Below are 288,358 nucleotides of genomic sequence, written 5' to 3'. Positions count from 1 at the left end.
ATCCATGGTAACACCCTCCTGTCCCTACTAATGATAAACCATATGCTGTTCTTCTATGGAACTGGAATAAAACAAAATGTACACTATGACAAATCTACCTATCATGCCTCGGAGGATGTGGCAAATACCCCTGGAACAGGCAAGGGGTGTTGACCAGACCATATGGCATTATTAAATATTCATAATGTCCCAAGGTAGTCCTAAACGCAATTTTCCACTCATCACCTGCTTATATTTTTTGACCAGGTTGTAGGCTCTATGAAAGTCTAAATTAGTGAAGATGGTGGCTGATTTTTTGCTGTTCTAGGGTGAAAGTCACAAGGTGTAGTGGATAGCAATATTTCATGGTGATCTGATTGAGAAACTGATGGTCAAGCAAAAGGCCCCCTTTTTTTCTGAACAAATAAGAACCCTGCAAATGCTGCTCCTCCTCAGATCAGCTTTCGTTTTTACGACACGCTCGCTCGCAGTGTCCGTGTTTATGACAGTAACGGCACGCATCTCATCTCGTTGAACAGATCATCATAGCGGAAACATAAGCTTTTACATCTGAATCTCTTTCATAAGCCGAAAGAGTATCGGCAAGACCACTGAGGTGTAAGGCACGCCAGGTGGGTTTCAAAATCGGCAGCACCTTGCGTAAGTCAGTCCACTGACTAACAGGAACATGGCTTCCAAGAACATCAGATTTGGAGCTCATCTCGCATCCCCCATACAGCATGAATGTCTGAGCATAACGCTGAGTGTATTCCATTACAGACTCGGTTTTACTTTGTTGACACTCAACAATTTTATGCCAACACTCAGTACTGTCCACAAAACCACGAATGTGCTCAAGGATACCCTTCATACATGTCTGTATCCCTGTGACCGACGCGAGTGAATCTTTTCCTTTACAGCCCTCGTAAAAATCGCTCAACTTCTCCACTTCGGTAGACAGAAATATTTGAGAGCATGTAGCAATAACATCCAAAAGATGCAGGTTGTACAACTTGCTTTTACGTGACATCAAAGTCAGAAATGGACTCATGAACATTTCTCTAGGATGTTTAAAATCCCATGTCATTTTATGTACTTGCTCAGAGCTCAAAGGCCGTGATTTTACCGTCACTTTAGCCTCCTCCTGCCCTTTTGGCTTTGATTCTTTAATCGACATCAGTGGCTGCTGGATCTAACCCAGAGTCACCTGACTTGTCATCAATTTCAAAGCACGAGTTTGAAGACTGCCGTGTCTTTGGTTTGATCAATTTAGTCGTAGACAACGTTTGTTTTTCCAAAACCTCGACTTTAGCCTGGAGAGAGTTATTAGCGTGTTGGAGCTGCTCACAAGTTTTTTGAGTGGAGATAGTGGCATTTATGATTTGCACATTCCTGCGTCAATGTAGCGAATTTCTCATCTCTATCTTGAATTAGGACAACATGCCATTGTCTAAACACTTGCACAGCTGCCTCAGGGTCTTCACGATTGACACAATTCTCCAAAACTGGAAAACATTGCTCCGTACTGCACACTGTCTGCACTGAAATACCAAGATCTTTACACAGTTCATCTTTTTCTGTCCACACACTTTATCTAGCATTTGCCCTAGCGCTTTCCCAAAACTATTGTTATCAGCATAAGGCAAGAACACAGCTGGTGAGGAAGGCTCTCCAGCACCCTTAGGATCCTGAACACTTGTTGTCATTACTAAAATAAACAACGCAACTCATTCGATCGAGAAACTTCCACTAGACTTTTAAGTCTAACTCATTTATTTTAGCTAGCTTCACTATACTGATTCATCAAACATCCAACTAGTAATTCTGGATACGATGACCCACTCACTCACCTGACATATGCTTGTTTCAAGACCACCAAGGACAGGATCACCGAATCAGGTCAGATAGGTGATGTCGTCTGTCATCCGGGTCATCAGACAGAGTACGTCCTATCCTGCCGACAACACCAGGAACTGATGTAAATCTTTTCTGAATGATTAAAATGCTTCAGCTTCACCAGAAGTAAGATGTTTGGCGAATCAGGGGACCAAGAACCAAGGTATAGTCAAAGAGATGGTTTATTATGCGAGCAGAGACACCCTGGGCATTACAGCGTTTCGTGGTCTCAATCTTAGTCTAAAACATGAGTTGGATACAGTTGGCTTTTGTACGTGCAAGCAACATACCCAAGACCAGTTAAGGAAAACATGACAGGAGAACAGAAACCCAAAAACTTCATGAGATCATGAGTAAGCAAAAATCACATGAATCATAATCATGGAAAATAAGGAAAAATATTTCACAGTACCTTGCTTCAGGGCTTCAGAGATATATTTTTCCACGGCTTTGCGCTTGGATGGGGTAAAAGCTAGGTGAACAATGATAGGGTAATAATAGATATCAGATGGATAGCACAGTCTATAAAGGGAGAAGATCATGAATATCAAAGAATAGGGCAGCACAACTTAGGTTGGCAAAATTGCATCTGAACAAACCACAAAAGTTCTGAATCATTATCCTTTGGATTGATGAGACCATAGATAAGTGTAGATGTTTGGTCATCATGCACAGCACCATGTTTGGCAAAAACCAAAATAAAATGCATGACCACAAACAACTCATACCAACTCTCAAGCATGGTGGTGGAGGGCTGATGATTTTGGCTTGTTTTGCAGCCATGAGACCTGGGAAACTTACAGTCATTGAGACAACAATGAACTTCAATTTCTACTTTCTTGGTCATCAGTCCAGTAGCTTAAGCTAGGCCAAAATTGGGTCATGCAACCAAAAAAATTATCTCACTCACCCCAGCAAAACGACATCTAAATGTCTATACAGTGAGGGAAAAAAGTATTTGATCCCCTGCTGATTTTGTACGTTTGCCCACTGACAAAGAAATGATCATTCCTCACTGTTCACATGATCATTGCAACTCCACGAGGTGAGATCTTGCATGGAGCCCCAGGCCGAGGGAGATTGACAGGTCTTTTGTGTTTCTTACATTTGCAAATAATCGCACCAACTGTTGTCCCCTTCTCACCAAGGTGCTTGGCAATGGTCTTGTAGCCCATTCCAGACTTGTATAGGTCTACAATCTTGTCCCTGACATCCTTGGAGAGCTCTTTGGTCTTGGCCATGGTGGAGAGTTTGGAATCTGACTGATTGATTGCTTCTGTGGACAGGTGTCTTTTATACAGGTAACAAACTGATATTAGGAGCACGCCCTTTAAGAGTGTGCTCCTAATCTCAGCTCGTTACCTGTATAAAAGACACCTGGGAGCCAGAAATCGTTCTGATTGAGAGGGGGTCAAATACTTATTTGCCTCATTAAAGTGCAAATCAATTTATAACATTTTTGACATGCGTTTTTCTGGATTTTCTTGTTGTTATTCTGTCTCTCACTGTTCAAATAAACCTACCATTAAAATTATAGACTGATCATTTCTTTGTCAGTGGGCAAACGTACAAAATCAGCAGGGGATCAAATACTTTTTTCCCTCACTGTAGAAGAAGAAAATAAATCCAGGCCTTAACTCCAGAGAGATGCTGTGCATAAACAAATGTCCTTAAATATCAATGACCTGAAGCAATGACGTAAAGAAGAGTGGGCCAAAATATCTCCAAAATGATTTGAGAGCTCCTACAAACTTAAACCCTTAAACTATGGAAAGTATTCACTTTAAGCTATTGTTGCTTAAGGTGGTTCTATATGTTACTGAATTATAGGGTGTACTTATTTCCCTCCAAATGGTATCTGAATCTTAATTTACCTTTGGGGGAAAAAGACTACATATTGAAATCTGCTGTGATTTTTGTTCTCATCTGAGGTTATTTGTTTGTTGGTAAGGAGCACACTATTGTTATTTAGGAACTGATCACTAAAAACATAGCATTTGAAGGAGAGTCTACCTTCTTTTTCCCATTAAAGTATACATATATCAAATCCACCTCAGGCCTTTCTACTGATGTAGAAGCGATGATTATAACTGGGGGAGATATACAGGTGGGATGACATTCAGGAAGCAGTGATTTCAAGTTCAAGTTAATACTTGGGTTATTGTTCTGCAGCCATGGTAATCCCAAATGATGGGGTAGTTGAAGGATTCAGTGATAATAAGGGAGGTCACCTCAATGTACATGCCACTGGCATTAGTGTGTATGGGGATAGTCTGGTGGGTTGATGACTCTCAACTGGGTTTCCATCCAGAGCTTAAACATGGATAGAGGGTTTCAAAGGTTGTGCAGATGGTGAACTGTGTTCAGGTCTATGAAATTTCTGTGTGCTCCAGTAAGTAAAGCTTTAGTAAGTTACTGGACTACACCAGGAACAAGATTTTTTATTTTATTTTAAATATGCAATAAGTCGTTAGATTAGTGATTATGAAGTATCACTGCTAAAATTACACACTCCCCAATCTGCAAGGATGTATCTCCAACTAGCTTTAACATTGTCACTCTGAGTCAATTTACACCCATTCCCTGAGAGGATTTAATGGAGACTGTGGAGCATTGAAAATGTTCTTCTAGATGTTATGGTGACAGCCCTGCTAACTTTTATGAAGAAGGTATTAGGAACTGACGATGCTTATCTACAGCCGATCGTTAATGAATTTTTAATATTCCAGACTACTTGAAGATAGCATGTGTTCAGCCTTTCCAAAAAAAAACCTAAACAAACCCTGACCTTAATCAAACTATACACAATAACTATAGAGTCTCTGATACAATTGATGGTGGTACAGTAGGCTTAGTCAGTGGGCTTGTATCTTGGGAACTGCTCTTAATTTTTTTTTTATCTTATTGTATTTATCTAATAGGAAATTCTCAGTCCATGGTGTCAGTTTTTTGTCAGTTTTTTTTTTTTTTGGGCGCATTTTATTTTCACTCTATATGCTTCCCTTGGGTATTTTTAATTGAACATTATTATGTCTCGTTTCAGTTTTATGCTGCTGTACTTGTTTGTAAAATGTGACAGTTTTAGGTTGGCCAATCTAACTAAATGTTTTTAGTCATTAAGGACTAGATGTCTTAATTAGGTTAAACTAATTAGATTAAATGAAAATAAAGCATTCTTGTAATTGGCCATGAAAGTATTTGAAAGGATTTCAGGTAGCCCTTCTGTACTGTCCAAGGTCTCTTGGAATCTATTATTAAATCCTTTGCCTAAAATGTAGCAATATTTTTTTTTTAAAAAAACAACAACTCTTTTACTTGAATACATAGTTCAATCCTACATTGTACTTTTTCAATCCTACATTTTATAAGAAATATTACTAAAATTAGACATGCATTGTCCTTTCAAGATAAGGAGACAAAGATCCATGTATTTGTGTAATCACATCCAGATTACTGCACTTCTTTACTTGCCTTATTCAAAGATTTCGGGCTCGTATCCAGTTAGTCTAGAATGCAGCGGGTCATCTTATTATGAAAACCAAACACAGGAATTTCACATTTTAAATGGCTGGCCTTATGCATACCAGGCCTTGCATGGAGAAATTTCTAAACAAGACAAGCTGTGCAACAAGGCAAGCAGTGATATCTTGTGAGATTCTGAGAAAAAATATGTAGTGAGCATTGTAACAAAAATCCTTGGCACTTGGCACAAAAATCCTTGGTTGGTTCTCCATCATATTTATCAGCAATTTGGAGACCAGTGCGAGGACCGAGCACAGCTGCTGCAGGGCCAGACTGTTGGAGTTTCTAACATGACCGTGATCTGTTATTGATCTGCAGTGTTGCTCGCCAAGAACATAGCCCTGAGCTGTGACTGCTTGATGCAAGTCCCTACAACTCATTGCACCCATACTTGCAACGAGGTCTTCTTGTACGTCAGGCAGATCGAGGGTTGCAAATGCAATTTTATTAAAAGAAACGATAGCAAAAGTCTGGCAATCGACAAACAGACATAAACTAGGCATAAAATTGTCACGGTTCAAAGTACAGAGACGGAAGCAATCGCAGATTCTGAAACATTTAATAACAAACAAACAACATACAAAAGACTCTACAACGAGGAAACAAAACACTGTGGCAAAGACAAAATACGGCAGCATAGACAAAGGTATAGTGAGACGATAACATGAGACAAAGAGTGCACTGCAAACTGTGACTATATACAAGAGTGCTAATTACCAGGAAAATCAGGTGCAGGTGGTCATGTGACAATGAAGCAGTGGCTGTTGGGAACTGCAGTTCGGAGTTCCCTTATTGATTTCATGACAAAAATAAACCTAATGCTAATTTACAACTAATGTACAACTGGTATTTTATGATTCTGATGAGAATCCCCATTCTTATAAAATTCTAATAAATGGTATCTGCATATTGCATTATGACTACAAATACAGTCATAACATATCTACAAAATGTCTTATTCAGTTTATCATAAGGCCCACGATAGCCTACTTTACTGGCACTGACACTAATTGGACCTCATGTTGAGAGACAGCAACAACAGACTCCAAATGGAAATGTCACATTTAGAATCAGCACTAAACCATTTGTACATGTACCATAAACGCAAAGCTGTCCAATTGAGAAATTGTTAGTCAAAATAGATTTAAATAAACCTCAAATTAAAGGCAACATTCTGCACTTTAACTTTATACTCATTGCTTCATTGCAAAAGCAGTATGTTGTTGTAAAATCTCCGTGCGTAAAGGGCAAGACCGAAAACCACTTCTGAAAGCGCGTGATCTCCGATACCTCAGACGTCACTGTCTTATAAACCGTCATGAGTCTGTAATGGATATCCTGACATGGGCTCGGGAATACTTTGGTAAACCTTTGTCAGTCGACACCACTCGCCGCTGCATCCACAGATACAAGTTAAGGCTTTACTAAAGCAGAAGCCATACATCAACACTGTCCAGAAGTGCCGCTGACTTATCTGGGCTCTGTCTCATTCAAGATGGACAGTAGCACAGTGGAATCGTGTTTTGTGGTCTGATGAGTCAACATTTCAAATAGTCTTTGGACAAAACAGCCCAAGAGGAAAAGGACCATCCAAGCTGCTATCAGCGTCAGGTCCAAAAGCCAGTGTCTGTCACGATATGGGGGCATGTCAGTGCCCATGGCATGAGTAACTTGCACATCTGTGAGGGCAGTATTAATGCAGAAAGATAGTGTATGTACACATTTTGGAGCAAAATATGCTGCCATCCATTGCAGGACAACGCCAAACCACATTCAAGCACATGGTTGCGTAAGCAGAGAGTGCGGGTGCTAGCATGGCCTGCCTGCAGTCCTGTCCTGTCTCCGATTGGTGCATTATGAACGCAAAATAAGGCAACGAAGGCCCCAAACAGTTGTGCAGCTGAAGAAATGCATAATGGATGAATGGGTGGAAATTTCGCTTGCTAAACTTAACCAACTGGAGTCTTCAGTGTCCAAACTATTAAAAGAAAAGGTGATGTTACACAGTAGTAAACAGTCGACTGTCCCAACTTTTTTGCAGTGTGTTGCAGTCATCAGATTTGAAATGAGTGTATATTTTCAAAAATAGCTTAAATTCACAAAGTAAAACCTCAAATAATGTGTTAATAATGTGTTTTCAGCATAGTACAGGGTAAACTGAATTTTCAAATGACACTTTTTTAAAAATTTTCCATGCTGTCCCAACTTTTTGAGAATTGGGGTTGTACAGAGACACGAACTCCACTGTAGAATACTGAAAAAAAAAGAAAGACTTTCCCTTGAATCTGTTTCACTCAGTGTGGAATCATATCACTAGCCTTGCACTTGCTGTGTGGCTGTGCCAATATCAATCATTTGTTTACCCAGCAAAATTCCAGACCAGAAGGGGACTGTAGTGTCATCCTCAGATGTCCACCCTCCAGACCTGATGCACCACTTGTCTCTGTCCTCTATTTGAGATTTTTCCAAAACACAATAAACTGCTCGATCCCTGCTGCACAGAAACTTAAAACACAAAAAGCATCAATGTCAAATGCTTGAATGTCAAATACAGCTCACCAGGCTTCTCCTTGCTTCATATGAATTTCTCAGTACAATATAATGACATATAAATGTTAAAGCACTCGTATATACGAGTATTTACTACGGCTGCTTCTAAGGCCAAACAGACTTCATATAAATCCATAATGAACTTTTTCACACTATTCGTTGTTACCCAGATGATTACGGGTTCCCTTCTGAGTCGGGTTCCTCTCAAGGTTTCTTCCTCTTAACATCTTTTTCCCTCGCCACCGCTCGCTCAATTGGGATAAAATCGCACATTTAAAATCTGTATATCGTGTTTATATGTTTCTGTAAAGCTGCTTTGAGACAATGTCTACTGTAAAAAGCACTATACAAATAAAATTGAATTGATTTGACTTGAAAATATGTCATGCTTCCTGCTTGCATGAGCCCTAAAAGCTACATCTCTCGTTATTGTTATTAGTAGGACAGCAGCCAGTTTAAGAAATGACCCGAATGCTGAAACATAGAAAATGTGTTCTATCAAGATTTTTCTATAGTCATCATTTTTAGTGTGCACACGACCCACATGTCAACCATACTCTAATTATTTCAACTAAAAAATATCTACAAAACAGGAAGTTGGCTTAGAAATGTAGCATTAACATAAGTGTATATTGAATTAATACATATGAGGTAAAAGAAGCAGAGTTATCCGTATGTGCTAATTAAACTATGAAGTTGATAATTAATAGGCTAATCTACATAATGATGCACTATCATTTGGTTCCTTTTTGCTAAAATGAATTCTTGCAAAATAAATAAATAAATAAATGTTGTATTAAGCACTGAATAGAAATGGGGACAAACTCTACAGCTGAGTGCAGACATTTTCATCTCTTAGGGCTTTAGAAAAGAAAACTGTCCTCAAAGTATCAAAACCAACTCCAAGAAGGTAAACATTTAATTATCATTACATATAACATATAACACTATTTGACCATTTTACATTCATGAAATATAACACACTAAATGAATAACTGTGAAACAAAAAACACTAAATGTCGTGCGTTTATAAATAAATTGGCTTGATTCCTTTTGTCCTAAGGGTGTGCAATTTTTTTTTGTGCACATGCAGAAGGTGAAATTTATTTCCTATAATGTGATAAATCTTTCGATGGCAGAGGAGTTTAAAATAACTTGGATTTAAATGTCATTACATACAGTATGCTGCTGCATATGCCAGTGTTTGATGCACTAGATTGGAATGTCCTACAGGTAGAGGTAATACATTACATTAGCGTTTAGATTTTATATTAAGTGGCAAAGAGGAAAGCCCTGCTAGGAAAAAAAACAAAACAACATTTACTCTCAGATTGAAGAGATCTGTATTGGAGCACTTTGTATCTGATAATAGTAAGACGTGTGAACAAAATACTTTGCAACATCTGGTCTTCAATCAAACAAAATGCTTGTTACACCTGCCCTACTCTTCACTGGCTCCCCCAGCATGCATCCACACTCAAATGGGCCTACCGATCAATAGCGTCTCAGAGTGAATAGTGCACAGTAACACCCCCTCCTCCTCAAAATTTAGTCTTGAGGCTCTGAGTGAAATTCCCCATCTGAAGCCCGTTGCAAAATAATTCAAATACAGAAACATTAGATGTATAGGATTGCCTAATTCATTGTGTGACTGACTATGTTGTGACCAGTGTTGGTAAATACCAGCATTTACCCCAACACTTGTTCTTAGATGCCCTCAGTTTTGTTTCTTCCTACGACTATCTCGCACGTTGTTCTGATCGGTTGCTGGAAACTCTGTCTTGCAGCACCGCCTCACTCATGTGACTTTGGATAAATCCATTCATTTTCAATAACTGCTTTATTCCAGTCAGGGTTGCAGTGAATCCAGAGCCTATTCTGGGAACACCATGCATGCACACATTCACACACTCCTTCACACAGTGGCAATTTTGCATAGCCAATCCACCTACTGGCATGTTTTTGGGAGATGGAAGGAAACTGGAGGAGACACATACACGGACATGAGGAACTCATCAAATTCTGCGCAGGAAGTAACCCGAGCCTAGGATCGAACCAGACACCTTAGGGACGATGAGGTGGCATAATGGCACGATATAAAGTCTTTTCAAATCTATTTAAAACAACAACAACAACAGCAAAGCTCCATATTTAAACATGCAAGATCTCAAATCGCAGCGTCAAATCTGTCTAAAGCTGCTCCATTCTCCTGCCTCTGCAAATAGCTTTCTTTTCTCTCCTACATGTCTCTCTACTGCTCCTCCCTCTTCTCTACCCATCTACACCTTTTCCTCTCCATGCCTACACTATCATCTTTTTTTGTTTCTCTCTCTCTCTCGACCACACTCACACACACACTCACACACACACTCACACACACACACACACACAGCGTGAGATACACATAAAGTGCTGAGAGAGGAGAAAGCTCTTCACAGAGGCAGCTTTTGAAGAGAGTGTAGTTTGGCACTGCACAGAAACACCCAGACAGGAATAGCAGTATGTCCTTGGTGCTCTCTCTCCCTCTCTATTTCTCTATCTATCTCTCTATTTCTTTCTTTTCTTTTGCCTTCCTCCCCCACTCTCTCTGTCTCACTCCCTCTGGATTGGACTAATGAATCATGTACACATGGAAAGGTTTGCGTAGGAGAAAGAGCATGCAAAATAGACAGCTTAAGAGTGGACCCTCGGTGTTTAAAAAAAACTGTTTACATTTGGTACACTCCAGTTTATTGGCTGTTGAGTAAAAGGACATGGTTTAGTGGAGCTAAGCACCTTTCATGCTTAACCTGGTCGACCAAAGGAGCATGAAAAAGTATATAGTATACATATCTTGTAAAAGACCTGTTTTAAATAAGCCGTTGAGCTCTGAAAGCTTGTGACGCCTCAGATCCTAGAACCCACGCAGTTTTAACTGTCTTAATATGAAAAGGAAAAAAAAAGAGATTAATGTTTATACAATTTCCTCTCTGTCAGCAAATTATTTGCCCAGGTAAAAAAAACCTATAAAGAAAATATTATATTATATATGCATTATATTAAATACATTATATGTGCATAGCAACAACATTATATGCAATAAACCTGAATACATTAACACGACGGATTGAATGGTTCATGAATTAAGACATTGTCAAAATTATTTATACCAGAGAAGGTGAGTAATTTCCTGTAATACCACAGCATGGACAGTAGTAACAGCTGTAATGCAATTCACGGGATTATATAAATGCTTGCTTTATATATATATATATATATATATATATATATAAATCACGATAGGGTTTCTATAGTAACAGCTCATTCACAGAGACTGGTATAGCAGATGCTGCACATCTCACCTAAGAATAAGAATAAACATATTTGAAAATGTGCATTTATTTTGCAGAGAAAAATATATCATCCTTGACATGGTGAAGCCTTCTCCAAGCAGAAGGAGTCTCCAGTATCAGCTTTTGTAACGGGCAGAGGGAAAGGTTTCTTGGTAACAAGCTGGAATTTTTTTTCTGTCTTCTGATTTTAACAGCGTGAGAGAACAAATTTGTAAACTAAACTGTTTGACGTTAAAAAGGTGATGTAATTAATAGTGCTGGATCGCCTTCAGTACAGCAAATGTACAGTTCATTACCAGTTTGTAAACACTTTTAGACATGCCTCATGTGCTGATTAGTCTGTAACGGCTAATGATAATCCATTTTAGCTAGGTTAGAAGACGGCTAGGTAAATATATTTCTAACTCAGTGCTCTTCTTTTAATTAACATGATTGATATTGGCTATATTAGGTCACTTTATTCGATCAAGTAAGCATAACTAGTATTAGTAGCTCGAAAAAACAAAAACAAAACATAACTAAATAATGACACAGCCTTATCAATGTACATGTGCAAACTGTCACCTGGTCTTTTTCCAGTCTTCAGGGGTCTACTGTTCAACGTGTTGTGCATTCTGAGATGCTTTTCTGCTCAGCATGATTGTAAAGAGTGATTATTTGAGCCATCAGCTCAAACCAGACTGGTCATTCTCTGACCGCTCTCATTAACAGGGCATTTCTTCCCACAGAACTGAATTTTTTTTTTCCTGGACAATTTTGTGTTAATTCTACAGACAAGAAAGAAATCTATTCAGTTATATAAGGTATATCAGCAGGATACCAGCAGTTTCTGAAACACTTAATCCAGCCCATGCGGCACGACGAAGAATGCCATGTTCAGTCACTGAGATCACCCCCCCCCCCCCCCCCCCCCCTACGTCTGATGTTTGATGTAAGCCTTAACTGAAGCTTTTGACATGGTTCTATGCATTGGCTGATTGGTTAATTTCAAGAAGAAACAGATGTACAGGTGTTACTAATAAAGTAGTTAGTGAGTGTAAGTATTGTGAAACTCTTTAGACTAACAGGACAAACTATCCCACAGGCACTCATCTTGGTTGTTGTTGTTTTGTTTTTTTAAGCTTGGCTGTAACCTGGTTAGTCAGGTGATAAAAGGTGATTGACATTCTTCAAGGCTTTTCTGAAATCTTTTGAACTTTTCCTCTCTGGTGAAAAGAATGCTGGTGGCAGTGCTTTAAATATCTGACAGGCCTGCTGGATGCTTTGCATAGGATTACGTAAGGTAAATATATACTGGTGGTTGAGTGTGAACATACTGTAGCCTTCTTACATTTCGGGAGAACAACAGCACCCTCTGCTGTTACACTTCTACTACTGCTATTGTCACCGCCAGGGATTCTGCCAACTCAGACAATTTATTTTCTTTTTCAATCAAATGAAAAGAATATGTTATATTACGCGATTGTATTATTTTATATAGCATAGATGTGTAGTGTGAAATCAGATCAATTGGGAGTGTTTGACATAGCAGCATTTATTTTCTGTCCTGATAAGTGAATGTCGAAAGTTACTACGCCCTTGCAATGGAAGGTTAAATAGTTGAATCAAGTTTTTTTCCCAAATTTGAACAAAGCAAAAACAAAACAAAACAACAAAAAAAACATGACTTGGACAGCATGGCTCAAGTTAGTGGAAAAGTGCAGGGATGTAGAGGTCATGGTGGCTTAGCGGTTAGCATGCTTGCCTCGCACCAGCAGGGTTGGAGGCTTGATTCTCATCTCCACCCTGTGTGCGTGGTGCTTGCATGCTATCGCTGTGCCTCTGGGATTCCTTCTGGGTACTTTGGACTGGTTACCTCCCCCAGTCCAAAGACATGTGCTTTAAAATGATTTCCATTTCAAAATGGTCCACAGTGTGTGAATATGTGTACGATTGGCACCCTGTCCAGGGTGTCCCCCGCCTTGTGCCCACTAGTTCCCTGGGATAGGCTCCAGACCCCCATGACCCTGTGTAGGATAAGCATTAGGGAAAATGAATGGATGCATGAAAAATCCCACAATATAGTTACGCCATGCATCAATGCAGTGCATGTGCATTAAATGGTCCTTTAAAAAGCAGGGGAATGAGTTAGACTGTAAATATAGAATGTTACTCATGGAGCATGCAAATATTTTTACTCAGTATACTGTGTTCGTATGATTTTAGAGATTAGTATTGATTTCTTAATCTCACGTTATGGCCTTACTGCAAGGAATACATCATAAAATGCTACCTTTCAGTAATGTTTTTTTTTTTTTTTACAGGTGATTTTACTGAATCTGTTCATACTGAATGTTAGAAAAGATTAGCTATGAATTTTGGATAATACTGAAAATTTGTGTAATTTGAAAATTACATCATTAAAAGAATTTTCAGTCAGTCTGAGCCATGCTTCTTTAAAACATGTATGCACCATGCTTCTTTAAAATATGATATAACCGCATTTTTCATTCACAGGTACATAGTAAGCACCATGAGGGTTAAAAAAAAATGTTTCATTAATGGCAACAAAGCTAAGGCAAAAACATCCATCCATCCATCCAACTTCTACCACTTTATCCTTTTCAGGGTCACGGGGAAACCTGGAGTCTATCCCAGGGAGCATCGGCACAAGGCGGGGTACACCCTGGACAGTGCCAATCCATCGCAGGGCACAATCACACACACACTCACACACTCATCTCTTCATGTGTTTGGACTGGGGGAGGAAACCGGAGTACCCGGAGGAAACCCCCGCAGCACGGGGAGAACATGCAAACTCCTTAGGTTATTTATTATTTAAAAGTGTACAGTCGACCGCACCGGCTCTCAGCGCCTGGGCTGGTTATCATGGGGCATGGCCACAGCTAGCGAACCACACATTCTCAGAAAAAAAGGGTACTAAACTGTATCTTCCTTGTTGCTGAAGGTGGTAATCGTTTGTACCTTTCACATTTTTTGCATTTTCAACTTGTCTAAGCTTTCTTGCTATTAATAAAAACAAATCCCCCCCAAAATACATGATACATTTCTGAATCCTCAAGGTGTTAACTGTCTACAGGTGCACCAATAACAACAATCATGTGTTTGCAAAAAACAAAACAAAAACAAAACACAGTAATTATTTATTTATTTATTTTTTTTACACAAAAAAACAAGCAATGCAGTTAAAGGGGAAGATAACACAGGGACTTATGAAGCAGCAAAAGAAGTGGGTACACCGAGTGCATACGCTGTTTATCCTTACACATGATTTTATGGAGATGCCAGCGATCCTGACCCTTTCTGCTCTCTGGACATGCCTGATCCATCTTGATGCCCTACCTCTGGATGGAGCTCTCATCAACTGGAAGCTACTGGATGCTGAGATTGCCGAGGATGCTGAGATTGCTGAGATTGCCGAGGATGCTGGGATTGCTGAGATTGCCGAGGATGCTGAGATTGCCGAGGATGCTGGGATTGCCGAGGATGCTGGGATTGCTGAGATTGCCGAGGATGCTGAGATTGCCAAGGATGCTGGGATTGTCGAGGATGCTGGGATTGCCGAGGATGCTGGGATTGCCGAGATTGCCAAGGATGCTGAGATTGCCAAGGATGCTGGGATTGTCGAGGATGCTGAGATTGCCAAGGATGCTGGGATTGTCGAGGATGCTGAGATTGCCGAGATTGTTGAGGATGCTGAGGATGCTGAGATTGTTGAGGATGCTGAGATTGCCGAGGATGCTGAGGATGCTGAGATTGCTGAGATTGCCGAGATTGTTGAGGATGCTGAGGATGCTGAGAGTCCTGAGGATGCTGAGGATGGTGAGGATGCTGAGGATGCTGAGAGTCCTGAGGATGCTGAGGATGGTGAGGATGCTGAGGATACTGAGGATGCTGAGGATGCTGAGGATGCTGAGGATGGTGCCTCTTGAAGTGCCATGGAAATGGTTTTGGACCTTAATTTCACATGACCTATTGTGCTATGGTGCTGGGACTACGGTTGCTGCAATGGCCTTAGGACTGCAATCACCACATGCAGTTTTGCACTCAGGTCTCCTTTAGTGAACAGTGGACTAGTTCAACACACAGACTTCATATAAAAACCACAACGAACTTCCTTTTACTCTCACACTATCTGTTGTTACCCAGCAGAGGACGGGTTCCCTTCTGAGTCCGGTTCCTCTCAAGGTTTCTTCCTTTTAACATCTTACGGAGTTTTTCCTTGCCACCTTCGCCACAGTCTTGCTCATTAGGGACAAATTCACACATTTAAAATCGGTATAACGTGTTTATATTTTTCTGTAAAGCTGCTTTGAGACCATGTCCATTGTTAAAAGCGCTACAGAAATCAAATTGAATAGAACGGAATTAGAAGTCATTATACGCAAACAGCCCTGGGGAAAAAGTAATCATCGACAAACAGTAAACAGCGACAACGCCGTATTAAGTTTAAACAACTAACGTTTAGTTAATTCCTATCACATTTCCTCTAAACTCCACGGCAGTTCCAGGCAAAAAAACATCTGAAGTTACACTGAGATTAGCCCTAGCGACGCCGGCATTAGCTGTATGCTGCAATATGTTGTGATGAAATGTAAGAAACGATCTTAGTCATCGATTAAAATTGACTCAGTATAATTGGAACCAGTGTAACACTATCCCATAAAATGTAAAACTCATAATTGAACCGTATTTCATTGTAGCGATCTGGGTATGCAAATCCCTGCAAGCCGTCTGGAAAGAAACAGCACAATTTCCAAAATGATTAGCTAGGGCATCCCTGTCTGCACTAAGATTTGTATTCTTGGTCTTTAACATCCCATTAACATTGTCGTTAAGATCTCACGACTAGAAGTAAATCTCTGTCTGTTATAGACTATTGCCATTTACGGGAAAAGTGAGTGGAGTCCTTTTTTGTCTCTCTGGATAAGAGATCTTTCTCCACACTCTAAACCCTGATGTTGTCTTTACTTGACTAAACATTTCTTCAAATGTTGCGTTTTTGGATCCATAAATCAAACATCTGAGTTTGTTTAACTTACAGTATTTACCTATAAAATACATAAACTTAAGATTTCAAGTGTTGTGAACTCAAAATCGTGATTTATTAATTTATTTAGTTAAAAAAAAATAAAAATAAAAATAAAAACCCTCACTCTGGTCTTTCTTTGACGTGATTGGCCATGCAAGGAGTTCTGCCTGGCAACATTGGTAGATCATCAAACGGCGGTCCTCTTCGACTGGCCTGTTGCTGGTTCCTGCGTAGTGAAGTTGAAGAGCGGCAGAGACGGCAGAGACGATGCCGTGTGTGTTTACGAAGAAATGGCAGTCATGTAGAGGACGTTTTGTAAATCAAGTTACTTTTTTTTTTGCTGGAGATTTTTTGGGACACCCTGTATTACAGTGCACTTGAATTGAACACCAAGTTACGTGAACTTAAATATACAAGTTTTGGGAGACCCCATTACTCAATTAAACTGAGGGAACGAGTTTACTCAATCGACTGAGTTCAGTCAACTTGTTAGGGTTTGCAGTGCATGCTTAGCAACTGAAAGACTTGCCTATAGGCCTACGATCAAACCGAAAAGTGATGTATTCCATTAAATGTGGGGTCCTTTTCTTTAGTTTTTGGAAGACAATGATCTGACCTGAGCTATTCCTTTTGACTGTGACCATTTTATTTACATTATTGTAATTACATTTATTACTGTACAGAACTGATTAAGATGGCTCTGATGATAGTACTTTAACTCTCTGCGGGGTCTACCCCCTGATTGAGCCCCCCCCCCTTTTAAATTATTTATGTTCCTTTTGCCTTTTTTTCCCCATCTGTACTAACTGGATTGGGAAGGGTTCAGGATGTCCTTTTGTTCTTGGTTTGCTGGTTAAATGAGGAATAGCTGTAGCACCATGTTATTCTCTTTCTGTTTTTTTTTTTTTAATTAGATTTGTTCATTTGTCTACTGGTAGAAGAGGTGAATTGCTCTAATTGTATTAAAGATAAACGTTTTTTTCCGAATAAAAATAAGATTAAACAAAACAAACAAACATAAAAAGATGATGGGGATGGGGACAACATCTTGGTGAATTTACATCCATCCGTCCATCCATCTTCCATACCGCTTATCCTACACAGGGTTGCAGAGAGCCTAGAACCTATCCCAGTGAACTCGGGTCACCCATCACAGTGCACAATCGCACACACATTCACACACTATTGACAACATGGACAATATGGAAATGCAGCCCGCAACGCATGGGAAACCACACACAGGGTGCACACAGAGTGGAGGCAGCGTTCGAACCTGCATACCCAGAGGTGCGACGCAAAGGTGCAAATTTTTCACGGGTGAATTTTTCATTTGGAAATTTAAAAAAAAAAAAAAAAAAATGAGAATGAGAAGCGTGACTGATCTGTTTACAGCCTCAGCCAAGTCCTGGGATGTGCATACACTATTAGACAACCAACTGATTTGGCTAAAATGCCTTCATCACAGTGCCTTGTACCTCAGATTCACAACCATACAGTATATCGGATGTGGTCTGTTAGAATCCTTCTGCACCAACTTGATGGAAAAAAAGGGTGTGTGTGTGTGTGTGTGGTGGTGGTGGTGGTGGTGGGGGGGGGGAGGAGGGGCATTCTGGTATGTTTATACTGTGCTGCTTCATAAGTAAATACACAGCAAATGATCACACAGCACTTTGATGCTGTACAGAGATATCAGAAATATTTTTACATGGCCAAGAGTGAGTCATGACTTGAATCTGATTAGGCAGATGATGTTGTGGACTGGACAATGAACCAAGGACAAAAAAATGAATTAAGAAAAAATCAACAGAATGCAGCATATGTGAGATTATTCCTATAGGGGGCGACATTTGCATACCCGAGTTGAGACGCTCCCACTCGGACCACTAACACGTGCACGGACTCAGACAAGTCACACAGATTAGTTGTCATCCAGAATGGACACACACTTCACCGCTGCTGGTTTCATGCGCGAGCTCTACAGGAATAATTCCTCCAAGCCTCGATAAGTTTCTAAGAAAGAAAGAAAGAAAGAAAGAAAGAAAGAAAAAAATAAAGGTTATTTCTTCGACTTATTTAAATAAGCAAAGGCAGAATGAACTGGACGGCGTTGAACGACACGGACGGAGGTTTCCACGCCGGGAACACTGAGACTTTAGCCGCATGCTGCACTTGGTCCTCAGCTGTCACAGACCCCGGTTTGGCGCAGAGCGGTGCGCACGAGCGCGACTCCTTCGCCCCGAACGTGGTGCAAGTCGCCGTGATGTGCGTGCTCGCGCTCACCGTGGTCTTTGGCATCTTCTTCTTGGGCTGTAACCTGCTCATCAAATCCGTAGGAATGATCAACTTCCTCGTCACGGATAGAAGATATTCCAAAGACGTCGAGGCGGTTATAGTGAGCGCGTGATGGATCTGTACCTGGCGAGGCTGAGACCTCAATGTGATCCTACCCTAAAGCTGTCATGGAGACTGTTTGGACTTTAGTGCATGGGGAAAAGAAAGAACTATAACATCCACAGCTGAAAGAATATAGCATGATGACATTCCCTGGAGTTCTGCATTAGATGCTTTATTACAAAAAAACAACAACAACTGTTAAATAATTACTTTATTTGAACACAGCCTGGAGTGAAAAAGAGCTTCAAGATTAGGATTACACAGATTATACTCCAAGTTCACTCATTATACAATCCTTATAGTATATTACGCCGTGTTAGTTTGATTTCGAAACATTTTATGCCTCTTAAAACTCTATTATCTAGTCTGCAATAAAACTACTTCACCCCTGTATCTGCATTATTTGTATTCGATTGATTGCAGTTTAAACTTTTAACTCCAACAAATTGTCACAATATTTACATTTTACCGTTGATAAAGGATGACAGTGATGATTATTATTCTTATTACTGGAAAGAAAAGGTACGCCGTTCATTAAGAGTTCCCATCATGTCTGGAATTTTGCATCTCATATGCTGGATAGATGATCTATCAAGGCTCCTAAGTTAAAAACAAAAACAACAAAACAAAACAAATATTTAAAAGAAATCTTCTTTTTCAGAGTAGTTTTTACTTCGCCAACAGTACTATAAGTAAATTCAGGTTTGACTCACTACGCTAATGTTTATCGGTTGCCCTACTGTACCAGTTCACTTATATAAACTGATTTCTCAGTCTTTTCATTTATAAAGAAATGATATAATACATGTGTAAGCTACTGGATTGCCAGATTGCTGTATAAATTCGAAAACCTGCAATGTAATGTACAACCTGTTAACCGTAGCACAAACATAAATTCATTTCCATAATAACGTAATCACTGTGTTCTCTCCTTGGCTTTAATGTTGTGATTGACAGCGATTCAGCATTAATTCACTGCGATTTCTTTGTCATCGTTGCGGTAAACGAGGCCGCAGGACGAAGGGAAATTAACTTGGGAGTTGAAATAAAATTAGTGGTCATGGCAACTGGCCAAACACAATTATATGTCTGTAATGATTAGGAATGACCATTGCCTCATAACAGATTATTGCTAAGAATACAACAAAACTGATGTAACTGTCAAACACTATTAGAATCAGAGAGCAGCCGTAAAGTTCCAGGTGGTTTCAATGGCAATAAAAAGGCTATTAGGGATACAAGCAAACTGGCCAGATCGCAGGCGTTTACTGAACGTACTGTAGTCCAAACTAATAAATAATTCAGACACCCCAGATGCAAGACAAGCTACTCTATAATTCCAAATATGTGAGTCACTTTTGTATCAGTTGTATCTGACATGTAATCTGGTCTAGCGTAAACACTGCTGGGTGAAGAGCGTACAAATGCGTCAATGCGTGAGGTCGTCCAGGGGCAGCATCTGAGATTGTACAAACGTAAACAGATGAGAAGCATGGAACAGCATCTATTTAAGGCCAAGTACTGGGATGTGTATAAACTAACGACAGTCTTTTGAAACTCAAAAAGGACAGCTATAGTACCTGAATATGTACTTGTTCTTATTTCTTGACAACTTCCTTTTTCGAAAAGAAAAAAAAAAAAAAAAAAAAGCATCTTGTGCACTTATAGTTAAAACAAGGCTCAGATATAAAAACAACCGATTTGTCTAAAATTCCTTTTGTGCTACAAATTCACAAGCATATACTGTATAGGATGTGGTCTAGTAGAATCCGTTTGCACCAACTTGGTGGGTGAGTGGTGGTAAAAGAGCCACTCTGGTATGTTTATACTGAGCTGGTTCATTACTTTATATGCCTAAATAAATACACAGCAAACGATGACACGTCACTTTGATGCCGCAGAGATATCAGAAATGCTTTTATTGGCCAAGAGTGAGGAATTCGAGGAATCTGGTTAGGCAAGTTGCGGTCATGGAATGAGACTGAACCAAGGACAACAACAAAAAACAAAAAAAAACTAAGTCATTTAGACACGAATTAAGAAAAGAACAGAATGCATATATGGATAATTAAGCATGTACTAAGAGTAATTTCACTTCACTAACCTATATGTTCTATCTTTATGTGGCTCCTTATTTCAGCATAAAGATGGTCAGAATGCACTGATAAATGCTGCATTCAGCCGACCTCAGAATTCGAGCTTCAAAGTGAGGGAAAAAAAATGGACTCCTCCTTTTGTACATCTTTTATTAACAGCAAGCGAGCCAGCTAACTGTTTATTGATCTAAAAGAAATACTTGTATATACACCGTCAATCATTTAAAGGTAAGACGTGCTAGTTTGGTTACTGTTGATGTTGGGAGCAGCCATGTTGATTTGACGTCACTCGCCGAACTCAGGGGAACTTGTTCACCCTAAGCGCCCAAGTAGGAAGTCCGAGTTGATGGGGTGTTTTGCCCGGAGGTCACGAATGATGAGCTACAACCTCTATTTGAATGCTGGAGAATATGTTCTTTAAGAACAGCTCTGAGAGTAGAGCCGGCTGCAAGGCAGATCATAGGTTTATTTTAAAGAACTTGTTCTAATATATGTTGTAGTTTCTATAGTAAGAACTTCTTTTGCTTTCCGTGAGGAGACGGTTATTTAATATTTGGAAATGCAAACTCACAGCTGTCCCACCTCTGTTCATGTTAGTATATCCCATAATGCAACTAAACAGATATTGCACATTATTATTTTGTACATCGTCTCTGCACGGCCAATTTTTTTTTATTTTTATGTAAGTACCAGAGAATTGACTGGTCTGGACTGAGGATTACATGGGGCTTATGTTAGATAACGTGTGCAAGTTTGAGTTTGATGGTGCGTCACTGTTATGTAAACGTTTCACGCTGTAGATCTAAAGGTAACCGAACACAACTTGTTTAAAGTTACAATAAAATTTCAAATCTCAAAGTTATTCATAAACATTTAAACAAGTTGTGTGAGACTATAATTGCTTTACTTATTACTTTAATTAGTAATGTTATACACATTTTTTATATATATATATATATATATATATATATATATATATATATATATATATATATATATATATATATATATATATATATATATATATACACACACATATACATACACATATACACATTTTTTCTTTCATTCTTTCTCTTTATATATCAATTTCTGTCTTCTGATTATATTATAATTTAAAGTGTTTGAATTATTGATTAGCCTCATCAGGATTTAAATACATCAAATGCTTTCAGAAATACTTTTTTTTTTTTTGTCGATTTGTTACATGCAATATCATAAAAGTAGAAATGACTGGACGCACAACTCTCTTCTATTTGTGGAATCTCTGCCTTGGGGTGGTCAATAAAATAGCACCAACCAAATATTTTATATTGACTGTATGTCTCAATAGCAACCCATGCTGTCTCTGATTACAATGTCCACAATAACCATTAAACTAAGTACAAAACCAAATCTATTATTAGACTGCTGTTTTCCTTGTGGTGTACAACTGAACATTGCGTACAACTAATGATGTCACTAATGATTCTTAAAAAAGGCGACAGTACAACACTTACTCGGGCATTTGTGTTTATTGACCTTTGTTCTTTTATACATGAATTAAATGAGAATGATAAAATGATGTACAAGCTGAGGTCTAAATCAGTAATTATTATTTTTTTTTTTTATATTTCTGAGTGGTCCACAGGTATAATGCCAACAATGAAAATAAGACAAATAATAATACATCACAGAAGAGGATAGAGTTTATTCTGAGGAACTGCTGGAGGTGTGAATTTGGGACTGTTCTGCAACTAAAAATACAACAAAAGGAGGACAAGATATTTAAAACAAATAGAATATATGACAAAAATAATATCACAGAACATGAGAGAAATGTTCGAGACATCCCGTAACTGCATAGATGTAAGCGTCTGAAGGTTATTCTATGTCTAGGAGCATTTAAGACCTTTACAATATATACATCTTAAACAGGAATGATCACCCATCTTTTTAGCATGCGATTAGTATGTGTACAGCCGAGATGTTCCTGTCCTGCTCCAGTGCAATGATTTGCATACCCTCCTGATGCAAGTGTGAATGTGAGACCAGACCCGAGGTCCTTTCTTTGATGACTAGGACGATTTGGACATTTGCTGTAACAGCGTATCAGATTTACAGCAGGGGAGAGAGGAGCATGAGGTGTTTGGAATCGAATCAAACCAGACTAAAACCCAGACGTAAATTCCTTATATTACGAGACGAGAGTTTACGAGGCTGTAGTTTAAGAGTTCACAAGGTTCATGATGTCCTTTCCTGGCAGATGCAATAACTCAAACCAAAACACAAACAGAAGGAAGAAAGAAAAAATGTTCTAGCTAAACATGACTAAATCTCAGCATCAGCTGAAGCAGTGCATTAGCTAATTTCGTTTCAAACAGAACGCTCCTGCTGAAATCGAATCAGCGCAAAAGATGTTAAATCTCCATCTCTTTCAACAGCCAGATTATTAACTATTTATTTCATTACAAGACTGTCTGCCTTAATAAAACACAAGAGAGACCAGATACCTGCATTTCATTAATCACATAATATGCGCATTTCATGCACATCACAACTAAGTGATGTCCTGGACCAATGAGTCCGTACGTGCGGCAAATAAGCAGGTTGTGTACGCTATTCGCGTTGTGCACATAATTATCCTATTTTAATTAGAGTTCTTTTAGCACACAAACCGAGATGTGCATTCCAATAAATAACAGGAGCTTTCAGAGATCGGAGTCCTGATCCTTAAAAACACAGATTTAGCAAGTGGAAATCACTAATTTGCGTTAAAATTAGTAACAGATTTGTGCTTTAACACTTTATATGATTAAAAAACAAAAACAAAAAACAACATAACAATGGGCATAATTTGCATCGTACTTTTTTTTTTTAATTACCCATATGTGCCTGGTGATCATGCCGATAAGGTGAGGATAGCGTCCTAGGCAATGGCAGGGTACATGAGTGTGCATGTCTTAGATAAGACACCAGAAGAAAGTGAGTCCAGCCACGATGCCATTGAGTATAGCCATGCTGTAGCCCATATGAAAGGAGTGGCCAGTCATTTGCCTGCAAACCAGACACACACAGACAACACTTTAATCTTCCACCACTCAATATGTCTGCACAGGACTGGAGCCTAGTGTACATTATGGGGAGAAAAACATTAACTCACACCAGGAAATGACAGGATGCATCACTCCTGTCAATCCTACAATGGACATGTAGAAAGTGTGGTCATTGATCTATAAACCCAGAAGCCTATAAAAACGCTATTACAAAACATTGTGGCATCCCATGATAGCGCTCTCCATTTCGGTAATGGCCAATTTATCTAATGCTTTTAGAAGAGCAGGATCCACTTTGACTGGTTCTCGATTAGATCTTTAAAACATACCGAGTTCATACGCCAGTGCTATCTTTAAATGTTTTTCTAATGGGATTTGATTTCATCCAATTTAGCTGACGGAAATTCCCAATCCTTGTAAATCTGTTCCTGTGCTGTGTAGTAGTATTGCTCAGTTAGGCCTCATTACAGAGAAAACTATAAAACCATCTCTTTCTATTGAAGAGGGTGGATAAGGTCATGTGACCAAATTGCGACTCTTCAGAGAATATAGAATATTTGGGTTCCTCAGACCGAGTGAGAACATGATTCCAATTTTTTATTCTATATGCCATCTTCTCCATAAGTAACTAAAACACTCACTAATCTCTTCGATATCTTCCATAATTAGATAGCTCGGTAAACTACTCTCAGGGTTCGTTAAATTCGGCGGGGGTATGGTGTGGAATCTCTCAACCGATATTTTCTGCTGTGCAAGCCGGGTAAGGACTCCAACGCTTCAATCCGACTTCCTGATTCAGAAGGAAATAACATCATACGGAATGAAACCGCAACTTTAACTGTGAAATAAACTGCATGGACCATGTCAGCACAGATTTATTTTACGAACTCAACTACTCAATTATTCAAATATGAAGCTCGTTATTTAAATATGAGTCAAACAGTGGTTCTCGCAGCACTGAACCTTCTGGTCATTAAACCAGAACCTTGACATGTGAGAAACCACTGCTTTTTCATACTTTAAAGCTTGAATTAACCAAATGCATTTATCAACAAATGAATTTCTCCACCTGTGCAGGAAGTGGAGGGCAATTTGTTTCAGGCCAGAAGTGCCTTACAGGCTTTGTATCTTTTCTTTTATCTTTTACTTTTTTCACATTTGTAAGTCAGTGATGTCTTTTCGCAGAACGGGATTAGCATTCGGTTCTTGAATTATTCATCACTGATGTTTACTTTGTTTATTCATGTAGGTTTTATTAAATCCCCCCCCCACCCCCGACATTTTAGAATAATAATAATAAAGTAATCAAAACTCTGGAATAACACAAGTGGAACTATGGTAATTATATTTTGGATTTTATATCACAACAAATAAAAAATAATTGTGTATTTTATCATCTTCAAAGTAGACCCCCTTTTTGCCTAGAATTTCCAGAAATGCATTCTGGGCATTTTCTCAACCGATTTCTTGAGGAATTTCCCCGAGACGCTTTTTAAACAGCATTAAAGGCGTTCACACCTTCTATATGCTGGACTCTTATTGGCTGCTTTTCAGAAAATTTCGCTCCAAGTCATCCATTAAAAAAAAAAAAAAAAAAAAAATTGTAAATAAAATGTTACTTTTCCAATGAAAGAAATGAATATGTTGTCACGGTTATATTTTTGTCTCCAACACCGATTTCACACATTTAAATCATACACCTTCAGATCAAAAGGTTTTTAAGATCACGAGAAACATTTCAGTCAAGTGTCCACAAACTTTTGACCAGCGGTGTGTGTGTGAGATATACATCAGCCCAGTGAGTACCGAATTGTTTAAGCCAATTTAGGTTCATGACTTTAAAACTGTGGTCTGTGATGTATATCTAGAGGGTCATTAACTATATCGCTCTATTAAACTCACATGACACTTATGGGAATTACTATCAACTTGTAACATATTTATTATAATTATTATTCAGTTATAATGGCTGGAAGCCTAAGCACTGGCCACTGGTAACTGGCTGAATGTTCTCATGCTTGTTTTCAGGTCTACTGAATGTGGATAGATGTACAGGAACGTGAGAGGACATGAGGATGTCTTTGCTATTGTGTGAAACTATGTGCAGGGTCAATCAATAGGGATCCGACAGGCTGGTCAATAAGCTGTGGAATCGGTGTGCGTAGGCTGGTTAGGGCCAGACATAAGAGGGACGGAGGTGTGTGATTATACAACTCGCTCACATGACTGTTTGACCTTGCAGTTTATTACCATCCCACAGACAATCAATAATGTTCTACTACTCTAATGGCCAATCAGGTGCAGGCTCATGGGTTTTTTCCTCCCATGGGGCATGTTGTATCTAGCTGGCTGTACATACAGACTTTGTGTTGGTACAGAAACGAAAATGCCTCATTATTAAAAATAACCCATTGTCATAAAGCAGATGTGCAACATCAACCATCCTTTAATCTGTAAACCACCGCACCTGAAGGAGGCTTGTTTTTTTGCACTTTTGCAGTAAAGTACAGCCTTTCCAGCAGTTTTTCCATCAGGAAGGACTAGTGCTCCAGATTTGAGGAAAAAAAGGAGCACACACAAAAAAATAGTGAGCATTATTACTTTGGGAAGTTTGCATCAATCTCACCTTTATTGACCGACAAACTTTTAAACCTTACCCAAGAGTAAAAAAACTTTATCTGGCTGTTCCGTCAGGTTTTCACATTAGCACAAATGCCCTGGATGTATAACCCCAAACAGACTGGAGAAAGAATGTGCTCAACAACGTGAGCGACAATGTGCAAGCATGCCCGAGGTGAGAACTTTTGAGGTCGTGACGCAAATATGGAGTCAGCTTCGGCCAACCTTTCTAATATCTCCGAACTTTGCATAAACAAACCTGTTTGTTATAGAAGCATAAATGTGAAGCAGAGCGAGAGAGAGAGAGAGAGAGAGAGAGAGAGAGAGAGAGAGACACACACACACAGAGATTGATTGGTGGAGAAAAGAGTCTTGTGAAAAGGTTCTTAATCAACGTAGACCTTTGTTTATTAAATAAATATCACCACATCAAACTGGTTGGCTATTGGGCACAAAATCTGGTGTGCATGCATGCTCCAAATTCAACTTTACTTAAAAGAAACGAGCAAATGTGCCTAAACAAAAACACTCGCACTGTAGAACACTGCAGACTGAGTCGATCAACTCCTCGCTAACGTCCATGCCTAGAGTAATTACTGCACCCTTTTTGGCTCTGGATTTAAAGAAGTTGAGTAACATCAACTTGAGCAGTCAGTTTGAATATTAACTGGAGGTGCAACATGATTTCAGTCACTTGAAATATCTAGCAGTAAGTGTCGGGACACGTACAGTAATAATCTTAGTGGCTTCATCAGATCGGAAAGAAAATCTCATCTAGTAGAAGCGCTTGGGATGGGTGGCAGAAGCACCCGAGATACAAGAGGGTCTACATGTCAAGCCCCGTCAGTCACACCAAAATGGCAAATCTGCATGTAAGTAACTGAGGTGTGCGTGGAAACAGCAGGTCTTGCTTAACATACACGAAGCTCCTCCATCTGACGGAGCTTTACTCTCAACATTTAATACGGACATCACAGGACCTACGTGTTCTTATGGGATGAGATTGCAATGCGACGGAAGAGAAATCTTCTGGAAACTAAACATAATCAACGATGATACAATGATGGCACTGGAAACATCACGATATGCGTTACCGTCCTAGTTACGGCTGGCCCGAATGTTCCACTCTCAACAAGCACATCATGTCCCATTTAACTCCATCAGTCCCTCACAGACAATTCACTCAAGGGGCAAGTACACTTCAATAAAAGTGTACTGTTATTTAAAAAAAATTAAATAAAATCTTCACGGCAAAAATGAACCTGAATCAATGGGGCCACCATATTATAATACTTATGTGATTTTTAACTTTAACTGCTGTAATAGTTGTTATAAAGTCAACATACATTTACTGTAGCTATAACCCACACGATGCACAGCAAGAAATATGTGCCACAGAATACTTGTTGAAACGGAAACCTGCCGGACATGGCCGTTTCATCAGTGTAACAAAGCCTGCCTTCTAGCGCGTATTACTTTTAATCCTCCAGATATACAAGAAGTATATAGACGGGTGCAAGAACACTGCTGTTTGTGCACCTACTGTGTCTGCACAAGAAATCACACATTCAGTATAGCCCTAAAAAAAAAACATGTTAAAACAGTATTTAGATGTGAAGATGAGTTCAAAGAGATTTGGTTTTAATTGTGAAATACTGGCTGGGTTAATGGTGGTGTTTGGCTGACTAAATTTACCTGTATCTGGCTGGAGAAAGTGGTGTGGGGGGGAACATCCCAGGCTCAAATGAGTCAAAGTAGGTTAGAGTCCAGGAAAAGCTGCAACATAACACTCCAGCCAAGGATGAGAGAACCAACATACTCCAAAAGCCTGGAAATACATACAAAAGTGCACACGTATTGGTCTTAATCATGTTTTTAATTTTCTTTAAATGTGACCTGTCGAAAGCGTGCCCCATAAGAACCAATAAGCAGTTAGGAAATAAATGCGAGAGTAGAAACAGGGAACATTAGACAACATAGATTCTTTGATTGGTCCAAGAAATCTACTCCTTGCCTTTCAGTCACAATCCAATAGTGTCATGACTTTTAAAATTGGCGGGGAATAACACGAATAAATAACACCCTCTTTCTGATTTGAGACTTGGCACGCGGGCAGCCTCACATCAGCATCTTTATTCTACCACTGTGTTCACTTCAACTATAATTTGACATTGTGAATGTAGTGTAAATGTAAAAAGCTTGCAACCCCCCCTCCCCCCCAAAAAAAAAAAAAAAAAAAAAAAAAAAAAAAAAAAAAAAAACACAACCCAAAAAAACCCACAACAACAAAATCCAGCAACAAAAAAAAACATAAACAAGTGACTTGGACCTACCTAGAAGTCTTACGTCTGTTCCATCTTCAGTGGGAACTCTCTCTGCCCGAAGATCTTGGGGACCAAAAAAATGTATTAATTAAAAATTTTTGATACACACACACACACACACACACATTAAATAAAGCCACAATTACATACAATACAAATGTTTACAGTAATGACTGCAAATACATAGTTTCCATTTTCTTTAATTAACTTTGTGTACATGCTTCTTCGTTTTCTAAAGTAAAGTGCTGTGAAAAAGTATTTGCCCCATCCTGATTTCTTCTCTTTCAGTGTAGATCTCATACTAAATTGTTTGAGAAATTAAAACAAAATCTATGATTAAAAACAAAGGCAACCTTAGTAAACACAAAACACTGTTTTTAAATGATGTGTATTGAAGCAAAAATTAGTTATCCGATACCAACTGGGCCTGTGTGAAAATGTATTTGCCCCTGTAGTTATTATTCCCCAAATCTATGAAACTGCATTCATAATGGGGTTCAGCTGGACTAGACACAACCAGGCCTGATTACTGCAAACTCTGTTCAATCAAATCGACACGCAAATAGAACTTTTTCAACAGCATGAAGTTGGTTGAAAGGTCTTACCCAGTACCACACTATGCCAAAACTGAAAGAAATTCCAGAAATTAGGAGGAATAGGGATGTGACAGTGAGGAGATTTTCCCACCGGTTAATTGACGTGAGAACACTGGTATTACCCGTATTTATATCGCTTATAAATCGCTTATGAATGGCCATGTGCATTTCACGATCAAATTAGCGGCAATTCAGGGGAGTAAATCCAATATATTGCCAAAAAGGTGCTTTTACATTTTGCTTTGAAACCAAATCTTCTGCCATCTTCTCGTCAGTCAGCTCGCCTCACCCTTGTCACGTGATGAATTAAATCCAACTCCAGCTGATCTGTGCTGCGACTCTGACTCAATTGGCTCATGTTTAATTGAGCAGACGCGTTCAGTTTTTACTTGTAGCCTCTTTTCTCTAAATGAACTAAATTATTTTTTTTACTATAAAAAAAGCAAAACGACAGTGGAGGCAGTGCCGCGGTGGGCGAGGGATGTATTCGGTGTGTGGATGAACACCATGTAACACCGGTAACACAGACTATCGCAGCAAGCCTAATGAGGAAGAAGGTGATTGAAATACATCAGTCTGGGTTACAAAGCTATTTCAAAGGCTCTGGGACTCCAAAGAACCACAGCGATAACCATTATCTCCAAATGGAAAAACCCGGCACAGTAGTGAACCTTCCCAGAAGTGGCAGACCTTCCAAAATGCCTCCAAGAGCACAGCAGCTACTCAGCCAGGAAGTCACAAAAGAGCCAAGGACAACATCAAAGGAACTACAGGCCTCTCTTGCATCAATAAAGGTCACTGTTCATGACTCCACTTTCAGAAAGACACTGGGCAAAGATGGCATCCATGGAAGAGTCATGCTAACCCTGAACATTAAGGCTTGTCTGGATTTTGCCAAAACACACCCTGATGATTCTCAGACCTTTTGGGAGAATGTTCTGTGGACTGATGAGTCGAAAGTGGAACTGTTTGGAAGACAGGGGTCCCGTTACATCTGGCGTAAACCAAACACCAAATTCCACAAAAAGAACGTCATACCTACGGTCATGGTGGTGGAAGTGTGATGTTGTGGGGATGCTTTGCTGCTTCAGGGTCTGGGCGACTTGCAAAAACTGAGGGAAACATGAATTCTGCTCTCTACCAGAAAATCCTAAAGGAGAATGTCCAGTCTTCAGTCCATAAGTTGAAACTCAAGCGCAACTGGATTATGCAACAAGACAATGATCCAAAGCATAGGAGTAAGTCCTAGAAGTTAGAAAGACTGATCTCCAGTTATAAGCATTAGGTTGCAGTATTTCTGCTAAAGGTAGCACAACCACATTTTAAGTTTAAAGGGGCAATTAATTTTTCACATGGGTGATAGGTGTTGGATAACTTTTTTGCTTCAATAAAATAAATAACTCAAAACTGTATAACATGTTTATTCAGGTTTCCTTTGTTTTATGTTGTATTTCATCTGATACACAAAAACAGATCAATATTTTTTCCCCAGCACTGTATATCAGATCATTCACAGGTAACTTCTTTTAACATTTTGGCTACATAGATGCATAAAAGTGCGGAAGTATAGATTTTTATCTTATTCTTACAGATTTAATAGCTAAGTACAACAGATTTTTTTTTTCACACACAAGTGTAAAGACATGACTAACATTAAATAAGCATCTGCTTTCATTACTGAGCCCTGCATTTAGCTCCACCTTTTAATTCGAAAAGCCTCTGCTTAGTTATTATAGTCTCAATTACAACAATAGGTCAACCCTGTTACTGTATACATCTCTCATTGTAATCTTATCAGTCCGTACAGGATGTCACAGGGTTTTTTTTTTTTTTTTTTTTTTTTGGGGATTGTTGCGGCCAAAAATGCTCTTTTCAAAATGAATTTTTTGTGCTTTTTTTGGTGTAAAACTACTTGAATTGGCAAAATTGCAATTGCACGAAGTGATGTTTGTTGGTAAAGGAGACCTTTTAGCTGTACTTATGCTCGATGCACGTGCATCGAAGAGGGCTTTGGTCGAATGCGCGTTGTGACCATGTCACATGACGCATCTTGGCCCAAATCTGCGGTAATTTTGAAGCTCCTCCGAATATTGCAGAGTTTGAATGATTTTGCGTTAATTCCTGCAATCGCAAAACCGCACAAAACAGTCTTATAAAAGTTTTGTGCCGTTCAGATTTTTTAAAAATATATATAGCATCTATAACGTGCACTCACATAAACCCAACTCTAAAAAAAAAAAAAATGTAATCAAAACCAGAAAAATGTCTATTTCACAATTTTTCTCAAAATCAGTTTCTTTTATATATTCAGAACAAACAAACTCTCTTTCTAAATGACCTGCATTCATGAACGTTTACTGCTCCGAGCCCTAACTAGAAAGATATTACAGAAGAATTTCCCAAAATGTTTATTGTGGGATCTAGTTGAGATATTATGCTGAAAATGACATAAAATTGCTTTTAAACCAGTATACGCTCTTTTCTCAAGTAAACAATAAACAAACAATTTTCCAACAAACCTTTCGATGAAAGTCATTGTCTTTAAAGTGAAATAAATATTTTAACTTCATTAACATAAAACAGTCTCTCAAACTTTTTCACACCAAGGACCACTGAACCAATTAAAAATAATAAATTCACGGACCCCCTAACCCCCAGTTTCGCCCAAACCAATCTGCAATTTAACAGTCGCAAATTAGCCTAATGTTAAATGAGTTTTAAAACTCATGTCTTGTTGTTTACGTTGCTGTCTTAATGGGAAGAATGGAGCTGCTTTTGCCAAGACATCAGTGAGGCAATGTCTGGTTCAAAACCGGAGAGTTTTAGTCTCATATCAGTGGCGACGTTGATCTTGTATCGCTGCTTTTATTTTAGACCAACACGCATGGAATAATCCAACTTCACAGTTGTAGGTGGTTGGAAACGGCATCAACAGTTTCAGAGCAGAGCCAGCCAGCTCAGGATGCTCAGGTTGGATGTGGACCCAAAAGTCCGTCAAAGATTTCACTCCAAAGGTCATCTTCAACTCTCCATCTGATGAAATTTCCACAAGGCTGTCAACCTCTCTTGCTGAAAGCTTGGAACTGAGATGTACGATGTGCCTTTTGTTCAGAAATGGATTTCTAATCCACTGAAAGCCTACATCCAATTCTGGGAAATATCCTCCCAATTGCGAGTGAAGGCCTTGGGGATGTTCCTTGAAGGCCGCAACTGTATCGCCATCCGGCTCCTTTTGAGCAGTGAAGAGAAAATCAGTAGGCGTTGGGAAACGATCGAATTCTTGAGGTTCGAGACGGGCACACCACAATCCCGTCTTGACGTGTGCGGCATGCCAATTGGCAGGTATGCCAATTTTATGAGCGATAGTTAGTCATGGACTCGGTCATACAGTTCGTCACTTTGATGCAGGAATAACCTGACCTCATTGCGCAGTTCAAATAGACGGGTGAGAGCTTTCCCGTGCGAAAGCCAGCGGGTTTTGTATGTTCACTTCCCATTTCTTCACATAACGCTTTAAAAAGACGCGTTTTCAGCGATTTTGATTTTATTAACCATTTTCACTCCTCCAGTATGGTTTTCAGACACTCGGGCATTTTTTTCACAGCTAGTTGTTCTCTGTGATAGTCCCTTAGATAGTCGCTTAGATAGTCCCTTGTACTGTGCGGTTATCGCAGTTGCACCGTCTGTGCGTATGCCAACACATCTTATCCAGTCGAGGTTATGCTGCACAATAAAATCCTTAAGTGAGTCAAAAATTGCTTGCCTGTAGTGTTGGTTGGCAGTGAACGGCAAAAAAGAGATTCATCATGCACTCCGCCAGCATCGACGTACCGTACAAAACAGAGCAGATCTGCGTCATTCCCAATATCGGTGGACTCGTCCAATTGGAGGGAGAAATACTGGCTTTGGCGTAAACGTGTCACCAGCTGATTTTCAATGTTTTCAGCCGTAGCTGCTATTCTCCCCCGCACCTTGTTAATTTCACTGCTTGCTTTCTCCTCCAACAATATATCAGCCATAACTTTGGCAGCTGCTTTAATTAAATTCTCACCAATGGAATGAGGTTTTCCTGCTTTCGCAATCAACAGTGATATCCTGTATGAGGCCTCTGTAGCCTTCGCATTTTCCCCAGGTACAACCTGTGAGGCCTTCTTTGTCATGTGTCAGTCTCGTTGTCTAGCGTTTAGCTGGTTTCATAGCGTCGTTAACCAACGAGTCGTAGCACAAAACACAATGCGGTTTGGGATCCTCCTCATCCCCAGTCTAAAAAAAAAAAACAATGCAATTTTATATAATCTCCATGGTATTTTCATTCCACTTTTGCACCGGATTTTTCTTCATGTCGAGTTTCACAGCTTTTCCTGTAATCTGGTGGCAAACCATGGGACTCCAATGCAATGCTAGCTCCACTTCCATCAACGCGTTTCACCTTGCCTGTAGTGTCAAATGTTTCACTTGATTTTCATTTAATTGAGTCTGTCTTCAGCCACATACCCATGATCTTCACAGTCTGATAAACGTACAACTGGAGAAATTTAGTAGGCTGACTGTACATGCAAACAGCAGAATTTTCTTTAAGTCACGCTTAGAGTTTTTGACGTAAATTAAATAAACTGCCGTCTCTAACCAGGCAGTGTCGCAAAACGGTCAAGTATATTTGGAATCGATTGTGCACTTTGAGAAACACCGTTTTTAAAATGATATTTTAATACATTTACTCATAGACCACTATGGGTCTCTTGTGGACCACACTTTCGGCACTTTTCCACCGCACGGTACGGCTCGCCTCTCCTCTCCTTGCATTTTGGGGGGTTTCCACTGTGGATAGTACCTGGTACTTTTTTTTTAGTACCGCCTCGGCCGAGGTTCCAAGCGAGCCCGGCCGATACGAAATGTGAGCCATGCCCCGAGGGAGTAAGGATTCTCCTTGACTCCTCGTTCTGTATTGTGCCCGAATAAACGTGTGCCATTTAATACACACTTTGCGTATGGTAGTATTCTGTTACTTGATAATCATGCATCATTTATCTGATCATAGATAAAATTACAACAAAGCTTTCTGTCTTAGATTTTTACATCTCGCTCGTTACCGATTTCCAACCAGGCGTTTATCGAAGTCACGTGTATTTGTACAGGGCTTCGATAATACAACATTATTCCTGCGTGAAGGTGAGTGGAAGTTGGCGCCCACGTTGAAGCGGCACAAAACTGCAGTGGAAAATCAAGCTCAGAAAAGCAAAGCGAGCCGAGTTGAATCGAGTCGCGCTGTACTGTGCAGTGGAAAAGTGGCCTGAGAGAAACACGGTCATGAAAAGACTTGTTCTTGTTTGTTTCACTAAGTATGCAAATGTATGTAATGTATATTAAATTCGACAAAGACTCAAGTGCAAAAGTGTACGTAAGAATAGCAGTAATCAAAGGGCAAAAATAAACAGGGATGTATATTGTTTGGAAACCCCCCCCCGACCTATTCACCTGTTTTGTCTAGCCTTAAATAAGAAACTAGGCAAGTTTTGCAAGTAAAAAAAAAAGATTGATTCGACATATCTTGTTAGTTCTACTTAAATTTTAACACCCCACAATCTATTAATGAGAATAATTTATTCAGTATTAGCTTAATAACTCCTACTTCTTAAGCTGTTTCCCAGACAGTAAGCTAGATGTTGCTTACCTTGCCCCCCCACAAGGGTCACAAACGACTCATTAAATGATCCGTTCGAAAGGATTCATTATAAACTCCTTTCGGAGAACATACTCCGCTCTGATTGGTCAGATGTCCCAGTCTGTTGCGATTGGTCTACCGCCGTCAGCGAGCAGCCGATGTAGACCAGAGGCGGGGCTTTTTGTTACAAACCTACCAAAGTTAGTACAGGAAGTGAATCTGGAATCACTAACGACTCGTTTCAGCTGTTCAGAATCGGTTCCTTCTTTTGGGAGTCCATAACTCCGTTTGTCGTGCACTTCGATTTTATGAAACTTTGCAGATTTTTTACATTCACAAACAGCTCTATACACACACACACACACACGACATGAAAGGTAATACTTGATAAACCATAATAAGTGCACTTGAAAGCATCATCTGGTGTACTTACCATTCGGGAAACAACATCCAGAATAAAAATTCTAAGCTAAACAGGCAATAAATTACTCTAATTAGATTGTCCGGTTTTACTCATTACGCCAAATCAAGGACATGTCAAGGTAATGAGATAACTCAAATTAACAAGACATTAAGTCTAAATAAAGCGATATTAAGTGGAAATTACAAGTAGTAATGAAGTCAAATAAAGGACGTGATACTTAACAATAGTTCCATAACAGAAAACATACTATATTTCTAGATATTATGATGCCATGCGATGTAACAAACACGTCGGTGAATAGTTGATATCGATATCAACCGTTGCAAAGGACAATATCGTGATAACGATATACTAGACAAGTCCTACAATGTACAGTAATGTAAACGACCTGTTGCACTCTGCGTGTGTGTGTGTGTGTGTTGATAAAGCAGCAAAAGCGATATGATTTATGAGGCCTTACCTTTGAGGATGATATAAAGGAAGGAAGAGAGTATAGCAATAAATGAAACAACGACCAAACAGCACAGCACGGAGCAGATCCGGGCTGGCCAATGGCTTCTCCAGTATCTCTGCACCGGAGACCTGAAGCGGTGATACCGAGACTTAACGTGGCTCCAACTGCTTTCCTCTGAAGTCGTGTTCAAACTGGCTTGATGTGTAGCATCATTCATATCATTATCCTCATCTTCATCCCCTGAAAACGTGTCCAGCGACCGGAAACTCAACGACATGGCCGCTTCCCGTCGAAAGTTTCGAACACTCTGGCTACAAATGGTCACCACTAGCCTTCTAGCTAGCTCGTTTACTATGCTCACGTCTTACAAAGTTAATCTTGCGGAAAAGTGGTGCTTTAGTAACAACTGTCTAAAACTAGCACAATAACGCGAATAGTCCATATGACTGCTGTGAACGGTCGAAAAAGATTCAAAACTTTCGCTGCTTTCAAAACATCGCGGTTTAGGCTTCCGCATCCGTGATGGGTCCCGCCCACTCCCATATTTGTCTAATCCAAATCGCACGTTGCCGCGCCTCACGCAAATGATTGGATGAAATGACTGTCAATCAAACCCGAGGCTTAAACCTGCGTACAAACCTTTCCGTGCGATTGAGGAATGATTCAGCGTGAAAACGTTGCAGAAGAGCATTTAGACATGTTTGATCCTGTTTCGTAAGACTTGTGAAGATTAGACTTATTTAATTATTTATTTTTAAAAATACAACTGTCCCCCCCCCCCCCCCCCCCCCCCTTCGATTGTTTGAAAGAGCAATGAATAAGGAGTATTACTGTGACTGCCATACTCTTTCTGAATAGGGGTGTGCATAGTTATATGATGATATACGAATATATGATTTTTCAATAAAATGATTGTGTTTTATTTATTTAAATATTTGTCTCATTTTATTGGTCTAATCCAGTGGTTTTCAAAGTGGGGGCCGCGGCCCCCCTTGGAGGCCGCCAGTGGTCGCCCGGGGGGACTCAACAATTTGGTGTGAAAAATAAATAAATATATGATTTTCTCTTACTCTCAGACAACCACACACACACACACACACACACACACACACACACACACACACAATCAATTCCTAATGTAATGTAATGTAAAGATGTAATTATAATTTTTAAAAAAAGTGAGATATATTCAGAAGTCTGTATTTTTAATGTGTTTTAAAGACATCTTGCAAAAGGGGGGCCTCGGTCAAATGTTAATGCCATTTGGGGGGCCTTGCCCTGGAAAAGTTTGGGAACCCCTGGTCTAATCTCTGAAAGTCTGTACATTTTTGACAATAAACCTGATTTGCAACTATATATAGTATATATATTAAAAAAACAGCAAGTATTTCATCGACCTTGGTGTATTTATTTCACTAAGAGCAGTAGTAAGGAAGGCAAATGTGACCAACAGTTTGGATTCAGACGCGTCAAACTGAACCCAGAGCATATAAAACCTTTACAATAGAGCAGAAATGATCACCCATATGTGGTATTATTTGGTACCATATTTGGTACCACTTTGACTGAAATAGATCTTTTTATTCTACTCTAGTTCCCATGCTATAATTTGGTTGACTTCCTGGTGTAAGTGTGAAAATGATTTATCACCTTACGGCTTACGGAGATAGGAACCTGAGGTGTGTGGGTTGAGATCACAACAGATCAAAACCCACTTCTCAGCAGACTCTGTAATTTTAATTTATTTATTTTACAATATATTCAATAATTCTCTGGTGCATTGTTTCAGATGTAACCACTGTATTAATTTTTTTTTTATTACCATTGTCGAACCCTCTTGAATTTGATTTATAGCAATCCAGACTTTGTAAGCAAAGCAAACACCAGTTGTTCATTTTCATAGCACATTTGCTAAACTTCCCTGTGATGGATTGGCTCCCTGTCCAGGGTGGCAGATGCTCCCTGTGATAGGCTCCAGGTTCCCCGTGACCCTGAAGGATAAGCGGTATAGAAGATGGATGGATGGATTAGCTAAACTCCACTTAGCAGGACTGGCAGTGATCATATATCTTCCCACATGTTGCCTGCAGTGACAGAAGGTGTCATCTCCCATTTTTAACATATTTTTCATTGCTAGCATGTGTGCAGCTCTGGCCTTCAGGACCAATGAGCCAGATTAGAATTCCATCCATCCACCCATCTTCTATACCGCTTAATCCGTTTCAGGGTCACGGGGAAACCTGGAGCCTATCCCAGGGAGCATCGGGCACAAGGCGGGGTACACCCTGGACAGGGTGCCAATCCATCGCATACACATTCACACCCATTCATACACTACGGACAATTTCAGCCTACCATGCATGTCTTTGGACTGGGGGAGGAAACCGAAGTACACAGAGGAAAACCCCACAGCACGGGGAGAACATGCAAACTCCTCACACACAGAGCCACGGTGGGAATCGAACCCCCGAACCACTACTATTGAATTGTAGTGGTATGTTAGTGTGTGTGGTGCTGGTATGAACTGGTTTAAACACAGCAGCTAACAGCAGTTGTGGTCATAAGCGTTAGAAACATAAGATCTACAGTAGATGGTACATCCAGGCTGCCAAAAGGGCTAGGCAATACTCAGGGTGTATCTCAGTCAGCTCCCTCGGTCAGTAATCAGGGCACTGATCCGGAAGGCGGCCATTTTAATGGCTGTCTCAATTGCAAAATCCTTCAATGGAATGTTCGCTCCCTAAAAAAGTCCCACAATGCACTGCAAAAACCCTTACTGGAAATGACGTCATGTTTTCTGAAGCCTCTCAGCTCGAATATGAAGCTCAAAGCACATGAATGTGTGTGTGTGATTGTGCCCTGTAATAGACTGGCACCATGTCCAGGGTGTACCCCGCCTTGTGCCCCATGCACCCTGAGATAGGCTCCAGGTTCCCCTGAAGGATAAGCAGTATAAAGGATGGATGGATGGATGTCCTTTTCATAAAACATTACCAGGACTCTTTTTGTGATTTCTCATGTCATTACACTGCTGCCATCTGCTGGTTAAAACCCGTTACTGCTTTTTAAAACAGCAATTTGATCTATAACGTTACGATTTAATGAGCTCAAAGTTGCAGTATAGCATGTTTTTAGATAGCACGGTACAGCCTCATAAAAGTTTTACTTATATTTACCAGTAGACGACGGTTTATTATTTGTTTGGTGAAGTCTCTCCATTAACTTTCTTTTTAAAAATATTTTTTAGTGTCCTAACATGTTGACGAGCAAAACCTTTTTTTTTTTTTGTTACTGTCTTCTATACTTTAATTACACTCTATGACCTTCCTATATTGTCAAGCGTGTATTTATTTATAAGTAATACGATTCTGACAAAAATGAGCTTTTTTCACCAAACCAGCAACTGTAACAGAATTTACAAAAAAGTTTTTCATTCAAAATTTCTGATGGTCTCGTGCATAGATATAAATACCCAGATGCTGCATGTAGACCTGACTGCAGCCTGAGAACAGGGTGGGGCTGCACGTATTCAGTTGTGATTTTGTCCCGTTCTTCTAAACATATTGTCTTTAAATCTTGTTCAATTGGATTCGAGTCAGGTGATGGACTGGGACGTTCTAACACCTGGATTTTTCTCTGAAACCAATTGAGAGTTTCCTTTGCTGTATGCTTTGGATCGTTGTCCTGCTGGAAGTCCACCCACGTCTCATCTTCATCATCCTGGTGGATGGCAGCAGATTCCTCCCAAGAATCTCCCAGTAAAGGGCTCCATTCATCGTTCCTTCAATTATATAAAGTCTGTCAGTATCATGCGATGAAAAACAGCCGAACACCATGATGCTTCCACCTCCACACTTCACTGTTAGTGTAGTGTTTTCAGGGTGATGTGCAGTGCCATTTCTTCTCCAAACATGGTGTGTAGTATGACAGCCAAAAAGTTCAATTTTGCTCTCGTCTGACCAGACTACACTCTCCCAGTATTTCACAGGCTTGTCCAAATGAGTTGTAGCAAACTTTAAACAAGCTTCAACATGCCTTTTCTTTAGTAATGGAGTCTGTGGGCTGAGCGTGAGCAGTGGAGTGCATTGCCTATTGTTTTCTCAGTGACGATGGCACCTGCTGCCTCCAAGTGTTTCTGGAGCTCTTTCCGAGTGGTGCTTGTCTCTTGGGCTACTCTTCTGACTATTCTTCTGATTCCCTGGTCAGAAATCTCACGAGGAGCTCCTGTGCGTGGCCGGTTGATGACGGAGTGATGTTTCTTCCACTTGTAGATAATGACCCCAATGGTGCTTACTGGAAGATTCAGAAGTTTTGAAATACGTCTGTATCCGATTCCATCAATATGTTTCACAACAATAAGTTTGTGAAGGTCTTGGGAGAGCTCTTTGCTTTTACCCATCATGAGATGTTTCTTGTGTGACACCTTGGTAACGAAAAGCCTTTTTATAGACCATCAATTTACTAAACCAGCTGATATTCATTTACACAGATAGAGAGTATAACAACTTACGGGTTTCAGCTGGTTCCTTGTCTTACCTTGCCTTGGAGAACTGCTTTTTCTTAGCGTGTTCAATACTTGTTTCCCGTGTCATTCCACTTTATCACACATACACTTTATTTATGGGCTTTAACGTTGTGAATGCTTTATATTTCCGGATTTCTTGTGAATAGCCTCATTGGAAATATATGTACTGAAAAAAAATGTTGATGCGTTCAGTACTTATTTCCCCCACTATGTGTGTGTGTGTGTGTGTATATTAGTACAGTTCAGACTGCATTACAGTAAATTTCTCCTTCTTTGTTCTTTTTCTCACATCACATTAGCTCCTTTCACAGCTCAATGCTCGGATTCGATTTTGTTTTATTTGTAATGAAGACATCTGCTTAGTGGATAAATGTAAGTGTGTAAGTACATTAGAGAGGAAATCTAAGACAGACTCATCTCACTGAAAACACAAGAGCGACATGGTACGGTTCTGGTGTTGTTGCTTTATTTTCCATTGATTCCAGTTTGAACAGTGTAAACCAAGGAATGCTATATTTGCCACTAACATCCTAACATCCGCCCAAGCTTTTTGAGTGTAATGTGCAACCACAGACTATTACCATTACCATTACGTGTGATGAGAGAGATATTTAGCACAGAGTGACCAGGTTCACTTGTTTCACCACTGATCTAAATAATACTGCGATACACTGTGACATAACATTAAAACTGACATCAGAGGGAGCGAATCGTTTCGACAATATGTACAATATCACAATGGATGGTCGATGTAAAAAATAAGGGGTTCACTTTTTGTAGCAAAATATCTGTATATTTAAAAAAGGATCCATTTTTTTTTTTGTACCCAATGCAGTGTTTTTCCTTTAAAAAGAAGACAGTAAAAAGTCCTTTCCACAGTTCACGAACATCACGAGAGAAGCCAAGCAGGAGAAGTAGTGTGTGCTGACATACATTTATACACCGAGCTTCATGGATTACACTGAGCTTTGTGAATCGTTGGTAAGAAGGAGATTGTCCTCCATAGCACCAGTGAAGGAGACTGTCCTCCATAGCACCAGTTGTCTGTCTTCCCTCTCAACTGTCTCTCTTAAAGCTCCACCCAGTTCTCTTTGCAAGAACGTTCATTACGTCAGCGGAATATTAAAAAAAGCAAAGTGCGTCATCGGTTGCGTCCTAAATCAGACAAACACTGCTAATAGGATAGTTCGAACACCACAGTAGTCAAGCGTGTGTGGATCGCCCACACGTGGTCACTTTCTTTCCGTCCTCTGTTTGCCACAGTCTCTAAAAAAGCTGTTCCTAGAGCCACTTCCACTTGCAGAGTGCACTGGATAAAGACTACTCACTTCCAGTCGTCTTCTGTGCATTGCATGTGAAATCAGTTCCAAGTGCAATTAATAAGAAATAAAAAGACTTTTTTTTTTTTTTTTCAGCTCCTACTTTTCTAAAAATTTTGGAACCAGTGAGAGGTGCAACACAGTGACCAACTCTTTCTTTTTTCTGTAATAGTTGGTCGGGACCCGCCTTCTCAGCAGATGGTGGCCACTCGGAGCAGATGAAGGCTCTGTCTGTCAAAGTTATTCCTCCCACTCCTTCTGACGGCATCGGCCCGGCGGAAAGGGTGACTGCGCAGGTCTGCACGGGCAACACAGCGACAGTTAGCTTTAAATATCTACAACCTGGACTAGATCACAGCGTCCAGACGTCTGAGTCCGTCACCCAGAACTGTTTTTATTTCGTCAGTAATGCAACCCGATGCTATTTTGTCAGGTCAGATTTTTCGAACGGTGCTAGATCTTCAATAACATCTCCAATAACAATCTTCAGTGACTTCACCGATCAGTAATAAGTATCTGGACCTGAATTTATAAATTCGGTCTTGCTTTTGATAAATAATCACATCCAAACAGTTCTCGGTTATTGACTCAGATGTTGGACGTGACCCCAGGGGACACATTTGTTGTTGCAATTCAACAACTGGCATTCATGCATGCGTGTCATGGATGAAATGTCATGAACAGAAGATAGGATTCATGCAGGAATATGAACCTGTAGACATCATGCTCAAAATAATGCAGAATGTGTATAAAAAAAAATAAAATAAATAAAAATAAAACCCAAACAAAAGAAAGAGACAGATATGAAGAGGCATGGACAAAATGAGAGTCAGATGGGTGAGAGAGAGAAAAGCCACCTTTCTGAGGGAGAGAATTTAATTTAGTAATGGAAGTCCTCGGAGTGGGTGGGGTCACAGAAGAAGCGTGAGCCGCGCTTGGCTGATCGTGCGGTAAAGGGGACGGTCTTCAGCACTGTGGCAAAACAACATCCAATCACAACACAGGAAAACTAGGAATGTTTTTAGATGTGTCCCAAAAACTAGATGGAATTGTTTTGAATGAGACTCAACTGATAGAAAAAACTGGGGAGTTTCCATACAGTGTAAGTCTGATGCTCAAGGATCTGTGCATATTCCCAAGCTGCTTTGCAAGCACCTGTCAACTCCGTGCGGTTTGCCAAATTAAGATTTTACAGACCGTGTGCACCAACAATGATTCTATTTGTACAGTGCGGTGAATTCTTCTGTTTTTGTGTACATCTCATACAAAATAGTTTTAGATCGTCAAACGAAATACAACATAAAACCAAGGCAACCTGAATAAACACATAATGCAGTTTTATTATTGGAAGCAAAAAAAGTTATCCAACACCTATCACCCATGTGAAAAATGAATTGCCCTCTTAAACTTAGACTCTGGTTGTGCCACCTTCAGCAGCAATAACTGCAACCAAACACTTCTGATAACTGGAGATCAGACTCGCGCTTACTTCTAGGACTAGGACTTACTCTTATGCTTTGGATCACTGTCATACAGGCAATCCAGTTGCGCTTAAGTTTCAACTTACAGACTGAAGCCTGGACATTCTCCTTTTACATTTTCTGGTAGAGAGCAGAATTAATGTTTTTTTTTCAATTATTAAGTTGCCCAGGTCTTGAATCAGCAAAGCATCCCCACACCATCACACTTCCACCACCATGCTTGACCGTAGGTATGACGTTCTTTTTGTGGATTTGTGTGTTTGCTTTACGCCAGATGTAAAGGGACCCGTCTTCCAAACAGTTCCACTTTCGACTAATCAACATTCACCCGAAAGGTTTGAGGATCATCAAGGTGTGTCTTGACCAAATTCAGATGAGCCTTAAATGTTCTTCTGGGTTAGCAGTGGTTTTCACCTCGCCACTCTTCCATGGATGCCATTTTTTACCCAGTGTCTTTCTGATAGTGGAGTCATGAACAGTGACCTTTATTGATGCAAGAGAGACCTGCAGTTCCTTTGATGTTGTCCTTGGGTCTTTTGATTTCCTGGATGAGCAGTTTGCTGTGGCTCTCACTGTGGGTTCTTTGGAGTCTCGAGCCTTTCAAATAGCTTTGTCACCCTTCCCAGACTGATGTATTTCAATCACCTTCTTCCTCATCATTTCTGGAATTTCTTTCAACTTTGTCATAGTGTGTTACTGGGTAAGACCTTTTAACCAACTTCATGCTGTTGAAAAAGTTCTATTTGCGTGTCGATTTGATCGAACAGGGTTTGCAGTAATCAGGCCCGGCTGTGTCTCGTCCAGCTGAACCCCGTTATGAATACAGTTCAATAGATTTGGCGAATTAGTAACTACGGGGGCAAATACATTTTCACACATTCCCAGTTGGTACTGGATCACTTTTTTTGCTTTAATAAATCACATTATCATTTAAAAACTGTATTTTGTGTTTACTCAGGCCGCCTTTGTTTTTATCTTCGATTTTGTTTCATTTCTCAAACGATTTAGAACAAGATCTACACCAAAACAGGCGAAATCAGTGAAATACTTTTTCACAGCACTGTACTTGGTCATTTCCTGTATCTTGTATCTGAACTGAATCCTGATAATATTTTAACAACATGCATTTACACACACATTTTCTCCTCTAGTGGGTCACCCTCCAATTCCCACCCACCAGCTCTCCCCATCATACTACCAACACCTACCATTCAGGCAGGCTGAAGGCTAACATTCACCTCCTCTGAGGCACACGAAGCCAGCTGATTGGATCTTTCTGAACTTCTGCTCATGCTGCATCACAGCGCAGTGTAACACGCTTTCAGAGGAAAGCATTATCTACTATCTTCCTCATACATGAGCTCATAGAAGCCTGCGAATGGCTAGTGTCACTCTGACTGACAGGGAAGAGAGTGCATGCTGTCCCTCCCACCCAGTTTTGCTCCCTTGGTTCCTGGCTAAGCATGGCTGTGGCGTCTTTGGGATACGAACTCACGATATCCTGGCGATAGGGTGAATGATTTTCTGTTGCTCCTCTTGTTTAAACCAGTTGTATTCATCTAAAATTTGAAAAGGTCCAGCTACATAAAATCGTTGCTTATAAATCCCCTGATAAGCAAGCTAACCGAACGTGACCGGATGGCCACAACAGTTACCTTTTAATGCTTATCCATTAACGATTAGATCACGACTATAAAGAAGACTATTCTAAGTGGTTCTGTTTTGTTTTCAGCTGAAGAACTGTTTTCAGTTTGAATCGGGGGAATAAACACGTGCTTCCTTGTCCATACGATCTGCTTCAGAATATCACTCATCGTATGTTTCGAAAACTGGAGTAGTTGAATGCTGTGAGCTGACAGTAATATGCTTTTTTTTTTTTTTTTTTCTTCCCATGATCACTGTAAGGTGGACATGGAGGTCATGGAAGACGTGATGTAATGTACTGGGAGAGGTTTTGGTTGTCAAATGTGGCTTGGAGAAACCCTTTAGTCAAAGACAAAAAGGGTTTTCAAAACTGCAAAAAAAAATAAAAATATCCTCATCAATACGCCACAGAGATCAAGTTGATTTATTGTGACTTCATTTAGCCTCTTTTACGCTTAAAACCCAGGACATTTTTTGGAATATGCATACAGGTAATGTTACTTACTGGTACTGGTAAGCTTAAAGACTTTAATCAGCATTTTACCGGATAAACATGTTCACATTTGCCACAAAAGTCCCATTACACAGGATGTGATGTGTAACATGTGAATGAACTTGATGGAATTTATGTCTCAAAGACCTGAGTTTATTCATAACTTGGATTTTCTCCCTACATTCTCAGAATCTGCTGATTTCTTCATTTGCTCTAATGACCCATCTTATAAAATGTACCGTGCCATTTCAGATCCCTGGGAGAAAGAACCAGTGGCATCTTCCTTTCTAAACCATTTACATTTTCCTGATATTTCTCCGGTTATCGACTCCTGATATTAATTTTAGGGTTTCCTTCCTTTATGTGGTCTTATTCTGGTCGATTGCTGTATTAATGCTTTAAGGATTGTAGGTCTAGATGGCATTCACACTTAACCCTGCATTTTGTATAATATCTGGCTAAACTGCTTCTTAGACCTTCTTATGATGTAATTCAAAAATCTTTTGTTTACACCTGCATTTCCACACACATAACCGCTATTTGGATATAATCTTGATAATCACGATGCCTGTGAGGTCTATGTACACTGCTCCCAACGGCATATTCTTTTATCCTTTGACTCCACACCTTAATCTGTGCTAGGGCCGCACCTGTAATTATGTCTTCGATGGCGCCGTCTTTGCCCTCGTAGACATGGCGGCTGTCCTTGCCCTGCCTCTTCCTTAGCTCGGCTATCAGCTCCTGCTGCTGCCGCTTGCCTTTATGAGATGGAGACTAGTGTGTGGGAAAGAAAAAAAAAAAAAATACGTAAATCGCGTTACAAGTATACAGTGCAGGTGTTTTCCGTAGTTGTTTACACTGTTATGAATAATTAAGACCGATATACAGCGGGGCATTTTAAAATAAATGAATGAATGAATGAAGGTTTATAAATATGAGTATCGTGTAGAGGAAATTTTTAAGTCCTTTAAGTTTATTACTTTACTCTAACGTCTGCATGACTGGATGCTTGATGCTGATTGTCAACCCAAACTTACCTGCTGATCCTCCTGCTCCTCCATCATGGCCTCCTGCTCCAAAAGCTTCTCCATCATCAGCTGCTCCTGCTTTTTCTTCTGCTCATTCTCTTCATCTGCTTGCTGAGGAAGAAGAGATAAGCAGACTATGATGCAGAGGTGGGTGTGAATTCATTCTGATGATGGCGACTTTAGATGAGATCAGATTAGTGGGAGTGGGAATCTCCAGGCACCCCGATTTGAAATATACAGCGCTGATATGTTAAAATAAAGCGATTATTTATGCAGCTTAATTCTTTTGTTTGACTTCTGTAGTGTACCAGATCACTTTGTATTTCCAGGACGACAACCTGCTGATTTTAAAACATAATATTAACTTCCAATCATCCTTTAAAAAAAATAAATAAAAAAAATTTAAAAAATGGTGCTGATTAACATAAACATAACACCAAAACCGACTGAAACTTTAGGATTATGATTATGCCACATTATCGTTCGAGAGATCAGATGGGGAAAAAAAAAAACTAGACTCACCCTGTAGGCCTTGACAAAGCGTACAAACACTGGGAAGAAGACGGAGGGGGGCATGGTTTTGGGGCTTTCGCCGAAATACTTCACAGCTTCGTCAAAAGCGTCCTGTATGAACACACATGATATCAACTGACTGTCACATATCCTCCTGTTATACCACAACATTTTAAAATTCTGAATGGTCAGAAGGTGTTATCTTAATTAGTTTAGAAGGACTTGTATGGAGGACGCTCCACATAATCTAATGTCTAATTATAAACAGATTAAAAATGGCATGTTATTTAACTAAGAAAAAACATACAGGCCCAGTCCCAACACTTTGTAACAGTCAGATGTAAAGCTTCAGGATGGAGGAGCTCGTGCTTGTGCTTTCTCTGTAACAAACTGCATTTCTTATTTGTCTGTTTATATTTCTCATAACCTAAGAGATGATATGAACTTGTTTCGGACATTCCGCAACATTAAATGTAACTATAAATGTATAAAAATTATGACCTGGAATTCTTTAATATATACAAAATTGTAATAGTTGGAATATTGCTGTGCGGAATAAAACAGTTGTGCGATGTTCAGTTATAGGAAAATAATGATCTTCGATGTTGCCTCACACCAAAACGTTGATTATTTTCCTATAACAGCAACCCCTTTCATGTTTTATTTTTTAAAAAGCTTGGAGTTTTATTCCTTAATGACCTCTGATTATCTACTGCAGAGGTTCTCAACCTTTTGCAACTAAAGCCCCCATAAGACTTCCCTATCATGTGGCATGACCCCCCCCCACCACCACCGGAGGAGACCAGATATAGACCAGATATAGAGACCACACACATACATATATACATATAAATAGATAGATGCATAATTTTTTTTCCTTTTGTGTTTTTGTACTTTTTAAATTACTTTTCATAACTTGTGATTTTTTAAAAAAAAATTACTTTTATAAAACTATATAACGCAACATGAATGATCAAAAATGTTTCTGAACACTAGAACTACTTTGAACAAGAGAACTAGGCTGTAATAACGTGGACTATTTTACATGTAAAACATGTTCCACTCCATTCGTCTTGCGTTCTAAAAACATTCGCATAAGAATGATGTAAATGGGGAGGAAGGGCGCGTCTCGTTATCCACGACGTTGTTAAATCTCCGGCTCTCGGCCCCTCACTGTACAGAGCAGACGCAGAGAGAGGTGAGAGTGCAGCGGGAAAGCAAGACCTCGCGCTTGCAGGACGGTACTGCCGACATCTGTAAAGTCGCTAAGGTTTGTCCTAAAAGCCGCTAGGAGCAAAAAAAAAGTCGCTAAAGGGATGTTGGAAACGCTGGTCTGCACTGACGGCTACATAAAAGGCAGACTAAGCTCCGCCTCTCCCCAGCAAAAACAAAATACTTAAGGAGAGAGAAAACAGAGTTTTTCAATTTATGCACATCCTATTTGAAAAGCAATAAAATACACAGAGGATCCAAATGATGCAATGTTTGTGAATCCCCTTCCGATCTCTCCACGCCCCCTCAGGGTTGAGAACCACCGATCTAGTGCATTTACATTCACTTCTATTATAATTCTTTAAGTGTGCATGTGCGGTTACCAACACCTTCATCGATCTCCTAGTTTCCTTAGTTTCCCAAGTCATGTGGTTTCTAATTCCCATTGTCTATCATTTCCTACTGTAAGTGTCTGTTTTACCATCACAAAATTTTGCCTGGAAAACAGAGGCGTAGTTATAGATATAATGCACGGTTCAAAATGTCTTGTCCAGCTCAGTCTGCACCAAACAATTCACAAAGTTCAAAGTTTTTCTGTACCTGTGAGATTCTAGCATCATCCTGTAGTTTTTTCAGCCTGGTCTCGTTGTGGTGGATAAAGTCCTTGAGCAGCGAGTTGTGCCCGTGCATGCTGTATTCACGGCGAGTCAGATCCATCCCCCTCTGCAGCTCCCTCACGTCCAGAAGAACATTCTCCAGAGAGACTAAAAATTCAGAAATGACAAACAGAGAGGTGCAATATTCAATATGATAATTAGATCAACTTCATTTGAATGGGACCTACTTTAAATCTTAAACACATTTTTTTTTATTTTTTTTATGAAGCACTGCTAGAATAATTACATAAGGTCTTTTACATGTGTTTTTACAAGGTATTAGTTTCTCTTTCAATTTTATATATGTCTTACAAGGTATTGGTTTCTGTTTACTAACAAGACATGCATTAGTGTTGAATGGTGTTGAAGTCGCTACCTGTTATATTACCGTACATATTCATCTACTTCACATAGGAGCTTGGATGTAGATGCTGCTCAACTAAAGGTTGTCCATTTCCATTTGTAATGAAAACTATAATGAAGCACCATTCCAGCACAAATTCACCTACTTAAGAAGCTCACGCGTTTTCATGTCCTCAAACTAAAGTGACGATCACGGTCAGATGATTCCGAGGGGTTTAGGAATTTGTTAGTAATAATAAGTGAGACCTCTTCCATGTTTTCCCCCACATAAGCATCCAGCATTGCTTTATAAAAGTTTTATGAAACGTTCACAAGTGTGTTACGAAGGACCACTAATGATTAACCGCTAATTGTACAGCTCAATATCAGACTATATACTCATACTGGTACCTGATTACAGCCTTGCGCATTTGACGAGAGCCGATAAACTGTAAGCGTTAGATTATTCAATCAATTATGTGAAATATAAGTGTTTCACTATTTTATTATAGAGAAGAAAAAAAAAAAGCTACAATTAAACCCAAAAAGAAAATGTACATATCAACAATAAGTTACAATTCTTTTATTATAGTGAATAAATTATATCAAAATTGTATATCCAAAATATGTATTTTTTAAGGATTAAGATCTCTAATAATTTCTAATTAGTTTAATGCTGGTTATTCTGTGTACACAAAATGCTTGTACAAAATATAATTTTGTACGAACTGCTTATTTTGGGTTAAGCTTGCCTAACTTTTACTTAAACCAATCACAAAGCTGAACTCTGGACTTCATTTCCCAGCAGCCACTGCACCGTACTACATCAACGCCACATGACCACCTGCACCTGTATCACCTTTCTGTTTAACGAGCACTCGCGCACCTGGCTCGTGCACGCGCACGCCCTCGGCTCGTGCACGCGCACGCCCTCGGGCACTCAAAGTCTAAAGGGGAGATCGTGACACTCCCACAGTTATCAAAATGATTTATTTGCATTTACAGTCTCTAAAAATCTAAAAAGAGTTAAAATGAAAAATTCTGTTGAACTGTTTAAAGTGTGGTGCAACAGAGGAGATTTGGTCCTCTATTATGTATGAGTAGGCCAAAAGCTTAAAACTGCCAATACTCCCAGCCATGGAAGTAAGCGCTTAAATCAAAGCACCAAATATAAATACAGATCCATCTATATCCATCTCTATCTTTTCATTGCTACAAACACATTTTTGTGATAATAAAGAGACTTACCAGCAGCAGCTTTCTCTACATAATGAAGTTCATTGTAGAACATGCACACAGCGGCGTATTTCTCCCTCACGACATTGGCGATGTAGTGCAGAAGAGTCTGCTTCCTGTCTGTGGACTTAGTCTCCAGCAGCTGCGATTATTAAAAAAAAAAAAAAAAAAAAAAAAAGATTCAGATTTAACCACAGTGAGAATGCTTGACATGCTTGCTTATATAAGTGATTTCACACCTCGGAGTCCGTACCAGAGCGAAATTTTTCATTTTGTTTTGTCTGTTTAGTTTCACAAAGAACATATTGGCTGTAAGGTTGTAGCACTGAAAATGTACTCAAATAGTTTTACTCATTGGTCAGAAGTACAATGACGGGAAAAGGTCAATAAAGTTTTGCCAAGTGTGTACAGAAACATGGAGTCAGCGCTCAATAAATTACTAGACGATTATATGAATAAGTACTTTACTAGACAATTACACATATAAAACATTATTTATCAGACCTAGCATTGTTATTCTGTTATTATAGTGTAATCATCCACAACACACTGCATTTGTGCTCTGGCTCAGTTTGTACCTCATAGTAATGGTAATTTATGTAACAATACACTTTCATGAGATATCATAGGTAACTTTTTTATGTGTATGTTTTAACAATTACAATCTCTGAAAACAGATCTGATGTGAAAGGTTTCTACTGTTTTGAATGTTTAAAATTGTAAAACGTCACAGTTTTATCCCCCCTTCTTTTCAGTGTTAACTTATTTTTGTAGATATGAAATGAATGTTTTATGGTTTACTTTTAAATGCAACACAACTACTTTTCCGGCAGTTTGTTGGCAAACATAAAAATTCGTGATCTATGGGGATATGATTTGCTTTTTGACATGTCGCCCATCTTTACTTTAGTTTAGTGGCTCACGTGACTTTAGTTTAGTTCAGTTTAGCAGCTCACATTTACAATGAATCCTTTGATTCACTTCCTGCAGTTGAGTCGACTCGGAGTCGAATCGCTCTCGGACCAGTTGTTTTTGCCTTGTTCAAAACGATCCGTGCCAAATAGGAAAACGCACCCGAGCTGATTCAAATGGATTAATTGCGGCGTATGTGAAAGCACTCTAAAAACCGAAGTAGCGGGGGACTGCAGACTCACCAGATCTAAACTTTGAAGCTTGAAGCCATATACAGCTCCTCTCTTACTGCTGTTCATGTAGTTCCCCAGCGCCAAAATGATCTGATAAATCGGAGATAAAACATTGTGTAGAGTGAGACAGGGAATTGTGGAAACTCTAAGTGCTGCTCTGTATAAAGTGTGCGACTCACTTCAAGGATTTTCTTCAACTTCTGGGAGGATTTAATGGACACAGATGCAGCGATGATCGCATGAAGTTGCTAGAAACAAAAAGATGTAGATATAAATGTCCATATCCATTGTAGTTTTACATAAGGATACATTTCTTTTCATCTATCCATCATCTTCTCCTTCATGTACATGCTTTACATTCCTTCTATTCCACCCTCCACCTGTAACTCTATCCATCATTCCATTTACCCATATCAAGATTACAGTGTTGCATTTAATCACTGGATCTATGCATTTTATATTTGATACCATTTACACAGTCTCTTTTCCCATCTCCCTGTTTAACCCACCCTATATCCTGTCCTCTAGCACATCCTCCATACATTTCTTCATCAAGTTACAATGTACCCTTGGGTGTTTACTGATTGTTTCTATGAATTCCAATGTACTGTCTGAATGATGTGCATTTCCCAAGCCACTAACGGTTTCATTCATTTCTACCCAATGCTTTTTTTCTAATCTAACATCTTCTCAATGCATCCCTCCACCTTCCATCTAACTCCATTTACCATTATTACCCATTCATTCATCCTCAGTAACCGCTTTTTATTGCTCAGAGTTGCGGTGGATCCGGAGCCTATCCCAGGAACACTTGAGGTGGGTGAACTCACCCTGGATGGGATGCTAGTTCATCTCAGGGCACCAGACACACACACACACACACACACTCATACCTAGGGGCAATTTAGAGTAGCCAATCCATGTTTGTGGGAGGTGTGAAGAAACTGGAGAACCTGGAGGAAACTCACAAGAAGAATACTGTAATATCCATGTTCATTTTAATCATTGTTTCCTGTTTCTACATCCTCTGCCCCACCCTGCATCCCTTCTTCTGTCCACTCCATCTATGCATAACATAATTACCACACTCTATCTCTGCCTCTATCACGCCAATTCTTCTCACCGGTGTGAGCATCTGCAGACTGTCGCTAAAGTTGCCCATGAAGGCCATGATCGTCATCCTCTGAGGCAGCCGTTCGATCTTGCTGAACGTCATCATGAACCGATCTTCGTCCGTCAGTTCCGCCAAGGGCCGTCGCTCCCTCTCGTACTGCCGCAGCGTCTTCACCTCTGCTTCGGTGGGCATAAAGCGCATCAGACACTCTGCAAAGTCCACAGGCACGGTGCGCAGGTCGAACCTGAGAGACAACGAACGGGAAGGGGTTATTCCGACCAAACCGAATCAGCCCAGCGAAAATGTTACGAGAATGTAAAGATTTTGCATCGGTAATGATTGCTGATCTGCAAAACTGTGATCACCGAAAGAAATCCAAATACTTACCATCTTGAGATATATTACACTTCAGGCTATTTTGGTAGATCATTCTTGTTCCGCATAATAATGACCGTAATGACCTTACTATCATTTTACATCTTTGAAATATTTAAACTGTAGTCAATACCCTAGGGAGAAGTGTACTGCAGTGCAAAGCTGTATACGCACGACTGAATTGCTTTGCAGATCTCCTCAGGGCTCTTTCCTGCTTTGCGTAGAGTGATGGCCAGGTTCTTGGCTCTGTTGGCCTCCAGTAGTGACACTTTACTGGGACCCTTCTGTGGAGCCTTCTGCTTGCTCATGGTCATATCCACTGAAGGACCCTGGGCTTTAGTCTTAAACATCTCCTCAAACTCATCCACATTCAGGTCCTGCCAATTACAGACAAATGGAAGCATGATATATCCCATATAATACAATTCTTTATGACTGGGCTATTCCGTTTTTTAAAATTTTTTTTATTTACTATTTTTTAATTAACACATGCCCGGTGGAACAACCATCATTGCTTTTGTTCAACAACCTGAGGAAAAAAACAAACCCGGCTCACTGACTTTCGCAAAAACCAAGGTTTTTTATTGAGCACGTAGCGACAGTATGTTTAAACTTAACGTACTGTTACTGCTATACTTCTAGCTCTGAATCCCACCTCCTGCTGCATTACACATATCGGCATTTACTAGACAGTATAAATAGTGTTCACAGGTGACATGAGATCTTTTCAGAATCAGGAAAACACGGTTATGTGGAAACACTGACAAAACTGAGCAAAATAGAGTACAGTGTAAAGCCACCATATACCAGCACAACATACGGTCATCACAAGGGTAAGCATTATGAGAAATGCTAGAATTTATTCATAAATTATTTGCAGGAGCATTTACACAAGAAATCTAGTTAGTTCAGTTCCTGAATTATCCTGCATAAATTTACAAAAGGAGTCTAATTGGACTCTTGATTGATACACTTCAAATCTTATAATCGGCGAGGAGTTACTGCACAACAGGTTATGCCGTCGGGATTAAATCGCTTATTTATTTCCACTGCACACAAGAACTCAATGAAAATGTAAGATTTAGCAGATTTCTCACTTAGGATGCACTCTTTCACCGTTTAGTCATCGTGTTTTTTTTTTGTTTTTTTTTGGTAGCTCTACGGAAACATTTACACACACACCTTTACTAAATGAGGCCCGTTAACATTCCTGGCGAAATTTGAAGAAAACCCTCACAGTTCATAGCCAAACACTGCTAACTTGCTGAAGGTTACGGATGCAAACACAATGTGTTCCCTCAGACGCTCGTGACTATGGTTGAGTTGTTCTCTACATAGGAATTCATATAATTGTGTGATCTGCTTTGTGAGAAAATCTACCATTTTCTCAACCTAGTCATTAAAAGGTTTCTGGCCAACCTTATCCAGTGCTAGCTATTGAATCATTTGTCCACCCCTGTAGTATCATGCTAATTTAGGTTTACATGGCCAAGTCATGACCTGACATGTAATAATAAGAAGATTTAAGCACATCTGTGCATGTTGGTATGGTTGTGAGAGACTTTTCAGATGACTCATTACCTCCAGAATCCTTTCATCGTCAATCTCGTTAAAGACTGTCCCATTGATCTGATTAGGTTTCAGAGCCACCCAGTTAAAGACCGGCATCCGGAACTTGGTTTTGATTGGCTTTTTAATCTTCACCGCTGGAATAGGGAAAAGATGCAGATGTGACCACCAGACAGTTTTAATTCATGTTTAATATATATATGTGTGTGTATATATTAGAGATGCACCGATGTATCAGACAATAATCGGTATCGGTCGATAAAGGCTATCTTTCCCCGGTATGGGCCCTCGGCCGATAGTTTAGAAACATCCGATGATCGGGGCCGATTATACCCTGTCAATCAAAAGAGGGCGGGAAAACGCATCGATTTCGTGCTGTGTGTAAAGATGATGTCTCTTGGGTGGAATGACGACAAAACGGCAGTTTGTAATCTCTGTGCTGCCAAATTTTTTTCGCCTTCGAGTCTAATTTTTTTGTTGTTGCCGTGTTGCTCAGAAAAATATATTTGTAGAATAGTATTTTTCATATCCAGTTAATGTTAATATATACAAGAGTTGATATTATATATGACCAGTGTGATGTCAGTGATGAAGTTGAAATGCTTGTGGAGAGTGAACGTGAGAGTAACAGGAGGATTTTTAGAATACAGTCAACGTTAATATGAATGAATACCATTCAATAAGTTAATAATCTTACTTTAATCTGCAGAATTGAGTTCATGTGTTCATGTTAATTAGAGTCATGTGTTTTCTGTTTGAAAATGGAGAGAATAAAGTTGTTATTTGCATTTCCTTCAGAATTGTGGAATTAATTATTATTAATTTAAAAGAAGGCATAAAAGGCAGAACTATCTGTATCGGCCGATATCACTCTGAATAAACCATCGGTATCGGCTGAGAAATTTTGTATCGATGCATCTCTAATATATATATATATAGATATATCAGATCATGCCAATGTATAATTTATGGCCACAAGAAATAAACACAGCAGAGATCACCAAAACAGAGGAAACCTACAGAAGAGCTTGATTGGTCCATCTTTGAGGGCAGGAAGAAAAAGAAAAGTAAATAAAAGCAGAAAAGTTTAGAGAGTAAAACAAACAGATAATTCAAGCAAGCAAAAACAGAAACTGGCAGTGAAAAGTAAAGGAAATAAATTTGCTAAGGATTCGATTCATTCATTCAGCAGAAGCAGAAATAAATAGCTTGGCCATTTTCAGACTCGAACACACAGATACGTAGACGTCACATATGCATACAGATATATACACCGACATTACATACCCGTTAGGCCAGAGTTAAATATTACAGTGGGCGTGCCACAGCCAGGGAGGGGAGGGGCTACAGGGGGAGGAGGCGGGGGTAGTTGGGTGGACATCTCCATGGCTCGCCCAAGGGGAGGGGGTGGAGGAGGGGGCGGTGGTGGTGGAGGAGGAGGAGGGGCAGTAACAGCTGATGGTCCGTTTGGCACTGCATGACAGAGGAAGAATAAATTATTCACAAAACCAAAAAATATTAAATGTTACAAATATCTAATAAAAAAAATAAGGTAAAATTGTTAGGACCATTAAAGACATTTTCAGTGATGCAATAATATTTGTTAGTGTTCTGTTAAAATAAATGAAATACACTGTACAGTATATATCGTTTTACTTAAAGTGTCAAAAAGCATTCTAGTTCGTTTGGCTGATATGTTTTACTCACAGGAGGAGTCAGGCATGGGTGGTGGTGGAGGAGGCGGTGGTGGGGGTGGAGGAGGAGTGGCAATCTTCCTCAGGGTTCCAGTTTGTGAAGTAGAAGCATATGAGCTGCTGGCACCTGCGCCAGCCTGGACCAAGGCATCAGGGCATGGTGAGAGAGGCATGGGCTGAGGAGGAGAGGGCAGAGGGGACGTTTCTCCCTCACCATCTCCCTCTCCTCTCACCTGGATCTGCAGACTACCACGCCGCTCAAGCTCATGAATCTTCTTCTCCAGCCTGGACTGCTTCTGGATGGCTTCGTCCTTCTCGCGCACCATACGCCGGAGTGAGTGTACCTGCGAGCTGGCGTCCCTGTACACAGCCTGCATCACAAACAAAAAACCCCCACACGTTCGACTTACTCTCCGAATTTTGCTCATCCTACAAGAGAACGAAGAAGCTTTAATGCTTGGCTGAACACTCAAGTTCTGTGTTTAACACTCAAGTCTGCAGCGGCTTACGAGAATGTCGTTTAGCCCTCACCCGTAGGGAGTCCAGCTCCTTGTTCTTCTGCATCAGCTGCTTTTCCAGCTCCACGATCTTAGACATGGCCTCATTCTCCGTGTCCAGCAGCTTGTCCGTCATCTAGCAACAGAGAAACAACGGACATCGATAACAGAGTTGATTTCAGAACAGTTCTAACACTATTCTCGAAGCTGTCCTGTACAGAGGAAGAGAACTGAGATTTCAACTACAGATTAAAAAAAAAAAATGCATTAATATTATAACATTGTACAAATCTGTCCATTTAATGTCGTTTCCTAATTAGACAACTCATATTGCACTCACGCACGCAATTAGTGTAGTGTCTATTAAAGCAACGCATTTGATTGTCACAGTTTACAGACTTGCTAATGTGCAAAAGACTGTACTTTTTATATACAATGTTCCAAGACTTACACTGACAATCAAATGCATTGCAGTAGGTCAAATCTCTTCTACTTATTATTTATTGCTGTAGCACACTCATACACTTTCGCCGTCTCACACAGATTTCACGTATTTGTGGATTGCACGGTATCGAAGAGTCGACTGGTAAAAGTCTCCTTGTCTTTCAAAGATAAACAGACATCGATATAAAGTTTCGTTTTGGCATCCCAATACTTGCTGTTAATAAATGTTAAAATATATAAGTGAAATAAATATATTAGACCTTTGTGGAACCGTGTGAAACAGCACCACTCACGATCGACAGAAATATAAATACACACAGTGATATGTAGATGCAAGGCTTGGGCTGATTTCTTTCTACACCAGACTGTAGAATCATGCAGCCTGTTACCAGTTATATTTATGTGGTCTAATGCATGTACGTGTTGTATATCGTATTTTGCTGCACATACTGTATATGTTGCCTTAAAATAGGGGTGAACATTAGATCATTCTCCGTACGTGTGACAGACTCTCCTCCAGCTCCTCCACGCGTTCCAGCGCTGCGTTTTTGGTCTCGGCATCCTCCAAGAGCGTGCCCACGTCGAACAGGTTATCCAGGTACGCCTGGATCTGCACCTGCAGCTTGTCACTCTCTGTGTGCTTCAGTCTCTACGCGCACACAGAAAAGTGAAATGAGTACGAGTGTGTGGATGTGTTCGTGTTAAGGCTGCGCATATTTTTTTTCCAGTTAAAAGTTGTTTTTATTGACTCTGGAGCGTTATGCTCTGAATATCTTTCATTATGTGTATACTTTTTTAGCCAGACAGAAATTCACCAGACAAGGTGGTCACATGCCTATTAATCGAGTGGTTCTTAGCTGATTGCCTAAATTGTGCTTATATGCAGCGCTCAATGAATGTAATTAATACCCATGCTTATTTATGCACTATATAAAATGAAAATACGTTTTCTGTGTGTATAGGTGCAAAAAATTGTTCCTTAATTGTCTTAATACCTGTAGTAAATCTTTGATTCGGAAATAACTGGCAGGTTTAAATCACAGGTAACGCTGATTATCTTTTCAGTCAATACATGTAGCCCTAATATAATGTGTGTTCTTAGATGAAAAAAAAAATTCATTTCTATTTAGAATGACTAAAAGTGTCTTACTTCAAGATAATCATCCAGCGCGAGCTTGGTGAAGTCGTACTGAAGGTGCACTCGGAAATTCATGTCTTCTACCGAGTGCACCACGATGTTGATGAACTGCATGCACGCCACCTACGGAGCAGTGGCGCGAATCATCAGTGGCGCAAATGCACACAGAAAGACATTAGGACGAGAGTGTTCTTACAGTAACCCACCATGAAATCAATATTGTTGTCTTCGTTTTTAAAATCCTCCATTAGCTTCTCAAACCGCTGGGACTCTGAACAGACCTAGAAGACCAAAAACGAGCTCAGATCAAACAAAAACACCATTAGCTGCTAATCTTGAACACAAAGGATCATACAAAAAAAAAATAAATAAAAAAAAAATAAAACATCACTACATTAATAAGTGGAGTTAAAAAGCAAGTGAACTGAGGTGACTAAAGTCAGCAGCTCAAGTACCTCTTTGAAATGGTCGAAGGCAGCCAGGATGATCTCATGCCCTCCTCTCACGAGACACACAGCAGCCAGCAGCTCCAGAACCAAAGCTTTGGTCCTAGCCAGTACATGACACATGCAAACTAGAAATAATTAGCTCCGGTCTCTTATCACGTATCATGAACCATGCTCGAGAAGAAACTACAGCATGTACATCATCACAGAACCCAACCAATCAAGTCTAGCAACAGTCCTAAAAATCAGATGACCTTATTAGTTTAAGCTCAGATGGTTGCTGCCCCACCCATAATGGGACCCAGTGATAATAGTTTTGTGCAGCAAGCTGATCAGGAGTATTTCATCTTAATGGCTTAGTGAGATAAATCAGGGTACAAGCAGTCATCACTCTGATTAAATCAGCATGTTTACGATATTCAGATACTCAGAGCTTTGACTTCATTAAGACAAGAGGCCATAAGTGAACACTTTGATCAACTGAGATGGACTGATCAATGCCATCCACTCACACACAAATTTTGACCAGTCACATCCTGCTACTGCAGAAAGTTTGACCAATTCCACCTGCTCTAGCGAAAAGTTTGACCAGTACCACCCACTCCGGCATAAAGTCTGACCAATCTCACTCTGCTATAGCAGGAAGTTTGATCAATCCCAAACACTCCCACAGAAAGTTTGACCAATCTCACCCTGCTACAGCAGGAAGTTTGATCAATCCCAAACACTCCCACAGAAAGTTTGACCAATCTCACCCTGCTACAGCAGGAAGTTTGATCAATCCCAAACACTCCCACAGAAAGTTTGACCAACCCCAAACACTGTAGCAGAAAGCTCGACCAATTGTGCCTGATACATCAGAAAGTTGGACCAATTCTTATTGCTCCAGCATAAAGTTTGACCATTCATGCCTGATACAACAATCCCAATCTCTCTAGCAGAACATTTGACCAATCCTGCCTGCTCACACCCATAGAAAGTTTGACTATTCTTGCCTGCACCTATATTTATTATTTTTTTGTTTGTAACAGGCTGCAATATTTTCCAATGAACTGGGTTGGTTCTATTTCCGAATCTATCTCCCGAGTAGATCCAACATTGTGAATTGAGTCATTTAAACCACATCGACCCTGACGAGGATACTAAAAGGTGAAAGAATGAATGAGCAAAGCCTAATTCACACCACACGTCAGTCACATCCAATACATTCCCATATCTGACCGTCCACTACCGCCACAAACGTTTAGGAAACATGTTTCAACTTATGTTAAGCGACTATTTACGAAACGTTTATTTGCTCTTGAACCTTTCGAAAAAATTTAAATTCATTCTGTTAAGCCTATTGTGTGAATGTGGCTTACCTGGGATTTTTGTTGTTGAGGCTCAGAGCAATTTCGTTTACTGCATGCGGATGTGACATAACCATGTTGAAGCCGTACTACGTACAAAGAAAATGTAAGGGAAAGGATTCGATTTCACAACTGGTTGTTTGGTCACCAAAAGTTGACCTAATCCTTACAGAATACGTTCTTTCTAACCTACATACCTGGTAGTTCATAATGGCTCTGAGACACATGACACAGACGTGCACGTCATCCTTCTTACAAACCAAACGTGAATTTTTGAGAGTCCTACGGCTGGGAAGAGTGTTGGACCTGAAAAGCAATGTTTGATTAAGTGTCTAACCAAAATACGAACATGAATGAAAAGAACTATCTAACGTTCTGTGGAGAATTACTAGCTATACAAAAGTAACCATGTGCCCATGTTTTTCTGTCTGGTTTACCTTAAGGAGTGCCGCGTGGAGCGTTGAATACTGCTGCTGCTGACTGGTGAGGGCAGATTGGTGTCGCCATGTAGATCTTCTATAGATCTGCTCCATGGAGTCTCCACAGATGCCTCTCCACTAGCGCTCTCTGCTGCATCACCATCAAAGCTGAAGAAGAGAACCAGTGATGTAAAAAATACCCAGGAATCCACTCAAGCTAATAGATGAAGAGTGTGATACAAGAAAAAGGACAGAAAAAAAATTACTCACGTAACGGCATATTGTGCGAAGGATAGGTATTCCACCAGCACATCCAAGCCTTGGTTCTCTTCATTCAGAAACTCTCTCACCCACCTGAGCACACAGGAAGAACATAATCTCAAAACCGCCATTATTTCTACCAGAACTTAACCACTTTACATTTAAAGTAGACCTAACAAAAGATACATGAAACAGGAAAGAAGTGGACAAATACAGTGGTGCTTGAAAGTTTGTGAACCCCTTCTTTTCGATACATCTGAATAAATATGACCCAAGACATCATCATATTTTCACACAAGTCCTACAAGTAGACCAAGAGATCCCAATTAAACAAACGAGACAAGAATATTATACTCGATCACTTATTTACTGAGGAAAATGATCCAAAATTACATATCTGTGAGTGGCAAAAGTATGTGAACCAGTTTACTTTGAAGGTGAAATTAGAGTCAGGTGATTTGAAGCATTGGGATGACAATCAGGTGTGAGTAAAGGACAGGGATCTATCAGAGTCTGATCTTCACAACACATGTTTGTGGAAGTGTATCATGTTGTTGAGTTGTTGAAGCTCATCAGGCTGGAAAAGGTTACAAAACCATCTCTAAAGAGTTTGGACTCCACCAATCCACAGACTGTGTACAAATGGAGGAAATTCAAGCCATTCACCATCAGGAGAACACTGAACAAGAGTGGTGTGCATGGCGGGGAGAAAGCCACTGCTCTCCAAAAAGAACACCGCTGCCCGTGTGCAGTTTGCTAAAGCCAGACAAGCCAGAAGACCATTGTAAAAATATTTTGCGGATAGATGAGACAAAAATAGAATGTTTGTTTTAAATTATGTTTGGAGAAAGGAAAGCACTGCATTTCAGCATAAGAACCTTATAGCGAAACATGGTGGTGGTAGTACCATGGATTGGGCCTGTTATGCTGAATCTTGACCTGGATGACTTGCCATCATTGATGAAACAAAGAATTATTCATTATACCAGCGAATTCCAAAGGAAAATGTCAGGACATCGGTCCATGAACTGAATCTTAAGAGAAAGTGGGGCATGCAGAAAAACAACGATCGTAATCACACAAGTCGAATGATTACAGAAGAATAACGTTTTGGAATGCCCAAGTCATGATCTTAATCCAACAGAAATGTTGTGGAAGGAACCCACCAACATCCCAGAGTTGAAGCGGTTCTTGGAAGGAGTCTCCAGTGTCAGCGCTTTGTAACACTGTAACTTTACGTTTCCTGACATGGGATAGAGGACTTTATGGTTTTTCGTTATTTTGAAGAGAAAATAAAAAGAACAGCTGATTACAGCTGCTACATATAACACTATACACTGGCCGAGCGTTTGTGGACACCTGACCATCATGCTCATTTCCCATTCTATTTTCAGTCCCCTTTTGTTTGGGCCTGCTAGTTCCCATAAAGAGTGATTGTAATGCTACGGACTTTCTAAACAATTGTGTGCTTCCAAATTTGTGGTAACAGTTTGGCGAAGACCCACATAAGGGTGTGACGTTTTGCCATGTAGCGTAACTTGTTTCACAGATGTTCTAAAACACTAAACATAACTATAAGCAGCAAACTAAAATGTACTACATGTCATTCTTGAATAAATATAAAATGGTTATTGCTGTCAAAATGCTGCAGGATAAGAGGAATAAAACACTTTGTAACAGTAACTCTGCTGCATCCCTCCACTGTGTGGTTGATTATTTTCCAGAAGAGCATGCACATAATAAGCGGTGTATTCCTTATGCATTCTGAGTAATTCTTTGTAAACCTCTGCTTAATGGTGTTATAGAACTTTATAATTAAACCAGAGTGATCCTTTACAATCTTTAAATCGATCCCCTGCTTTATAACAGAAACCATAAGTCAGATTGTCCGACAACCAGTGACTCACCCGATATGATTGGTTCGGAGTGAAATTTCCAGCTCACGGAGCACCTGGGTGGATTCCTGAACTCTCCTCCTGAATTTCTGCAGGAAAGGCGCATTATTTCAGCAAATTGAAGCAAACGATATCGGGCGCCACACGAACACACACATCTTCGCCGAGATTTTTTAAACAGGGAGAGCAAGTGAGCGGCCTCACTCCCATTACTTACACATGCTAAATGAACTGAATAATGCAGGAGCTCTGCAGCAAGCAGAGCATGCATGTTATACACACACACACACACACACACTCACAGCAAAAAACCGGCGACATAAAAACACCAGATATAATATAACTCTCTTGCAGACATGATAAAAGATGTTTCAGAGTTAAAAGGTCACAACATTAGTCATCATAGAAAATAACGCCACATTCATAGTCGCTTTGCACTTCTCACTATACTGATGATAAATTCAGTGTTCCTGGGTTTCCTCAGCTGGAAATATGAAACTGACATAAGCACAGCATTAAGGCACAACAAGCCACAGCAATTCTGCGTAGGTGCATTTATTTTTGTGCTTATTTTCACAACGAGTGAATTAATTCGGCTTTTAAAAAAATGGTGTGTCTCGGGTTCATGCGATTCTTGGGCTTAAGCCCATTTCTCTTGTACGATATCATGTCATGCAGAGAACAGTGTTACGTCCAGGGCCACTGAACGTCGTGGGCTGTAAATACAGAAAAGAGAAAAAAAAAAACCTATGGAATGCCACTTGAAGGCTGAACGGATATTAAATACATACATATAACACTATTAATGAATTCATTTCAAGTACTGAATTTCTTTTTTATGGATGAAACAATGAATTAACTTAAAGCTGATGAGAGCTCGGTCAGCTTATCCTTCAAACCATCTGCACATTTTCTTTACAGGAGAAGCATAGATAAAAGGCGAAATAATACAATGTGCTGGATCAGGTGCTATTTTATAAGCTGCATAATTTGTGTCTGAATATCAGGAACCTTCCTTGTGAAAATTATTGACGTATCGACTGTAACATGACGGTGTGTGTGTGTGTGTGTGTGAATGCATAAGTATAGCTTGCTGTACATGGCTGGTATAAAAGGCAACAACGATTAACATAATCATAATCTGTTTCTGCTTCTGGTGTAAAACAGGCTTTACACCTACCTTTCTTGTGACAGCAGGGTCCAGAAATCCTCTTAGCTTCTGGATATATGTGTGCGGAGGATTCTTCACCTGGAATCGTTCCTGTTACATACAAGCAGACAGTTCCGAATTACACTTACTACAGTAGAAAACTTTCAGATGCATTAAACTCAAAGCTCAACCACAATTAAATTATCGACCCCCATGTATAACCTTGTGCTGTTACCAACAACTGTTTATTAGCAAACCATTTATTACAAACACATATATTCGATTATCTTATTCAATATATATATATATATATATTAATATCATTCTTAATTTAAAATTAATGTTTAAAAGAATGTTATAATATAATTATCATTTTTTAAAAGATATTTTATTGAATAGATATTCTAAATGGAACCATACTAGTTCGATCAACATAGTTATCATCGTTAGGAGACTTTAGGACAGGGGACATTATCTGGTGGACTGCGGGCCATATGCAGATCCGAGAAAAGTATTTCGGTGAACTGAACAGAGGAAAAAATACTAGTAGTAAACATGAGCCATTGTTGCTGCTGTAGCACAACGTATGGCTGGGAAATACGACAATATAGTCTGATACCGATAGCAAGATAAAATTCAGTCATAATCCTTTTTTTTTTTTTAATTCACTCATTTCTTTTTTTTTAATCGTTACAAACGGACCGGAAGAGGAAGTGTAAAATGTATGGATACATAAGGGGTCAGAAAATTCAGGAACCTATGGGAATATTTTTGAGAAAATATGTCGATCTGAAAAATAAAAACCATGGATACAGTGGCTGAGAAACAAACATATATAAATAATATATAAATAATAAAAAAGCTAACATATATAAATAATAAATAGAGCAAATATAAATATAAAGCAAACATATATAAATAATAAATAGAAAATTAAGCATACGTAGTTTTATGTATATGTAGTTGTACCCACCTCCCTCCCCTATATATATATATATATATATATAGAGAGAGAGAGAGAGAGAGAGAGAGAGAGATAGACAGATACATAGATTGCCATCATATGTCATAGAAATGTCTTTTAAAAGTTGTGATATGATATTTTAGGCATCTTGCTCAACCCTGGTCGATTCAACATGCACTAATGTAAATCTTCCAGCTGAAGTCAGTTCATCAAGAAAGAGAACCGTTTTTATTTCATTCACCTTCTCTAGTCTAATTAGCGATGTGACTCCAAGGCTTGTTAAAAGGTTGATGAGAAAAACGGAATGCTCAAAGGAGACTGGACAGAGAAGTGTCTGTGTATCAGTTCACAACAGATCTCATCTGTGTCAGGGGTGATAATCAAAAGTGATTATTTAGCACAAGTCATTAAACGTTTCTTTTCATTAGTCTCCAGCAGGCCCTTTATGTAGCTGGATCTCCGCAAACGTTAGTTGAATACCCCTGCTTCGGGAGATGAAAGCAATTAAGTAGCATGCATGTGTTACCATACAAACGAAACAAATAGCTATAAATAAAATAAAGCTACTGAGAAATACTGGATATTTAGGAAGATTTGAATTTCACCCGAAACATGGATTTGTACATGTTCTAAAGGCATTCATCAGCAGTAGGTATCGTCTGCGTTAAATCTTTATTAGTTTTTGATGTTGGTCCTAGATTTTTAAACCCTGTGGTACATTACTCAAGCAATATCCAATTTTTCAAGCACTCCAATTTTATTTCCCTCCTTCCAGCATCATCCCGCATGTCTCATGAGAGAAATATGATCATGCATTATTAATACCTCGTTCGCTCAGTCACCTCAGCAAACACATCCACAAGAAAGAAAGAAAGAAAAAAAAAAAAAAAAGAAGTCAACCATGCTCTCGTCGGCTCACGAGTGTAACCATGGCAACATCACATGCGTATGCAAATGCGGTGGGTGTGTATTATTTCCTAGTGCAAGTTACAATCAGTGTGGGGAAGTGTGGGAATCTGGAGAGAAGTAGAAACAAAGACTCACTTCTAAAAGCACAGCATATAAACATTATAGTTCCTAGGCTTAGAATCGCATGCTTCTCTATTTGGACGGTTTTGTGTATACGACAGAAAATTTAATCCATCAAACATACCCAGATTAACCATCACGCTTCTCTCAGCTTCCATATTTCAGCGATGCCGTTTAAAACTCTTACACGAGTCAATCATGACTATTTGCTTCAATCGCTATTAACCATTAGATTTTACAGTAACGTTTCCATATAAATATTCTCCATGTAGCTGCTCAAGCAGAAACATATCAGCAAACAACACGCTTATTCACCTTCTCTGGTTCATCACTACAATCAAATCTCTATGCGGACATATTTTTAAAATGTGTCTTAGTTAAGCGCTTTGACCTGTTACCTATTCATAACTATATTTTATTGTGTAACAGTATTGATTACCTGACGTCTAACTAAAACTCATTGGAGATATGTACAATGCTTGGCTATCGTACATTACTCACGCGCATAGTTTTCGCAGTAGCACATTCTTTATTCTTTAGAGAACTCGATTGTTAATTGCAATTGTTTGTACATCAATTAATCAACTGCTACAATTTCATAATGTCACAATTGTAACAATTTATTAAGCCGTTTGCTGATACACCATATTAATACTACTACTACTACTAATAATAATAATAATAAAAGTAAGAAGAAGTGCATCAATATATTTTAAATATAATATCATGAAAACACCATAATCCATGATAGAAAATTAGGCAATTATTATATCTCAAGATAGCGACTCCAGACACTCAGCTCACTTCTCCGAGCTTCAACTCGTGTACTTTAAGAGGACAAATGCAGTAAAATATCCCATTCCCCACAGTAGGTCAGTAGATAATAATTGGTTAAATGATGTATCACAATATTAATCATGTACAATATTATTTCTGCCATAATGCCATCAATACTGTTCCATGTTTCTAGGATGGCAAGGTGGTGAATGGCAGCATGTAAACAAATGTCACGCACATAATATGCTAGAAGAAATCATCTACACAGAGCCCCTAATGAAATGCTGTCAAGGCTTCATTTCAGTTCAAATTCTGCCCCATGAGAACAGCTTTTAAGTACGTTTTAGTGCTTTAGTGATTAGGAAATTATTGTGTCCCACACCTACTGCAGAGTTATCTGGCTCTTCCTTCTTAAATTTCGAGAGCATATCTCGAGCAACTATTTCCCGCAAGTCTGATGGACAGGAAATTAGTGCGTTTGCGGCGATTTTCAGCAGGCTTTGGGCATCAGTCAAGTCACTCACCTGATCGCAGATGAGTTCCCACTTCTTCTCGTTATCGTACTGCCGCAGAAGCCTCACCTTGTCTGGCGGAAGGTTCATGGAGTTCTGCAAGACACAGACGCCGTCATCCATCAATCCGCACGCCCATTTTAGTCATGCTTTGACTAGACATTGTGGCTCACACCTACTTATTGAGTTTGTCCAGATGGATTGTCCAGATTTGGAATAATTGAGACTAAGCACCTGGTAATCTCAAACATATGGCAGGGCCATATGTAAGGGACAAAACATATTAGGAAGTGCTACAGTAATCAGTGATGGGGGTGCATGATGCAGCCCGCCGTGAAGTGGAGTTACTGGTAGCATTTGAAAATTGATTGTTTTCCAATAACAGCACATCTCAAAGTGTCTTACTCCTAGTACTTATTTAAAAACATACATTTTATCCATTTATAGTATAGAAACGAGTTAGTTCCTATCGTCACTTACATTACAGCAGCTATAATCAATCGTTCCTTCATCGGCGTGTTTTTCCCCCCTCTTTCTTTTGTTAAAAAGACAAAAACAAAAACGCAGCTTGTCATGTCACCAAGAAACTCCAAATCCCTGAAGACTTTCCCCACAACAAAAAACCTACACGAACAGCTTTACCTCGGGCTGTTACAAAGCGCTGACGGTGGAGATTCCTTCCAAAGATACAAATAAATGTCTCCTCAGTGAAAGCTTCACCGCGCCAGTGCTTGCATGAATATACACTGTGTATTCATTTTTTTTTTTGTAATTTGAAGGATTTTTTACGCCCTCGGGTCAAAACACCACTCTAAACTTAACCCGACCCTAACCCACTTAAAAACCTTTGCTTTCATTATCATTATAAAGCAACACACTGGTTTGTTTCTTTTGACATGAATTTGAATCTAGCATACGTTCTTACTGAGCACTGTGTTGCACGTGTTGATAATAGCGTTTGTAAATTGTCCTGGGGTGTGCGAGTCATTATAGAAAGTAAAACTACCAGTCTAACAGATCTCTGGATTTACCTGGACACGTTGTGTACACGTTTGCATGTATTTCCTTGGCAAAACATTGAACTTGTAATGACTTGTAAGTCACTCAATGCATTTGCAGTAACTGCTGAACATTACAAAAAATAAATAAATAAATAAATAAAATGTTTGTAATTGTTGATATGGTGAAGATTTCTGTGAGGAAAATCTTTGGAAGGAGTCTCCAGTGTCAGTATTTCGGTAACAGCTTTCAGTCCTGCCAGGATTTTGTGATCGCGGAAATCGGTACAAAATCAAGCAAACGCGATCATTTTCGGAGGAACTTTGGCCAAGACGCGTGTCATCACGACGCACGTTCAGCCAAAGCCCTCTTCGATTCATGTGCGTCAAACACGAACATGGCTAAAAGGTCTTATTTACCAACAAACATCACCGTGAAAGACCGTGCAAAACAATTTTAAGCAACTGCAATTTTGCCAATTCAACCAGTTTCCCCATTAAAAAAATATGCAAATTAAAAAAACAACAACAAAACCCGCAGCAAAAGCAAGCATTTTTAGCTGCAACAATCACACACAAAACCCACTATGAAATCCTGAACTTTAAGCTGTCTGAGACAGGAAAGTCTTCAAGACGTAAGTCTTATAGCGTAACAGCAAATAGCTGTGGTATAAGATGAATAAAACACTTTAGGACAAGTTGTCATTGGAAATTAACAAACACTGATTTGGTTATAGTATCTGTTATAACCGTCAAGTTTTGTTCTTTACTTAACGCATTAAACTACAATGACTAAGAAGTGATAAAGCAACAGCACATGGTGTTAGAAAGTCAGCTGTTGTGTAGGAGTCATATTATTTTACCGTGACACATGGCCGACATAATACGATGTGCTATCATCCACCTACAGTGTTCTCCATAGACTTTACAAGCATTATACTGAGTACGGGGGCGGCACAGGGAGTTCTGGATGTAAGCACAGATGTATTCCGACTCTCTCGGGAACAGGAGGCAGGCGCGCAGATGATTAAATGGCTAATTGGGGAAACCAGAACAACTGTGCTTCTTATTTAAAACAGGGTTCAAGGAACCTTAGACTGGTGCAGTCGGGCTTAGTCGGGTATAATTTGTGATGCAAAGTAGTGGAACCGAGATGGTGATTTGCATTCCGTCCATTTTGTACGTCTCTTGCTCTACACCCTCCAAAAAACACGCAAGGATTTATGGATTGTAAGTCTGAGTAGAGTTCCTGTGAGGTTTCATTCAATCTTCCGTGCTATGAATACACATCATACGGCGCCTGTCGGAGAGAAATTCTTCATGCTAATCGGATCAGAGCCATCAGTCCCGTAACGTCTACGAGGACACCCCAAGACTTGTCAAAAAGACGCGGCGATGTATTTCGTTATATAAACTGGATGTCTTAGGATCGCTCAGAAGAGCATCGCCAACATGAATTAAAACCCTGTTCCGCCAAGCACAACGTGAAAAGCAGTTTTGATGTATGTATAGGATTACTATTTAATGATCCAGTTTATTACATTCATATTATTTTAGACATATTAATATTTTTTTTTTTTTTAGATATAGGCATACCCTATACCACTCTATAAACTTGAAATAAAGTAAAAACAAAAACAAAAAAGGAAGCAATTTCGGATTGTGGTTTTATGGCCGCAGCTTAAATTATTATACGTTACGTTATAGATTAATGTTATTAATTAAGAACAACGTTATAAATTTGCTACCGATTACTGCTTCGTGCGGTGTTTTGCGGATTTTGGGTGCGGATTGTGTTTTACGAACATGTTGCCAGTTATGATGTATTATACATTGGTGGTGTTTTAAGTGTGTTGCCAGTGACGCCAAGTTATACACAGTAGTGTACGGTTTTAAATCGTTGCAACATACCTTCAAACAGAAATGGTTGGTTTGCACTAGCAGACACACTCTCTGCACTTACACTTTCCCTTTGTTTGCCGTAGACAATGCCTGATTGGAGTTCATTCCGACCGTTTGCTTTAAAAAAAAACATTATTCAGTACAGCATTGCTTTTCAAATGCAGTATTATAAGTCGTGTTGCCATGTTTTGAAATACCATTATAGCTGTTTTGCAGTTTGTGCACACGTCCTCTGCGAAATTATTGTGACATAGTATTTCTACGATGAATAAATAACAAATACATTTTTATAAAGGTGAGTGTAGTATTATACGGTTTTTGGATTGGATGCGTTATGAGTCTTTGGTGATGCAGGGTGTGTTGTCAATTGTTAAAAATCATTATACAACTTTAAAAAAAAAAAAAGTTATTTAAACTGGAGTGGTTAAATACTATTTATGCAACATTGTAACATGTAGTAATAATGCAGCAGCCGAAGTGCACATCAATGATTACTTTTCAGTTGACACGCTGTGTACACATAGCATGTGCCTTTCCTGTACTTTCTCAAATGGTGAATATCTAATTAATCAAAAACTCCAATCAACAGAACAACTGGCATGGACGGGCACAGGTGACTGGTGATTGGATTCCGCATGGGGTTCTCCATTCGCATGGAACTGAGAGAGCACGCACACGTCCGAGCAGACGTCAAAAAAACAGCCATTAGAAGTCGACGATCGCGTGTAGCTATTGTGCAGCCGCAAACATCACCAATCCAGCCAACCTCTACACAATAGACGCGCGCGCGCGTGTGCGTGCGCGTGCTGCTGCTTTCACGAGCGATCTGGCCAAGAAGGGAGGGGGTGCGGGGGGAGTGCCGTCTAGAAATCCCACTCTACCATTACTATGAGATATTTCTTTTACTGGTTTGTTTTTTACACAGATTGCAGGATGGGACAGGCAGACATTACCAACGCGATGGAGAACCTCTCCTCGAGCTCGGCGGGGTCAGGCATGGGCAGTTTGGGCGGCTTGTTTCTCGCCCTGAAGTCTGTGAGCTGCGCGTCCACGCTCTCTGCGTTGCCCATGTTTTTGTTTGATGATGATGATGATGATGAGGAGAATAAGGATGGCTCACGAAAAGAACTGTTGAACTGTTTTTTTCTCTCTCTCTCTCTTCAATTAAAATGTATCCTGATGAAGAACAATACAATACTCGAGGAAGATGCGAAGATCCAGATTTTTTCCCCCCTCATACGTCACTACACGTTTCCATCGATGTGGATCAGACGCGCTGCATCGCTACATTGTTAATCCGTGCTGCTTTTTTTTAAATTCTAATTCTTGATCCACCGCTCGGCCTCGCAGCGCATCTTCTCGCACGGAAAGCATCGCTTATAGACACAGACAGCGTCTCAGCGGGACGTCGTTCGCCGCATCTAGCGCCGTTAATGTCTCGTTCTCGGTTAAACACTCGTCTGTGCGCATGGCTCTGCCTCCATGTAATTTACTGTCCTGTTAATCCTGCGCTCTGGCGATAACACACGAAGTCCGAGCAAATTCAACCCCCGACACAATGAACCCTTTCAGCATGAGAAATCCCGCTGAGGCGTGACGAGAGTCGAGGGGGTGGAGGCGGGGGCGGGGTGCGGCAATGTTTTCTTCCGTTGCATTCTGGGGCGTGTAGTTTACAGACATGGTCCTATGGGGTTAGATTTGTGGCAAAAAAAAACCAAACGTAAATTTTCAGGAAACGAAGCAAATATACAATGAGAAAGAAGAAAAACACTCTGCAACTGAAAACAGTGAACTCAGCCGCATCTTGGTTTATGAACGTAGCCAGAGATTTCATCTTCCGCTTCGTAAATTTACATTCGTGTGTGGGCGGGGCTTAACAACAATTCACTCTCATTGGCTAGTGAGATTTGAGGAAGTTGAAACAACTTCGTTCTGGATGGTTCTCTGTATAATTATAGTGTTTATACTTTGTACTGGGAATTACTTATGTACTTAGTCACTATTTTAGTCCGTAATTAATATTTGACGTTTGGGTAGTCATACCACTATTTTAATAAAAAAAAAAAACAACAACATTTTTTTTTTGGAAGAGCTCTCAGGAGCGGCATGGAGCGTCGGCGTCATCATCATTGACTACGTTTACATGGACCGCAGTAATCTAGTTATTGACCTTACTCTGAGTAAGATAATAATGTGATTAAGGTGTTTACATGAGTCGCTTTTAGAATACTCCTGTCATGTACCCGTTTTACATGTTATAGAACATAATTAGATTAACGGCACACTTCATTACGTCACCGCGCCACGCCGTCCGACGTCCCTCCAGAATTTCACGTATCGACATACAGTTCGTCTTCATTGTGGTACCGTATACAGTTTTGGGTGTTTTTATTAATTTTTTTTTTTTAACGAACGCTTTAAGTGCAGTTAATTATTTGTCATGCTGTACGTGCTAATAGACGACTGCTTGAAGCCGTGGGCTGCGTCCCAAACCGCGTACTTACCGTCTATATAGTAGCCGAGATACATGTATTTTTCCCCACTACAGGCCTATAGTAGGCAAGTACGCGGTTTGGGACACAGTCATGTTCTCTTGTTCGACGTAAAACTGCCGTGTGATCGTGTCCTGTCGCACAATGCGGTGAAAACTCTCACACGACGTTCATAGTGTGATTAAGGTGTTTACATGTCTGTAATACACGTCCATAATGTGACTAAAACAGGAATACTCCACACGTCTTAATTCGATTAGTGCTTAATTCGAGTATGACCTTAATTAGATTAAGGTAAGTAAAAATAGCTGTTTACATGCTAGTTTCTTAATTACAGTATCGTCTTAATCGGGTTTATAGTGGATTATGGTTGTCCATGTAAACGCAGCTAGTGACATTATCCTCCTCCTCCTCCTCAGTTGGACATTTGAGCTGTCAATCCAAATCTCACTAGCCAATGAGGGAATATTGTTGTTAAGCCCTGCCCACAGGTGAAATTTGTACCAGAATGACGGCTGAGCGTAAATGAAAATCTTGAAAGCGTAAATGAAAATTCATGAACCGTGATTAGTGAAAAACGAAGCTTTAAAAAATGTGTTACCCAAGAATGTTGTTTATTCGAAGACCATGTGACATTTTTGCCACTGAGTTCACAGTTTATAGTTAGAGAATGCCCCGCCCCCCCTTCTCATTGTATATATTTTAAAATGTTACCTTCAATACTTTTGGCACAAATCATAATCCCACGTGGTTCTCAACCAGGATTCGGGAAGCACAGCAATTCATTTAAGCTGGAATCAGAATTGCTCTCAAAAGTCCTACATGAATAGTCTACAGCTGATAATCACAATCTTTACAATAACAATACGTGAATATTAACGCACTAATTATGCACTGAATGAATACTTACTGAAATATTAACTAATGATAAGTAATGATTTAAGTAAGTATTAATTCATGTAGAGCATGATTATTCATTGTACTGTTATTGTAAAGTGTTACCAGAATCTCAGCCTTGCTTCAGTGAATAATCTCACCTACATACTGTAGCCTTTTATCTAAGAGCTGTAAGCTTCACACTCATACTGAACATCCTTTCAACACACTCAGCACTACTTGCTTTTGTAAAAAACTATTAACACATAAGCACACTAAACTGCTGTGGTCCTGCACGGCCACGCTTATTTGCATAAAGATATGCCCCAAAATGACCATAAATGGTAAACAAGTTCCCTTTAAACAGCACAGTAACCTGCATTCTGCTTGTTGTAGACAACATGGAGCAAGGCTGGCCGAACGGTCTGTGACGCCCTAGAAGAGATTAGACCATGGGCCCTTAACAGAGGATGCTGCGTTACAAGACACAATACTAAAAACTTGACAAATGAAATGAATGAAAGATATCATGTTAGAAATATCAAATGACATTAAAAGGACTTGCGTAATATACCACTGCACTGGTCTCAGTTATTCACAGTTGGCACATGACTTCCTCACTGTATGCGTGTCCGGTAGGTAGAGATGCTTTGGGCCACAGTAATCAGGGTATTGGTTAGGGGAGATGAGGAGAGGGAGCCCATTCTGCTGTGCAGCATAGCACATACCCTTACAAACTGCCATACATTTGTAACACTCTCATCACACACATCCAGACAATGCCATTGCCCTAAAAGCAGGCCAAAGGTGTGCTCTGCTTCTGAACTTGCTAGAGTAGTGTCTTTCCTCTATGCTTTGTGGGTTAGGGAATGGAGTAAGGAGCATTCGCCTGAGGGCATAGCCATAATCACCTGCAGGGATATTGCATTTTTTAAAGGTTAATATGTTTGGATGAGAAAGACACACACACACACACACACACACACACACACACACATACACACACGTGTTGAAATCCAGTGAAAGTTGAAACTAGTTTAACCGCTATCTTACCATGAAGTTGTGGAAGAATGAAATAAAATAGCCAAGTCAAGCTTTGATAAGCTGCTAGACTCTGCTGTATTACAAGTAAAAGGTGCTTTAATAGTGTATTAGTTAAGGAATGCGCACACTTATGCAATGAGGTTATTGTAAGTATCCCATCCCTCCTTCCCAAATGTTTCTATTAGTTTTTTTTTTTTTACTAGAACTTTGTTGGCTGCTATGTCACAATAAAAATGGAAACCGATCTGACAGGATTTATCTTGATTTAATGTTTTTTTTTACATCACAATCAAATCTGCTATTTTAACATGTGAGTGTAGACTTTTTTTATCCACTGTAATTCTCTCTTTAAGCATCTGGTTGCCAGGAATCCAAGGATTGTCAAGACCTGTAAGTGGACCAGTATTATCTGGTTTCACAACATTATTCTAAACCTGATCCCAAATCGTCACATACTGTAGTTCCATGAGAATGGCTCCTGGAAATCTAAATAGGCCCATTAGCCAGTCATCATCATTGGGGAAGAAATCTTTGTGTTCTCTAAAAACACGTTCTCGCCTTGCTTGTCAGTTGGTTTTGGTTTTCTAACAATGGTACCAACACAGTTGTGCCATTGACAACACACCATTCTATAGACTATTTACAGTATATCATTCTGTAACTTACTTATAGATCTGCGAATGTATGAAAATGTTGCACAGCTGTTTGCAGCCTGTAATTTCTCACAATGAATATAATTGTAATTTGTAATGTAATTTCTGTAATTTGTAATGTAATTTCTCATAATGAATATAATGAAATATAACAAAGTATTAATTTGTTTGGGGATGAGACAGACTGTAAGATGGAAAAAAAGTTATTTAAAGCAATAAGTATTAATAAAATATGAATAATAATATTATTAATATTAATGGTGCCAGTGGGGCTTGTCACAGCCTTAGTCACGGTGTGGCTCTGGTTGTGTTAGGCAAACATGCCTGAGTGCTATTAGGTGTAACGTGGAAACCATATGGAACCAGTGGCACTGAGCATGCATTAATGGTGCCAGTGAGGCTTGCTAGTCACTAGAGAGGCCTGTATGGTTTTGGTTGTGATAGGCATGTTGGCAAGGTTAAAGGAAACATGGTAATCCTATGGGCACCGGAGAAGGTCTGACAGGGAGTAATGCCATAGCAGGACAACATATACCTGTCTAATTAATAAGAAACAGGCAAAACAGTCTACACAAATAATCTCATGATTATTTTCTCATGATCAGGATGCCTATCTGCAGTGATTATTGCGTTGTATAATTTGATATGAAGTGTTATATGTGAGATTGGTGATATGTGCATTTAGCTATAATTCCCTACATGTCCACAAGGTGTCACTAACTCCAGGTGTTTCTAAAATGTTGTATATGACTCTAAACATCGGTCAAATCTTCCATAAATATACACCCGATTTCCAGTTTTAGGGTGGGACGTTCCATACACACATTCCAGACACATTTTCAATATACATACTGTATATAAATGAGGCCCCAGGAATATCCTTAGATGGCTTGTCTCTGCAGCTCTTACACTAGCGCTTACACATTTCAGCATATCCCATTCTGAAACAAACCTAGAGCACAAAAGAACGTCACATTAGAGACATCACTTTTAAGCAAATTCATGGTTTCTGAATGTAAAACCTGCTGAACCTCCTGACTTGGCTGTTGTCTATTATCTAGAGATGCACTGATACTAAATTTCTCAGCCGATACGATAACCGATTATTCAGAGTGATATCGGCCGATACCGAAACCGATACTTCTGCCTTTTATGCCTTCTTTTAATTTAATTCTGAAAGAAATGCAAATAAAAACTTTATTCTCTCCATTTCAACAAGTTGTTTGACAGTAACTGGTCTCATCAACAGAAAAGACATTCCTCTAATTAACATTAACACATGAACTCAATTCTGAAGATTAAAGTAAGATGATTAACTAATTGAATGGTATTCATTCATATTAACATTGAATTCTAAAAATCCTCCTGTTACTCTCACGTTCACTCTCCACAAACACAAGCATTTCTTCTTCATCACTGAACATCACACTGGTCATATATAATATCAACTTTTTTATATATTAACATTAACTGGACATGAAATATGCTACTTTACAAATATATTTTTCTGTGCAATATATACTTTGTGTTACGTAACGTAGACTGGAGGCGGATGCAGGTGCAGGTCAAAGTCTTTATTAACAGTAGACAAACACACACAGGAAACGCGGTCTTCACCAGGAAAACAAGAAACTGGTATCGTGGCTTGAAACCAGACCGCTTAACATACTAACGCATTCACTATCGTAATCAACCATAACCGGGAACCGCATCAGACGTTTAGTACAAACTATACCAACTATAAGACTGCGCAAAGTGCGCAGTCACATGAGGGGTTTAAATAGCAAACATACTCAAACCAAAACATGGACACCTGGGGCAAATCAGAGACACGATCAAACTTAATTTAATGTCCAAGCGGGAAGCGAACGAAAACAAGAGTCACGTGACCAGACAGAAGCCGTGCCGCAGTGCCATCTGCTGGCCGTGGCGTAACACTTTGTCAACTCATCTTCATTTAAATCTTTCAACGGTGTACTGGCGCTTTAATTCGGCTCGAGCAACGCGGCAAGACAATTAATAAAATTAGATTCGACGCCGAAACTCCCGCTTCACTGCTGCTCACGTCCGGTGTAAAATTGTATCAGTGCAGAGATTACAGAGCTTACAAACTGCAGTTTTGTCGTCATCCCACACAAGAGACATCTTTATGCACAGCACAAAATCAATGTGTTTTCCCGCCCTCTTTTGATTGACAGGATATAATCGGCCCTGAACATCGGATATCTTAAAACTATCGGCCGAAGGCCCATAGCGGGAAAAATAGCCTTTATCGGCTGATACATCGGTGCATCTCTACTATTATCACATTACCCAAAGAGATAAACATAGTTAACTTGTCTTTTTACAGATAGCTCAATCTTCCTAAAGAAGGAATAGCCAAACTATCTAGCTATCATAATAACTAACATATAAACTATGACAAACTACCATTACCAGCTAACCTAGCCAGCTACTAACTAGCATAAATTTTTATCAACTTAGCTTATGTCCTAGATAGCTATGTGCCATACTGAAACGGTTTTGAACAATGTAGCTAGCTAATACTACCTGCTGCTAACTAGTGCTATCTCTCCAAACATCCAACTAAATATGACAAATGTTATATTGGTTAATAGGATCTCTTTGAGAAAGAGATTTTGATAATGGCTAGGAAGTCTTGCTCATTAAGCTCTTTAAGTTTACCCCAATTACTGGTTTACCCTTTCCCTAGCTAACAAGCTTTCACAGATACATCAGAACAAATAAAATAATATTGTTTAACCAACATCAACATACCTCAAGTTTGAGCTTATTTTTCTTCTTCTTCCGTTCTTCTCTTCCTTTTCCCTGCTCCAGATGGATACTGCTTTGTTTCCATTGGTGCATGATGAATGGCCACATAATGTCATTCGGTCAATATACACATAAAACTATAATAATGATTTAGAGCTGAGATAGATATGATTCAGTCACTGCATGAAATCACACAGGAGTAAAAAAGTGAAGTCAGAGTCGGGGTAATTGGAGTGGCATAGCATTTTTCCAGTGATAGTAGGTCTGACTGTTGACTGTACACATGATTATAGTTAGGGGAGAGTGGGGTCAGTTGTAATGCTATCAATTGCTCCAATCAGCAACAAGCTACAGTGGTGACACTCACTCTGCACATGCTCAGTAGCATCCTCTGCCTGCCTATAAAAGGACAGTAGTATAATCACAACTCTGAAGAATTGATCACTAAAACAAAAAAAATTTGTTATTAAAGTAATTTTCCTCATCTGGCAAACATTATGAATTATGTGTTCATTTCTGTACGCAACTGTGACATGAAACCAAAATAGGTTAATTTCGATCACTGTCACTATCGCTAGGACAAAGCTGAAAGAGCCACGTGCATCAGCTGACTGAAGTATTTGTGCATCATTGGTATTCAAACTTCAGACATAACTATACAGACTTATTCAGGAGTTACTTGAGATTTATGCATGCTTGGTTGAGTTTGCTGAACACAGAGACACGTATCAATTATGCATGATTCTGACATTGGGCTTGTGTAATATCGGCTTGTCTGAGGAGCAATATTAAGTCCAGCACCACTGTGTGACAGTTTGATATAACCACAATATCCATACCACTTATCCTACACAGGGTCACAGGGGAGCCTGGAGACTATATCAGGACACCCTGGACAGGATGCCAACCCATCGCAGAGGACAATCGGAAACAATTTGGACATGCCAATCAGACTACAATGCATATCTTTGGACGGGGGAGGAAACTGGAGTACCCGGAGAAAACCCCCAAAGCAAAGGGAGAACGTGAAAACTCTATGCACACAGGGAAGATATGGGATTCGAATCCCCAACCCTAGATGGGCAAGGCAAATGTGTTAACCACTAAGCCACCATGCCCCCCATAACCACAATATATCACTGAAATTCATGATTTGGGTTAGAAATACAAGAAAAGAAACAGTGGAATGCCATTCAAATGCATAAATATGACACTATTAACTAATTAATAGTCTCATCCCCTATGAAGAAAATATTATGATTTTCTTCCACATGGATTGCTTTGCTTATCTCGAGGGCCAATTTTTTTTTAATGGATATTCAAACCCTGGCATTATTTTAACAATGTCACAAATCAAAATAGCTTAATTAAAACTTCATTAATGTGTGTGCACGATTAACTGTCAGAGCACAATATAAAAAAAAGGCAGAATAATAGGATTTGCTGGATCAAGCGCTATTTTATAAGATGCCGAATAACGAGGGTTCCTTCTTCAGTCTTTAAAGGCAAGTGCTACTGAAAAATCCTGTCTTGGACATTTCTTCTTCATAATCTAAAACGCTCAAATGCACAGCAAGAAAATTAACTTCAGCAGGTGAATAATCCATCTGCAGCTGATGCCAATTTTAGACTTAAGGCCAAACTGACATGTACAACTGACCCTGCATGATTAAGGTCCTTTGATGCCTTGCTGTGACTTTGAACCTGTTTGGAGCAATTCCAACATCTTATGAGTTCTTCTGCTGGTTACAAGGATAAGTCTTATATAAAGCCTATATAAATATAACTATAGGGGCGCATGGTGGCTTAGTGGTTCGATTCCCACCATGGCCCTGTGTGTGCGGAGTTTGCATGTTCTCCACGTGCTGCGGTTTCCTCCCCCAGTCCAAAGGCATGCATGGTAGGCTGATTGGCATGTCCAAAGTGTCCGTAGTGTATGAATGGGTGTGTGAATGTGTATGTGATTAGCACCCTGTCCAGGGTGTACCCCGCCTTGTGCCCGATGCTCCCTGGGATAGGCTCCAGGTTCCCCCGTGACCCTGAAGAGGATAAGCGGTATAGAAGATGGAAGGATGTATGGAAATATAAATATACTGTAAATCCTACAAACTTTCATCCACTCATTCTTGAGAATGAAAATTGGGGCATTAGTATATCTAAAATGTGACCAATGTTACAGCTACCCTACTCTCTACTACCCTACCAATAAGTTATTATAGCAGTCATTCTAATGGATTGGTCACAGCCTAAATAACAAGTATAAATAATTAGTATGAATAAAGAAATAAACTTGAAATGCATGGTTTAGAAGAGCCTGCTCAAGAAGACCCAGCCCCCCCCCCCCCCCCCCCCCCCATGGCCACTATTAATTGGCACATCTCAAAAATAAATTTTTACATTAACATTTATTCTAACATTTTATAAGTGAACAAACACACATACTAAGAGAGGGAAAGACGTTTATTTATGTGGCCACTCAAATTCGGAAGCAAACCAATGATGATACTGATCAAATCAACACATTTAATTTAAACAATAGTTTACCTGGTTTACGATTTTGTCTGTGTTCAGTATACTTCTGAATATCCTTCTGTGTGTTCTGTATTCCTCTCAGTGACTATTTTTGCCGAATTATGTAAAGTGTAAAACTCGCCAAAGCCAGGTTTAGGTTCTATTAGTTTGAACTAATTCCTTCTCTGAGATGACTCAGAAACCCCCAGCAAGGTGGCAAAAGCCTGTACAAAGACATAAATAAAGGATGAGGACTGCGATGGGACCTTCTAAATCATATTCAACCTCAGTATGCAATGATGCTTTGTCATGCAAGTTGACTAAAGTAATGGTGAAAATCTTAGAACTGAAATAGTACAGGCAAAATTCCTAAAGTCTGGTGGAGAGATTTAATGCCTTTCAGAGCACTGTGATATTATAGTGATATTAAATGCCAATACAGAGCCCCAAATCAACCAATTAAAGAAGTAAAAATACTTGCTACTTCTGATGTCTACACGAGTCAGATCGTCAGATAAAAATAATGTTTATACAGTCAGGTTTTCAAAAGTGTATCGGTAGCCGTAATCTAGAATGAAATATCACACTAGGCTACGTGAGTGTTGAAATACATTACATGTCTTTTTTTTCACCACTTGAGTGTGCTAGAGTGTAAGCAGAACCGTGAAACATGCACAAAAAAAGCTGATAGACTGGGGAAGCCAAAGTGGTGTGACCCGTCTTCTAAAATATGTGCTGATGATCTGGAGACTGTCCAAATGTAGGCACTGAAAGGTTTGTTCAGCAAAGCGTGCAGTTCTGACACTTGTCCATTTTTGGCCAAACAGATCTCAGCGGCTGCTGATTCTCAGAAACCAAGCACAAGCTGGAATGTCTTTGATCTTGCTGAGCACTCACACAAAACAGTCCGTACTCTTTTACCATTGCTCTGTAAAGACAACAAGTGCATGAATGTTTGCGTTGGTGTAAGACTTACAGTCCGTGTTCACAACAAAAGCAGCAGAGAAATAATGTAAGCTTTAAGAGATTCAAAGCTCCCACTGTATCCAATCTTCCACCTGTTCTTCCACTCGTCCCGTCTTGCCAGCATTAACTTATCCACAGTGTTACTCACTCCTCTTCTTCTTCCTCCTCCTCACCATCTCCTTCTTCCCCATGCATGAACTCCACCATCAATTCGGCCGTGCAGCTGGCTTCTCCCAGGCTGTTCACCGCTTTGCAGGTGTATTTGGCGTCGTCATCAGGACACACTTCGGATATTACCAGGCTGCAGTGGCCATCCTCTTCATAGTCGATCTGGAAGTGACGTGTCTCCTTGATGGGCTGGTCATCCTTGTACCATACCACCTCAGGATCCGGGTAGCCTGAAGGAAATGCACACAGCAGTTTAACACCCATTTTCTTTAACCCAGGCCAAGTGTAGGCAGTGGTTGAGGTGTTATGCTACTAATCACACAGTTCAAATGCCAGCATCAGAAAGATAATGAAAAAATAGCCGAAATCTGTCCATTTTTTGTTGCTGTACTAACTTGTTTCTAACAGGGCTTTATCCTAATAGTACTTTTAGATCCTGACCTATTTGTACTAGCATGAGGATATGTTTTTCATGGACATACAGTAACTACAAGTACTTCTGTAAGTTGCTCCGGATAAGGGTATCCAAGTGAAATGTAAATGTAATCCAACACAGTTAGGTTCCCTGAGCAAGGCTCTCAACATCTCATTTGTATCCGACCTCAATTTGTCTCAAACTGTCAACGGAATGAAAGTAAATACTGTATTCAGCATATCTTCTTATTATTATCATTTTCTAATTATCATTAGAAATATGAACCATATATTTAGAAATGGACATATTAAACCTCTTTACATCCTTGGGGATGCTGCTCACTTGATGGAGTGACATGTCATGTGTCATGTGACATGGATTAAAATCACCTCTTTTGTATTTATATTCACAGTTCTTTTCCATTTGTGTTGTTGTCAGCACAAAAAGCCCTGAAGATGATTTCTGCAACAATTAATTCATAATTAAAAAAAAAAATTAAAACCATAAAACCATCCTAGGATGAGTTATATACGACACACAATTCTTTATTTTAACACACTGTGGAAGTGTTTTGAATGAAGTTAACAATTCAGTTAATTTGAGTAAAAATTGTATTACGTCTAAATAGATAATTCAATAAGTTGGATTCCATGATAGCACGTTCGCCTCACACCTCCATGGTGGTTTGATTCCCACCGTGGCCCTGTGTGTGTGGAGTTTGCGTGTTCTCCCCGTGCTGCGGGGGTTTCCTCCGGGTACTCCGGTTTCCTCCCCCAGTCCAAAGACATGCATGGTAGTCTGATTGGCGTGTCCAAAGTGTCCGTAGTGTATGAATGGTTGTGTGAGTGTGTATGTGAGTGTGCCCTGCGATGGATTGGCACCCTGTCCAGGGTGTACCCCGCCTTGTGCCCCACACTCCCTGAGATAGGCTCCAGGTTCCCCCGTGACCCTGAAGAGGATAAGCGGTATAGAAGATGGATGGATTCCATGATTGGGGTGCCATTATGTACTATTTACAATTCATGTACACGCCTTGGCAAAAAAGGGACAAATATTAAGATTTTAATGGTCTTAACAACAAATCATTGGTCATGAAATTAGCAAGAATTAATCAAAATGCACTCCTGAGACCTCCTGTGCCATCATTTGCTTTTGTTTTGGGGAAAAGCTAGAAACAGGGAAATATATACTCACTTATATAGTCTTCTTGTACACAAAGCTAAAATCATGATAATGATATAAATGTTTGATGTAAAATTCAAACTAACACATGTCTGGGTGTACATAATTAAAATAAAGTCAATGTAAAATAAAATAAAATAATAAATAAATAAAAATAAAAATAAAATACTGTCTGCAAGTTTACCCACAAGGCTTAAAAATGTAAAGAAATCAAAGGGAAAAGCTATCCCATAGTAAGTTACTTTATCTATTTGTTTAATTCTTGCTAATTTCCTGACCAATTATTTGTTTTTAATACTATTAAAAGCTTAATATGTTGCCACTTTGGACTTTTTTTTTTTTGCCCAGGAGTGTATAGAAAGTGAAGGTCCCAACCCACTGTAACTATACTTTACATTAAAATATAATAATTAAAATACTTACAAAGCTTACAAATCTTTCTTTGCATTCATTTGTGAATCCTTTTCCACTACTCTATTACAGACTATGACAAAAATGTACATTTTAGTGTTCAACAACATTCACTCAACCCTGTTACCGGAGCATGTTTACCTAAGTGAATAAAGAGGAATAATGCACAAATGACATGTTGAGCAGGAAGTTGCATCATCCAAACTCGCTGAAGATCATGGGAAGAAGAAAATATATATTTTCTTATATTTTCAGTGACATTGTTGTACTGACCGACGAAGTCACTTTAAAGTACTGTTGCCCAAATTAATTAATTAAGAACATATTTTAAACAAATCTTTAAAACGTCTTTACATTCCTAAATGTCTTAACTACATTTTGTGTATTTGTTAATTCAATTCTTAAAAAAAAAAAAAAAAAAAAAAAAAAACCTCAATCTGGCTAACACTGCAAAGAAACCTTGAACAAAATGAGATATTATCTGTGATGGGTTAACGCATTTTAAAAGGTTAAAATTTGAAATATAAATTTGAAATATTTTAAGGTATTCTTAGATTCGATGCTGAAAATGATAGTCAAATTTCAATGAGTGATTATATTTCATTTTTAAGAGAATTTTAAGGACTATATGGCAACCCAACTGTGGAATCACCCATAAAATGAAAAAAAAAAAACACAACAATTCCTAGTAGACTCAGACATTTGGAGACTATTATGGGGTGAGTTTTAATTACCCTCGATCTTGCAGTCGAAGCGGGCGGCGCTACCCTCCACCACCTCCACATCCTGGACGATGAGGGAGAAGCTGGGAGGAGCGGGGGTGTGGTTTTCTTCTTCCGTAGTCTCTAGGAACGGCGCAGGTGGTGCTTCTGATTGCACATGTGCACACACACACACACAGTAACACCCTGTTATATGCTTGGCATATTCACTACCACAGTTATTTATATGAAATTACACAGTATATACAGTATGAATACTGGTCGCCATGCTAAACTGGTCCATTACCTTCAGTTGGTGAGTTTTTCTTTAGCCCGATTCCTCCTAACATTCCCATGGAGCTGAATCTGGAGATGGCTCGCACTGCATTTCCTGTTTTCTGTAGAGCAGAGGTACAAATGTGCATATATCCTGAGCACAAGCAAATAAAATAAATACTAACTCTGGAGAGAGCGTCCTATTTTCTATCCTTCTGTCATCAATACAAATGCGACATGCTAGAATCGAGACTTCTAACCTGCCATCGGCGTCTCAGTATATACTTCTTCATGCGTTCTTTGGAGAGTTGCTTGGCTTGCATGTTCTTGGTGTCCTGTTTAAGCCATGTGTGCTCCAGACACTGTGCACAGGTCAATCGGGCTCTGCAGCATGAAAGACCATTTGATCAGCCTGCTTTCATATTCTGCACTCACTCAACGAATGCGAATAAACCAAAAGCACTTTTTGTTAAGATACTCAATGGATCTCAGTATTATGAAACCAGACGATTGAAAGAAATTCTTGCCACCCTTACAGCATGTTTAACTAGAGATTTGAGCTTTTAGACTTTACTTCATATTTTTCTTCAGTAGGTTGCTGATGAAGTCCTTGGCCTGCTCAGAGATCTCATCAAAAGCTTCATCCTCAAAGTCCCAGGTCGCTGAGGTAACATTTGAAAGCGTTTCATTATCGTTGTCTCCCATGAATGGAGAGAGACCACTGAGACTAAGGAAAAATGAGAAAAGAGAGTGATGGATACATGCTATATAGCTTGGAACACAATATCTCCACCTTACACTTAATACATAGTGAGCAGAGATATTGAACCAAACAGCATCTCCCTGAAGGCCAAATGTAATTATTTCTAGTAGAATGGTATTGTTGTCACCTTTTCTGATTCAGTGCACAGCATACAGTTTCCTTTTAATGTATTTAAACACAGTTTAAAAAAACAAACAAACTGAGAATAGTTCAAAAGAAGGCCATATCACATACAGGATGTAGCAGATCACCCCAATGCTCCACATATCCGTTGCAAAGCCAATCGCTTCATAGTTAATAACCTCAGGAGCTACAAACTCTGGTGTTCCAAAGAGAACCTTGAGGGAACCGGAGTCCACTATGGACAGAAGAAAACCACCATAATCAGCTGATCTTAGATGACAAATGAGAAAATGTGTCGCATTGATTTTTGAAGACTTTAGGCGACACAAACTGATGTACACCACATGGTTTTATTGTATACGTTTAACGACGAATCTATCCTGTGCCTGACTGACACATTGAAACAACTTTTCCACTGAGCAAATTCCAAACTATGTCTGTTTATTATCAGAGATGATACATTTTCACCAGGGTAGAAAGCAGACGAGTACCTAGCCTTCGTGCGAGGCCAAAGTCGATGAGTTTAATCTTGCTGCCCGTCTTGTTGATGCACATGATGTTCTCCGGCTTGAGGTCCAGGTGCACAATTTCCTGTTTGTGGATGAACTGAACACCATCGATAATCTGGAGCATATACTTAATGACCTCACGCTCGGACAGCTCAAAATCTTCATCAACGATTCGCTCAAACAGCTCGCCACCAGAGATCCTGCAAATAGGGACAAGACCGACATCACCAATCCGAGAACACCAATAAGAGAACTGAAAGTGTGAAAGGCAGCACAGGACTTAATCAGCATAATGCATTTTATCAGCACTTTCCATTAAACAAGCAAGACGTATTTCTGCTAATGGCACAGTAAACAAACCCCACACTCAAACCAAGATTCAAATCTGGGCCCTTTTTCCATCATGGCTGCCAAGCTAAGGTTGTGCATATTGTGCGTTCACTCCTCACTCAGGCTTGTTAACACTATATAAGGACAAGTGACAAGCACTTCTCCAATCACACACCACTGTCTCTGCTGCTCTGTCCATAAAAAGCCAAACTGGGGATTTAAGGGTGTTGGGGAGAGAAAACACTATCAGATATCCTAGTGTGTCTGAGATGAGAACACTATGAGAACCACGAGTGGCTTTTGATCATAGATTGTGGTGAGTCAGGGTGACGTTAATAACGACAGAGCTTCAAACAAAATTAAGTCTATAATCTATCACACTTATGCTATCGGCTACTATCTAGTGATTTTTTCAGAGTAACCCTGTAATAGGCAGTTGAGAGTTGACATCACACAGTCCTCCAGATTATAGTCTAGCAGCTCGTTTTGAGTGGTTTTAGACATACCTTTATCTAACTGTGTACGATATAGCATTTGCTTCTCAGGTTTGTCATCCCAATTATTTCTCAAAAAGCAAGCGAAAGCTAAACTAGCTGAAAAATTGAGCACTGGAAAATGCATTTGCATTTTTGCAATATAGAGTACCTTCCACTAATATTGGCAGCATTGGTACAATTGTAATAAAATTATTCAACCCGCATTGCAAATCAGGTTTATTGTCAAAATGTACAGACTTTCAGCTGTTTGCAATGATCAAATCAAACAAAAGCAATTGAAAAAATAAATTCAACTGAAAATGCAACTTATAATGATTTCTCCAGTTTCAAAATTATTCAGTTGAATTCGGGGAAACCACTTGAAGCGTTGAACTATTTCAGTCGCTTTTGTTTGATTTGTTCATTGCAAACAGCTGAAAGTCAATAAACCTGATTTGCAGTGGGGGTTGAATAATTTTGATTGCAACTGTGAATATGAGCCAAGAAGAAAACTTGTCGTTATCGTTGAACCGTTTGATCTTTTGTTTAAAAAAAAAAAAAAATCACAGAAATACTCTACTCTCATGGATATCTAACAATTGCAAACACAACACAGGTTTATGTTAAATATACAGTGGGGAAAATAAGTATTGACTACATTAACAGTTTGTTCAGTAAATATATTTCGAATGAGGCTATTCACATGACATTAACTCAAGAAATCCGCAAATGTAAAGAATTCACAACATTGTTGTGTAACACACAGGCCAAATTCCCTTAGTCATTCATAACAATGGGTTAGACCAAAGAATATAGCTGTGCTGTGCGACAAAAGGTTGTTGAGTTTCACAAAATGGGAAGTGGCTATAAGAAAATAGCACAAGCATTGAAAATGCCCATTTCCACCATCAGGGCAATAATTAAGGAGTTCCAGTCAACTGGAAATGTTATGAATCAACCTGGAAGAGGAAGTGTGCCTATATTTTCAACGCACTGTGAAGAGGATGGTTCAAGCGGCCAAAAAATCTCCAAGGATGACAGCTGGAGAATCGCAGAAGTTAATTGCCTTTTGGGGTCAGTAAGTCTCCAAAACTACAATCACAATACTCTATCAAATATCAACAGATATTAAATGAAGACCTGACTGCATCTGCCAGAAAGCTTAAAATGGGCCGTGGTCAGATCTTCCAGCAGGACAATGATCTAAAACATACAACACAAGAATGGTTTACTGTCCACAAAATCAGGGTCCTGCCATGACCATCCCCTGACCTGAACCCCATAGAAAACCTGTGGGGTGAACTGAAGAGAAGAGTCCACCAGAGTGAACCTTGAAATGTGAAGGATCTGGAGAGATTCTGTATGGAGGAATGGTTTCAGAACCCTTGCCATGTATTCTCCAACCTCATCAGGTGTTATAGGAGAAGACTCAGAGCTGTTATCTTGGCAAAAGGAGGTAGCACAAAGTATTGATCAGAAGGGTGTCAATAATTGTTGCACACCTATATTTAACAAAATTTTTTTTTGGATAAACCGGTGTTGTGTTTTGTTTGCAATTGTTTTATATCCATGAGAGCAAAGCATTAAAAAACTCTTTAAAAAAGATCAAAAGGTTAAACAATAAAGAAAAAAAAATTCACGGCCTTCTTTGCTCATATTTATGAAGGATGCCAAAATTAGTGAAAGGCACTATATCTTACAATACATATTCTGTACATCATAGACACATCACAGACACAGAGACACCTCATGATGTTCTGTACACCATAAACACACTGTCTGCACTTACACTTTAATTCCAATTATTTGATAAAACAAGGTCTTGGTGCCTGTCTGGTGCTCCTCCAGCACTAAAAATGTTCATAAAGTGAGCATGGGGCAGCATGATTCCGGCCCCAGTGGGCCTCTATTAGCACTCGCCTTGTTCCTTTCACTTAAATGTCTCTAGATAACAAAAAAATATATATCCATCCATCTATTATTCTCCTACCCAACATGCTTTCTACAACCCAACATACTTTTTTTTGTTGAACTATTTCAATACCCTTGTTTTAAAGTGTACTGGTCTTACATTTCCAAAACCATCACGATGTCTGATTTGCTCTCGAAGGCGTCCACACACTGCACAAGTTTAGGATGGTGAAGGCTGTTCATGATGCTGATCTCCTGTCGCACGTTCTCCTTATCTTTCTGCGAGAAAGCTTTGATGAACTTACCAGCCCACACCTTTCTGGTCGACTTCTCCACCAGTTTGAATACCTGACCAAATTTGCCACTGATAGAGAAGAGACAGAGCGAGAAAGTTGAAAGAAATGCAAAGGGCAGTGAAGCAGATTTTTTTTGAGAAGAGTGCAATTATGTCTTACGTGCCCAAGCGGTCCTCTACGTCATAGAAATCTTTAACTGTGCTCTCTTTCTTTATGACAACATCCCTATACTCGGGCTCTTTATCTGAATCTAAACAATTGGGAGAAGAAGAAACAGCTGAGATTTGCTGTCTGAGAGAGATTGAGATTTATCAGTAAATTCTAGGGACAAAATAAATTCATGGGTAGGAAGGATATATGGAAGGAGAGATGGATGGATCAGTGGAAGGGTTGAAAGTTCACTGGAAATACCAAAACATATAAATTGAAGGACTGGCAGACTGATTGGATTACATACCATCATCAGAAGCTGCAGCCTCTGTTTCTTCTTCTTCTTTTTTTTCTATGGAGAAAAAGAAGCTGTAGTGCACATACCAAGTTCCTTTGTTATGAAGCTGTGATTCAGTGCGTTAATAGCATCATCAAACACTTAAAGGAAGGCTCATTAATGGTCTCTCCATCTCACCTGGCACCTCTGGTTCTCCCACAGTGACGGGTTCCGACTCGGCGCTGGGTTCACTGATACCATACATGTTAACCGCACGCACGCGGAACTTGTACTGGCGGTCAGGGAGCAGCTGCTGGACATGGTAGGAGGTGCTGTTGCAGGAAGTGAGGTCACTCCAAGTGTTGTCCAGGGAGTTCCAAATCTCCAAGTTGTACGACTTGACAATACTGCCACCATCATATGTGGGTCCATACCAGGAGAGGGTGAGCGAGGAACGGCGGATGTCTGACGCAGCCGGGACACGAGCTGGTGGATCAGGTTTGTCTAACACAGAGATATGCAGTGAGTAGTCAAGGAGAGATGACAATCTTACACAATCATAAAATGCTACAGGTTTAAAGAAGCATTTCATTCCAAATCCATGATGTAATGTATGTTTCCTGGAAGAACATCCACCAGGTAGCCAGGCAAAACAGAATAACATTGGATTCGCAGCAATGTGACTTTGATTTTTGCGATATATCTTATGTATTCCCGACGGTCACTTTTATTCTAGCTTTATATGTTTCACTGTTTCCTGATCTCAGCCTTTACACTTGCCCAACTTATTTGTCTTATCTCAAATACCGTCAGCTCTGTATTATTTTGCTACTAATTTGACTTGTTGAACTCTGCAGTGCCTTGGGCGATGCTAGCAAAATTCTTCCAGTTCGGTGCCGTGAAAAAATAAATAAATCACAAATTAAATGAAGGATTTTGCATGGGATACTTGTTTGGTGCGTAATAGGTGCGTCATCATGCTCTCATGTAGGTTATTTATGGTGCATAGACCAAATAACAGGAAAAGGACTCTTGAGAAAGGACTCTTGTTTAAAATACTGTTTGTCTCACTCTCAAATCAATGACAAATCAGAGACAGTTCTTAGTAATGACTTAGATACTGATTATCATTCGTTCATCATCATTAACTGCAATATTCTGATCAGAGTCTATCCTGGGAACACTGGGTGTGAAGCGGGAATACACCCTGAATGGGATGCCAGTGCATCACAGGGCACCATGTTGCCATGTGTACACATTCACACACTCATTTGCACCCAGGGTACAGTTATAGTTACCAGTCCTCTTATTGGCTTCTTTGTTTGGGAGGAAACTGGATAAAACTGTCTCCTACACTATAGCCACAGTGTCCCTAGCTGATATATGGTGCCTTTACTACGAAGTATGATTCAATGTGTAAAACAAATAACTTTTATTATTATTATTATTATTATTATTTTTTACAATCTGTAGGGCGTAGGGAGTCAGATTCAGCTCCCCAGCGCTCCGTCCTCCTCCGTGCTCACACACAGTTGAGTGTCATACCTACGACAGTAAGGTTGAGAGAGGTCTGCTTGGTGCCGTATTTGTTCTGCAGCTCCAGTGTGTAGCAGCCACAGTGGTCTTGGTCGCTCGCTGCAATCGTCAACTGACTGTTATTCTCCGAGGTCTCTATAGTGATGCCGCCACTTCCTGTCTGGATCTAGAGCAGAAAAAAGAGTCCAAATGATAAATGAGCCATAAACCCAAGAGAGTAAACAACAGTGTGCTAAATATTTTCAAACATTTGCTATTGTGAGCAACTGCTAATCATTCAAAATTCACTAGAGTGATGATCCACTGTACCTGGAATCCTAAATATTTAATAGGAAATGGCAATATTATGTGTCACTTTTGTCAGACCAGGAGCATTGGATTAAAAGAGCTAATTGTTCTTGTTAAAACATCTCAATATAGAACCCACAGCAGTCATTCTTATATTTATCATCACGTCTTCCCTCCAATATACTATCCATATCCATTCCTTACTCATTCCTTTCTCCTTAAATTCATCAAGTTATTCTCACCGGTTTTTTAAACTTGAGCCAACTGCAGGTAATGGGTGCAGTCCCTCCAAAGTTACACAGAAGCTCCACCTTCTCTCCTGCTCTGATCTTGAGATCCCCAGGGAATTGAAGAACCTGGGGAGGAGAACCTGCTCGGGTGGGGAGGAATGTGAGGTTGCATTACATTCAGGCCTGACCTATCTGTACTGTGTTCCCAGCAAATAGTTTCCGGGCTGATTATTGCACTTGTATATGGACTTTATATGGTATATGGTACTTGGCTACATTATATTTTGCATGCATCTCATTCAGTGAAATGTGTTCAGTTTCATAAGAAACTGAGAAAGGGTTTACCTTGTTTGGTGGGAGACTTTGGGGCTGGTTTCTTCTTTATCCTGGCTTCATCTGGATAATACACACAATGTCATGTTAGGATGAATAATTGCTACAAATGATCACATCACAACTTGCATCCAGTCAATTTGTCTAAAGGCAAAGGAAAAAAGTCATCCATTAAGTGGACAGCAACAGAAAAAAAAAATCTCATAGAAACATTCTTAATGAGGGTCTCCTCTCTGCAGGACCTGCTTCTACTAATGGACTAATGGAAGAATCTTGCCATTCTGGAGATTATACTGGAGTACGTATACATTAGCTGCATATGTACTAGTCAGCATTTATTCTGGAGTGCCTGGGAGTTCCACTGAAGGCTTGCCTCTGCCGCTTAGCATCCCACAGAGAAGACTTGCCTTACGGATACCGCCTGCTGGAATTCTCCTTTTATGGGCACGCTAAAAATAGGGGCCCTAGGATCCAGGAAATGGTGCTGGCTCTCTCCCCAATATTTATTCTAGCTTCGATAGCCGTCAAGAAACAATGCGATATATAAACCTCACTAATGCTTAGGCACAGTCTTACGACATAGACAGAGGAAGCATTTAAAGAGGCAGCAAGCACATGAGAAAACTGCTCTAATCCATTTTAGGTAATTCTTTTCTGCTTCCATCGGGCTTCTTTTCTGTTTTAAAGCACTCCTCACATTCATCTCTTTCATTTTCCATATAATCAGGTTACTTTGTTGTGACAGGCATTGCTAGCTGTGCTTGTGAAATCCTAGATGCTTGTAAGGCAACTATATAACTCATGGGCAAACATTCCAATAAAACATGTTTCTTTTGTTTCCAGAGCTAGATGCCTCTTGTGGTTATAACCACATTTCTTAGGAATATCATTGCTATTAATCCCTATTATTAGATCAGCACTGTAATCATTAGACGCTGGATAAATGTGGTCTGACTTTATTTCTCTCTCTTAAATCTCAAACTCATCAATTAAGTCAGAAGGTAAAAGTCTGATAGACCAAAAAAAGTAGACGAAAAGACTTCCAATGCTGCCTCCTCTAAACAACCTAACCTGACATTTGCCAACAGACATTTGCCAATCAGACAAAATCCCTCTTCCAATGCCACCATATAGCCATGCTGACCTGTCAATTTTCGGGGTTTCAAAGTATCAAATCAAACATGCATTTAAAAAGGAAATATGTATTTATGTACATCCTGCTTCATGAGAAGTCCCACAATGGGGGAGCATCAAGATGTATATGGGATTGTTTTTAGATATTTGACCATAGTCATGGTTATCGTCCATGTTTGGAGTCAAGAGGAACATGGAATACAATCTGATAACAGGAAGACTGACATGAAAGCTGTCATATCTGAAAAATCCATCCATCTTCTACCACTTACTTATTCAGGGTCACAGAAAACCTGGAGCCTATCCCAGGGAGCAACAAGGCGGGGTACACCCTGGACAGGGTGCCAATCCATCGCAGGGCACAATCACATACACATTCACACACCCATTCATATTTCTCACATACACACTCATACACTAAGGACACTTTGGACACGCCAATCAGCCTACCATGCATGTTTTTGGACTGGGGGAGGAAACCGGAGTACCCGGAGGAAACCCCCACAGCACGGGGAGAACATGCAAACTCCGCACACACATGGCCCCGGTGGGACTTGAACCCCGGACCCTGGGGGTGTGAGGTGAACGTGCTAACCACTTTTAGAAAAATTAGACACACCAATACAAATAACAGCATTTTTGACCTACTCTCTGTTGTAGGTATTGATGATGAGCCTTTCTTGTTTTTCTTTTCTGCTGACGGATCTGAAGGATCTATAGAAAGATATAGAATCAACGCATGTTAATATATCTGCCAGTGGTGGTGCAGCAGCTTTAAATAATTTATGTCTCTATTTATATACAATCAGACTAAAGACTGGCTAATTGGCTAATTTGCCAATTTCAAAATGAGATCAAAGGCGAATAAGAAAAATCTCCGACTGACCATCTACATGAACCATGCAGGAGCATTCAGCTTTTCCTTCTGCGTTCTCTGCTTTGCACAAATAACGCCCCTCATCCTCAGGAAGGGCTTTGTCTATGGTAAGTGAACACTTGCCCCCTAATGTAAAAACAAAACAAAACAAATAAACATGATGCATGAGCACTGGTATCGATCATTTACTAATCTCGTAAGGAAATTAATCATTATTAAGAACATTTTCAGTTGAGTTGGATGGAAGGACTCAACTTGCCAAATATGAGTTTTATGGACTTGATCTAAGCTATCTTCAAGAATCTAACAAACAAACCTCTCAGTACAATAATAGACATAATTTTTAAACACAGAGTTGGCTAAAAAAAAAAAAGGTCTATCTTAAATACTGCGTAAAGATACAATGCAGGATATCTCTAATCTCTTGGCGTGACCCAAACTTGGGGAATCCTGCACTGCTATTTCTGGGCATTCAAACTGTGCCAGAGTGGCTGAGAACATTGGCCGCTTTGTGTTTGTACAATGGGTCAGTCGTTTTTGAGCCCCCATATAAGATCTCTCAGTATAGATGAGCTAAAGGAGCTGAAATAGCAGCACTAACCTGGAGTCACTCATGTGAAGCCCAATCTCTGATTTATGAGCACAGTGATCTACAGACTATTATGAGTGGGGAGTAACTGAAAACACAGTTTAAGCCTCACAAGCTATTTCAGTAACTCATCAGGTCAGAAGCATAAAGTCGGAAGAACGTGTCTTCTGACATGTGAGCTGTAGATGTGGAACCACATATTGACATGGTCAAAAGGGGTCTAAAGTGAGTATAGGGAGCCTAATCTGAAATAGTTTAATTTGTTTCTCTTTTCTTGCCCAATATCCAATGCTTTTAAATTACACAAATGCTATATAATTAACTACAACGGCATCAACAAAAACAAGCATGGTATTAAGAAGTCATGATTCATTGCCTCATACCTTCGTTGGATAAGACAATAAACTTCGACGGCTTCACAACTTTCCCATCAAGTGTCCAGGTGATGACAGCTTGAGGGTCAGAGGTCACCATGCACTCTAACCTCAGCAGCTCTCCATCGAGAACCGTCAAATCACTCAGAGGCTGTGTGAACACAGGTGCTTTGCCTGTGCCCTTTTTCTTGCCATCATCTCCATCCACAGAATTTGCCACGCTCTTCTCTTTGGCTGAACTCCCGTCCACATCATTACCCTTCTTCTGACTGACGCTCCCATTTTTGTTCTTTGGTTCCACTATAACACTATCATTTTTCTTTTCTGTGCATGGAATGATCTCCTTTTTTGTAGTCCCTGCATCATTCTTTTTGTCAGTCTCTTCTTTTTCTACTAAATCATTCTTTTTGTTATCTGTAGCTACATTCACACCATTAATGCTGGTTTGTTTGTCCTTAGCGATTGCTGTTGTAGGAGATGGATCTTTTGCGCTAGGCTTCTCTGATTCTATGTTCTTCTTCTTATTGAGGATGGACCTGAAGTCTGCAGGTGCACTGCTGTTATCCGGCTCTGGTGGAGGTGGTTTGGGTGAGCCTCCCTCTTTCTTCCCCAACACTGACCTAAAGTCTACTTTGGCTGGAGTGTTTGTCTTGATCTCTGACCCCAGCTTAGGCCCCGCACGGGGCTTAAGGGCTGCCCTGAAGTCCATCTGTCCTCCTTAGCCACTATTCTTTGAAGCAAGAATACGTCTGAAATTTTCTTGCGTTTGTAATGGGTTCTTGGGGAGATCCTGGTTATTAAAGAACTGTGTGGAGGTCCTGCTCCGTCCGTGGCTCCCTGCTGCTCTGTTCGAGCCACTGCTGGCTCAGATGCCCTGGAATATTGTGAGGGCGGAGAGAGAGGACAAAAAGAGAGAGGATGATATTGAGCAAGGGGGATATACAGAGGGAGGGGGAGGGGTGTTGGAGGTTTGGGGGGATGGATTATTTGAAAGCTTAGTCTCCATTCTATAATAGGTTAATTGGAGATGAGGACATGTTTTTATGTCTGCATGGCATCAGTGGGGACCTCTGTTGCCATATTAGGAAAACACTTCCAGTGCATAGGCACCCATGCAGCAGGACAGCAATGGGAGATAAACAGCTCAAGGAAGAGCATAAGCTACTGACTGGGGATCAGCATCTCTGTGATGATGGAAAGTGATGTTGGTCAGTGGTATAGTTTCTTGGACTGACCAAAGATCAGAGGTGAACTTGGCTGGGGTTTTTTAAAGGCGGAGCCTGTGGAAGCTCTAAGGCACAAGAAGAAATAGTGGGCGATGTTTATGAGAGAATCAACATAGTCCTTCAGCAGACACTGAGATATGGACACTGATATGGACATTCTTGTGCAAGCATGAGCTCTGAACACAGCAGAAAAATGTTGAAAAAGGAAGAAACAGAAAAGGAAGAACATATAATTGGCATTGGGGAAAAGGAGAGAGATAAGAAAGATGGAGTGATTTGATTCCCTGTTCTCTTTAAACTTGGACAGAAACCAGAAGAGAAGTGCTCTGGATTTTCCATGGGTATTTGTTTGGATGTGCCTAACCTGTTGACCTCTCCATAAACGGGAGCCTTATTGGACAAGTCAGAGAGGCATTCCACCAATCAGGACTGCGTCACATGTCTCCCACAGTTTATGTTAAAATGTTGCATTGGCTGCCTTATATGGTCATAAACATCTGCGTTATACTGCTTGGTGTGTGTGCCTGAGTGTGTGTGTGTGCCTGTGTGTGTGTGTGTGTGTGTGTGTGTGTGTGTGTGTGTGTGTGTGTGTGTGTACTCAAAGAATGGTTAAGGGAGGATGCTAAAAGATCATTTGCTAGAGTTAATATCTCGTGTCAACAGTGCTATTACTTTGACACGCTGTTAGTAAATTTCCACTATTGCAAACAAGAAAAGGAATGCCTCATTACTCACACTGCAAATGTCAGGGATTTAAAACCATCCAGCGCTAGATTAGAGCTCTCTTTTATAGCTGCACATCATTTTTATTATATACACTATAATAGCATCTCTCTTTTTTTTGGAGTCTATTTATAAGAATTACCCCAATTTATAGGAGACCAGGGATGATTGTAACAGTTTTACTTTTTGCTACATTTCTTACAAGTAATTCCCCATATAGATAGATGAACCAAAATTAAATTGCCACTTATGTAAATAATCATGAAACACTAGGAGAACCCAGAACCCAGTGCAGTTTTTTTTAAACATGCCCTATGGTGAAGTGGGACAAGAGGAGTTAGAATACAGCAATAAAAAAAATTCAAAAGCAGAATAGCATATAACATGATACTTGAAAAAACATCCATACAAGGAAAATGAAAATAGCTTATTTGCTTAGGAGCATAAATAAACTAGAAAGGCTAAAGCTTGAGCTGGAACACATGAAATACCTGAACTGGCTAGGGGTTTGTTGAGTGTACACTACCTGGACAGGGCAGAAAAAGGAAGCTATCAACAGCTGCAAGCAGATTTCTGAGAAGGCAGGTTGTGAAAAACCCTCGAGTGACTGCAAAAGACCTGCAGCAAGACTTGGTGGCAACAGGCACTGAGGGTTTATTGAGCACCGTTCTGTTCTGTGGAGCGATGAAACAAAACTGGAGCGTTTTGGCATGATGGATCAGCAGTATGTCTGGAGGAAGAAGAATGAAGAAAGAACACTCTGTCCACAGTCGAGCATGGTGGTGGCTCGGTGATGCTCTGGGGCTGCTTTGCATCCTCTGACACTGGAAACCTGCAGCGTGTGGAAGGCGAGATGGATTCATTGAAGTATCAGGAAATCCTAGGAGAAAACGTCATGCCGTCTGTGAAGAAGATGAAGCTTGGGTGTCATTGGACCTTCCAACAGGACAATGATCCCAAGCATACCTCAAATTACACCAAGGGTTGGTTGCAAAAGAAGTCCTGGAAGGTTCTACAGCCCGATCACAGTCACCTGACTTGAATCCCATGGAAAATCTCTGGTGGGATTTGAAGGCGGCGGTTGCAGCACGCAAACCCAAGAATATTACTGAACTGGAGGCCATTGCTCATGAGGAATGGGATAAGATTCCTCAGGAACGCTGCCAGAAGCTGGTGTCTGGCTATGCAGCTTGTTTGCAGTAGGTCATAACAGAAAAAGGGTGCTCTATTAAGTACTAAACATGCTTGTCATGAAGGGGTTGAATAATTTTGAGACTGGGGAAGTCATTATAAGTTGCATTTTCCGTTGAATTTGGGGAAACCACTTGAAGTATTCATTGTGTTGAACTATTTCAATTACTTTTGTCTGATTTGTTCATTGCAAGCAGCTGAAAGTCTGTACATTTTGATTGCAACTGTATATTGGATTATTTTGTTCTTTTGTAGAACGAACAACAATAGCACTATTAGTGTTTAGAAGTTTAAAAAACCCCAAAACAAGCTCAAGTACACTGTATAGCCAAAAGTATGTGGACACCTGTCTATCATAGCCACGGCCTTCCCCAAACAACTTTCTAGAATGACTTTATATGCTGTAGCTTTAAGATTTCCTCTCACTGGAACTAAAGTTCTAAAACCTGTTCCAGCATGACAATGCACAAAATGAACTCTATAAACACATGGTTTGCCAAAGATGCTGTAGAAGAACTCAAGTTGCCTGCACAGAGCCTTGACCTTAACTGCACTGAATACCTTTGGAACTCTGATTGCACGCCAGGCCTCTTTGCCTGACGTCAGTACACAACCTCACTAATACTCTTGTGGATGAATGGGCGCAAGTCTACATAGCCATGTTCCAAAATCTATTGGAAAGCATTCCCAGAAGAGTGGAGGTTAGTATAGCAGCAAAGAAGGAGACAACTCCATATAAATGCCCATGGTTTTGGAATGGGATTTTCAGCAAGTACATCAGGCTTTGATGGTCAGCTGTCCACATGCCATATAGTGTATGAAATAGAGGCTGTGTGTGATTTCTTTCTAGCCCAGACTGTAGATTTATATAGCATATTCCTGACAGTTGTGTCACATGATTGTACAAAGTGACTGCGTGTAAAATGCAGTACAATGATACAATATAATAAATATGGGGACTGCTTTCTCTAAAATACGCTTTTAAAAGTTATTTTTCTAAATGCGTTAGGAGGAGAAGCTAGAAGTGAAAAGACTTAGCATACATTGCCCAATCAAAACATGCTTTGTACAATCAAAGCGTTGGGAGAAACAATAGATCTCTATGTCTTGGGTGGTGTAAACGAGCAATCGGGCTAATGGCAAGTGTAGCCTTTCTGCTTACCATACTTGCAATAAGATACTAATACAGGCTTGATAATATTGATTAACACTCGTGTTCCCGTTTGTATATTTAATACTCACTGTGCTATATGTGAATTTGAAGCAAACCTGTTCACTGTTTGTATAACATTTGCAACCATTATACAGTCTGTTCCGTTTTAAACAAAGGTGGCCAGGGTGTGTACTTTACAAGCTGATTTTCCTAATCTGACAAACAATATAAACCAATACATTTAAACAGTGACGGTGTTTGATTGGTTTTGTATTTCAATTGCCATATGTGATGGACAGGCAGACACGAGCATAGGTTTCACTCACTGCTGTTGACTGTAAAAAAAGAAAGAAAAAGAAAGTAATTCTCAAAATGATAAACAGGAAAATTAACATAGCTCAAGCCAGGCAAACAACACATAAATACAAATGGCTCTGTTACGTCACTAGAAAAAGGACTTGTATGAAAGTCCAGTCTATTTAAAGTGTGTGTGTGTGTGTGTGTGTGTGTGTGTAAAGTTTCCAGTTTGCTTTCAATTAACATTATGTATAAGTTAGAAAGGATTTATAGGTTAGAAAGGATTATTTATTATATTCAATTTGTTTTGGCTACTGTTTCATATTATATTACTGATTCAGTTTATAGACACTCCATTCATCATCTCCAGGTCTCCTCAGTCAAATTTATGCCATTGCCAGCATATACAAAATGGCTGAGTTCATTAGTCAGCTGGGAGCTGTAAGTTATAGTAAATTATCAAGCAGATATAAAAGCAGGGCCTGAATTACCCAGACACTGCACTACTTAAAGCTCCCATCCATAAAGTTTCCATTGTTAAAATGTCTCCCAGTTAGTCTCCTTTTAGGAGAGTATAGTGCAGAACATTAACCAGACCTAAGGGAGTAAACAGATAGTGTGTCTCATTTTTCTCTGTCAGACAATACACCTTTTCCTCCGCTTTTATGCAGAGCCACTCTACTGTTCGCATCCCTCTTGGCCGGTGATCTAAGAGACACACGAGTGCACTTAAAAAAAAAAAAAGTGTTCAGTATATAACACTGTTTTAAACAGACTCATACTTTGTCTCAAATAAAAGCAAAGCTTTGGAAAGGATGGCATATTAGCTGCGACAGGCTGCAGTTCATTCTTCCCTGGCCCATGCTCTTTATCTCATGGACCTCCTTGACGACGTAGAAGAACAGTCATATTAAACTCTTGCTTGGATTGCTTTCAGTCTGAGGACGCACATGGGCCTGTAAGACAAAATCCTCTATATTAAATTTGTTCTTTCCAGTTGAAGCATAATAATTTTTGAGAAATGTGACTTTCATTGCCGTTCCAGATATTGCACACCATCTACAGTCTGATAGTATTTGCGTAATGTTTCCCACTTTTCATCAGAACTTCATTAAAGTTCATTAAAGCTGACAGATAGCTGAGCACATGATGTCGGTCTGAGACAGCGCCTTGGACAAGTACAAGTAGAGAAAGTGAAGAACATCTGAAAAAATAAAACAAAAGTGCAGAAAGCATGACAGGAATGTTCCAGATGAGGGGGCAAGCAGTTAATAAGCGGTTAATGTGATTAGAGTAGCCTGCAGGAATGAGTACTAGAACCATGTGTGTGTGTGTGTGTGTCTGTGAAAGTGTGTTTGTATACAAGTATGTTTGTTCTAGGAACTGTGACTGTCTCTGATTTTATTTCAAGATGTTCCTGACTAAAAATCCTACGAGCTACTATGTGACTAGCGACTAATTCTTTTGCTTCACTTGTAAGTTTGCACAAAAACATCTGCCAAATAAATGTAGATTGTAAATGTATTAACACTTTGATTCATCTCACCATTAATGATCTGATCTTCACCTCGGATGCAACACTGTAATCGTAGTCCTGGTATGAAACATTCAAGATTAACTTCTAAAAATCCTGACCATAACAGTATAGTATAAAGCCAAATAGTTTGCTAACATCCATAAAAAAAAAGCAATGCCTAAGATTAAATGATTCAGTATTGGAGTATTCATCAATCGAGAGCAAGAAAGCTAGAGAAAGAAGTGTGTTTCTTTTAAAATGGAGCACTTGTATACATATCCACCATGCCGCAGAGTTCGACATTAAATCAAGTGTTAACAAGAAGCACTGATCTTGGCAAACCTTATGAGCTCTGTAAGCGGCACAATGAACAGCCATCACCATAGTGTGCATATCACACAGAAGCCTTCTTCTGTGAGTTCATATACATGTTGTCTTGTGTTCTGTTTTGTATATTATTAAACATTCCACTTCAGTTCTGCATTTTCATCCGTCTCTACCTACAAACTTGACAGAACACAAGACCAAATAAAAAACGATGCAGGAGAATTTTTCTATGATTCCCATCAGCCACTGCACCTAGTCACATGTCTTATTTCACCTGTTTCACGTTTTGGCTCATTAGCGCTGGTGTATATATATATTGCTATGTCTATCTGTATCACGTTATTCTCGCTCTGGTTTCATGTTTCTTTATATTTGTACCTTGTCATGTGTTCTAGAAGTATTGTTTTGTGTTTCGTTTTGTACATTATTACAGTATTAAACGTTCCACTTCAGTTCTGCATTTGCATCCGTCACTACCTACAAACCTGACGTCATGTCAGATCATTGCCCACCTTAAATGTGATACAACAACCAACAAAATTCAAGTGAAAAACAAATGTTTTAGGAGGAAAAAAGAAAAAAAACATTTATTTATTATTTTTTTTTTTACAATAACCTGGTTGCACAAATGTGCACAGCCTTTTATAATTGTTCATGTGTGCTCAGATTTAACCAATCACATTCAAACTCATGTTCCATTCATTCATCCGTTTTCTGTACCACTTATTCAACACAGGGTCATTGGAAGCCTGGAGCCTATGCCAGGGAACAGGCATGAGGCAGGGAACACCCTGGACGGGGTGCCAACTCACTGCAGGACACAATCACACCCACACTCACACTACCAACAATTTGGAAATGTCAATCAGCTTACAATGTATGTCTTTGGACTGTGGGAGGAAAGAGGAGTATCTGGAGGAAACCCCCAAAGCATGGGGAGAAAATGCAAACTCCGTGCACACATGGCGGAGGAAAGAATCAGATACCCAACCATGGAGGTGCGAGGCAAACGTGCTAACCACTAACCTACTGTGCAAACTCATGCTCAAAAGTAATTATCATACACCTGTCATGAATGAAGTGATTCTGATTAACCCCAAATAAAGATCATCCGTTTCTGTAGGATTCTTGTGACATCTTCTTGGTTTCATCTGACTGCTGAAGCCATGGTCTGCAAAAAGCTTACAAAGCATGTATGGGATCTCTGTGGGTTTCAAATAAATTTCCAAAGCATTTGATGTATCGTGGAAACCCATGAAGGCCATCATCATCATCAAGTGACATTACCAAGAACAGGGTGTCTCCTAAAACTTGACAGGCTTGACAAAAAACTTGGCAAGAAACCTAATGCAACATTAAAGGAGCTGCAGGAATATCTGGCAATTAATGGTCACTCCTTGCACGTGACAACAATCTCTTGTACTATATACATAGGGTAGGATGGCCAGACAGAAGGCCTTTCTCACAAAAAAAATTAAGACAACATAAATCACCCCAAACCATGTGGCAAAATGTTATTGTCTGATGAGACCAAGGTAGAACTTTTTGGCCATAATTCCCAAAGCATGGTGGTGGCAGCATCATGCAGTAGGGTTGCTTCTCACATGCTGGTTGCTATATCACATTAAAGGTGGAAAGATATTTGACATGATGTATCTTGGTTTCTAATTGGCACCATCTGGTTCATCCAGTACCATATGGCATGTACCAGACATAGCAAGGAATGCTCAGAAGTTTTTCCCTCATAGACTGCTGTAAGGTCAGTTGATTGGTTAGCAACAGTTAGCCACCAAAACATGCATGTTGAGTATGTAGTTCCCCAAATTCCTTTGCTGAAGTGATCTTTAGCAAAGAGAGGCAGCTTGGCATCCTGCATGGGTTCATAAAGCGCCCAGGGAACTTAGACAAGCATGACTCCTACAGCATAGATCATTATTCACCAAAAGCCAAGATGTATAGTAGAACACAATTACACAAACCCTCAAAAACACTAGCAGAATGTGGCCACAGGTCTGCTAGTCTTTGGATTGGAGGGGATGTGGAGACTGGTGAATGAATAGAGGAAATAATGCAACCTGGTGGAAAGTGGGGTTAGCGGAGGAAACTTGGTGAAACATGGTGAAGATGGAGCAAGAATTATTGAGGTAGCAAGCTCAACAGTGGGCAAGGGGCAATATTTTGATGGCAACAACTTAACCACAACAGCCAAGTACAAGTCTGCGAGTCATGAGTATGGGGACTGCGGAAGCAAGCTGAAGCATTAGGCAGACCACACTTGGCGGAGATACAATGGGGGAAATATATATTGAATGCATCAATATTTTTTTCAGTAAATATATATCTAATGAGGCAATTTGTATGAAATGTTCACCATACTTTGGCATTAACTCAAGAAATCCACACATCCAAATATTAAAGTCCATAAATGAAGTTATGTGTAATAAAGAGGAATGACACAGGAAAAAAAGTATCGAAAACGCTAAGTGAAATGTATTTAATACTTAGTGGAGAAGCCTTTGTTTGTAATGACAGCTCCAAGATGCAATGAAGAAATTAATGGGCCATTAATTCAGGTGTGAATTTGGCCCATTCTTTTAAACATATTGTCTTTAAATCTTTAATTGGATTCATGTCAGGTGATTGACTGGGCCATTCTAACACTTTGATTTTTTTCACTGAAACCAATTGAGAGTTTTCTTTGCTGTATGCTTTGGATCATTGTCCTGCTGGAAGTCCACCCACGTCTCATCTTCATCATCCTGGTGGATGGCAGCAGATTCCTCTCAAGAATCTCCCGGTAAAGGGCTCCATTCATCGTTCCATCAATTATATAAAGTCTGCCAGTACCATGTGATGAAAAACAGCCTCACATCATGATGCTTCCCCCTCCACACTTCACTGTTAGTATAGTGTTTTAAGGGTGATGTGCAGTGCCATTTCTTCTCCAAACATGGTGTGTAGTATAACAGCCAAAAAGTTCAATTTTGCTCTCGTCTGCCCAGACTACGCTCTCCCAGTATTTCATAGGCTTGTCCAAATGAATTGTAGCAAACATGACCTGCCTTTGTTTATTAATGGAGTCTTGATGTCCGGTGAAAATGTCATGTGAATAGCCTCATTGGAAATATATTTATAGAAAAAAATGTTCAAACTTTCAATACTAATTTTTGCCACTGTATGGTGGGAATTGAGGGAAACCCAATTCAAGACTCTGTTAGCAGAGTCCAGCTACCTTTGCAAGCTCGGTGGTAGAGAGTGTGGTATGGTGAAGGAGGAGCACTTGGCCTGATGAGATAAAAAGAGTCTCGTGGCATCTAGGAGGTTTGAAATGTTCAACAAACCACAGCATCATAGGTTTTAGCATCCAATATCGTTTCCCAAATAAAATTGCAGTCTTTTACCGCTATTGGACAGGAAGAGCTTACAAAATTAATCAACACATCAAAATCAACCACATGTATACGAGATTCCATACCCACTAATCTAATGAAACAGTTGCTTCCTGTAGTAGGAGAGCCTCTTCTGCATATAATTGACTCCTCTTAATCTCTAGGTCACGTCCCGAGAACATTCAAGCTGGTGGTTATTAAGCCTCTCATTAAGAAACCACAACTAGATCCTAGTAAACTAGCAAATTACAGACCAATCTCAGAGCTTCCATTTATGACTAAAGTATTAGAAAAAGTTGTATCTGTTACTTCATCCTCTACAGTTAAAGACCTGGGTGGTATATTAGACAGCAACCTGTCATTTGAAAATGATATTTCCCATGTAACAAAAACAGCCTTCTTCCACCTTAGAAATATTGCCAAGCTATGTAACATGTTATCTGTTTCTGATGCAGAAAAACTAGTTCATGCGTTCATGACCTCAAGACTGGATTATTGTAATGCACTGCTAGGTGGTTGTCCTGCATCCTCAATAAATAAGCTACAGTTAGTCCAAAATGCAGATGCTGGAGTGCTTACCAGATCAGGAAAATATAAACATATTACCCCAATTTTATCATCTCTACACTGGTTACCTGTTAAGTTCTGTATCGATTCTAAAATACTGATAATCACTTATAAAACCCTTAAACGGCCAAGCTCCTTTGTATTTAACCAATCTTCTATCACGTGACAATCCTTCACACTCTTTAAGGTCGCAAAACTCTGGGCTTTTGATAAAACAGAGGATATCAAAGTCTACTAAAGGAGGTAGAGCTTTTTCACATTTAGCTCCTAAACTATGGAATAGCCTTCCTGATAATGTTCAGACACACTCTCTCAGCTTAAATCCAGATTAAAGACACATTTCGTTAGCCTAGCATTCACGAACACTTATCATAACTTTGTACGCTAATCCTGCTCCTTTTGTTTCCTTTTGCTCCAGCTCAGAACCAGCCTCTATGGAGATTCCAGATGACGGCAACACCTGCGAAGACTTTGGATGATACCAACGTCTAATGATCACAATCACAAGCTCTACACGTGTTGCTCCATATGGACAGCCTGGGGACACACTTGGAAGCTGTGAAGATGGTATTGGACTGCAATTGATGTGGGCAGTTTTGTGCGGTGTCTTGGGACTGCGGTTGAAGTGATGGTTTTGGGACTGCAATTGCCACAAAGAATTGCACAGACTTTGCACTCAGGTCTCCATCAGTGGAGAGTTCATGACTTCAACAGAACAGACTTCATGTTGAGAAGGTGGTAAATTTCCTGATTACACAGTTGCACTTTTTGATTTTATGGTGTAGTACACAGTGATATAAAGGGACGATTTATAATTGTACTATTCGTTGTCACCCAGATGAGGACGGATTCCCTTTTGAGTCTGGTTCCTCTCAAGGTTTCTTCCTCATATCATCTCAGGGAGTTTTTCCTCACCACCGTCACCTCTGGCTTGCTCATTAGGGATAAATGTATCAATTTAAAATTTAGATCTGAAAATGATATATTTCTGCAAAGCTGCTTTGTGACAGTGTCCACTGTTAAAAGCATTATGCAAATAAAACTGAATTGAGTTGAAATTGAACCTATTTTCTACTCAACTACCAACACTCTAAACATAATGTTTAATTCATTCTGTAGCAGTATTATCACGTAATGGACATTAGGATGGATGCAAGTGCAGATAAGAGCTTTATTAGCTCTTATTATGCAAACGGGCATAAAACAGGCGAGGTTAAGCATGAAACGAGAAACAAGAAACGAGATTCAAAACCAGACACGAGAACGATGATCAAACAATACTTTTGCAATGGCTGTGTGTAACTGTATTTTCACAATATAAGGCATATTGTTAAGAGGAAATGCTACACTATGTTAAATTCCTCCAAACCACAGTACTGCCTGAAGGAGATGAGGGGATATAAATAAGGAGTGAATAACCAAACATGTACCTTAATTCATAGTGTATAACTTATGTCAGGAGTGCAGCAAGGGAAATGAACCACTAGGTTCAGGAAAGGAGAGTTTCTAGCCTGGGAGAGACTAGTGTGGGGGAAAAGTGTTTAGACAACATCATGTGTGGTCCATTCTGCATTGACACCAGTACCATATATGTCCATAAACAGACCTGTACCTCCTGATCAATCAGGTTTCTACAGCTTGCTGTGTGTAGAGGCCGCACTACCCATTTTTCCATCTGGCGATAGAGAAGAAATATAATGTTCTAGCTGATCAAATTCTATTTTTTAAAAACTTAAAACCTAGAGTCGATCCCAAAATCACAAATTTGCAATACTGAAACAAAATTTAACAGAAATGGATACGTTATATACTTAAATGCCATTAATTAAAAATCTTCTTTCACGCTGTTTTTTGCTTTAGCATTGCATTTATTTGCTCCTTGATTTCTTTCTTTCCTTCTGAATTTGTCAAATTTGCTGGGAGTGAGCAAGGACAGATTACTGACCAGGCCTTCTGGGCATGTGCGGCGCAGGCACCCTGGCCACTATCGAGCCCTCGACGAGCATAAAACTAAACAGACTGACTAGACCATTATGCTGTAACACAAAACATGATGCATAAAACATGAGCCAATGAACGTAAAGTCCAGACATCTAAAATAAAAATAATTAAAGTTATTGGTGAGTGGGTCTGAATTTGCAACTAAGGAGAAGTCAGTTAGGTCCTAATTGTTTTTATTTGGAGCTGGATAAGAGAATGAATCAATGGGGTAAACATAAATCCACACTGTGTGAAAGAAAACTCGAAAAGGTACAAGAAGCCAGAGAACATTAATTTTCCCTAATGGATTAAAAATGAACTCTGAACTAAAATGGGTCTAGGGACTACACTCATAACGGATGTGTAATGTATTAATGTATGCTTTTTATTTGCCTGTTAACTATTAAGCATACACACTTATTAAACCATGTTCACATCACCTAACATCTGTTGCTGAATATTCACCAACAGATATTGCTATCTTGGGAGTGTGGCTTGCTCCCATGTACTTATATTTTAACAAAAACATGATTGGCCTAATTTGTTATGGATGCATATATTAGCTACACATTTTATACAAGTGTTTTCATCCCATCGGGTTTCTAATATTCAGCCCTGACAATACAGTATATATTTTCAGTACACCCAAACCATGTGCAAGAACATGCTAGTTAGTACTACCTTCTGTAACCCATCCATCCATCCATCCATCCATATTCCATACCACTTATCTTACACAGGGTAGAGCTTCGAGCCTATCCCAGAGAACTTGGGCCACACGGTGAGGGATACCACACACATTCACAAACTATGGACAATTTGGAAATGCTAATCCGCCTACAGTCTATGTTTTGGACTTGGGGAGGAAACTGGAGTACCCGAAGGCAACCCACTGTGCCTCACAGAGAAAACATGCATACTCCGTGCACACACGGCATTCAAACCCCCAACCCTGGAGGCGCTTGGAGCATGAATTGTTGAATAGTTATAAATGATGTACTATTATATGGAAGTAAATATTAGGAAGAAAATAACAGTACAATTGTTGAAACAAACAAACGAACAAACAAAAAACGACCATAGATACAAGACTCTCTATTAGCTTAAGCTGTTTCCTTGTGGTGTGGAAAAATGTTGCTGTTCTTTTGATATTTGATGGTATTAATGATTAAAAAAGTGTACTTATGTCTTCTCTTCCCTGTTCTTTTGGAAACAGATATATTTTATGATAAGTTATGCATATTGGACATTTGGTGTTCCTTGGTCATTGTTTCATACATGAAGCCATGTTAAGCTGTTTACCTTCTACATCAATTATTTTATGTATTCATCCCCTTCACTTTAATATTTTAAGGAATGGGAATACTGTAAATCGCATCCTCTACTATGCTTCCAAAGAAGCAAGGTGACTTTGATTCAATGTTGGAATTCCATCAGAATCAACATTGTGGTTGAGGTTGAATAGACAATGCTAAATAACATTGAATCAATGTTGATAATTAATTGCTTTTCAGTGCTGAAAAGACAAACAGTGAATCAATGTTGATTTTTGGTCAGCTTCATTTCCCCACCGGTGGGGCTTAAATTGAATATCAAGCCATCTAATTGTTTTAAGTCGATTTGTTATCCAGTTTATCATGATCTGTACATAAGTTGTATTTTGATTTGATGTTAAATAAGCGACTTCATTTAAGTTGAGCAAATATTGATTTTACATCCATCTATCATCGTTGAATTGACATTATTACACTGAGAAATCTGTGTTAAATTTCAACATTTCAACACTGATTCAGTGATAATTTGGTTGATGCATTAATATTGATTCAGTCTTGATTCAGTGTTGGTCTGCTATCTGGGTCATTAGACTGAAGAATAAAATCTATGCATTTTAGATGGAAGAAAGCACGCCATGTAACACTCAATTTTTTTTTTTGAACAGCGCTGTTGTTGTTGTTGTTGTTAAATCTGCACTCCTAAATTCTTTTTCACTCCTAATTTTTTTTTGCTGTGTTCCACTTTCAATCTTTAATGATCTCGTTGTAACAATCCGTGTTGTTTATAGCACTTGTACGGTCTCTAATGTCGTGCACGTGTTGTCGTGTCCTGCACTTTATTGTTTATTGTATGATTTATTCTTGATGGTGCCGAACTCAAATCTGACCAGCAGTATTAAATGTCACCGGAAGGGGGCGACGTCGAGCTGTAAAGTCACAGTGGGAAGAGTTAACTGAACTATTGATATGATTGGTGTGTTAGGTCACGGTGGGCAGAGAAACTGGGCGTGGTTATAACTACTGTAGTGTCCAAACTTCCGCATGTCTGGATTTACTGGATTGAATGAAATAAGCGATTCTGTCCTGTGTTTGTACAAAATCTTAAATTATGACTGTTTAAAAACCGTGCGTGGTTAAAACAAAACACAACTATTTAATAGGTTATCTTACCTGCGAAGTACAGTTAAAGAAATACTCGAGACAGGGAATATATAATAAATTATCGTCGCATCTTTTGAGTTTCTCTTTGACAGTGTCTGTAATCTGAAGATGTTAAAGGCAGTCATTCTGATCGGCGGTCCTCAAAAAGGTGAGACATGTTCGTTAGATCTGGATTACATTTCGCACCTGTTGTGTGAGGAAATGTAGAATGGACATCAAATCTTTTTTCAGTTTACGATGACGTGGCGCTGAGAACCTGAATGACAAGTGACGACACCATCAGTCTTAAGGGATATATATATATATATATATATATATATATATGTGTGTGTGTGTGTGTGTGTGTGTGTGTGTATATATATATATATATATATACACACACACACACACACATATATATATATATATATATATATATATATATATATATATATATATATATATATATATGTGTGTGTGTGTATATATATATATATATATATATATATATATATATATATATATATATATGTGTGTGTGTGTGTGTGTGTGTGTATATATGTGTGTGTGTGTGTGTGTGTGTGTGTGTGTGTGTGTATGTATATATATATATATGTGTGTGTGTGTGTGTGTGTGTGTATACACCCCTCACATTTTTGTAAATATTTGATTATATCCTTTCACATGACAACACTGAAGAGATGACACTATACTGTATGGATGTTTGTGTAAGAGGAATCAAAATGATGCAATTTTGATAAATTATCACTTCAGCAAAAGCGCCTTATCACCTGCCACCTCAAATGTAAAGCCGGTAAACCTGAGGTAACTAGCATACTTGCTAATAGGCCTAAGTGAAAGCACAGAATTTCAGTATGACTTCTGAGAAACAACAATTCCAGCAATAAATTTAAAGGAAAAGTCCACTCTGAAGCACATTAAATATATTTATATAATATTTGTGAAGGGCGTAGGGATACATGTGTTAATTTGTTGGTTGGTGCTGTACTTTCGTTATTCCTCTGACGAGAAAGCAGTTATCTGCCACGCTGACGTCACAGGGGCACATTACTAGTGCCGTTTCAATGGAGGTTGATAGGAGAAAAATTTCAACGATCTTCAGCAAACATAGGGAATCACAGTCAGGTGGCCGGTGTTAGCTCCTGATAAACGAGCAAGAGCTTCCTTTTCTTACTCAGTATTTTCCGGTGATGCTCATATTAACGAGAAATCCAACATGGAAGTAGGTGAGACAAGAAACGTTGGACTCAAAGGTCCAGAATGCTTGGCTCGTTAGCGATATACAAGACGACAGTCACGTTGACTGTGGTATTAGCATGAAACTTTTGAGCAGGGTGTACAGATGTAGAGAGCAGAGGTAGAGATGACGCGAGGGCTAAATCACAATAGCACCACTATTAGTGGGTAGTTGAATGACATTCTGGGTGTAGAAAACCATTAACCGAAGTGAAAATAGAAAACATGTCGATAAAAGAAGTTAAAACAAAAAAACTTGTAACTTCATTACACAACATAGCTTGGACGCCATTGACGATATCATGTTAATTATAAAATGATAAATATGGAAGTCGTACAAGTGGATTTTCCCTTTTTAATGAGAAATGCCCTAATTTCTCCATGTGGGGATTAATAAAGTATTATATTATCTTTATTTAAGTGTGTCCATATCAAATCACTATAGATTTTGAGATTGAAAAATATTTAGCTTATAAGTAAAATATTCAGTAACCATGACATACTTAGCAGTATGGCCGTGCATGTTATTAAGTGTGAATTTATGCCAATTTGCAGGAACTCGGTTCCGGCCTCTGTCATTTGAGGTACCCAAACCTCTCTTCCCCGTGGCTGGTGTGCCCATGCTCCAACACCACATTGAAGCCTGTGCCAAGGTAAGAAAACATTCAGCAGGCCTCTGAAGTACAGTAACAATAATGTATTATCACAGCCCTTGAGGAAAGCAGCATATTAACCCTTTATCATCCCTCTTTGCTATACAGATATTCATCTTAAAGCATATTATTCAGTAACTATGAACTATTGAGTAATTACAATGAAATAGTATGTAGTTATGAGAGTGAGGAATGGAAGTGTGGACCCATTGAAGGCTTCAGGAAGTTCTCATTGATGTTGAAGAAAGAAGATACAAAGTTGGAATTAAATCATTATGAAAAGATTGGTTTCCTCAACAGGTTCCAAATATGAAGGAGATCATACTGATTGGGTTTTACCAGCCTAATGAGGAGCTGAACCGCTTCATAGCCTCTGCCCAGCAAGAGTTTAAATTCTCAGTAAGGTAGGAGTATGGAATAAACCTGTTACGTTATATGTAAGGAATGTAACATGACCGACATGCTGTAATAGGATAATAATCATTAACATGGTGGTGTGATGCAGCCAATGCAAAGCAGACTTACTGTTACCACCTTGAAGTGGATTATTTTCTAATAACAGCATGTACCAACGTGTTTTATTCCTCTTATATCACAGCGATGTACCAATGGTTACAAATTTTCATTTATTCATAAACAACAATGTTGTACTTTTAACTGTTTCTAGTTACATTTGATGTTTTGGAATGTCTTCCCAAGAGAGGTTGCAGGGAGATTACAGTAAATAAATAAATAAACAAACAAAAAATACATGTTTCACTTCATGTTAGCCCAATTAAAATCCCAAGCTGTACTTAAGTCAAATTATTTATACTAATGAGATACAAAAATGTTGGAAACTCCCGACTTACATTATAGCAGCTGTAAACAGTTGTTCCCTCACCAGGTCTTCTACTCCTCTTATACATATATTTATATATATTTTTTTTACAAATGAGAAAGTATCCAAACATCCATCTTTTTATCTTCCTCTGGTAACATGTTTAGATACCTGCAGGAGTTTGCAGCACTTGGAACAGGTGGTGGCATTTACCATTTCCGAGACCAGATCCTGTGTGGAGGACCATCTGCGTTCTTCCTTATGAATGCTGATGTTTGCTCTGAGTTTCCCCTGCAGGACATGCTCCACTTCCACCACCAGCATGGAAACTCTCACTGTGGAATTATTCTAGGCACTACGGTAAACTTGACAACTGGAATTCACTGAGTTATTACAGAGGTAGAAATAATGAGGTTCTCCTGAGGTTGTATGTGTTGGAATCATGACACGTTTGTTGCACCATTTCACCAGGCTAACAGGAAACAGTCTTTGAACTATGGGTGCATGGTGGAGAATCAGGAAACAAATGAGGTATAAAGAATACTGAGATATATAATCAGAATGACAAAATATTGAGTTAAAGATTACAAATCGTCCTTCTTCTTGTTCTGCGTCTTCCTCTTGTTTTTCTTGGGCAGGTGCTTCATTTTGTGGAGAAACCCAGTACTTTTGTAAGTGATATTATAAACTGTGGGATCTACTTATTCACCCCAAAGATTTTCACCCACATCGGGACAGTGTTTCAGAGAAAGCAAGAAGACAGGCAGCTGTAAGTATCATTTAAAGCGGAGGTTGAAAAAAAAAAAAAAGAATTACAAATAAATAAATACAGATGAAGAGAATTCCATAGACCCCCTTTGTGGAGATATGTTTTCCTTATTTTAAGCTCATTATTTATGTGTATTTTGGCAACGAAGCTTTTCATTTCCTGAACGTTCCACCAACAGAACCACATTAGAGTCAGGTTGACATTGTTTATAGGCTACTTGCGTTTGAGTTATTGAGATTTGGAAGAAACTCATTTCAATTTAAGCGACCAGTCAAATAGGCTAAAAACGATAAGAGATCATAGTAAATATAACAGCTTTGATAGTGGTGGGTTGTGATTTCTACCACTCTAAGCAAATAAAAATCGACTTCATGACCTTTAAATTAACCTGGAACGTAAATTATAATCCCGAATTAGACTTGATATGTTTCCACAGAGAGGAGCCTCCATGTGCTAGGCAGTTGCGAGAACTGATCCGCTTGGAGCAGGACATCTTTACAATGCTGGCAGCACAGAAACAACTGTATGTCTACAAAACGCAGCACTTCTGGAGCCAGATTAAATCAGCAGGGTATGCACATTAGCACACTGTTCGGTCTGTTCCTTCATCTCAAACTGGATCATTTTAATCACTTCATGTGACCGGTATCCAATTTGATTGACAGCTCGGCAATATATGCCAGTCGTTTGTACCTGAACCGGTATAATGAGACACATCCAGAAAGACTGGCCAGATACCAAGAAGGAGGCCCTAAAATAATAGGTATTATTATTATTATTATTATTTTTATTATTATTATTATTATTATTATTACTACTACAGGTATAAACCTGTGTAGACTGTGTTTACTGAATATGAATAATACTTCCCACCTACAGGGAACGTATACATCCATCAGACAGCTAATATTGACTCCACAGCTGTTGTAAGTATATTACAACAATCTTCAAACATCAGATTGATGGAGTATTATGAAATTGTATAACTGTCTTTAATACCTCTTCAGCTGGGTCCTAACGTCTCGATAGGGAAAGGTGTAATAATCGGTGCAGGAGTTCGAGTGAGAGAATCAATTGTCTTACATGGCGCTACACTGCAGGTACAGAAGCCTAGTGTCCCTTAGCTGCAGAGTGTACACACTCGATTTGATTTGTTTGATTAGTTTTGTGTTGTCCTGCTGTTCTGTTTCGCCAACACATTTCCACAGCTTTTACATTATTACACTTCCCAAAAGAAATGAGTCAGGCAAGCTGGATGTGTCGTGGAAGCTGAAGTGGGACAAACATGCAGGCTGAATAGGGTCTGCATTAATGCTTTGCCCGGGTCACTTGTTTCAGGATCACTGCTGTGTGCTTAACAGCATCGTAGGCTGGGACAGTACAATCGGAAGGTGGGCGAGAGTGGAGGGGACGCCGAGTGACCCCAACCCCAATGACCCCTTCGCTAAAATTGACAGCGAGACACTGTTCAGAGATGGAGGTTTGACACCGTCTATTACAATACTGGGTGTGTAGCACTTTTCTTCCTCTTATCAGCTAAACTTGCAGGTTTTCAGATCTTAGGCTTAAAATGAGAGGGCTGGTTTGTTACTGCAGGAATACAAAGGTGTCTACCTCATGAAGGTAGATAAGAGAGTGCCAAGATTGCTCAAAGATGTCTTCAGGGCTGCTTTAAAGCGTCTAAAATATAACAGTAAATGTTCTAGTTGTATTTTGGGGTTGCTGTATGATACTGTATGCTTTTATTTTATTTTTTGCACACGTGAGGACATGGAGAGATAACAGTACCGGTAGAGACATCAGTTCAATACATGTTGAAATACAAGCTTGTGCTCATATGTATGTCCAGGGATTTCTCTGAGGACAAATGAACTATATCTAAGGGACCACCTCCTACAGTATTTTATGCATTTCTCTTTCTTAATAAAAACATCATCATTTCCATTCGATACAAGCGATTAACAATCTCTATGAACAGGTCTATGGTGGGGGAGTTCTGTTCAGAATTGATATGCTTTATTTAAGGATTAAAACACAACAGGGCATGCTGTTTTAGGAACATAATCAACATTATTATTTTCCAATGAACAGTCCCTCCAGGATTTTGCAGTTTTGCGATCGCAGAAACGAACGCAAAATCAAGCAAACACCACAATATTCGGAGGAACTCATAATTTTTCGAAACCACCGCAGATTTTCCGCAGATTTGGGCCAAGACGTGCCATGTGACATCGTCACGACGCGCGTTCACCCGAAGTTCTCTGCGGTTCACGTGCGTCGAACATGAGTACAGCTTAAAGGTCTCATTTACCAACAAACATCAGTGACCGTTTAGTGAAAAACAATTTAAGGCAATTGCAAGTTCACCAATTCAAGCACTGAAAACTCCGCAAATTGCCTCACAAATTTTGAAAAAAAAGCCGCAGTAAAATCAAACGTTTTTAGCCGCAACAATCACAAAAAAACTCTGTCAAATCCTGTACAGATGGAATAACAGCACATCCTGTAGTGTTTTATTCCTCTTATACCAGGACAGTTTTCCAACACTGACATTTTTCTTTACATTTCCTTGTAAGAAGATTGTTTTTTTTTTTACATCGGTTTATAAATACATTATAATTATTTTTCACACAATTAAAATTCAAGATAATTCCTGCTATCGCTTACTTCATAAGCACCTTGTTGTGATGCCTATTACTCCATCCTGAAGACTCCATCCTGGGTCAGACAATGTAAAGTTACAGCTTTAGCATTGACTGTTACAAAACTCTGACACTGGAGACTCCTTCCAAAAATGCTAAATAAATGTCTCCTCACAGGAAAAATGATCAACATAGTAACAATTACACACATTTTTGCATAATTCTGTTTATGTGCCTGTGAATGAGTTTGTTACTAAAGAAACAATATGGTCTTAGAGCGAGAAAATAAACGTAAACCTGTGATTTGACTTGCAGCTGAAAATACTGCCAGAGCTGCTGTTTATTTTTCTGATTGTATTTTTATTGTTATTGCTTAAGAAACACGAAGCACACAAGTATTAAAAAAGAGAGTGGGAGAAAGCATAATAAAGATGCTAATATAACTGACAGAAGTGAATCTTACAAACTTACAAAAAACAAAACAAAACACAGAATAGGCAAATCATGATTATTCAGTTATTAAGCATTACATACAAGTCTTAAAATAGTTCTTTTAAATAGTTCTCATGTGGTGAGCACGTTCTCCTCACACCTCCAGGGTCGGGGGTTCGATTCCCACCGTGGCCCTGTGTGTGTGGAGTTTGCATGTTCTCCCCGTGCTGCGGGGGTTTCCTCCGGGTACTCCGGTTTCCTCCCCCAGTACAAACACATGCATGGTAGGCTGATTGGCGTGTCCAAAGTGTCCGTAGTGTATGAATGGGTGTGTGAATGTGTATGTGATTGTGCCCTGCGATGGATTGGCACCCTGTCCAGGGTGTACCCCGCCTTGTGACCCGTGCTCCCTGGGATAGACTCCAGGTTCCCTGTGACCATGAAAAGGATAAACGGTATAGAAGATGGATGGATGTATAATTCTAGCAGTGCTACATTCTAAGCAGATTATCTTATGAAAAGTAAGTTTCCAGAACTGTTGTGGATTGGTGTCTGGTGTGAACCTGACTAGTTGGTATTTTAATGTGTTGTAATTAAAAGTTATTTAATGCCTCCGCAATTATTCTAAAATGTAGATCACGTTAAAATATAAATAAAAAGCAAACTAACGCTTCGAAAACACATTTTACTGAATTATAATAATGGAAGTGTTTCCAGTAGATGGAGCTGCTGCTTTCAGTCAGTCAGCATCCAGCCAGGTGTGACACTGCATACGTAGTTGTGTGCTGGTCAGAAAGAAAACTGATACAAAAGCAGGCCAGTCAAGCATTTCGGCAGCAATCTGCATTTATATGACATTAATTTAAACGTCTGATGTGTTTTCTATTTTGTCCTCAGGGTGCAATGTGAATATTCCATCCGAAGTCCTCATTCGAAACTCGATTGTACTTCCTCACAAGGATCTAAACAGGAGCTTCAAGAACCAGATCATCCTCTAGAGAACCCTCTTGTCTATAGGAAAAGACGTAAAAAGTCCAAATGAAACAATATAGTGTTTGGACAAAATATTTTTAACAGTGTAAACAGTATGTGCTGTCTACTTTTTGGTGTTGGGTTACTGCTCTTTAAAAGCCCTTCAGGATTTTAACATTTTTCTTTCTTTCTTTTAATTTTTTAATAGTGTATTATAATCTAATGGTGTAAAGCGCATATTTAGGTCTGTCTGGTGGATGATTGTAAGTAATGCTAAATTTCCTCTTCCTAACAAAAGCCTGTGAGTTATTTTCAACGTGGTTTGTCAGATATTTATCAGTCTTCAAATCAACACCATGAAGATTTCATCATGAACACTAAACACAGAGCTCTAAGCCCTTAAGAAAGCTGCTGCTGAAGCATTCGGGGATGCAGAAGGTCTTTGATTCTTGTATGCATGTTTACATGAACTGAAATGGCTTTTGTAAAGACTCATGCACTGTGTTCCCATACTGATTTTTTTTTTTTTTTTTTTTTTTTTTTAAAAAAAACATTAATCTGAAGATTTGCAAGGTGAGCAAAGTGAGAATATGGCATGTAGGGTTGGTTCTGACTGAAGTATTCTCACTGCGTACAGTGATTTGCTAAGCGTTTGTGGAATGTTAATAATTTATGCCTAACTTTAACTTTAGTACAAGTACAGAGTGAAGCATTTCGGAGCAATGTGAGATTCACAGCAGTATGACAAACAGATTGTCGAGCCTGATGTTTTTCGTTCTCCTACCTTTAATGAACAAATAATACATATCGGATCCGAATGCACCGCTGCTTCTTCACGTTGCCGGTTTGTTAAAAGTATACATTATTTAAGTTCTGTCACAGATTCAAGATGGCAGAGCCATATGGGTGAACAGATTTTAAAGACAGTTTTAGAGCAGCAGTCGACAGCGTTGACATCTCTGGTTAAGAGTTGGCCTGCTGTTTTGGCTGAATGAACTAAAAAAATGGAATGGAAACATATGGAAATGTTTCCTATTTTTCCTGTACAGTCTCTAAGTTAGACCTAATCTCAGAACGAGTTGCACTGTTATTGCGGATTGATCCTTCCTTTGGTCTAGCTGAGGTCTGTTACACCAACCTGACCTCTGCCAACTTCGTTTTCTTTGGGTTTAATACAATCCAATTATCATGTAAAGCCTGAAGCTCACCAACCTGAAACACTGTGTATCTAAATCAGAAAGACAGAGAGTGTGTGTGTGTGCGTGTGCGTGTGTGTGTGCGTGTGTATAAGAGAGAGAGAGAGACAGAGAACACTGCCTAAGACATTAACTTCTCGAATCCATTTGTGTGGGTGGCAGAATGAAGAAGAAACTCCACAAAGTTTAGTGAAGAAGAGGAGATTAAGTGGATTTCTTCCGCCTTGATGCGTCAACGCGACAGCCGCATCTAGAGCTCTGTACACTAGAGCACCACAGGCTAAATAACACACAGCACTGCTTCCAAAAGTCACCTCATTTGCAAAAATCCTGTGATGCAACTGACTTTACTTTTGCATGCTCTTTATACATACTTATTAGCTGAAGCACTTATTCCTGATGTACAGAGCATCGGTGATATTTGTTTAGAGAGTTCGGTTAGGTGATGGTTCAGCAGATAGCATAGATTTTTAGCAACCACCTAATGGACATTTATTGATTTGCAAACGCAATTAAGATACTGTTTGCTCCTTTTCCCAAATACTAAAGTTCACTTAGAGTGCTGAAAAAATATATATTGAATAAAAAATGTTTTTAATTAAGCCTCTTTGGTAAAATGACCTTACAGCTTGAAAGAAATGAATTAATTAACCTTTTAGCCACCACCGAATAAACGCTATGTTGTTGCATTATTATGTATGCCAATATTAGTGGAGGGCACTGTATATAAATATAGCCAGTGAAGACTGCTAAAATCTAATATCTATAGACAAAACTAAGAGTTGAGCAATACATTACCTCACAAGGTCTTATTGGTGGCGTAATATGAATGATGCGGGGCAAAGTGTTACACAAAAATGTAACAGTTTAACAGGCTGCAAAATTGTAACATTTCTAAAAATATATTTTTTTAAGTGTTTCGAGTCCAAAATGCCATGCTGGGTTCATGCCGTGTCTCTTCAATGCCTGATCTTTTTCCAATCTTCAACTGTCCAGTGAGTCTGTAGCCTGAGATTCCTATGCTCGGCTGACCGGAGTGGAACCTGATGTGGTCTTCTGCTGTTGTAGCTCATCTAAGATCATCCATCCATCCATCCATCCATTTTCTGTACCGCTTATCCATTCTGGCTCACGGGGAACCAGGAGGCATGGGCGCAATGCGAGGGACACCCTGGATGGGGTGCCAATCCATCGCAGGGCACGATCAGACACCCATTCGCACACCCATTCATACACTACGGTCACTTTTGGACATGCCAATCATTAGAATGAGGAAAAATGTTTGACATGCCAGTCAGCCTACAAGGCATGTCTTTGAACAAGGGAGGAAACCAGAGTACCCAGAGGAAACCCCCAAAGCACAGGGAGGACATGCAAACTCTGTACACACAGGGCCATGGTGGGAGCCCCGGAGGTATGACGCAAACATGCTAACCACTAAGCCACCATTCCCCTCCATTTGAGATCAGCAGTTTCTAAAATACTCGAATCAGCACATCTGATACCAACAACCACGGTGCCACTGTCAACATCACTGTGAACACAGTTTTTCCTCATTCTGATGTTTGATGTGTACAGTAACTGAAGCTCTGGAGCAGTATGTGTATAGTTGTATGCATTGCGCTGCTGCCACATGTTTAGTTTATTAGATTATATGCACGAATTAGGAAGTGCAGTGTTATAAAGTGGCCTGTGAGTGTATTATAAGACAAGAATACTGTATACTTTAAGCACTGAATTGTACAGCTAAACAAGGTCTATTGTAAACAGAGTAGGTATACAAAAATCATCTCTTGTTCGACCGGAAACAAAATGTTTGAAAATAGATTCATATTCTTGTTATTGAAGGCAGTTATGGTCAAAATGAGGAGAGTGCACACAGACAAGAAAGAAGATTGGAGCGCTTGATTTGGCATTTAACAGCACAGAATTGTGAATCTCTAACACAAAGATAGTTAAAGCAGGATGAAGCCTCTTTATAGTAAGACAGGCAGGCTAAGAGTCGCTCAGAGCAGGAGATTGGATATTACAATTTTCGGTTTCTCTCTTAATCCCGCAGAGTACCTCCTAAACAGGAAATAATGCATTCTTACCAGGCAGATAATATGTCATTCTGTGAGATGAAAACCTCCCACTCGCTTTCTGTAAACATGGTTGCTATTCACCGTGTAGATTGGAGTCGAAGAGGGTTTAATGGCCCCTTTGTGCAAGGCCTCTCAGCAAGTTTGCCTTCCTTAGACACCATTCACAATTCCAGTGTGAAAAAAATGAAATGATGTCGACAGTGTCTTTTGAATTTGTTAAAAAACAACAACATACAATTCTGTTGGTGGTGATGCTCGGTGTGTGTGTGTGTGTGTGTGTGTGTGTGTTTATGCGCACATAAGAGAGAGAGAAATAGATGAATACATAATGGCTTAGCCAAGAGACCATTTGCATTCTTTTGGGAAAAAAAAAAATTAAGTCAACCCACACATTTCAAATGTGATTAATTAAATCCAGGTTGGTTTTGATGTTAATAATTGAGCAAAAGCCTTATGAAGTTGGATTTTATTGTTATTTTTTTTAAACATCTGAAAAGTCATCTTGAGCAGTTTTGAATCTTTAAAAAAAAAATGCGCCTAAAAATGTTTTTTTAAAAAATTATTATTATTATTATTATTATTATTTTTGATAATATGGTTTTGTTTATCTTACTTATTACACTTAAGAGTTTTCTGTATGGTTATTATCAGTGGAAAGGTTTTGAATCCATTTGCCATTTTCATCTTTTCATCTGTTGAGAGAAATCTTCTCTAAACGCATTGTCAGTCGCTGATGCATGTGCTGCGGGTAAAACTGCTTAATAATTACATGTTACACAGATTCACACTGTCCAGACCCCTGGCAACGATAATGCTGAGCATAGCTCGGAATATATTATCATGTTTACATTTGTTTGATATCCAAGCAACAGTGAATCCCATCCAGGGTCTGCCTGTCCATGCCTTGTGCCCAGTGTTTCAGAGATAGTCTCCAGATCCACTGCCAGCCTGACCAGGTTAAAGTGCTTATTAAAGATGAATGAATGTTAGGTATATGCTTGATACGAGTGAAACATTAAATGTATAACATAGGATTAGTCTTGGGTGACTATCTTAAAAAAATTCCTCAGCATGTTACAAAAGCTAATATTGTGACTAATGTCAGATAACCTTGGTGGTAAATGACATTACTTAGGTAAAAACAGACTTTACTGAAATGTACTACAAGACCTCATTTGTTAGTCTGTCACTATGACAACAGTCAGATAGAAACTTATAAAATCATAAGAGTATTTATGTTTACAGAATAACAGTTGTATATGAGGTGGTCTGGGAAAACCTGCTGGATGTTGCTATGGCTAAATTCTGGAAACCAATCCAAATGTATTGTTTGAGAATAAAATAATTTGGCATTGCTACTTTAAGACCAATAATAACTGAAATACTTTTGTTTAGGTTGCAATTTTCTCCCTTTTCACTTTTGGGGGTAACCAGGCTTTCTAATGCCAGAACTTTCCTTCTGATTGAGATACATGTAAATGAGAAACATTCGGAATTACTTTATATATAATTAGAACATGTTCACCATAACGCTACTTTTTTGCACTTAATTCCATCATCTATTACTTGAGGTTTTTTTTTTTTTTTTTTTTTTTTTAAACTTTGTCATATTTATTTTTGATTACTTTTACAGTGTTTTAAAAAAAATGCTTTAATCCTGGAAACCAGTATGTGCAAATTTTAAATAAACAAATTCTGAGAGCCAATCGAAATACAGCTTGATTGCTTCATGATGAAGGGCTACATTTCAGATGCCAAATGCTTTAGTCAGTAGCAGCAATATCTGAGATGGCAGAGACAGATGAGCATCCCTGGCAAATTTTTATCAGCTATATTCACTTAATGCTTTGAAGGAAACTGTGTGACATTGATTTGCAAATTATTCAAGGCAAAATCTGTGGAGATATCCGTATTTCAGGGACCGATATCCAACCTGTGGAAATGCGCAGGTAAGCTATTAGCTAGCTGAGGGTGCTAGGGGCACCTTTTCTAGATAGATAACTGGGTAGCTAGAAACACATATGAATTAACATATGCTAGCAAGCTACTGAAACCCAAACAGCATTTGGCTAGCCAGGTAATATTACCTGTTGATAATCGAGGTGGTGTTCACTTCAGCATAGCTCATGGTTAACATATTTGTTCAAAATGCTTTCGTCAGATAGAGAACATTTTCAGATAAGTTGCCTGAAAGAGAGAAATAGTATTTCATAAATGAACCATTGGAAAGTCGTAATATCAAGATAACACTGGTTTTATTGACAAGAAACATGAAAGTGCCACCTGTTTCTGGAGATGATGCATCTGTATGTTGGATATACTTTAGCCAGCATTAACATTCTATCAGCAAGTCTGCATCTACATAGTTCAGTTTTGTGGGATCAGCACTCCTCACTCTTCCTTTTCCCCTTATGTGAACTACACTGATCTAAAGAGTTTGAGCCCATTAAGAGAAGTGATCCTCATTTAGATTCTATGTGTTGTTTTGTTGAGCTAGCTCTTTCCCATGTACTATCAGATACAATTCCACATCATGTCCACAATAATCCTTTAGTCTTGGGATTTCTGAATAATGGAGGAGATCCTCTCTTTATCAGGATATTTATAATTGTCTTCTCTTTGATTTGAGATTAGAAGCTGTCAGACTAGATGAACCTCACTCTTTGGTGAAAACTTAGCTTAGCGCTTAGCCCACCCTCACTGTGCTAACACCTGTCAGGCCTCTGGGCTGTGAAGACATTTTATCTCCCACAGCCAAGTTGGAAATTTAATTAAAAGTCTCCTGGCTTTATAGTGCAACATTTGTGTGTGTGTGTGTGTGTGTGTGTGTGTGTGTGTGTGTGTGTGTGTGTGTGTGTGGTTCTAATCATCCAGCCATGTTTTGGTGATAAAACCTGGGTCTGATGTTCCATTAAAATCCATCAACAGATGCATTTGGCTGAAGTGACCTGCATGGGTCAATGCGTGCACAAGTAAATGGGTAATGACAGAAGAGGAATCAGAAATGCAATGCCCTACTAATTAATTCATCAGACTACATTCATTACGGCTTAAATCAATTAAGACAAATATCCCACTACACCAAATATTGTGAAGCTGTCTTTACAGTATACCATTTTGGGCCAGATTTAGCTCTCACAGACAAAAATTGTAAAATAATGTGTTGTTCAGGAATTGAGATCGGCTGTCTTAGAATACATAATGTGACATGCTCACCAGCAAGCCAAAGACAGACAGGGACAAAGTTCAGGCATGGTCGGATTTATTTATTTTTATGCCATAGGATGACTTGAAACTCACGGGACAGCTACAGTACAAATATAATAGTGGCAATGGCGAAACATAAAGCAAACATGATGATGGGCAGTAAATAAAAATACTTATTACCTCAAGTTGAAAAATGTTTCTGTTTATACTGTATGACATCACGTTCTGTGAAGCCTGGACTGCTCCGATTGATGGCCTCAGCAGAACCTAGTAATTTTATTAATTCAAAGGTCTATCGTTAGAGTATCTTCATCATATAAGTTGGCATGAATAGCATGCTTTATCACACAATCTATTATAAAATGTGGTCCTTGGAATCATTTTATACAGTGTAACAAGTAATAATCTTAAAAGCTTGCTGAAATTGTATAGTGCAAATCCGACTTAAGTTGACATGTCCACCCTGGACCTGACTACTATGCTTTTTTTCATACTCAGTCACATGAATCATTTCTCAACCACAATTTATTCAATCACATTGTTTTTCCCCAAATCCTTGGCTTACCTTGTGAGTCCAGCAACCGGTGATTACAGCTGTTATGAGCCATTTTATGAATCTCTTGGGCTTTCCCTGTCCTCGGTTCCCCGTTTCTTGTATTTTACCTCATGTTTTACCATGGCTGGTATGGCTGGTTTGTTAGTATAGACCTTATATTGTTGACTCGGTCCTCTCAAAGCGGAGATTGCAGATGAGTGTGAAGCAGATCCTTGGCCACTGTAATGGTATCTTTTGTAGTGCACAGTATATTGTATATGGAGCAGGCCATAAAAAGACCCTGTTGGTGAAGATCAGGTTCTTTGATGGACTTGCAGGGACTTGCATCTTGTGAAGATGAACCCTGAGAGGCTGTAGTAGAGTTGCCATGCATTCTGAGAGCTCGATTCAGTTCTCTGCTACAGAGTGGGAACCTGAGCCCAAAGCTCCTCATGAGTCCTAGTTGCTTGTGTACCCTAGCCCACATAGATCTGTGCCTGTATCTCTGGGTGCTTGTAAGTCTCAGCATTAGGTTCTGGCTGCTTAGGGACTGTCTCAGGCATCCCTCCAAGATACTTGATCTGTGACTGGCTTTTGAGATCCCTGTTCCATCGGTAGTCTCTGAAAACCCTGCCCAGACAATGCCCTCTGCCAAAACTTGCTTTGCTAATACCATCTCATCTGAACCGTCTGCTCCACCTGGAACTATTCACTTCAGTGCCTAGCTCTAACGACACTTCTTCTTTAGTTACTACCTGTGATATTATTTCTGTGGAAGAAATTAGCTAAGGAGATCTGAGGCAGGTATCTTGATTATTCGCTAAAGCTCCATGCAGAGTGGAACCCCTTGTCACAGTGCATTCATTAAGTTTACTATCTTTAACCTCATGAAGATGGCCATTTCCCCCCTTAACTTTGGTGTTAGGAACAGTCTGGTGGAGCAGTGGGTAGCTTTGCTGCCTAACAATTTCAGGGTCCCTGGGTTGACCTTGAGCTCAGGTTACTGTCTGAATATGTGTGTGTGTGTGTGTGTGTGTGTGTGTGTGTGTGTGCGCGCATGGTGCCCTGTGATGTACTGCTGTCCCATACCTCTTGTTATTCAACGACAATGAAAACATAAAATCTATCACCACTGCATTGAAAAACATGTGCATGGACCATTCTCAAGCACAATAACAATAGTGCTCTTCATACAGATCTTTATTCAGCCATGTTTGTAGAGGCGTAAATAAAGGCTGAGAAAATATTTCTTTATTAGATTTAGTGGTAAGCTTTATTTTGGATGTAGAGATGCCAAAGGCCTTGGGTATTATACTTGGGTAAAAATAAATCCCCTTCAAGCATATTTTAACTGTGAGTATTCAATAAAAGTCTTTTTTTAAAGCCCTTGCCAATGTTTTTTTTTTTTTTTTTTTTTTTAAATCTATGTTTGATAAAATGGCATTATGATCCCCCTATATGAATCAAGGATAATTGCAGAAGTATAGTTTGTGTTTATATATAACACAATAAATGAAAGCTTAAAATGATATATTTACAAAAGTAGAAATTATGCAACATCGACTAACAAAAGCTTAGACACAAGATATACTTCAGATCAAAGACACAGCAAGTTGAAAAGACAGCATAGAGTGAAACAAATGGGTCATATCAAAGACCAGAAAACCATGAAGGCAATTGTAGAACTGCAGAGCACACTCTCATGAAACTTGACTCAGCTTCCACAACCCTTTCTTTAAATTTATTGCAGATGGCACCACAGTATATTGGGTAAAATTTGTTTTCTTTTCAAATGGGCAGGTCTTGATAATCAGCTTATCAGTCTTCAAACTAGACTCATCAAAAATGATACAAGAACATACTAGGCTTCTTTTTCTGGCCTTTTGAAACGTGTATAAGATCAAAGGAATGCAGCATAGGTTTAATGAGGAGTTGTTACCAGCATTTCACTCACAGGCAGTGCATAGAGTGACCAATGAGATCATTACGGTAATGTATAAGCCATCAATCCAGGACAAACCAGTTTTTTTTTTAGTTTATTTGTCTTTTCCACCATGCCACAAGATGAAATGTGATGAACAACCTTTGTTTGCTTTGCAGTGCAATACACAGTTCAAGTAGCTTTGCATTGAAATTAGTTCAATAATCACTGTTCAGTTTCATGGAAATGTCAAACCTAAGGCAAACGTCTTGTACCAGTGTTTTAGCCACAGTCGTTGCATCAGCATTCTGGATGGCAAAAGCTTTAGTCCAACCTGATATGACCACCTGAACACATCAATGAGATGCCAGTGTTGGTATCATTAATCCAATCATAAATCAACAAGACAAAGCAACAGGTGACTATTCAATCATGTACGGGCATGTGTGGTCGAATATTTCTTCAGTTCCCTAAACATGTGGTTTAATCTTACCCTGTCTCTGGGTATACAGACATTATGAAGAAAAATAAATCTTCTATGGTAGTAGCAGAGATTGTTGGTGAATGTAGGCTGTAAGTTGCTCGCTTTGCAAATCTGCCAATGAAACTACTATGCTGCCTAGCATGTAACTTATAAAACAGCCACTTTTCACATCCATTAGTACATTATTTAATTTCTGTTTAACTACACTATATGACCAAATGTTTGTGGGCACCTGACCATCACAACCAGATGTGCTTGTTGAAAATGCAGTAGGCCCCTATTCCCCACCACCCCCTATGCAACTGTAACAGCTTCCACTCTTCTGATAAGTCTTTCCAGAAGATTTTGGAATGTAGCTGTTAGGATTAGTGCCCATTCAGTCAAAAGAGCATAAGTGACCTTGCTTAATAGTGTATTAGTGGGTACTGATGGACAAGAAGACCTGGTGTTCAATTGGCGCTTCTATTAATCCCAAAGGTCCCCAGTGGGACTGGGGTCAGGGCTCTGTGCGGGTCACTCCACACCAGTGTTGGGTAAGTTACTCAAAAAAAATAATGCACTACAGATGACTAATTACTACTTTAAAATTGCATTTTGATTACATTACTGATTACTGCATGTGAAAAGTAATCTAATTACTAATCTAATTACTTATTACTAATCTAATTAGTAATGACTAATTTCTTTACTTTCAAGTTACTTTCAAAACCTATCAAACCTACAAAAAAAAACTCACTACAAAGTGAAACTCGTAGTTCTTTCAGTAATTTCAGCACGTGACAATGTATAAAATGATCAATAAAAGTTATCATAAAACATGTCTCAAATGTCACTGTTTGTAGGACTACCAGACCGATAAAATATATAACTTTTCTAACTAGGTTAGTTTGGTTTCACTACCCAAGGGGAGGCATGAGTGGGTTTAGCTGCTACAGTGCCATGCACTGTATCTTTCCTTATGTTCTACTCATATCATGTTCATGTAAACTGGAATTCATATAGACATCAGAGGATGTTACTGTTTCAGTTTCAACCCCTTTATTAGTTAAAAAAAATCAGTGTATATCCATTTTTCATCACACTGACTGTGTGAGCTAGTGTTTGGCAGAATTGAGAGCTGTCAGTTAATAAGACACGAGTGTTTCCACGTTTTTTTTTTTCCTGTAGACCCTTTCTGATTGGTCTCGCCTCTGTTCACTGAAGATATAAAATCTCAACACCGTCGTCTTCTTTCACTGACGTTCAGTTACGTAGTGATAAACTGCTCTAAGTGAATAATTATATGAGGCTAAAAAAAAAATCTTTTTTAATATTTAATATTTCTTTCTTAACGATAAATTTGTAATGCAACTAGTGTAATTTTATTGACATCAGTAACTGTAATAAAATTATATAAATTTAAAATATAATGCGTTACATTACTGTGTTATCAGAAAAAAAATAATTACAATACAGTAAAATTACTTTGTAATGTGTTGTACCCAACTCTGCTCCACAGAAGCATTGGCAACCCATGTCATTATAACGATAATGAGTCTTTATTGGTCACATATACATTAGAGCACAGTGAAATAATTTTCTTCACATAACCCAGCATGCCAGGAAGCTGGGGTGAGAGCGCAGGGTCAGCCATCATACAGCGCCCCTGGAGCAGAGAGGGTTAAGGGCCTTGCTCAGGGGCCCAATGGTGGAAGCTTGGCAGTGCTGGGGCTTGAACCCCTGACCTTCCGATCAGTAACCCAGAGTCTTAAACACCAAGCCACCACTGCCCCCAGTGGTTATAGACTCTCCTTTGTGAAAAAGGCAGTGGTTGGTCAGTGATTAAGGTGATGGGTTGCTGAATAGAAGGTTGGGGATTCAAGCCCCTACAGTACACTGCCAAGGTGACAGTGTTGGGCACTTGAGGAAGGCCTTTAACTCTATATTCCAGAGGTGCTCTATCATGACTGACCCACTGTATTCTTCATAAAAGTCGTCCCCACACTCCATCAGGGTAACTTGCAGTCATTAACTGCCCAATCCCACTTCTCTTGGTTGTCCATGGTGTCTTGAAGAACTGCAGTGTCATTAAGAGAGTTGTTCAGCTTTGGCAGCAGAATCTTCTCTTGCACTGCCCTGGGAGACAGAATCAAGGGATTTAGTGTAGGTTTTGCATTTTACAGCTAGAGCTAGGAAACTGAATATGTGCTAGGAAACTGGATATGTGTGGTGGCTTCGGAAAGTCTTTCACATGTCAAATTTTTATACAATGTAAGGTTTTAAACTCTCTAAAAACATGTTTATCTGGACTGAAACTGTTTTCTCTTTTCCACATACCTCAATCACAAGTAAAGTTATTTTAATGTCCAACACACTGATTGTCTAAAATAAAATGCTATATATTTATTTCATTTGCATTTAATTTAATATATAATTAATCAAATATAAAAGTAATAAACATGACAATATCTAATTTTACACAAACATTTATTCATAGCCTACAGACTAAATGACTATTCAGAAATCCTGCCCATCCATCAGACATTCAATGTTCAATAATGTGCTTTATTTGATCAGAAAAGAGGCAACCAAATACTATCTCATGTGAAATTATCTTAACCTGATTTAACATTATTCTGAGCATATTACACTGTGACTCATCTCAGGAGTCCTGCTTTAGAGAGTTTGGAAGAGCTTAATGCCTCTGGGGAGCAAGTGAAAGCTTGAGGAGTGCTTTCTTATGTCTAGCATATGTGTAGGCCAAGGGCAGCATCTTGAGTAAGACTGGTAATTAAGATGTACATCACTAGGGTGGAGTATAGGTAAAGATGGACAAGGGTCCATCTAGATTTCTATTAGAAACAAGCGTAATACAAAAAAGAGAAGACCTTTAGAAGTAACTTTGGGCAGTATTGTCCAGGTTAAATGTTTAGGGTTTAATGTGAAAAGAAACTGTGTTTACCAAAAGTCATTGATTGTGTAAGGAGAGCATTTGCCAGATTAGCAGGAGGTCAAGAGGACAAAAGTAACTCTGAAAGAGCTGGAGAGATCCAGATGTAAGATATGAGAAAATGTTCACAGGACGACCAAAGTGTAGAGTATAGAGTGGTGAGAAGAAAGCTAGTATAAAAAGCCATAGAAAATCCCATGTTGGGTAAAAATGTGGAAAATGTTCTTTGGTCTGTTGAGACAAAGATGTGCTACAAATAGTGGAAATTCAGCACTGCCTATCCTCACAATAAAACATGATGGTGGTAGCATAATGTGCTGAGGATGATTTTCATAAGCAGGGATTGCGTCACTGCTGAAACTGGTCAGGGTTGAGGACAAGATGGATTAAGCCAAATACAAGGCAATCCTAGTAAACAAAATTTGTTCCATGTTTGCAAGAGACGAGACCAAGGTGGAGGTTCACTTTCCAACAGGACAGCAAGCTGAAGCGTACTACTAAAGCTAACTGGAGTGGCTCAAAATCAGGAACCTGTAAGAGTGAGAATGGCCCAGTCAAAGCCCAGATCTAAATCCAGTTGAGAATCTGGGCCAAGACTTAAAAAATTGCTGTTCATGGTCTCTATCAAAGCTGACAGAGCTTGAGCAATGTTGCCAAGACTAATGGGCAAAAATATCAGAATACAGTTGTTCAAAGCTGATAGAAACATATTCCATAAAACTTGCAGCTATAATTTCAGCCAGACATGATTCTACCATGAATATGTAAACAACCAACAAGTTTTTGGTTTTCAGTTAAATTAATAAACCTTCGTGATAACCTTCAAGTTTTATGTGTGTAAATCAAAGTGCAAAAAATCCCAATTAATTTCATTTGAATTCCTTGTTGTTGTAACACTGCAAAATGTGGAATAGTTCAACAAGGGTGAATACTTATGCTGTATTGTCTTACTGTATTAAGACAGTCACCACATCTTTTCTTACTGGTACTTCTGCAGTATTATAAGGCAGCTGAATGCACTTGGAGGAGAGATGGGGAGAGAAACAAGCCCATATTTTCCATCTAAAAAAACAGTTTTAGTCATGCTCTTTTGGACATCTTTCTATGGATGGCTATGGTATTACTAAGATTCAATCTACAGATTTCCAGATGATAGGTCTAAATCTTGTACAATTCTGCATTCAGAACCAAATTCTTGGACAAATGTCATTTGTCCAGGCATAGTTTCTAAATAATGGACGGGCTATTAAAGCAACTAGAATATAATATTATTTCAGAGAGGGAACAGACACAATCCTTGCTAGAGCTTCGCAGCTGACAGGGTACATCCTAAATTGGGAGCGGTTCAGAAGGTTTCAGACTGGAGTAGAAGTGGCTATACAACCTATAGTATTATAATGAGAAGCCCAAGGGTGCTGTCTGAAAGATCAAAGGAAGAAGGACTGTGATGCTCATACTGATAAGTTGCACATTAGCTCATAGCATCCTGTATTCACAATTGCACTTTTTGACTATATGGTATGCTGTTCTAGAAGATAAAATTTTTATGATCACACTGGTGTCACCCAGATCAGGATGGGTTCCCTTTTGAGTTTGGTTTCTCTTAAGGGGTCTTCCTCATGTCTTCTCAGGAAGTTTTCCCCCTGCCATCATTGCCTCTGGCTTGCTTTCTGGGATAAATGTATCAATCTAACTTTTATATCTGGAACTTATATATTTTTGCATAGTGCGTTCTTAAAAGAACTATACAAATAAAATGGAATTGAATTGAGTTGAACATAAGTAAGTTGTATTGTAACATGTGCAAATGTGCAAAATTAGTGTTTACTTTATTAGAGCAAATCCAAGAATCAAAATCCATGGCAAAGGACAAGACGTAGAATGGGAACTAGGTTCAAAAACAAAGAACTAGGAAACACTTGTACAGTATGTGGGAAAACCCGTCTTGGACATGTAGCGATAATAACGCATGATAAGACTTCACAACAGCAGAAACAAAAACAAAGGCACATGGCATAATAAACAAAAACTACATAGAGAATACAGTGCCCTCCACTAATATTGGCACCCAATGAAAATGGTCTTTTTTTGTTTAACCTTTTGATCTTTTGTTCAAATAAATACTCTACTCTCATGGATATCAAACAATTGCAAACACGTTTATCGAAAAAAAAAATCTTTCTTAAATATAGGTGTACCACAGTTATTGGCACCCCTATGAACTCATTTGAGAAAAATATATTCCCATTGATATTTGAACTTTTTTTGTAGTACACCTGGATGACTAGGAACAGGAAATTGTTCAACCATGACTCTTAACCAGAAGTCTTGCTGCTGCATTTTGGACAATTTGCAGGGAAGAGATCGCAGTTTGAGGCAGGTCATAGTATAGGGGACTACAGTAAACCAGATGTGATAAGAGCATAGATTACAGTCTCTAAATCTTTCGGGGGCAGAAATTGTTTTAATTTTGCAACTGATCTCAGATGAAAGAAATTGCCTTTTACCACTGTACCGATTTGTTTCTCAAAGTTTTGAGACAAATCAAATTTAACCCCAATTTAACCCCCTTTTTTAACATGTGGTTGAACATTGGCAGATCTAAATTAAAAACAGATGGTGACCTGTAGGGCCCTAAAATCAGAATTTCACTTTTGCTTTCGTTGAATTGCAAAAAAAAAAACCCTATTTGCCATCCAACATTTAATCTCCTCAAAACAGTCACAAAGCACTTCCAAAGGATAACTACTGTCAGTTTTAACTGGTAGATAAAATTGTGTATCAACAGCATAGCAGTGGTAGGAAATTTTATATTTCTTAAAAATAGCACCCAAGGGGAGCATATAAAACAATACATGCAGGGATTGGGTTTTATATTGAGATGAAACCAAAATAGAGATATTTTAAAAATCTGTTTCATACTACTTGTACAGCACTTTGGGTTCAACATCTGATGTTTTTAATGTGCTTTATAAATAAATAAATTAAAGTAAACAAAACATTTTGGCAATAAAAACCAAAGAGATGGTTGTGTCACGCACAGAGGGGCAGCCATATGGAAAAGCACCTCATGCACACAGTTAAATATGGAGGTGGCTCTTTAATGTTTTGGGTCTGTTTTTCTGCCAGAAGACCTGGACATTAGATTTGGACATAGGACATTAGGATACATGGCATCATGGACTATCAAATATCAACAGATATTAAGTGAAAACCTGACTGCCTCTGCCAGAAAGCAGAAATCTTCCAGCAGGACAATGATCCAAAACATACATCAAAATCAAGGTCCTGCCATGACCATCCCAGTCCCTTGACTTGAACCCAATAGAAAACCTGTGGGGTGAACTGAAGAGGAGAGTCCACCAGCATGGACCTCAAAATGTGAAGGATCTGGAGAGATTCTGTATGGAGGAACGCTCTCAGATCCCTCGCCATGTATTCTCCAACCTCATCAGGCGTTATAGGAGAAGACTCAGAACTGTTATCATGGCAAAGGGAGGTAGCACAAAAGATCAAAAGTTTAAACAATACAGACAATTTTTCACAGCCTTCTTTACTCATATTTACCAAGGGTGCCAATATAAGTGGAGGGCACTGTATGTGACATTTATTTACCATAAAACAAGCATTAGCAACTAAAAGAGGCTTACTATTTTTGGCACACTAAGGCTTTCCCCTCCCCTCTAAAATCTTTGGCTCCAGGATGTGGTTTGTGCAGCTTGTCTTAATACTTAATTTGTGTGAAATCCAATGAAGTCTTTTATGCTTATTAGAAGTCTTCAGAATATTGTGTGAGACTGGATTTAGTAGTCTAAGACTGTAGTAAGCATAGCATTGAAACAGGTTTCTCCAGAATTCACTCAAAGAAAACATACATCTTATACTTATATCTATAAAACCTATATTTACTCAGAGTAAATTAAGGAAATCCATATCTTTTGCATATTTTGGTTGTGCTTATATTTTGGAAACTCAAACTTGCTTTTACTATCTTTAGAATTTGTCACGTTGTTAGGTCTACATCAGGTTGCACAACAGTGATGCAAATGAGTCATTTTTAAAAGTAAACAATAACTGACAAATTACAGAAACAGTCCCAGATGACTGTTTGACTTTGGCAAAATGAATTTGGCATACAGGTTTCAATAAAGACATTTATTCCCCATTTAAACTGCTAAAAGGACCAGTGGACAGGAATAAGAAATAAGATGGACACCATGGGCTGCCTGAATTACCCATGAAAAAAAAATCATAATGCATAAACGAAAGACTTTGTCACGTTTAGGAAACATTTCCCATGAATGCCCTGTGTCCATGGCAACATTGATGGCTACGGTGCAGTTCAGGCTCCTGAAGTAATTGGGTCAAAGCAATGCATACCTCCACCAAATTAATACGACTACCGCTTCATATCTCCCAGCTGCCCTCTCTGAGACGCACTGGGACATGATTGACGCAGTTTGCATGTGAGATGCAGTTTTCTTAAAGAGTGCAATAGACCATACTTGTGTAAGAAGTCCCGTCTGAGTATGTATGACATTAATCTAAAGCGCAATGTTGAGGTGTTGTAATTTCATTGATTTCTCTGTGGAAACTGACATCATTGTTGTGTTTCCACTATATAATCAAGATCTGCTTAGTTCTTCTGAAAATCCTTCTGCAATAACCTATTTGCTTCTGTGGCATCCATCTTGGTTTGCAGCACATGGTGACAGATTTAGTTATTTATTTATTTTATTTGAACCGTTTTAATGTGTTCACTCAGCCCCCACTTTAATAGGAACACCTGTACCCCTGCACATTCATGCAATTATCCAATTATTGGATCTCCGGGGATTTTCACACACAACAGTTCATAGAGTGAATGGTGTGGGGAAAAGAAAAAAAAGTGAGCTGCATTTCTAAGGCAGGGTGGCCTTGTTTAAGGCCGAGGTCAGAGGAGAATGGTCAGACTGGTTCAAGCTTACAGGAAGTCTACAGTAATACATTTACATTGAGAAGTCGAGTTTAGGTGAGTCTGTGCCCACTGTAGCTATAGACCCCTGTTCTTGGCTGGCAGGAGTGGAACCCAATATGGTCTTTGCTATTGTAGCCCATCTACCTCAAGGTTTGAAGTGGTATGTGTTCTGAGATGGTCTTCTGCTCACCACAGATATAAAGAGTGGTTATTTGAGTTATCATAGCCTTCCTGTCAGCTTGAAATAGTCTGACCATTCTTCTTGGACTTCTCTCATGTTCAAGGAGTTTCCACCCACAGAACTGCTATCCACTGGATACTCCCCCCCCCCCCACACCATTCTGTGTAAACTCTAGAGACCGTTGTGCAAGTTTGAACCAGCCCATCCACCAACACCAACAACAGATCCACGATCAAATTATCCAAGATCACATTTTTTAATGTTTAATGTGAACATTACCTGAAGCTCTCGAACTGTATCTGCAAGATTTTATCCACATGATTGGCTGATGGGATCATTTTATGAATTAGCAGGTTTACAGGTATTCCTATTAAAATGGCCCAGTGAGTGTATATAGGAAGTCATAGAGAACTGCATGTATTGCTTTAACCTATTTGGTGAAATCAGTGCTCTTGAACTTCAACTCTTTGAGCTGAAACAGTATGCTAATATATTACAAGATTTTCGCTGCATTAAATAGTCAGGCATGCGATACTTGATATGATTAATATATTCAGAAACATCCCCAGGCTGATAACCCCGGTGTAATGTTTATTTTGACCTGTGCTTCTCAGCTGCTCTCACGGAGTTAATGCAGTAGTGGAGTCATTTAACACAATTTAACCGATTTCAGCCAGATTGCATCTTACTTTGTGTAAAATGAAGAATCATTGCATCCAGAAGAGTTGAGGAAAATTAGCTTCCTTGTTCAATAGCTTTTGATTGTCCTGATTAATCAGCATGCCATGCTACTCAGACACTTTGTCTAATCTGAGAGCATGTTTTACATCCACGGGCACATTAGTTAAACCCTCTGTCTGAGACGACCTCTTTGTCAGGGTGTGTTTTACCAATTCCAAAAAATCAGCATAATGTGCCGCTATAATTTATGAGAACATCACACCCCTGTTCCCATCCCCGGGGTGCCATTTTGATTTGGGTCACAGCCTTGATTTGCCTTGTAAGTTGAATACTTAAATGTGTTAACCTAAAGCTATTTTTGTGCCATCCTGATGAGTCAAGGGGGCTTTAATTAGCTAAAACGAAAGTGTAATTCAATCTAATGAGCCATGCTGTGGCACTTTGGCACCCCACTGACGTTCTCAGCCAGAGTACTGATAGGTTAGCGGCTGTTTGAGCTATACCCTGCTACATGTAATAGTGTGTCACTTTCCACCACCATTTCACCTAAACATTACTATTAGTGGAACCAGCTCCAACATTTAAGTACGAAAGTAAATGTTAAGTACAAATGAAACTCCCTAATTAATAACTCTCGGAAAGATTTGTGGTAAAAGGTAAGAACAAAAGACCTCATGTTCACTGTTGCATAAGTAAATGCACCGAGAGATTTAAAGTGAAGCGTTAAGTGCAGACGTTGCCCACTCACTAGCCCTCATAATGGCTTGAATGGTCGCATTCGCAGCAGGTCTAAGATTATGTTGGTCTGTCCTTAGACAGAATAATAATGTGCATTAAACATATTCACTGCACTTCAAAAGGCAGATGTGTGGAGGGTGAGACTTGTGCTGTCTGAAAGCATATGATAAGGTGTCTTCAGCAGTGAGGACACTGCGATAGCATTAGATTGTTACACTTTAAGCTCTATCTCACCAACTGCCTAAAACCTAGGCAATTCATCCATTAGTGACATCTTTCAGCACTCACTGAGACCCGGCCTGTGCTGAATGAAATATTAAATAGTATCTATAAATTTATGCACATAACACATTCATAATATTCTGTCCTCACCAAGAACCATACCATGTCCGATGAAATAGTGCATGAATGTTTTGTAGTGTCTCTGACGCAACACCCCTTTTAATTCTTAGTATAGATCAGCCAGCCAACCATGAAATTTTTTCCATTTTCCGGTTTGATGACAGTTACTTGCACAGGCAAAGGAAAGTGTGTGTCTGCTGGTTGTGTTAACCAAGAAGCCATCTGAGATTTTAGCTGAGTATAATATTGTTCACCACTCTGTCAGTGACAGTGACTACAACATATACAGTGCATCCGGAAAGTATTCACAGCGCTTCACTTTTTCCACATTTTGTTATGTTACAGCCTTATTCCAATATGGATTAATTTAATTATTTTCCTCAAAATTCTACAAACTATACCTCATAATGACAACGTGAAAGAAGTTTATTTAAAGTCTTTGCAAATTTATTGAAAATAAAAAACAAAAAATCACAAGTACATAAGTATTCACAGCTTTTGCTCAATACTTTGTTGAAGCACCTTTGGCACCAATTACAGCCTCAGGTCTTTTTGAATATGATGCTATAAGCTTGGCACACCTATTTTTGGGCAGTTTCTCCCATTCTTCTTTGCAGGACCTCTCAAACTCCATCAGGTTGGATGGGGAGCGTCGGTGCACAGCCATTTTCAGATCTCTTCAGAGATGTTTAATCGGTTTCAAGTCTGGGCTCTGGCTGGGCCACTCAAGGACATTCACAGAGTTGTCCTGTAGCCACTCCTTCGTTATCTTGACTGTGTGCTTAGGGTCGTTGTCCTGTTGGAAGATGAATCTTCACCCCAGTCTGAGGTCCAGAGCACTCTGGAGCAGGTTTTAATCAAGGATGTCTCTGTACATTGCTGCATTCATCTTTCCCTCAATCCTGACTAGTCTCCCAGTTCCTGCCGCTGAAAAACATCCCCACAGCACGATGCTGCCACCACCATGCTTCACTGTAGGGATGGTATTGTCCAGGTGATGAGTGGTGCCTGGTTTCCTCCAGACATGACGCTTGCCATTCAGGCCAAAAAGTTCAGTCTTTGTTTCATCAGACCAGAGAATTTTGTTTCTCATGGTCTGTGAGTCCAGGTGGACTGTGGTTTCTGTATGGCCACTCTACCATACAGGCCTGATTGGTGGAGTTCCTCAGAAATGGTTGTTCTTCCAGAAGGTTCTCCTCTCTCCACAGAGACACACTGGAGCTCTGTCAGTGTGACCATCAGGTTTTTGGTCACCTCCCTGACCAAGGCCCTTCTCCCCCGATCGCTCAGTTTGGCCGGGCGGCCAGCTCTAGGACGAGTCCTGGTGGTTCCAAGCTTCTTCCATTTACAGATGATGGAGGACACTGTGCTCATTGGGACCTTCAATGCTGCAGAAATGTTTCTGTACCCTTCCCCAGATCTGTGCCTCGGTACAATAGTAAGTAAGTAAGTAAGTAAAATTTATATGTATAGCATGTTTCACACAGCAATGCTGACCAAAGTGCTGAACAGAGTACAGAAAGTAAAATAGAAACAGAATTAGACCAAATAAAAGCAGACAATAGAAAAAATCAATGAAAAATTTGTTTAAACAATTAAAAATTTGATCAAAAAGCCTGGTAGAAAAGATATGTTTTAAGCCTATTTTTAAAAGTGGTAATAGAAGGTGCAAGGCGGATGTCCAGTGGCAGTTGATTCCATAGACGGGGGGTAGCAACAGCAAAAGCTCTATCCCCCTTTGTTTTTAACCGGGAACGAGGGACATGCAAAAGAAACCTGTCAGAAGATCTTAGACATCTGTTTGATGAATGTGGATTAAGAAGATCCACAAGATATGAAGGAGCTTGATTATTGAGTTTTAAAAACCAACATCAGAACCTTAAACTGAATCCTAAAACGGACTGGGACCAAGTGAAGCGATGCTAAAATTGGGGTGACACGATCAAACTTCTTTGCCCTGGTCAACAGCCTTGCAGCTGCATTCTGAACCATCTGAAGATGAGCCAGAGAAGACTGAGGAAGACCCAAGTATAATGAATTACAGTAATCTAAGTGAGAAGTAATAAAAGCATGAATAACCTTCTCCAAATCCTGGAAAGACAAAAATGTTTTGAGTTTTGAAATAATCTGTAGTTGATAAAAACTAGTCATAACGACCAAATTTATCTGCTTGGTTAAGCATAATTCTTAGTCCAGAATGAAGCCAAGGTTCCGAACCTGGGAAGAAATTGAGGGAAAGTGTTTATGGAGCTCATTAATGTGACCATCTCTCAATCTCAGGGGGCCAAAAACAATTATTTCAGTTTTGTCTTCATTAAGTCGGAGGAAATTATTTGTCAACCATTTTTTTTAATGTCATCCAGACGGTCCAACAATGGCTGAATGGAGTCACCAGCTTTCAAAGGAATGTACAACTGGGTATCATCAGCATATAAATGAAAAGAGACATTGTGAGCCCTAATAATATTCCCCAACGGCCGCATATATAAATTAAAAAGAAGTGGGCCCAAAATGGAGCCTTGAGGAACACCACTAATAATAGGACTAGAAGAAGAGCAGAAATTACCCAACGCTACCGAGAAAGACTTGTCCTTAAGATATGAGCTGAGCCATTGTAGGGCAGTGCCCTTGATACCAAACAGATGCTCTAAGTGCCAGAGAAGTATGTTATGGTCTACAGTATCAAAGGTAGTTGTAAGATCTAGTAGCATCAACACAGTATTTTTACCAGCATCCACTGTCAGTAAAATGTCATTGGACACTTTTAACAAAGCAGACTCCGTGCTATGAAAAGCAGTGAAACCAGCTTGTAAAGGTTCAAATAACATAACTGAGTTTAAAAACAGGAGCAATTGAGATTGTACTACTTTCTCTAGCAGCTTTGACAGAAACGGTAGCTTAGAGACAGGCCGATAATTATTAAGGCAACCTTCATCCAAACCCTGTTTCTTAAGCAAAGGTTGAACAATAGCATGCTTTAAAAAATTTGGGACCACCCCTGCATCCAAAGAAGAATTTATCAACACTTGGATACTGGGGCCAATTTCAGAAAAGGTTGCTTTCATAAGCACAGCGGGAACAACATCAAGTGGCGTGGATGATATTTTCATCTTGTTAACCAAATCACACAGTTCCTTTAGAGAAACGTGTTCAAATTGATCAAATGAAACCGGTAAAGCCAGTGAATTTGGGGACAAGTCTGATAAATGCAAAGTGAAGGAAGAACGAATAGTAATTACTTTATCAGCAAAATTTTTTAAAAAACTTCTCACAAAGTTCAGCCGAGGGTTCCCCATGGAATTGGTAACTCGGATTAATAATTGAATTTATCGTGGTGAATAAGATCTTTGGTCTATGACAGTGTGTAGCAATTAAGTCAGAGAAATACCTAGACCTAGCTGACTTTGCAATACAATACAATACAATCCAATCCTGTCTCGGAGGTCTCCAGACAGTTCTTTGGACTTCATGGCTTGGTTTGTGCTCTGACATGCATTGTTAACTGTGGGACCTTATATAGACAGGTGTGTGCCTTTCCAAATCATGTCCACTCAACTGAATTGACCACAGGTGGACTCCAATCAAGTTGTAGAAACATCTCAAGGATGATCAGTGGAAACAGGATGCGCCTGAGCTCAGTTTTGAGTGTCATGGCAAAGGCTGTGAATACTTATGTACATGTGCTTTTTTTGTTTTTTATTTTTAATAAATTTGCAAAGATTTCAAACAAACTTCTTTCACGGTGTCATTATGGGTTTTTTTTTGTAGAATTTTGAGGAAAATAATGAATTTAATCCATTTTGGAATAAGGCTGTAACATAACAAAATGTGGAAAAAGTGAAGCGCTGTGAATACTTTCCGGATGCACTGTATGTAGAAGCCTGGTAAAGCCCTTCATATGGTCAGAGTTTTACATTGTACACTATACATATACATTATAAGACTGAAAACTACAGTTTTTCCTGATGTTGCTCTTTTGCATATATCTTAATCATAAGTAAAGTTACAGCAACTCTAGTTACATCCAAAGGTGAAAAGGAAGAAAATTGCACTTAAAGACCTCATTCTGAGACACCACAAATATCCCTGCATTTATAATTTAATTTACTAATGGCAAAAAAAATTGTGGCAAATTTGAAAGTCTTAAAAATTTATGTTATCACATTAATTGTTAGAATCATCCATAACAGTCTCTGTCTCATCAACTGGGGGAAAAATCACTTTTAAACACGAGCATCATAATTGCCTCAACTAATCTCTGTTCACGCTAACACCAGTGGCGAAATAACTGTTAATTCATTCAGTCAGTTCTGTTCCACTAGAAAAATCTGTTGTTACTGATTTCATTTTATTGCATCATTGAAACATTTGAAAACGTTGTCCACCGTCATCTGTACTTTACAAAAACTTGAGAGAGCTTTCTGTAAAGTTGTTGAGAGGAAAAACTCAATTTGATCATTTCTGGCTGATTTCCAGAATTCAGCCACAGCAGCATCTGATGGATTTTCCCAGACTGTCGCACATATAGCTTCACCGAATACTTTTATATCTCCCCCTTGCTTTGTTAGACCTCTTATGTAAAGATATTTGTCCCGATAGATTAATGGAGAATAAATACTCGATTCAACGATTGTTACTAATTTAACAGTTAGTAACAAATTACTCTTTAATACAGAGCCAGCTGAAAGGAATTCTTAAAAAGGTAGAGGGATTGTGTGATAAGATTTTAAGTCCCAATTTGAGTTTCCTTCCTCTCATGACTTTCTGTCATGAAACCCTTTATGGTGTCAGACAAAATCCCATAGGAGCCTGGAACTGTGAAAAAATGCAGTACATTTTTCCACAATAACTCTGCCATGAGTGCTGTGAATTCACATAGTGTGAACACAATTTAAGTCTGATTAACAGAATGTCTTTCTCTCAGAGGGGGAAAGGGGAAATACGTGGAACTGAACCTTAGTACTTAATATTGCCTTTCAAACAATTTCAACAGATGCCCTGCTAATCCAATGTGAATTCAATAAATTTTCTTCTATGGAAATCTAAAAACAAAGACCGTAAGTTACATATTTCACACTGCCAGTGTAATTGTGATACTTCATTTTACTTTTTGAACTTAAAGTAAAGCATATGGCGTAGTGAGTAAGACCTGGTTCATTAATTGTAAGCTTTTAGGAACAGATTTTTCCCCCATCTGGCATATCAGAACCACATAAATAATCCAAACAAGTGTTACTAGCAGGCAGAGATACATCCAGAGAAGATTTTATTAAAGGTATCAGCACAGCTCCAGTTCCTTCTGCCTTCTCTACAGACTATACTCCCTCCAGAACACTGGAGAACACTGGAAAAAAAATAGTTATTTTTGCTAATTATTATTAACAGCCATATCAGATGATTTTGGAGTCTCTTTAGACACGCGTCTCGCCAACAAAGTAGAAATATGATACAGAAGTTAGGAAGGAGAGAAGACTATTCCTGTGATACACTTCCAGAACATTAAAAAACAAAACATTATAAGTATGATTATGTGCTTGTACCTTATGTCTTGCACTTCACATTCAGTGAACAGCATCATAAGCCATTACTACAAATCCCATCTTCTTCCCTTTAGTGTCTTTTAGACATCGAGAGCAGCATACTGATGTACAGAATATGAGTAATAAAAGAGGAAAGAGGTTAGAGGCAGGGAAATGGTCATATAGAGCTAATCTCTGAGGATGAGTCAAGGCTCATCAGTGGCATCATTCCAGTTATCCAGTTGTCTTACTTGCATGAGAGTAAACATGTGACATCATGTGAATAATATAGGAAAACATGAAAATGAGATAATTATGTGAGAAATCGTGTGAAAGTAAATGAATTATCGGAAAATAAATAGATTATGTGAAAAAAATATGTGAAAAAAACATGTAATAAAAACAAATATGTAAAAATAAGTTACTCGTAAATAAATCACGTGAAAATAAACGAATCATAAAAAAAATTACATGTGAAAATAAATGAATCAAGTGAAAATTTAACATCAGTGACATCAATGAGGGTGTCTCGGCCACCAAAAAATATAGTCCTTTTCAGACATTTGACCTTCCTATGACCTTGACCCTGTTTGGATAAATTCCAAAATCTAATCAGTTCATCTGCTGGTTACAATGAGATTTCCATATAAATCCTACAAACATTCAACCACTCGTTCTTGAGATACCGTGCTAACAATAAGCTTAAAGGAGGCTGAGACAGAAGCAAGTGCAGTTTAATGAGAAGACAAATCCACAGGGTTAGGCAGAAATCAATAACCACAGATAGGCAAGGGTCAAACGATCATGCAAACAATCCAAACTAGGCAAGGCATAGAATCAAAGTCGAGGGAATAAGATAATAAAAAATAACCCAGAGCAACAACACGAGGTAAAGGCTTGGTAAATGACAGAGTCAAGTCAACTGAGCATAATGGCTGTGTGTGTGAGTCTGTTAAGTAGTGTGGTGTGATTGAGAACAGGAGTGTGTGATTACTCCTCAGGAGAAGGTGAGGTGCTTGTGTGTTTCATTGGGAGTTGTAGTTGTTGGACATGTTTGTAGTTCGTGGTGCATTCTGGGAAATGGAGTTGCTTGTTTGCCGTGACATGACAGAACCCCCCTCCCCCCATCCCCCCAAGGGTGATACTCCCGGAGCGCCACAAAAACACTCAAGTCCCCTCAGGTCCCAAAGCAGTCATTGTCCCACAGATAGCAGGCTCCTCAAGGAGCCGATGAGCAGGCATGAAGCTGGGGCAGGTTTGCTGAACTTGGCTGAACTTGGTCGGCTGTGTCAACAGACTCTGGTGAAAGCAGAACTTGGTTGGTCGTGACGTCAACCTCAGATAGGTACCTGGCTTGGGAGGTCTTCTCGTCGACCTCAGATAGAAACATGGCTTGAGAGGCCGTCTCATCGACCTTGGACAGGAACATGGCTTGAGAGGCCGTATCATCGACATCAGACAGTAACTTGGCTTGGGAGGCCATCTCGTCAACCTCAGACAGGAACTTGGTGTGCTCTCTGAGGTTCAGGTGTGGAGCAGTCTCTTCCACACCACAGAGAGATGACATGATATCCATGGCCTGGCTTGAATGCAGAGCAATGGCAACTGCACAGCCAGCCAGATGAACGAAGCTTACGGTGGAGCCTGATGGGGAAGCGACATTCCTCATGAAGCTAGAGGGGGGAGCGAAGTTCTCTGCGATGTCCGATGGGGGAGCAAAGTTCTCCGAGAGGCCAAAGGGAGGAGCAAAGTTCCACGGGAGAAGTCATGCTCTTTGCGAAGCATGGGGGGGGCGATGTCCTCCCTGGAGCAGAAAGGGGGAGCAACATACGGCGCAAAGCAAAGAAAAGGAGCAATGTCTTCACTCCCGACTGGCTCGAATAGGGAGAATTTCCTCTCCTAGCTTTTCCCTTTCATAAAGGGCTTCTAGAACTTGGAAAAATTCTGCTGCATCCATATTACGGTGAAGTATTCTGTCATGTAATGGAGGTTGAGATGAATGTAAGTGCAGATATGAACTTTATTGAAGAGAGGCAGGCAGACAAATCCAAAATGTGAATCAATAACGTGATCAAAAGCATCTGGGTTACGCATGTAACCCTGTTCCCTGAGAACGTTGTGTTTGGCATGACACTATGGGAGCGCCCTTGCACGCGACTGTCATCTGAAGCTTGTGTAAAATCATGCCTATTTATAGACCTGCCATGATCAGGTGACGTGGCAATTAAGCGCATCGCATGATATATACATGGCACCTGTGAACCGCGTGTCAGCCTCTATTATCTGAAGCAAAGACACAATTCACAGGCCTACCCCAGTATTACAAAGCTACGCAACATCTCGTTCCCTTCTCAGGGAACAGGGTTATGCATATAACCCAGACGTTCCCTTTCAAAGGGAACTCCACATTGTGTTTAGCATAACACTATGGGAATGAGAATACCCACTCCGTCATACCAAGGGTACGACCTGATCAAAAAGACCCAAGTCCGAGGGTCACTGCAAGACACTCGAGCCTGGGGTGGAATGAATATCCAGGCTGTAATATTGAATGAATGTGTGTGGTGTAGACCACCCTGCAGCAGCACACACATCCTGTAAGGATACCCCACTGGACAAAGCCTTTGAGGAGGCGACCCCTCTAGTGGAATGAGCCCTTATGCCCAGAGGTGTAGCAAGACCATGCATCTCATAAGTGTTAGAGATTGCTTCGACTATCCAATTAAAAATGCGCTGCTTTGACCCAGCATCACCTCTACTGTCGCCACCAAGCAGACCAGCAGCTGCTCCGACTTACGCCACTGGCCGGAGCGGTGGACATAAGTACAGAGAGCCCTTACTGGACACAGCAGGTGCATTCTCTCTTGTTCCTGTGTGAGCAACAGAGGAGGGCAGAAAGCCTGCAACACCACAGGCTGGGCTGCAGATGTAGGCACTTTAGGAATATAATCCGGCCTAGGATACAGGAAGGCCTTGCCTAAACCAGGGGTAAAGTCAAGGCAGGAAGGGGCAACAGAGAGAGCTTGTAGATCTCCTACTCGTCAGGGCCAACAGAAGAGCAACCTTTAGAGTCAGAAGCTTCTCAGAGGCTTACTCTAAGGGCTCAAATGGAGCACCCGACAGATCTTCCAGGACCACAGAAAGGTCCCAAAAAGGTATGCGCGGCCTACAGATGGGCCTCAGCCACCTTTCACCACACATGAACCTCAAAGTTAGAGGTTGTTGCCCCAAAGAGGCTCCATCAACAGGTGCGTGGCTGACTGAAATGGTGGCAACGTAAACCCTGATGGTAGAAGGAGCTCACCCCACTGAGAAACATCTTTGTAAGAACTCCAGGATTGAAGTTATTGTGCAGTTTACTGGGTCTAGCTGGCGTTCCTCACACCACAAGACAAAAAGTTGCTACTTGAGCACATACAATTTCCTTGTGGATGGTGCTCTAGGGTTCAACATGGTCTCTACAACCTCAGTTGTGCGACCAGAATGTATGAGCTGGTGCCCCTCAGGGGCCAGACCCACAGTTTCCATAGTTCCGGCCAGGGTGATAAATCAGCCCTCCGGCTTGAGACAGTAGATCCCTGCAAATGGGAATCTCCCAAGGAGTGCCATCTAGCAGAGATATTATCTCTGAGAACCATATTTCATCTGGCCAATAAGGTGCCACTAGCAGCAGACGTAGACTGTTCTGGTGAACTCTCGCCAGAAGATGTGGTAGCAGAGTGATCAGGGGAAAAGCGTACAGATGTGACCTCGGCCACATGTGCACCATGGTGTCCAGCCCTAATTGTGCAGGAGGAGTGAGGGCGAACCATAGCGGGAAGTGTGTTGTCTCCTCAGGGGAGTCCCGCTTGGCCAAACCACCGCCATATGGACTCCACCACTTGTGGATGGAGCCACCAATCCCTGGGCTTCAGCCCCTGCCTCAACAGGATGTCTGCCCCCACATTCCAGTTGCCCAGAATGTACGTTGCACTCACTGCCAAAACTTTCTCTCTGCTCAGAGAAGAATTAGTTGCACCTGCCTGAACAGGGGGCGCAGACATAATCCTCCCTGGTGGTAAATATATGAGACCACCGCTGTGTTGTCTGTAAACACATGGTGACCTCTCAATTGACGTTGGCTGCTGCTGCTATAAGCTCCAATAGTCTCCCATAGAGACTGGAGGGGATGCCAAGATCAAGCTTTATCTTGCTCAATGTTGATAGGTTTGACTCTACGCATGTTGGGGATAGAAACGCCCTCATAGTAGTAGAATCCTTATAAGCCCTAGAAATGTTGTCCACTACACTGGGGAAAGCATACTTTTCTGAGGTTCAACCTGAGCCACAAGCTCTTCATGTGGGTGAGAACAACATCTCGATGTTGAACCGCCAGTTCCCTGGATCGTGCTAGAATTAACCAGTCATCAAGGTAGTTTAGTACACGGATGCCCTAGAGTCACAGTGGAGCCAGAATGATATCCATGCACTTTGTGAAGGTGCGAGGGGATAAATCTAGCCCAAAGGGAAGAACCCGATCTTGGCTATGTGGAAATATGCACCTTTTAGATCTATTGTCACAAACTAGTCCTCAAACTGAATCTGTGGAATGATCAGTTTGGGTGTCAGCATCTTGAACCTGTATGTCTGAAGAGTACAGTTCAGATGACGCAGATCTGAAATTGGCCGCATACTCCTCTATTTTTTGCGGACCAGGAAATAACGGCTGTAAAATTTCCTTCCCTCAGGGAACGGGGTACATGTTCTATGGCCCCTTTGTCCAAGAGGGATCTTACTTCCTGCACTAAAGTCAGGCTCTGGTCTGTGCTGACTACTGTGGTGAGCACATCTCTGAACTGGGGGGGTCGAGTTCTAAACTGGACCCGGTAACCCTTTTCTACGGTAGACAGAACCCATGGAGACACATTTGGCAGTAGTTTCCACACTGCAAGATGGTCTTTTGGTGAAGTTAACTATTCCATATTCTAATGGAGGGAAAGCATCAGATTTTTGTTGCCCTCTGATAGCTCGCTGACCAGAGAACACTGAAAACTTGGGACAGCCTTGGCTAGGGGAGGCCCTACAGTAGCACTGGGGGCTAACTGCCCTAACAACCTCATGTCCCATGATATTTCCCTCTATGGCCCCTGAGGACCGCTCTTCTTTGTCTACTTGGCCTTTATGACCATTCTCAGATCAGGCCTAGTATCAGGCCGTGACTGTGGCCGCCCGGTTCCCGTGGCTGTCCGCAGGGGTTGGTGGGCTTACATGGTGGCTTGGATGGCAAAGCCGGCCCCCCTAGATTACCTGCCATCGATGGAGAGAGGTAGCTCGCAAGCGCCTCCTCCACCTTCAGCATAGCCATGCCGTTCATTCCCCACAATGGCTGAATAATCCAACATCGTGGGGTTATAAATATGGCTTATGCATGGTTTTACCCCAGAAGCCTTATATTTTGTCATGCACTTCTGGAAGAAAGGGGAGTTTTCTGCAGTGTGAGGGATTTACTTTCACTGGGGAGAAAAAGCTCATCCGACCTTAGTAATCACTTCAAGCAGCTCTTTATATGCTGCTCTCAGTTTTTAGTACACCCTTCTGGCTCAGAGAGGAACTATTACTACTATTTTTGTGTGTGTGTGTTTTTTTTTTTTTTTTTTTTTTTGGCGATGCAAGCTCCGATATCCAGCGGAGAGCCGGACCTGGAAGACAGAGCAAGAGATAGAGCAGCGCTCGTATCCGGCTACTCTTCCAGATCCATAAGAGAGCCCCCGGACCTGAGACAGCTAACTGCCTCAGCAGCGGCCGGCCCGGATCCACTTTAGCTTCTGAGAAGAGAGCGAGTTGCAAGCGGAGCTGCCTAATGTAGGCACTATAATGCGCAGTCAGACCTCTTGAGGGCTGCCCTCGCATGCTGCATCCCTAGACATTTCACACAGAATGTGTTCACTACTCCCAGTGATGAAACGGGAGCAAGGCGTAACACACTTCCTGAATTCTCTCACTCATATTTTTCTCAGTCGCTCATTCCTTTTTTTTGTTCTCTTTTTTTAAAGGGATAGAAAAGTCCAGAGATTTTGAGAAAAGATAGAGTTTCTTTACACAAACAACCGACATGCAGTCTTGGTGAAGATAATAAGGCTGACGGCGCGGTTCACAGGTATCATGTATATATCACGCGACGCACTTAATTGCCAAAGTCACCTAATCACATCAGGCCTATAAATAGGCATGATTTGACACAAGCTTCAGATGCTGGTTGTGCGCAAGGGCGCTACCATACTCTTATGCTAAACGCAACGTGAAGTTCCCTTTGAGAGGGAACAGGTGATTGGCAAACTGGCATTAACTAGGCTAAACAAGAATCGAATAACGAGGGCGAGAACAAGATCAAAACTATGAAACATGAAACGAGGAACAAAGGCTTGGGATACAGAAAACAGACATAATACTTTGCAAAGTACATAGATACATGAGGGGTTTAAATACCAAACGTAATCAGGGGTGAAACAGAAAACATAAGGGAAATAACCAATAAGACAGGGGCAGAGAGGATATAAACCATAACAAAACACGTGTCAAAAGTAAACAAAGTCAATGTCACAAAAAAAAACAAAAACGGAAGAGCGCTCACGCTTCGAAGCACGCTGCGTGCTCCTGTGCTAGCGTGAGGGGAAATCATGACACATAATGCCTCCACTGTCTGGTCGAGGAGGCATAACAATCAGTTGTGAAAAAAAAATGAATCTGGAACAAAATTGTAAAAAAATTGAAAAATAAATACAATGTGAAAATAAATCACTTCCGCCAGCTGAGGAGGAGGAGGATGATGTTGATGATGACGACAACACTGCTCTGTGCTGCTCCTGAGAGCTCATCTCGAAAAAATAGTCGTAGGAGACCCAAACCTCAAAGATGAATTACGAACTAATATACTGACTGAGTAAATAAGTAATTTCCACTACCAAGTACAAACACTATAACTATACAGAGAACTGCATCCAGAACACACTCCAAAATTCACAACACTGAAGTCTCTACTTGCTGGTCAGCGAGCTGTCAATCCCAAATCTCATTGAGAGCCAATGAGAGTATATTGCTGTTATGCCCGCCCACACGTGAGGTTTGTGCCAGAATGGCGAATATAAACTTGCGGAGTGTAAATGTTTGAAAGCCTAAATGAAAACTCTGGCAGCACATACATAAACCATGATGTAGCGAAAATGAAGATTAGAAAACTGTGTAAAACAAAGAATGCGGTTTATGTGAAGACCACTTTCCACATTTGCCACTGCTTTCAGTTTTTCAGTTTCAGAGTGTCTCATTATATATTTTTGTTAATTATTTGGCACAAATTTAATTCCATAGAATTTCATGTGACTTTTCTGTAAGTGAATACTGGGCCAAACTGTCTGACTGCCTGAGGCCTACAGTGGCATGATCAGACAGAGCATTGTCTCATGATCATGTTCTCTATAACTCTCTCTCCACTGTCACATTTTCAACACTCTCTACTTATCCATTCTGCTTCATTCCCCATTGGCACACTTGCCTTTCTTCTCCTTTAAACCGGAATTGATGATTATCGGCAAGTAACGGAGGCCGCTGATGAAATCACCAGAAACGTTTTGAGAAAGGAAAAAGTAAGGAAAAGGTGCATTGCTATGTGCAGTGAGAACTAACGTGTGGTAATGACGAAACCAGTTGTTATTTTATACTTATGCTTTCTGATTTTACAGCATGTCCAAAGCCTTTCTTTCTGAGAAAATCTTCTCTCTAGTGATACTCAACTATTATTGAACATGCAACATTGGCAAGGGGTGACATAAAAAAAAGTATTATTTATTCAATATCAGATTTGCATGCTATACAAAATTATTTATACCTGTGTCTGTTCTGTACTAGTCTAACTCTCCGAGGTCTCTCAGTCTCCTCCTGTTACAGAAAAAGAATCTGATACAAATTTCATGTAGCAGTGTCTCATCCATTTTCTGTAGGTATATACAGAAACTTTATTTTTAAACATTAGCAAAACATTGTGCATTGGCTTGTGAGATTGGATTTGATATTTAAAATAGTATTTCTGGGTTTCCTTCTTCTTGTACTTTTTTTTCTTTGTATATTTGTCTGGGCAGTGGTAGTACAGTGGTTAAGACTTTGTGTTGCTGATTGGAAGCTCGTGAACTCAAACCACAGCCTTGCCAAGCTGCCAGTGAGCAAGGCCCTTAAGTCCTAAACTGCTCAGATGTATAAAATAAATCAAATGTAAGTCGCTCTGGATAAGGGTAGCTGCCATAATGCCATGAATGAAAAAAATTTGAAATACCCACTACCTTCTCACCTTACATCACACTTATTCAGTGTTGCTATAATTCTCACCTTAGAGGGCTCCAGTACCATTATTTTTAACATCCAACTTTCCTCCAAATTCTAGACTGACATAGAGGTGATGTTCTAGACTTACTGTATGTATATGCAGACTTCAGTATTATTTAGTCTCTAACGTTTAACATGATCACTATGGCTATCATGTTGAACTATGATACTATCATAGTTTTATTATAGTGCTGTAGGTTACATAACCAAGGTTATGATTTTGATGATGATATTACCATGGTTTTACAGTGTAGCCAATAGACATGGATCCGTCACATTAAAGCCCTCTTTGTACTATTTTTTTTCTATTTAAAATAGAATACTTTAACAGAATCAATATTTTCTATATATTTTTAATTTTGAGGGAAGTGCCAGGGCAAATGTTTTTTAAGGCAACAACTTAAGTTGCAATGCATAAAAAGTGAAATGTATTACAAATGCATTGTTAAGCATACTGATCTGATCTTGCATGCCACTCGACCTCCTTATTCATCATCATCATCATCATCATCATCATCATCATCATCACCATCATCATCATCATCAACACTTTCTCCCAGTAGATTTGATACTACTCTCACTTTCTCCATGTAGGATTGCTCATCATCATTCTCAACACTAAATGCCAACTCATCCTCACTATCATCCATCATTCCTGATCAATTTTTGCAGTGTGGTAGGGTGCATTATCCTGCTAAAAGAGGCTGCTGCCATTAGGGAATACCGTTGCAATGAAGGGGTGTACTTGTTTTGCAGCAATGTTTAGGTAGGTGGTACCACGTCAGAGTTACATCCACATGACTGCCAGGACACAAGGTTTCCCAGCAGAACATTGCCCAGAGCATCACACTGCCTCTGCCGGATTGCTGTCTTCCCATAGTGCATCCTGGCATCATCTCTTCCCCAGTTAAACTATGCACATGCACTCGGCCATCCACATGATGTAAAAGAAAATGTGATTCATCTGGTGATTCATCAGGACACCTTCTTCCATTGCACCATGGTCCAGTTCTAATGCTCATGTGCCCATTGTAAGCGCTTTTGGCACTGGACAAGGGTCAGCATAGGTACTCTGACCAGTCTGTCGCTACACAGCTCCATATGCAGTAAGCTGCGATGCACTGTGTCTAGCCATCACATACTGGCCTTGCCAAAGTCGTTCAGATCCTTATGCTTGCCCATTTTTCTTGCTTCTAACACACCAACTTTGAGAACTGACTGTTCACTAATACATCCCACCCCTTGACAGGTGCAATTGTAATGAAATAATCAATGTTATTCACTTCGCCTGTTAGGGATTTTGATGTTATGGATGATCGGTGTACTTCTGTTATAGGGAAATATATTCGAAATATATCTTTACTTACCAGTGAACATAGTGAACAAATTTTTATCTTGATAATGACTTGGAAATTTCTTAAAGGAACATTTTTACAAGAGAAAATATGGTGCTACATATACATATATCAAACATTTCTACAACTACCATGCATTCATATTTTCACCAAAGATTAATCAGGTATGACATAGTGACAATTGTAAAACTGTGTCAGATGAGTGAAAAACAGGATATGTAACCATGGTTCTACAACCAACAAGTGGAGTACCACCACGATGGTTTCCTACCGGAACTAGTGGAGTTTTCCCATGTGCCAATTTCCTAGCCAAGTATCATTATTATCAAAGGTTTTATTTTGTGACTATGGCCTCATGTGTGTAGCCTATAAATAGACCCCACAACTTAACAATCTTCTTCTGGCCAATGGTCTACTTAGTCATAGAACCATGGATACATACGTAACCTTCTGTTCTACTTTCTTACAGTCTAGATGGTCAGGGCCTAGACCACATATCTAGACCACATATCAAAACTTGTCACAAAGGTTTTTCTTTACTTTTTAACTTTTTCTATACGAGGAATGATGACTGCTCAAAGCATCAATATTGCTTCCTCTTAAGGATGATCAAATATGATATTGAGAGTGAGATTCACTCTAGTGCTGACACTGGTTTTATCTGGAAAACAAGAATCACTTGAGTCTTGAGTCTCTTGAGTGTTTCTATTTATGATAAAAAGTAGAGGCAGGCTTAATGTAATTTAAAAATCTAAAACATGTTGGCACATATCAACTTCTGGAAGTCCCCAAGACTCATAATCTACAACTCAAGGCCATTGAAATACACATTCGAAACTATATTTGTGTATTTTTTGCATAATTAAATTCAAACGTGTGACTTTATGCTAGTTTGAATATCTTTCAGTATCAAGCAGGCTTTCCTGAGCTTATCCAAACAGTGTCACAGGAAGCAGTGTCCCTCAAGTTGACACTATTTTTTTTAAAAAAACTTCTATACTTTAAAAATATAATCTGTACTTTTATAACATCTACATATATCACCAAAACTATTTTAGATAAAAACAAGCATAATGTTGCGCTGTCGATAAGTTTTCAGCGGATCTTACAAAGATGCATGCTTGTACAAACATGCTTGTAGCCAGCTAGCATCACCTTACAGCTAACCTTGTTTTACATTTCACATTTCTCTCATCTACCGCTGTTTATAAAGGCAAATATGTCAGTTGTTTCTCCACCTTTGAGTGCAGATTAGGACTTGCTCGAGCTGCACATGGTGCTGTTGGAATTGGAGCCCATGGAGAAACAGTTCCGCGACCTACTCGACAAGCAGGCACAGCTGCATGACCGAAGAACCGCGCTAGAAACATCTTGTACTATTGCTTACCAATCCAAGGTAAGCACACAGCATTGTACTACAACTTTACACCATGTGTTTCTCTGTGCAGGGACCGTGCACCCAGGACATATCCAGCCCAGATCTCCATCACGCTGGTGCCAACACACCACGGACCTTGGGTGCACCAGCAGCGGAAGGCACGTGCCAGACCGCGGACAAGGACCTCTCCCGCTCCACCTCCCCCAATTTTCAAGATCTCCACCAGGAACAGCTTCGCCCCTCTCTCTGAGACCAAACCCAGTGCCGTGATCATCGGAGACTCCATTGTTCAGAATGTCCGCATCGCCTCATCCAAAGGTATGGTGTGCACACACTGTCTCTCTGGTGCTTGTGTTCTTAATTACACATTGTTAAAAACTGGAATCTGTTCTTGGAGCGTCCTAGTTTGTTCCGTGCTGATGGCCTGCACCCCAGCAGCCTCAGAGCGGAACTTATGTCAGACAACATCTGCAAGATGTTAACAATGTGACTGCAGGCCGTAAGTACATCTTCCAACATCAACAACATTTATCATAATCAATGTTCAAATAATAATTCAGCGTGTGTAGTACATTCTATCGAGACTATGTCTGTTCCCTGGCCTAAACAAATACATAGAAAATTTCTGAAAGTTTGTTTTAGTAACCTAACTAACATAAAATTAGATCATACTGAATGCACAGCCGGCACCTATGATCTGAAGCTAGGACTATTAAACATTAGATCTCTTACGTCTAAGATTAGATAAGATTAGATTCAATGGTATTGTCATTAAGCAGAGTACAAGTACAGAGCTGATAAAATGCAGTTGGCATCTAACCAGAAGTGCATAGAATATATATATATATATATATATATATATATATATATATATATATATATATATATATACATATATATATATATATATATATATATATATATATATATATATATATATATATATATATATATATATATATATATATATATATACATATATATATATATATATATATATATATATATATATATATATATACATATATATATATATATATATATATATATATACACACACATATACACACACACACACACACACACACACACACACACACATATATATATATATATATATATATATATATATATATATATATATATATATATATATATATATATATATTCTTGCACTTCTGGTTAGAAGTGCAAGAAAATGCAGAAAATGCAGGAGTAGGTATTACAGCGTAAGTGCACTACAAGTAATATGTACAGTGGAGTTACAAAAATACAGTATCAGAGAATATATTAAAATATAGACAGTAGGGATTGCAGATGAGAGGTATATACAGTATGAACATCAACATATGTACAGTTGGATGATATATGTACAGAACATAGTTAAACAGTGAGGTTGTTCAGATAGTGTAAATATGAATAGTGCAAGTAACATGTTATATATACAGAACACTGTTAAATATGTTATATATACAGAACATGTTATATGTTATATGTTATATATACAGAACATTGTTAAAAAAGTGTGAATGTACAGATAATGCAAATATGAGTAGTGCAAGTAACTATCCAATAAATAACTGTCCAATAAAGTACTGAGCAGTGCAGTATAATGCAAGGTGAGGAATTTTAGAGTGGAGGGTTTGAGTTTAGCAGGGTCACAGCCTCTGGGACGAAGCTCATCCTGAGCCTACTTGTGCGGGAATGTAGACTCTTGTGGCGCCTGCCGGAAGGGAGGAGGGTGAAAAGTCCATTGTTAGGGTGGGAGGCATCCTTAATGATGTTTTTTGCCTGTCCCAGGCAATGCTTTTGGTAGATGTTATCAATGGTGGGTAGCTGGGCGGCAGTTATTCGTTGGGCAGTTTTAACTACCCGCTGGAGTGCTTTGCGGTCGGAAGCAGAGCAATTGCCGTACCAGACTGAGATGCAGTTAGTGAGTATGCTCTCAGTGGTACAGTGATAGAGTCCACCAGGATCCTAGGACACAGGTGTGCTTTCTTGAGGCTCTTTAGGAAGTAAAGGCGCTGCTGCGCCTTTTTGACTATGGTGGAGTTGTTAAGGGACCAGGTGAGATCATCTGAGAGGTGGATGCCAAGGATCTTGGAAACAGGCACACACTCCACTACAGCTCCGTTGATGTAGATGGGGTGTGCTTGGCTTCCAGTCCGCCTGAAGTCCACGATGATCCCTTTCATCTCCTTGATGTTAAGTTCCAGGTTATTTGTGGCACACCACCTGGCCAAGTGCTGAACCTCATCCCTATAGGCCGTCTCATTGTCATCCTTGATCAGGCCTATCACCGTGGTGTCATCTGCGAACTTGATTATGAAGTAATCAATTCATAAGTAAGGCACTTTTGTTAACGAAATCATTACTGATCAGGAATTTAATATAATGTATTTAACAGAAACTTGGATTAAACCTAATGAGTACATAGCACTAAATGAAGCCAGTCCTCCTGGATACATTTATATACATCAGCCTCATCTAACTGACAGAGGAGGAGGTGTTGCACTCATCCATAGTAAAAATCTAGGCGTCACACAAAAACCTAGTCATAAATTCAACCCTCTTGAAGTTCTTTATACCAGTATAACATATGTAGCCACAAAAATAAATTAGAGGTCAATTCCGCTAATTATTATTTACAGACCCCCAGGGCCATATACTGAATTCCTTAGAGAATTTGCAGATTTTATCTCAAATCTGGTTGTTTCTCTAGATAAAGTATTAATTGTTGGTGATTTCAATAGTCATTTTGATAACCCAAAAGACCCTCTGAGAACAGCGGTTGTGTCCATTTTAGATTCAGTAGGGGGCAATCAGAATGTAAAAGGACCCACTCAACACTCTTGACCTGATACTAACATACAGATTAAATATAGAAAATATATTAACACTTCCGCAGTCTGAAGTTGTCTCAGACCATTATCTCATCTCATTTAAATTGCGTATTGAACATAATATTTGTACCTCGCCACGTTACCGCTACTGCACCGAGTTTCATCAGCAACCTCCCAGAGATATCAATTATATTTGGATCACCGTCTGATTTCATAGAACTCAATCAGGTGACTGATTAGGGTGGCTCCACTCAAAAGAAAAGTATTTAGAGAGAAAACGTTAGCACCCTGGTATAACGATCAAACATGTACCTTAAAACAGACCACTCGACAATTAGAACGTAAATGGTGTCAAACCAAATTGGTAGTATTTCAAACAGCATGGAAGTCTCCTTCGCCTACTGAACGATAGAAAATCTCTTAGTGATGCTAGAAAAGTCTATCTCTCCACCTTAATAGAAGATAACAACAACAATTCTAGATTTCTATTTAACACGGTAGCAAAAGTGACTAGGAATAAAACCACCACAGAAACAGGCACACAATCACAATTATTATATAGCAGTGAAGATTTCATGAATGTTTTCATTGGTAAAGTAGAAAAAATTTGATGTGAAATTCAGTCTATTGATTTTAATTGATTTTAAATCAATTCAAAACCAGACAGTTTTATAACTAACCCTGTAGATGATAATATAGCGATATCTCATCAATGATTAGAATGTTTTACTCCCCTTAGAGAGACCGAACTACATTAATCTCTTCAGCAAAATCATCAACTTGTATACTAGATCACTTACCTACATGTTTCTTTAAACAGATTTTTTGAAAGATTAATTGAACCCCTTCTAGAAATAATAAATTCTTCCCTTAGCACTGGTGATGTACCTAAATCATTTAAACTTACAGTTATAACACCCCTGATTAAAAAACCTGACCTTGACCCCGTCAATTGTCCAGCTACAGGCCAATATCAAATCTCCCCTTTATCTCCAAGATATTATAAAAGGTTGTAGCACAGCAGTTATGCTCGTACCTACATAGGAATAACATTCATGAACTGTATCAGTCAGGATTTAGACCTCATCATAGCACAGAGACAGAGCTGGTTAAAAAACATAAATTACCTACTACTGGCCTCTGATCAGGGTTCTGTCTCCTTTTTTGTGTTACTTGAACTTAGTGCAGCATTTGATACTATAAATCATACTATTCTCCTTGATAGACTAGAAAATGTTGGCATTAAAGGAACGGCCCTCTCCTGCCTCAGGTCTTATTTGACAGATCGCTATCAGTTCGTAGATGTAAATAAATAAATGACGCACTTATATAGCACTTTTATTCAAACCGCTTTACACTGTGTCTCATTCACCTATTCTCTCTCACCCCCAATGGTAGCAGAGCTGCCATGCAAGGCGCTAACTTGCCATCGGGAGCAACCTGGGCTTCAGTGTCTTGCCCAAGGACACTTCGGCATGTGGAGTCATGTTGGCCAGGAATCGAACTGCCAACCCTACGATTAGTGGACAACGCGCTCTACCACCTGAGCCACAGCCGCCGATGTAAATGGAGACTTCTCCACGCATACTGAGGTTAAATTTGGTGTTACACAAGGTTCTGTTTTAGGCCCACTGCTTTGTACTTTATATATGCTACCTCTGGGTCAAATTATTCATAAACATGGAATTAGTTTCCACTGTTATGCTGATGATACACAGTTGTATGTTTCAGCAAAGCCAGCTGACAGACAGCAGCTTAATAAAGGAATGTGTTAATTGAGGAATGTGTAAAGGACATTAGACTCTGGATGCTTATTAATTTCCTTTTACTAAATACTGATAAGACAGAAGTAAGTACTAGGACCACGTGTAGCTAGAAGTAAGCTTTCTGATTACACAGTAACTCTGGATGTCCTTTCTGTTTCATCATGTGCAGCAGTAAAAGTCCTTGGTGTGATTATTGACCCCAGTCTTTCATTTGACGCTCATGTAGATAATATTACTAGGACAGACTTCTTTCATCTCAGAAATATTGCTAAGATAAGAAATATAATGCCACTACATGATGCACAAATATTAGTTCATGCTTTTGTCACCTCTAGGCTAGATTACTGTAATGCCTTACTGTCTGGATGTTCCAGTAGGAGCATAAATAAAATCCAGTTAGTTCAGAATATAGCTGCAAGAGTCTTTACTTGAACCAGAAAGTACGACCACATCACCCCGATCTTATCCACACTTCATTGGCTCCCAGTGAAATTTGAACATTGATCATAAAATACTGCGAATGAACTATAAAGCACTAAATGGTCTCGCACCACAGTACCTAAGCAAACTTTTGGTCTTCTATGATCCACAACACCTACTTCCATCAAAAGGTGCAGGTTATTTGTTGGTACCTCGAATAGTGAAGGCTACAGCAGGGGGAAGAGCTTTCTCTTACAAAGCCCCACAGTTATGGAACAGCCTTCCAATTAGTGCTTGGGACTCAGACACAGTCTCAGTGTTTAAGTTTAGGCTTAAAACATATTTGTTTACTCAAGCTTACCATGAATAGACTTTCTTTTATGCAAAGTACAGAGTCTAATCAATCACGGGATAGTAAGCATATCTAATCTCTCCCTTTTTTTTTACCTCCTCTCCCTCTCTTCTTCTGTCGAGCCACATATGAATTTATGGAGATGCCATTGAGTTGTGGTCAAAACAGGCACAGGTCTACTGATCATGCAAATGCAGTAATGAAGGAGAATCAGAATTAAAAACCAAGGGTTGAAGGAAGCAAGCACCATCAATAATCAGGTGAGTGGGAGTAATACAGTGTCCAGATTGGATTTGTAGGTGGCTTCTAGACTTGCAGTATATTCAGATGTGACACCTCTTCACAAATGACTGCTAGTGACACACCTCTTAGTGCTGCCCAGGAGGTAATCATAGCCTGTGTCAAATGTCATATAATGGAAGAAGATGCCTCTTATTGTTGCTACATGTATTGTTGCTACACTAGACAATAGCTTACAGACAATTGTTGCAATAGTTTTCCCACAAAACATTGTTCTGTTGTCCTGTATAGTCAGCATGCCCTGTCCTGTGTATTTATTGTCCTGTGTTTTTATTGTCTAGTGTGTTTATTGACTTGCACTCATCTCACACTGTTTTGTAGTTTATGTAGTCCTTTGCACTGTGCCACTTTGTTGCACCATGGTCCTGAAGAAATGACATTTTGCTCCAATGTATACAAGTTATATTGCGGAATTACAATAAAACCCACCTGAACTTGAACTTGAACATGAACTTGAACTCTTGGTCTGCAAGCAAGTATGCCAGCACAATCATTTTCTTTAAGCAGACAGAGGAACCCATTTGTGGTTCTCCTCAAAGCACACAAACAATGTGGGCCTGACCTCATCTTTAAGGTTTGAACACATTTGTGTCACATTTGTTTGAATCCCAGTAAACCACACAGGCATTTACCACTGCATGCAATTCACCGATTTGCAGTCTGGCCATTGTGATGACTAGCAAAAAAGCAAAAAAAAAAAAGACTTAGGTGAAAGCCACTTTATATCTGTGTCTTGTATTGGTTCATTGCCTAGCACAATGTCCAGGACTCACTGTAGGACTATTAACTGGAATGACTGACGTTGGCAGACACATTCTTTACATTTAAGAAAAGTTTTGACTAGACAGGTGGTTCTGGTAGACGCTGTAAAACCACTGCTATTAACACCAATAACCTGTGGAACCATGGTCTATTTGTTGCTATCAGCAGTACCAACCACATAGTCTGTTGGATGTGTATATGTATATATATATTAGAGATGCACTAATACTAAATTTCTCCGCTAATACCAATAACCGATTATTCAGAGTAATTAGACTCAACGCTGCTTCATTACTGCTCACTTCCGGTGTAAAAGTGAGTGCGGTGCAGAGATTACAAACTGCAGTTTTTTTCTTTACACACAGCACTAAGTCGATGTTTTTTCCCGCCCTCTTTTTATTGACAGGATATAATCGGCCTTGGTCATCGGATGTTTTTAAACTATCGGTTGATAACGTGAAAAATAGCCTTTCGTATCGTATCATACCTCGGTGCATCTCTAATACATATATATATATATATATATATATATATATATATATATATATATATATATATATATATATATATATATATAAAGCAATTTTACTGGTATAATTGGTATAACACATACACGTGTTACACGTTTATGTAACACGTGTAATGGACAAACAGAAAGGTAGGGGTGGTATTGGAGTGGTGGTATATTGTTTAAGAAACCTTGAACAAACAGTGTCTGTCTGTGGCTTTTGATATCACCTGATCACTGAACATAGCAGCATGTTTGCTGTGTTTACTCAAAATACTGCTGACATGGCATTATCTAACAGCAGTCGATCAATGATATTCCTAAACACTCAAGGGCTGTGTGTAACCAGTGTGTACACTTATGCAGTGTTTAATGTAAAGGAATAATTACCCAGTCAGTGTCTCACATCAAGAACTATAATGAACTCAATGCAAAGAAAAAAAAAAATCTTCTCATACTTCTTCTGAAAGTGCTATGGTCTTCTGTACGTGACAGTAACTTTACAAATAGATTTTTAAAAAAGGGCTTCCACAGCCAAATTCTTTAAACTCTATACCAACTATTAATGGAAAAAAAGTAATTTTTAATGAACTAAATCTGTCTCTGATCTGGGCATTGTGTTTATCAAACATAAAACAGGGGCGGCATGTTTACTTGTTAACTTCTCCTGTTGAACAGCACTTCACGGCAGGGTCTTCCATCCTGCCATATAATTAGCTGCTAGCGTTTAGCCTCTATCACCCTGCAATCACAATCACCAATTAAACAGCCCTTTTTGCTGTGCTATTCACTGCTTACTGTGTAATGATTGTGTTTATGTGCCAGCATGAGATAGAGGTTACTGGAAGGTAGTTTGTAATTTCATACAAAAGTAATGGAAATTAGGTGTCCTCCTTAGTTACTGCTTAGTATGATAAATGCATTTTGTGAATGCTTTTCTTTAAAACAACAACAACAACAACAACAACAACAACAACAACAACAAAATCCAGGACACTGAGCACTTAGTGTTTGCTGCAGGTTGTAAATACAAGAGATTAGATTAGGAGTGTAAATCCTATTTCCTCCCACATCATTACTTATTTTAACGTTCAGTAAGGCGTAGGTGGCAAAACGGGACGAGGCAATAGCCTGCAGGGACAATCTGGGGTTTGGGTGTAAGCGACAGTGTTCAAGCACACAAACCTAATTTCTTGGAGTCTGTGTAAGTCGTTTCGACACCTGGAGGCTATCTGAAACTGGCCTGTAATTCTCTGTAACTCAATCAAGCCTTTATTGTGATGTGAGCTGGAGGTCGAGTCACAAGCAAGTGTGTGACTGGGTAGAGGCGGTTATATTTATTTATTTTAAGTATTTTGAGAAGCTATTCATGAGTTTTAGGCTTCAATATGGTTAAATCAACATTCAGTCCATTCTTTACCACATCAGACTTTAGTACAGTAACAGCAGTAACAACTACATATTGCATAACAACAATGACTTACGAGTGTACTTTCTAAAGTATAACATACAGTGCCCTCCAATATTGGCACCCTTGGTAAATATGAGCAAAGAAGGCTGTGATAAATTGTCTTTATTATTTAACCTTTTGATATTTTGTAAAAAAAAAATAAAAAAAATAAAATATATATATATATATATATATATATATATATATATATATATATATATATATATATATATATATATAAATGCTCTCATGGATATCAAACAATTGCAAATAAAACACAAGTTTATCCAAAAAATTATTATTTTTTAACTATAGGTGAGCAACAATTATTGGCACCCTTTTAGTCAATACGTTGTTCTACCTCCCTTTGCCAAGATAACAGCTCTGAGTCTTCTCCAATAATGCCTCATGAGGTTGGTGAATACATGGCAAGAGATCTGAGACCGTTCCTCAATACAGAATCTCTCCAGATCAAGGTCAACATTTCAAGGTCTATGCTGGTGGACTCTTCAGTTCACCCCACAGGTTTTCTATGGGTTTCAAGTCAGAGGACTGGGATGGTCATGGCAGGACCTTGATTTTGTGGTCAGTAAACCATTTCTGTGTTGATTTTGATCTATGTTTTGGATCACTGTCCTGCTGGAAGATCCAACTACTCTGCAGTTCTCCATCTTTTTGCCACTCTAACCATCCTCTTCACAATGCGTTGAGACAATATAGACATGCATCCAATTCCAGGTTAATTCATAACATTTCCAGTTGACTGGAACTTGTTAATTATTGCCCTGATGGTGGAAATGGGCATTTTCAATGCTCGTGCTATTTTCTTATAGCCACGCCCCACTTTGTGAAGCTCAACAACATTTTGCCGCACATCACAGCTATATTCCTTGGTCTAACCCATTGTTATGAATGACTAAGAGAATTTGGCCTATGTGTTACCTCATATTTATACCCCTGGTTGAACAATTTCCTGTTCCTAGTCTCCCAGGTGTACTAGTAAAATGTAAGATATCAATGGGAATATAAATTCATAGGGGTGCCAATAATTGTTGCACACTTATATTTAACAAAGATATATTTTTTTTCCTAAACCTGTGTTTTTTTTTTTTGTTTTTTTTTGCAATTGTTTGATATCCATGAGAGCAGAGTATTTTTCTAAATTTTTTGGACTAAAGATCAAAAGATTAAACAATAAAGACAGTTTTCCACAGCCTTCTTTGCTCATATTTACCAAGGGTGCCAATATTAATGGCGGTCAGTTTAAGTACTACACACTATAAATACAACATATACTGTACATGTCTGCAGGTAAACTCTAAGATTGTCTTCAGGTAATTATGGCCAATCATCACATCTTCAGTGTGTCTTATAAAAACAATAGCTAATTTCCAAGATCACTAAATCAGTTTGCAGCAGATTGTCATTACCCCTAGGCTGTATTTAGGAGGGTGATTATGACTGATTAGAAAAGGCACTTTAATGACCTTTTAATTGAATTTAATCAAGTGTCATCAAATTATCATTTCAGGTAAAGATCAATTAGCCTGTAGGAGAGGTAATACAAGCATATTAATTAATTGAATCCAGCTTTATGAATATGGATAGGTTTGTCTAGGGATATGTTTGCCTAACATTTCATCGCAAATGCCAGAAATGATTCCGTTGACAGGGCAGGAGTGAAATGTCAAATTATCATATGTTTGTCCTTGTAGAGGCTTCAAATAGCTTTTCCTCTGGCCAATTCAATACAAAGCCTTTTCACTATTGTAGAAGGACACAAGTCATAATAACAATGCAGTATGATCCAAGCAGCAGGTGTGTATGTCTATGTGCATGCAGGTGTGTGGAATCACTGGCCCTTCTGGGCACCTGGGGGTGTCCATCAGTCACCACACCGATAACATTGCAATGTTTGGGTGTCGCTGTGACAGGAAATCGATACTGGCCCTGTTCGCTGTGACTGTTTAGCAGTCAGGACAGGGCTCGGTGCAGAGTGTGGGTCTCTATTAGTCAATGAGGCAACACACAGACAAAATCTCCCAACAGGAGCATAGAGCATGAAACTAGTAAGGCAGATAAGGACAGAATTAGACATCCATAGCAAATATCTGCTTTGTCCTGTCTGCTTAGGTCCTGACTCTCCTGGAAACAGCAAATGCAAAGATTTCTCTTAAATTCTGCCTTTGCCAATATATGCTAAGGTAAAATGAGGATCTTGTTATAGGCTCTCTAACCAGCTAAGAGTGCTGATCTGCTAAGCAGATCACATTCACATGAAACCTCTAACGTTCACAATATTGTTGACAACATGGTCCCATTTTCAAATGTCACACAATGCTGCAGAGCAGGCTGAGAGGACTGTAAAACTTCTACTGACAATTTAGAGCAACATCGCACAGAAAAACCACCCTCAATGCTCATTTCACATCTTCTTCCTATCCTTCCATTTCTCACTCCCACCTCTACCCTCTCCATCATACCATTCTTCTTATGAACGATAGCAACAAGCGAGGTAGATCACACCGACTCTCTATTTTGAAAAATGACACGACGATAGCTGTTATCGAGTTTTATAGAGCTATAAATAGAAGCGAGTGTGTTTTCATAGTGTTAGTATGCCAAAGCCTGTTGCCATGACCCTAGCATTATTTTTTTTCCTGCATGGTTTAGGATTTAGAATAAATGTTTGTGTGGTTGTCTAGTCGAGGTATTGAAGTGGACAAGTACTAAGCTGCGCAAACATTGCCTCTAAGGTCCTATTTGTATGTCTGAACCCAGTGTCAAACTCATTACTGTGGAGGATGGCAGGTTCATCTGGAGACTGAAGCCAAAGAAACACTCCGTCGCTTTGAGAGCAATTCACTGATCTGGAATCAGTCGCAATGAATGTATGTGCTATTTTCCACAGGGGGATAATGAATCATGGGCTGATCAAGAATCAGGTTCAAGGAGTGTTTGCAACATACTATCAAGAACCTGGATCAAAAATCCTCACAGTTGATTCACATTTATGTTACAGAACAGTTTATGTGTCTACACAGATTTAAATGGTGGAGGAGGGGAAGGATTTATGTTTCAAGGATTTGCATTGGTGTTACCTACTCTGACTCTGTACGTGCAATTGAGAATGAATGATGACTGTGTATTCATGAAGTGCTGTTTAGGCTCTTATTCATCTTTTATCTTACATATGGAAAGAAAGTATTCTCACATCCATACAAAATCCTTTCACATTATTTACACATACACTTTTATCTTTCAAGAGAAGAAGAGGGCAAAACTGGCATACATAACTATTTATTTGTGCTGAATATGAGTTTGACGTATTCCTTGTGAAGAAGTGAGGTCATGGACATTGAGTCCATGTTCTGAATGAACCATGTTTTAACTGCAAGAAGCTGTAGCCAAGAACCTGTCAATACCTGTTATGGCAGTAACCCAAGGACAAGCTGCTGGACACTGGTGATGATGGAAGCCGTCAAGTTGAAATTGTAGCTGTCCTTCTGAATAATGCTTACAGACGGCTCTCGGATTCAGCTGAGAGGTAAAAAGGCTAGCCCAGCCTTAGATACACCCTGGATGACATTCTAGCCCATAACAAGGCACGAAGTACACACACATTCAAACACTCATACACTCATTCACACCAAGGGGCAATTTAGCATAGTTAATCCACCTTTTGGGAAGGAAACCCTTGCTGACACCATGACAATATGGAAATGATTATTCATGATTGTACAGGTACACTTAGTGGCAATGTTGTGCCCTTGATAATGTAAATGATCTTAATTAGTACTACAAGTCACTGCATTAATTAACAGAATGAGATAAGATACTTGATACTTTTGATACAATTACCATTGTTATACAGTTATGTGATTTATATACCACTCACCTATTTATTAATGTATACAATTTCCGATTTCCTGATGTGCTAAAGAATGAATTGTCATTATAAAAGCATTAGTTAAGTGTTAATAAGTGTTACAGTTGTGATTACTGTTGAATTATTATCCACCACGACCCCAACCAAGAATGAAGATGAATGAATGAATGAATGAATAAAAACCCCAGAGTTAAAATGTGGGATAGGAGACAGGGTTTAATTTGGCTTCAATTTCCCATCTAACAGCTCTAAAGTTAGATTCCTTTCCATTAACATTAACGACAATGTATTAATAATAAAGACTTGTGTTTGTGGTGTTTTCTGATACTAATTACATTGCTTCTTTGAAAAGCAGAATTTTGCTTTCCTTACACCACGATTCAAGGATTATATTAATGTACCAACCACTGAATGTTTACATGGATTTGTGCTTTAAAACCTAAGGTCCATTGCTGTTGGTGTTGTATAGTATCTAAACCCAGCCTTAGTTTAGTATTTGCTTTAACCTTACCCTCCTTTATGGCACCCGTGTGAATGTAAGTGTAACAGCCTACAGCATCTCATTTATTTCTGTTGTTCTAAACCATGTCTTCCTCTTCAGGCCTGAGGTGCTTGTTTACTCTAACAATAGCATAACGCATCTTGAAAGAGAGCCATTGATCACAGTGCACTATGAAGTAAAGCAAGCTACAGCTCTCATTAATCCTGTCCTTATTGTGCTTACAATCTCTTGTACAATGTGGTACAAGTCTGTAGTATTTTGAAGCACAATAGCACATACAGATCAAAAGCCTAATAAGCTGCTCATTTCTGGCTTTCACATTGCTTGGCCTCCACATTTGAAAGAAACTTGATTTACTGAGATAGAGCATTGATAGAGGGGGTTTGCCACGCACCTCCGGGGTTGGGGGATCGATTCATACCTCTGCCCTGTGTGCGTGGATTTTGCATGTTCCCCCCTGTGCTTCGGGGGTTTCTTCCGGATACTGGTTTCCCCTGCCTTGTGCCCCAAGTCCCCTGGAATAGGCTCCAGGCTTCTCCGTGGCCCTGTGTAGGATAAGCAGTACAGAAAATGAATGGATGGATAGAGCATTGAAAGAAATATGTGTGTTATTTATTATAACACTGGGTAAATAAGGGATCTTAAATGGGACAGCATATGATTCTAAAATTTGATATGATTGGTGAGATTGCTGATGAATGTAAAATGATTTTTATTAGGAGTGACTGAATTATTATTTTTCAGATAACCTTGTTAGCATGATTTTTAATATTTATGTGCATTACTCAATGTGATAATGGTTAGCAAGGACAGAATGTGAGATTGATGTTATGAATCAAAGTGTGCTCCAAACACTTCAGATTTTACAAGAAAAGCCTCTGTGTTTTTATTCTCTCCTGAGAAGGCTTCAACAAATATTAAATATTGTGGTAGTGGTGGTGTGAATAGCATTATATGATTGTGTTAGAATTACACTAAAGAAGTAGATAGACATGGTAGTTTTAAGATATTTCGCAAACCTTTATTTCTTCTTTGCTGCTTGCATCTTATTGTCTTGCTTGTGTCTTGTTACTTCTTTTCAAATTAGCTAATTGAACCTAACGGCTTCTAATCCACATGGATGGCTTGGTCCACCACATTAAGGGGTCTTAATAGAAAATGTTTTGTGTGACTTGACTACATCAAGCATTTTTTAAGGCTTTCCTTTTCCACAAGCCTGATCTTACTGTGCTTGGAATCTTTTAAGAATTATATCATGCAAAATTAAGGACTGGGACCAGATTGTTTTAGAGTTCAATAACATGCAAAAAAAACAAACAAAACAAAACAAAAAAATCCTAAGAAAGACCTTGCTTATTTCTCACTCCCATTGTGTGTATCCTCTCCTCTATTCTAAAGACAAGTAGAGTATTGGTGTTGAAATTCAAGTGAAATTACAGTGGAATGTTTTTTTTTGTAATATGCTGTAAAAAATGTTGGGTTATTTTTTCTGTCCAAACGCTGGGTTGAGACTTTTGGGTGATTTAATTGGGTTATTTTCTCATTCTTGGGTAGTTCTTGGGTAGTTTTGTGTAACCCAATCGCTGGGTTAGTGGCTGGGTCATTTTCACTGACAGGTGAATCAATACAACCCTCCCCCACCCTGACGCATCAGCCCTACTCAGTGCGGACTGTTTGAATTCACCTCAGGTGGAGCTAGCGGTTTTCATGGACACACTGTTAGATTTATTTGGAAAAGCAAGATTCGTATTAATATATTTATCCATAAAACCATTACTGTACACTAGAAACAGCAAAAATGTGTGATAATAATCCAGTTTACATTAAATGCACTGCTATGTTCATTAGCTTTGGCTAATTGCTTGTAATGCCCTCTGGATCTTAAGTTGGTTACTCAGTTTTTGGATGTTTTAGACATCTCCTTTGCTCAAAGTCTGACATTTTCATCTTACATATATGACTTATTTGATTAATTTGCTTCAAAGTCTATATATAAGCACTACTTTATCAGCTCTAGCAATACATTTCTGAACACCTTCTTGTGTGTAAATAAAGGAGATACCATGTTGAGATATTTGATTATAATGTAGTATATTTGACATTTTCAAAGGGTAAAAATAACCCTGAAAATATGTACCCATTTATGAAATAAATTTAACCCAGCATTTTTATAAAAATGAAACTATCCTTTGGGTTAAAAAAAACAACCTGTTTTGGTGGGTTCAAATTAACAACCCAACTTGATGGGTGAGTTTAGCCCAAAATGTGTTCTGTCCTATATATACACTAGGGGTAAACCCAGTGTTTTTTAGAGTGTAGAAAGAAGTATTTGTCAATTTGTAAATTTGAAAAAAGAATATTGCATGAGTAGTGATTAGTGTGTATGAAATTTTGTACATATTATCATGTCATTTTGTAATAATGGAAGTTTACAAAAGGTGATTTTTTTCCCCCAAGCAAATAGCATGGCAAGGGAGCACTCCATCAACAAAGTCCAAATCACATTTGTAGAGCTAAATATTTGTTAATATACAGAATCCTTGGTTGAAGTAGATGTGGTAGAGATATACATAGATGAGGTGATGCCTTTTGCAAAAATATACTTAAAAGAGAGACAAAATAAGTTATTATGTAATATACTTGAATATAGGACAGTGCCTCCTCAGGTCTTTTATAAACAGTTGAATACGCAAATATTTTCACAATCGCAACATTCAGCAGCTCTCTCTTGGTAGCTGTGCAACTTAGGTCAGCACAGTGTATTTCAAGACAAGTCTCCTGACAACTATAATGGCAGGGCAATTTCATCCTCCACTCAGTTTAAAGTAAAACATCATCTCTCTCTGGCTCTACCGGTCACAGCTGAATTGATGGAAAGAAACATGCAGGACCAAGACCACCTAGCCAACATGAAACAAAAGTGTTTCATCTAGCCGAGAACCCTAGGGAATATGTCATGATTCTCATCTCCTCCACCATTACCTTTCTTCACAAAAAAAGGGTGCACCCACCCTTTTGATGAACTGAGATCCACAGGACCCAGTGGTGGAAATGTTCCGACATAGAATGGAATATGAATCCTCTATGGTGGGAAAAAAAATATCTCCTTATAAAAAAGATATCTCCTTATGATGTCTATAATTTCTTCTAGACAGCAAGGAGAAAAGAAAATGAAAAGAAAATGTAGACTTCTCCTTAAGTCACGTGTCGCTCAGATTTGTCTTTTGAAACAAAAGACCACATTAATTTCATATACGTATGTCTTCACTTCAGTAACAATCTCAACAATGTCACATATTGGGCTCAGATCTGCCATGTTTATTATATGTCAATTTCATTTATGCTTATTACAAGCATTCTAATTATTCTATAATAATTATTTTTATATACATCCACCAGCCATTATCATCATGTAACAGGAGCACAATGCATAAAATCCTGCAGTCACAGGTCAAGGGCTTCAGTTAACATTCAAGTCAAACACCAAAATGGAGAAAATATGTGATCTCAGTGACTTTGACCGTGACAGGCTGTTTTGAGAAACTAAATTTTATACAGAATGGTGCAAAAAAACAAAACAAACCCATCCAGTGAGAAGTAGTTCTGCAGGATGACACAGCTTGTTGATGAGAGAGGTCTGAGGAGAATGACCAGACTGGTGAGAGTTGACAGGAAGGCTACAGTGTCTCGAATAATCACTCTTTTTAACTGTGGTGAGCTGGGAAGCACCTAAGAACACACGACACATTGAAACTTGAGGCAGATAAAGATGGGCTACAGCAACAGAGGATCAAGTTCCACTCCTGTTAGATAAGAACAAGTATCTGAGGCTACAGTTAGCACAGGCTCACCGAACTGCCCAGTTTACTTATCATAGCCTTCTTGTCAGTTTTAACAAGTCTGGCCATTCTCCTCGGACCTCTCTCATCATCAAGTCGTTTCCTACCACAGTGCAACTGCTCCCCAGATGTTTTTAGTTTTTCCACAACATTTTGTGTAAACTCCATAGACTGATCACCTGGGATTTCCAGGTGATCAGTAGTTTGTGAAATATTCAAACCAGCCCACCTGGCACCAACAACCATGCCTATAATTTCTATTAGTAGAAATGGTAAATTAACAAGAATTAAACAAGTGCACTCCTGAGACATCCTGTGTCACCATTTGCTCATTTATTTATTTTTTTGGTTGGGTGAAAATCTAGAAACTGGAAAATTCACTTATATCGTCTTCTTCTACACAAAGGTAAAACCACGGTAATGATTAAATGTTTTATGTAAAATTCAAATGAACACATGTCTGGGTGTATAAAATTTTCCTATAATATCTTCTGGGATTTGTTTTTCTTAAAAGATTAGCTGGAAGAAAACTATTTAAGTGAATCCACCTGTTTCTAGCTTTTCCCCAAACAGTTTATTGCAGCAAAAGTAAACGAGCAAAAGATAGCGCAGGAGGTCTCAGGAGTGCATTTGTTTAATTCTTGGTAATATTTTGACCAATGATTTGTCATTAAGACCATTAAAAGTATAACACACACACACACACACACACACACACACACAAACACACACACACACACACACACACACACACACACACACACACACACACACACACATATAAAGGTATATATCCAGGATGTTCGCCGCTGCCCACACTGAGAAGACAGCAAGCTCCTCCTCCTCCTTCAGCACCACCTCACCTCCACTTCTACACATGAATTTTGAATAAAAACACCAGTTTTTGCACTATCTCTGCCTCCAAAGTGTCTGTGTTCTACCTGTCCTGGCCCTAGTCGGCTACACTGGTGGAGAATGCAGGCATAAGAACACAGACCCAACCCCTCACAGATATCATGGATCCAATGCTGCAACATCTGATGGAAACCAACCTCCAGCAGCAGGCAGTGACCCAGGAGCTGGCCCAAAGCCTACATGCTGCAACCCAGGAGCTGCTGGAGTTAAAGAAGAAGCCCTGCTCCACCGCCTCAATCACTTTCCCAGACGGGAGGCCCTGGGCTTCCTCACAAAACTCACAAGTGAGGATGACATCGAGGCCTTACGTCTCAACTTTGAGCAAGTCACCCAACGCAAGCAGTGGGAAGAAGAGCGTTGGGCTGACATCCTTGCCCCTTTCCTGTCAGGGGAGGCCCAGCACACCTACTATGCCCTCACGCCTGACCAAGCTACCTTCTACGCAGTGCTGAAGGTAGAGATCTTGAGCTGCTGTGGCCTATCCCCCATTAACATGGTGGTAGAGTTCCACAGCTGGCCCTACTGACATGGAGCCGCCCCACGGACTCAGATGGACTCTCTGCTCTGAATAACCAGAAGATGGCTCCAACCCGAATGACACACTGCCAACGAAGTATTAGAAAAGATCGTAATGGATCACTTCCTGTGAGCTCTGCTGCCCAAAGAACATAAAGCGTTGGGGATGAAGAATGCCAGGGGCCCACGGGAGATGGTGGCACTCGAGTGTGCCCTGGCCATGATAAGCATCAGCAGGGGTAAGTGGAGGAACTCTCCACCGGGTCTAAACTGGGGTCAAGCCTCACGGTGGCTGAAGCCCAGCCTGCATTGGGAGAGGAGACCACAGGAAAGCCACCACACCTATGGGACACACCGGGATGAGCCCATGCCCACCGAGCCAGACCCAGCCTACCCACAATGTGAACATCAAGTCCTGGCTGGTAGGCTGTGCCCTCCATGCAGCTTCACCTCCAGACGCCCCAACCAAGGCCGTAAGAGTGAATGTCAAACTGGTCAAAGCCCTCCACGATTCTGGGAGCACAGTAACCCTGGCCCACCCAACAGCCCTCAGCCAACTGCCCGAGCCCACGGGGTTACTCCCGGTGTCTTGCGTCCATGAAGAGGGTGCCACTAGATGAGCCTCCTCAGGTGAGACACTCACACACTCTAACCCAGTCTCCTCTGTGTTTCACCAGGGCTCTAGGGAAGGGAACCTTGGGTGTGAACAGAAGGAGGATGACCGACTGAGGCACTGCCTGGGCCAGGTGCGACTGATCGACAGCGTCAACTAGCAACCGGAGCAGCATCTCCCAGCACCATACTTCCTGGTGTCCAACGGTCTTCTCTACTTCCGGACAGAGCACCGAGGCCAAGCTTGTGACCTCCTGGTCATCCATTGCTCCAAGACTTGGATCCTGATGCACCTAGCTCACAGCCATCGGCTCGGCGGCCATCTCAGGGCCCACAAAACCCTGGCCAAGCTGCCGGACTGGTTCCTTGGGCCCAGTATGGATGCTGACGTCTGGGCCTTCTGTCAGCAGTGCCCCCAGTGCCAGTCGACTGTGCCCCAGAAGCCACAGCCCATGCCCCTCATCCCTCTCCCCATTGTCAGCATCCCCTTCAAGAGGGTGGGCATGGATCTGGTAGAGCTGCTCCTGAAGTCTGCCCGGGATCATGAATACATCCTAGTGATCCTTGATTACACCACCAGGTACCCCGAGGCAGTCCCACTAAGAAAAGCCACCTCCCGGACCAGAGAACTGCTGCTCCTGTTCAGCCGTGTGGGGATCCCCAAGCACATTTTAAACAACCAAGGTACGCCTTTCATATCAAAACTAAAGGGTGATCTGTGTCGGTTGTTGCAGGTGAAACACCTCCAGACCTCTGTCTACCACCCCTAAAGCGACTCCTGGTGGAGCGCTTTAATCAAACACTTAAATGGATGGTCGCTGAGTGGTAGATGAGGATGGCCAAAACTGGGACCTCCTCCTTCCCTACATGCTTTTCACCGTCCAGGAGACACCGCAAGCATCCCCCGGGTTCACCCCTTCAAACTTCTCTTCGGGCAACAACCCGAAGAACAGCCCTCTCTGTTCTGGTCCTTGGTCAGCTATGTACAAGAGATGCAGGAGCAGATTGACCGGGTCATCCTCATTGTTCGACCCCCAGGTTCATCTCCAACCTGAACCTAACGAAGGAATACTGGACCAAAACCACCTTCAGCACCACCAGCGGCAACTGGAAGTACCGGGTTCTCCCCTTTGGCCTCCACGGAGTGCCAGTGACCTTCCAGCGTCTAATGGACAGCGTCCTGAGCATTGGAGGTGGTGGCCTGTGTGTGTGTGTGTGTGAGAGAGAGAGAGAGAGAGGTTGTAAGCCACATCTGCAGGCTGGATGCACCCTTTTGAAGAGTGGCCTCCATACTTATTGGCTGCCAGCCATGTGTATTTCTGCTGTCCCATTTTGTAGGCTTGCACTTCCATGCTGTCCGAAACATTCGGTGGCGCTGAAGGGTAGCACGCTGAGTTTCGTGTGCATGGGCTGCAGGCTTGCCGTCACAATATATGTATATATTTTCTTTACCACTTATCCTACAGGGTCGTGGGGAACACCTGGAGCCTTTCCCAGGGAGCATCAGGCACAAAATGGATAGGGTGCCAATCCATCACAGGGACACATTCACACACCCATTCATACAGACTACAGACACTTTGGACATGCCAATCTGCCTACCATGCATGTCTTTGGACTGGGAGAGGAAGCCGAAGTATCTGTAGCTTGAGGAGAACATGCAAATTCCTCACACATACAGAGCCGTGGAGGGAATCAAGCCCCCAAGTGTGGGGGTGTGAGGCGAACCTGCTAACCACTAAGCCACCATGCACCCACCCACCCACCCACACACACATGCACACACACGCACACACACAGGCGCATACTAACACGTACACACACACACACACACATATACACACAAGTTGACTATTAAAAGTATCAGTATTGAGATACTAGGTTTGGTATTACTTGAGCCTGGATTGAAAAGAAAATCTGTGGCATCACCTATATCTAGTGTTGACTCAATGGAAACACACAAGAAGATACCCTTTTGACAGTTTGAATACAGTGTGAATATGGGTTATACCGTGTCTAGGCAATATGTTTGTTGTTGTAATGTCTAGATCAGTAGTATTGAAAGCTGAGGAAGTTATCAAAACCAAATGATTCATATATATATGTATATATATATATATATATATATATATATATATATATATATATATATATATATATATATATATATATATATATATATATATATAAATATATATATATAAAACAATTTTCTTATTAAACAGTGACTGAAAGACAAAGGCTTGTTTAGTTGCAACCTACTAATATTACAAATTGTTGTTGATGTCACCGCAAAGTTTCAAAATGCAATATATTTGGCAGTGAAGAACAGGGATAGCACAAAAAATTGTCTCAATTTAAGCATCAAACACACTATCATACTTCAGACAGAGTTTTCACTCTTTGGCATGAAAGACGAACAGCATGCCTGCAGCTAAATTGGGCTGCATGGTGATTGTTGATTTCTGAGTTAATGTATTCATATATCCACCCCCCCTCCCCCCACACACCCCTCCCTTTTTATTATTTTTTCCTCATTGCAAGCATCAACAATGGCATTCACCATCTCATTAAAGACCTGGGCGCCTGAGGCGGGCCGATAAACAGAAACCATTTGCATAAATATGAAACACCTCTATTTCGCAGAGGCACAGGGCTAATAAACCTCATGCACCTAGCTTAGGCATAAAAGCGGATTGACTGGCGTTTGATCCTGCTAGAGAGAGATGGACTGCTTCCAGTAGGTAGTCTGATGTGTTAAAGCTATTTGTTGAGAAGAAACACTTGTTGATTTGTCATGATTAGCTGCCCCCCCCCTGCTGTTCAGTTAATTGGGAGGCTCTTTACAGCTGTAAATGTATAAGCAAGCCTAACATTCTAAATTGGGTTTGTTCAGAGCATTTTACTAAGTCAGAGGTCTTACTGTGTCTCCAAAAAGCCTGCTACAACAGGGGCACCGGTACATTTCTGGACAAAAATGAAGCATAATACTTAATTACAAAAATGTCTCTGTTATGAGCTTGTCTTTTGTATGAAACGCTTTGTAAATCAGGATTCATTAGAGAACAGAAGAATAGAGAAGGATGAAACACAGAATTGCCTCCTAATATACAATTCTGAATTAGTTTTTTTTTTTATTTAAAAAAAAAAAACCAACAACAACAACAAACAAAAACACTACTTACTGTCTAAAGTACGTTTACTGAGTCCTGGCAACTCTATTTTTCATTTCTCAATTTAGCTTTCTCAGATCCAATTAACCAGTTTCAATTTCTCATACCCAATTAGAACATTTTCTATTCACTCTGCCCTCTTAAAGTATATTTTTGACTGTGTTAATGTAGCGCAGCCTCTATATTAGATATGTCACCAGCAGCATGGGTCACAGAAGTTCACATCGGTCACAGCAAAAGCCAAACTGCAAACAATCCTTTGCTAATAGCAGTGTTCTCTGTTAAATCAAAGCATTTCTGTCTGAGTAAATGTGTGTGTGTGTGTTTCAGTCACACAAATGATCGGTATCCTTACAAAAGGAGACACGACTATGCTCTCTGTTTTCGTCACCTACTTTCCCCTCACTATGCAGCTTGTCTTACTCTCCATCTCGCATGTAAAATGATGAAAGAGTTTTCAGAACAACTCACTGTAGTAAGGATTATGATCCAAAAGCATCATGAATATCACTGCAGGGCACATAACTGTGACAACTGTTTTAAAATGCATACTGACTTGATGAACTGAGTTAGATAACAAAACCTTCAGTGTCACAATCCTGCAGTCCACAAAAAAAAAAAACCCATCTGAAGTAAAGCAATAGTAGTTCTTCAACAGGAGCTGCATACACTATCTGAAGATCATTCAAACACAGCAAGTCATCCTGTTATCGAAAAATAATAAATTCTTTAAAAATAATTTATGCACAAACACATCATACATTTGATTTGTTTACAGTTACACTTAATGTTGTAGAAGGTCTGTATAAAAAAAAAAAAGGTTGTTCATGTTATCACTTATGTTATGGCAACTATAAAGAATCTTTTTCTCATCAGCCTCTCTTTTTTTCCTCTTTCTTTAAGATAATAAGACTCTGGAAAGCCGTCCATCCTGAAGACTTTCTTGTCGTGAAACACTTACAGCTTTACTTCAGATTGCTACAAAGCAATGACCCTGGAGATGCCTTCCAAAAACGCTAAGTACACTCTTACACATGTTTTTAAAATCTGTTTATATGAACCTGTGTAATTTGGGAAAAATATAGAAATAATAACTTATTTGAAAGAAAGAAAGAAAGAAAGAAAGAAAGAAAGAAAGATAGATAGATAAAAAATTTTTTACTGTCATTGAACTGTACAGGTACTCAGCAACGAAATGCAGTTTAGCATCTACCAGAAATGCACATAGTAGCATTGTGCAAATTGCAGGCTGAATATGTAATATATACTGTATACAGTAAATAAATACCTATGGCTATGGGCAGTGAATATCTGTGGTAGCTATTGGCTAGATAACAATATGAATGGTATATATACTGTTGTAACAGGAAAACTCTAATAGATATAAAAAAAATTTTAATATATGCAAGTATTAGAACAAGCACATTAATTTAGACATATGATTTGCCTTGCAGCTGGAACTACAGTCAGAGCTGCCATTTTTGAAAATGAATGTTCCAGCCAATTAGAATCCAGCATTCAACAATGCTGTTGTATAATTGACCATTTTGAATCTGGGACTTTTTTTGTGTTTATACAGGCGAAAAGCGAACTGGTATCGCCGATATTTGAAAGATTAATTTGTACACATTTCAGTTAAAAAAAAAGTATAAACTGAATGATAAAATATGGCTTTACAAAATGGCTAAATCCCTATTTCCTATATATAAAATACGGTATGCACAGGCTTCCACAACATAGTGTAGTCTGATCACAACCTAAGTGTTATCCAAGAAAGAGACATTTGGAATTTATCCCAAATGAGTTTATATTCGGAAGTAATACTCCTGTAGCTTGTAGTTAAGAATTTTAAAGCTTTGGATATGGATATTTCCGATAATAATGAAAACATACTCAATCCTATGTCACTCCCCTACTCCTTTTATACTGTACGTGGACAAGGAATAATGTCTTTTGTCTACTATGTAGTGCAAAGTGTATAGTACACAAGATTTTTATTTATTTTTTTTTACCAGAGAGTAAGAACAATAGTCAGAAGAGTAGCCCAAGAGCCAAGCACCACTCGGAAAGAGCTCCAGAAACACTTGGAGGCAGCAGGTGCCATTGTCTCAGAGAAAACAATAGGCAATGCACTCCACTGCTCACGCTCACCCTGCAAGACTCCATTACTGAGAAAAGGCATGTTGAAGTTTGTTTAAAGTTTGCTACAACTCATTTGGACAAGCCTATGAAATACTGGGAGAGTGTAGTCTGATCAGACGAGAGCAAAATTGAACTTTTTGGCTGTCATACTACACACCATGTTTGGAGAAGAAATGGCACTGCACATCACCCTGAAAACACTACACTAACAGTGAAGTGTGGAGGTGGAAGCATCACGGTGTGGGGCTGTTTTTCATCACATGGTACTGGCAGACTTCATATAATTGAAGGAACGATGAATGGAGCCCTTTACTGGGAGATTCTTGAGAAGAATCTGCTGCCATCCACCAAGATGATGAAGATGAGACGTAGGTGGAGCTTCCAGCAGGGCAATGATCCAAAGCATACAGCAAAGGAAACTCTCAATTGGTTTCAGAGAAAAGAAATCAAGGTGTTAGAATGGCCCAGTCAATCACCTGACTCGAATCCAACTGAACAAGATTTAAAGACAATATGTTTAGAAGAATGGTCCAATACGTATTTCCCCTATTGTACATAGTACTTATAGAACTGTATATAGAACTGTGTACAGGACAAGAACTTCATTTAATATTCACATCAGTCATCAAAATGGGAGAAAATAACTTCTGTGGGTAGAAAGAAACATCAGTTCTGTAGATGGAAACACCTTATTGATAAGAAAGGGCAGAGGAAAATGACCAGACTGGTTCGTTCTGACTGCAAGGCTGCAGTAACTCACCTCATCGCTTTTCTCCTCACCACAGTTGTAAGGAGTGGTTATTTGAGTTACTGTAGAATTCCTGTCAGCACGAACTAGTCTGGTCATTCTCCTCTGCTTTTTCTTATCAATAAGGCATTTCTATGCACTGAACTGCCACTCACTGGATTTAGAAAAAATATATATCTTTTTATTTTTATTTTTTTTGCTTTTCACTCCACACTGTGTAAACTCCAGTGACTGAAAATCCCAGGAGATTAGCAATTTCTGAAATACTCAAACCAGCCCTTCTGGCACCAACAACCATGAAACCACTGAATTTTTCTCACTCCATTCTGATAGTTGATGTGAACATTAACTGAAGCTCTTGACCAGTAGCTGTATGATTTTATGCATCACACTGTTGCCTGATTTAATAATGGCATGAATGATCAATGTTCCTAATAAAGTGCTTTGTGAGTGTGTATTGCCAAACACCCCATGTAGAGCTGCCCCTATGTAGCATTCAATTTGGAGCCATTTTGGAATCATAATAGTTGTTGTAAGAACGTAGCTGCAGTTCATCATGGCAACTGAGGCCTCAAAGCTCTTGGTCTAGAGCAGCCCAGTTAGACTGTCACTCCACAGCCATGAGGGAAACGGCATTGGGGCGACTCAGTGGAGGAGGAGAATTCATGCAGCACTTAGTTTCATATCAAATCTTTCTCAAGCTTGGGGTGTGTGTCTGTGTGTGTGTATGTCTGACAGTGTCATTACCTGAGGGAAGTTTAATAATTCATGAGAATGTCGGTGAAACTCAAAGATTCCCTCTGCATGGCAGGCCTTTTGTTGCATGTTAACGCGCTCTACTTCACCATGGTACGCGACGCCACACTCCCTCCAGTAAAGGCAGAAGACAGACTGCGTTTCTTGAGCTCTTGGATGTCTTTATAAATATTAAAAGTGTCTTTGGTCTGTCAGGAGCGTGACTGAGAACACGCTCAAACCTTTTGAGCAGCCTGATGACCAAAAGGTGAAAGAGTGTAGAAAAATGTGTAGGGTAAGTTTTTCTGTTTTAAAATTTGAGAAGAGAAAGGATCAGTTTTTGTTACAAAAGTGGTTGGAAAGTGGTCTATATTGCTGTTTTGTACTGAAGAACAGAGCCACTCATGCCTCAAGTGCTCATTTTGTTTCCCAAGGGGGGTTTTGTCTAATGTTCAACTGAGTCACCTAAAGGCACTTAGAACCTGCTGCGATTATCTTGTAACTCAATGTGTTATTTTCAGACAGTGACAAAATAACTTGACGTCTCTCTCTCTCTCTCTCTCTCTCTCTCTCTCTCTCTCTCTCTATCACCTGGCGGTGAGATCTTGGAACTATAGAAATATCATCATTTTTCCATAGCGTCTTCTTCTTATAGTGTTCTTTTCATAAAAAAACAAACAAACAAACAAACAAACAAACAAACAAACAACAACAAAAAAACAAAACAAAAAAACCCCCTCTGCGTTATATTATTTTTCTGTCAGATGCCTGTTATAGCTAATGATGTTTCAGTAGCCTGGATTTTTGTTCATTCAACTGACATCATTTTAAATAAAAAAAAAGAACAATAATCAAATATAAATTCATTCAAATTCCTTTATAAAACCATTTTGCTTTTAGTCCTTATACATGTATCTGCAGGAATAAATGTGCTTATGATGAATGACAGTTGAACTGCTGATTCATGTTATAATAGATGTGTGTGTGTGTGTGTGTGTGTTTATACAAGCAGAGCTGGAGGGTCATACTCCTCCATAATCACTCGTTTACCCGTCTTTCTGATCAATAGACTGTCAGTCTCCGCCTGAGAGGGAGATTGATCATCAACAGTCGCCCCTTGCTCGTTATACTTCTCTCAGTCTTCATTACGTACACCATTAGTCTCTCTCTGAGCCTCTCTTTCTCCCTCACACACACACACACACAGCATAACTCAAAGTAGTTATAGAATTGTCTTTGTCTTAATAGACACAGGTAAACAGACAAGCACACACAAAACACACACACATACGCACACATTCAAGTACACTATACATATGCAGTTGTGCTCATAAATGTACATCACCAATTCCAAAAAAAGTTGGGGCGCTGTGTAAAATGTAAATAAAAACAGAATGCAATGATTTGCAAATCTCATAAACCCATATGTTATTCACAGTAGAACACAGAAAACATATCAGATGTTTAAACTGAGTAAATGTACCATTTTAAGAAAAATAAGGTCATTTTGAAGTTGATGGCCGCAACACGTCTCAAAAAAGTTGGGACGGGGCAGCAAAAGGCTGGAAAAGTCAGTGTTACTAAAAAGAAACAGCTAGACGTTAATAGTGAGGTTGAAGAACAGGTCGGTAACATGATATAAAGAGAGTATCTTAGAGAGGCGGAGTCTTTCAGAAGTAAAGATGGACAGAGGTTAAAACATCTGCGAAAAACTGCATCTACAATTTGTACAACAATTTCAGAATAATGTTCCTCAATGTAAAATTGTGAAGACTATGAATATCTCATCATCGACAGTACATAATATCATCAAAAGATTCGGAGAATCTGGAGAAATCTCTGTGGGGACAAGGGTGAAAATCAATACTGCATGCCTGTGATCTTCGGGCCCTCAGGCGGTACTGCATTAAAAACAGACATGATTCTGTAATGGAAATCACTGCATGGGCTCAGAAACACCTCCAGAACTCATTGTCTGTGAACACAGTGCGTTGTGCCATCCATAAATGCTGGTTAAAGCTCTATCATGCAAAGAAGAAGCCATATGTGAACATGATCCAGAAAAGCTGCCATCTTCTCTGGGCCAAAGCTCATTTAAAATAGACTGAGGCAAAGTGGACAACTGTTCTGTGGTCAGACGAATCCAAATTTTTTATTCTTTTTGGAAACCATGGACCATGGCGTCTTCTAAACTAAAGAGGACTAAAGAGGAGAGGGACCATCCGGCTTTTTATCAGCGCTCAGTTCAAAAGCCTGCATCTCTGATGGTATGGAGGTGCATTAGTACCTATGAAATGGGCAGCTTGCACATCTGGAAAGGCATCATCAATTCTGAAAGGTATATACAGGTTTTACAGCAACATCTGCTTCCATCCAGATTCCATCCCATCTTTACTTCTGAGAGACTCCGCCTCTCTAAGATACTCTTTTTATACCCAATCATCTTACTGACCTGTTGCCAAATCACCTAATAATTGCAAAATGTTCCTCCAGCTTTTTCTTTTTAGTAACACTTACTTTTCCAGCTTTTTGTTGTGCTGTGGCCATCAAATTCAAAATCACCTTATTTTCCCCTTAAAATGGTACATTTCATCATTTTAAACATTTGATATGTTTTCTATGTTCTATCATGAATAACATATGTATGTACCTACCTCTTGCAGAATCTGCAAAATGTTAATAATTAAAAAAAAAGAGAGATCATTAAAATGGCATTTTGTTGTTTATTTAGTACTGCATTGAATAAACTTTTTCACATAACAGATGTTTACACATAGTCTACAAGACACAATAATAACAACAATGAATGAATTTACACAAATGAACCAGTTCAAAACTTTACATACCCTTGATTCTTCATAATGTATGTTGTTACCTGGATGATTAATGACTGCTTTTTTTCATTTAGTACTGCCCTTCAGAAGCTACTTATTATACTTGCATGTTTCCCAGAAAACAAAATAATAACCAACTGCACCCATCATCCTGTTCCAAAGTTTACACACATTTGTGTAAATTCAGTTATTACTGGGTCTTGTGCACTATATGTAAACATCTGTTAGGTGAAATAGTTTATTCAGGGCAGAACTAAATAAACAACAAATTGATCCCTCTTATTTAAAAAAAATATATATTCTTAACATTTTGCAGATTCTGTAAGGGGTATGTATGCTGTATGCTGCAGTTCTATGCACAAATGCAGCGTATCAAATTGCCTTTAGCACACAGGCACATATACATGAGCAGGTTCAAGTGCATTTATATGCATATTCTGATATTTATGCACACGTGACAAGCACTCATGCACCTTCTTGCCACAATGAGAGAGATGGCGAGAGGGAGGGGGATGTGTATGTGTGAAAAATGATTGAGAAATCTCTTTAAGTGGATATAATAACCTGTTACTGCTTGTGAAAACAAACCTCAGTGGATGTGGATGAGGTCTTCTCTACCGAGGGAGAAATAATCGCAGCCTTCCCTCATCATGTGATATTAAATGTCTTCCCTTTTCTCTACTTTTTGCTTTCTTCTATGCACCTTTTTTCCGCTCCCTCATCTCCCCTGTATCAAGTCCTTGCAAGGAGTTTTTCCACTTTGCACTGGTCTGCTAAGCTTAGAGTGTGTGGCTAGTCACCACACTGTCTACTGTATCTCTCTCAACTGTGTGTGTTTCTTTCTCTCTTTTTCACTCACTCTCTCTCTCTGTGAAAATGTGTGTGAGAGGACTTTGGGCAGCGGCTACGTCAGAGGCAGAGAGGAGTTGAAGAGAGAGAGAGAGAGAGAGAGAGAGCGAGAGAGAGATGTGGAGCTGAGTTGACAAGCAAAGCAGCGACTCACTCGCATTCTGGAGCTTACAGCACAGAGCCTCTCCTCTGTCCTTTCTCCTCGTTCTCACTTGCTCTGCTTTTCTTCACCACTGGAGGACTTTTGCACTTCTCCTTCAGTGGAGTTTGAGGAGCCACAGCTTCAGTTAGAGTTCTGAAAGGAAACAGAAGACCAGAATAAACACGAATGATGGAGGAAAAGAAAGCGCAGAAAAGGAGAAAGTGTTAAAAGAGACAGGATTTGAGTAAGCAAGCGGGGGCAGACAGTTGGAAAAAATAGACAAGAAAAAGTGTGCGGGCACTGAAAAGTAGTAAGGAGTGAACTGTAGCAAGTGGACCACTTGAAGAGTAAGACTGACAGGTGAGACTAAGGAACATTGGAAGTGTAGCAGTCCTGGCGGCCCACATGCCCATCGAATTCGTGTGCAAAATCAAGTTTGCTGAGGGAGATGAGGCCAAAGCGGCCCCACCCAAAGGAGGTGGTGGCAGCCCGATGGACAAAGGAGCCGGCATGGCTGACCTGGCTGCTTTCGCCAGCTCCTCATCCCTGCATGGCTTGGCCCAGGCATTAGGGTCATCAGGATCAGGCCGGGCAAGCATGAGACGGACAGTGTGGGCACTGGCCCTGCTGGCATCACTGGTACTCTTCCTGTACCAAGCGTCCCGGAGCACAGGTACCTACCTGGAGCATCCACATGTGGCTGCACTGAACGAGGAAAGCCGGCGTGAGCTCACGTTCCCTGCCATCACGCTGTGCAATGTCAACCGCTTCCGCTTCTCTGCGCTCACCGATGCTGACATCTACCACCTGGCCAACCTGACTGGGCTGCCTCCAAAAAGCCGTGGCGGGCACAGACCGGGTGAGCTGCACTACCCGCCTCCTGACATGCTGGACATCTTCCAGCGCACGGGCCACCAGCTTGATGAAATGCTGAAGAGCTGCAACTTTAGTGGACAAAATTGCTCCGTGCATGACTTCAACGTGGTGAGTATGCCGCCCTCCAATTGGCTATGGCTTGTGGTTGTGGTACTTGCTCTAATTAGATATGATGCCCTTGTTGGGTGTTGGTGTTTAGTAGTGAATTCCAAGTTCTCTTGGCTGAGGTAATTACAATGTTGACATCCAAATCTTCTTGATTAACAGTCACTTGAATGTTATAACGCCCTCTGTTGATGAACCTGATGCAAACATACAGTTGGATCATTTCTTGCTTCATATGAGGTCTATGGTTTTTTTTTTTGTTTTGTTGGATATGCAGTCAATAGAAATGCACCCATTTCAAAGATATGGAGTTCTACATAATGTTTTTACTCTCAGATATCTAAAAAAAACAACAACAACAAACGACCAAACAAACAAACAAACAAACAAACAAAAACTTGTTGCTGAATGGCCAGATGTCAGGCCTAAATAATATAATGTATGATTGGACAAAAGATCTTGTTTGAAATCTATGGGGCTGCTGTTTATACCGTAGTACAACTAACTTTTGCAATGAAAATCAAGTAGCAGATAAGTAAACAGTACTAAATGTTGGAATAGTTGTGGTACATAATCTGTACAAAATTGCAAAAGGTATGTCTTCTATTGCTAAATCTATGTGAGGTTACAAGTTAATTTTTATTTTATTTTTATAGTTAAGCCATGTATTTGTGCAACAAGATACAATTGAATATATTGGTAAGACATGATCTTTCACGCCTTTGGGAACATCACAGGTTTTTAAGGGTTAAGATTATTTGTGTTTATATTATTACTGTCTGATACTATGTGCTGAGTTTGACACTATTTGTGCCTAAAGCCTATTCTAGCCTCTTTTTCTGTTTGGTATTGTGTTGTATTTGCTCTTGGTATGAAACTTGTTCATAAATATATAGATAGATTCGCAGAAATATAGAAGGTATATTTCAGTCCCAGTGCTGCTCCTGTCGGCTCTCCTCTACTGAACTCATCGCCTGGCTCTGTCTCTTCTTCTTTCTGTTACTTTACGGTTTGTCTCTCCTGACGGAGAATGTTATTTTGGCCACAGAACAGATGAAATATGCAGGAGATGGACAGGAGACATGATTCTTGCATTAAGCAAATCAGCTTTGAGGAGGAATGCACCTCAGACTGCTTCTCTGCATAGCCTTTGGATTAGTAGCATGTGGTACTATTGCTGCAAATGAAGTCTTAATTTATTAAGCTGTCCTGAGAAAACCTTCCATTAAAATATATATTTTTCCAACCACTAGTATCCCCTAAGGCTTGTGAGTGTTTTATTAGTGGGTGTTTGTTTCAGTATACACCCCAGTTGTCACTGATTTTCTTTCTTTCTTTCTTTCTTTCTTTTTTTGGAGGCTCTGTCAATTTGCCTCCAGTCGAGTTTTTAAATCTGTGTTTCTTTTCTCACATTGAACTTCTTGTTAAATTCATCCATCCATTCATTTTCATTAACTGAGGGAATACACCCTGGATGGGATGTCCGTCCTTCGTACACTTCTGGTTAACTGATCTTATTAAATAAATGAGCATTAATTAAGGGGAGTGGCATCACTGTCCACTTCCATTAAAATGTTTTAATCCATCGAATGCCGTCTTAATGAAGTGGAACATAAATGATTGCTGCATTACAATATTTATAGCACAACTCAAAGTTTAACAAAGCATAATGCTTGAATCTTGAAATTGCTACGACCCTGTGTGTATGTCTGCTTCTTTCCTTTCAGAAAAACAGCATACTGAAAATGCCTTTTGGTGCGTGTGTGTTATAGTCCTGGCTTGCATCTGTTATTCTGCCATCCTCTCTCAGGATTATGGCGATATGAGGTTTCGTTATTCATTGCTTGTTCGGATGTGATGTTCAATTCAGCTGCACTCCATGAACCATGTGTGTGACATATTGTCTCGGTGTTGTCTCGTTATTCGTAAATCCTCCCAAAGACATCTGTCAGGATTGGATTTGTTTGAACATGATTGGAATGTGAAGACCTTTAAATAAGTAGAGGACACCTCTTCGGTCCAAGATGCTATTAAAAAATGTGAATTTTTTGGATTTTTTTTTTTAGTTTAGAGATATCCTTGTGGTTATTTTGATTAAACAAACTAATTACAGTAGTAGAGATAGTAGCTTGTATTGTGGCACTTTGGGAGTAACATGAGCTGCAATGCTTTGCTCAAGGATATAACAAAGTGAGATTGAGATGAGGGACACACTCATCTCACATTTTGTTTCATGGTTTAACAAATATTATAACAAAGCCTGATCCAGAATGGATCTCAATCCACTGTTGCTCCGACGTGTGGATATAAGCAGAGAGATTTGTTGCAGTCTAGCTAATCACTCTCTATTACTGATCTCTTCCCCCACACACTTGGTGGCCACTCTAGAGTAAGTAAATAGCACACTGGCTCATTTGCACAACTTAATATCATTTAATAAAGGCTAAATGTCGGTAAGGCCAGAATAGTTTGCATTTGAGTGGGCTCCGGTGTGTGTGTGTGTGTGTGGTTTTTTCCCCTTCTAAATAGGACATCTCATCCAGCTACCTGACAAGTCACACAGACATCTGAGGAGTCAAGTGAAATGATATTGCAATCGATATCGGACTTTAAAATCAGTTGAGATTTATTGACACAATGCTTGTGTCCACATTTGTCACTGTGTGAATCAATGCGCACAAGGTGTTTGTATGTTTGTGTATTTTTGTGTGTTTGTGGCAAGCTCTTCTGCAAATAATGACTCCACACAACAAGCTGGGAGACAAACAAAAGCAACAAGCTATCCCCCTGAAGGTCACCAGAAGCTTGAAACATGGATCAGCTCTCACTCGGGCCGTTGTCTTTTGGCGTCGTAACGATTTTGCGTGTTTGATTTTCCACAGCAGAGCTGCATAAATTAGTGAAAGTCATGTAAAACATTAATCAAAGCTCTCCCAAGCTGTGGCTGTAATGGATGGCTCTGTCCTGCTACGCATCTCATCTAGATTTAACTAATCACCTATCACATGCTCAGATAAGCACATGTCACGTCATGTTATAAATCTAACAGTATACACGTATTCACCTGAGAGCAACGTGCCGTGTTCACTCTAAAGCAGATTTGTAACCAGAAAGATCCTCAGGCTATCACGTCTACGATGATACACTGAACAAATGAAGAAATGAGGATAGAGCTATATGAAATATTTACCATAAAGCTAAAATTATAATTTTCAGTAAGTCATCTGATTTCAGCTTCATATTTTCGAAAAGGATGACATTAAATGGCACAGAATCAGAACTGCAAATGTGCATTATGTAGTTAAATGGACAAATCAGAAGCCTGGGCACCTAAGGCAAGCAGAATTCATGTCTGGACTATTTATTTTATATTCATTGTTGTTTAGTAGGTTTAACAACCAGATGGAGAAAATAAAACCTACTTCCTATAAGCATTTGCAAAGTATTACTATTGTATACATATTTAAATGGAATGCACTTCATGGGTGGTGCAGCACACCTCAATGCTGTGTGTGCCCACTGCTTGCTGGACTACACACATTGGTTGATGGATTAATTACTGTGCATAGATAACAGACAAAACTGAACATATAGCTCTGGATAAAATCTGTACTATAACTCTTCTGCTAGCACGCTACACACAATATGTCACCTCACAGTTAAACACATTGGCTGAAAATAAAGCCAGACACAGATAATATTTTTACTTGCACTGCGAGGAGAGAAAACCTTAGTTCAATTCATGTCCATTCATTTCCCTTAATCTGTATTAATGCATTTAACTAACTAAATGGCCACCTATCCAAGGCAGTGGTTATACCACATGATGCAACCCTGAAGGGAGAACTACCACCCAAAACAAACAACAACTGCAAGAATCTGCAGCAAAAGCCTGGGAAATCAACAAATAAGAAACCAACAATTCGGTTGTGTCAATGAGTCGTAGGCTTGATGCAGTTATTGCAAGCTAGGATATGCAACCAAATATTAAGTGTTATTTACTTCAAGACTTCCTATACTTTTGCTCGACTAAATATCGGATGGTCCAGATAGAGATTTCTTTATTGATCCGCAGTGGAAATATGGTCTGATTCTATGTTTTCGGTTATTTAACAATACCAGAAAATTGAAGCAGAAATCCTAAACTCTCATCTCGTATCTATCTTTTCATCTCAAACCCAAATGTGCAAACAAATGAATAGGCCTTGCCGTTCCAGTATGTTCAGAAGGGACTGTATCTATCAATATCTCAAAAATGAAACTATTGGGGTTGAACTATGCATTTTATATATATATATATATCTCATCATATAGTCACTGTTGGAAAGGGGTCAAATAGGCAGAAAAGACTGGAAAAGTAAAGAACATGCAGGACCTAGAGGATTTTTCTGAAGAGCAGTGGGCAATTTATCTGTTCAGGACAAACAAGGGACTCATGAACAACTATCACAAAACATAAACACAGTCGTGGATCATCCAGGTAACAACACACAGTATTAAGAATCAAGAGTATATAAACTTTTTAACTGGTTCGTTTGTGTAAATACAGTTGTTATTGAGTCTTGTGGACTGTATGTAAACATCTGTTATGTCAAATAGTTTATTTATGGCAGTACTAAATATATATTTTTTTAAATGATTCCCTTTATTATTATTATTATTATTATTATTATTATTATTAGTAGTAGTAGTAGTAGTAGTAGTAGTAGTAGTAGTATTAGCAGTAGTAGTAGTATTTATTTATTTAACAAATTACTAACTTTTGCAGATATGTAAATTTATGAGCACAACTGTAAGCTGTTAATGAGTTGTGCCAGGTGTGATGAGGGAAGGGAAAATTTCAAGTACCCTTTGCTGGTGGAAGCAGACCTGGAAGAAGACCTGACCCAGCTCCTCCTATCTGGGAGGAGTCCGACCAAAAGTCGTGGGTACGGAGTCTGTTTCCGGGTGGAAAACCTTCTTGTTAAGTGTGTTGTGTGATGTTCTTAGCCATCATGTAAAACCCAGGAAACAAGGACAAAGAACACAGAAACACGATACTTCGCCCAAAACAAAGACACACGGGGTTTAAACACACAAACTAATTAAAAAGGGAAACGAGAACAGCTGATGACCATAGGAACAACCACTAACATAACAGGTGCAGAGACATCAACCGAAACCAAAACAAACACACGTACCAAAAGTAAACACAGTCTGACAACTCGGAAGTGCACACTGTCGCGTTTTGGGTGGTTCATGGGAAGTCCATGACATTAGCGGTCAGCTTTTAGCTTATAGGAGAAGTTGGATCAGGTCCAGCTACACCCCCTGGACTTTTGCTTTTATAGTGAGGCCTATAAAAATACTCGTGCAACTGTGCAAGGCTTAGATAATGTTTTAAAGAAATGGCTAGGAAATTTTGAATGCTGAATGAATGAATGCTGTTGTTAACAGGAAAGTTCTTATTTTGTAGTAGGTTATTAAAAGTTTATAGTCTCTGTTTTTCACCTGTTTGACTATTAAAAGTTGGCTATGTCTTCCTTATTGCTGAATACTTAAGTCACACCCCCAGCAGAAATATATATATATATATATATATATATATATATATATATATATATATATATATATATATATATATATATATATATATATATATATATATATATATATATATTTTTTTTTTTTTTTTTTTCGTTTTTCCTTTTCTACATTCTGTTCTCAGATTCTCTTTACTGACATTCAGGTCTAATTGGATGCTTATACTATGATTGAGTGACATGTTTACCTAGAATGGTACTTGGTATGTCTGAATTCTCAATTGCAGTCTTCATGGACTAGATTATTTGTTACCTTAGAATTACATCCTCTATGGTGATATTGATAAAATGTACTCTGAGTGACATTCTGAGTCTGAGGAGATGAGTCACAGGAGATGAAGTGGTTTATGTTGAAATCCCCAATAAAGCCCCATTTCACCCCCCTTCCAACTAAGGTTTGTTATTTAGAAATGTTACCATTGCACTGCTTGTATTAAAACACCCCGAAGTTACAAAATCTAAACATCATAAATAGCACAATATATACCAAATTATAGCTATTGGTTTCCCACATCACTTCTATTGTTTCATATATATATAAAAGTGTAATTTGAATAATGCTTTGTTCCCAACACTGGTTGAAAATGAGAGCAGATAGGATCCAACAGTAACAGCTGCAGGCTGAATCCTCTGTCTTTTGGAAAGAGGTGATACATGCTCATACACAGCTTGGCTTTTAAATGCAGATTTTACTGTGTCTTACCTTCAGTGCAGTTTTGCCATCACACTTCTTATCTACAAAACTTCAGATCAGATTTCATGTATGATTGCATGAAGCAGAACGCACTTTATATTCAACATGGTCACCAATCTTTTGCCGTATAATTTTGTATATACATTAGCACAGACTGTGGAAATTAAACTAAGTAACTGAAGAAAAGAATTCTGAAAGAAGAAGAACTGAAAGAAGAATTCTACCAAATCTAATATTTTGACTTCTGGTCATGGAGTGAACAAGTTGGTGACACACTGCCAGGTCTGTCTTTCTCCATTCTTGGAGAATGAGCTCTTTCAGAGCCTGGAATGCTGGACGGAGAATGTTGCTCGACCTGTCTTTTCAGTACTCCCCATAGGTGTTCTATTGGGTTCAGGTCAGGGGACATACTTGGCCACAGAATCATTTTCACCCAGGGTGCAGAGAGATGGTAGTATCTTCTCTTTCTGTGAGTTCATGATGCCATCAGTGAAGTGCATTTTCCCAACACCTGCAGCACTCATACGACCCCACAGAGGAACACTTCCACCGCCATGCTTTACTGTGGGTGCCATGCATTTTTCATTGTACTCTTCCCCCTTGCGACGCCATACAGTTTCGATGCCATAAGTTCCAAAAAGATTTACCTTTGTCTCATCAGACTAAAGTATGGAGTCCCAATATTCTTCACCTTTGTAAACATGGGCCCTAGCAAACGCTAAATGGGCTTTTTTGTGCATGGGCTTTAGCAGTGGCTTCCTTTGTGGACGACACCCTTGCATGCCACTCCTGTGCAGCATATGTCGTATCATGTCACATGAAACAGTCACCCCAGTTTGGCTTTCTACAGCTTTAGCTAAGTGTGATGAACTTGCATGGCAATTTTCCTCAACTCTTCTTAGGACAAAGCGCTCATCTCGAGGTGTTAGCGTCCATGGACCGCCTGGATGTCTCAGAATGCTTGCCACAAGTCCATCCTTTTTGAATGTTTAAATAACTTTCACTACTGTATTCTGACTAATTAACAATGCTTTACTAATTTTCTTGTAGCCCTGAACGTTTTTGTGTAAAGATATTACTTTCTTTCTGAAGACTTCTCAAGACATTTCTCTTCCATGTGGTGCCATAATTGTCAGCACTGAATGGTAGGAGATTTTATAGGTTAAATACAACCCTTAATTGTCAATTATCTAGCAACCACCTGTGTGATGATTAATTAGACACGTCTGTTGTTGAATTCCAGTAAATTAGCATTTTACCAAGTTTCATTTGTAAAAGATTCATTGGAATGTACTCATTTTTGCACCATTATCTAAAAATCATTTTGTTAAAACATTTTCAGCTTTGTTTTTTTTTTGCTAGAATATTTTATTGTATAAGATCCCATAGAAAGTATTAATTCTAAAGAGGGACAGATGATTTTCTGAGTCATCTGTTGGGCTGTACTCATGTATGCTTTATGTGTATATATATATATATATATATATATATATATATATATATATATATATATATATATATATATATATATATAAATGGATGTTCATATACAGTATCTGACAAAAGTGAGTACACCCTCACATTTTTGTAAATATTTGATGATATCTTTTCATGTGACAACACTGAAGAAATGACACTGTGCTACAATGTAAAGTAGTGAGTGTACAGCTTGTGTAACAGTGTAAATTTGCTGTCCCCTCAAAATAACAACACACAGACATTAATGTCTAAACCGCTGGCAACAAAAGTGAGTACACCCCTAAGTGCAAATGTCCAAATTGGGCCCAATTAGCCATTTTCGCTCCCCGGTGTCATGTGACTTGTTAGTGTTACAAGGTCTCAGGTGTGAATGGGGAGCAGGTGTGTTAAATTTGCTGTCATCGCTTTCACACTCCCTCATACTGGAAGTTCAACATGGCAACTCATGGCAAAGAACTGTCTGAGGATCTGAAAAACAGAATTGTTGCTCTACATAAAGATGGCCTAGGCTATAAGAAGATTGCCAAGACCCTGACACTGAGCTGCAGCACGGTGGCCAAGACCATACAGCGGTTTAACAGGACAGGTTCCACTCAGAACAGGCCTCGCCATGGTCGACCAAAGAAGTTAAGTGCACGTGATCAGCGTCATATCCAGAGGTTGTGTTTGGGAAATAGACCTATGAGTGCTGCCAGCATTGCTGCAGAGGCTGAAGGGGTGGGGGGTCACTCTGTCAGTGCTCAGACCATACGCCGGACACTGCATCTAATTGGTCTGCATGGCTGTCGTCCCAGAAGGAAGCCTCTTCTAAAGATGATGCACAAGAAAGAGTTATTTTAAGGGGACAGCAAATTTACACTGTTACACAAGCTGTACACTCACTACTTTACATTGTAGCAAAGTGTCATTTCTTCAGTGTTGTCACATGAAAAGATATCATCAAATATTTACAAAAATGTGAGGGTGTACTCACTTTTGTGAGACACTGTATGTGCGTGTGATTGTGCCCCCTTGCCCTCTGACCCCAAGTATGATTGTTCTCTGCATTGTGCCCCATGTCTCCTGGGATAGGCTCCAGGGTCCCCACGACCCAGTAGGGATAATTGGATATATATGGAGATCAGCAAATCTCTGAAAAGCTCTGGAGATCAGCAGTTTCTGTGTTTTTAGAAATGTTAACATTGCATGGCTTGTCCTGGCTGTCGGGGCGAATGATTTGTCCACTGCTGGTATGTGTGTGTGTGAGAGAGAGATGTACTATATGCTGCAGTGACTCTTACGCTTACAAGTGGAATGCGGATATCGTACGTGAAGCCAAGCACATCAGGAGGAAATTCACAGGGCTAATGATTAATCTGATGCTTTATGAGCCACACAAACACCTCAACCACAGGTGGTGTTAGACACAGCCTACGCCGAGGATGGCAAAGAGTGCTGGTGATGAATCAGCTGTGAAAATGCTCCAACATTCAGTACACTGGAAAGTGTGCTCAGTTGGAATGCCGTCTTTCTGCCTCTCACTTCTTCTTAGTCACAACCTTTCTGTCTCACTCTCTCATCATGAAGCGCCACTAAAAACGCCCAAAGATCAGTTCTATCAGTTCTAAAAAGTTGAGCGAGGCTACGTTTGTGCTTTCCAAATTTTTTCTTTGTTTCTCTCTCTCTCTCTCTCTCTCTCTCTCTCTCTCTCTCTCTCTCACCCTGTTTGTTTTGTTTCTGTTATGCACCTGTTTGTCATTTTCTGAATACTAAATGGAGTTTTGTTTGCTTTTGGATCGAAATGTGTAAATGCCACATGTATAAATGCCACATTTGAAAAATCCTATGTTCTCATCTATATACAAATTAGAAATGCATCACTGGAGTCCCTGCCTAATGCCTCCTGTTAGACATTTTGTGCCTCCCATTTCTTTTGTCTATTCTCCAACCAGTGTGAAAAAATTACATTATGTAAAACTTTCATCTGCCCTGAAATTTTTTTGTCACAAAAACATTTCTTTTCTTTTCTGTGTACACGATGCACCGCCTGATTATTTCTGTTGAGATCGGGTTTTGAAACTACAAGACTTTATTTCTTTTAGAACTTTCCAGAAGAAAGTGGATAGGAAGAAAGAGGATTTTCTTTTTAAACAGCCTATCAAAAAAACAAAACAAAAAAACTGCCACAATTTGAGGACTTTTGTTTTTACAAGCTCGTCAGTCAGAAAGTAATAGCAGGCGTGTCATTGAATGTTGAAACAGCATAGAATTGCAAAATGCAAGCAAGAATGCGATGAATCCCATGGCGTCACGTAACCTATTGGTGTTTGTGACCCAGAAAAACACTCTGATTGATTCATCAGGTGCTGGAAAGATTGTAATGATTGGATTAGGTTTATGAGAGGGAGGTTTTGTGCTTCGCTGAGTCGCACTGATCTGGCCTGGGGTTCTGACCCATTTCTGGCACACTATGAGACTTGGGAATGGCAACGCAGCTGCATCCTCCTGTTCTTTACTCACACAGAGAGTGTGGGAATCTTATCATATGCAGCATGGAGCATGTGCCAATAAGTGTGTTTCAATTTTAGACTAGTTCTCAAGTCTCTTAGTGAGCCAAAAATGGGTCAGAACCCCAGGCCAGATTACTGCACCTCAGCGAAATATAAAACCTCACTCTGGGCTTTTACCTACAGTAATCCAATCACTATGATTATTCTGATACCTGCCAAACCAATCAGAGTGGATGAACAAGACAGTATGTGGAAGTCTGTACCCTGCAACTCCTATAGCTCATGATTACATAAAGTCTATTCCATTGTAATCAATGCACTATCTTGGTGTTTTATTAAAGGATTAGTTTCCAGAAATTCAACAATACAATAGTAAGCTTCAATATGGCAGGATGATTGAAGGAATCTGCACCGCACAAGATGTTCCTCATAGCGTCAGTGAAAAACAGTAAAAAAAAAAAAAGAGTGATGTTCAACTACAATCACATCTATACAATTATATTAACTACAATTCCCTTTACTGCACCTTTATGTCTAGAACTCCTTAACAAATGAGATCATTATTCAAAACAGTGTGTAGATGGACTGACACAATCAAAACATGTTCATTTTAAATGGAAAATGGAACAACTCTTCTGGCTTTCAGTGCTTCAGGATAAATATTATTTTTCACTGTCCAGTTACATTTCATGTTTGTTAGCTAAGTGTTAAACATCTGTCAAGGCCTGCCAGAAATGCAGCCGGACTCGTTAATCCTTCAGTCATTAATCCTTCACTTCTGACATGAAGCCAAATGCCAATATATATAACAACAACGCAAACTAGTTTCGCCGCATAGCAGATGATTTGGCTAATGAGCACTATTAGTGCTCAGTTGTTACTAGCCATGTAAACGATTTTCACTAAACAGTCACTTTAATCAAGCTCCATTTATATCACACCACCAATCAGTGAATTTTCCATTCAGCAAACTTTTCACAGTCTCGGTGCCATGTGTATTCTTGCTGAAGAGGGACGGAAAAATAATATTGTGCCAACATCATCACCAGCCTGAGAGAATGAAACCGGAGGTAGTACAATCAGGATCAGAAACCACGTAATGCAGCTCGGATGATGTCCAACAAATTAAATTCAAACTTTAGCGCAAGATATGTTATGGATCTTAAAGCATAATCATCTCTCCATTGAAAAGAATATCTCGAACTGAGAGAAATAGGAGTACAGCGATGCAGAAGTGGAGAAAGGCACATATTATGGAAAGAGAAGAGTCTCTAAGGGAGATGTGGTTCTACATACCTCGCCAAACACCCACAAGCTTCCCCTCACTAGTTATTCACACAGCTCTTCAAGCAGTGGGCTAGTTTGCAGAACTATTCAGTGTGATTCAGATGAAATCTGATTTGTGAGAAAATGAAGAAGGAAGCTCACAAAGAAGACAAGGTACAGCCGCAATTGACATGCCATGGAAACTGAGTAAACAAGGCTCCACCTCAAGATAAAGATGATAAAATTATAATTCATTTAAGGAGGCATAAATACTATAGATATTTAGAGAATGATTCAAAAAACAAAACAAAAAAAAACACAACTCCCAATTGGATATGAATATTCATTCATTTTTAGCAACAGCATTATCCTGGTCAGAGCTTATCCTTGCCTACACCCTGGATGGGATGCCAGTTTATTGCAACACTGTAAATGAACATTTTATATATGTTTATTTATTTATTAATTTATTTATTTCAAGCATTTACCAATAGACAAAGCCTTTGCTTTTGGAAAAATCCATTTCAGATTTTCCACCCAAATTATGCATTTGTTATCATCCTGTGGTACTGTAGTATCAAACAGATTTGCACATTGGTTTAAAGAGGCTTAATAATGATGGCTGCTGTATTGCATTGCCTGCAGCTTCAAAGCCAAAGCTGGCCACAGTAACGGGATTTAGAGATTATATTTCTGGACCGGCGGTAAATCTATGGGCCTTTTGAAGTTGTCCTGGCACAAATGCAGCACTGCACCTTACTCAGCAACATGTAAATAGCAGGGCCCATGAAGGCTGAAGGAGAGATCAGGAGCTGAAGAACTCCTTGGCCTTGCTCAGCATGGATCATAACGCAAATCTCACAGCACTCTAATGGTGCCCTACTTCAAAGCATATCACCCGGCTACTTTCGATCAGCACTTTCATCTAGTTTCAACCCAGCTACTTTCAATCAAATCTCCTTTAGTTACTGAAAATGTAGCAAAGTGCATGTGTGTGTATGTGTGCGTGCATTCTCGTGTGTAGACGACTCTTCATTATGTAGTTAAAGACTGAGGAAATGAAAATAGCACTCACTTCACTGAACGGCCCTTGGTGAATGCTGTGGCTAATGAGTTGTGTGTTATCTGGAACAGCGCTGGGTAAATACCCTGGATGTGCATACACACTCTGCTTCACTGTAACAGCACATTTTCCAGTTTGACTTCTGATTGATTGTTTGGTGAAGCTAGCTCAAACACTTCTCGAAATACTCATCAATCAGTAATGGCATATAATTATTATGATAATCTGTGAGCTAATGGCTTTGTCATTACAAAAAAACTTAATATAGAAAGTGATGTAATGGTTGTGTTTTGCTGACTGAATATTCAGTATGCTTCATATGTGCATCAGGGATGTAACCGAATGCAAATACAGCTTGTTAACATTTTGGGAAATCGAACGAATTATATTTGTTAGAAAATATCTCATGTCTGTATGAACAACAACAACAAAAAAATTTGAAATATTGATTGATTTATAAAACAGTCCCTTGTACGTCTTTAGTTGAGACCATTTATGAACTTGAGTGATAGCTGAGTTTGAGGAACTGTCAGTGTCAGTTCTGGCATTTCCACCTTTTTTTTTTATTTTTATTTATTTTTTTTTTTAAAGCAGTGTTTTGGTGGCATAGTGGGATCATTTATATTTATTTGAATAAACAAACACCCACTTTGGGTTTAAATTTGAATATTGATACACATACAAACATTTGCAACAATAAACAGATAGAGATAGTGCCATTGCACCACACACATGTGTATGTCAAGCTTGTGTATGCCATGATGCTTATACTGTAGAACAGATCCCACATATCATGGTGTCTTTTGTAGCAAACCAATAGTAAAGATTATGCATATATTAAAACACTATTTACAACGTACTGTTAATTACTACAGTGCAGTATTATACAAAGAAAGGTGGAGAGCACAGACTGGTAGCATGACCTTCATATTGCTCATTTTCATGTATTTATTCTCAGGTATTGTATGTAATAATATGAGGCAATTGGGTGACGATAACAATACTAGGGCAGCAACTAACGATTATTTTCATAATCCGTTACTTGGCCGATAATTTTTCCCTGCGATTAATCGATTTATCGGATGGGGGCAAACTTTCAGTACCATTTTTCCGTATATTTAAGATAAAATCCACAAACGGAGTGTTAAAAATATAAACGTCAGACTAAAACTTTACACAGCTGTTTGTTCAATTATATAAGACTGAAAAGAACCCAATACACACAGCTACACACACCAGAATATATATTTTTCATTTAGGACTGTAGTTTACTTCAGTGCTTTTTGTGCATATATATATTTATATATTTATTTATATATATATATATATATATAAATTAACTTTATAATAAGTATTTATGCATTTATTTTTTATGGATGCACAAAAAGCACTGAATTAAACTACAGTTCTAAATTAATAATATAAACTCACTTTCACTGCACCTTGTGGTTTCTGTCACTCACTGCCTTTAGGAATATTATTTTCCTTGTGTTTACTTTTGATCGTAGTGTTTTAATTAGACATTAGAGATCTTATTTGCGCTCCCACTGTGTATCACTGCGAGCGAGGAGCAATGCGGCCTCGTTACTAATTTACGGCCTCGTTACTCGTTAGAATTTACACTGCTAGCATATGTATACACCATACAATGACATGACATTATCGTAAATTAAACTAAACCTCTTAAGCAACTTGCACCAGTTTCCCCAACCCCTTCCACATAATGGAGCATTTTGGATATAAACATAAGATCACTGTTGTATGTCCATGCTACACAAACTGTGCTTTATAAAGTTTGATCTTCTTCACTACACTGTATATAAAATGGTCCCCTGCCTTAGAGGACTTGGAGGTCGCATACTTTCTTCCATATACACCGATGCCTCTGTCTGATGGTGACTGAGGTCACGTTGGGAATAAAAGTTAACGCTGACATAAACGGTAAATTGAAGAATTTCATTGTCGGTGACTCTGGGTATCTTCTAAACCTAGCAGCATCACATAACGTGCCAATGATGTCATGCGCCATCGACTAGGAAGCGGCTTATACTTCCGGTTACGAAAAATAAACGCTCATTTTTGAGACAATACTAACTTTGTAAAATTCAAACACTAGAATGTAGGGTACATAATGCATAGTGCAAGTGTATAGTACGTCATTTGGGACACAACTTTAGTATTTACGCTCCGAAGCCTGTTTTCGGAACAGATGAACGTAGTGAGTAAATATACCCTGTTTCCGCACGCAGACCAAATACTCGATAAGAATCGTTGACAACGATTTTAATAATCGATTATTATCGATTTTATCGCTTTGTTGTTGCAGCTTCTAAATAATACTGACCTTAATATTTAGAAGCACTGTTTAAATACTGCGTCATTAAATCTGTTACACTGTGTTATTTTTAACATATTACAATATACACACACTGGCAACTTTACTAGGAACACCTGTACACTCACACAATCATGCACATTCATTGTCCAATCAGTCAATCATGTGGCAGCAGCGCAATACATAAAATCACGCAGGTACAGGTCGAGCGCTTCAGTTAATAGTCACATCAAACAGCAGAATTTTTTTAAAAAAAACAAAAAACCTGATCTCAGTGACTTTAACCGTGGCATGGTTGTTGATGCCACACTGGCTGGTTTGAGTATTTAGGAACTCTTCTGTGATTTTTTTTTTTTTTTTTTTTTTTAAACACACTTACACAGAATGATGTGGGAAACAAGCACTTATGAATATGACTCAAATATCCTTTCATAAAATCAGAAATCCTGCCGGGTTAACTCACAAGCTAGCTTCATTTATATCATCTAGCTTCACTAACAGTGAAGATCATAATGAATATGACTTAAAATCTTCTCAAAAATCAGGTTCAGGTTATTTAGTCTGCATTAGCAGGATATACAGTATTATGAACGATTATGAATACAACTTGACAAACAAAAAACGTTCTTACTACTTGAAAACATCCATATGGGCTGCCTTTCTGTATACAAACTCAAGATCACACTTTCAGGAAACTCTGTAGCATTTTATACTCTGTGGTTATAAAATTACATTCAACAGCAAAAAATCTTCTACAGAGTGATGTGTATTTGACCGAACTCAGCCTGTCAGACCTGTTATTCCTTTAATCTAAGACTGTCTGACTGCACTTTGACCAATTACCGCTTAACACAAAGAGTTTCTTTATCTTGTTAGGCTACATGTCCTGTTTTTCGATATTTTCTGCCTGTATCTGTACTCACTTTCAACTATCTCCTCCTCTGACAACTAGGCAATAATCTGTTATGCAGTATGTGTTGCTATTCTCTGAAGGAGAAACAACACTCACTTCAAACACTGAGCTGTCACTGTCTTAATCACACCAAAATTGTTCTTCACCATCTGCACACACTGCGCCAAACATATGAGATCTCGCCATGTCACACAGACTGACATAGCTTGCTTGTTTGGAACATTTTCAATCTTCAATTTCTCTCTCTCTCTCTCTGCAACAAACACCCACATATAAACACCCACATGTTTTGCCCCCCAGCTCTGACAGACTTGTTGACATCTCTCATAACCTCTAAACTCTTATATCTGAGACGTCATGAATGATTGGCTGATCTTGACCGTGTGTGACATTGTACTGTAATGCTGCAAAGTATTGTGGTCAGTGTCAAAATGCCACAGATTTATCCCCTGAGGCATAGATATATCTCACGCTCTGGTATGATTCAGTGCAGAAAAACGTGTCAAAATGTGCTAGAGTGAATGGATATTGTTGTGTCAAAAGGTGTTGGGGTCAAAACACACACACACACACACACAAATGTGCATACATGCTAGCAAAGAAACACAAAATAAAGTGAAAATACAATAGCAGTCTGAGTCACAATGATGCTGCAGACAGGAAGGACAAGGGAGACAGGTAGAGAAAGACCAAGGCCTCTAAGGATTCTCTACACCGATCTATTCTTTCTATATTTCTGTATCTTAGAATATCTCAGAATATTTGAGGATTCTGATGATTAACAGCTGGTGTACACCATGATATAAAAGGCTCCAATCTAATATCTATTAATTGTTCAACAGGGAAACTACTGTATTACTGCTGAGCAGTGCGTAGTATCAGAGATATCTCATCAGTGATATGATACGAATAATGTATATGCAGATATGCACATATATGCAGCTGCATTTCGAGTGTTCCAACTCCATAATGCGCCACTGGGTTCATGCCACATTTTCTCCAAATACCAAACATGGTAAACAGAAAAGTTTTATTCAAATCACTTCAAGTTTTCAAGTTTCATTCAAAACCCACTAAACTTATGGTTCTGTCATCTGTCCTTTTGTGTAATTTGCATTTTGATTGGACAATGTGAGCTTTCGGGATGTAACAGAATACGAATACATGCTTAGAATATACAGAAGTTTTGAATTATTTCAAAACTTGACATCTGGTTGAGACTAGACGTGTAAATATCCGACAAGAGGTTTTCACTTTCAAGCCAGCAAGAGGTCAGATCTGATGCTTGCAGGACAAAGAAAGACCACATTCATTAATGTAAACAATGCATTTACAGCAGTGGTCACCAACCCTCTTGCTTGGGATCGACCTTCCTGCAGGTTTCATCTCCACCCTAAATCGAACACACCTGTTTGAGTTGATGAAGAACTTCTTAAGGCCATGATTACGATTATGGTTGGAGCTAAAGTCTTCAGGGAGGTAGATCTTCCGGAACAGGGTTGGTGACCATTGCTTTACAGTGATGCTTTTACAGTGCAGTGTAGTTTCATTCATCCTTAGTAACTGACTGGTCAGGGCCATGCATGTTTAAATTAGGCTACTAGTTTGTAAATTCATTATAAATGTATAGAAAATGTAATTACTGTGTGAATGGGTTTAATAAACAGTCCTGTGCATATCTCTATTTTAAAAGAAAGAAAAAACTTTAGGTCCTTAGAGTCACACACTCGTCAGGTTTAAATCCAAATATAGATCCAGATTTGGATATTTGAAGCACTAAACAGATACAAATATTGGTATTGTCTTACACCCCTAGTCCGCTTAGTCTGTTTAATATTTCCTCCAAAGGCATCATGATAGAATAAATATGGTACTATAAATATGGTTTTTCAGGTTTATTCTTCACGCACTTAATGTTCATTAGACTGTATTTCACATTGGCCTTCTTACTGCTCAGTGATGTGTTTCAGATGTGCCAGTGACCTGGGCTGGAAAATGTTAGTCTAAATGGAAATCAAAACAACTGTCACTGATGGGCTGCATGAATCGACAGTCTGTGCTAGAAAGAAATCAGCCCTAGCCTTGCTTCTTCATACCATTCTATGTATTTTTTTAATGACCACTTTAAGGCATTTGTTAACAGCAAATAATCTGATGTGGTTGCCAAAACTGAAACCTTAGATTTTTATCTTCCAAAGAACAGGGTTAGCTCATTCATATAAGCCACCCCTGAAACTAGTAATATTGTACAGAATGTGTCCCTAATTTGTCTTTTAAAGTATTACTGTGTTTTCCTGCCTTAGATTAGACGAGTAAGGCTTTTAAGAAGTGTAAACAAACAAATCAGTTCAAAGAGCATATTCGAATCATAGAATCCCTTCTTTCAATTGCTAATTGAACTTTTTAACAGAACGTGTAGTCTTTTTTTAAAAAAAAAAAAAAAAAGAAAGAAAGAAAGAAAGAAAAGAGAGCAGATGAGGAGCATCTGCTGCTCTGATTCAGCCCAAGGCTACCTGCAACTACACATTCAAAACAACTGCTCAAGGACAGGAAAACAGCTCTCTCTCTCTCACACACACACACACACACACACACACACACACACACACACACACACACACACACTAGACAGGAGTTTTGAGCAAATGAAAAATAGCAAGCATATTTCCTTGATACTGTGCGTTCCTGCATTCTGGGAATTGATGATTGGCCTTAGAGACATAAAAGCAGTTGAAATGTGTCTTTGCATGTGTATGTGTGCGTGTGTGTCAGCCTAAAGCAGCCTAAATCATAAACTTGTAATAGGCCATTCACTTTAAATTAGGTGACAAATATGGACAGATTGATAGCTGAATTATTGCCATCTTCGAGACTGGAAAGGCAGCACTGAGGCTCTGCTGAATATGAATTTCCACACAAGAGCTCCTCAGCATCACAATATGCTCGTGACTGAAATGTCTTTGTGCTTGTGAGTAAAACTTTCTCTAACTTTGACATCATAAAACAATCTGGGGAAATTATATTTATATACATAAATGTGAGGAATTGTCGTGACCTGAATTATTATGATCGCAAAAGATCACTCTAGTTACAGTCACAGGGTTACATCAATGAGTTACATTCACCAACCAAATTTTTACGAACATCTGTACACCTGGGGGCACGGTGGCTTGGTGGTTAGCATGTTTGCCTAGCACCTCCAGGGTTGGGAGCTTGAATCGCCTGAGTTTGTGCCCCGAATTCTCTGGGATAGGCGGCAGGCAGAATGGTGAATGGCACAGAAAAACATCCAGTGCATGACAGTTCTTCTGGCGGAAATGCTTATTGATGAGAGAGGTCAGAGGTTTCAGAAGGCTTTAGTAAATCAAATAGCCAATCTTTACAACCACGGTGAGCAGAAAAGCATCTCAGAACATACAACCCATCGAGCTTTGAGTTGGATGGGCGACAACAGCAAAAGACCACATCGGGTGCCACAGGAATCTGTGGCTACATTAAGCACAGTCTCACCGAAACTGGACAGTGGAAGATTGGAAAAAGATCAGGTGATGTGGTTAAACCTGGTTGTGAATATGGATAACTGCATAGAGTAGGTACAGGCATTCCTAATAAAGTGGCCGGCGAGTATAGACAAAAATTCATTCACTGACTTGTGCGCTGATGAATGTTTAGAGGGTACAGAAGTATGTATGGATTTGTAAAGCTTCAGCAATATTTTTTTTCAGTTGCAAATATTCTAGACACCATATGGTTAGTGTGTGAATGAGTGTAGTGTAATTTCAAGTACTGCCTGTAAATGAATCATTATGGAAGTAGTATACAAATGTGCTCCAGAAAAGAGAGGAAGACACAGAACAGTAGGAGATTCTGATGAAAGCAGCATGGTCTGGGTGAGTCAGGATGCGGAGGTCAGGAACTCAGCAGGAGATCAATCAAGCTGATTATCAAGTATGATGTGGTGCATTGATTGTCCTCAGCGTGTGTTAGGGAGAACAGCAACCAAGAGCGTGAGCAGATATCATGGCTTTGTTAGCTTTGCACACGCCTGAACATAAAATGGAACAGGTGACTCTGAGCTCATGGGAATCTAAACACAAACTCACCATATGGAGTCGAATGTGCAAAGTGGATCGAATTGGGATTGGGCTGAATTACCTTCAATGTTTGAGTGCGCGTGTGAATGCATAAAGAACAAAGAGTTAAATTTAGCCTCTCAGTTTACGCTTTTCTTTTCTTTATTTCTTACTCTGCAGAAATACTGATTGTCTGAAAAAACTGGATGAAACATTTCATTGATGTATTCTTGTCTTGTGTATATTTTGATTGGAACCAGATCTTATGCCACCGGCTGTCTCTACAATAGATTTGAATCCAGTTTTACTGTTATATTTAGACATAAAAGAGAAAGAGAGAGAGAGAGAGAGAGAGAGAGAGAGAGGGCGAGAGAGAAATATATGCCTTTGTACCCCAGACTCCTATGCAATTTCTGAACACAACAGAACAGAACAGCTCGAGTAAACATGTACCACTACATAATACATTTCCTTTGCCCTTTTGAGCAGAAGGAGAACAGGATAAGGCCATTTGTGTGTGTATGCTCATCTCTCTTCATGTGTGTACCATGTCTGGAAATAGCTGTTTGTGTGAGTAACTGTGAGCCATTTTAGGTAGGGGATATCCCTTTTTTTTTTTTCACTGCAAATGAGACATCCTCACTGAGCAAATAATCCATTTACACAGCATGAACACATGCCAAAGATGCTGCACAGCCTGTTTCTCGGTCTTGAACTGGCCCTCATGCGGAGTCAGACCAATCTTACAGGACAAACCTCATTTCTCTAAAACTTGGAAATGGAATATACATAATTGCACAATGTACAAAGTGTACCTATATAATAACTAACAAATGCTGAGTGAGCGTAGGTGGAATGTGATTGTGCATTATAAACTGGTACTTTTTCCATTATATACAGCACATATAGAGTTGGTAGGTGTACAAAAATGTTTTTAAATGAAGTGTATGCTGAATATTAAAATGAAAAATAGTTAATTATTTGAATATAAACAGGATGCCTGGGCAAAGGCAGAGTTTAGGGGTGGCGTGAGGTAGCATGACCACCACTGAAATATCATTATTGACCCAGAACTTATAGGTCATTGTTCATTTCCATTTTGGGGAACAGGTGGCATTCAGTCATGACACAGTTATTAATGTTCATGCGATTTCAGCCAGCTTGATCATCAGTGAGCCTGACCTTTTATTTTTATATGCCAGAGAAAAGGACATTTAGAGAAGCACGATCAGTTTAATGTTTAGTAGATTAACTTGACGTCTAAATAGAGCTTGAGTTGGGTGCAAGGCAATGTCGACTCCACTGTAAAAAAAAAAAAAAAAAAAGGTTCATTCATTCATCCATTCATTCATTCATCTACAGCAGAGGTTCTCAACCTTTTGTAGCTAAAGCCCCCCCAAGCCTCCCATCTCAGTCACTCTTCTCTTGCTTTGTCCATGAAGCGCACGACTTGGGCTGTTTTCCTGATTTGCTCATTTTGGATTTTGTCTGGCCTAGTGTGGCCTAACGAAAATCTGAGCATTCGCATATCCGCTACTTCCAGAGCAGCAGTAAGTCTTTTTGTGGTAGCCACTGTTTCCAGACCATACAGCATGGCTGGTCGTACCACTTTGTTGTAGATGGTTCCTTTCATTTTAGCCGGCACTCTTTTGTCGCACATGACTCCAGTAGTTCTTCTCCAGCCGGCCGAACCTGCTTGGATCCTGTAGTTGACCTCTTGTCCGGTTGTTCCATTTTTCTCCACAATGGATCCAAGGTAGCAGAAGTTATCTGCTTGTTCAATTTCTTCTCCATCATTGAACTTCAATGAGTCACGGTTTTCAGGATCACCAATGCACATGTATTTGGTCTTCTTGCTGTTAATTTTCAGTCCCCCCTTTTCGAGCGTGGCTCTCCAGCTTTCCAGTGCTGTTTCAGCTTGGCGTTTGCTCTCCGTGCATAGTACAATGTCATCAGCATACTTCATCGTCCGTGGTGGTTCTTGCCGGAGTCCTGTCAGACTGTCAGAATCTGTCAGACTGTCCATAAGGGTGATAAACAGAAATGGACTTAAGGCTGACCCCTGGTGGAGTCCAACCTTAACGTCAAAGCTGTCAGTGGTTCCCACAGCGCTTTTGACTTTGGTCTTACTGTCAGTGTACATGTCTTTAACTGCTCTGACATATTTGGCTGGCACACCTGACTGGTGCAAGGCACGCCAAACCTCTTAGTGTGGGATTTTACCATATGCTTTATCCAGGTCCACGAATATGCAATGCAGTTCTTTTTGCCCTTCTCGGTGCTTCTCCATGAGCAACCGCAGGGCGAATAGAGCTTCTATGGTGATCTTGCTCGGAACAAATCCAAACTGTTGCTCGCTGACAGGGACAATTTTGCGCAGTCTATCTTCTATGATTCTCTCCCAGAGTTTCATAGTGTGGATGATGAGCTTCAGACCACGATAGTTGGAGCAGTTCATACATCTCCCTTGTTTTTGAAGATGGGTACTAGAACACTTTCTCTCCATTCCGCTGGCATTACTTCGGTGTTCAATATGTGATTGAACAGCCCAGTGAGAAACAGCCCAGTGCCGCTTGCACTTCTTGTTTGCTGATCGATGGTACTTCTTCTTTGTTCTCCAGTTCTTGTTTGTATCTTTTTCCATGTTGGTTCTTTTCATTCACGAGCTGCTTGTAGTATTCTTCCCATCTTTGTTGGATCTCAACAGTCTTTGTCAGTTCCGTTGGCGTGCTAAACGATACAGTTCCCGTTCCCCTCCTCCATCTTCTATTCGTCTGTACAGTTCGTCGTAGGCTTCTTGCTTTGCCCTTGCCACGGCTTTCTTTGCTTCTTTGTTGGCTTTCTTGTACTATTCTGAAATTCTTTCATCTTTGGTTGTTACCCATAGTTTTTTCGCTTCTTTCTTCCGCTGTATGCTGGTTTGTACTTCTGGGTTCCACCACCACGTTTCCTTATTTTCTCTTCTCAGCATTTTGGAGTAACCCAGGGCGTTTACTGCTGCTAGCCTAATCAGGTTGGCGGTAGTAGTCCAGTTCGACGGCAGGGTGCTTTCTTTCTTTCATTACCTCCGCTCTAAAGTTACTCATCCCCTCCTCCGTTTTGAGCTTCCATTTTGTCTGTGGTTGTCGTCTGGGTTCCTTGCTTTTCTGGCATTTAATGGTTGTGCAGCATACTACTGGTCTGTGTTGCCGTGCCACGTTGCTTCCGGCTATTACCTTACAGTCTCTAGTCTCTCTCAAATCTCTCCGCCTGCACAGGATGTAATCTACTTGGGAGCGTATAATGATTATCTATATTCTATATAAATCTATCTATATATAACCTAATCAATAATCTGTTTTTGATAGATTTTGAACCTATAATCTGTTTTGATAGAAAATAAATTTTATAGAACTATATAACGGACAGGTATGGAACATGAATGAACAAAAATGTTTCTGAACACTATAACTACTTTGAACAAGAGAACTAGGCTGTAATAACTTGTACTATTTTACATGAAAAACATGTTACATTCCATTCGTCTTGCATTCTAAAAACATTCGCATACGAATGATGCAAATTGGGAGGAAGGGCGCGTCTCGTTATCCATGCATTGACACTCCTGTACCAGCCCGCTGTACTTAGTTCTCTTCCTCTCACTGGCCTCCTCGATACAGTCCTCCCAGGGAACAGTAAGTTCTAAGAGGATAATTTGCTTGGAGGATTCTGAGATCTGCACCATATCTGGCCTTAACGATGTTATGGGAAGAGTTTCTGTTAAGCTGCTTTCCCAGGTCGACTCTCAGCTCCCAGTTCTGTGCTGATGTTAACAGACCAGATGAGGTGGTCCTAGCTGCTGGTGTTACCTTCTCCAAAGCCCTGACAACAGTGATGGTCTTCTTCACTGGGCGAAAACACTTAAAGTGAGTTATCCGCTGGAGATGGTGTCTGCTATGGCCTTCAGAATGCCAACGATAACGCCCTTCACTCAGTGCTTTTGGACAGGTGCTGAGGATATGTTCCAGGCTGCCTGTCTTCAGACACAGAGGGCAAGTTGGTGACTCTGCCTTCCCCCAGCAGAACAAGTTGGACGGGCTTGGTAGAATGTCGTAGACAGCCTGGATTAAGAAGTTTATTCGGTGGGGCTCGGAATTCCAGAGCTCAGCCCAAGTCACTTTACGTTCTACTACTTGTTCCCTTGTCCAGGCTCCTTGCTGCCACATCCCAACCATCTTGCTGGCTCGCACTTCCTTGAGCGACGCCCGCACCTCATCCTGGTGCTGAGATCTTCCTTATCTTTCCGTATTGAGATGACGTATTGCTACCCAGCCCTGCCCTTCCATGCACCACCATGCCCACCAATGCCTTTTGCTTCAGACATGACTCAGCATCATCCACAGCTTCAACTGCCTTCCATTTTCACCCGGCCTGACCTCGATCCCCACCTGAGACACCTTTGGGCCACCGGACTCACGGTAACACAAACAGGATAATTGGATTTAATGCAAAATTTGTATATTACTTTGAATATAGGCTAACATATTCACTGTGCTAAACCCAGTGCCTAATTTGTAAATCTGCAGGTCGGGAGGCACACGACAGGTCCCGGTCCTCGAACTTAGAGCCATGTAAAAGTGCTTCCAGTATCTCAAGTAACCAACGATATTCAATGCTGATAGGTAGCTGCCTATGTAACTGATCACACTGGTACAGCGACCTAATAGCATGACGAACTTAATAGCAGTGAGTATTCTCAGTACAAAGGGAAACATTTATGGATTTCACATTCTATCAGTTTACAGAATATGCTGTTACCTCAGTTAGCTACAAAACACATTTGCCCAAAGCACTTCAAAAACAAAGCTATGTTTCATACAGTAAGCCTACTTACAATAAACTAACATTACCCGCACAACATAATCAAGACAAAGTCGTCTTACCTAAGACAAAATATTCCACAAAGCTGTAATGTCAGTGTCCTCTTCCCTGTGTCCTTTATGTATCTATGAGCGCACAAATGGCTCGGGATCGAACTTTGTAAGCAGTGGACACACAGTGGAGACGAGATGGTGTGTATGAGAAGGGTCCACACTCCAAGCCACAAATGAGATTGATTTTGGACTAGCTTTGCTCACGCTCCACTCGAGATCAGTGTTTTATTCACTGTAGCCAACAACTACCTCAGTCCTTCTGGAACCTTTTGTCTATTTGAGTCCCTGAACTCAGTAAAAGACTGAATTACTGTACGTGGGCTGTTAACTGTATTTAATTCTGTGCAGTCAATCTCACTTTCAAAATCTTGCACAGGTTGACAAGGTTTAGCCACTTCTAAAAACCGTCCACAATAAGGCTAGCGTTGTCACTGCTAGTCGTGGGAACGATCACCATAGTGCTTCCTCGGTAACCTGCTGCTTGCGCTCTCGGACATTTCCCTTTTTAGTATTTTGTTTGTGTTCTTAAAAATGCTCTTAATGATAACTGCTTTCTTTTCTCCATGACACACTCAGCGCATGCTATGTAACTGTAGGCTTCACTTTGTGACAACGAATTCAGGTGAACTTTGATCTTGAACTGATTACGTTATGTGAAAGAGGCTATTGATTGGCTATTGGCAATATGTGAGCATTTCTATTGTCGGTTTTTTGTTGTTCTGTTTTACTTTTGGTGAATTAAAAACTAAAACTAGTTTTGTTTTGATAATATTGCTGCGGGAGTCTTTACATCTAGCTGCAGTGGTGCCAGATCCACATAAAAAGGTTCCGGAATGCAGGTGCGCTATATTTTAAAGGTGCTGGATCCTGTTCCGGCAAGATCCGGCTGAAATTAAGCTCTGGCTGAACTGCTGCATTTGCACATTTAGATGAAGCAATGCAGGAAAAATCCTGTTTCTCAAGAAACATTGTCCACTAGTCTGCAATTTTTCACAGCTTGTTTCAGCAATTCATATAATCCTTGAATGTTATTTAAAAGACACGTAGATCCATTATAAACTTTTTTTTTTTTTCTGAAATAAAGATTAGATGAGACTGAACTGCAAGGCATAGATGTGATTGAAAAACAGATTGGAAGCTGGAGCAGTGGGCTATTATGTTAATTAATGTGAAACATTAATTAAAAACAGAAAAACTCATTCACAAACAAAATGCCTGAGGCAGAGCTGGTAGCAGTGATGTCTCCTGTGCGTCCCTGACACATATGCACACACACCTAATCATCCTGGGTATCATCCTGCCACTCTGGATTATCTATCACAGCTGCTTGCCCAAAGCTCTCAGGATCCTCCTACTCTCATTAAAACACTTTCTTCCTCTTCCTGTTCCTCAATGCAAAACTACAAGAACGCTGTAAACACTGAAAAAGAAAAATATTCGAGAGCTTGAGTGACTTATTCCACTAACGTAGAATAAGGGCCACTTATTCTACATTTTGGGTCTAATTCTACATTCATACTTCCCTATATCATACATTTCAGCACAAGTGGAATAATAAGGAATTATTCAAGTGAAACATACCGCTCCAGAGGAGATTTCCCTGGCAATTTGTAAGGTCTGTTTCCTTTGAGCTACCTACAGAGTAATTTTTCTTTCTGAACTGGTTAGCATGCTAACTGCCTGTGTTGCTCACAATCTAGCATGTTAATGATACAGGTTACTAACTAGTAATAAAAAATTATGTTGGATATTGTGTACAAATGGCTACACTAAACCCAGATTGGAACTCAAATGCAATACACACACACACACACACACACACACACACATACATTATATATATATATATATATATATATATATATATATATATATATATATATATATATATATATATATATATGTTTTTCAAGTATTAATCAAATGTTATAGTTTCGAAAAATTCAATATTTTCTTGCTTATGAGATGATTATGGTTATGTTAACATGATCATTCTTCTAAAGGGTCACATATTTCTCAGACCTAATAAAGCAATAATAACGGCAATAGTTTTCAACCTGATTTCTATCCACCGTGTAGTTTATGTATGACTACCACAGGTGATTCCCAGTGCTGAGAAAAAAAAAAGAAAAGAAAAAGAAAAAACCCTAAACACACTTATAATACAAATGTAAAGCTAATTAGTTAAACAATAATATTAAATTATATGATTCACTAACTAGTATGAAAATTCCTTGTTTGATTTCTCTATTACATACTAGGCTTCATACTATCTTCCTTGGCAGATTTGCAAAGCAAGCTAATTGCACGAGATTTATTTTTTTTTTTATTATTTATTTATCTTTGTAATGTCTCTAAACACATTTAATGAGAGGTAAAATATGACTGAATAGGATTTTAAGGTTATACGTTTTTTGTTTCATTTTTGTGTATCAAACTGTAAACGGGAACTAATTAAAGTTGCAAGTGGGGAACTGAAGAAAACGTGGACAAATGTCGCTCCATACTGTAGGTTTGATCAGAAGAATCATTTGGGTTTTGAATCCACTGACCATTTGGATTTGTCACTTTACCACATCATAGCTAATTTGCACAGAACTGTGAAAATCTCTATTCACATGTTTGTCATGCTGTCGCTTGAAACGTTCTGTGAAACTGTGGCTCTTTGTCATGAATTTATATATTTTTAAAAATGTTACTGTGAACATAGAATAAAAGAGTTCTCTTCCACCCATTTGACCCACCATGGCCACCTAAATAACCCTAAATGTGAGTGTGTGATCTTCTAACAAGCTTATGTAGTGACGTATGATGCAGCACTCACAATAAATCCTGCTGTCAGAACACAATCATTCCATTTTTCCTGTGTGTCTGACTACATGAATTTCTACAAATACATGAACATTTCTGATACTACAAGCATTATTTTAAGACACTACTGAGCAACTGCTGTTTCTCAGTCAATTTCTATCCACGGCATGTTCTACTGCTCTGCACTTAGCACTCACTGATGTTTGGATGTTCACTTCCAATAAGCTCTGGGGCTTTCTTCAGCGTGTGGATATTATTTACTGTCTGCGTGCACTGAGTTGGTACTCTGTCTATTTTAAAAGTGTGTTGTTATACTTTGTTCATGTTGAATCCTCTTCACTGAGTTGAGTGACTCCCAGTTGAGTGAGCAGGATAATAGCACTCTCTTTTCTCCCTTAAACTGTTCCACATTCTGGTGGGTTCTGCTAGTTAACTGAGCTTGGCCTAATAGAGGTGTAATAGGATCCCCCCAGATCTAGAGGAGGTCAGTGAGGAAATATGAAAAGGAGACGCTACAGCTGACAATATTGCGATCCAGTGAACAGCACTGGTGCAGTGTTAGAGGTGTTCATGGGGCTGAAAAAAAGTAGTAAGAGTGCACTGTTTTTACTCTCATGCATGTGGGAAATGGTGGCCAGTACAAGTCCATTAAAGGTCTTAAACTGCAATGTACACCAATCAGGTAACTCAAGTTTGCAGATTAAGCCCATTTTTTCCCCTTCAGCTTTGTTTATTCAGGCTAGACATCACCATAAATTAGTTACATGAGGTAGAATATATGTACCATATACACCCTGAATAAAACTGTAAGAAGAAAACAAACAGATGGACAAATAGACATATATGTAACTTGGTCAGCCATTAATGAGTAATGTATATAATAATAATAATAATAATAATAATAATAATAATAAGGGGGAAATTATAAACAAATAAACAAACAAATAAATAATCTTTTTTTTTTTTTGCAGAACTCCTCATGGTTCATCTAATATTCTATAAAATGAATCCATTATGAAGAGTTGGAGGAGAAAGTGATTTCCATCTAAGTAAGATCAGATGCCTGGCCAATAATGTTGAAAATGCTACAAGCTCAGCACTATACTTGGGCAGTGATAAAGTTGGAGGAGGGACTCCAAAAATGGCTGAGACTGCAGCAGATTCAGAAAAGGGCCTTGTGGTGGACCAAAACTGATTACATATATGTGGCGGGAGCTGTCACACGTGGGGTCAAGATCACTATAGAACGTAGCTAGTTGAATTTTGGTTAAGTGAGTGCAGTGGATAATGTTCAATTGAATTAAGTTTAGTCTTGAACAAACTGATGAGGAATGGACTCAGTGCAAGGCATCCTGCCAAACTTCATCTGAGAGTTCCTCAACAAGGTCCTCCTCTCCTCTCATTGATTTCATTTTGTTTAGAGAATTTACGTCTAGCGAATTAATCAAATTGTATAATTGTGATATCATGCCCTTATTAGAACTAAGAGGGGCAAGAAAGGAATCAATAGGTGTAGCTTGCACTATGACTCTACTGTGTAAGTATCAGAATATTTTTCATCCTTCTGTTGGAAGGACATGAAGGTATTATCAATATAGAGATATTTAAAAGATACAATACCTGGGGCAGACCAAGAAGGAAATGCACCATGTATCAAAGAGGGATGGAAAATGGGGTTAAATACTATTGGTGCCGACAGGAAAAAATTGAAGGCCAGAATGTTGCCTAAATTGTTTCCAAATCCTTAGGGTTGACTTCAATTTTTAAGTTTCAATTTTTAAATTGTTGACAAACAATTTTAAAGGCAAATTTAGTGGGCCATGGATTAGACTTTTTAATGAAGCAGGGTTGGTTGATGAGACCTCTAAATCTAACTAAGCCAAGCAGGAAAGTGAAGTTAGATTGAACCCATTTTACACCAGAAGTTACAATGCCTTGGCATTGACCATCTTGAGCATGCTGTGTCAGCCTCAGACAACTCCTGCTTTGACAGTGCTGACAGTGCTGAATCTGGCCCAACCTCCTCAGTCTAAACATCCTGTTTGTAAATGGCCAGACACAGTGACACCTGATAAACTCTGCAAAAAGCCCAGAATGCAGTTTACTTTGCTGCCTGGATGAATGAAAAACTTGGCAACAGGCACGGCTCAGCTAAAATCAGTGATCCAGGAGCAGAGCCCACATAACGCAGAGGCTTGCGTTGTTCAGAACAACCCTCCTTATACCTCAGGGGCCTGTCATCCTGATTATAACCTATGAGTCTACACCCTACATCTATTAGAGGGTGTAGAGAAGGCCCTAGACAGCACTTATTAAGAACATACCTGAAGGCTATGGACTAGTAATGTGACTACATCAGACCTCAACAACATCTTTGCTCTGTTTCAAGAAGTTTGTTCCTACTGGCTCATGTGTGCTCTCACCAAGAAGGAGGCCATGCAGAACATGTCCACCCTTCTCTCTTACACTGTAGCACTTAAGTTCACAGTGAATTCAAATCACACAGTTCACTGGAATGCAGCTGGATTTCCTAACCACTCCATTGTCTCAGTGTAGGCAGATATTATTACGCTTGCCAGCTTAGCCAGGCTGCCACCTGTCAGTCACAATAGTAATTCCCCAGGCTTGCTGGAACTGCCAGAATTTAAAAACTGTTGGGCTCTCAGTATGCTATTGAATCCCAAATACTGAAACATGCCCTTGTCCTAAAGGAGCAAAATCATTAGCATGCTGGGAGTGCAGGGCATATCTAGCATGAGTACAGTTGGGTGCTTTTCATGCTGGAGAGAGATACTCACCACTGATGCTTTCCTTAGTTGTCTGGTGCCTTTTTGGACAAGTGTAAGATATATCAACCACCTGGGATTGAAGGTAGTCCACCTGGTCCTGACACACTTATTGCCGGTTCTCAGACATTGCTATGTTCTCATTGTCTTGCACAGAATCTCAGGTGGGCTGAACCACAACTGGTATCACTGAGCGCAATTCATATGGTAGGCCAAAGGGCCATACTTGTGGCCTCAAGATAGTCAGCAACGACTAGGTTTCATTCCTTTCACTGGTTGTTAAAGCACTCAAGCAGCTTCTTCCCTGGGAGGGTGTGCTGTTCAAGAAGGAAGGTGAGATTTGGTATCCCCAACCAGGTTGTCTGAGTCTGTGTGTGTGGCACCTCAGACTGAATCACCAACTAGGGCCTGTGATTTAGCAATGCAGGAACACTTCTCAATGCAAGAGTCCCTATGTCCCTGTGAAGGCTGTTGACCTTATGCCCTGGACCATGGTTGTTGTCCAGATCCTAGGATCTTGACTTTTCTTCAAGAATTGTTGAACAGCAGCACGTCTCCATATATCCTGAAGGTGTATGTGGCAGCGTTTGCAGTGCACCACACTTTCTGAAGGGGTCTATTACTGCCTTTCTGAAGGGGACGAGGCACCTCCATTTGCCGTAATCCCCAAGGAGCCTTGTGATGAACCTCCCTTGCATGCTCTGGTGATAAGCTTGGCTTGTGCTTTTTAGAGTTACCTTGTGGCTGAATCTAGGATATCTGCGTAAAATATCACATATTACCTAACTTGCAAGTCTACTGACTCTGAAGCCTTCTATGAGGATGATCCCTACTCTAACATGCCACTCTATGAGGCATAGCTCTTCCTCATAGGTCTTACTTAGAGGCCCACCATAAACAAGTACCCACAAGTATTTTTTTTTTTGTACTTTTTAGAAAACTGTGCTACATTGTTCAACTTAAACTACTGTTCATTCAAAGACACAGAGTGTAAAGGTTGTAGTACTGTAAATAGGTGCTGAGTAAACAGGTCTTCCATTCTTTTCTTAATTCACGGAAAATTAAAATGTTTATCCAGGGTGCACATGCATTGTAGATACAGTAGATAGACTTAGGTTGACGAATGCTGGGGTATTTCTTGATGATGGTGGCAGTCTTTTCCCACAACGGGTATTGGCAAGGGAGTTGACAAGGCTATATTAAAAAAAAATATTGCAGCTCAGCACTGGTCAGAAGCATGCAGAGAAGTGCATGCTATTCAAGTGCATATTTTTTTTGTCTGTGTCACATTCACAGTGTTAACTGAGAGGAAAATAATTCAGCAAGTGTAATAAGAGTTGCCATGAGCCAAAATAAGGACCTTGGGCTGTCAGAGGTAATTAAAGTTACAGACAGATACATACTGTATACGCGTCCTTGATGTTTCTCTTGCTGCTTCTTGTTCCATATAGAGCGCCCTCCAGAATTATTAGTACCCTTCATGAAAATGAGCAAGAACTGTTTTAAGTAATTAGGTTTTTAAAATTATCAGCCCCTCACAATGAACATTTTTGTCGCCTGGCTCTTACCATCCTTCATCGTCCTCTTCATTGTGTTGGGAGATAGTGTGCTCATGGGTCCAATTCGAGGCAGATTTCAGACATGCATTTTTTTTGTTATAGCTCTAATGGTATTTTTAGGATAGGGGTAAACAGCATGATGCGTGCAATATGATACAGTAAGTACATACAGTGGATTACAGTAAATGCAGATGTGCTAATAGCGATAATGTGCAAATAATGTGCAAATAACAGTCTGATATAAATAACTGTAGTATGACAGAGAATTGCAGTAAAGTGCAAGTACTTGGAAATAATTGCAGATTATAGTGGTAATGTATAATATAGTATAGTATGGTATGGTGTTTAATGCTAATGTTTATTTGTTAAGTGGAGGCCAGTATTAAATGCTTAGAACCTGAGTTCAGCATTAGTATAGCTGAAGGTAAAAAGCTATTCATGAGTCTTATTGTGCAACAACGCAGACATCTGTAGCATTTTCCTGGTGGGAGACGTATAAACAGTCCATGGTGGGGATTAGAGGTGTCCTTGATAATACATCTTGCTCTCTGCAAGCAACACTTGTCTGTAAGGTCTCTAATGTTGAGCAGCTGAATTCCAATAATGCATTGCGCAGTTTTCATTACCTGTTGTAGTGCCTTCTGGTCATGTAATGTGTAGTTGTTGTACCATACAGTGATGCAGTCTGTAACGATGCTTGCAAGGGTACAATGATAGAAGTTCACCATGATCTGAGAAGCAAGTTGAGCTTTCCTCAGTCTCCTCAGAATGTACCGGCGCTACGACGCCTTTTTGAGGAGAGAAGAGGTGTTGAAGTTCCAGGAAAGGCCAGCAGACATGTGGACACCCAGAAACCTGAAACGAGACCTCCCAGAAACTTGAAGCTAGAATATGTGTGACATCATATTTATACCTCAGGAAACAGTACATGATTTAAAGGCTATAAGATAAATAATCTCTCCAGTTAATAGTGGAAAATTTGAATAATGTTTATTTCATGCATTCATTTTTGCTCATTTTATAACAGGTACATCTAATGCTGGAGGCACCTCTAGTATCCTGTAAACAGGTTATTAATGAAAAACACTTAAAACGCATTTATATGTCATACACAATTATGTATACATTTAGGCTTTTCCATGAGATTTTATTGTGTTTGTTTTAGCCATGTGAGTAATAGGATAATATGCCTGCATCATGTGTTGTGTTAAATGCTGCAGCTGATCCAGCTGATCCTGCAGCTGACCCTTTTAGTGAAATTATAATAATTGGCCAGGTGCAGTTATGATATTTTGTGTCACTTATTATGTATCACCTGAATCAGAAAATACTAAGAATAAAATGCTGTAAATGCTATTAAAAGCTTGTAAGTGGAGTGATCGACAGAGAGAAGGAGGAAGGAAGGGTATGTGTGCAGCATGCTTTGCACTGTATTGAGATTCTCTTGGCCTCCAGAGTGGGAAGGTACAGGTTTAATCCCATCTGCTTTGCTCTGGCTTATCATAACATCTGGTGAGGTACACGTCTGACTCATGTAGAGGAAAGCGTATCAGATTCAGAAGGGAACTTTTGACGATCACTTTCTACTGGGGTTTTGTATTCTGCATAAATTCATGGTGAAGTAGAGAAACCAGCAGAAGTTCCGTTTCAACCAGATGGGTTCCTGTGCTATAGGTACAGATGAATCTTTTAAAGAAACGTCTATTTAAAATTGTATTCAATCCATTATATAATCTGAAATAAAACAATGGATTTTTTTTTTAGCTTTAGATAAATATTCCTCTTAATCTGAATTACAGTTTCAGTAAAAATTTTCAGAATCTATATTGGAATAGTTTAATACAGCATACAGTATATGCTGGTAATTATCTTTAGAGAAAAAGAAAATTATTACATGAAGCCCACATACCCATTAATTGCCAATCAGCCAGTGCTGATCTTTGACTTTTGGCTGAAAGAAAGCATTTCTAATGACCCCTTAAAGACCAAATCAATCACACCACGCTGACAAAGCCTCCAGAAGTTACTTTAAAAGGGAAAGACAGCAGAATGAGTGTAATTGCCTGTAATTGTCCCTGTCTGACCAAGAGGAAGAGGAATGTAAGACTGAATGTATGGCAACTGTTAAGTTGTAATAGTTCTTAAATATAGGCCATTTGCAATATTTACAACCAAACTGCTTGCTTTGGCAACTGGTATGCAGTGTATGTAATCAAAAACAGGTTTCACTTTGTACATTCAGAAAGCATTCAGTCCCCTTCAAATGTTTCACATTTTGTTATGTTCAGCCTTATGCTAAAATGCCTTATTTTTCCCCGCTTCAGTTTACACTCCATATGCCATAAGGACAAAGCAAAAACCAGATCTGTGATAACATTGCAAATTTATTAAAAAGAAAAAAAAAACAAAACTGAAATATCACATAAAGTGGTGCTTGAAAGTTTGTGAACTCTTTAGAATTTTCTGTATTTCTGCTGAAGTGTAACCTAAACATCATCAAGTCCTAAAAGTAGCCAAAGAAAACCCAATTAAACCAATGAGATGAAGATATTATACTTGATCATTTATTTATTGAGGAAAATGACATATCTGTGAGTGGCAAAAGTATGTGAAACTCTAGGATAAGCAGTTCATTTGAAGGTGAATTTAGAGTCAGGAGTTTTCAATCAATGGGATGACAATCAGGTGTGAGTGAGAACCCTGTTTTATTTAAAGAAGAGGGATTTATCAAAGTCCGATCTTCACAACAAATGTTTGTGGAAGTGTATTGTGGCATGAACAAAGGAGATTTTCGAGAACCTCAGATAAAGAGTTGTTGATGCTCATCAGGCTGGACAAGCTTACAAAACCATCTCTAAAGAGTTTGGACTCCACCAATCCACAGTCAGACAGATTTGGTAGAAATGGAGGAAATTCAAGACCATTGTTACCCTCCCCAGAAGTCCAACAAAGATCACTCCAAGAGCAAGATGTGTCAAAAGGAACACGGGGTAACTTCTAAGCAACTAAAGGTCTCTCTCAAATTGGCTAATGTTAATGTTAATGAGTCCACCATCAGGAGAACACTGAACAACAATGGTGTGTATGGAAAGGTTGCAAGGGGAAAACCACTGCTTTCCAAAAAGAACATTGCTGCCCGTGTGCAGTTTACTAACAATCACATGGACAAGCCAGAAGGCCACTGGAAAAATATTTTGTGGACAGAATTTTTGGTTTAAATGAGAAAGGTTATGTTTGGAGAAAGGAAAACACTGCATTCCATCATAAGAATCTTATCTCGTCTGTGAAACATGGTGGTGGTAGTATCATGGTTTGGGCCTGTTTTGCTGCATCTGGGTGAGGACAACTTGCTATCATCGATGGAACTCTAAAGGAAAATGTCAGGACATCTGTCCACGAACTAAATCAAGAGAAAGTGGGTCATGCAGCAATGACAACAACCCTAAGCACACAAGTCGTTCTACCAAAGAATGATTTAAGGAGTATAAAGTTAATGCTTTGGAATGACCAAATCAAAGTCCTGACCTGAAATTCGGTAGAAATTGAAGAAGAACCTGAAGGAAGGACCTGAAGCAAGCAGTTCAAGTGTGGAAACTCACCAACATCCCAGAGTTGAAGCTGTTCTGTACTGAGGAACGGGCTAAAATCTCTCCAGGCTGATGTGCAGGATGATCAACAGTTACCGGAAACGTTTAGTTGCAGTTATTGCTGCACAAGGGGGTCGCACCAGACACTGAAAGCAAAGGTTCACATTCTTTTGCCACTCACAGGTATGTAACATTGGATAATTTTATTTAATAAGTAAATGAACACAGTATAATATTTTTGCTTCATTTGCTTAATTACATTTGGTTCTTTATCTATCTGTGAAAATATGATGATATTTTAGGTCATATTTAGGCAGAAGTATAGATAAACCTTTTAAGCACCACTGTAAGAATTCAGACCTTTTGCTATGACACTTGAAATTTAGCTTAGGTGCATCCCATTTCTCTGGATCATCTTTGAGATGTTTCTATACTTTGACTGGCGTCCACCTACGGCTAATTCAACTGATTTAACATGCTTTGGAAAAGCGCACACCTGTCTATATCAGGTCTAAAGTCGAAATTGCAAAAACCAAGCCATAAGGTCAAAGGAACTGTCTGCAGAGCTCAGACTGGGCCAAAGGTTCACCTTTCAACAGAACAATTAGTGGCTTAGGTACAACTCTGTGAATGTCCTTGAGTGGCCCAGCCAGAGCCTGGACCAATCAAATCTCTGTAGAGACCTGAAAATGTCTGTCCATCAACGGTTCCCATCGAACCTGTTAGCGCTTGAGAGGATCTGCAGAGAAGAATGGCAAAAAATCCCTAAATCTAGGTGTGCAAAGCTTATTGCATCATACCCAAAAGGACTTGAGGCTGTAATCACTGTCAAAGGAGCTTCAACTAAATACTGAGTTACGGGTCTGCATACTTGTGTCAATGTTATATTTCAGTTTTTTTCTTTTTAATAAATTTGCAAAGTTATCACAAATCTGGTTTGCGTTTTGTCATTATGGGAGATGAAGTGTAGATTGAGGTGAAATTTTTCAAAAGCATTTGAGCATAGGGCTGCAGCATAACAAAATGTGAAGAAATGAAGGGATCTGAGAGCAACGTAGCAAGAAATTGTGCAAATGTGTTCTCATGCATGTGAAACAACAAAAAACAAGAGACCACATATCATGTGTTTCATCTTTTTCCTTCTGCTTTTAAGTGTGACTTGACTTGTAGCAACAAATCCTCCATCACAAAGCACCAGGGCCATGGTGTGCTATGTGATTCATTAAAAGACACAGAGGAATGTTGCATAAGTGTTGCTGGCTCTTATAAATTACATTAACAGAACAGTCGAGCATTGTCTCTCCTACTCAGATGACATCCAGTGCCAGACAAAAAGAGTGGCATGTGATTTTGGCTGAAAGTCCAGATGAATGCCAATGCACATTCATGGACAAAATCTTTATATATGCTTTATGTTATTTTATGCCATTCAGAAAGTACAACTGAAATTTGTCACATGAAACATGAAAGCGAAGAGAACTATATCTTGATGTCGATGTGCTATGTATGTTTCTCATCTGCAGGTATACACACGCTATGGGAAGTGCTACACCTTCAATGGAAACAAAACCTCACCAAAGCGGACACGGCAGGGGGGCATGGGGAACGGCCTGGAGCTGATGCTGGATATACAACAAGATGAATACCTCCCCATTTGGAGAGAGACCAGTGAGTCAGTGCAGAAGCACTGTTAGAAATAGAATCTCTAACTTCATTCATGAAGCGCAAGCTGTTCCTGGAATTTCTTTTGTTGTAGGTATCAACATGGTCAATATATATACTGTTGGCTCAAATTTAGCCTATTACCCAAAAACATTTAAAATTCAACTTAGAAGCCAATACTCACATCTACCTCTGAGACCAGTTGGAGATAGAAAAAATACACCAGCCGTGAGTGAGAAGAAGCAAGGGTCCAGCTTTATTGTTCCATTCCACCACACGAGATCCACACCGATGAGAATTCTCAAAAGTGATCCCAATACCCTGAGCTTAAGCTCCAGTATTTATACTGTATTTACACACTAGATAACCCATATGTTTCAAGAAGACTATGATCTCACTACCAATAGGGTTAAAAAAAGAGCTCATTTACCTTACTCTTATGTTCCAGAAAAGGGTTAGTCCACTTACACATAGAATTGAAACCAGGGGTTTTAATTTACACATAAAATCAGAACCCAATAAAATACAAATACAAATATTAGGGACTGTATCCAGATACATTTATACTTTATTGGAGTATAACTGGGAATTAAAAATTAAAACCTTACGCAAGCACATTACTATTGGAAAAACATGTGTTTTACTCTCCACGTGTAGACTTTCAACATTTTAAGTATGTGCAAAACATTCAATCAAATCCATAACAATTTGTATGAATACCAGAGCCAACTAGTTAATTTGTAACCTTAAAAAACGTGTGTGTCATGAAAAAAAATGCATAAAATTCAAACAGTTGAGAGCAATTTAGTTGGATGCTGCTGGATTTTCCATTAAAGAAATTGTTTAAAAAAAAAATTTAAAAAAAAAGAAAAGAAAAGAAAGAAAAAACAGATAAGAACACTAACCCACCTCTAATTCATGTTTAACCTCTGGATCTTCTCATTTGACTTGAGTTGTGCAACTAGTTTGGAATGTTAGATGCTTACAGAAAAAAGAAAAAAAAAAGATCTTAAAGAAAAGATTTTTTGCGTTTTACATTTAAATACTTGAGTATACTTACTAGAAGGCGCAGTGGTTTAGTGGTTAACACGTTTGCCTCGTGCCTGCAGGGTTGGAGGTTCGAATCCTGTCTGTGCACGGAGGTTGCATTTTCTCTGGGTACTCTAGGTTTTCCTCCCCTAGTCCAAAGATGTGTTGGAAGCTGATTGACATCAATAAATTGTCTGTAGTGTGTGATTGTACCCAACGATGGGTTGGCACCCCATCCAGGGTGTCCCCCGCCTTGTGCCCAAAATCACCTGGGATAGGCTTCCCTGTGACCCTGTGTAGTATAATCAGTACAGAAAATGGATGGAGTACACTTTAATGCAAGTTTTCTGTACTAATAATAATAATAATAATAATAATAATAATAGATAGAATGGGATGGATGGAACTGTTGCAGATGTGTTTAAGGAAACCTTTTTCTCTGTGAATCCAGTGTGTCCAAAGGCAGTTAATTGAGGTTGCTTGGTGACCTCTGCTTCACGAGCAGGCCATAGCATAGGAATGCATTCTAGTCACAACAGACTAATAGAATAACCCCAGTAACCTGCTGCACACAGTGAAAGACCTGAACCTCCTTACAAAAAGAGACTGCTTTGGCCTACTGTGTATCACAATGCATGTTCAGTCCAATAAATTCTATACGTTTTATATGCTTTTTAAAACTGAGTTCATATAGTTTTATATTTTTCTATTTATATAAAGCACCATCTTTATCAAATATAATCTCAAGGTGCTTTATATAAAGTTATGAGACTAGATTTAAAACAAAATAAAAAGTGACCTTTCTTTTTGTTGCAATATCCGTTCCATAGTTTGAGTACTCATAAAATCTGTGCCGTCTTAAGAGGCCCACCATGAATTGCAGTATGTAAGATTATCAGTAGGGGAGAAAAAAATGAGACTTTACCTGGACACATTTCATTATGTATTCAATGGGAATGTGGTGAATAGATGGATATACAACAGTCAGTGCCTTAATATACAAACATCCTGAGATAAAGTGGTTTTCTGTTGCTGTCTCCACAGATGAGACCACTCTGGAGGCTGGGATCCGTGTTCAGATTCATAGTCAGGACGAGCCGCCTTACATCCACGAGCTGGGCTTTGGAGTCTCACCAGGATTCCAAACCTTCGTGTCCTGCCAGGAACAGAGGGTATGCTACAGTACAGAACATTATAAAATATGCTTCTGATAAACAAGGGAACAAGGACATATGGATATAGCTCTGACGAGAATGCAAGTAAAGCATTTATGTATTCTTGTTTTTTTTGCTATAAGCTATAATATCCAAGGGATTTTATTTTTTAATACCGAGAATGTTATGACCAGAGCACAGGAGCCATTGCTCACCACCCCAGGGGCAGTTTATAGTTAAAGGCTTTGCTCATGTCCAAGTCCAAATTACTAACACAGGACCTTTACTGCTATGCAACTCTCTCCTCCTGACTCCAGAAACATATGGATGGGCAAAGTAAAAAGTGATTTGAAGAATTTTTTTTAAATGATAAAAAAAAAATAATACAAATAAAAAGGTGCACTTTTTTTTTTTTTTCGCCCACATTGCCCAGGTAAGACTATAGATATGCAACAAGGGACTAGGGATGCAACAAAAAATAAAAAGGGGAAACTTTTACTTCACATAGGAAGCTTACAGGATAAAGAAAGCACATATTCATGAACCTTAGGTGCTATGTGATGCATTTACAAGGTTCATTCATTCATCCTTAGTAATTGCCTGGTCAGGATCATAGCAGTTTACATTAGGTTGCACTTCTGTTTAAATTTTGGGACACAGAACCAACTGAATTCATTTAGAAATATTGCAAACCAAAATAATAACTGTGTGAGTGGGATTAAAAAACAAACAAACAAAAACAAAAAGACTGCCCAATGCACAGATAAACAAATGAGACCAATGATGAATTTTTCAATGTCTCTGGAGTGTTACGGTTCATATTCAAAAACCCCTCAGGCCTCAGGTTTAGGCCATGCCCACTTTTGAATCTGAATACTGGTAGATATATGAATATTTGGAGCACAAAACAGGTACAGGTAGTGTCATTGTGTTACATGCCTACTGTAAATTCATGGTGTCTGTAGCCCTTCTGAGTACTACAACTTCCTCCATCCTTTTTAATTCGGACTCTCATCGCCTTAATAATTTTACCCCACTCTGTCACTGACAATTTAGCTGGGGTCTGTGGTGCAAATTTTGCTATTTCACACACAGTTCCAAATAATCCCACATGTCTGGATGGATTTTGCTTCACTTTGGATTAAAAATGTAAAAGATGCAACGTTCTGAAGAGATTTCCTCCCCCATCATCCCATTAGCTGTCATACCTGCCGCAGCCATGGGGAAACTGTCGTGCGTCGTCAGAGCCAGTGATCCCCGGATACGACACCTACAGCGTGAGCGCCTGCAGATTGCACTGCGAGAGCGTCCAGGTGCAGAGAGAGTGCAACTGTCGGATGATCCACATGCCAGGTGTGTGTCTGTTAATAATTGTGTATGTATATGCACTCACACACTTGCTAAGCTGCTATTAATGTGCATGTCTCGTCTGTAAACTCACTCGTATTGACTGGCAGAGGCTATCAGTAGATCCATCAATCATCCTCACACTTGTCAGTCAAAGCCTCTTACAGAAATGGGATTTCGGGGCCATTTCTGTAACGAGCTTTCCATTTAGATGAGCCAGTCATATGCAAGAATGACACACTTCATTGGCATTCACGCTTTCAGTATCCTGACCTCTTTCCTTGCCATTGCCTTTTCTATCATTCTTGTCTGATCATTATAATGTTGTTTTTTTTTTTTTTTTTTAAGAGTGTGACTGGCCTGAGGGCATTAATCAGATTATATCGTATAGGAAGGAGTATAAATCATCTATTCATTTACCGACCATGTCATATCTATTCATCTTTCCATCTACCATCAAGTCATATCTACACATATCATTCCTATTCATGTAAGATTGCTGCATTCATACAAATTGATAAGACTCTGCATCTTTAATTCTAAGCTTTTCAATGCAACAAACGTCTCTCTGCAGGAAACGCGGACATCTGTACACCAGCGAAAGTGAAATGTGTTGACAGAGCACTTGGTAAGATCTGCTGCAAAAAAATAAAAAGAATTTATTAGTAATCAATTAATTAATTTAACTAACACTTTGTGCCACTAGATGTAATTCTATCCTTATCATTTAATACTATATGGGTGTACGTGCACTGAATTAGTAATTGAAGTGCTATTATATGCGCTTCAGTGACTGATCTCTGTTTTTGTCCCTGTATAAAGCTTTGTTGGAGATGAGCGCAGGCGATTCATGTGTGTGTGAGACTCCGTGTAACGTCACACGCTATGGAAAAGAGCTCTCTATGGTTAAAATTCCCAGCAAAGGGTCAGCACGCTTCCTCTCTCGCAAGTACCACAAAACTGAGGAGTATATCAGGTGACATGTATGCACACACACTCAGACACACATTTTCATGTTAGTCCTTTGTGAGGACTTAAATTTGAGTTCATCTCTTATCTCTAATCTAATCGATCGAAACGGGAACCAAAATATGTTTGACATATTGGACTTTTGAAGTAAAATGCATAATAAGAATAGGAAAGCATCCTCACGTATGGGAATTGAACTGGTTTTGCGAATCTTGTGAGAACATCTGGGCTTCACAAATCTAGAAAGCACACACACACACACACACACACACACACACACACACACACACACACAAACATATCCCATCTTCTAGTTGGTTAATATGATAGAAAGAGCTCCTTCCTGAAAAAATAATTAACTGTGTATTCAAATACAGCAATAAAATAAGCTTGCCAAGGGAAAAAAAAAAAAAAAAAAATCTTTTCGCTGTCCGAGCTTCTCTGATAATCACAACGTCTCTCTCGATTTCCTTCACTATTGTTTGTAAAACTGCAATATTGAAAATGAAAATGTAATTTGGCTGCTCCATGCATAGGCTAAACGAAGTAGCGCTTTTTAAATAGATTGCTCTAAATTGAGATTATGTTCGTTCCAGTAATTATTTTTCTCCCTGTATTCGCCACTGACAGTCCTTTATTTATAACAACACAATAAGCGACATCTTTCCTTTTTTTTTTCTTTTTCTTTTTTTTTTTTTAGGCAATAGGATATTGAATGTTTCTATTAAGAATGTCACAGTTTTGCTGCTTATCTCCAATACTGCAGGGACAACTTCCTCGTCCTGGATGTTTACTTTGAAGCGCTGAACTACGAAACGATCGAGCAGAAGAAAGCATACGACATAGCCGGGCTGTTAGGTGGGGTTTGTCGTGTACACGCATGCTCAAAGTGTACTGATGATGCCATTCCCAAATGATTTGTTCACTAATAGCACATGAAGATCAGAAACAGTATTTGTAAAAATTGCATGACAGTAAGCAGCATGGAGTAAAGTGGACCCTTTCATTTTGAAAGCTCGAAGGCGAAATTGCAAAACTGAATTACATACACATCATTAAAAAGCCACTTAAGTACAATATTGATGTAAATGTTACATTTTGGTTTCCACTAATATGCCTGTGCTTTCAGTCTCACACAAAGCTTTCCTTTTGTCTGTGTGACATTCAGGGGACATTGGAGGCCAGATGGGACTTTTCATTGGAGCCAGTGTTCTCACAATATTAGAGATACTCGATTACATCTATGAGGTACAGTTTATCATTGTTGTTACACCCTACTGCACCCTCTTTTGAATGTACGGTGCGTGTGATCTTTTGTTAATTGTTTAAAAAACGACAAGTGATTTGAAGGACAAAAAAAAAAAAAAAAAAAAATACATTGTAATATGCTGTTCCTGAGGTGTGGTGAGTCACACAAGAGCCTGTAATAGGAATTCACAGTCAGTGATGTGTCTGGTCAGAATTGGTTGGAAATCTCTCCTTATATGTTCAGAAATGTCAAAAGTTATAACACCTCAAGTTCAGGCATGAAAAAAAATGTCTGAATACAAGGTGACTTGCAGGAGCTGGCAGCCAATGAGAGAGAGAGAGAGAGAGAGTGAGTGAGAGAGAGAGAGAGTGAGAGAGAGTGAGAGTGTGAGAGAGTGAGTGAGAGAGAGAGAGAGAGTGAGAGAGAGTGAGAGTGTGAGAGAGAGTGAGTGAGAGAGAGAGAGAGAGAGAGAGTGAGAGAGAGAGAGAGAGAGAGAGTGAGAGAGAGAGAGAGTGTGAGAGAGAGAGAGAGAGAGAGAGAAAAAATAAACAAACTAAACCAGATTCTGAGAATGAGAGTTAATGTATTATAAAATGCAATAAATTTATAATTTACTTTTTGTATTCCAGACTAAATCTCTCTCTTTTTTTTTTAAGATGTTTTCACATTTTTTTTCAGAGCGTGTGAAAAGCACTATTTAAGTAATCGCTGTTATTAAATAAGTTGAGATTGGCATGTGTTGCAGTCTTCTCTCAAACGTACTTCTCTTTTCTTACTATCTCTTGCTTTACTGTCTTTAATTATATTTCTATCCCACTTTAAGGTAATCAAATATAGGATCAAAAGGCTACTGAGACCACAAAAGTACCAGAATCAGCAGAGCCAGAGGAACCAGATGCAGAGAACAAAGAACCGCCATGATCTGAATCTTAGGGCCCAGCTAACACCAAGCACCATTGCAACAGTCAGACTAGAGGAATTTAAGCCCAAAGTAAGTCCAGGAACCTAAAGAAAACCTCAGTGGAGTGTTTGTTTTACTTAAATCAGAGAAAACCTCTCACAGTGGAAAAATCCTCTAGCACTTACTGAATTTTCAACAATATTTACACACGAATGTTTTTATTTACAAGTGAAATGATGACCAAATTTTGTGAAAAATTGCTACTGTTCATGAGATTCTGTTCACATTTCTCTAAAAGTCAGGTTTTTAAAGCAATCAAGTGTATGAATATACACTCGCCATTTTTTTTTTTAGGAACACCTTTACACCTGCTCATTCATGCAATTATCCTATTAGCCAATCATGTGGCTGCAGTGCAATGCATAAAATCATGCAGATTGAGTCAAGAGCTTCAATTAATGTTCACATCAAAATCAGTGACTTTGACTGTGGTTTGGTGCTAAACAATGCCATACCCACTGATGTCCTGGGATTTGCACAGACAAGCCTATAGATATTACAAAGAATGAAATAAAAATATATAAATAAATAAATAAAAACTTCCAACAGTTTTTTTGGAAACAGTTGATGACAGAGGATTGGCCAGGCTGGTTCGAGCTGATAGGAACGATATAATAATTCAAATAACCACATAATGTGCAACACATCGAACCTTGAGGCGGACAGACTACAACATCGGAAGACCACATCAGAAGCAGAAGTCCACTCCTTTCAGTTACAAACCGGAATCTGATGCTACTCTGGGCACAGGCTCATGAAAACCAAACAGTTAAAGATTGGAAAAACATCTCCTGGTATCTTTATTCCTGCTGGGACATGCAGAAGGTAGGGTCTGAACTTGGTGCCAAGCATATGAACCCATGGACCCAACTTGGCTTGTGTCAACAGTTCAGGCAGGTCTAATAGTGTGGGGAATGTTTTCTTGGCATACATTCTGCCCGTTAATATCAATCAAGCATCGTTTTAATGCCAGACTATCTGAGTATTGTTGCTGGAAATGTGCATCGCTTTATTGCTACTTTGATCAAAGCCAGCATGATAATGCGCCATGTTACAAAGCACAAGTCGTCACCACATCTGTATCCACCTATGGCATGTGATAGAATGGGAGATTCACGGCATGCATATTTGCAACAATTATGTGATGCATTCTTGCTAACATGGCCCAGAATCTGAAAGGAATGAGTGTGGTATTCCTAATAAAGTGGGTGGTGAATGTATATATAGTAGAAAGTGATTTTTATTTAAAATGTGCTAAGGGATTATTGTCTAAGCTGCAATGAATTAGAAAAAAGCTGATTTTCATAAAAGCCGCTTAGTCCTACTATTACAACCCCCTGGCAAAAATGATGGAATCACCACACTTCGAGGATGCTCACCCGGATTTTTCACTTCGTAGCGAATAAACAAATCACAGATATGACACAAAACAATTGTTTAATAGCTGAACATTCTGGCTTTGTAAAAACATACCTCAAACAAATTTAATTAAATACTTTTAATTAATGCCATATTTTTTTTTTCCAAATCAAGTAGAGGAAATAAATTATGAAATCACTCAAATGTTGATTAAAAAAAAAAAAAAAACGGAATCACCTTGTAATTTGCATTTCTAAAACAAATACCAGCACAAGTCCAATGCAAATTAGTCTGCAGTTAAAAGAGAGTGCTTACACGCCTTAACAAGCTGTTGGACTTGACTAATTGAAAGGAAACATGGCCTCAACAAGAAAGTTGTCAACTGAAACAATGGAAAGGATCATAAAACTCCTTCAAGGAGGAAATCAAACACAGTGTGGTAAAAGATCCTGACGCTTTGATGACTTCCTTGGTCGACCCGTACGTTTTCCTTTTATAACCTTCCCATTTTGTTTATACTTGCACCAAATTTTAGACACAGCTGACTGGGAACAACCAGCGTTCCCAGTCAGCTGTGTCTAAAATTTGGTGCAAGTATAAACAAAATGGGAAGGTTATAAAAGGAAAAGGTACGGGTCGACCAAGGAAGTCATCAAAGCGTCAGGATAGATAACTCAAAGCGATATGCCTTGAAAATAGAAAAAGCACAACAAAACAATTGAAAAACAAATGAGCGTTAACAGGAGTCAACGTTTGTGACAGAACTGTAAGAAATCAGCTGAATGAAATGGGATTTACGTACTGAAGAGCCAAACGAAAACCAGCACTAACACCTAAACAGAAGAGAACAAGGTTACAGTGGGCTAAAGAGACGCAATCATGGAGTGTGGAGGATTGGATGAAAGTGATATTCAGTGATGAATCACGAATCTGCATTGGCCAATGAGATGATGCTGGAACTTTTGTCTGGTGCCGTTCTAATGAAACATATAAAGATGACTGAAGAAAACAATCAATCAAATTCCCCACTTATTTATGATATGGCGTTACATGTCAACAGACGATGCACAGGTGTACACTGAAATTTTGGACACTTTTCTCATTCCATCAATAAAAATAGGTTTGGTGATGATGAAGTCATTTTTCAGGATGGTGATGTATCTTGCCACAGAGCAAAAAGTGTTAAAGCTTTTCTTCACAAAAGGCATATCAACTCAATGACAGGACCAGCAAACCGTCCGGATCTCAATCTGATTAAAATTTATGGTGGAAATTTAAAAAAAATTAGCCCATGACAAGGCTCCATCCTGCAAAGCTGATCTGTCTATTCCAGAAAGTTGGAACCAGCTTAATGGAGAATATTGTTCTTCATTAGTGAAGTCCATGCCTCAAAGAAAAAAAGCCGAAGGAGGAGCAACACAGTACTAATTGTGATTTTGTTGATGATTTCATAATTGTTTCCTCTACTTCATTTGGAAACAAATATGCCATTAATCAAAATAAATTTCACTGAATTTGTTTGAGGTAAGTTTTACAAAGCCAGAATGTTCAGCTATTAAACAAAAATTGTTTTGTGTCATTTCTGTGATTTTCTTTATTTGCCCAGAAGTAAAAAAGCCAGTTGAATTGGAGTGTGGTGAGTTCACCATTATTGCCAGGTTTTGTATATGTATATATATTAGAGATGCACCGATGTATCGGCCGATACAGATTATCGAAAGGCTATCTTTCCTTCTATTGGCTATCGGACGATAGTTTAAAAACATCTGATGATCAGGGCGGATTATATCCTGTGAATCAAAAGAGGGCGGGAAAACACATCGAATTCGTGCTGTGTGTAAAGATGTCTCGAGGGGAATGACGACAAAACTGCTGTTTGTAATCTCTGCACTGATCAAATTTTATATCAGAAGTGAGCAGCAGCGAAATCGAGTGCACTCCCCCATCAAAAAATGGGTTTATATTAAGCCGATATATTACCAGTGTGATGTTCAGTGATGAAGTAGAAATGCTTGTGTTTGTGGAGAGTGAACGTGAGACTAACAGGAGGATTTTTAGAATACAGTCAACGTTAATATGAATGAATAACATTCAGTAAGTTAATAATCTTACTTTAATCTTCAGAATTGAGTTCATGTGTTCATGTTAATTAGAGTCATGTGTTTTCTGTTGATGAGACCGGGTACTGTCAAACAACTTGTTGAAATTGGGAGAATAAAGTTTTTATTTGCATTTCCTTCAGAATTGTGGAATTAATTATTATTCATTTAAAAGAAGGCATAAAAGGCAGAAGTATCGGTAGAGATCACTCTGAATAACCGGTTATCGTATCGGCTGAGAAATTTAGTATCGGTGCATCTCATGAGAGATATAGATAGAATATATATATATATATATATATATATATATATATATATATATATACACTTAAAATTGTCATAAATTTTCTATCAACAGGAGGCTAGTGATGGGACGAGAGCTCAACCACACAGTGTATATCCAGCTTCAGCGTTGCCAAACCACCACACACAAGCCAGTGGACAGCAGGACTTTGCTTGCTAGGAGATGATTTCTTTTTAGCTTTTCTCACCATCTACGATAATTTCTCATTAGACTTTTGGCCTTTGGATGGAACCACAGACTGCAATTGGACATTTATTTTTATCACCTGGGAACGCCGCAGCCAAAGTCAAACCCACAGAGAGTTCACACTGAATGCCCATTTTAAGGCAGTGCAAGGTATGTGTCTAGGTGGGGGGTCAAACTGGCTCAAACTGCCTCTGTTACATCAACATGTCAGTCTTACTGGCATCGTCCTGCAGTAGCACCGGTGGAACAAGGCCAATTTGAGTCACACATACTGTATGTCAATTATGTTCTTCAGTAGACGTTTAGCATTTTTAGGGAGAATTCTTTTTTTTTTTTTTTTTTTTTTTACATTCAGATTAATCCTCTCACTGGAGCAGGACAAGCACAACACATTTTTTCTTTACTAAAAGGTGTGAAATTCCCAAATCTTTTCCTTCCTTTTTTATTTTATATTTAATAACACTATTTTATTCTCATTGAATGCAATATTTCAAATGATCACTTTTTTTTGCACACACTGTAAAGCATCATTAAATGGTACTTTTACAGTCGTTTAGCCTTTTTAGGGAGGTTTTTGCATTTTTAGAGAAAAATGAGACCAGTGATCCCTAGCAGTCTTGACATGAAAAAAAACCTCAGCGCATGTTCACCTCGAGTGATAAGTTGCATCTTATTTTCTTATTTCAAATTCCTGAAAGGATGACCAGAAAGGACTGAACTGCTGGACCAGTGTTTCATTTGGATTGTAACTATAGTCTGAAATTGCTCATTTCTTAGTGCACTTGATGAGAATTTCTAAAACACACCTGTTTTCTCTGGCTGCATTACTCACCCCATTTTCTGTCTTGTATCATCTGATTCAGTCATGCATGTTCTCACAGATCTGCTATAGACCCTTGCTGGGAAATGCCAACTGCAGTTCTCATGAGAACAGAATCATACTGAAAATGCCAACTTTGCCAACAGGGTTGAAGTGAGTTGGCAAAGTGCTCAGTTAAATCATTTTGGTACTTTTCCATGTGTCATGATTCTTAGAATGAAACAATAGCCTATAGTGCCTCTGGGAGTCAAATACTAATAACAACTTGTCCTAGAATCAAAGGAAAAATCAATATTTGCTCAAATATTGCCTGTGGATGTGACCATCACCACAATATTTATTTATTTAGTAACAAAAGATGGTAGTCTCTCTTTTTGTTCATTTTGTAGAGAGCACATAAAACATCAAAAATCAATAAAATAGTTTTGTGTTTGAAGAACAGCAAAGAAGGTTAACTAATTGGATAGTTTAAAAAAAAAATTCATTTCACAATCGTTTAATAAAGAGCATCCGACAACGAGAAATCAATTTGGAAATTACAGGCAGTAAGAAATGGTTTCATTTCACAATGGCAGCAGAGTGAATGAGACTTGAGACCTTTTGTCCTTTCTTATAATAATAATAATAATAATAATAATAATAATAATAATAATTTCTTAATTAGAACTAAACAATAAGGTTACCTTATCACCACACGAGACTGCTGGCTGCATGGAAGATGGTGAATTATTCTAGTGAAGTAATGTATTTGCCTTTCATGCCATCTAGTGACTATTATTGAAACTACAAAAACAGGTCACAGTTACATGATATGTAGTATTTATATTTTTTATCACAAATAAAAATAAAATGAACTTCTCTTCAGACTCAAACACGGCAAAATGCTTATCTGCATACAACACTACCCCGGTGTCTTTTCCACTGTGTGCAATAAAACTTCATGTAGCTGCTACTGACGCTAAAGGCAAGAAGGGGGGGTGATGAACAGGGTGGGGGGGGTGGGGGGGGTTGGCCTTCAATTTAGCAAGCAATTGTAAAAAAAAAAAAAAAAAAAAAAAAGACAAAAAAAACAAAAAAAACAAATTACACTCATGGTACTAAACTGGGTATTTGGGGTACAAATTCTTGTCTCTGGAGGTATTTAAAATTTGCTCATTAAGCTGATGCTTTTATCCAAATTGACAACTAAGACAGGACACAACTGAGCAGTTGAGGGTTAAGGGTCTTGGCTCAAGGACACAACCACGGAAGTGTGGTGGCGCTGGGATTTAAACTCAACCTCCTGTAGCTCAGTGTCTTAACCACTGAGCCAGTGTATCCTTAATTGGACAGAGAAAACTAAATAAAAAGGCACATTTGTTTGGCTATGTTCACATTATAGTCCCTCCAAGATTTCACAATTTTACGATTACAGAAATTAACGGAAAATCAAGCAAACTCCGCAATCTTTGTAGGAGCTTGCAATTTTTTCAAAATTACCGCAGATTTTCCACAGATATTCAGCCAAAGCCCTCTTCAATTCATGTGTGCTGAACATGAGTACAGCTAAAAGGTCTCATTTACCAAACAAACGTCACTGCGAAAGACCGTGCAAAACAATTTCATTTAATTTTCTGCAAAAAAAACAAAAACACACACACAAATAACAATCTCTGCACATTGCATCGAAAAATCAATCATTTTTGGCCGCAACACACAAACTCACCAAAATCCTGTCTGAACTGACATCACAAGCTTCATTGCACAATTCAGGTTTTTTTTTTTTTTTTTTTTTTTTTTTTTGCAGGGATCAGATCTACCCATTTAGATGGTTCCCATAACTGTCTTTAACTTTAACCCACCTGTCCAAAAATGCACATCAATTTCTTAAGCAATTTTTTCCAAACACTGCTTGGTTTCAATAGGTTCCTTCCAGGTTTGCTTGTATCGAGTCCCAAAATATCAATAAATCACCAATTTCCCCATTCCTCTACTGAATATAGTGACTGCTGTTGCTGCCCTACATTGCTATATTGATGCACTGGACAGTGATGTGGTCTGATATGAAATTTTGTGTCTCTACAGCGTCCTAAAAAAAAATGAGATGTGTGTCACATTAAGGCAAAACAAACAAACAAACAAACAAACAAACAAACAAACAAACACCCAGATGTGTCACTTCAACCTGGTAATATGAACATATGCTGTATGCATGGGGAGTGGGAACTTGCAATTTTCAAGCTTGGTGCATTTAAGCCACAAGGTGGGGGTAAAACACTGGGCCTCAATGAAAATGGGTTTTGCTGGTTAGCTAGCTACCATTAGTGATCATGCGTTTATGGTGTATTTACTTTAATATTGCGCATTCAGTTTGCTGTTTTGATAAAGCGTGAATCAACTAATGTATCGGATCTGACCTGAAGAACTCATTTAAAGTAGTTGACAGTGTGAGTAGCCATATAACTTGAAGACGCCTTCCCAACCTTCCTAGTAGGAATTCAAAGTTGACTGGTAATCTAGTTGGAGGTTGGCAATGATGCTGCATTCATGACCAAGCGAGAACGGGCAAGTTTTCAAATTCCCAGTAGGAAAAGTTTGTTTGAACGGCTTTCCAATTCATAATTCCTGCTCAGAAACTATGTTTTTCAAGAGCTCAGACGTCGCCGAGTTGCGATTCCGTGACGTCGCTTCCACATGGAGCGGTCACCGTGAAGAGTAAGAAAAAGAAATAAGAAATGTGATTCAAGGTCTTTAAGCAGCCTTTTGAGTTTCTGTTTACAGTGAACAGTCATTAAATACTGGTTGATACCTTGATCACTGAAATGTTAATCCACTTTCTGCAAGATTTTTTGATCAAACTGGTCTTTCGTCAAGTAGAGCACTACTAACAGTGGATCACCACATCTACTTTAAAAATGAACGAAGCACTAACCAAACGACTCTTTAATTCTTTACGTTTTTGTATATTCGTTTAATTTCCGACTTCAGATGGCTCTAGAGCTTGCATGAACGCTCCAAGGAGATTTCGAGTTGGAAATTTCAGAGTTCCCAGTTGTCGTAAACGTAACAATAGCCTATAATCTCCTGAAAAGAATGTGCCATATTATCTATACACATTTAGCTTTGTTCTGCTATTGTAACATCTTCAGTGTTGGTAAATCTGTGTATTGTGCATCAAACATTTGGTCTCGTTATTTGAAATGTACTGTTATTATTCGTGTGGGGAAATGCTATTTAAAGGAAAGGAATACATGATGAAATCAGCCTGTATGCCCATCCCTTTCCGTAGGAGTTTTGAGTCACTGGCAGCTGTGCAGCTGCAGGTCCACCCTACTTTAACAGTTGTAGCAGCTGCATGTTAGATTATATTAGATGATATAGATACACACACACACACACACACACACACACACACACACACACACACAAATATATACTGCATTACATATTATAAATAATAATCTCATTCAAGATATTGGTACCACAGAGGCCAATGTCAGGCTGTCAACACACACACACACACACACACACACACACACACACATCAGAGACATGTATACATTCATATCCTTGTAAAGCACTGATCATTTGTGTTGCTTATTTCCTCAATCTGGGCAAATGCAACACAACTTGAGAAATGCACAGTACGGCACTCACTTTTTTGCAGATTCTTTACAAGTCATGAATTACATGGTACCATGATGAAAGGGACAGAGGCTATACAGAGCTGGTTGTTGGCCACCGCCAAACACAGCAAGCACGAAAAGGAATGTGAGACAGAAATACATTTCGAACAAACAGGCATTTGGAGATTCGGAGAACTGGACACTGAACTGGATGGTTTCCACAATTTCTGAGGTCTCTAGTTTTGTTGTAAACAAAATTAGCCCTCAAGTTTCCTCCACGATACTTATTGCTTCTGTCAGGGCCACCACAGAGACGTTCTTCAGTCAGAACCTAGACGTACTCTGGAGAAAAAAAAAGTTCCTTCAAATGCAGGTTTCCATTCTTCCCATTGCAGGGTTATGGAGCGGTGGCTTATTTAGAGAACGCCTAGCACCTTGTTGTTTCAAATGATTTGTAGAAATCTCACAGGACAGAACATGCTAGACAATCGCCAGTCTCGGATTCCTGCAATGCAACTCCTGAAAGAGTTCAGGTGCTGTTGCCTTGCTCTTGTTCGAACATGAGCATGGCGAGCTGGGAGCGGGACCCGATGCTTTCACGTTTGCTCTGGAGGCAACGGTGGAAGGTGTCCTCGCTCAGTCGTGCATCGCACGTGCGATTTCGGTACTCCTGGCGCAGCGCAGGCTCCACGGCACGGAACACGTGCAGGCCTGAATAACGCACAAACACATCATAGGTATCCAGGCTCTCCAGCAGCTCCTCGTCCTCATGCGCATCGGCTTCCATGTGCGCACGAGCAGACATGTAGTCACCGTTGTAGAAGCACGCCTCTTCAAAAGAATAGCGGTCGAAGTGGCCCGCCTCACGCACTAAATCTGTAGCTGTAGGCAGAGCCTGATCCGGATACGCCACTCGTGGGTTGAAGTCTTGAAAATGAATGGGGAAGAAAACCTGCCAGCCACTAATAGCATTCATCCGGCAGCGATTCAGGAATTCGGAGTTGAGCGCTGTGTCAGCAGTAGCTATCAAAAACAACGTGTCTGCTGGGTGCTTCCTCGATACCACATCCAAAACACGCAGAAGACCAGGATTCTCCGTCTTCACACTGATCCATGGCACTTTGACGTTAGGAAAGCGCCGTTCTATTGCAGCTACTTTTGCCTTGACCTCTGCAAAAACATCATCTGTGCCCACTTTCTGTGCCTCTGCAGGCTCATAGAGGAAGAGGAAGCTGAGTATTGCATTCTCAGCTGGCTCAAACAGACCTGAAGTGCAGCGATCCAGGAATCGAACCACTGTGGTACGGTCTGCACTAGTTAGGGGCAGCAAAATGTGTACCCGTGTTGCCTCAGTCACATACGGCATGGGGATGATCTCCACTCGGCTTAAGGGCCGAAGCAAATGGACGCGCCGTGACACCAAATGCCCGGAGCCCGATTCGGTTTCAGCCCGGAGCTGAAGGTCAAGTGTGTATTCCATGCCGCGGGTTGGATCAAAGCGGCGGTAGCCATTGACTAACTGTGGGGCACTCATTTGCAGCACAGGTGAGTATTTCTTATTCAGCTCAGCCACAGCAACCTTAATGACATCATCCACATCGGCACGGTCGGCGCCACTCAGCTGGCACTTGGGCGAGCCGTCAGCACAGGAGAACAGCTGCTCTTCTGTGAAATAGTCCCAGCGAAGGACCTCAAACCGACTCTTGGGCATGAACGGTGGTGGGACTCCTACAGGCCATGCTGTGCTCCTGTTGCCGTCCACAGCCAAGTGGCTGATGTTCTTTATCTCCGCCTGCGGCAAACACAAAATAAAAGCATTATAATCAACATCAGATTAACGGAAATATTACCGACATTTGTGTAGAGTTAATCAGTCAGGTATGTTTCTTTTGGAGTGCGTCACATATACGAGATGTTGAAACAAAGTCACTGAGAAATGTAGGAGTGCAAATAAAAATAGTGTGTTGCGTAGTGTCTACTTTGCATTTTCTGTCAATTGAAACTGCAGTACACTGCACCAGTACACACTCCATTGCATTTAAGCTACTTATTTAGTACTTGTGGCCACCTGGGAAAACCCTTCACATAGTGAAAACGTGACACTGACTACGTTTACTTGGACAGCAGTAATGTAGTTATTGAGCTTACTCTGAGTAAGATAATAATGTGATTAAGGTGTTTACATGAGTCGCTTTTAGAATACTCCTGTCATGTTCCCGTTTTACATGTTATAGAACATAATTAGATTAACGGCACACGTCATTACGTCACCGCGCCACGCCGTCCGACGTCCCTCCAGAATTTCACGTATCGACATACAGTTCGTCTTCGTTGTGGTACCGTATACAGTTTTGGGTGTTTTTATTTAATTTTTTTTACGAACGCTTCAAGTGCAGTTAATTATTTGTCATGCTGTACGTGCTAATAGACGACTGCTTGAAGCTGTGGGCTACGTCCCAAACCGCACACTTACCGTCCATATAGTAGCCGAGATGCATGTATTTTTCCCCACTACAGGCCTATAGTAGGCAAGTATGCGGTTTAGGACGCAGCCGAACTCTCTTGTTCACCGTAAAACTGCCGTGTGTGATCGTGTCCTGTCGCAAAATGCGGTGAAAACTCTCACACGACATTCATAATGTGATTAAGGTGTTTACATGTCTGTAATACACGTCCATAATGCGACTAAAACAGGAATACTGCACACGTCTTAATTCGATTAGTGTTTACTTCGAGTATGACCTTAATCAGATAAAGGAAATTAAAAATTGCTGTTTACATGGTAGTTTCTTAATCAAAGTATGGTCTTAATCGGGTTAAGAGTGGATTATTGTTGTCCATGTAAATGCAAATTCTACTGTAGATAGTTCTTAAAAAAAAAAAAAAAAAAAAAAAAAAAAAAAAAGGGAGTTCCCAATAATTGAAATATCTCCACCATAAGTTCTAAAAATTTAAAGTGTGGTTACTCCTACAAGTGAAAACGGAGAAAACTGCCTTTAACTATTTTCATTCCGACTGCAGTGCAGGAACGTCGTGGACATTTTGACAGCAGGTATCTGATGCTCAAACTGAACTGATTAAGCATATGTCAGGTTTGCTACTAGATGGTACTAACCACCAACTTGATCAAAGTGTGATTTTCACTGTATGAGAAAATGCAGGAAGACTATACAAGATTAAAAAAGAGAGAGAGGGAGGGAAAAAAAACATTTATATGCCATTTTGGTGAAATATCTAAAATGGTTCTTAAAGTTGAAGCGTGAAAATATGGCAAAAAAAAAAAGTTTTTCCAGGCCACCACCCATACATATATTAAGGTTGATTTGAAACAAATAAACTTGTGCTGACACATAATTTTGTTAAAATGTAAATGGGCCACAGTTGTTGATTATTTGTAATTAACAATAAAAAAAATATACCTGCAAGCAGTGATTAACGGGGCCATGCACCAAAGGCACAGCATGCGCAATGCAGAGCCCGGAGAATACGAAGAGGAGAAATAAAATGTACACGGATGAATACAAGATTCAGAAGCACAGCTGAGCATGAGATTGAACAGGAAATTAACAGAACAGAGGCATTTTTTTTTTTACATGCCAAGAGATTGAAATGCTACTGGTCCTTCAAAGAAAGGAACCAAATGTCACATCACAGTGCGTCACACAGAGAACGCATGTTTGTCTTGATGCTGAGGAGAACTTCTAAGGTGAGAATGAGCACACAAAAGCATCAGCTGGAATGTTAACCGATTAGCATGCTAAGCTAATTAGCATAAGACAACAAACACGGGCACGGTCAAATTCATAAATGTAATTCTCAGGAACGGTAGAAAATATCAAAAATCTGTTCAATCATTTCCCTGTGGTTAGGTCCAAACATCATCTGACCCGATTTTGAACAAAATTGGACAAAATTTGTGGAAGAGTAGCGAAAAAAACCCCAAAACTGTTTTTCCATGTACTCCAATATGGCAGACGAACAAAATGATGGAAAATGACAAATGAGATACCTTTGGAATCGGCATAAACAAAAAGGTATGTAATGACACTGAAAAAAAAATCATTTTGATTTTAACAATGTTTTCAAAGTTATGTGTTTTTACAAAAAAAAAAAAAAAAAAAAAAATCTCTAGAAAATCTCTAGAACAGTAGGTGGTGCTGTGTTCAAGTTTCTCAGGTACACAGAGGACATGGCATGAACGAGATCTACCGAATTTTGTGCTGATGTCTCCAAAATTTTTAAAGATATTACAATATATGACAAATTTCAAAATGGCGGACAGGCGGTTCGTCCATTCGCCATGACCCAATGAATATGTAGACAACAAGATCATAATATTCAAACTATTCAAAAGTAGATAAGCAAAAAAAAAAAAAAAAAAAAGACGTCATTTTTCAAAACTCATGACCTGTACGTTGCACTGTTCTCAAATTCGGTCAATCCAGTCTGACAACCCTGATTACTACATACCCACCTCTTCCAAAGAGGTGCATAAACTTCACACCAATTCTAACTTTACCGGTTTGAGATGAAGAAATTATGAGACATCCACAGCTCCATGGTGTGTGAATCGTAAACATGGAAGGAAATAGAGTATTTGTATTGCATAGAAACAATAATCCAGATAGAATTGACCAGGATAATGGCAGTAAGCAAGAAAGAATTATGGCAATGGAAAGAGTGGAATAAGGAGTGAAGGAAGGGGCTTGATACAGAGGAACAGATAAACAAAGAAAGAAAAAAAAATAGCTGGAGACTTTCACCTGAAGTTTCTTGATCTCTTCATAGGTTTTCTGTAGCTCTCTTTCTGTGAAGTATCTGTGCAGGCGATACATCTGCTCTGGGTTGCTCACAGGGTGAACCGAGAGAGCGTTCTGGAAGTCCGGGCTTTCATCTCCACTCAGGTCCATGGTGTTTCTCATCTCAAAGTAATTATAATGAAGCTCCTGTGAGACAAAACAAAAAATATCCAAATATGACATGTAGTCCAATTTTTTTTAAGTACATTTCCACAGGTTTAAGGAGTATGGTAGGGTATAATAACATTTTCAGCAGTCAGGAACTGCACAAGGAAACATTTTCAATTTACAGTAAACCCCCATTTACACCTTTCCAGTTACTGTGGTTTCACTTAACTGTGATTGATCGCAGTCCGAAAAAGTGACATAGAAAATTCCAGAAATAGCAAACATTCACAACCAGCCATTTGTCACTTAGTAGCTGTCTCGGTTATCAGATCAACGCTCTCGTCATTGCAGTGCTTGTGGTCAAGTTATTATATATATATATATATATATATATATATATATATATATATATATATATATATATATATATATATATATATATATATATATATATATATATAAAAACTTAGTAATGGTCCGAAAGCACAAGAGTAGTGATGCTGGCAAATCGCCAGTATAAAATCGCAAATGTGCCAAAGGGAAGCTCTGAAGTACTTCCTTTAAGTGAAAAAGTCAAAATTCTCAATTTAATAGGGAAAGAAAAAACAAAAAAACAAAACTGTATACCGAGGTCACTAGGATGTATGTTAAGAACAAATCTTCTATCCATTAAATTGTGAAAAGAAAAAGAAATTAATGCTATTACTAAACTTTATGTAGGGCTGGGTGGTTCAGCTAAAAAAATTATATCATGATATAAATGTTTCATATCATTCGGCATTGATAATTATTAATAAACTAATATTATTTAAACAAAGATCAGTTAAAAAAAAAGAAGAAAAAAAAAGGTTTGAATTTACCCACTGTATTTTTAAATGTACCCACTTTAATAAGGCAAACAACAAATAAAAAAACAAAATAAAATTTAAACAAATATCTTCTCTTGTATCTTATATGAAGATTAAATGAACAAGTGTTAAAGAAACTCTTGGACTTATTAAATAAAATGTGTGCAATGTAAAAGTGTAAACGTAGAACAATCAAGGCAAAGGAAAGATCAACATCGCATTTTAGCATAGAATGTGACTCCTGGTGCTCTTGCTTGTGCTCAGCCTGTTAGCTTAGCCTCATATAAAACTTCCACTTTAACACTTACTTCCGGATAACACTGTGCTGAGGCTGCCACTTTGAAAAACTATTATCAAAATTATCGAATGATAATAAATGCATGTTTTTTTGTTTTTTTTAATTATTATGTACATCTTTTGAATGTCCTCAAAGCCATTATGTCTAGTTGCTAATTCTATGCTTAAAAAAAAAATCCTCAACCCTGTTCCTCATTTACGATTGAAATGTAGCCAGTGTCAGCAAAGAAACCTTGTAAAAAAAAAAAAAGGGAGGTGAACACATTTGAATGTTACAAGGGCTAAATGGTACCCAATCAGTGGAACCACCCATAAACCAAGAGTAGTGCAGTTTAAGGTATTTGGCAGAAAATCAGTTCATGCTCTATAAACAGCATGCAGCATACATATTGCAGTGCATCTTGTGACATGTTCTGAGAGACTGTGCCGAGGTTCACAAACTTATGACTTATGACTGCTTTCTTGCAAGCATGTCGACAGCAGAAATAGGGACTTTGGCCCTGAAATACTGTTAGTGTTCATAATTTGGCCCCGATATTGCACATAGCTGTACTGTATCTCAATGCGAAACAAGCCACCTTCTCATCGGAGGCAAATACTCCTGGGCATAGTGGTTTCCTGCTGACAGACGAGAGCTGAGCTTGAAAAATGAAGTCACTTGTAGCCAGCATAAACATGGACCTCTCAGGGGAATGCAGCAACATGAACAGTTTGCTTTATCTACACTGGTCTGCTTTTGGAGCTGGCCAGGATGATCCACGCCAGGTTATAATTCGTCAAACTCTCCTGCATATACAGCTCTATACTAATATAGACGCTATTTTACATACAACGTAATCGGACCTCACGATGAGAATCTTCAGTAGCGAGTCCAGCCTCTACCGAAGAGGCGTATACTCACTGCATTTGGAAAGCCATGAAGCAACGACTTGAAAAGCAACAAAGTACGAAAATATGTGAGGAAGAGAATATAGCTGCATGAAAGGGTAGGAAAAATGGAACCATTAAAATGATGAGTCATAATTGTATGGTGGCCTGCAAAAACCCTTCAGATGGTCAAAAAGCGACATTTTCTAATAGACTGGGTGTCCCAAAAAATACACAGGGAAACACTTTGTAGCAAAATATCTTACAAAAAATGTTCATACTTACTGTAGTTTATATTATTGATATTTTTTTCAGATAACCTTTAAGAATGCTCTTGACAAAAGAAGAACGTATTGAAATCACTGGATCGGGAAGCTGTCTCAAGATTGCGATGGGACTTCAACAGGACGCATGGCAAACACACACGCACGCGCGCACGCATTAACAAATTCAAAAAGACTGGAAGTGTTGCGGGCCAGCCCAGAAGTAAGTGTCCACAAACATCCACTATGTATGAAGACTTTTGGGACACCCTATACAGTATAGAATTCCTTTTTCCTCAACTGAAACATGTTTATCCTTTGCATGCATTTCAAACACGAGCCAGTCCAATGTCACACCTACGTCTACATTTATAACCTAATTTACTTAAGGAAAACCATTACTGGCCATTTTAAAGAATTAGAGGGTTAGAATGGGAAATGACTTTGATTCTCAGCATCATCCACATCCGTCTGATGGTAAAAGTCACTCGACTGACCTCCGTTCCTGCTGACATCAGTGGGGAAATAATCGCTGATTAATTCAGTACTGTTATGTTGGCTGAATTTCTTGTTTTAAGATCAATTCGATATTCTTCCGCCGTCATCTGTACAAAGTGTATAAGTGCACTTCTCTGTATAAATGACATGATGGCACAAGAGCATTGTAGACAGCTAGTATCTGATTACAAACTGAATTGCTCAAGCTTATGACTGTTTCGCTACGGCATGTAGACTACCTAATCCAAAAGCTTGAACAGTTTGTGAAAAATTGTGCACACTTTAGCTACCGTTAGACATCTTTATGTAGACCGACTGCTTTTACATTTGCCGGCTCCTTACCCAACAGGATGTCTGCAGGCAGAGAGCCAACGCAAGGTTAGAAAGTAAATAAAATCATTTGCGTGTCATTTTGGTAAAGTATATTTATGTTTCTTTAAAGTAGAGGTCTCAAGGTATAAAGCTGGCAGAAAAACTCAATTTCTGTCAGTTTGACTAGTTTTCACAGACCACCAAACAATTAACCCTGATACAGATTGAGTATGTGTTAATGGATCCGTCCTACCTCGTGCTCCTTCACACAGCTAATGCCAGCATGATCGATGATGCAACGCCCCAGCCACTCGTCAGGCCTGACACTAACAATGTCAGTTCTGCAACGCTCCAAGAACGGCTTAAGCTTCAGCAATAAGGCCCTGGACAGGAGGAAACCTGAGCCTCCATGACAGTACCTTCCCTGGGCTTCACCTCCAATGAACTCCCCTGGGTGGCCCATGTACAACTGGAGGTCCATGTTCAAGTGGCCCACCAGCGTCTTCAGTCTGTCAGGCTGGATGTAAGTGTCATCCTGAAGTATGAAGAACCAGTCATACTCTGCTACATGGTGCTCCAGGAGGTACTGCACCGTCTGGAACATGTTGGGCACAGGATGCTCATGACCGTGGGCCACCACAAACATCCCGTGAGGGACTTTACGGTTGTGAGAGCCGGTGAAAAAGATAAGGCGGCCATCCAGATGGTGATTCAGCGTCCTGTTAACTGCCACAGCCAATGTGTTCAAGCTGTTTTTGGATGTCACGACTGCTACGAAGAGACGTTCATGGATACCCAGCTCTGTGCTGGCATACTTGGCTCTAAAAGGAGATTTAAAAAAAAAAAAAGAAAGTTGCATGAAATTTACATTATATACACATATTGGCATAATTTCTTAGCTCATCTTGATACTGTGTGTTAGGAATTCTACATTTCCTCACTGAAAACGCCAAGAATTAGGGTTGCACGGTATACCAGGACTACTGTATGGTAGTATCGTGATACAAAGGCTATAAAATCCCACCGATGCCACAGTATATATTTTTTTTAAACGGTAGTACTGTCAGTACGCTATTTATCTAAGTAATGTTGCATGTCCGGCAGTTAATACAATTTCCGCCAAAACAACACATCTCACTGCTTTTGCAGAAAACACAAAAGGTTAGCGACACTTCATTTAACCTTAATTCTTGACCTTATTTATTCCTAATGTGTTCATTATTCATACTCTGAGGACAATTTCTATTTGCACAGATAGATGAAATATGTAGCACACTGAATTAGTTGCTTGCCAACTGTAAGATTGTTCTTGAGTATTTCCAATAGTCAGTTATTCACCCTCATTAATAAAGTATTCGGAGGAAAGTTAGGTGTGCCCGTTTTCATTACTAGCTATGAATTCCTGTAAATGTTGCACAGAAACAATGATCATTTTATAGATTTGAATGAACACATTATTGCATGGTATCATGATACTACTTGGTGTCGTGATACTAAAGCTGGTATAGTATAGCAAGTCGATTTTTGGTATCGTGACAACCCTACTAAGAATCAAATCCTGCCTAAAGACGTTTGGACAAATTGATCTTAAACGGTTCCTCAGATGGATTTTTTTTTTTTTTTTTTTTTAAATTAGAGCTCTTTATTCCACTTTTAATTTAAGCTAACCAAATGATTAGAACCCTGAAGATCATATAGACTAGTGTAGAAATCGAATCAGGCGTATTCCTCTGCCTGAAATGTGATCACTGGGAAGTGAACCAACAACTTAGTGTACAACAGGATGCTGAGCTCCTTTTAATAACAGGAGCAAGGGCATGCATCAAAAGCGTTAGATCAAATGTCTTTAATCATAGCAGTGTGGAAACCCTTTTTGTTGATGCTTGCAGAAAACAATATGCCATGTCAAGCGCCTGTAAGACTTCTAACGTATAAACTGGCTGAGGAATAAGAGAGCACAGATGTGGCCTTTAGGCTGTGGCAGACGGGCGTGGGCGCTCCAAAATAGTGATTGGCATTTAGACTCGGTTTCAGTGATTCTTCTGAACTTACTGCAAGTTCCTTAAGTCAGTGGTTCCCAAACTTTTCCAGGGCAAGGCCCCCCAAATGGCATTAATATTTGACCGAGGCCACCCTTTTGCAAGATGTCTTTAAAACACATTAAAAAACAGACTTCTGAATATATCCCCCTTTTTTATTTATTTTTTATTAATAATTACATCTTGCATCTTTACATTACATTAGGAACTAATTGTGTGTGTGTGTGTGTGTGTGTGTGTGTGTGTGTATGGGGGGGGATGGGGGGGTGGTTGTCAGAGTGAGAAAGAGAAAATCATGTATTTATTTATTGTTCACACCAAATTGTTGAGGCCCCCCGGGCGCCCCCTGGCGGCCCCCACTTTGAAAACCACTGGTTTAAGTTTGAATAATAAATAAATAAATAAATAAATAAATAAATAGATAGATAGATAGATAGATAGATAGATAGATAGATAGTGCGCTGGTTAACGTGTTGACCCCTACTGCAACACACAACCACGCTCTTGATACTGACTATTTATTTCAAAAGAAAACAAACAAACAAGCTATGTAAATTGCTAGTTCATATAGTACCAAATACTATATAACTTCTAATGCAGTGTAATCACAGTGTAAGAGCATTAAACAAGACACGCACGGTGAACAAATCAGGTATTAAAGGGTCGCATGTATAGAGTGGACTGGCTCATCCATGGCATCTCCAGCAGAAACAAGCAGAAGCTCTACTTACGCCTACCTGAAAACTTTCTTCGGCGGACCTTGCTGGGCGGGCTTGTTATACGGCACTATTTTGGGCTGAAAGTCGTCCTCCTCGGCGTTGCCCGCTGCTATCGAGCTCGGTTTGCGCGCTCCCTTCGCACCTCCGGACGCGGCCACCGGCGCCTCCTCGGTCACAGCGACGGCGCCGTACCCGCAGCTCTCGTCCACCCATGTGACACTGAGCAGGCTGAGAGTGAAGCCCAGAGAGATGCCTACCACCACCGGGCCGATCGGCCTCGCCAGAGAGATCAGCGTCGCAATCCGCATTGCTAATGAACCGACGCCTGGCCTGTCTTTCTATTCCCGCTGCTGGCACCGACAACGAGCTGCTCTCGGAAGAGAGGAAGCGCTCGATACAAAGCCTCTTTTCTGAACGCTTTGAGGACAAGACGACGTCTCCGGCTGTTTAGTGACGTGTCACCTCACTGAACTGAACTCCACCTCCCCGCTGACGTCACCCAACACGCGCTGATGGAGGCTCGGACCGTTTTGGAGTAGCGCCGTCTGCACCAGACTGATGTTAACCTGCATTTATAGTCATTTTAGACAAGCAACAGGTCAAAAAAAAAAAAAGTCTGGAAAGCACTTGGAGGTGAGCATTACGCGAAGTGGCATCCATCCATCCATCCATCCATCCTATAAGTATACCTTAGGGGTGAAACAATACCACCATCAATATCTGTATATAGTGCTCCAAGTAGCTGTATCAGTAAGTGGGCGTGGTCTAAACCGGAAGGGTTTTTTGTTTGTTTGTTTGTTTGTTAGTCTGTATATTTAATTCAATTCAATTTTATTTGTATAGTGCTTTTAACAATGGACACTGTCACAAAGCAGATTTACAAAAATATATAAATGTATCCCTAATGAGCAAGACAGAGGTGACGTGGCAAGGAAAAACTCCCTGAGAGGACATGAGGAAGAAACCTTGAGACAAACCAGACTTAAAAGGGAACTCGTCCTCATCTGGGTGACAACAGACAGGGCGATTGTAAATAATTTCCCTTCTGTAACTCTATACTCTATGGTGCAATTGTGTAATTAGGAACTAATGAGCTTATGAGAAACATGAGTGTGAGCGTCAGAGTCTTTTCTGAATCCGTTATAGTTTTAACATGACGTCTACTCTAGACTATTCTAGACTACTAGACGGTAGACTTGAGTGCAAAACTGTTTGTACTGTAGCAATTGCAATCCTAAGCCATCTTTATGGTTTATAAGTTGTACTATCCACAGTTATCTCATTGACCTTAAGATTATCCATGTGAGGTCATCCTCAGCAGCAGCGAGCAGTTTTCAGGTGATGAGATCTGCAACCAGAAGTAGGGCATCATGATGGATCATGCAGTTCTGGAGAGGAGAAAGGGTCACGATGTATGTTTGTTTGTCTTAATGGGCTGCTGGTACAAACACGTGCAAAGTTCCTTTTCGTAAGCCGGAGAAAGATGTCAGACATCAGATGTATGCGTCATCATTTATACACAGATATGAAGGTAAGAAAAGACTTATTAATAGAAACGAACACCCACGCTAACATTAGCCCGAAACTATGACTTTATTGTAAGACTGAAAAATGATGCGAGACATGTGCTAGTAGCACAAGTAGCCCATTAAATATGAACGCTACCACTATACCCCTGGAAATCCTGAAAAAAGAAGCAATGAAATGCCAACGCTGTCTGCATGGTGTGTGAATTCTGGCTTGGACAGTTCCTCCTCCTCAGCTACATCACTCAAGTTAATACGTGGTCTCAATTATGGAAGTGCGTGTAACTTTTCTGTAATATATTATTAGTTATTATTTTTGCTGGACCTTTCCAACAATATCTTATAACAAATTTAGTTGGTTCTATGGGCAGCATGGTGAAGTTCTGAGGCTCTGGGTTACTGATCAGAAGGTCGGGGGTTCAAGGTCCAGCAATGCTAATCTACCATTTTTGGGCCCTTGAGCAAGGCCTTTAACCCTTTCTGCCCCTGTATCATGGCTAGCCCTGCGTTCTAACCCCAACTCCTTAACAAGCTTGGATATGCAAAGAAAATAATTTCACTGTGCTGTAATGTATATATGTGATAAATAAAGGCTTATTCTTGCCCTGCGTCAAACCAGTGTCTCATCCAGGGTGTATTCCCATCTCATGCTCAGTGTTCCCAGGATAGGCGTCAGCTCCACACCGACACTGATCAGGATGAAGCAGTTACTGAAAGTGACTGAGTGAGTAGTTAGTTCTAATTCCCAAAATGTATACAATTAGAGTAGCCTAGTTTAAATCACTGCAACCGTGACCAGGTAATTAAGGATTTCGTAAATGCGACATTGAAGTCTTTCCCTGTCCCATGATCTTTAAATGACATGAATGTGAAAACCTTGCTCTCACAACTTTTCTGTCGCATACCACAGGATGCCAGTCATGACTGTTTTATGGGGTCAGCTTCTTAACCTGATGTCCCATAAGACCTGAATATATAATATTCAATTATACTGGGGCATCAGATGTGTGTACATGTACTGTATATACTACAAAATAAGCATGAGGTTGGTTAAAACCATGTACACAGTATCGTCACAAGTGAATTATTTCCAAGATGGTTCAGGCTAACGGAACCAATCTGAAGCAAGTTTTCCAGTGAGGTAAGACACAATAACATATTAATATAATCTACTCTTGCCCTTTTATAACCCTAACCTTATTAAATGTAGTAATTGCAAAGTATAATGGCACCAACGAGACAGGCGGGTAGAACAAGACTGTAAAGAAAATGAGGAGTGAGGAAGGTATGGATGCAGGAAACACCCTACGAACCTATGGTTCTTGGCCAGGGTTTGGTACATGCCTGTGTAAATGCTGCAAAGGCATATTAAGGGTATAATACAGAGATAAATTGTTGCTGAGCTGGTGAGCCAAGACCTCCTGGGCCACATTTGGAACTGTGATGGACCATTTTAGGTCTGCTAAAGTTGTCTCTCTGGTAGGATTTATTTGCCTTGAAATCAGTGCTAATGCTGCAAATAAATGTTTGAAGACTGAATGAGGTGTTAAATCTCCACACTGACACAGACGAGACTAGCCATCAGTTTTTAAATTATGACATGTCTCAACAAGAACAAAAAAAAGTGTGAAAATACAATTAAAAAGCAAAGAAAGATAGAAATGATACCAATATATATCAAAGAATTATTTTAAATGTGGCATTGAGGATTAAGGGGGAAATGGCCTAAATCGATTAAAACATGCATACCAAATTATCAAACCTGTCATTAATTAATTAATTAATTAATTTCATTTAATTTCATTTTTTAAAAATATCTTCAGAAAATGTAGATGGTCCACAGCTTGAGGGTTTCAGAAATCTACCATGTGTTGGGAATTTTGTTTTATTGTTGGCAAGGTAGCTTAGACAATGTGCAAATTCAAAAACTGGCAATATATCTGAATTCATCTACACAGTTCCATTTTAAACTGATATTTCAACCAAAATTGTTGTTAAGTAAAATGTTGCATGGATATTTGTTGCATTTCTAAAACGCCTTAAGAAAAACATCTTATGTTTAGAACCCTATAACAGTATCTAACAAATAGGATTCCACGTAGATTCCTTCAGGAGTCAAATAACCCTTAAAAATTCTCCGAATCCTTGAGTATACGGTTATCTATATATATAAAAAAAAATTATGAAAAGATGTCAGATCTTTATGAGAGAAAACCAAAGTCACGATGTTCTTCATCTGATAATTTCATTATTATGGTGGGAGGTGTGGCAGAATTCTATGTTCGTAGTGATTCAGATGATTTGTATAAAAAGCTCACCTAAAATCAGCAGTTTTATAGCAGCCTGTTGCTCAGCCCGTGTTGAAGGCGTGTTAGGAAGGGTTGAGTTTAACATTTCTATTCTCAGCAAAATCCCCAGTTAACACCCTGAATTAACACCCAGTATGTTTATATAGATCCAGCTGGACACAAATGAACACTGTAAAAGGATTGGGATTTTGCCCTGTAGGAGTTTATTTAAGCCAGTCCTTCTTCATAACATTTAAGTTCTTCATATTTTTACTGTAGTGCTCTAGCAGAAGTGGTTGCTGGATATTTTTAATGTAATTGGACAGCATACACTGGGCAGAAAGTGTAAATGTGTATGTAAATACATTATACAGTGCATCCGGAAAGTATTCACAGCGCTTCACTTTTTCCACATTTTGTTATGTTTTATTACAGCCTTATTCCCAAATGGATTAAATTACAATACCTCATAACGACCACGTGAAAGAAGTTTGTTTGAAATCTTTGCAAATTTATTAAAAATAAAAAACAAAAAAAGCACATGTACATAAGTATTCACAGCCTTTGCCGTGACACTCAAAATTGAGCTCAGGTGCATCCTGTTTCCACTGATCATCCTTGAGATGTTTCTACAACTCGATTGGAGTCCACCTGTGGTAAATTCAGTTGATTGGACATGATTTGGAAAGGCACACACCTGTCTATATAAGCTCCCACAGTTAACAATGCATGTCAGAGCACAAACCAAGCCAGGAAGTCCAAGGAATTGTCTGTAGACCTCCGAGACAGGATTGTATCGAGGCACAGATCTGGGGAAGGATACAGAAACATTTCTGCAGCATTGAAGGTCCCAATGAGCACAGTGTCCACCATCATCTGTAAATGGAAGAAGTTTGGAACCAGCAGGACTCTTCCTAGAGCTGGCTGTCCGGCCAAACTGAGCGATCGGGGGAGAAGGGCCTTAGTCAGGGAGATGACCGAAAACCCGATTGTCACTCTGACAGAGCTCCAGCATGTCTCTGTGGAGAGAGGAGAACCTTCCAGAAGAACAACCAGGCCTGCATGGTAGAGTGGCCAGACGGAAGCCACAGCCCACCTTTTGCCAAAAGGCACCTGAAGGACTCTCAGACCATGAGAAACAAAATTCTCTGGTCTGATGAAACAAAGATTGAACTCTTTGGCCTGAATTTCAAGCGTCATGTCTGGAGGAAACCAGGCACCAGTCATCACCTGGCCAATACCATCCCTACAGTGAAGCATGGTGGTGGCAGCATCATGCTGTGGGGATGTTTTTCAGCGGCAGGAACTGGGAGACTAGTCAGGATTGAGGGAAAGATGAATGCAGCAATGTACAGAGACATCCTTGATGAAAACCTGCTCCAGAGTGCTCTGGAACTCAGACTGGGGTGAAGGTTCATCTTCCAACAGGACAACGACCCTAAGCACACAGCCAAGATAACAAAGGAGTGGCTACAGGACAACTCTGTGAATGTCCTTGAGCGGCCCAGCCAGAGCCCAGACTTGAAACCGATTAAACATCTCTGGAGAGATCTGAAAATGGCTGTGCACCGACGCTCCCCATCCAACCTGATGTAGCTTGAGAGGTCCTGCAAAGAAGAATGCGAGAAACTGTCCAAAAATAGGTGTGCCAAGCTTGTAGCATCATACTCAAAAAGACTGGAGGCTGTAATTAGTGCCAAAGGAGCTTCATCAAAGTATTGAGTAAAGGCTGTGAATACTTATGTACACGTGCTTTTTGTGTTTATTATTTTTAATAAATTTTCAAAGATTTCAAACAAACTTCTTTCACGTTGTCATTATGGGGTATTGTTTGTAGAATTTTGAGGAAAATAAAGAATTTAATCTATTTGGGAATAAGGCTGTAACATGACAAAATGTGGGAAAAGTGAAGCGCTGTGAATACTTTCCGGATGCACTGTATGGCCAAAGATATGTGGTTGTCTGATCATGACACCCATATGTGGGGCTTCCCCAAATGTTTGCCACAAAGTTGGAGGCCCATGATTGTCTAGAATGTCTTTCTCTGCTGTACCATTATTATTTCCCTTCACTGGATTTACGGGACCTAGCCCAAACCTGTTCCAGCATGACAATGACCCTGAGCATGAGGCGAGCTCCATAAAGACATGGCTTGCCAAGGCTGGTCTGGATACACTCAAGTGGCCTGCACAGAGGCCCTGACCTCAAACCTACGGTTAGCACGTTCGCCTCACACCTCCAGGGTCGGGGGTTCGATTCCCACTGTGGCCCTGTGTGTGTGGAGTTTGCATGTTCTCCCCGTGCTGCGGGGGTTTCCTCCGGGTACTCCGGTTTCCTCCAGAATGGGTGTGTGAGTGTGTATGTGATTGTGCCCTGCGATGGATTGGCACCCTGTCCAGGGTGTACCCCGCCTCGTGCCCCATACTCCCTGGGATAGGCTCCAGGTTTCCCCATGACCCTGAAGGAAGGATAAGCGCTATAGAAGATGGATGGATGGATAGTCAAAAGGTGTTTCTTAATTAACAGCAGCTCTGACAATTGCAGTTATAAGTTATGTACAACACGGTGTTTATTAACACATAAAAATGTAATCATTGGCAAATTGCTGTCTTATAAATGGAATAAAAAGACTGATATGTAAAATAATAAGACTGCAAATAACCAACTTTGGGGTGTTAATGCATCATCCCACTTGATTATTTTCCCATAATAGCACGGTCCAGTTGTGTTTTATTCCTTATTTGTCAGTTATGACACTAATGCCAATGAATGCATGTTTTAAAAGTCTGTGAAGCCCCAGCATCCATGGAAAAAGGTAAATGAGCAACATCCGAGGTTATTAAGTTGATTTATTTTTTTTTAAAGTAGATTTTATTTTCTCAATTCTCAGGTAGATTAGTGATTATTTGCACCACCTCTGGCTGTGTGGTTCCCAACTGCTTAAGTTCATCGTCCCTGTAATTTTCTTGTTTTCTCTGCTCTGACACACCCGATTAACTAATCAGCTAATTAACAGGCCCTTTTTGAGTGTGTCTTAGGGCAAGGAAAGCACTAAAACATGCAGGACACTGATACTCCTGGACCATGCAATAACAGTTTATAGGCACTGGTCATTAAAGAAGGTTTTATTTTAGTCAGTGGGAAGACTTTGACCCTGCCCTTTTGTGCTTAAGAAGTATATAAAAACTAGCTTCCTGGGGGAAGAGATGCTGCTACTTATTATCCAATTTAACACACACCCACACCCACACCCACATTCCCCTGCCATACCGCTAAGATTAACCTTAATCTCAGTAACCAAACGTTTATTTAGTTTTTTGTTTTTAAATAAAACCTTCATTTTGTAGCTCTGTTGTATTCCTATCATTACAGACATTTGGTCCTGACAGTGGACTAAAAACATGCCTTGACATATCAGTTTTCAAGTGCACATGCAAGCCTTTCTGTTCACTTTCTTTCTGATTTTTTTTTTCACTGTGGGTGTTTTTTTTTTTTAGGACTTGCAAAGCCTTGTCAAGGCGGTAATCCCACTGCCAGAGGGAAAGTTCCTTCTGTGTGCTTATCATAACCATTATTAAGATTTACAAGCCGTATTTGTTTTACACAGATAGTGTGAGGTCTTCTTTAGTGTCTCTCGACTGCAGTGCTCACACTTAGTGCAGTGTAAGTTTCACAGCTGGGGTCAACATGTGAGATAAAAAAAATTAGAAATAACAGCCTCTGTGTTCCTGGAGAAGGTTGTCTTTTTCTTATAAATAATCAAAGTCACACGACGGACAAGACGGAAAACCTGTAACGTTTTTGCTGTGCCAGGGGTCGTTATCTGGTGGACTCAGTGAAGTATTTCTTTTTTAATATCCATGTAGTCTATGAAAACAATCCAGGGTGTAGTTCAGCAACTCCAGTTTCTATAGCAGCTCCTCTGTTGGAGCTTATTTAATCGGATGCATTTATGTAAATTATTTAGATGAAGGCAGCTCAACTGACCAGAGAGAGCTTGAGAGGTCAGAATGGACAGAGATATATGCGTTTATTCCTCTCGCTTCAAATATAAAACAGATGAGTCACAGAGAAGTGTGGTGCATTAGAACAAAAAGAGTCATTGAAGCAGGTGTTTTTTTTTTTTTTTAACTTTAATAGAGGTGGATAGATATGACAAAGAAAGAAAGTTCATGTTCATTAACTTGCCTTCACAGGATTGATGGACATGAATTTACTGCATTCATTCGTTCATTCATTCATTCATTCACCTTCATCAACTGCTTTATCTTGATGTGATTTAAATGGCTAATTTGTTTAGATTTTGGAAAATAGAAGCAAATAGGTTTGCTAGAAAATATCCCATGCAGGTACAATCATAAATAATACCTGCAGGAGCATGCAGGATTGATCAAACATTCTGAGGGATCAGGCTTGTTTGGGATTACAAAGACAGACAGTCCATACTAGTCAAAAGTGCTAACATGAAGCAAAACAAATGATCTCATTCATAACCACAAACCATTAATGGTTAAGCATTTCAAGTTAACTGTTGTCACCATTCAGCCATGCTAGTCACTTTATGTAACTTCACCTTCACAAATTGTGGTTGGATACCCATGCATTGTCCTGAATTAGGTCCTATTTAATATTTATACAAAACATGGAATGTAACTAAAGTCAAGAAAAGCCACAATTTCAAATTCAAATGACAGTTTTAATGTTGAATATCTGCGTATCTATCCGAGTGGCTCTCCTGAAGCTTTATTCTCACACTAGCTGGTTACATCAGTGGGGATTATCCACTCGGCCCCACTTTACAATGACCTCTGTCTTGTCCTTGGTCTCTGAAATTAATCTGAAGCTGTAGGTCAAGGGACTAGGCTTCACCTCAAGTCCTCAAAGGCCCTCTAAGCACTTATTTTAACAGAATGTAGTCATTGTGTTGTGACACTAGATGGCGCTGATTTGACAAAATCAAAAGGTCTCTGAACCGACAGACTCGAGTAAGTTCTAGACATGGATATAGTTTAAATATTTATTAAATGTTAAGACACATATAATAGACATTATAAAGCCCCTCAGACAAGTGGTAAAATATATTCAATAAGTATACTACTAATAATAATTATAGCTAATATTTATTACAAGGTATGCAAAAATAACCTAAAGCACCTTCATGTTGTGTTCAGTTCCATCCAAGGTTTATTGTGTAATGTAATTCTGTGTTTACGTTTCGGTTAAACCTTCTGTTTTCACGTTGGTTAATGCTTTCCTACATTAGCCACGATGCTGTTGGACTACCCACTGCCAATGGTGCCAGTGGGGTTTAGCCCTTGAGTCAAGAGAGCGATGCAGCAACACTTGAGTCATTTATTCTGTCCAGCTCTCCCACACTCTACTCAAACAGATCAGGCTCTAAGGCTTCAGCTTTTATTCTAATACCACCTTCAATGACGTCATGCTTGTCATCTTATAGATTGCTAACTAGACAAGCCGAATCTCAGCCGTAACTTAGCTCAAATGTGTCATATAGCTGCATTGCATTCTGAAACATCTATGTTGGAGGAAGGAAATAATGAAAATACAACGCTAGGTAACAAATTACCAACAGAATCATGAAATACATTGGAGTATTCCTTTTCTGTTAAAACCCATCAATACCATCACGAAATATTGCCACGACTTGATATAATTCCCTGAGCGTCTTCATAGTTTCCACGGGACTCTTCTGCTCACACACGTTTAACTCAATTGCCTAGAAACCAGCCCACTTATGGGGTCAAATGAGCAGAAAAGGGACTTAGCAAGGCTGGACAGAGGTTATTGTCCAGACATTCAGTATTCAGAGAAAGCCATCACAGAGTAGTGGGCCCACAGCCAGACATTGTCCATTCATAACAAGCATCTGAATATGAGAGTTGTTTACAGTCACTGGAATAAATGCAGGGAATTTACACCACTGTTTACCAAATAATGCCAGTATGGTCCCATCTTCCCTCGTTGGGTGCGATCACATGACCCATTGCAGCTTCTTTCTCCTCAACGGCCTTGCTGTACAGTACAGCACAGTAGCTTTTATTATCGTTTTCTGTGCAGAGGCTCACGCAGGGAAGAATTTATCATGGACTGTAAAAAGATTTGCCTTCATATTTTCATGCAACAGTTATGTTAGTGTGATGTTTTGTAAAGTGGTGAAATGCCTCATGCGCGCTCTGTGAATATTTTCAGCTGTGAAACATTTTCAGCATTTTCAGTGGAGGAAAAGCAGCTGATAGGACAGACAATGACAGGGTTGCCAGGGTTGTGGGTTTTACGCCAAATTGGGATTATTTAAAAAATACTCTGCACCCACCAAAGAATTAAATCTAATACATTTCCACAAACAAAGGCAGAGGGTAAGTTCACACATGTCTATTATGTTCAGAACCATTTTTATTGTAAGATATATTCGAAAGATTGGGTAAGAGAAAGGGGGATTGTTATGGAGTGGATAATGTCTGTACATCAGAAATGCATGCGCACCACAATGACCTTGTTTCCCACACAAAGGATTAGAAAAAAAAGAGAAAAAAAGTCTCTTCCTTTTCCAATGCTTGGATTTTTTTTTTTTGGTGTACAATCAGGTCTTTTGTGTGCTTTTTGAGATGTAGTTGCACTGAAAATTTTGCTGGAACCTGACAACCTTGGCTTATGATACCTCTTCTGTATTCACCTCGCACACTGTGACAATGAACAAAGTTGAATAAAGGTACTTCGACTACCTATTATGGGGTTATTCTAAATATAAATTAGTTAATAGTCTAGTCAAGTGTGATAGCCTCTTAACTCAGGTTCTAGGCTAGGTCCTGTCCCAACAAAATCTATGGTCACAAGCCAGTGCTTACTGTAGATGCATTTACAGCATCCTTAGTAACTGCCTGGTCACAGTTGTGGTAGTTTGAATTAAACTACTAGTTTGTTTATATTTTTGGGAAATTGGACCTACAAAAATAATAACTGTGGAGCAGGATTTAAAAAAAACAGTCCCGTTTAGACCAATTATAAACTTGAGCTGAGGAACTGCCTGGGCAAGAATTCACAGACCATGCTGACAGTGCTTGCATTTCTACCTTCCAGTGTGTTCCAGTGTTTCTAGGGGCAAAGTGTTAAGGTTCATATTTTATAAAACAAACAAAATGCCACTCTGGTTTAGACCACTATATTGCCAAAAGTATGTGGACACCTGACCATCACACCCATAAGTGGGCCTTCCCCAAACTGTTGCCACAAATTTGGAAGCACAGAATTACTGTATCTCAAGTGGCATGCACAGAGCCCTGACCGCAATCCCACTGAACACTACTGGGATAAACTGGAATGTCAACATGCGCCGGGCCTCCTTGGCCTTCGAACATCAGTGCCCGACCTTACTAATGCACTTGTTTCTAAACGGTCTCCCCACAGCTCTGCTCCAAAATCTAGTGGAAAGATTCCCAGAATTTTGTCCACAAACTTTTGGCCATATAGTGTATCAACATTACTGTTCAATTCCATCTTTCACAGCTGACCTCAAAACGCACCCCTTCTGTGGAATTAGGTTATTTTACACTAATTCAATTGGTTCAGTTTTCTTTTTCTTTTTTTTTTACTTGGCAAAATGCAGACTGTAAGAATACAAAACTTATTATCTTTCTATTATGTTTGCAGATATAATCTAATAAAGTTTAAGAGACTCACTGATATCTAATGAAATTCTTATTTTTAGTTTTTAACAGTGTAGACAAAGCACACCGCCTGTGGTTTTCTTGGAAAAGAGTAGAAGTTATTGTGCATACCTTATGGCAGATGTGAGAACAGCTGGAAGCCAAACATTCAGTACTGCCCTTTATTTAGCAAGGTTTTCATTCTTATGAGTTACTACATGGAATGCCACATGCTTTATGGCAGCACCTGATTATCAGAACTAGGCCTCTATATCTACATTGACCATTACTCCCCCCTCCCTCCCCCTCCCCCCAAATCATTTAATTCATGTTTCCTGTTTGCGAGACCAAAGTAGACCTCTAAGTTTGCAAAATACTAGAGAAAGACAGGGGTATGCAGCCTAGACTTATGACGCACAACAGAATAATTTTTAAACCATTATGCATATTAATCTGATCTGAATCCGTTTCATAAATGTCATGTAAACACGTTTTTTGTTGTTGTTGTTGTTGTTGTTGTTTTTGCACAGATTTTCATTTTAGGTCTTCATTTTAAGTTTTAATCACACGTTTTTTGGAAAACAGCTTTTCTGAGGTTTAGTCCAGCCATACACTAGGGCTATGTGGGAATCCTTAAAAGTCCTATGTATCACCTACAGTAGAGGGTTTCACTTGCAGAGTGTGTTCCTCTGGTAAAGTAAGAACCCTTTATTTCTAAGAGAGAAAGTTTGATCAAAACACAAGCTGTAGGCAGGTCAAAAATCATTTCAGCGACATTGTAAACTCATCACTCTTTTATTTTTATTTTTATTTTTTATTTTTTTGTGCCGGTGACGGATAAACCGTGCTCTTTCGCTGATATTCAATCCTCTGAGTGGGAGATAAACAAAGATAAATCAGGGAGGATCCATTCCGTCCTCTGCCCTCAGATTTCAGGAGGGGTTTGGAGATTTTGGCATCAGGATTTGACATTCATTCTCTTAGGTGTGCAGAGAATGTACAGAGTTCTCACATTTTAACTCCACTTGATAGCACAAGACATTGACATAGCTGGAGGCCTAGAAAGACTTGCCAAGGTCAACAAACAGCAAAGGGAAATTTTTATGAAAAACATACCAGAACTGACATCATAACGCAAAACCAAACACAAGACCTCAATAAAAGTTAAAAGAAAACAGACAGAGCTGTTCTGTACACTTTCTCTTTTTTTTTTTTTTTTTTTTTTTTTTTTTTTTTTGAGTGGCACAACTGCACGGCTGTTTTTCTTTTCCGCGTCATTAAACGAACGCCAAACTTAGTTTGAGACTCACTTTGTGCAAAACGCCTCCAAAGGAACCTTTACGAAGGCGGAACTCGTGCGTGTTCCGCTCGCGTGCGCACCGTGAACGCGTAAACTGCGCTCGAGCTTTCTTTCTTCTTCTTCTTCTTCTTCTTCTTCTTCTTATTATTATTATTATTATTATTATTCTTATTATTATTTTATCCATGTGCACTTCTGCCCCAATATACTCACTCACTGGACACCTTACCTCCTGCATCTCTTGGCTTCAACAAATCCTCATTTCCAGCTGTGCCTCATAAGCAGAACCGCGCGCGCGTGCGCGTGCGCGCACGTGTGTGATACAGTGGCTGGAACGATGCGAGCGTTAAGGTTTTCTGCTATTCACAATCACCTGTATAAATTAGCTGCAGGTGGATTTCATTTATTTTGAACGATTCTCTGCTGGATGATGCTCCCAACACAAGCGCACCTTCTTCTTGTCTTCACTCTCACCGGTCGCCTGTGGTGGTAAGTTGCAACACTTCATATAATATTGTAATAAGCATAGCCTGATGCATGCACAGTATTTCTTCAAATGCATGAAGTCTAAACTAAATCTATCCGTGCACTTGGTTACGTATACTTAACAGAACGCGCAGTGTCATTGGCTACTACAGCAGATCAAAAGAACAATTTCTTGTAATTACTGAGACATATGAGCTTAGTTCTAAGCTCAGAGCGTGATAACACGATCCTGGGGAGGTTAATAATCTCTGGGGATAAAGTCGGTTATGCAGTAAAGTAGTGCAATGAAATAATTTCACAAAGATGAGCAGGCCTTGCTGAAAAAAAAAACAAAAAAACAACAACAACAACAACAAAAAACCAACAGAAACCCTTATAGAATTTGTAATGGTTATAATGGGAATTGTTTTGGTTTTAATGGAAACTGTGATGGTCTCTGTGGGTCTCTACTGGCAATTTGTTGCCTTCTATTGGTCACAAGGAACAATAATGTTAAAAGTTAGCTGAGGGATCGTAATGGAATTTGTAGTGGAAACCATTAGAATTTCTGTGATGGTTTCTATTGTGGTTTTGTTTTTGTTTTGTTTTGTTTTTTTCAGCAGAAGACCCATGGATTCTAAACAATAACGTTTATAAGATGTACTTCTGATAATTATCTGACTACCTCTGGTAATAGAGGTCACTCTTTGCAAAAATGGTTAATGCCATTTCATAATAGAGCTCAAAACAGTTACGTTTAGACAAACAGAAAAAGAGAGAAGTAATGAATTTCAGCTTCATCCTTTCTCAGCAAGCATGTTTGGAATGAGGATCATGTTCAGAAAGTTGATCTGTGTGTATGTGTGTGTGTGTGTGTGTGTGTGTGTGTGTGTGTGCATGGAAAAACATTCTTAAATTTGTTCTCCACTTCACTAACTACAGTGTGATGGCCAGTCCTCTTGTGATGGACCCAAACAGCATTTGCAGGAGGAGTAAGCCGGCAGGAGGTGCACAAACTGAACTGTGCCAAACACAGCCTGAAATAATCCAAGAAGTTGCCAAAGGGGCACGGTTGGGAATACGCGAATGCCAACACCAGTTCCGCCATCAGCGATGGAACTGTACAGGTCATGGCAAGAGTCTAGGCAAGATCCTGCAACAAGGTGAATTTCCCTTTCAATAATGTAGCTACATGAGGTCTTGTCTTCATCCAGGCAACACGAGAGTTCCAGGAAATTATGGTTTTTCGAAAAACAATGCTTTTATGTATACAATTGTAAAACATGTATTAAAACATACCTGCAGTCAGAGGTTATAGTTCTGTTTGGCTGTCGGTAATTGAACTCCTATTATAGTCAAATTTAATGACTTTAATTACAGTCTTAATTACATAGTTACATGCCTCAAATACTGTAACACTAAGACTCCCAGAGGAATTGCAATAAAATAAACATGTACCATTACAGTGATGCTGCTCCTTAGTTATTTCAGAAAACAACCTGAGATTATGAAAGAAGGGGCTGTGTGTTAGTGAACAAAAAATAAATAAATAATAAAGAAATGTAACCTACTTTAATTCCCAGAAAGAGAGATGGTGGAAGCACTTTCCCAGGGAAAATGTAGAGTCTAATATGTAGAGTGATGCTTAGCTACAGGGGGCCAACTCACTCCTTGGTCAAAGATTAGTCACAGTTTAGTGAGGCCTGTTTATGTTTCAGACACATGCACACATACGGTCAAGTGCTCTGTGATAGTCTCTCTGTGTCCTCTAGTATTGTTTTTAATCACACCCTCGTTGACTTCCCCTAACCTTTTTCCAATGGTGAAATCCCATTACCGTCATAAGGCCTGTATCAGTAGTTTTTAGAGTGCTGAGATACTGAATCAACATAACAGTAGATTTCAGGACAAAAACTTCCCCAGAAGGCTTCATGATCTGTAGTTTTTCAAAACAGAAAGCTGTTCATAAAGAAGAGAAATTTTTTTTAAAAATTACTTAAAATTTTTTTTAACATCAGCATTGCTACCTTCAAATATGCAGCCTATTACACCGATTGTGTATCACAATTATTTTTACCCATTATCACCACCCACGCTCCACCGTCCCTATCATACAATGATTACAATCAGAGAGGGTGATGGATTGCTTCTTCTGAGATATATAAAGGCAACCTCCACATCTTTTGTTTTTTTTTTTAAATACTGCTCATGCTGCAAAAATATACAGAAGAAAGGGCTTTCTGCTATCTTCTAAATACATGAGCACACAGGTGCCCATAATTGGCTAGTGTCTCTGTGATTGATAGGAGAGAGAGAGAGAGAGAGAGAGAGAGAGAGAGAGACAGAGAGAGACAGAGAGAGAGAGAGAGAGTATGCTGTCCTTCTAATGCAGACAGCATGTCCACATTTACTCCCTTGGCATCTGAGTACAGATGATCATGACTGTTGATCTCCTAATGATAGGTCGGTATAGTCTAAAAAGAAAGAAATACATATGATTTGAAGAATGTAGCAAAAAATTTTGCTCGAAAGAGATATATTAATTGGAAATAGGCAAATTCCCACATGTCCTCCACTCCCTTGTACACTCGTATACTTGTGCTGCAAGAGGCTACTTGTGTGATGTAGGTGCAATAGACTTCTCAGACATGAATCAACAAGAGCATGTTAAAGCATTATTGAAATGCAAGACATGAGTGCTAATCCTAGGGTAGTTTTATAGAGCAGGGGTTCTCAACTTCAATACTGGGAACTCACAGCCAAGTGCTAGCTGAGCCGAATCAGGTGTATTGGGAGCAGGAAAAGATCAAATCCTGGGCTCTAGGTTCCCAGAATTCCATTTGACAACCCCTGTGCTGGAAAGCTGTGAGTAAATTTCCCTGTAGTTCTCATGTAGGCCATGAGAGGGCAGGAGTTTCCACCATCACTCTGGCCAGGAGTGCTTTAACAGTGCGTAAAAAAAAATTAAATAACTCACAATTCTCCATGAATAACGGTGATCTTCTCCCACCCCTTCCATTTGAATTCAAGTATAATACTGTCTTGGTGTGAGTTCCTGGTAGTGACTGCAACTTGAGCCAAGCTTTCTTATTGAGAAATGAGAGGCATTCTCTCTTTATTACACACCTGTATGAGCATGGCTTTCAGGAATGTGACATGCAAAAGGTCAGCAATTTGCTCAATTCTGATAAATGGAATGTGGCCCGTGTTAGAATTCGACACCAATAATTAGCGCTTCTTGGAGAGCTCCTTGATTCTTCCAAAAGAAAACACACCCTTTTGGCAAATGAAGGTGTATCCAGACAAGTCTAGACAAGAGAGATGTGCAAGGAGTACATACACACTTAGGTTAATAAAGTAATGCTTCATATATTCAGGATGTATCTTAGAGAACAAAATCCAGAATGTAGTATATAAATAAGTATTTTGTAATTGTTGTTCTTAACTAAACAGAGGAGGTATATACACGTCATGACCAAAAGTATGTGGACACCTGACCCTCACACACGTCAGCCTTCCCCAGACTTTTACCACAAAATTGTTTACAATGGTGGTCACCAACCCTGTTCCTGGAGATCTTGTTTCCTTATCCTCCAACCATAATCGTGCCCACCTGACCATCTAATCATTGCCTTAAGAAGTTAAAACAGGTGTGCTAGATTTTGGTTGGAGATTAAATCTGCTGGAAGGTAGATCTGAAGCAAGAGGGTTGGTATTTATTTCTGAGCCACTGGTCTAGAATGTTTTTGTTTGCCATAGCAATTTCCCTTCACTGGATCTAAGGGGACTAGCCCAAACATGTTTCAGTATGACGATACCCCTGTGCATAAAGCAAGGTCCATGAAGACATGGCTTGCAAAGGTTGGAATGGAAGAACTCAAGTGACCTGCACAAAACCCTGACCTCCCATTGCAGGAAGGCTACAGTAACTCAAATAACCACTCTTTAGAACCTTGGTGAGTAGAAAAGCATCTCAGAACATACAATACATCAAACCTTCAGGCTGATGGTAGAAGAAGACTACAGCAGAAGAAGGCTACAGTGGGTGCAGGCTATCTGAAAATGGACAAACTGGAAAAAGACCACTCTGAAAAGATTTGAAATGTGTGTGTATGAGAGAGAGAGAGAGAGAGAGAGAGAGAGAGAGAGAGAGAGAGATTATTTATTAGTCATTGGTTGCATAAGTATTCACCCCCTGGGTCAATACATTGTAATGTATCTTTTTGCATTTATCATAGATAATGCATACAAGTATTAGAAGTGGCTTTGTGTATATTATGTTAACTCCTTTATTTCTTCTCAGATATTCGGGAGACGGCTTTCGTAAATGGCATCATGGCTGCCGGAGTGCTGCATGCGGTAACACGGGCCTGCAGCCAGGGTGAGCTGCTACAGTGTGGCTGTGTGGCTATTAAGAGCTCTTCTGGTAGCCCCAATGAGCAGGCTAAGGGGAGTCCAAACCCTGCTCTCCAGAACCAACACTGGGAGTGGGGGGGTTGCGGGGATGATGTGGACTTTGGATACAAGATTTCCCAGCAGTTCATGGACACCAGGAAGCGGAAGGGCAAGAGTGATATCAGGAGTCTGATTGATCTGCACAACAACGAGGCAGGCCGACTGGTACGGAAACAGCATGCTTTATTGGTAGTGGGGCATTAGGAGCATTAGGAAGAGATAAGTTAAGAATGGTTGGACAAGGTCTATCACATGTACTTGAAGTGACTGACTAATAAAAATCATGAACGCAATCATTCATCTTCAGTAGCCTCTTTATCATGGTGATACGGAGCCTATCCCAGGACCGCTCGGCGTTAGTTGGGAATACACCCTGGATGGGACTCCAGTCCGTCGCAGGGCACTATGCACACACATTCACAGCTTAGAGTCACCGTTCCACCTATTGGCATGTTTTTGGGAGGTGGGATGAAAACAGAGAACCCAGGGGAAACCCAAGTGGAGAACATACAAATATGCATATAACATATAAACATACAGTCCACACAGACAGTAACCCCAGTTTAGGATTGAACCAGGGACCATGGAGCTGTGAGGCAGCAAAGCTACCCACAGCACCACCATGCTCAACAAATCATGAATTGAGATTCTTTATTTTTATTATTCGATTGCGTGCGGTATAATGTGGTAATTTAGATATGTGTTTTGCAGTTACAGTGCTAAATACAACACCATAGTAAACTGGTTAAAAAAACAATAGCCTTGTTGTGATGGAACTTTGCAGGTTTGTTTACTTAGACAACACAGACCGCCAAGCCCCTGTTTTCAGGATAACTCCTGTGTTTTGGGTCTAATACAAGTTCCCAGAGCACGGCAGCCCTCTGCAGGAAACTGAAGAATTGTTGAACCATCAACACTGTTCATTGTGTGTCTCTCTCCGGGCTTTAATAAGCTTTGTATTTTTGCTTTAACGGGATCTATGTTTTTGCTAACAGGCTGTTGTTATGGTACCATTTTGATAGCTGTACCATGTACACAGTCTCACTCTTGTCCACTTCCATTCGAGCAATATGGAGCAAATCAGTTTTAAGAAGTGGAAAATACTGCATAAATATCGTATTACGATAGTAGTAGATACAATACACTGTATGTTTCACAATATTTAGATTCTGCTAACAAAGTGAATAGGGTCACGTTTAGAAATGAGCTTAGTTTATGCAACATATTCAGAATGTTAATATGTAAACTAGAAACATAGCACAAATCTGTTTTTTGTTTTTTTGCAATCAAACAGCTCCTTTTTGGTGTGAGTAAAGTTTGTGAGTTAAAAAAAAATGTATTATGATGTAACAGGTTTCTTTGTAAAGAAAAAAAAAATGGCAGCTTCATTAAAGCTATATTCAGAGAAGCTCTGTACCTGATACAATACAAGCTAGTGTAAAAAACGAAGTAGTATTTATTTGACAAATTTGGATTTGTGGTACTGCTTAGTATGTGTGTTGGGGTGGTGGTTTGGGGACAGGGGTGTGGAGGCTTGGGGGGGGGGGGGGGGGACTATGTTTTTATATCTTGGTAGGGATCAAATATCCCCACGCGGACAGGAATGTCTGACAGTTTTGACCTTGCAGGGACATTTGGCTGGACCCCATGAGGAAAAGGTTCGATTTAGGTGTAGCATAGTGTTAATTAGCTGCATTGATAATTTTGTCAATGGAGGGTCCTTACAAAGATAGTAAGACAAACATGAGTGTGTGTAGTAGTCAGGTACCCAGATGGATGTCAGAGATTTGCAGCGTTTTTCCGGCTGCTGCCAGGCACAGTCTTCCATATGGCAGTTTAATTTATGTTTCTCCACATTGCTCCCAAGACATTAAAATGCAATGAACTAGACGGGCAGGCATCAGGTCACCTTGTGAATTACAGATTAATTATGTCGAACAGATGAATTAAAATGAACTCCAGCCAAATGGTTCCCCTTGAAGTGTCTGCTTGTAAATATGTCTTTCTTGTTTTTTTGTAAACTGTTTGTGTGTGTGTGTGTGTGTGTGTGTGTGTGTGAGACAGGCTGTAAAGACCAATATGCGCACCGAATGTAAATGTCACGGCCTCTCTGGCTCCTGTACGCTCAGCAGCTGCTGGAGGAAGTTGCCTCTGTTCCGCCAGGTTGGAAATCATCTCATGCAGAGCTTCCAAATGGCAGTTCGTGTGATGGGTGGCAATGACGGCAAATCCCTAGTCCCCCTGGACCGGGATGTCCCACCCCTGGGTGCCCACAGTCTCATCTATTCAGATGAATCCCCGGATTTCTGCGTGGCCAATCGCAGGACAGGATCTGAAGGGACACGCGATCGGGTGTGTAATGGTACAGAGACAGGTCCCGGAGCCTGTGATTGGCTGTGCTGCAATAAAGGATATACCGAACACACTCTTGAGTATGAGGAGAACTGCCAGTGCCAGTTTCAGTGGTGTTGTGTGGTACAATGTGAACGGTGTTCCATTAAAAAAGAGGTCAACGTCTGCCTTTAGACTCTACAGAGTGCATTGAACTGTAGATTCTCTGTCGCACAGACTAAACTCAGGCGGAAATATGACTTCTCCAATGTGTTCTCATCAACCCAATATTTCTGAAATTCCCCAAATGCTGACTCATATCAGAAGGACAAACAGATATACTCACAAGAGACATGGCCATCAGAGACAGTTGTACATTCTTCGAGCCCAAACTTTTTTTCCTGCCCGCATGCAATAATTTTTGGGACACATGCGTATTAGGTTTCCTAAGGAAATCCTAGATCTGCCTAATTTATGCAGGGCAAAAAAATAAACCTATTGTATGCATTTTTATTTAATCTCTGTCTTTTAGTCTGTATTTTCCATGCTTCATGTTTGTATTTTCTTTAAATAGATCTTGTTGTTATTCAATATAAGGATAATTTAAGACTTGTTGTGTGTAGTCTTGGATTCTTGACATTAAAATAGAAGCAAACCTCAATGTATTTTTATAATGAAACAAAGTAAAAAATAAAAAAATAAAAAATCTCAACATGAAATCCATTTTAGGACGTGTTTCAAAGAGCTTATTGAAGATTACAACATTAAGGGCAGTGTTTAATATTTGACAAATTTAAATAAATTATTAGCAAAACCTTTCCCCAGACTTAGGTATGGTAATGGCTGTGAAGGACTTTTTGGTAGAGTCCATCTTGCCCCGTCTTCTCTTCTCTGATATTACATTGCCTTGATTTTGATTACATTTTTATCATGTCATCTCACTGCTAAGTGTCTTGCATTATGAGTCTATATAATGTACCATAACAAGACAAGCCATCTAGACAAGCAGATACAGCTCCATCTTAAGGTCACAGTGAATCCGGAGCCTATCCCCGAGAACACTGAGACTGAGGCAGGAATACACCCTGGAGGGGAAGCCGGTCCATCACAGGGCTCCATGCGCACACACTCATTCACACTTAGGGACTTTGTCAACAAACTTCCTATGTGCATGCTCATGGAAAGAATACCAATTTTCATCCATCCATACATCTTCTATACCGCTTATCCTTTTCAGGGTCACGGGGGAACCTGGAGCCTATCCCAGGGAGCATGGGGTACACCCTGGACAGGGTGCCAATCCATCGCAGGGCACAATCACAGACACACACTACAGACACTTTGGACATGCCAATCAGCCTACCATGCATGGACTGCCCCCCCCAGCATGGGGAGAACATGCAAACTCCGCACACACAGGGCCACGGTGGAAATCGAACCCCCGACCCTGGTGGTGTGAGGCAAACGTGCTAACCACTGAGCCATGGGGAGCTCATCTTACTTAGGCCATGGGGAGCTCATCCGACTCCCTTGAGGCCTTACAGACTGCTATAGAGTCAGTCTGTAAAATCACAAAAGTACTGGGGTACTTGTATTTGTTTGGCTGCTGCAGGCATTTAGACAATGCAATACTGCCATCTTCTGGGATAATACTGCTATTATATGAGAACAAAATGTTTTTGTGTACAGTGTGTAAAAAATTGGAAATACTGTATGCCTTTGGTTATGAAAAGGTTTGTTGAGTAAGTTAGATGATGACATTTATTTTTTGTGTAAGATCATTGCATTTTAATGTGTGTTATTAATATTGGAAAAACTATTAAATAATGTTACAGGTCATGGAGGCATAGACCTATTTTTGTACAGTTTGGTTTATAGTGTTTCATAGTGCTGAAACACAAATTCACTGCTGTCATTCAGTTTATCTGAAAGATACATTCTATCCATCCATCCTTCTACCGCTTATTCCTTTTCAGGGTCACGGGGAACCTCTAGCCTATCCCAGGGAGCATCAGGCACAAGGCAGGGTACACTCTGGACAGGGTGCCAATCCATCACAGGGCACAATCACATACACATTAGACACCAATCAGCCTACCATGCATGTCTTTGGACTGGGGGAGGAAACCGGAGTACCTGGAGGAAACCCCCGCAGTAATCTCCACACATGCAAATGTGCTAACCACTAAACCACCGTGTGCCCCAAGATACTGAATGCACAAATTGAAAACAGATGACCAGCCTGAACTTCATTTAATATATATATATATATATATATATATATATATATATATATATATATATATATATATATATATATATATATATATATATTGCAAATGATGGTTTTATTATTATGGTCTTGCATAAGTATTCACAGTGGTAAAAGCTGAGATTATATACTGTATGACATGAATGTAATTGGGACATGAATTTAATTAGGATTACATGTCAATTTTGTTTAGCTTGCTAATGAAGAACTACATATGATTAGCACATTTTGTCAGTAGAGTTTATGACCCTGAGTTAATTGCTCTATTTTGCTCATTAGTGGACTAACAGAAAATAGCTGTTTTGTGTGTGTGTGTGTGTGTGTGTGTGTGTGTGTGTGTGTGTGTTTGCTTGCTTTTTTAAATATTTCAATTCAATTATTGGTCCACACATAGAATTTAACTTAGAACAAGGATCATAAAATCATCCGGTTGGCCGGACCTTATTGGGCCAATCATATGATATGGGTCATATGATTGACACCCCTTCCTTAGCCAATTGCTGTTGTCCAAGGTGAAGCCAATGTGAAGTGTAATGGAGCAGAAGTAAATGAGTTGGAATACAGTCTGCTCCTATATATTAATCGAAAGATTTGGAAAGTAAACACGTGGGCGCTTTATAACTACCTAGATACCCTAGGTCCAGCACAGTTGGTGATTATTGTTCTCACACAAAAGTTACTTGATTTGTATGTGTCGGAAAGTCTTAGTCTTAAATAACTAAACGGTACTAGCCGTCCAGTTGTGCACCACTGCTCTACGCTACTGTACGCTGTACTATAAACTGGCCACTAGAGGGAGGTATTGCGTGGATCTGTGAATCTTGGCGTTGATCGTGCTTTGAGAACAGTTACATTGCTTCACACCTGGCCTTGGACTAGCATCAGGTGAATTTAATTTTAGGCCTTAGTGATGAATGGAGCTTATACAACATGATGATATTTTATTCTTGTACATATTTACAAGGATACTTTTTTTGCACGCATATGCTAAAAAGGATTCCCCCCCTTAATTATATCTTTGTCTCTTAATCTCTGCAAGTAGGTGGTAAAAGCATGTGAAAGAGATGTGATGTGAATTTGTATTTCCGTTTCCATGCCTCTCTGTTCCACCCTTCCTCTGTCAATACTGGTTCATAAATTAAAGTCATTAAATCAATGGGCTAGGCTATGGCCTGACAAGCTATGATGTCATGCTGCATCTCAGTAATACTGTACTTTTTCTTTGCTGGTGTTTGGATCAAATCCAAAAAAGGAACTATAACCTGAAGCAAAAATAGAAAACTGTGAAACAGACGGTCTAACCCATAAGCATGATCCGTTGAGAAATAAGCTAGGTAGATGCTGCTTTTATCGCCCCCTCGGATTGGTGGAATAATTGATCAATCATGGTGCATTGACCAGGGATTGGACGAGTCGGGAGGCTTATCCCGGCTTGCGGGTCTTTACAGTGTGTGTTTTTGCCCGGCTACACATCTCAGGTCCTGCCCATTCCTCGCGCTTGGTAAAGGCTGCGCGCGCAGCGGGATGCAGAAGGAGTGGCGGAGCGCGCGCACGAATGTTGCAGACTCACATATTTTATAGGCACCGTAATCTCTCCGATTCAGCATCTGCCGTTTTTCTTCTCCTCGCCGTCTGTGCAATGGTCCGGTGAATCGTAGATGGACGAGAATCTCTGATCTGAAGTCGCACCTCTCCGGCGCAGTCTACGGGACACAAGGCACATAGCATTCCAACAGGCCGGTGGGTGTTGGTCGTCAACCGCAACCATGGGCACGGTGCTCTCAATTTCTCCCACCTCCAGGAAAGGAGGGATTCTGGACGAAAAAACGGAGGCTGGACACGGTGCCAGTGGCAAGACGGAGAAAAGTCTAAAGCGTCATTCCGTTCTCATATCAGCCCTTACGTGGAAGAGGTTAGTGGCCGCGTCGGCCAAGAAGAAGAGCGCCAAAAAGGTGAACCCCAATCCCCCAGTTTCTCAGATCAGTAACCCTGTGGACCAGCTCAACACCGAAAATCTCAAGAAATCACAATCAGGCTCCGAGCGCAAAAAGCCTGGGCCGCTAGCAGTGCCGGTTCCGACTGTTCCAGATAAAAGCCTTCGCGCCAATCAAACCCAGAATGGCTCACAGAACGGAAAACAGCTCCTGCCGGTCCAGAGACAAGCCAGCACCCGCTCGATAATCTCCCCACGACGCGTGATCGTCCAAGCGTCCACCGGCGAACTGCTGCGCTGCTTGAGCGAGTTCATGTGCCGCAGGTGCTACAAGCTCAAAGAGCTGAGTCCCAACGAGATCATCCTGTGGTTCCGAAATGTAGACCGCTCGCTGCTTATCCAAGGCTGGCAGGACCAAGGTTTCATCACGCCCGCCAACCTGGTGTTCGTCTACCTGCTGTGTCGGGAAGCCGTGACCGAGGACATCAGCAGCGAGTACGAGCTGCAGGCCACGTTCCTCACCTGCTTGTACCTGGCCTACTCCTACATGGGCAACGAGATCTCCTACCCGCTCAAACCTTTTCTGGTCGAGACCAACAAGGAGGTGTTCTGGGAGCGCTCGTTGCGCATCATTGACAAAATGAGTGCCAAAATGCTGCAGATCAACGCTGACCCGCACTTCTTCACCGAGGTTTTCCAGGACCTCAAGAACGAAGCAGGCCCGAAGGACACTAACACCAAATGGACAAACACCTTGGATCGCTAGCTTTATTTTTAACGCGAGAGAGAAGCTCTCTGTTAAGCTCCCCATACAACCCGTCCATGAAGGGTGAATTGAATGTAAGGCACCGAACGGGAGAAAGCGTGAAGCCTGTTTCACGCAATGGACTGCCGGTGAATAAAAAAGGCCTCTCCTCCAAGACAGGGGTTTCATGTTATTATATGTGTATAATAACCACCACGTTGACCCCGGGAATGTCACAAAGGGGGGGTTTCTGGAGGTCTACTTCTAGTTTACTTATAATGCATGCTTAAAGTATTCTAATTGTATCTTCGTTGTGGCTTTTAAAGAAGAAAAAAAGAAAAGAAAAAGAAAACGCTACCTGGTGCCGGGCTACAGTAAGAGGTGTATAAAATGTTAGCTTGTGCGTCAGTGTTCAGATCTTTTATTTCTCTATCCATTTGAAGCTATTTTTGGCGCTAAAGACTAGACGCTATGTTATCACCGACGCTGAGCTGTCCGTGGTGCTGGCCTCCGACACACACACACACACACACACACACACACACACACACACACACACACACACACTGCTCACGTTTTCCCTGATGCTATCTATCTATTTAAACGTTGAATGTACCTATTTTGCAACAAAAACAATTCTCTACCGTCCAATGTGCCAATTGTTATAGTATAAAACGTATGTTTTATATTGTATATTTGAAAATATATGAATAACAAATATGATCCGGCTCCTTTTTATTCTTTTAATATTTAAAAGGGTAATTTGCTTCTTTAAAAAATAAAATAATAATAATAATAAAAAAATAATAAAAAAAAAATAATCAGGAATTAGTTCAAGTGTTTTCCATATTGACATGCTAAAAAAGATTATTATTATTATTATTATTATTATTATTATTATTATTATTATTATTATTATTTTGAAAGATTTATTTGCTTGCTCGGATTTGCTATGGTGAGGCAGCGTTTGTTGACACCACGGATTTAAAAAAAACAAAACAAAACAAACAAACAAAAAAAAAAACAAAGCAACAGTTTGGTTAGATCTTTCTGTCATTCCTTGGTAGGCACAGGCCGGCCATCTCATGATCAAGAGATAATCATGCGGATAAAGACTATTACAGCACCCTGACACTAATCTTAAATCTAATCCTTTGATGATATAACAGTATTTTGGTGGATGGCTTTTTTTTGCACATGGGCAGCTAATTCTAATCAAGAGGATAAGACTATTTTGTAATATAGGTACTTATTTATTCATTTACTAATCAGAGCTCTACCCAGTTGAACGGTTGTCTAGGCTGCTGACCGTGGTGCTGAAACGCTCACTGGTTTAAAATCACCCTTCACACTTTTTTTTTTTTAAAAACAAAAACAAAAACAAAACAATTGTTTAATTGAAGTTATTCTGCTTACAGAACAGCTAATGTGCTACCTCTGCACTCAAAAACAAAACAAAACAAAACAAATGTTTTTGCCTTGTTGAGTTTAATTAATTAGAATGAGCTGAAGTAACACGACTTTTGAACATTTTGTCACACCTTAATTTCATTGTGTTCAATGCACCTAATACATTTAAAACTGAAGTTTACTTAATTAATATGTGTTAAAACTACATGAATCATTTTGTTGACATAACTAATTGGGCAGTGGATCTGTAGTTCCCAGCATGCTTTGCAAGGGACTGCATTAAATCTAGGGATTAAGTGTTATTTTATGTGTTTTTCAGTAAATAGAAAGACATGCTAGTGTTTAATGTTCAGTTATGTTGGACATTTGAAGGAGTCACTGTAATTTTGTTTTGTTTTGTTTTTTAAAAAATTTTGTGGTTACCATTGTGCTGAAGAGAGGTGCTTGTGCTCACGCTGTGGGCAATCAGTGATACAGGTCTTTTCTTACTTGGTCATTATATACATTGTGTATAATGATGAATGAAACTGCTTGATTAAACATAAGACAATTAATTAAACCTCAGTCAATTTAATTAAAAAAAAATAATAATAAGTTGGACCGGCATAAGAAGATTTAGTTTTTACAAATGTAATAAAGTTAACTACACATACTAGAGTAAGTTAATTTGACCTAACCATCTAAATTGTATTGACCCAACTAAACTGATTTATTTTGAATGAACTAAATTAAATAGTGTGTAAAAACTTTCTTTAATTAAATTAAGTAAGAGTAATGAATTCATTTTTTGAATGTGGGGTCTTTTTTTAACTCAAAACAAAAGGGTTAGTTTTGCACTTGAGAGGTCACAATACATTGTGGTGTGGTCTATGAGATTATGGGTAATTAAAAATCAGTAGCCTACACTGGATAAAGAGCGGGTTGAGTTTCTAAAGCATCCTGAATAGCATGCCTATTTTTAAAGTAAGATCAATGTTTACATGCATTCTGTGGGCATCCTAGAAGGAAAACGTCTCGTTATTGAAATCTCGAAACGTCAGATTGCAGCCTATTTGCTCCATCAGCACAGGTCTCTTGCAACAGATGCACCCAGGCAATGCAAGACTGATGGTGGGGGTTGCATGACTCATTGTGAGAGTAAGATAAAGCAGCAGGTTCTGAATCCCCCAGAATTTGTGAATAGAGCACGTGGGTCGGGAGCACATCCCACTGATTGGCTGGAATTTGGTGCAGTCTGACAGAGGTGTCACTGTGACGGAGGAGCTGCGGAACAGGCCACAGGAATTCTGCATTCCCTCGCGTCACTATGGCAACGCACGCGGATACAGGGTGAAGCTTTTAGGGGTTATGCGCTGCAGCAAGCTTGCCAGTGATTTAAAAGATAAACCCAGTGAGTACTGCAAACATTGTACCACAAGCATCACGAGCAAGATCACAAGGACCCTTGTGCCATTTCACCTATGGTCAAGTTCTCTCAACGCTCGCTACAAAACTATAAAAGGTTGTGTACATGCAAGTCTGGCTCATAATGCCAAGACCTGCCTCAGTACATGCACAGTGCCTGATTTATCCGTGCATTGTTCTAGTTTCTTATTAAGTATGTCAGTTATATAAATTTAGCGTGAAGTCACCCTGAATGATGCAGCCGTAGAAACGCAGTTTCCTTGGAGACCTCGGAGAAGAGGCGCTGTGAAAATGTTGCTCTATCAGTAATTCATAAAATCAGATGACATTATCAGCCTGTTGATAGAGGGTGACATGACTCATGATGCTATTTTAGTTCTTCAACGCATACAACAAAATCGCAAGCGTTCAATTAAAAAAACCCATGTTGAATAAAATACCGTGTTTATATAAACCCAGATGAACAAAAATAAGCAACGGTTCATTCAGCACTGCGCATTTGGCAGTGCAAAAATGAAACTAAAGTCACTGCCATCTTACTTATTTAAAGCTGTGTTCTGAAGATGCATTTAAGAAGTACTTCGAACAGCTCTTGGAATCGTTTATTGATGTCAGTGCTATTGAATTACAGTCAATAAATATTCTATAATAACAGTCGGTGCATAACTCTTGTTATTATCACAGGGCAGCTTTCCAGAACAGTGTAACTATTTATACGCATACGCAGTGATGCTATTCTAAATATTCTGAAATGGATGTGCATGTCTCCACACAGAAACACATTCTTGTATCAATATATGCACTCCTGGGCAATAAATTGGGTCAAGCCCAATAAGGCAAAATAGTAATAATACTAAATGCTATAACTGGTCTGCAAATTAGCAAGAATTTAATAAATAGATAAATTATATAAATAGATAAATATATATATATATATATATATATGTGTGTGTGTGTGTGTGTGTGTGTGTGTGTGTGTATATATATATATATATATATATATATATATATATATATATATATATATATATATATATATATATATACATAACCGTGAATGGGTCAGGCAAGGACTGCTGAGAACTGAGGATGTGTTTGTCCTGGAAATGTCTGCATACACACCTCACTTTCACCCTATGTGTCCTCTTCAATGCTCCACCTTGAGCAAGGCTCATTCTTCCGGCAAAACTCTCAGACACTGAGTTTCTGCTCAGGCACGCCTTTGCAGTTCACGCCGAAAATTTTCTATGGGATTCAGGTCAGGGTTTATGATGGCAGCTCCCATGCTGTATGTTCACCTTATTGTCTTTAAGCCATTTTGCTACAACTTTTGATGTAGGAAGACCCAGTTACAACCAAGTTTTAACTTTCTGGCTTATGTCTTGAGGTTTTGAAGTGCACTAGTGCCTATTCCAGCAAAACACAACCATGTAATGGTGCTGGCATACCCCATGCTTCACAGCTGGAATAGTGCTCTTTGGATTAAAAGCCTCAGTCCTTTTCCTCTATACATAATGCTGATTATTATGGTCAAACAGAACAATTTTTGTTTCATCTGACCAGATAGCACTCCTCCTGAAAGGCTGGTGATCACCTGCAAACCTCAGTCTTTTTATGCTGGATATAGAATAGGGGCAATTTCAATGCATGACAGCCTTTCAGGCCATGGCAGTGTAGGATTCTCTTAGTGGTGGATGTACATATTCGGTACCTGATTACTTAATTTCTTCACCTTTTCCTTTATCTTGGGGTTCAGTTGAACTTTCTGAACCAAAGTTCATTCATCCCTTGGAGTTAATTTGTGCCTATTTCTCGAATGATGCAATGTCTGTGTGGCCCCAACATTTGTTATATTTGCATACAATTGTTTGTACAGATGGTACCTTCAGTTGTTTGGAAATTGCTCCTACGGAGGAATCATACTTCTGGAGGTCCACAGTTTTTTTTGTGAGGTCTTAACCGAGTTGCTTTAAGTTTTTCACGGTATCAAGACAGGCTGCTATACAATGCATGCTAGTGGCTATTTTACTTATACAGCACTAACTGTATTCTAAATGATATCTTTAATGATATTTATTACACAGTTGTTAGTTGTTGTGTCCAAATATCAGTACTTCATTAGCAAAAGCTTGTGGTTATTGTGTGTTTGTTTGTTTGGTTAGCAGGTTGGCCATGCTAACTATGGCTAATTATTCAGAACTTATGCCTTATGTACAGTTGAGGTCATAAGGTTACATTTGCCGTGCAGAAGCTGCAAAATGTTAATAATAATAAAAAAAAGAGGTACTATAAAAATTGCATTTTGTATTTTATTTAGTATTGCCCTGAGCTATAAGCTATTTCACGTAATAGATGTTTACATACATTAAGACATACAATAATAACTGAATTTACACCAATTCAACGATTTACATACGCTTGATTCTTAATACCGTGTGTCGTTACCTGGAGGATCAATAAACTGCCCACTATTCTTCAGGAAAATCCTCCAGGTCCTGCACATTCTTTGCATTTCCAGCATTTTCTGCCTATTTGACCCCTTTCCAACAGTGGTCAAATTCTGCAAGGTGTATGTAAATTTATTATATCGACTGTATAAGAAGTAAGCAACTGAGATGATGCCTGAGCAGTAATTTTAGCCTCAGGATTTTTTTTTTTTTAATTCTCATTATGGTGAGTTTGCATAGTGTAGCAATGGAGTGTTTATATGCCAATGTAATGGCTTTTGTTTATAATTACAAATTGAATATACAAGAAGAAACTGGGCAGAATGTTTATATGGCCTTCTTGGTATGTTTGGAATTTATGATTTATGCTTTTATTTAATCTGGTGATATGTTAATCTATTGAACCATGTCTTGCTTATGTTGTTTACAACTGGTTAATAATTAAGCTCACAGCCTCTGTATTTTTATTTATTTTATTTTTATTTACTTTTGCCAGACCTTTTGTATGTGCATTTATAAAGCAGGGCCAGCTTTCTCAGTTGCTGCCTAATAAAAGGATCTGTGATTATGTGGCAAATAGGTCAGCTCTGTGTATCACTGCATCCGTGTATTATGAATGAACAGTGACGCATGTCTGTTTTGATGAGTCTTTTTTTAGCTTATTTGTCTCAATTTAGCACATTTTCCTGATTTTTTTTATTTTTTCCTTGTTTAAACTGAAATATATATCTTTTTTTTTTTTTATATGAATGGGGGATATTTTGGGTGCAATCCAACCGGAAATTCTGCTTGCTAAACTTAACCAACTGGTGTCTTCAGTGTCCAGACTATTAATAAGTGTTGTTAAAATAAAATGTGATGTTACACAGTGGTAAAAAGTCGACTGTCAAAACTTTTTTTGGAGTGTGTTGCAGTCATTAGATTTGAAATGAGTGTATATTTAAAAAAAAAAAAATAATAATAATTAAATTCACAAAGTAAAATATCAAATAATGTTAATAATGTGTTTTCAGTATGGTATAGGGTGAACTGAATTTTCAAATAACTCTTTGTGTTTGTATTCTTGCAATTTCTATACTGTCCCAACTTTTCAGAATTGAGGTTGTATCCATCTATCTATCTATCTATCTATCTATCTATCTATCTATCTATCTATCTATCTATCTATATTTTACAGCCACATCCTAATTAGTGTGTGCAGCATAATTAAGTATATTTTTGCAGTGTGTCAAATGTGTAAATCAGCATCCTATTGTTGTTTTAGAGTGTGGACATTTTACATTTACTGATGGTTATTTTTTACTGTAGGCATTGCTTATTTGGGCTAGTACTTCATTTTGGAGAGCGTGACCAGCGTGTCATCTGTTCAATAGAATTGCAAATGTTTGCTATTTTAGCATCACTCTGGTGCTCTTGTTATTTTTTAAACTAATTGCTGGAACCTTCATTGTTGGTTTATTATTACTTTGATAACCGTGCTAGGCAACCCGGTACAGAGCTCCCCTTATCTCCAAGTATAAACTAAGGGGTGACAAAGTCTTTCAGAATACACCCCCCACCCACCGCCCCACACACCCATACAAACACACACACACACACACACACACACACACACACACACACACACACACACACACACAATAAATCTGACGGTGCAGATTTTAATAGCAGAATTCGCAAAACTCAAAGCATCAAAGCATTATACTCTTTGAATCCATTTCCACAATGTCTAAACAAGATGAGCATGGAAAAGAGGACAAGTATGATGTAGCAGTGACCTTTTATAGGCTACGTGATGTCATGGTCACAAGGGGATAACTTTGCTACTCAGCAAGAAAACGAGCCAAAATGGCAATACTCCATTATTCCTGAAGGAAACCACCTTTGTGGTTCAGAAGGAAAGGAAGAAGAACTGTTTTGATTAAAACTTTTTCAGTTTTTAGTTTTCATGATTACATATTTGTCAATTTTGTTATAAAAAAAAAAATATCACAACATCTAATTATTTTCTAGCACAGCACATAATAAACACTTTGTAATAGGTGGAAAGAATACAGAACACCTATAACTGCTACTGTAGTAATAATTCACTTGAGTGTAAGTGTATAAGTCAAAACTTTTTTATGAGCATAAGTCAAACCAATTAAAAAAAAATACTTCTATATATGAGGAATGTAAATAATCATGTTAAGTAACCATGTAAGGTGCAAATTATTTCAGATTTGCACACAAATTTAAAGGCATATTTGGACACTGTAATGGTAATCAATTTTTTTTTTAAACAAAGCTCAATATTTTGTTGTTAAAATGCCAGCAAAAGTAAAAGTATTATAACTTTAATTGTATTTAAAAAGTACTGTTACAGTGAATTATGTATTCATGTATTTTAACTGAAGGAAAATTACTATTTGCAATTTAGGATTTTGGAATTTTTGGAAAAAACCCTAAGTATTTTTCTGTAAAGCAGTGTGGAATTCTATTTCATGATTATTACGTTACTTATTATTATTTATTATTTATTATTTATTATTATTATTATTATTATTCCGTTATTACATTCCGTTTATGTCCCACATTTCCCCCCTCTATGTTTGTCTGGCTACTTCAGCTTTTAAAAAAACATTATTATTTTTCTATACATTCATAAGAAAAAGTATGTTCTCTTCAGTTCACCCCACAGGGTTTCTATGGGGTTCAGGTCAGGGGACTGGGATGGTCAGGGCAGGACCTTGATTTTGTGGTCAGTAAACCATTTCTGTGTTGATTGTGATGTATGTTTTGGATCATTGTACCGGTGAAGATCCAACCACACCCCATTTGAAGCTTCTGGCAGAGGCAGTCAGGTTTTCATTTAATATCTGTTGATATTTGATAGAGTCCATGATGCCATGTATTCTAATAAAATGTCCAGGTCCTCTGCAGAAAAACAGTCTTGAAATATTAAAGAGCCACCTCCATATTTAACCTTGGGCATGAGGTACTTTTCCATATGGCTACCTCTCTGTGTGCTCCAAAACCACCTCTGGTGTTTGTTACCAAAAAGCGCTAACCTTAACCCTGACCATAGAACCCGATCCCATTTGAAGTTCCAGTAGTGTCTGGCAAACTGAAGATGCTCGAGTTTGTTTTTGGATGAGAGCAGAGGCCTTTTTTCTTGAAACCGTTCCAAACAACTTGTGGTGATGTCGGTGACTTGGGATTGTAGTTTTGGAGACTTTCTGACCCCAAGACGTAACTAACTTCTGCAGTTCTCCAGCTGTGATCCTTGGAGAATTTTTCTCTTTTCCAACTTTTTTTTTTCCCAACATTTCCAGTTGACTGGAACGTCTTAATTATTGCCCTGATGGTGGAAATGGGCCTTTTCAATGCTTGTGCTATTTTCTTATAGCCACGCCCCATTTTGTGAAGCTCAACAACCAAGCCGCACATCACAGCTACATTCCTTGGTCTAACTCATTGTTATGAATGACTAAGGGAATTTGGCCTGTGTGTTACCTCATATTTATACTCCTGAAATTCAGGTTGAACAATTTCCTGTTCCTAGTCACCCAGGTGTACTAACAAACTTTTTTTTAATATATATTTAGATCTGTGTTTTGTTTGCAATTGTTTGATATCCATGAGCGCAGGGTATTTTTGAGATTTTTTTAAACAAAATATCAAAAGGTTAAACAATAAAGACAATTATTAGTGGAGGGCACGGTAGTTGATGCAATTTTGCTATGTTAGTTTAATTAAAACAGACACACCCTTCTGTTGTTGTGCTTTTTATTATTTATATTCATTATATTTAAAAAAAAAAAAAAAAAAAACTTTGGAAAAGTTACCTTATATGATGAATTTTGACTAATTCATTTTGTTATAGCTAATAAGCCATTGTTCCAACCCTGTCAGCGGTGCTCTTAACTAAGATCATCCCAAGAGTCAAGGCTTAGGCTAGGGAAGATGGGAACCCCATCAAATGTTCATCTGGGTCAGTCAAAAAAAATGACCTGCATTGGGAATAAGACAATTCTTATTCTTAAGAAACTACAGGGTTTGGTGGATGAGGGCATGTCACGCCTGCTTCTTCCCTCTGAATTGATCAGTGAACTACTAGCTGGTAAGGACACAACCCAAGCTGCAAATGAAGACAATACTACACCTCAGGACAATCAAACAGTTGTTACCCTTGCCATTCAGGTGACAGGTACTTGCCAGTAACGTCTCTGAAAAGCGTGGACTGGGCAAACTTTTTGGGAGAATACACACATTCTGGTGAGCGGAGTAAGAGACACCTCTACTCCAGTGTACAGTAAACAAGCAGCAACAGGGACAAAACTATACATTCATTACATCCAAATCTTCTCCCACCCGTAAATGACCTACTCCTGGAAGAAGACATTTGCAGCTCCAGAGACAAGAAGAACCAGATGATGTAGAACCAGAATCAGAACTGGAAGTGGTCCAGAAAATGTGTGACTTAAAGGAATATGTAGCTGGAACATGTATCAGTGTCAATAATGAAGTGTGAGATGAGGCACCAGGTGAATGATGAGGAACTTTTCTTTTTTTTTTTTAGAAGATCTGTACAAACCCAGAGTATTCTTCACATATCAAAACCTTGGCCAACCATCTTACCAGCCTTGGAGACCAGGAATAAATGGGGTGAGCACTTGAGTTGACCTGACAACACACTAGCATGAGATGTCAAGAGACATGGGGGAGAGTTTCATTAAAACCAACCATCACCTTTTTCCTTTTATGATTTAAAAATTCATGATGTTTAAAAAAAAAAAAAAAAAAAAAAATTATGATGGTTGCCTTATTCAGTTTTTTGATGTTATATGATGGATTTTTGACTCATTCAGTGTGTGATAGCTAATGAGTCATTGTTCCTGCCAGTAGATGTTGTTCTTATGTTTGAGAGACAGGGAAACTGCAGCCAGTGGCTGTGTGAAAAGATCTAAATAAATTTTGTACCAAAGACTTATGACACTAAATTATGTGTCCATCTCCTTGTTGTTCTTCAGAGAGAGAAAGAGAGAGAGAGAGAGTTCACCAAACTCACAGTATTCAGCATAGACTGCTAGCATGCTATGCTATATTGTTCATGGCCCAGATTCCCCTAGCCCTGAGGCTGGCAACATACTCTACCCTTGAGGGTATATCTTTTGTACATTTAGAGCAACATTCCAGTGGAACATAATAAGGTACATAATTGTATCTTAAAGAGCACTGTTGTACCTTTGGGGGATGATTTACATGTGTTGTTTGGGGACCAAAAATGTATGTGTGCAGTAGCCATGCCTGAGAGGGGGCAGGGGAGCGGATCATGATTTAGCTGGACCGGGTGATTTGAGGCCTGAGCTGGTGATTGATGGTTGATGGGACTCATTTGCATTTGTGTTCATGTCCAGTGCCTCTATTTATGTTTTTTCTTTTCCTCACTGAACAGGAATCTGAGCCAGTTTGTGCCCATTAACCGAGTAAAGCTGAGTAGAATAAGTGACAAGCAAGCTGAAAAGCTGCACTTTTGTAAGTGTAAGTTTTATGTTACTGCCCGGTGACCATGCCAAGAGGCCCAGGCATTAATACAGAAAAGCTCACATGTGGTCTTGCCTTGGGTCTGCCGTGTTCTCTGGGCATTGTGCTGAAAATATTGTTACAGTTGTCGTTAGTGTGTGTGTGTGTGTGTGTGTGTGTGTGTGTGTGTGTGTGTGTGTGTGTGTGTGTGTGTGTGTGTGTGTGTGTGTGTGTTTTAAAAGCTTAGACTTCAATGTGAGGACATACAGTACTGTGCAAATGTTTTAGGCACCCTATTTTTTAGTACAAACTTTGTTATAGATTTTTTAAATTTATGACTCCTACATGATCGAGTCAGTACAAAAACATTTTAGATTCCCAAACATTCGTTTTCTAGCTCAAAATTAAATGTTACAGAAAAAAGTTGGTATGTCAGTGAAGAACGCAGCAGGTTACATAAGAGACCACTACTCAGACAAAAGACACAATGAAGGCTGCTGGGTTTTGCTGCAAAAAATAAGAAGCAAATACAACAGCCAAAGTCTCCAGAAGTACTGTAGCTTGTTCTGCAAGATGGTCAATAAAACTTACAACTCATTTCCTTATAAAACTGTCTCAAATTGTACCGGAGACTATTATTTTTATTTTTTGTCACACCAAATATTGACTTTGTCTCATTTACCACTGTTTACTCCTCTTTACGGTATTTTATTTATTTTTATTTTTATTTTTTTAACTGTAGAAGCATTTAATTTCATTATTCTACATCACAGTACTATAGCCAAAATCAGACCCATCCATTTTAACTCACTGATAAAGCACATCATCAAAAAATCAGTGCGTCCAGAACAGTGCAGCTTTAAACCAATTCAGTTCCTTCTCCAGTTCCTAATCTTAACAACGTGCTCCTCTTATTCAGGCACTGAACCTTTGAACAGACTAATCTAACACTTATAGTTTCATACATCATTCAACTCAGTGGGTAGAATCTGGTCTCTGTAGATAAGACTTTAAAATGATGGTCCCAGGAAAAAATCTGACAGAGCAGCGCCAGACGAGCAACCGAGAGGAAGCCAGCTTGGAACTAATACCTCTCACACATTTCACTGTTCCTTAAAACAAGTCAACAATAAAAGGACAAGATAGATTCCCTACCCCTGCTCACAAGTGGTGCAGATTGGCAAGAGTTCCTGTTGGTGTGAGGTACTGTAGCTTTGCTATTCGTTTTATCAAGTAGGCCTAATTTAAAGACACAACGACGAGCACACAAACCAATAGGAAAAACACATTGCAAAAACAATAAGTATGTATCATTAAATCAAATACTACAGGGCTTTGGCAAAGCACAATAAAAGGACTTATTAAAAAGCTAGTGCAACTTAGTGACACTAATACTTAAACAGATGTTGATGCAGGGGGTCAACATAGAGGAAATCTACTTTAAATTCATTCGTTTAATTTTACATTTACCACGCCTGAAATTCAGAAATCACTGTTTTTGTTTTTTTTCTTACAAAGCTTGTTTGTCATTCGCACAGATCATAAAATGATGATAGGGCTAAATCTTGTTCAGTTCTGCATTCGTCCATGCGCTAATCACACACATGCAGTAATCATTATCTTTAGTAGACATACACACATTTAAATATCACTCTCTATTGTATATTCAATTCAATTCAATTCAATTCAATTTTATTCGTATAGCGCTTTTTACAATAGACATTGTCTCAAAGCAGCTTTACAGAAATATCAACACGGTATGCAGATATTAAAAGGTGTGAATTTATCCCAACTGAGCAAGCCACTGAGTGGCGACGGTGGCGAGGAAAAACTCCCTAAGATGTTTTAAGAGGAAGAAACCTTGAGAGGAACCCGACTCAGAAGGGAACCCGTCCTCATCTGGGTAACAACAGATAGTGTGAAAAAGTTCATTATGGATTTATATGAAGTCTGTATGGCGTTAGGAGCAGCCGTAGTCCCAGCAGTCTGGAATTAGAGAAGATTTGAGCTCCATCCAGAGGCAGAGAGGATCTGGATCTCTAGTATCTCCATAAATTCGTGTGGGGCTCGGCGAAAGGAGCCGAGTATATGAGGTCTATTCTCCTTTTTAAAGCCATCACTGCTTTAATGTGGACTGCACTAAATGACATTCAACACTGCAGCAGCACTTCAGTATTGAAGTATGAAACACTATAACGGTTAGTTAAAATACACCTACCGGCCACTTTAATAGGAACACCTACTCATTCATGAACTCATCCAATCTGCAAGTCATATGAAAGCAATACATAGAATCATACAGAAACGAGTAAAGCGCTTCAGTTAAAGTTCCTCTGCTGTTGAAGTGCATCCACTTCAAGGTTCAGGGTTCTGTGTATTCTGTGATGCTTTTCTGCTCACAACGGTTGTAAAGAGTTCCTGTTTTAGTTACCATTTTAGCTTCCTTTCAGCTTGAACCAGTCTGGTCATTCTCTTCTGACCTCTCTCATCAACAAGACGTTTCTACACACAGAACTGCCACTCGCTGAATGTTTTTTTTTTAATTTTTTTTTTTTTATCCCCCTGCAGCATTATGTGTAAATTCTAAAGACTGTTGTGTGTGAAAATCCCACGGGATCAGCAGTTTCTGAATACTCAAACCGGCCCATGGTCAAAGGGACTAAGATCATCCCCAGAAGCTCATTTTAAAAAGCGTGCGGAATCTGAGATATGAGATATAATAATAATTGTTTCTGTGAGGAGCGGTAGTTTGTTTGTGCGATTACCATTCAAATGAAACAAGCCAGGTTCCTGGGTAATTCTCCTTCTACTGGCAAAATGAAAACATTGATTAAAGCTGTAATGTGGCATTGATTTGAACCCTATGAAACACTGTGTATATATGGATATTGATACAATTCGACTGCAGTTAGGTTACCCAGATGTTCCCAGATGTATCCTCTTCCTAATCATCAGTACAGAATTGCATGATTCATAAGTCATGTGCATATTAGCCTTTTTGACTGCATAATTATTGTCCTAAAACAATCTAGAATAGCTGTGACCATGTTAGGTTTCACATTCATAAATCTCATCCACTGACTCTAGATTCATGCAGCCTCATTCTGACAAAAACAACTCACCCACACAAACTGGTTAGGTAACATGAGTGAGGGGGAGTCATGCTCTGAGTTTTGATAATCCTCATATAACCCAGGAGGCATGTAGCACCAGAGAAAAAAAAAAAAAGAAGAAGAAGAAGACATTAGATGACTCAGACAATGTCTCTGGAGTTCTGTTGCTTTTTAAAATGACTTATAAAGCTAGAAATAAAATCAGTAATGTTGTTTGGGTGTACCTGTGTGTTTTATTAATTTTTTCAGGGTTTCTCCTGGAACACCTTGCAGTAGGATGTCACAGTTCCAGTTTCACAAGAATTTCTCTCACTATCCTCTGAGTCATAGTTAGATGGGGTTTTTTTTCCCACATCCACCTGGTTCCAATGCATGGGGCACAACATGCTTTCATGGAGAGTGACTGAAAGAGGATCAGCGTCTCAGTGAGAGGCATTATCATATAAGCCCTGCTTGAGATCCCCTCTCGGCATTTGTAGAGCAGGACAGGGCACTGCAACGGTTGTGCTGTTGTACTGTTGGAGCTCCCAGTCAATCCTATATACACAATATATGGGGGAAAATATAGAATAGAATTTCTTTATTTTATCTGGTGCAACAACAGTGCTTGTCATGCAAAATTAAAAAAAAAAAATAATAATAATAATAATAATAATAATAGAAAAGAAAAAAAGAAAACACACAAAAGTACAACATACAGTAGCACATCCAAATGAAGAATCAACTATGTGCCTTCAGATAGCGCAGTTCATCGTGCGAATTTGTGAAAAGGAAATTTAACACTCGTTGCGGAGTGCAATCTTTTCTCTGTGAAAATCATGATTCACACAGCCATGGTGAAGAAGTTTCATATCACCTTCTGGAGAACATGCTAGTTATACCACAGCACGTGATTGTCCAGAAGGCCTTGAATAATTTTCTGTAACAGCTGCTCTGAAAAAAAAGTACTGCTGGATCTGATTCAAATCACAGGTTTTCAATAACGCGCTCATTCCAGTATGTTATTGTTTCTATAGTAACGGCTAATCCAAAAGGTCCTGTATCTATCGACTATCGACATGATTTAAGGCAGATTTAACAAAGTAACATGTATAATCGTTGATATGGTGAAGATTCCTGTAAGGGGCGCATTGATTTATTATTTATAAATGCATATATTATTTTTCTCCAGTGTCAGAGCTTTGTAACTGTCAGAGTCAAAGCCGTAACTTTAAGTTTTCCACCGCAAGAAAATCTTCAAGACAGAGGACTTTCTGGTTTCTTGATAACATGAAAGAGACTTCAAGAGGGAGAAAAAGAGAGAGGCTGGTTAATGTAACTGTAAATGTACATGTGCTGTAAAGGCAACTATAAACTGTTAAAAAGTGTCAGTAACAGTTAAAATATTGTTTAAAAAATGTCATCATTAGTAAATCACTGTGGTATACCTTTACATACATTTACATTATACGAGGAATAAAACACTTCAGGGTATTCTGTTATAAGAAAATGTTTCATTCCTTTCTTAGCTAAGGATTCCCAGTAAACCCAGCACACAGGAAATACACACTGTCTCCAAATAAGAATGAACATGTGCTCCTTAAGGTTCAGACAAAACGGTGCGGTGGCTTAATTTCCATGTTCAGATTTTGATTCGCATAATTACAGTGAAGAAAGATTCATATCGTGCCCCCTCCTTCCCTAGTCTTCTGGGGAATTGTTGGCAGAGCGTTGCCACGGTAGCGAGCAATGGCACAAGGAGCAGACTGAGAAAGAGGGTGAGACATACACTGGCAGTGGGAAGGGAGGACGTGAGGGTGTGATGGGGAGGGAAAGAAGGGGGGCAGACGTCTGGCTCAGAACATAGAGACAAAAAAAGGAACAGAACAGAACATGGAGGTACTCTGAGGAAAATACAGGAACAAACAAAAGAACCAAGAAAACATTATGACCAAACTGATTAGACGGCAGTCATCTTGCTTGTTTGCGTTTTTGTTTGTTTGTTTGTTTGCTCTAGATGAAATTATTCTGATAAACAGGATTGTGCCATAGTTCACATAATTCATTTTTCTGCATACACGGTGGACTCGTTATTCTCCATCTCACTTCTCTGTCTCTATCACACTGATGAACACGTCAAAAACACACTTATGAACTACCTATTGCATATCTAAAAAATAATAATAATAATAATAATTATGTGTATCAAGCTATTGCAGCCGGAAAAAAAAACATGCTTCAGAATTCTCGGCACCCTCCAAGAGAATGGACAAGAGAGACTGTAAAAAATAAACATCACACAAAACGTTTCAAATTTACCACTCAAGAAACTATGTGCCTTTTCTCTAGCAGAAATTGTTTTCATTTTAAAATAATTATTATTTCGCATTTTGTGTGGTAAAATCCTTGACAACCTTAACGATTATTTCAAATATGCACCAATAAATGAAGATGCAAAAGAGCAAGATATAACATTGTTGTAGATAGATAGATATAACATATAATACAAAAATACATATATAATACATAAGTAGTAAAAACAGACAAGGCATAAGCCATTCAAAATACTGTGCAAACAGAAAGAATTTAAACCTTCTCTCTCTCTCTCTCTCTCTCTCTCTCTCTCTCTCTCTCTCTCTCTCTCTCTTATATTTATATATATATAAATAATAGTATTTTGTGTGGTGGAATTATTTACAGATATACTGTAGACAGTCATTTATTCAGTAGTGTGCAAAAGTCTTAGCTACCTTTCTTTCTGTCTTTTTTTTTTTTTTTTTTTTTTTTTACATTTCTAAACATTACTTTTCCAAGAAAAACAACAACATTTATGTTACAGAAAAATCTTTGTATGTTAGTTAAGAAAGCAACATATTGACGAAAAAAAAACCTTCTTGGATTTACATGCAAAACAACAACAACAACAACAACAACAAACCTGATTAAATAAGCAAGTGCAACAAAATGTACCTGGGACTACTATTTATTTTTTTAAAGCAAAGAATTGTCACACCAAATACTGACTTTGTTTAGTTTATTTCTGTTCACTGGCCTGTAAAGTATTTTTTGAATGTAGAAACGTTAGATTTCATTATTTGTGAAGGCATCTATTGTGAAGGCATAGATACAGTGCTGTGAAAAAGTATTTGCCCCATCCTGATGTCTCCTATGTCTCCTATGTTATACTAAATAGTTTTAGATCTTCAAACGAAATACAACATAAAACAAAGACAACCTGAATAAACACATTATACAGTTTTTATTTATTAATTTTATTGGAGCAAAAAAAGTTATCCAACACCTA

The 288,358-nt window shown here is 39.4% G+C and overlaps 9 protein-coding genes across 13 annotated transcripts; 5 read left to right on the top strand and 4 right to left on the bottom strand.

The window, feature by feature from the left end:
* The first annotated feature begins 18,073 nt into the window (after positions 1-18,073).
* rprmb (reprimo, TP53 dependent G2 arrest mediator candidate b) lies at positions 18,074-19,621 on the top strand. The gene has a single exon (XM_017482441.3). It carries the CDS (start codon positions 18,404-18,406, stop codon positions 18,713-18,715), a length of 312 nt encoding a protein of 103 aa, XP_017337930.1. The 5' UTR covers positions 18,074-18,403; the 3' UTR covers positions 18,716-19,621.
* A 2,675-nt stretch (positions 19,622-22,296) lies between these two features.
* Positions 22,297-36,458, bottom strand: arl6ip6 (ADP-ribosylation factor-like 6 interacting protein 6). The gene is made up of 4 exons (XM_017482440.3): positions 35,922-36,458; positions 28,789-28,842; positions 28,151-28,283; positions 22,297-23,837 (listed from the first exon to the last, which is right to left on the bottom strand). Exons 1-4 carry the CDS (start codon positions 36,190-36,192, stop codon positions 23,744-23,746), a joined length of 552 nt encoding a protein of 183 aa, XP_017337929.1. The 5' UTR covers positions 36,193-36,458; the 3' UTR covers positions 22,297-23,743.
* A 4,426-nt stretch (positions 36,459-40,884) lies between these two features.
* Positions 40,885-78,152, bottom strand: fmnl2b (formin-like 2b). Of its 4 annotated transcripts, XM_053684296.1 has the most exons (28): positions 77,886-78,152; positions 75,960-76,059; positions 67,155-67,238; positions 63,891-63,971; positions 62,723-62,799; positions 60,825-60,908; positions 60,573-60,722; positions 60,333-60,441; positions 60,148-60,224; positions 58,796-58,889; positions 58,547-58,621; positions 58,353-58,463; positions 57,702-57,851; positions 56,793-56,894; positions 56,275-56,632; positions 55,855-56,040; positions 54,580-54,704; positions 53,173-53,375; positions 52,633-52,867; positions 51,689-51,757; positions 51,519-51,599; positions 50,377-50,506; positions 48,731-48,894; positions 46,928-47,029; positions 46,415-46,516; positions 46,028-46,151; positions 42,617-42,731; positions 40,885-42,057 (listed from the first exon to the last, which is right to left on the bottom strand). In XM_053684296.1, the coding sequence occupies exons 1-27, from the start codon at positions 77,996-77,998 to the stop codon at positions 42,640-42,642; spliced, it is 3,378 nt and encodes a 1,125-aa protein (XP_053540271.1). In that variant the 5' UTR covers positions 77,999-78,152; the 3' UTR covers positions 40,885-42,057; positions 42,617-42,639. The 4 variants fall into 4 exon arrangements, with proteins under 4 accessions (XP_053540271.1, XP_053540270.1, XP_017338034.1 ...); XM_053684295.1 differs by lacking the exon at positions 42,617-42,731; XM_017482545.3 differs by lacking the exons at positions 75,960-76,059; positions 77,886-78,152 and adding an exon at positions 70,996-71,965.
* Positions 78,153-80,324: 2,172 nt separating this feature from the next.
* Positions 80,325-95,623, bottom strand: mylkb (myosin light chain kinase b). Its single transcript, XM_017482365.3, has 17 exons — positions 94,718-95,623; positions 93,755-93,871; positions 93,517-93,582; positions 91,747-91,797; positions 91,414-91,541; positions 90,893-91,049; positions 89,546-89,851; positions 89,378-89,422; positions 89,080-89,170; positions 88,785-88,988; positions 85,890-86,107; positions 85,510-85,633; positions 85,087-85,239; positions 84,773-84,896; positions 84,544-84,634; positions 84,270-84,404; positions 80,325-81,757 (listed from the first exon to the last, which is right to left on the bottom strand). Exons 1-17 carry the CDS (start codon positions 95,415-95,417, stop codon positions 81,504-81,506), a joined length of 2,964 nt encoding a protein of 987 aa, XP_017337854.1. The 5' UTR covers positions 95,418-95,623; the 3' UTR covers positions 80,325-81,503.
* A 13,740-nt stretch (positions 95,624-109,363) lies between these two features.
* gmppab (GDP-mannose pyrophosphorylase Ab) lies at positions 109,364-117,574 on the top strand. Its single transcript, XM_017482542.3, has 12 exons — positions 109,364-109,660; positions 111,304-111,401; positions 111,702-111,805; positions 112,389-112,581; positions 112,693-112,752; positions 112,860-112,990; positions 113,427-113,561; positions 113,656-113,753; positions 113,870-113,916; positions 113,998-114,090; positions 114,329-114,497; positions 116,962-117,574. Exons 1-12 carry the CDS (start codon positions 109,621-109,623, stop codon positions 117,060-117,062), a joined length of 1,269 nt encoding a protein of 422 aa, XP_017338031.1. The 5' UTR covers positions 109,364-109,620; the 3' UTR covers positions 117,063-117,574.
* Positions 117,575-181,749: 64,175 nt separating this feature from the next.
* Positions 181,750-232,212, top strand: asic4b (acid-sensing (proton-gated) ion channel family member 4b). The gene is made up of 10 exons (XM_017482252.3): positions 181,750-183,176; positions 220,247-220,391; positions 222,459-222,586; positions 223,768-223,921; positions 224,490-224,543; positions 224,738-224,891; positions 225,651-225,742; positions 226,053-226,132; positions 226,957-227,124; positions 230,911-232,212. The coding sequence occupies exons 1-10, from the start codon at positions 182,598-182,600 to the stop codon at positions 231,013-231,015; spliced, it is 1,659 nt and encodes a 552-aa protein (XP_017337741.1). The 5' UTR covers positions 181,750-182,597; the 3' UTR covers positions 231,016-232,212.
* A 1,234-nt stretch (positions 232,213-233,446) lies between these two features.
* Positions 233,447-246,730, bottom strand: chpfb (chondroitin polymerizing factor b). Its single transcript, XM_017482249.3, has 4 exons — positions 246,236-246,730; positions 243,713-244,280; positions 240,231-240,413; positions 233,447-237,259 (listed from the first exon to the last, which is right to left on the bottom strand). Exons 1-4 carry the CDS (start codon positions 246,523-246,525, stop codon positions 235,997-235,999), a joined length of 2,304 nt encoding a protein of 767 aa, XP_017337738.2. The 5' UTR covers positions 246,526-246,730; the 3' UTR covers positions 233,447-235,996.
* Positions 246,731-246,747: 17 nt separating this feature from the next.
* On the top strand, positions 246,748-266,764 carry wnt6a (wingless-type MMTV integration site family, member 6a). Of its 2 annotated transcripts, none has more exons than XM_017482251.3 (4): positions 246,748-246,850; positions 260,403-260,623; positions 263,764-264,080; positions 265,980-266,764. In XM_017482251.3, exons 2-4 carry the CDS (start codon positions 260,407-260,409, stop codon positions 266,439-266,441), a joined length of 996 nt encoding a protein of 331 aa, XP_017337740.1. In that variant the 5' UTR covers positions 246,748-246,850; positions 260,403-260,406; the 3' UTR covers positions 266,442-266,764. The 2 variants fall into 2 exon arrangements, with proteins under 2 accessions (XP_017337740.1, XP_017337739.1); XM_017482250.3 differs by lacking the exon at positions 246,748-246,850 and adding an exon at positions 258,972-259,484.
* A 3,158-nt stretch (positions 266,765-269,922) lies between these two features.
* cdk5r2a (cyclin-dependent kinase 5, regulatory subunit 2a (p39)) lies at positions 269,923-271,919 on the top strand. The gene has a single exon (XM_017481033.3). The coding sequence runs from the start codon at positions 270,285-270,287 to the stop codon at positions 271,215-271,217; it is 933 nt and encodes a 310-aa protein (XP_017336522.1). The 5' UTR covers positions 269,923-270,284; the 3' UTR covers positions 271,218-271,919.
* Positions 271,920-288,358: the final 16,439 nt, after the last annotated feature.

The sequence above is a fragment of the Ictalurus punctatus genome, chromosome 12 (genome assembly GCF_001660625.3).
Source record: "Ictalurus punctatus breed USDA103 chromosome 12, Coco_2.0, whole genome shotgun sequence".
Lineage (NCBI taxonomy): Eukaryota > Metazoa > Chordata > Actinopteri > Siluriformes > Ictaluridae > Ictalurus > Ictalurus punctatus.
Note: the sequence above shows the minus strand (reverse complement) of the source record. Positions and strands in the feature narration are given on the sequence as shown.

What these genes read in the sequence shown, in the direction of transcription:
- rprmb (XM_017482441.3), top strand. Translation starts at nt 18,404, where the DNA reads ATGAACTGGACGGCGTTGAACGACACGGACGGAGGTTTCCACGCCGGG.
- arl6ip6 (XM_017482440.3), bottom strand. Translation starts at nt 36,192, where the DNA reads ATGTCGTTGAGTTTCCGGTCGCTGGACACGTTTTCAGGGGATGAAGAT. An exon ending in CCTTTATATCATCCTCAAAG is followed by an intron (nt 28,843 to 35,921) that starts GTAAGGCCTCAT and finishes TTGGTCCCCAAG; the next exon opens with ATCTTCGGGCAGAGAGAGTT. An exon ending in CTTTCTCCAGCCAGATACAG is followed by an intron (nt 23,838 to 28,150) that starts GTAAATTTAGTC and finishes TCTGGTTTGCAG; the next exon opens with GCAAATGACTGGCCACTCCT.
- fmnl2b (XM_053684295.1), bottom strand. Translation starts at nt 77,998, where the DNA reads ATGACATTATGTGGCCATTCATCATGCACCAATGGAAACAAAGCAGTA. An exon ending in CCTTCGACCATTTCAAAGAG is followed by an intron (nt 58,622 to 58,795) that starts GTACTTGAGCTG and finishes TTGGTCTTCTAG; the next exon opens with GTCTGTTCAGAGTCCCAGCG. An exon ending in CATCGAAGACATAATTACAG is followed by an intron (nt 42,058 to 46,027) that starts GTGCGGCCCTAG and finishes TTGCCCGTGCAG; the next exon opens with ACCTGCGCAGTCACCCTTTC.
- mylkb (XM_017482365.3), bottom strand. Translation starts at nt 95,417, where the DNA reads ATGGACTTCAGGGCAGCCCTTAAGCCCCGTGCGGGGCCTAAGCTGGGG. An exon ending in CTGCATGGTTCATGTAGATG is followed by an intron (nt 93,583 to 93,754) that starts GTCAGTCGGAGA and finishes ATCTTTCTATAG; the next exon opens with ATCCTTCAGATCCGTCAGCA. An exon ending in GAAAAACTCACCAACTGAAG is followed by an intron (nt 84,405 to 84,543) that starts GTAATGGACCAG and finishes ATGTGCAATCAG; the next exon opens with AAGCACCACCTGCGCCGTTC.
- gmppab (XM_017482542.3), top strand. Translation starts at nt 109,621, where the DNA reads ATGTTAAAGGCAGTCATTCTGATCGGCGGTCCTCAAAAAG. An exon ending in AGAATCAGGAAACAAATGAG is followed by an intron (nt 112,753 to 112,859) that starts GTATAAAGAATA and finishes TTTCTTGGGCAG; the next exon opens with GTGCTTCATTTTGTGGAGAA. An exon ending in AGCCAGATTAAATCAGCAGG is followed by an intron (nt 113,562 to 113,655) that starts GTATGCACATTA and finishes TTTGATTGACAG; the next exon opens with CTCGGCAATATATGCCAGTC.
- asic4b (XM_017482252.3), top strand. Translation starts at nt 182,598, where the DNA reads ATGCCCATCGAATTCGTGTGCAAAATCAAGTTTGCTGAGGGAGATGAG. An exon ending in CCGTGCATGACTTCAACGTG is followed by an intron (nt 183,177 to 220,246) that starts GTGAGTATGCCG and finishes TCTCATCTGCAG; the next exon opens with GTATACACACGCTATGGGAA. An exon ending in TCGGATGATCCACATGCCAG is followed by an intron (nt 223,922 to 224,489) that starts GTGTGTGTCTGT and finishes GTCTCTCTGCAG; the next exon opens with GAAACGCGGACATCTGTACA.
- chpfb (XM_017482249.3), bottom strand. Translation starts at nt 246,525, where the DNA reads ATGCGGATTGCGACGCTGATCTCTCTGGCGAGGCCGATCGGCCCGGTG. An exon ending in GCTGTGTGAAGGAGCACGAG is followed by an intron (nt 240,414 to 243,712) that starts GTAGGACGGATC and finishes TTTGTCTCACAG; the next exon opens with GAGCTTCATTATAATTACTT. An exon ending in AAGAGATCAAGAAACTTCAG is followed by an intron (nt 237,260 to 240,230) that starts GTGAAAGTCTCC and finishes TGTTTGCCGCAG; the next exon opens with GCGGAGATAAAGAACATCAG.
- wnt6a (XM_017482250.3), top strand. Translation starts at nt 259,423, where the DNA reads ATGATGCTCCCAACACAAGCGCACCTTCTTCTTGTCTTCACTCTCACC. An exon ending in CTCACCGGTCGCCTGTGGTG is followed by an intron (nt 259,485 to 260,402) that starts GTAAGTTGCAAC and finishes CACTAACTACAG; the next exon opens with TGTGATGGCCAGTCCTCTTG. An exon ending in ACAACGAGGCAGGCCGACTG is followed by an intron (nt 264,081 to 265,979) that starts GTACGGAAACAG and finishes TGTGTGAGACAG; the next exon opens with GCTGTAAAGACCAATATGCG.
- cdk5r2a (XM_017481033.3), top strand. Translation starts at nt 270,285, where the DNA reads ATGGGCACGGTGCTCTCAATTTCTCCCACCTCCAGGAAAGGAGGGATT.